The sequence below is a fragment of the Grus americana genome, chromosome 3 (assembly GCF_028858705.1).
Source record: "Grus americana isolate bGruAme1 chromosome 3, bGruAme1.mat, whole genome shotgun sequence".
Classification (NCBI taxonomy): domain Eukaryota; kingdom Metazoa; phylum Chordata; class Aves; order Gruiformes; family Gruidae; genus Grus; species Grus americana.
In genome coordinates, this window is record NC_072854.1 from 3,384,598 (window position 1) to 3,646,455 (window position 261,858).

The 261,858-nt window shown below is 46.9% G+C and overlaps 4 protein-coding genes across 5 annotated transcripts; 1 reads left to right on the forward strand and 3 right to left on the reverse strand.

Moving 5' to 3' along the window:
* Positions 1 to 1,266: 1,266 nt before the first annotated feature.
* Positions 1,267 to 191,031, reverse strand: XKR6 (XK related 6). Of its 2 annotated transcripts, XM_054822406.1 has the most exons (4): positions 190,862 to 191,031; positions 190,242 to 190,831; positions 22,909 to 23,105; positions 1,267 to 2,734 (listed from the first exon to the last, which is right to left on the reverse strand). In XM_054822406.1, exons 1-4 carry the CDS (start codon positions 190,979 to 190,981, stop codon positions 1,770 to 1,772), a joined length of 1,872 nt encoding a protein of 623 aa, XP_054678381.1. In that variant the 5' UTR covers positions 190,982 to 191,031; the 3' UTR covers positions 1,267 to 1,769. The 2 variants fall into 2 exon arrangements, with proteins under 2 accessions (XP_054678381.1, XP_054678380.1); XM_054822405.1 differs by having other exon boundaries at positions 190,242 to 191,031.
* A 33,892-nt stretch (positions 191,032 to 224,923) lies between these two features.
* Positions 224,924 to 226,227, reverse strand: LOC129205152 (cygnin-like). The gene is made up of 2 exons (XM_054822287.1): positions 226,170 to 226,227; positions 224,924 to 225,057 (listed from the first exon to the last, which is right to left on the reverse strand). Exons 1-2 carry the CDS (start codon positions 226,225 to 226,227, stop codon positions 224,924 to 224,926), a joined length of 192 nt encoding a protein of 63 aa, XP_054678262.1.
* A 4,208-nt stretch (positions 226,228 to 230,435) lies between these two features.
* Positions 230,436 to 231,119, forward strand: LOC129205366 (small basic protein 1-like). Its single transcript, XM_054822764.1, has 2 exons — positions 230,436 to 230,493; positions 230,989 to 231,119. Exons 1-2 carry the CDS (start codon positions 230,436 to 230,438, stop codon positions 231,117 to 231,119), a joined length of 189 nt encoding a protein of 62 aa, XP_054678739.1.
* Positions 231,120 to 240,245: 9,126 nt separating this feature from the next.
* LOC129205114 (cygnin) lies at positions 240,246 to 241,990 on the reverse strand. Its single transcript, XM_054822202.1, has 2 exons — positions 241,933 to 241,990; positions 240,246 to 240,663 (listed from the first exon to the last, which is right to left on the reverse strand). Exons 1-2 carry the CDS (start codon positions 241,988 to 241,990, stop codon positions 240,530 to 240,532), a joined length of 192 nt encoding a protein of 63 aa, XP_054678177.1. The 3' UTR covers positions 240,246 to 240,529.
* Positions 241,991 to 261,858: the final 19,868 nt, after the last annotated feature.

Sequence of the window (261,858 nt, forward strand, 5' to 3'; positions counted from 1 at the left end):
AGCAATACTCTCGAAACGGAAAAGGGTGTTGGAAAGACGCAAACCCGTGATTTAACTCGAAACAAGAGATTCCAGCACAGAAACAGAATTCGAGAGATGTGAATGTTCAGACACCGAGCGGGTTATTTGGAAATGTCAAGACAACCACGCAACCCTCGGCAGGTGACCGTCTAGGCTTTGCCATCATCGGAGGTGGCAGCATCTCCTTGCGGTGAGAAGGCTAAGCTAAACCACGATGCTCTCGCTACGCTCTTGAATTTCCTCTGGTGTTGTTTCTCGCCATGTACTTACAGTAGAGGGTGACACGAGACAGTTTTTATCAGCAGTTCCCCACATGTACCGAGTTGAAGAATTCTCAGCTAAATCACAACAACAACATCAACGAAAATACAAAGCACCAAATCATCTCGAGACGTGAGTCAGTTTACAGGTTATTACCGTTTGAAGAAGTTTGTTGGTTGTTTTGTTGTTGTTTGTTTGTTTGTTTGTTTTTATCCCGATTTTTCATGTTTTGTTTTCCTTAAAAACAAAACAAAACAAAAATCAAAACCCAAAAACCCCGAAATGGAACGAAGGATGCTTTACAATCACTTTAAGGCTCGCACTGAATGAGACATGACAGGTCTTACACGAGATTACAAATAATACATGTATGCCTTTCACAGCCTTAAAATGATACAGTAGGTCAAATTATTTTGCCAGTCACTGATCAAGTATTGTGCCTTTAAATTGACTCGCTTTTTGCTACTATGCTGAGTTTTATTATTACTGAAATAGTTATTAGATATGTGTAAATGTACTTTAGTATAATGTTTTTGGTATATAATTTCAATGTTTGCAGATTCCTTATTTTCCAGAAATCAAGGTGGCAGGCCTTATTCTGGGCTCAGACGGTTGTTATTTACTCCACTGAAGACAGTGGTGCTTTAGCGTGTGCAATTGTTCGAAACAAGATCAGATACTGTATTACCATATTAATCTGGTGCAAACCGACCATTACGCATGGCCCGTTTACACGAGGAAAACGGTTACATGGTGGGGTGGCGTTTATAACATGACTCGGTCAAGGCTCGCAGGCTTGGCCAAATGGTGTTATAAATGCGTTGCCAAATTGAGTTACAGACCTGATTTTGTCTTTCAGCTGTTGGAAAAAATCAAACTCCATTGGGGGTGTCTTGGCTTTGCTTTCTTATCTTTAGACATTTGTTGTTTTTTTCTGCTAAATCCAATAAGAGCAACAAGATTATTTTTTGTATACATTTCTCTCTTTTTGTTGTTGTTGTTCACTTTTTTCTTTTTTTTTTTTTTTTTTAATTTTAAGGTTTGTATTTCAGTTGGTTGTTTTTTTCCTGGCATATAATCATCAAAGAGTTTTGCATGAGAAAGGTGACAGTACTTAATGAAACTCAGCACCTAAGGGCATAAGGCAGTTGTAGGTTTGTTTGTTTGTTTTTTTATTTTTCAATCAGCACCAATCCCATAAATAATGTTCTACACTTGGTGTACGGTATAAAACTGATGTGGAGATGCCTCCTTCTCCACCTGTGAATCCTAGGTGTGGAAGTTGAAATACTGTTTCTTGTGTGTAAAAAACAAAAGAAAAGTTTTTCTTTTTGTTTTTACTTACAAAACATAGAGAATATCTTTTTTTTTTTTATACATACAGCAACCAGAAAGAAAGCTTATCTGAAGGTTTGTGTTTGTTTCATGATCTGTGTTTACCGTAAACAAAAATAAGGTCCCCTCTTTTACTTTTGCTTTAAGGAGCTTTAAAGTGAAGATTCATATTGTAGCAACTCATATAAGAGAGGTCCATCTCTATACCTAATACCTACAGCTGTGGGGGTGACATACTGGAGGATGTTGATAGTTCTTCTTAACCTCCTGTCTACAAAATGAGCATCCCATGCAGGGTATCTTTTTCTTGGGATGTCAATCTTAATGAGAGGCCCCTCGGGGGGGTAGGGTCGCCCAGATGGAGTAGATGGTACCATTGCTCTCACCTGGAAAACGGGCAAGCAAGTGTCAGCTGTGAGTTCCTCCTGTTGCTCCGTGACCGCTCTGGTGGGCGTAGCCTGGGCCCCCCGGTACCCAGGGGTTTGGGGTGCCATGGGCTCAACATCGGGGGGCAAAGGAATGCCCCAGAGCAGCTCGGCGCAACAGGAGCTGGCAAAGATCTTAGCTCTTGGCCCCGTGGGATGCAGCACACCATAATATAACAGCATCAAAGCTATCCCAGCAGCAAAGCTAAGAAAGACACAACACAGTGCTGGCACGGCATATGAGTCAGTAGTTTCAGGATCTCTGTAAAAATACCAAAGGAGCGTCAAGGTAGCGTTCTCCGTCAGGACTACCGTGTAATACGCAAACATTCTGTATCGAGTCCGCCCTTCCTTGACATTAAACCAGCAGAAAATGTACACAATCCCTACCACCATGTTGAAGAGGATCTCCTCCCACTTAGACATGCAGAAATCTGTCCCACCATGGATGATCCAGAAAGCCATGGCACACCAATGGACCACTACAAAGATCCCAAAGTAGAGCTGGAAGATGGAAGCAAAGAGAGCAAAAGAAATAACTCGGGATGAGATGGTGAAGAGGCGCCAGAAGACATGGATGAGGGCCCCTCTGTAGCTCATACTCTTCTTGTCGTCCCTAGAGTCCCGAAGAAGCTTGTGATAGGAGGCTAGCACCCAAGCCAGGGACATCAGGGAGGCCACAGAGGACACACCTGCCGGAAGACACACAGATCCACTGAGTTAGACAGGAGGTTTGGTTGAAAACATCATCTGCTCACTAAATTATTGCATCTGGGGCAGGCTCAGTAGCCCAAAGGTTCAACTCACGTCAGGTTGTCCTTACAGTCTAGAGGAGAGAAATACAGAAATGTCAGCGGGGGAATTGGAAATGACGCCGTATTCAGGAGTTCTCTGTCACAGCACATTATGCTTATATTCCTGAGCTGTTGGCTCTGCCACCCCACCCCAGCTCTTCTCTTCTTACAGGGAACAGCCTCCTGATTAGATCCACATTTGAGAATTTGAAATCCAGATCCCATCTAAACACTGCAGCCCAAGAATGAAGGTTACTTTCTGTAGCAAGGGGTCCATCTTGCAGTGCACCATTACAAGAGCAGGACGTCTATATTCCCAGTAACGGCACGGATCTTTTTTATTCTAAGGTACTTTCACACACGCAACATTGGCATTGACTTGTACTTGATTCCGCCCTAATCAGGAATCCCCGTTTGCATTCACCTTTGGGATAAATAGGCAGTTGGTCAGTTTTTTTTGTCACCTCGTGGTCGCATGGAGATGAATAAATAAATACAGGGAACATCAAGACTCATTAATTCCCTCCAAATGGTCCCAAACAAAAAATTCTGATCACTCCAGCAACTCCCCTGCCCTGTTTCCAGGGTGGACTGAAGACCTATATTGGAGGTAGCTTATCTCCAGCCTTGTCTCCTGGATTGGACCACAGATCCAAGTCACAGTTGTGTTTCCAGCCCTGTCTCATTCTGCTCCTGGTGGGACCCCCTGGAGGGATCTCAGATCTGATCCATTCCCTTGCCTTGTCTGGGACTGTGGCGGGAGCCACTACCAGCACACAGCTCTGCCCACTGCACTCAGACCCTGCGGTGCTGCTCCCATCAGTGGGGGCATTGCCTGCCCTGGGGTCACCCTTGTTTTCCAGCTCATCCCCCTGTGCCCTGGCATGGGGCAGGCACCCCATGATATTCCAAAGGGGCTTGATTTTATTCCTCATTACAACCAATACTTAAACTGTTTGCTCCAATGGATAAAATAGTGGCCCATCACACTTCAGGAGCCTTTTAAAATACAATACGATTGATTATCTCAAGGGTAAATTAAACAACTCATTGAGCAAAGCATCATAATAAAAATTAATTGACAGATTCCTGGGAAAATAAAAGGCCACTGGCATCTCTCTCCTTTGCTCCCACTGCTGCTCAGTGGACAACTGCTCTGCAGGTAAGGGAAGAGATGATGGAGTAAGATCCATGATGGGAAGCTAAATAATTTGGTAGCTAGACTGTGATTGGGCCTTTGCCAAAGACTTCTCTGGGAGCATCACCTATAAAATCTAAACGAAAAATGTTAATGATTTCAAGCAAAACAAACAGTAACAAACGCCTCTCCATCTCCGATGTGTAACGTACTGGAAAATAGGTCCAGCTCTTGATTGCTTTTACTGCTCTAAGAAAACCCAAGCAGAAGCTTGCTGCAGCTACTCAGGGTTAAAAAGCCTGAAAACCCTAAATTTCTTCCTCTCCTGTTTTCTTGCTGTTCCCTCTGCCCACAAGGACCTGGCTCCCACAGGGACAGGAGAAAGATCCACTGGCTCTTCAGACCTCACTCTAGAGACTTTACCTTCTCTTTGAGGAGCCTACCCCACAGTGTGGTGGGGTTAGATATGCCCCTTTCCAGCCTAGTCTGTGGTGTCTGGTGGAGAGGTGATGGAGAAAGTGTCCAGGAAGGATGGCACACCTCCATCTCTGCCCCTCACTGAAATTCTCTCAGCCTGTAGGTCCACCAAAACTATACCTTCCCACCAGCTCTCAAGTGTCTCTCTGAATACCTTGGCTTTGGGTTCATATATGCATTAGCATTTAAGACTGAATTTAAAAAAAAAAAAAACAAACAACAAACAAACCAATAAGATCAGTGGCCTTATCAACGCTTTAGGCCACCGTCTTTAAGAAAACCACAATTTTACCCAAATTCTTAGTCCTCAATAGTTGATAAGAAACACTTGCATATAAGACTTGGGGACTCTAATGGATGGAAATTTCTGAAAGTGAACAGCCTCAGCCCCAAACAGATGTAGATTAGATTTACTTTTAACCTACTAGATGTGTTACACTTTTGGTAGACATAATTAACAGTTTTGGAAGGCTGAGCAATGCCACACAATTCTTAAGGTAAGTGCTGCTATGTGTATAAGTATGGCTTGTTGCAGTATCTTCTAGCTATTTGGTTTAAAAACTTTCCACGATTAGCAGGGAAAGAAAAAAAAAAAGTAATGTATTGTATTATTTTAGTGCTGCTATACTAGAAACTTGTACAGCATTAGATGTACCTGTATACTGAAACTCAAGCAGCGCCAACCCACAAGAGACAGATGTGTCGCACTGGCTTAAAAATGTTTCTGTTGGCTTCATTTATTCTAGAATAGAGAGAGGAATAAAATACACCAGAAACAAAACCCCAGTATATACATAAAGGCTTTTCCCACTGTAACGTTTTCAGTGCAGAAACCTACACTAATCACAATCTTTGCTGTAAATTGCACAGAGCTGGCTGAGAGCGTGTGTGTTGAGTCACTCATATTGCACGGTACCATGCCTGCTGATAGTCATCTGAACGTCTCCTCGAGTCAACTGAGAGAGGCAGACACCCCCAGAAAGTGATTCACCCTGTCCTAAGATCCATGTGTGGGACAAGGGGGGTTGACTCATGCTCCCAAAGTGTCTGTCTCCATCCCTTGACAGGGGAGTGCGGGGACTTGCGAACACCAGCAGTCAGGTGGGATGAGTCCTACCCTTACCAAACTGTTCATTGCCTCATCCTCTGCACCGAGATCTGAGGGGGGGAATGAAGTATCTCTAGACATTTTGACATATTCCTGCTGTTGTTTAAAAATTCATGACCCTGTGCCGAATGCAAATTTTGGCACCCTAGTGATGAGCAGGATCTGGACCTGGGTATAAGGGGGGTGCGATCAGTAAGTAGATGTCAACAGGAACCATGGAGTGATACAAAGACTTCTCCAGTACTTCTTACTGTGTTGCCACAGAAATTATTGCCTGGCTATTTCATATAGACCTAAATGACAAAGCTCGTCTTGGCTTTTGTCATCTTGAGCATGAGTTTCTCATTCCCATCTTTCCTTGTTACTTCTAGCCTGTGACATCATACAATGTACAATTCTCACAGACCATGGGATAAAGTGTTCCTTTCTTTTCCACTTCTCCAGGCCTTATTTCTAAGCAACTAGAGAGATGTCTCCTATTACAATTAGAACAAAAAGTCCTGGCAACTTGAATCACATGGGAAATATTTTTTTATTTTGATTTTGACTTTTGCACATGGTGACTGACGCACCTTGTTCTACCATGAGTGGGTTTCAACTCCCTTCCAGGGTTTGTTTATCAAAGGGTTGGGGTGGTTTAAAACTGAAGTCATTTCAAAAAACCCACTCCCACTCCTCCCACTCTGTGCTTAGTGTTGGGAGTGGAAAATACCCACCATGCACTGCCACATCTCTGTGGGCATTCTCAAGCCAGGAGGACATCAGCTACCATGGGGCTGGAAGCCCTGTGGCTGCATCTGTAGGATCTGTAGGATCCCACCTGCCCATAACAAGTCCAACTGGCATAGACTGGGGTTATCTTCAAACTCTCTGCACCGGTCTGTACAACAGTCCTTGAACTCCTCCTATCACTTGCTAGAAGCAATGAGTGACTCACAGGCCATAGTCAGCACCATTGAGGAGTCAAGCTCATGTGTCTTGAATGACACATCACAAGAATTAGTCCCCCAGATCCCTTTAGTAATGTGCTCTGAAGTCCTTACGGTGAGATACCTCCTAACTTACATTCAGTACAGTGAGGTAGAGCTTTATAGTTTCACAGAAGAAGCACTAAGATTTGAAGGATTTATCCAAGGCTTCATGTAAAATCCATGCTAAAGAGACTCACCTCAGGGTGTCGATGAGTGACCGATGTCTTTTACTTAGTGGATAATTAAGGCTTAGTGCAACCATCACAGATGGGAATCCAGCAACCTTTGAGATGCTCTAAGATATTCCAGACCTCCATGTGGAGCTGGCAGATGTGAAAAACTTGTATACAGAAGATAAGAACATTTTTGAGCTGGGAGCTGAAGTGAGACAGGGTACTCAGGACATCTCAACTGACACTAGGCATAAGTCAACCAAATTGTTTCCCGAGTCATTACAGCTAGTGGAGCCCTAATTCTGCCTTTCTCAGGGGACCTAATGAACAGTCCTCAGTGGTAAACACACGTGGCACGGAGACTAAGCAACAGTAAATGGTGATGAGAAATGAGAAAGCGATGGGAAATAAAGCATCTATATAAAAGGCTAAACTTTCTAAGAGTGTTGGACCAAGGAATAGAGTCTCTGAGAAGGTGCAACAAGAGCCATTGCCTGGCTCATGAAAACACAAGTGGACTAGAGTATAACGAAGGTAGCAATCTGATACCGGAGGAGAGGAGCATGAACTACTCAGAGTTCAAGGGAAAGTCCTGGAGCCTTGCTGAAGCTCGCAGGGGCAGGCTGAATTTTAGCCTGTTTCATTTTTCATCCTCTAGTTTTTACTGATGGGCCAGAAAAAGAAAAGGCCTTCTCAGAAATATAATGAGGGTCTTTGAAAAAATCCACATCCACAAGACAGACTCACACCAATGACTCCCCTTAAATTGCCACTGCTGTTTTTAAAGCCCATATATGTGCAGGAATAAAAACAGCACATGGAAAACCACCCCAGTCTATCTGACCTATTCATGCCGTGCAGTTACACATGATTTTACAACTAGTCTAATAAAAGCTGTAGACAAATCAGACACACACACACAGAAAAAGAATATTTAAAATGAACAATATATCCATTTTCCCCTTACTCGCAGTGTTGTTCAGCTGAGGAGAGAGGTTCTTCACTAGGGGTATGTACACTTTTCATCACAAATCCAGCTGCAGGTCATTGGCTGTAAGTACTTTGAATGCACTCACTGCAGCATATTCCCTAAGTATTTACTGTGGTGCCTGTCCCTTTAAACCTGAAAATGATGCCTAAATGGTGCTCTATTTCTTTTTTTATATTAATTCTCCTGAAAACTCTACTAAAACAAAATGGGAAGATACCAACATTTCTCCGGGGTGAGCTGGACAGCAAATATTTATTCAGGGAGACATGAAACCTCCCATCAACCCCCGTGCGAGGGCAGCGCTTGCTTAATGCCGAGTGCCGTATCTCGGTTGCTCCCCATCACTCGCTGGCTGCTCAGGCCTCTGCACTGTGAACCCTGTTATTGCATTTTTCCCTTTGGGTGGCATGTTCCTCCCTGAATCTCAGTATGAATCTAGGAACAGGCTTTCGTTTTGATGCACACGGAGTGAAAATGCATTTATATACAAAAGAGATTGAGGGAGATTCTGGTTTTGTAACAGCATTGCCTGAAAGTGGCTCCCCCTTACTTTTAATCTGTTTTTATTTATTTGCATCAGGGTAAAAGGGATCAAAATCAGACCCCAGGTCTGATTTCATGTGTTCCTCCTGGAGTTTGATGCTTGATCTTCCTTTTTTCTTTCCTTTCAGAGATGGGAATGACTTGTATTCTTTCCTTCATTCTCCCTCTTTGTTTTTCACTTTGAACATGGAAAAATATGGATCATTACCAGTATATAAATAACAAAGGGCTGCACAGACTGTTTTGACCTTCATTTTTCTTATAGGACTTCAGGACAATTCCTTAACCAGTTTCTCCAGTGTGCCACCCGTCCACTATGGCAGATGAGCACTATTCCACCCTTGGTGAACATCATTCGTAAGTCTGACCCAGGAATTGCCTGCTCACATCTATGTGACACCTCTGTACGCTACTCAGAGCTGCAGTGACCAGCGATGAAAAACCAGAGCCTGACATTGGGAAGAGATGTGGCTCAAACATTGGGTTTTCTACTGGTTACATCAGTGTCCTGTCCTTGGCTCTTTTTTCATGCAAAATGTTTTGGTTTTGTTGGGCAAAGGATGAGTCTCAAATCCTCATCATCTGCTCCCTTGCTAGGGAGCTCTTCTGAGATCTTCCTCTAAGGAGCATCACAGCCCCATTCTCCCCAAGATCTGACTCCCACAGGACACAGCCTCACCAGTCCATAAGAAATAGAAAACTGCTGGTGAGGAAAGGTAGGTAACTCAATTCAGGGACCAATCTCCAAGTAAGTCTGGGCAACCAGAAGAGGGTCTTCTACCACTGAGTCCCACTGGGCCTTGCTTGCTTTGAGTTTCTATACTGGACAGTCCATGTTCAAATTAGCCCAAGGGGGTCTCTTCCACATTAGCCCAGAGGAACATCCACGTTCACAAACCTTTTGTTGTGAGACTGTGAAAGTCCATAGCAAGGCAACTTCCGAACAGCTTGCTCACATGGAGAGTTGCCCTCCCACCCCTTGACAGTTAAAGGCTGGCTCATGTCCTGAAATGTGAATGCTTCCTAAAATCTTTTCTTTTTGCTCAATTAAGATGTCCTCACTGACCCCAGAAATGTTGGATCTCTTTTGAGTTCCCCTCTAGCCTTCGCCTCAGCGCTGCCTTGAGGAACTGAGGTCCACAGGTTCACTACGGATTGTGTTTCAAAAGGACTTGCTTTTCTCCCCTTTCATCCTGATGCCTTTCAGTTTTCTCGAATGCCCCTTTTTCTCTACTAGAAGAGGTGACCGGCCACATTTGTCTGATCTGTGCTCTCATTATCTCGGCTGATTCTGTCATGTCTCCTCCTATTCATCTCCTCTGTGAACTAGGAGCTGCCAAACTGGCTCAGGCCCTGGGGCCATCCAGTCTTGTATCTTCTCCTGGACACAAGCCAGCGACTGATCCTTCTGCAGGAGGCACAGGCACCCTAGGCCAAGCAGAAATGGGATAATCTGCCCTCTGTTTTGGATTGTCCTTGAATACCCTCAGCAAAGTGTCAAATCTCCTGTTGAAAATGTTGGCTATTACCCACCACATAAGGATTGGCAAAGCTTCCCCCTGTTTTAAAATGCTCTTAATGAATATCTTCCTTGCATCATGTGCCTAAGTATTTATCCCACCCAAGGACAGCTGTCTGAGACATGGGATGAGTTGCCCTCTGGAGATGCCTCTCTGTCTCTCCATTGACTCTACCTGCGATTTGGATGATCAAACTGAAATGACCAAACAAGAAGTGGGTAAGATGAACAGTACCCTAGATAGCAGTGGTTTGGCATCAAACAAATCCCCACAAGATCTCAGAGAAGAGCCCTGAGTCCCAGCAAGTTGAGGAGAGCAGAAAGGAGGCTTGGGGAAACCTGTCCTGGCTCCAAGATGAGCAGAATAGCTAGCATTGGCTTGTGCAGAGCAGAAGTTGACAGACCCAATATAATGTGGGCAAATTCAAGTGACGCAACACAATGATTTTATACCACTGAAGGCCAAGCACGCAAAACAACCCCCAACACCCTCCTGATGAGAGAAGGATGCCATCATCAGTCAGAAAACATATTCAAGTTGTATTCCCTGAACAGGCAGACAGAATTATCACCACCCTAATAAAGTGGTAGCAGAAAGACAACGTCCCATATGTACACAGTCCTCATAGGCACGTAAGTCCACTATTTGTTTTCCATAATAGCCTTGTCCCTTTCCTAGGATGCTGACCACAGGTATCTCAGTATTTACCTATTTATGTAGGCAAAAAAGCTGCTGACATCCACTCCACACCTGAAACATTTCTGGCAGCACTTGGCTGAAGCTGAAATCTCAGTCCTTACATATGCACAGATCTTCAAACAAGCCTCTCCTCACCTAACCGGGATCTTTGATCTTGTACAGTGGCTCGTCACCAGATAACGGCTCATAAAAAAACAGCAGAGAGGAGAAGGGCACATGGGAACCCAGACCTTGAGAGAACCTGGGTCACTGTGGTGACATCTAAACTAGCAAATGAGAAACAGAGCCAGGACTATTCCTTGACCCTTAGCCCAGCTGGCTTAGTCTGCCATGTCTAGACTATTAAACTCTCAGACTCCAAAAATGAGTAGTTGTATCCAATCTGCCTTTTGGGAATGGTCCTTAGCCTATGTGAAGTAATTTTCCCGTGCCTGGAAAAGCTTTGGGAAAGGGCTAGCTGGCCAAAACTGTACCATGTTAACAGAACCACATGAGTGCCAGTGACTGGGGTCCAACACTGTTTGCATTACACATATAGACATAATCTGTGCACAGTCCTCTGCCTATCACAAACATGGGCATATAATCCCCTTCATTGCTTTAAAACTAATGTGGAAGACCTGTGGTTCAACTCCTGGAGATGGAGGTTCTGATATTATCAGATTTTCCAGGCCAGACTTTTTGGCAGAGTAAAAGCCCCAGTGGCTGCTGTGTCCAGACAGCTCTTGGGGGCCCAGGGATGGCAGCTAGAGCTAAGGTGCAATACAGACATGCAGACAGCTTTATGCCAGCAAAATGTTATTTTGGCAGTATAGGTTAACCCTTCTAGGAATCTGGTCTCAGCTATGCTCTCTGAGGAAAATGCCAGCATGACTGTTGCTATAACTAGATGGGCAAACCCTGCCTTATGGAGAAAAGCCCTCTTCTGAAGGTCCGCCCATCTCCCAGAGCCTCTGATGGGAGTCTAATGGTGGAGTTAGAGGAAACTAACTTCAAAATCACACTTTTCAGGGGGAGCAAGGCATCACAGGAGTCTAAGACCACTCAGGAATCTGAAGTGAGTTTGGTGAATAGTTTCAGTCCTAAAGAAGCTGGAGGCAATCATGGAGTAGAGGAGAGAGGGGGCACACAACAAGGATAATCTTTCCTTTGGAATCCCTTTTGATGTGACATTATTATGAGATTATTTATAACGTGTAGCTATTTATTTTGAAATCACTCCTTCATTTTGAAACTTCCCCTAAATGTTAAGAAAATACAAAGAAAATAATTCACTGTCCCCCTCTGACCAAAAGCAAACAGTTCTACTTCAGTGGATGCTATTTTTGAGGTGTTAATATAGAAAAGTTCTTTTCATTGTAATTTTTGGCCATTTAACCAGAAATCTCATTAATTGTACTGATGGTGTTTTTGATGTTGATGTGGGCCTACATTTGATGGTGTTTCCAACAGAACAGCTGCTGTTATTACTTAAATTGGGGTTTGCATAGCCTGGTAACCCACACCCCCTGCAGTGAGGACTCAGGCTAACTTACACAAGTGCCAATATCTCTCCAGGATCTTCCCACCATGCCCCAGTGCATCCTTCCCCAGTGCATCCTCCAAAGAGCGCGAGCAGGGCTGCACTGAGGTTCATAGAGACGCTCAGCACCAACAATTATATGCATCTCTGTCTTCTAATGCCACAGGTACAGGAATGAGAGATGGTCTGATCTGAGCCTGGTCTAAATTTATCCAGGTACCAATCACCTGGGCTAATTCTGCAGTGGAAATGTGCTGGGAGAGCAGCAGCCAGGATTTACTGGGCACAGTTTAGGTTGTTTGGAAATAGAGCATGAGAACTCTTATATGTGTCTATTTTTGTCAAAGGCTGTATGAATTGCCACCCTATTCAGAGCGAGATACCCTCTGCACAGTCATCACTGTGATTATAAAGACTTTAGTTAAATTCCTGATAATCTGAATGCCTTTAACTGCCGTCTCAGAATCACACGGAAAAAAAACCCCACCTGAATCCCCAAAAGTGAACAGCCACAGACAACAGGATTTGAAGCTCCTTGAAAGACCCCAAGAGATTTCAACTGAAATGCTCCATCAGGATGTCCTGACAACATCTCCAGCAAGGACAGGATTTAAATCTATGTATGCAGAGCAAAATCCCTCTTTGCAGGCAATGTTACAGGGCAGTAGAGTCTATCACAGAAACGTGGTTCAACCTGAAGGGAACATGACCAGCAAAGAAGCATACAAGTTGTCTCTATAGACTTCCATTGCTTTTTCTTGGTGTACTTTCTGGTTCCTCTTGTGCTCACTTGCTTCTGACCTCAGTTCAGAACTCAGAGTAGCCTGAGCAGAGCCTTGTATCTACATGGCCATCAGCATGGCCCAGAGGCATCCCAGATCTTACCGGGCACCTGAGATGATAGGAAAAAAGTCAACCTAAGCTACCTTTACAGTTAATATGGAGAGCTAAGCACCACCATTAGCATGGATCTACCATGGATCTCTAGAGACTAAAGATACCCAAGTATGACTGTGCTGCTCTTTTAGCCTCTCGGTTAGATGTGCAGTGTTGTGTGGTTGTAGATTGCTGATATCTAGGTTTTTTTCCCCTCTGCTATTTAAAATAGACTTTCCCAGAGCATCAGGAGAGAAAAAACCCAAACATGTGATTAGCTGGGAAAAATAAGATGGCAAAATCTAGCAAAATCCAAGAGGAGTTACTTTTGGAGGAAAAATCATATTTCGCATTCAACAGCTGGTTCTTTGTGAAAGACACTTTAGACACAACTTTTAGCGGCCAATTCTTTGCTCAGATTCTTGAGTATATTGAATATCTTCACAGACTCCATCAGAGTTGCTCCCAATTTACACTCTGCAAAGATCAGAACGAACCTCCTATACTGAGATTTTTCAGACCTAGTGATGAGTTGAACTCTACTGCTAGGAACCTTTAGAAGAGAAACACACCTTATAATACTACTTGAATGAACTGAAATGGGGAAAAAAAACTTGCTCAGGAAAACAACACATGGCTTGATTTAGAATAAAATCTTTCCTCACCCATTTTTATGTTCTGAACAGGAATAGCTGGAATGAAACATCACAACTCCACAAACACATACAATATACTTGCATTTTAACACCTTACGTTTGATATTTGTTACAGCATCTTTATCCTGGCATTCTTTTTTTAATTCAGATTAGAACCGCGGCCATTGAGAAGAATTTCAATCTGCCTAGAACAAGTTGAAAGGATGTTGTAATCTTGCAGGTGGGACTAAAATACTCTGAAAAATAGGGGAGCACATCAGCACTGGAAAGGAAAGCCCTAGGAGTTCTGCTGTCCGCTTCTGAACATAACCATGAGAATTTCTTTTCCCTAGCACAGGTCTGGGGCAGCTTTTGAACCTGGGAACCTGTGCCTAGAGATCATTAACTGAGCAAAGCCTATTTCTGTTGAATGCTTTATCCATGTCATTACTCTGTCTCAGCCTCCAAAACAGGGTGGCCCAATCCAGACTGCTTGTTAGGAATCGTCCTTGGCCCATGCTAACACCTGAGCCAAGCCTGGAAATTGGGTTGGTGCTAGCTGCTGTGGGCTAAAAATGTGCCAAGGACTGTGATGATAACTGAACCACGTGGATGACTGAGATCTGGTGGCTGTGCTCATGTTCTGATGTGTTTCAGTTTATTAGCATAGATGAAACCCAACAGACTCGTCACCAGATTGAGGAAGCAACATCTTCTGCCAGGACTTAGTGCAGGAACTTCCTGCTATAAATACAGCTCCCACAGCCAGTTCCTTGGAGATGAGGCAACATCAAGGCAATGTTTCAAACAGTCTGTGACAGTACCAAACACGGATCCCACAAACCATCTCTGGTTAATAGTTTGGCCTGGACACAGAAAGTTCACAGGCCATTAGAGAAATAACTTCATCCCAGTTCTGGAAATGCTTTTGACTGGATGGGGAAGAGGAAGGAAACCCAACTTGGTTCACACTCACTGGCCAATGTAAGAGGTCTTCATTCAGTGTGTTTAGAGGAGATGTGTCAGCAGTGCACACTTTGCTAACCTTATGGTTTGTAAATCTTTATTATTGTGTAGGGGGCCATTGGTGGAATTGTCTTGAAATAATTGCAGGTGAGGGGGACTGGTCTCCTGAAAAGAAGGAGCATCTCAACACTTCTGGAGGGTACACAGGGCTGGCATCATTAGAGCGAGTCTGGCAGAGCACTTCTTTGAGGGGGAGTGACAAAGTGACAAAAATGGATGTGGTGCAGCTGGTGCTGTCTTGCAGTGGGGTAGCTGAAGGCACCAGGAACACTGATTTCCAAGGATAACAGCAGGAACTTGTTTCTTCCTCTGCTTCCCATGCTTTGTACGCTCTGCAAAGGTCTAAGTGATGTGTAGCAGGCCAGAACTCAATGACATGCAAGCGTCCACCCATTAAGTTGTGCTCATGTTGGCTTGTCTCTCCTGGGTCTTTTTGCCTTCTCAGAAGTCCATATGTGTACAAGATGGGGTTGAGACTGCTTCTTCAACAGATTAATGAACATCACCTTCCCCAAGGACAGGCTGCGATCAAACCATGTATCCGTTCCCCTACTGCAAACATCTGTTTGCACCTTAGGGTATATCAGATATGGGCTCCTGTGATAGGGAAACGGCCATGCCTGGTGGATGTCCCTCATCAGTGATTGGCCGTGTGAAGACGTGAATGTACTGAGGGCACTGAGAGCATGAGGTTGGTCAAATGCCACTTAGGACAAAAGTCATTTCAGGAGTTTTCTACTGACTCAGTAAATCTGCTGCACTCCCAGACTCAGGACTGTCACCCCAAGCTAATCATATAAAACAATTGATAGTTTCTGAAACAACAAAGCTCTTTCCTTCATTACTCAGTGATTTTGAGCCACTTGCATCAACCTGAACTGCTCCATCTATGTTGGAGTGGAAACACAGAGAAGTCCCTGCCCAGCACCCGCCCTGTATCTTCCCCAGGTTTTTTGCACAGTGACTATGTGCTCTCTGTTTATCCAGAGTTGGTATGCTCTCCTGGATGCTTGACGTGAACCCCAGAGTTGCACACTAGAGCAACCTAAAACCAAAAAGAGTTGAATTTCCATGCATTTTACTAGCCAATTGCACAGCAGCGTGCGGCCACCTTTTCCTATGCTCTCATCATGAATCTGCCGTGAGAGGTATGTCTCCAAGAAAGTCTGCAGCATAAAATAACTTGAAAAAGCCTCAACTTCCTGCCTGGAATCTGTTTGGAATGAACTTGCTCCCCAGGAGCCTGCAGCGCAGAAATCCTTCCCAAGACCTTAGGCTACTCAAACCTTTCTCTCCATGCCTCAGTTTCCCAGCTGGCCCGCAGCTCCCGGGAACAGCATGGGCTAATGCTTGTGTAGTGCTCTGATGATGTAACCCCTTCCCAATGATTACCACAGTCTTACAAAGCCTAAAATTGGCAGCACTGGCTAGCTGCCAGTGCTGTCCCGTGAATGGTGACTCATCTTTATTGGCTGTGGCGTGTCATATGCGTGATGGTGGCACGTGGTACGGAACAGAAGGTTTTTTATCAGCACTCCAAAATAACAGACCGAGAGCTATGGCAAGGTGGTGGACGGAGAAGCTGCAGGTGGGGACGGGCTAAGGGATGACATCTCTCTTTGGGCTTGCTCCAAAACCCATTGGGGGGAAAAAAAAAAAAAAAAAAGCTGTCACTGGCTTCAAATGCTCCTGGACCCAGTCCTTCCCTGCTGTGCTGGGACAATACGGCTGATGGTAGGGCAAGCTTTCCCCATGCCACTCACTGCCAGCATGCCTGGGGCTTGGCCTGCTCTCAGCATGCCAGAGCAAGACATCCTCAGTGCCCACTGCCAACTGTGGAGATGGCTTTTTGATGCTGCTGGGAATTGGCCCGGGACCAGCGACTCATTTCAAGCAGGGCACCAAATTGCTATCTGTCATCCGGCTTTGGTGAGAAGGAGGGGATGGCAGGAACAGAGCCATATGCCCCAGTCTGGCAAAGCACTTGAGTCATATGAGTGGCCTCCCAGGCGAGCTGCTTATGTGTTTGGAGCTATCTGGGCATTTTGTGAGGTTCCTCCTTGGTCTGCTGATGAACATTTAAAGGGAAACTGTGGTTGAATCAGGACAAACTTTCAATGCAGATTACCCCAGTTCCTCCCTGCCAAGCCCCTTCAGCAAGCACACAACTGGTGGAGTCCTTTTCCCTTGCCCACATGGCAATGAGCAACTGCTTTTCTGCTCATGCTTATTCTGTCACAGGGAAGCAGGGCTGGGTGATGGATGTCTCCCATTTCTTTTATTCCCCAAGGAACGGCATGAGACAGAAGGAGAAAGAATACACCTTCAAACCCCATGGGCAAAGTTTTAGGGTCTTTTTTCCTTATGATCTGATGATAGCCCAAGTCAAAGCCCAGTGTGTGACTCTGGTAGAGCTTACCCCCACCCCATCTCCTGCTGCTGACGACTCCATGAGGAGACGACTTTTTTAGGCATACGTTGCAGTTATCTTGCTGAATCTCAGGAAAAATACACTGGTCAGAAAAGGGAGGAGGATTTCTGCTTCTGGTGGAAAAGGACTTTGCTTGGGCCTGCATCAATGCCTCACCCAGTCTGTAGATGACATGTCAGTCTCTTTTGTACTGAGCCCTGTGGAATTTGATGCCAGTGTAGAAAGGGTGAACCACGACTTATTTATAATGGGTAACTCTGGTTATGAGACTCTGCACAAACAGGGACAATTTTGTGGAGTGAAGTCACAGAGATTTGAATTTTGGGTTCTAGATTCATGTTTGAGCACTGTTGGAATGTTTATTCAGGTACACCCAAATTGAAAATCACTTTTGGAAAACAGGCAGCAAGACCACCCATCAAGCACTTTCCCCTCCACATACTCTTCCATCCACCATGGCATGTCCCATCCATGGTCCTCTGTGGCTGCATCTCTACCAAGAACCAAGTACTTGCAGGGATTGTTCTCCAGCCCTGTAGCCAGCAGGCCCCATCCATACCCCATCTCTTGCCATCCAAAGGTGGCCATGTCCAGCTGCTTGCTGGGAATGGTCCCTGGTCTGTGCTCACTCCCAAGCAGTCCTAGGGGATTGTTTGGCTCAGAGTTAGCTGGTCCAAGCCAAAACCACGTCAGGCCCATGCTAACAGGGCAACAGTGGTGATGATGGATGTCCATTGCTGGTGCCACTTCTGCTGGGCTCTCCGATGGATGTACCTGCTTGGCCCAGGCCAGCATGAAGGATCTTGCAGTAACTTCCAGTGCTCCTTCAAGGTTAGCAGTGCTACTTGTAGGGTGAGATTTCAAATCTAATGAGTCTTTTCTCCACTTTCAGTGGAGCCATGGGAGTTTTAGTCTCTTCAGTTACATTCAGGCCACTGTTGATCACATTTGAAAATCACACCATTGAGCAACTAAAGGCTGAAGGCTCCCTTTCTAACTTGGTTGCCCCAGCTAAGAAGGTTACTTTGATCTTTGAGGCCTGAATGGGAAGGGGACTGAGTAAGAAGTAATCCATCCATTTATTGTCCTTTAGATATTGCCTTGGTTTTAGATCTCAAACTATTCTTCAGCTCATGGTATCTTGGGTTATTTCCTACCCTATGAATACATCTAAGAGGACTTTTCAGACAGTATGTAGTTCTCAGACTATCCATTATTCACAGCATATTTTTGGTTAACTATCAACCTGTCATCAGGGGAAAATTAACTGAAAAAATTATCCCCACATTAGACTTAACTCATTATCACCCACACAGGAAACCTCTCACTCAGGTGCAGGAGTGTTTAACTTGAGGTTGGCTCATCCCGAACCCACTCAGCTCAACAGGGAATGCCTTCTCTGGGCAGTGAGGACAACGGCTAACCCACCCCTGCTGCTCCTCCTCCAATAGCCCACAAAGACCAGTTAAGTTTTCTAAACTAAGGAACAGGGAACAGCATTTTAAGAGTGCCCCTGCAAAAAAGGACAAGCCCTGTTCATAAATGGTACCAGACATGGTACAGAAAGAGTAAGGACATGATAAAACAGGACTTTGCTTTGGGAGGGACAAGCAGATTTGGCTACGTCATTTGCAAATGCCATCAGGATAACTCTGCAGACAACACATCTGTAGATGGGATGTCTAAAATCCTTTTTAGTGCCTAACTTGTATCGCTCTGTTTAAAAGAGCAACCTCCCAGAAAAATTGAAGCTAATGTTGCTTTTCTTAAATATCCGAGCAGCTTCGGACTACTTATTGTGGGCTGCAGGGAATGTAGACACCTTGCAAAATCACAGAGATTTCAACAGGACTTTGCATAATGAAGGCTTACGCTGCAAATCTCTTTCAGTTCAACAGCAGGGCTATAGAGGAGATCGGCACAGCATCGGTGGATAGACAGCCCTTTTTTGGGGGAAACCCTGCGCTGAATGCTGCAGGCTCGCGAGGCAAATTCCCAGCAAAAGCATTGCGTAAAGCACTCGTGAGATGAGTGGAAGGTTGTTAGAGGTTTGGCTAAATCTCATTAAGTCTTAAAATAGCCACATGACAAAATTAAGTAAAAGGAAATCTTTTTAAGAGGAGATTTATACTGAAAAACTGGAATCCCTCTCACCTCACCAACTGCCTAGAAGTTGGGTGTCTCCTTTAATCTGGTTATAAGTACTCCTTTCCATTTAGTGCAGAGGAACAGGCACCTCTGAAGGGTGAAGTGGGTTAAGGATGGTTTATTCTGCAAGAAGTGAGGTGGATATTCTGCTAGGAGTGATTATGAAATAAAGATATTGGTTGCTGGGCTTTTGTTGTTGTTGTTAATATTATGTTTCCCCCCACAAATACACCGTGTTATTTAAATCAAGGAAGTCCTCCGGCCAGTGCTGTCCAGGAATGTGATGGAGATGGCCACCGTTTCATACCATCCTCTCCAAAATCTCGAGGACAGTTACAGTGACTGAGGGACAAGGCTGTGTCCTCTTCAAAGTCTCATCACTTCCTTTTGCCTAATCTTAAGGGTAGGTCTAAATGCATCACCTAGCTTCTGTCTAGCTTCCCTGAAGAAAGGCGAGCATCTCATCTCACCTCCTTCAACCGCTTTGGACATGGGCTGATCCATCTTTTGGAGGCATCCTTCCTCCCTCACCTTCCGTTGACTCTGTTTTGGACCCAAACAGCTGTGGTTGTAGCAGATGAATCACTCGCAAAGGCCCTGCATACCAACACAAGCTCCTTCCATATGCGTGTTCAGGAGCTGATGTCGACCCATTTGTCCCAGCAGCCGCAGCACAAAGTACTCCAGCCCAGGCTCTCAGCGTGCACCTTCCAGGTCAGACCTTCTCACCTGATGGAGTACACGGAGTTCTTACCTCTCTTCTCTCTGTGCTATTTTCTGCTCTTCCCGAGTCATCGGGCAACATCAGCTAAGCTGAGATCTGGTCTGCCTTGTGCTACAGATATGATGAAGGAACGAATCCTGACCTTCATAAGACTCCAGGGGTGTTGTCCCACGCTTTACAGAGGTTGGGACTTGACCTCAAATTCCAGCTCCAGCACTTCTGCTGCCGGAAGATGCAGGAGATGCTAACTCTTGGGTGAGCCCATTAGTGAAACTGGTCTGTTCTTTGAGCACTGAAGGAGCAACAAACACAGGTTCCACCCAACCAATTCAAATATGTACCTCTCAAGGTAAAGTGTTTTTTGCAAGGCATGGTGAGGCTTTTCTTTCTTCCACCCACCCAATAGATAAGGAAACCAGGAAATTAAGCGATATCCTGATTGCATCCCCTTCTACTAGTCCTCACAGTCCTCCCCTACTTACTGCAACCACAATAGGCAAGATCAGCCCTTTCTGTCACCATGCTCCTAAACATCTCTGGAGGAGATGCTCTGGGTATGAGTAAAGACCTCCAGTGTATTCACTCATCTTACCTCAACAGTTATCTTAACATGGGAACTAGGAGAAAAAAGCAAAACTTCCTGATAGCCATTCCAGTAACTCCCTTTCTAAAGCTCCTTAAATAGGAGGAGACATTAGCTGACCCATTTGGAGAAGACTGGAGCCTGGCTTGGCTTCCTGCTCTGGGCTTGGCATTGCAATCTTAAGAGCAGGGAGGACTGGGGCTTGGAGGAGGGATGTGTACCATATAAAATAGTAAATTGACCTTGTTCTAGCACTGAATGAAGCCATAAGAGACTGTGTGAACCATATGGAAATAGCTGGAGTCTGGACACATTAGCACGGGCTGTACTTGGGTTTATACGCCCTGCTTTGGGACATTTTGCCAGTGTGCATCCATCAGTGACACAGCTGATACCGTCCCTGTTCAGAGACAGAACTGGCCTCTTCCTGTGACAAACCACGCTCACATAGACATGATGAGCCAGGAGAGACTTGATTTGATTTTTAAGCACACTGCTTTCCTAACAATATCCATCTTCTTTGGTTTCTGCCTGCTTTAAGGGAAATCTTTGATGTTCCCTTTCACAACAGCTCCTCTCAGCATTTAATTTCCTTTTATATAATTAGGTACTGGCCGGGAGGAGGAGGAAGACAGAAGCACCGAACAGGCATGGAGGAGCTCTAGGAAACCTTGCACCTGAGTCAGGAGCGCTGAGCAAGCTCTGCTGCTCGTATCCATCAGCAGTGCCCACCGCTCAGCACGCAGCCCTGAGATGCACGACCGTATCTCTGGCACAGGCAGGGAGGGAGGCAGGGAGAGGGTGTACTGGGGACCCTGAGAGCTCGGCCACTGGAGCGTGGCAGGCAAAGAGCCCTCCAGGGCTCGGGGAGGCAGGCGGGGACGTGCATTGCCTTGGAACAGAGCGCAGCTTGCTCGGTGTGGTGGAGGAACGGAGGAACTGCATAGCTGAAGAAGGGGGGGTTGGAAAATGATGCAGCTTGTTCGGTGGATTAGGCAGCCATGCCTGGAAGTGGCAAACTGAATGAGCAGCAGATTTGAAAGCCTAGAGGGATTATTCAGCCGTGTCGTCTGGCTTCCAGCACAACAGAGGACAGCAAACTTCACCCAGCGCTTTCTGTAGCGAGTCCAACAATCTGCATAACGCCCTGGCAAGCCTCTTAGGTTATGATTTATACATTTTTAGTAGGGTTAATAATGTTGGAAGAAGCAGGAAAAAGGTGCTGGCAAATGCGAGCAGATCTAGCAGGAGTTGTAGAAAGGCATGTTCATCATGTCAGCACTTTGGAGGCCTGGAGAGCTTGTGAAGAGAGATTTCAGAAAAAGACTGCATAAATATGAGAAGGGAGGCAGGCATCTATAAGCAACTGTGATGGACATGCTTAAAGTACGGAGGAAGGGGAGAGCAATCCAACTTACCAGTGCTCTAAATAGTGGTGACTTTGGTTGGTCCAACCAGCAAAATTTAACCCTGAAGAACTGCCCGGTTCCAATCCTAGCTCCAAGAAACATCTCAGGTCCGCCAGAAATGGCATGCCACAAACAGTCTGTCTTGGGAAGCCGAGTGTCGTCCCTCGTGTGCGAATTGAGCAGGGGCTGAATAACCCAGCAGCTCATCAGCTGATACCACTGTTGGTCCTTGGAAAGGACAGTTCTCCTTCAAGCTGGTGACCCTTAGGCAGCCAGCATTCCCATGGGCATGGGCTGGTAGAGCTGCTCATCCCAGGGCTGGGACAGAGGCATATGCCTCTTGACTGGGGTGAATGCCCCAAGCTCAGGACATCACTGCAGCAAAGGACATCAGAATTGGCAAACTCTTCTCTGTGGTTTCTTCCCAGCCTCTGCTCATCTACCTACCTTTGCAGTGATACCTGCACTACAACATCTCTGTCTCTACACAATCCCCTCTGCTGCCTTCCCCCCTTCTCTTTTCTTGGACTTGCTGAGAACCACAGTACCAATGACCAAGCCTTAATTCCTGGCACTCCCCAGAAAAGGTCCTGCAACCTTTATCTATAAACTCAAGCACCTTACATTACACTTCACACCATCAGAGCATTGCACAGGCATTGAAGTGTTTGTCCTTGCAACGCAAATTCAAATTTGGCCAGTTTTATCATCCTACTTAAGTAAGGAGGGAAACTGAGGCAGAGAAGGATTGCATTTGCCCAGTGCCAGGTGGCAAACGAATGATGACACTTGCCATAGCAGCAGAGACTGCCAGCCTCCTCCTGATAACACCATCATCTCTTTAGACTGGACTGGGTGTGGAAGAGCTGAATCTCATTTTTTGATTGATATTGGTTTTTTTTTTCTCAGTGGAATGAGCAGAAATTTTACTCAGTGAATGCAGCGCGGAGCTGGAATGAGATTTGTCCAAAGTGGCAGGCCCTTACCCACCGGGTTGCGTAGGACGGACAGTTAGCAAAACATCCATTGGCAGCTGAGCATGGGATCAGAGGGGGGAGGCTGGGAGGATGGGGAGGGGGGGACGAGGGGGCCACTTACATGGTAATGTTTCTGCACGGTTCTTTTGGATCATTATGCAGAGCTGTAGCACCAGTTGAGGGGCGCTCTCGAGGAAAGTTTCCAGGAGGCGCAACATATTTACGTCTGCATATTCATACATCATAGCCCAGTAGAAACGCCGCTGGTGTTCCTTCCGCCTCTGGCTCTGGATCCCCAGGTACATAGTTCGGATATACCTGCAGGAAACAGGAGGAAAAACTGAGCATGAGACTTTGGCATACATCAAAACCTGAGGGGGACAGGGCTGTGGGCCAGAGGAAGGTTGTCTGGGTGAAATGGAGTGTCTGGAGTGTCTACACGGCTCTAACGTCATCTCCTGCAATATTTTGTATTGTGGGAGTGGGAAACCTTTCACTTGCACCACCCAGTTGTGAAGCATGGGGTGGGTTTGAAATGCTCATGAAACATTTGTACAAGAAAACAACTCCCTTGCTTTGTTCTCATGAGCAGAAGAGGAGAAGCTACTTGACAAATGCTGGTCGTGACACTTGGCGGTGACTTGACAGATTGTCTAAGCCCCTTCAGCACTCAAGTAAGGAGCTTCCCTCACAAACCCCAGAGATTTGACCTCATTTCATCACAGGTGGAGCAATGAAACACCACCTTCACCTTCAGCATATGTGTGACCCACAAATGCAAAAGGCCACAGCTTGCCACCGGTCAGCTATTGAGACTTTGGGCAACGTTGGACTAGGAGGAGGTGCCTCATGCATGGACAGGTACTGCTCTATCATCTGTTTCCATATCAGTTGTGCAAGGAGATCTGCAAACCTCACCCTGGGCACACAACTTGCCTTCAGGGAACCTTTGGCCAACCTTTGTGAACAGAGGTGATCCAGTCAGGGTAGCACAAGGTGCCCAGATGTCACGGGACTCATGCCATTTAAGAAAGGAAGCACCTCCTAACAGGGTTCTTTCTAACACTTGCGGATATTAATGATCTAATATTGGGTCTTTTTCCTTCTCATCCTGAGTGGTGGCTGTAACCCTGTGCTCTGAAATTTGGGACGGGAATTGCTCCACCTAACGCTGACCCTAAAGTTGGTCATCTGAACTAGTCAATGGAGAGAAATGTCCCCTCCCGGGACTGTTCATCTGTCCCACCTCAGATGCCAGCATGACAGTGGGATGAAGTGCCTTCTGGAGGCTCTGGGAGGGGCTCACAGCACAAACTGGGGTTTCGCCAAAATGATTAGATCATTCCTTGCCACTTAGGGAGAGATTGCACAGCAAGGAAGACCAAAGGGAAAGGACATAAGCCTTGACAGCCTCTGTATCTCCAAATTACCCCCAGGGACAGGGAGCTGAGAGAGAAGCAGAGGTAGGTCTGCAAGCCCTGCCCGTTCTCAAGCACCTTGTCCTTCCCGTTTGCAGTTCACAAGCACAGAAATTGAAAAATCCCGAAAGAAGACACAAGGACACGAAAAGTGACGCAGAAAAGCCAGCAGATGGGGCTCGACACTAGATAAAATGCTACGCCAGTCATATACGACACTGGTGACACTGGTGTGACATCCCCAGCAGAGCCCAAACGGGGTGGAAATGCTCCTGGAGCCACCTGCTCTCTCATGGACACCAGTCCTCCTCCCACTCCCCAACATGCCCAAGGCCACCGCCTGTACTCAGCATTTCCCTGGAAGCACCCAACCCCAGAAGCTGCAGGATGACACGGGAATCCTGCCTTCCCTTCACGCTTGCAAGAAATTAAATAAATGTAGTTTAGCTGGAAAGGCAAAGTTGGGGAGAGTGAGATGTAATGGCTCAAGGGGAAAGCAGAGAAAAGGAGCATGCAACTGGATTTTATAATATGTGACACAGGGCCACCAAAAACCAAGGTGATGGTGTCCATAACGTGCTGCCCAAATGCATTTAGGCAAAGACAGCATCAGCTCTGCTGAAGTCTTTCCAGAGAGATATTCATCGAAACCGCCCTGTAGTCTTGCATGGCCTCCCCTTCCCAGAGCTCCCATTCCTGCTAGTACAGGAAAACGAAACTCCTCTTCTGAAGGTTAAGCCACTAGTTTCTCATCATCCCAGCCATGGACAAGGACAAGAATTTATTCATTTTCACCCTGCAGCAGTCATTTACCTGTTTGCACCTACTTGCCACGTAAACCCTCTCTTGTCTTTTCTCCAGACTAAAAAACCCCAATTTCTTTCAGTCCCTTCTCACAGCTCACATTTGCTAGATTTCTACTCTGCCACATTGCTATCCCCACCAACTGTCTCCAGTTTTTGGTTATTTTTAAGACTGTCTTTACTTTTCCGAGCACTCTGGGTTGGCAGAACCAAACTATAACAATGGCACTGAGTCCCTCAAACGAGATTAAGAAGAAACTAACAGAAGGGACACCATGTCCTGCAATGATTTCTCCTTGATCTCTAGGGATTCATCACCATCCACATAGTTTAAGCATGAATGTTTCTAACTGGCCACAGCGAGAGGACATGTCACCTCTTTATGGAGGCAGCATGCATACAAGGATGTAGAAATGCATTGGATAAATGTAATGCCCTGGTCCTGTCTCCATCGATGGACAGAACAACGACAATGACAGTAACACCACATTCTCTCGGTTGTTGAGTCCACAGCCTTTTGCAAAGGTCAACTGTACTGTGCTCCTTCCACAGGTGGGGAAACTGAGTCACAGAGCACCAAAAGGGCTCTCCCAAAGTCTTCTGGCATCAGAACCCAGATCTTTTAGTGCTGTCCCGAGCCTCTAAGCACCACAACACAAACGCGTGAGTGGAGTACCGCTCTGCCTGCTGATGGTCCTCCATCCAGGGTGGACATACTTCCTTGACGCCGTAAAGTCCAGCCCTGCCCAATCTGATCTGTGCTGGAAGACCCAGCAGGACAAATCCATCCCTATCCAACTGCCACATGGGATTGTAACCTTGGGAATCCTTTGCCATAATTTTGGCCAGCAAAAGGTCACAGCTTTCAGAATGAACAGCGTGTGAGCAAAACAGCTCCAAGGACCATTTGCAGCTGAAGGGAAATGAACTTCCCTTTGTGCTCTCTTTTCGGCCCATGCAAAAATATGGCACTCTCTCTTTAGCATCCTTCAGATCCAGATCTGACACAGAGAGGAAAGGGGGGAGTAAAACCCATTCGTCCTTAATGCCAGTTGACTGGGGGGTTTTCAGCAGAGAATGCGTGAGAGTAACTGGGAAAAGCACTATTTCCACCTGGTAGGATTTCGACAACTAATAAATACCTGTATAATTAATCAATATAAAATTTCACCCAGCTGCAACATTGGTAATGCTTAACTCTATTTCTGAACACAAATGTGCAGCACCAGTGTAAGCAGTTTTATTCCAGTATATCTGTTTCTTCTTTGTGGTATTTTATTTACTTGTTTGAGGGCTTTTTCCTACCTTTACTAGTGGTTAAGTGTAGACAAACTCTGAAGAAAAAAAAAAATCAATGTCATTTCACCTGAAATTTGTTGTTCTCGGTCAAGCTGGTAGCAAACAGGATTCTATAATTAGACTTTCAAATCCATATTCAGGCCTGATCTTCAATCTTTAGCAACACGATGCTTCCTCTTATGTCAGTGAAAGCCATTCACCGCTCTGCACTTTTGAAAATCAGCCTAATTTATTTATTTAAGAGCTTAATTTTGGATACAGGAGCCTAACTTTGGGCTTTTTATTTTTTGAACGCTGGCTATTTTTATATACGAGTGTGTGTATTTGTGTGCATGCATGTATTTTTAGTTCTAAGTCGCATCATGGCTTCAAGAGATAGAACTAATTTGGGGTTGGGAGGGGGATTCGGGGCGATTTTCTTTAAATGCACAAAGGATTGGATGTCCCCTCCATTCTGGCAGGGTTCCCAGAATTCCTCTTGGTATAATTACCCTCACGCTTATTTACTACGTATGTCGCAGTAGCACACAAACTGCGTGGGGCAAAGTCACTGCTGTCCCTGCGCCAAAGCACATTTTTAAGGAGCCAAAGCCCGTTTTTAAGGAGCCAAAGCCACTGGCTCCAGAAATGTGGTCAAATAATCTCTGGAGAGTGTCCCAGGATGCCAACAGGAAGGAGAAGAAGAGATGCTCCCACTGTAAAAAAACCCAAAACACCCCAAGTGCTATGGAAAAAGATGCTTCATGTGGATGACAGAGGCTGCTCAGCAAGGACGGTAGCAGAAATGCCCAGAGATAGGATTATGGAGTCAGAGGCTCTGTCTATACCATTAAACAAAGCAGACCAAACACCAGCCTTTGTCCTTGGCCAGCTGGCATGACTCGACTCCACGTGGCTACTTCCATGCTAGTTGGCCTTGGCCAAAATTGCCAGAGACTGTGCTGACAATTTAACGGGGTGAACTATTACAGGATTGTGCCTGTGCCTTGGCACTGTTCGATTTGCAGAGGTGGCTCTGAATATCACCAGCAGAAAGTGTAGGAGGATGCCTCAGGCAACAGATGGGCTTGGAATTAAGAGGATGCTGATGTGTAAGAGAGTTGCAGGAACATGGCAAGGCACATCAGCACAGGCTCTGGGCTATGTTTTGAGGGAAAAGGAAAAAGTCCTGATGGCTTGTCCCACACATCCACAAGCTGACCTAGGTCAGGAATCACAGACTATATCTACAACAGTCAACAAAGGACAGGGGCCTGATCACTTTTCCTGAGGCCAATGGGGCAGGACTGACCACAGAAATGGGAGTCTGTCATCCTCCAAAACCAGGTAGCTGCCTTCAGACTCAGTATTGGGAATGATCTTTGGTCCCTATGGAGTCCTGAACCCTGCTCAGGTTATGATTACTTGAGAGAGTGCTAGTAAGCCTTGACCAATCTAGTGATTATACTAAAAATTTAGCAGCATGATGCCCAGCGCCCATAAGCAGGCCTTGAGATTGCCTAGTTTGTTAGTACAGGTATATGGAAAAATGGAAAGGAATAGGATTTGGGGTACTCAGACCACTCCCAACTACTCCAGGTTGGAAACTCTTCTTGGCCAAGCACAGCCAAGCCTACTACTGCTTTCAGAAAAGCAAACCCTGGCTTGAAAAATGGGAGAACACACTTGAGAAGCCAGAAACAGACCTCTAGGGAAAGGAGGAGCTCAGAAAATTAACTCTGCTGAGCAGGTTGCAACTTACACCTGCAGCAGCTTACATGCCCCTTTGGATGAGTAGGATTTATCAAGACAGGGAGGAGGGCAACAGGTACAACACCCTTCCCAGCATCTCACTATCCTCCTCCACTTCTCTCTGGACAACCCTACTCTGCCATGGCACTACAGGAGTGTGGTTGTGTCCTAGGTGTCATGGTAGCGATGCACACCGTATGGATGGACACCGTCTTCCTCACCATCCCTCACATCTCCCTGGTGCTCGCTCCTGGAAGAAGAGGGGTGGGATGGGGTGAGTTACTCAGCTGATGGCTCACCCTCCTGCCATCTCCTCTGCAGGCACTCCTGCTAACTCTTGCAAGGGGCCATTATCCTTATGCACTAGAGGGTGTTTACAGATTAAAAGCCCACTCCTTGGAAGGGAGGAAATCAGGACATGTGTAACTGCTCAGCTGGAAGGCTTGCAGCAGAGGCTGCCTGAACGTACCCTTAAAATGAGGTTATGTGAGGCCAGATCTCAGCTGGAGCAAGCTGGCATCCACAGGGCTCTAGCAATTTACACCAGCTGCGGCTTTGGCCCGCTTTTTTAATTTTAATGAATTATTTTCATTCTAACAGATATAAAAGGAGTATAAGATGCAGCGTTCAAGCAACAGGGGAGCATGAAAGTAAAATGCTATTAAAAAAATCAAAATCAAACTTACAGTTACCATCACAATTAACGTGCTCAATATCAATATTTGTTAGCGATTTTTTTCTTTGCTATAATGTTGCAAGTTAGCAATAAGGATTCACAGATGGATAATTATTGTTCCTAGTTCGAGTATCAAAGTAGCAACTATGGGCCCCATCCAGGTGTCAATGTACCACAGCTTCGTCTGGCTGCATCCATGGCATCAAATTCCTCCAGAACAAGGGGCTGCATCCAAACCACCCCTAGGGAATGGTTCCTGGCCTGGGCTAATCCTCAAAGGGTGTGCAGGACTTATTTACACCACTGCTGGTTGTCTTGGGCCAAAACCGTGCTGGGGACCACTGCTAAACTCGGAAAGATCACCTGCCATCTCAAAAGCAAGAAAGGGCACCTTCAACCTTCTCAGGGAACTAAGCAAGCAGTGCACAAACCCTGCCTTTAATCCAGCATCCTCAGACGTCATCCCAACCGCATATGACTAAATTTCTCATCATTTTGATGTGCCTTGATTTTCAGAATCAAACTTTCTGAAATCTTGCCACTTTTGGCATTTCTTGATATGGTTTATACCTAAGAATGAATAAAATGCAGCAAGAAGTGTGTTCATCATGTGTTGCAGTTTCTGCCCTCTCCTGCCTGGTAAACATGCTTCAGTGTACAACTACCCCTTATTTAGTCAATTGCTTCTCTCGGCTCCTATTAAACAATTAATAATCTCCATTCCCTGCCTTGTCTTGCTTATCGGAGGAGAATGTTGCTGAACACAAAACAAGCTTATTCCATGCCTTAGAGACACTTAAAAAGCTCCAATGTGCGGCGTGACATCATTAATGAGTTCTGTAGACTAGTAGGTCATGGAGGACGCTCTCTTTCTTCAGACACAGAGTTTATTGTCATCTCAGTGCTGAACCTGGAACTCCAATATGAGACTTTATCCACCATCTAACTTATTACACCACCACTGCAATCCAGGATCAGGCTTAGGAGTCACTCACAACAAGATTACAAAACAGTAATTTCACCAAGGTGAGAAAATTGGATTACTTGGCCTATATTAACATTTTTCAGCTAAACTGTACCAGTGCCTGCTTCAATCTCTTTTCATGTTTTCTAGTATCCAGACATTCCTCTTGGCTTGTTATTTCCTTATCCCTGCTCGAAAACTTCTCTGTGAGTGAGATTCTCAAAAGCATTAGCCAAGATCTGTTCCCTTTAAAGCCAAAGGGTCAAGTCAAGTCAAACTTTCTGAATACCCCTACTTCGTAGACATGATAACCACCACTTCAGGGAAAATACTGGTCTTTATGTGAATTCGAGACCTTATTCTGTAAATGCATGGATTTGAGAGGGGATGATACTTGAACGTCCATTTGTATTAGAAAGTCTTGCTTTTTGTGAAATATTGCAAGTAAAGTATCTGCTAGAAAGACTGATAGTGCCAGTCTTTTGCTGCGCAGGAGAAACTGTAATAATTTTGTATTCTAAGTCAGTTTAAAGCTGTTTGAAAGCACAGATGGCTTTACTATACACCGACCACGAAAGAGACATCTGATTTGTTTTGTAAACCGTACTTTGGGGAGGATCGTATCATAGAGTGATAGAATAATTTACGTTGGAAAGGACCTCTAGAGGTCTCTGGAGCAAGCCACCCCTCTAACTTTGAAGTTAGAGAAGGCTGGTCATGGCCTTGTGCAGTTGAGTTTTGAAAATCTCCAAGGATGGAGACTCCACAACCTCTCTGGGAAACCTGTTCCAGCACTTAACCACAATCATTGCAGAAATTATTTTCAGCCTAAGATAATTTTCACTATTTAAAGAAAGTCTACAAATCAAACCTCCTTGAAAAGACTCAATTCCATCAAATAGTTGGAGAGTGACAATAAAATAGTGATACTGCAGGATTTTTAGGATCCAATTCCTGCAGCTTTGGTGTCTGCAGGATGATTTAACTTGTGGCTGATAATTTGGGGACTCTGATACACAAATCAGGGAGCTCTGATCGATAATTTCAGGGTAATGTTCCCAGAAACTATTGCTTTGGTTGCAATGCCAGCCGAATGGGACATATACCTATATCGCCTCCTCGGGGATATCGTCCATGGTCTTTATTCAATTCCCTTTTTACTGATGGTTTAAGCAGATATTTGGGACTGTGAGACCACATGGCAGAGCTGCAGGTGTGCATTTCATCCTGCTGACAGATACCAGGGTCATAACCTCCAGCAGGTGCATGGGGCAGAAAACTGGGGCAAGGGCATCACTGCAGCTACAGAGACCAAAAATGCGTGAGCTGCCCGTATCCGTGTTGCTCAAGCCGGAGGATGTTTCTGGGATTCATCTTTGTGACTATTCTACTTGCCTAGCTGCAGAGTAGTTTTCTCTGACTCACAGACTGAAAGATGACAACCAGAAGAAGAGAAACAAATCATAACAAAGTGCTAGCCCTAAGCAGCCCTACTTTCTGGCATTAATTTGTCAGACTTTCCCAAATCTGGACTGTTACTGAAATATCCATGCTTAGCCAGAGACAGTATTTCTTTATTTGCAAAAACAGTTATGAATGTGTCATTGGTGTATTCATTACAACCCAATTTTGCAAGCAGCTGTCCCCAGGCAGCCTCTCCTTGCCTGTGTCCCGTGGGCTGCAGGACTCCCCTTGATATCCAGGTTGCAGAATCCCTATTTCCAGATCTTTGCTTGGTAAATCAATACAGCATCAGAGAATAGCTTTGTAGCGGGAGCTACTACAGTTTTGAGCCAGGCTCGTAGAAATCATGTTTATGTTTTTACTTGTCAATTAGTTTGTGAGGTGTAGAGTCCTAAAACAGAAAAAAAACCCCAAAGACCTCTTCAGCACCAGGGTATGAATGCACTTTTTTGATTTTTAATGTGGGAAGCATCTCTGTGTTGTGTGAAGGAGCGGGCAGGGTAGCAGGGGCTGCTGGAGAGGGTATCAAAGTGATGGGTGCTGCAGAGACATGTCACAGTATCTATCACATGTGGGATGATCTTGCATGCTAGCATTGAACTAAATTCTCTCTTCTATCACAGATTTCCCCCCAAAATTAGTTATGAATACTTAAGCCCCAGTCCCTTTCCTATTTTACACGTACTTATTTACTTATAGTGTGTGCCAACACCTAGTGCTATCACCTCCGGCAAAGCCTTCTGTTTTAAATCAAAGCTGTTAAATAGCTTTACACAGAAGGAAGGAAGTTGATCTCAGACTGAATTTTCACTTCAAGTATGTTTGAGCTAACAGGGTTTAATGTCAGGGCTCTCCTTTTGGAAATAAAACTGGTCCCAGTCCAGTAAGCCCTACAGGAACAGATGCAGCCCAAGGCCTTGAAAGTAAGCGGAGGTCTTTTGATTGACTTGCCTTGGCTCCAAGCAAGGGAAGTTTCAGGGCAATTCCAGAGAAATGCCCGAGGGCTCCCAAAATATGAGTATTCAAGGGCATGATGCTACAGGGACACACGGGAATAGTCACCTTGCCCTTTCTATAGGATGGGCCACATTGCAGTACTTAACCCAGATGGTCTCGAGAGGTGATTTGGCATCACCTGGACTCACCGCAGGGTATCTCAAGAGAAGAGAAGTTTGCATTGGTCTGGGAGGCCAGCCAAAGACAGGGACACATCTTCATCGCCTCACGGTTGTTTGCAAGCCTCCAAGATCTCTTGGTGGAGGATGCAGAGCAGCAGAGGGGAAAGAAATGGCTTTAACTAGCTGTGAGTTCCCTGGAGATGGAGACATAATGTGCTAGGTTTCTCTTCCAAGGATTTTCCACTTCCTGAGTGATTTAACAAACTACTTTGGAGTAGATCTGAACGGAGACAGCAGGATGCCTGCGGTCTAAAGCCTCAAAAAGTGATGTGGACCCCAGAGCCAAAGAGGAACATGACCGGGAGCTGGTCCCCTTGCTCAGATGGAAACATTTCCTCTTCCCAGGCTCTGGCTGCTGGGGAAGACGAGGGGAGTCACATCTTCGGCTGGGAGATCAGAGAACTGAAACAAGAACTGATACAATTCTAGGATAGTATTCACTTAATTTAGAGTATTTACTGTCTCTCTGGCCATCAAGGTCACTGATGCTGAAGCAGGACCTGAAATCACTAGACGAGACTTTTCCATACAGCAAAGCTTCTCCTAACCCCCATGGACAGTGGCTTTGTAGAGCTGAGGGGGTAGATGTTCCAGTGAAAGGGGATTTTTTAACAGCACACCAGAAAAACACCAGCCAGGAGCAGTTTAGGGAGAGAGGACCCTGCCTAGGAAAAGGGGGGCTGATTCTTAAGGACCTGCTGAGGCTGAAAAAAAAGCCCCCGCCTGCTGCAGAGCTGCCAGGGTCGGAGCTTGTTCCAGCTGCAACACGCTCTGCCCACTGCTTGCATCCCCTTCCTGGCACACACTGCTGCAGAGCAAAGCACCAGGGCTCCCCAGGGCCACCAAATCCTCCGGGTGCTGCTCAGCCTTGCAAGGGACAGTCACGGACCTGGGACTATACGTTCAGCAGCACGTCCCCGGCTCGTCTGTGCCGCAGGGTCAAAGGCATCCCTGGAGCAAGGCTCCCGATGTGGCGGCTTTGCACAAGGGCTGAGACTGTCGCCTTCGTTTTGCCATCCTTTTGAGAAGAAGGAACTAAAAATTGGGTGAGCGCCTGTGAAATCCTGGAAGAACGGTCTCAGATCCCGGCTATTTTTAGTTTCACTGAAGCTGCGCATACATTAGCAAGGGCCTGCCTTCCTCTCCGGGTGCACGAGGCTTTGAGAAATCACACGGCATCCTCCCAGCCTGCCAAGAAAGAGTTTAACCCTTGTCATCTTGCCGCAGTCGGCCCTATCCAGCTGCACCTTGATATGGACACTGACGGGGACCAGAAAAGGGGGCAGAAAGGTCTTCATGGGCATTTTGGCTCTAGCCTGGTGGAAGAAGAATTGAGGTGTCTTTGCCCCATGGCCCTTATATCATCAAGTCTGGTTGGGGGAGCAGGGGTCTTTGGTATCAGCTGGGGAGTGGAAGGAAACTCCAGCACAGAAATGGCATCCGACTCCCATCACCATCAGCTCTTGCTGGGAAGCAGCCACGCAAAGGGCTGAGAGGGGCAGGGACGAGTTCAGAGCATTTGCAGAACCCATGAGTTGATGCCTCAACTCCAATGACCTGTCACGATAGCCAAGCTGGATGCCATTCGTGAACTGCCACATGCCACCTTCAATGCACCCACCATGAGGTGCTTAATCCTAATCTGCAATCTTCTAGCTGTGCAATCTCCTGGGAAACATGACATCACCACACAGGCTCTCAGATGCTTGGTGTCACATCTCCTCCCTCCCACTAGCTGTGTCTCCACTGGTCCACACACATCATACCAGGAAAACCATTGCTTGGACCCATAAAAAGGATGAGGCCAGGGATGGGGCATGACATCACAAGCTTGCTGAAATGCATGATGCCTTTCAACACACTATTAACAGAAAATAATTGCAACGTTTATTTCTACGCCGCTTCCTTCATGAAAAGATGAAAAGCAACGCCTGCGCGAGGCGCACGCAGACGATCCCTGCACTTCACACCCACAGTGCATGTCAGCTCCGCTGCCCATGCACTTTAACATTTTCCAGCTTTTTAATATTTATTACCTCTGCCGCTTTGTATTACTCATCAGCTATTCCTGGCCAGAGGAAATGTACAGGCGGGTTCTGAAGCGTGTACGTACTCTGTTCTTTAAGGGGGCTATAAGTACAACAGCAGTCTCGCAAACACGCACACGCTGCACTGCGTTTGGGCATCGCAGTCTCCTGGGGCTTTTGAGGCATTGGGTACAAGAGAATTGAGCCTAACCATCCCCTCGCAGTGGCTTTTCAAAGGCCATCTCAGTCACAGCACTTTTGGAAAGTATAGGAGCCCTTACCTCAGCATATTTGTGCTGACCCCTGCAGAAACACTCCTTTCCCCCTCAGCATGCTTAGGAAGTCCACATGAGCATCCTTCCCTGCTTTACTTGCAGTTATTTTACAAGTCTCCTCCCAGCCCTGTGATTAACCACAAGCCTGCCAGCAGTGTTGCTTACTTGCAATATTTATTCCAGCTGCTGGGGGCTCGGGGGCTCCCAGTAAGGGTATAATACAACGAAGCCAGTCAGGCTACGCAGGAGCCTATGGGTGGCTGCACTTGCAGCTGGTTCATTTAATAGGTAACTCCTAATTAAGACTGACAAAGAGGACTACTTTCTAGTGGTTGTGTTCAGGAGAAGAAACAGCCCAGGTACAGTATTACCCAGTAGTACAGCAATTTTTCTTTTTTCCTCTTCTCACACTAATTTAAAAGGAGCTTTCTGCTTGGAGCTTAATAAAAGTGAAGCCACCTGACCACATCCTCGCTCCACCACCCTCCGGGTACAGCTGAGTCTTCTCGTGCCGGCAGAGAGTTTATCCAAGTGACACAAATGCGGTCACAGGAGCTTTCTACCAGTGAACAGCATCTGGGCTGCGAGGTATGGGATCCTGCAGTCCCGCCCAAGGGACTGATGTTCATGCACAGTTAGGTGCAGAAATGGAGGCAGAGAGGTTAAGTGACTGTCCCCAAGCTAGTGGGGGAAATTGGTGTGGGGGTTGGTGGTTTTTAATTAGAATAGAATAGAATAGAATAGAACAGAACAGAACAGAACAGAACAGAACAGAATAGAATAGAATTTCAGTTGGAAGGGACCTACAGCGATCATCTAGTCCAACTGCCAGTTTGGGAGGCGCTTGTCTCCCTCTGCCTGCTGGATGGGCTCCTTGTCCGCTTTTGGAAGTGCAAGGTGTGTGCCTAATACAAAAGAAAATAAAGCCTTTTGTTTTTACACACGTCCTTTCGATCTCCTGCTGCTCAAAATGCTTCCCCAGCCCAACTAAACGCCTCTTGCATGCCTGATACAGCCAACGCAGCTGCCCTGCACTGTGCGGAGGATGTTTGCATTAACATTGACTATCGTAAATGCTTAGACGAGATATATCCCAGAAGCACCAATAAATTGCTGAACGCATTGATCTAGACATGACTCAGGAGTCACCACTGAATAATCTCTTTAGGCACCTTCCTCTGGCTGAGCCCGGGCACAGTTTCTGCTCTCATCAGCAAAGCAGCAGAGGTCTCTTCCATCTCGCACTTCTCCAGGGGAAGGCCAGCTTAAATGACACGTGGGGGCTATTGATTTCTGTAATGAATGAATGGATTTTCCCCTTCCGTGCTCACACCTCCCTCCCTCTCCTGTGGAATAATTCAGGTCCTCTGTCATTTACTGCCCAAATGCCTCTCTGAAGCGCAAACATGCAACCTTTCCCTGCTGGCATTGCATGCTGTCTCCAAAGCCCTGGCCTTGGCTCCTCTGTTTTCTCCTGCCTTCTCTGATCTTGCAGAGTGTTGTCTCCTGGAGGGAGGATTTAACCTTTTGCAGTGAGGCAAGGATCTCAGGCAACGGAGAACGTGGAGGTTTTCCTCCCAAGAAGGAAGGTGTGTGACCAGAGCAGTTGGGTAAGCTCCAGCTGTGTGTCAGATGCTGCAGAACTGGCTGGGAAAGGTGGTGCAGCTGCCTGTTGGGAAGGGCCTGGACGTTTCCTACACTCTAGGGATCTCCTCTTAAACAGGAGCAGAGCAGATGTTGCTGAGGAGCTGATGGAAATACAGTTGAGGGTTTTGCAGTTATGGGTTGAAGCAAAAAAACCTGGTGTACACTGGGGTCAGCTGAGAAGCAAAGGGATGTCCTCTTCTGGCTACAAGGAGTCTCACTGCTAGCTCACAATATCCTTTATCCCTGCCTCCCCTGGCTCCTCCATAGGCAACCCTCTCCCACTGCCTGCTTCTCCCCAGCCAGGTCTCCGTAGCTTATCTGAAGTGCAACAGCCGGTCTCCTGCTTTTGAGACCCTGCTCTTCACATTGCCCCACGTTCAAGTGACCTGTCCTCCTTGCAACCAGCTGCCCAGCTGCTGTTGGCCATGGCTTAGGGGCATTGCTCTGTAGCTAAGGGATGTGCCAGCTATCTGTGCACATGTTCAAAAGAGCCCTTTTGCAGGCACAGTCCCCAGGTGCAGCCTGACACTGTTAGCCCGCCTGCCCTGCCCTTCACAGGAGTTAGGATCTCAGACATCATGGGACATAGCATTTGTCACCTCCTACATTTGCCGAGAAGATGTTGGAGACCTGCCATTAGCAACCAGTTTGAAGCGGCTCTGAGAGATACCCTGCCCATAAAACTGAGATCGCAGAGCTCGGTGTCCCACCTGCCGTCTTAGGGAGCTGGGATTTGACATAACCCCACCATTACAAGCTCTGAATCCGACTCAGGTTGCCCTTTGCCTCCAAAGTTATGCCCTGACTGGTTAAAAAGATGCAGCCAACTCTAAGCATCTCAGTCCAGGTTGTAAACCCCTCATCCTAGTCTAAAATTTCAGGCATTTGAGTCCCCTAAGCAGATAAGCTACAGCAGGCAGCCACAGGAGGGCCCATCCAATGCCAGTGACAGGTCTAGGCCACCAAAAGATTCATAATTTCCTCTTCCATCCTCTCCTGCCTCCAACACACCATCCCACAATCCCCAGATCTCAACACCCAACTAGGAACAGTCCCTGTGCCCTGTCCTGCCACCCAGGAGAGTGCCCAGGTGGGTTCAGACACCTTCTTGTAGGTTCAGACACCTTCTTATAGCTTCCGATGCCTTCTTTGCTAGATATGAAGGAAGGGCTTGACCTTGGCCATTGAACATCACAGGCAAACCCATTAACCACCTCGAGCCAACTAAAGAGACAAAGCTCTCAGATTCTTGTGTCAGGGCTGCTGTGCAGGATATCTAACACTTAAACATCTCCTGAAACATGGCAGCATGTCAGAAAGATCTCGTCTCCTGGCTCGAAGGGTGGTCCAGAGAGGATAACACCAAGGTTCAGTTCCCTGCAGCCAGAAATGCTTCCTCAGCCGCACGGGGTGGCCAGGTTCCAGCGGGCCAGGGTACAAACACGGTCTCATGTGGACACCGTGTTGGAAAGAGGATGCTGCAGGCTTGAGTCATCTCCATGCTACAGAGGGAACTAAGCCTCCAGCTTCTACCCTCCGCCTGCATGCCCTGTCTCTTGAGGTGACAGCTAAAAGCAGGACACCAATCCTACGCCTTCGAAGATAACTTTGTGAATGAATTCCTTTTCCCTTGCTTTCCCCACACAACCTTTTTCTCTGGGTTGTAAGGAATATTTTGTGTTAAATGTTTCCCCCTCCAATACCGCCAAGCCTCTTGGGTGGCTCTGGATGCAGTAGGAGTTTGCTCCAGTTGTTTGCAGCTTTTTGTTGAAGCTCAAGTTCCTGTGTCTAAAAATCTTTTCTGGAGCCACAGAAGTAGACCCAAGTGTCCTTGAATGGTATTTCCTTTCTTACTTCAGCTGCCGAAAAGTGGGAAAGCTAATTTAAACTCATCATCTCAGTTCCATCTTTTATCAATGGAGAGAAAGAGAGAGAGATTTCCAGAAAGCCATTCATCCCATCCCAAGATAAGTGTCTACACCACCTCCTACAGATTTCCCGTCTCTTTTCCCTGACTACGGAAGGGTCCAGACAACTAGCTGAGATCTCGTGGCTGATACTAAATGTCTCCCATCTCCTTGGCATCACTTTCCTATCAGATGCTTCTCACCTCCTTGCCATCATTTTGATATGTCATTTTGAGGACTCACTTGTGCTGGATGCACATACTTCCCCATGGAAAAGACTTGGAGGACATGGAGACTAGGGCAGTGCCAGGAAGCATGCTAAGAAGTAGGAAAGGATTTTTCCTGTAGGAAGTAAAGTTCACGCTAAAATTGAATTCATTCCCATCTGACAGCTGGAGTAGGAGCTGGGATATTTTTTGTTCCAGCCATCTCTTAACTTGGCCTTCTTTTTCTTTGTGGAGCAAATATGCAGCCTTGGGAAGATGACACATGCCATGAATAGCTCTTGTCTAGAACAGATCGTGTCCCATAGCTTCCATGTCCTTTCCCACCCAGAGGAGTAGTCTTGCCTTTCAATGGAAGTCCCTATGGAGGACAATCCTGTGCATAATCCCGCAGCTGACTTCTCCAAGGCATCCCTGAAGAAGCTGGAGACCAGGGGCAAGACTCATAGGCATCTGGGACTGTTTCAGAGGGTATCAAAGATATCCATGGACTGCTGGCAGGTAGGATACAAGGCATGCAGAAGATCTGTGTCCTTCTAGACTCACAGCTGGGACTGCACTGGGACACCCACAGCACCTTGAATGGTGTTGGGTGCCTGGCTTGGACAACTGAACAGAGCTCCTGGGTCTCAGCCCAGAGGGGGAATCTCTACAACAACCGGGCACCAAGCCAGGCAGGCCAACTCCACCCTGCCGCAGACAAGAAAGCAGGCTCTCCTCCTCCCCATGCTATTCGTTTCTCCATCTACACATTGCCCGTGGGGAGCCATCCAGTTTATTCACCTCATGCCTGGAGATCTTGCCCTTCCCTGGCCCCTGCTGCCTACTGCATGCTGGAAAAAATCCCTTGCTGTGAGACTCACAGCATAGTCTGTACATCCCTGCAAGCCACAACTACCGGGACCCTCTGTCCTTGCAACCTCCAGGGCTGCTATTCCTCCTGTCACCAGCTATGCCCTTTGACAAAGATGTCACTGTGCAGTGCTCAGAAAAGAGAAGCAGCATATAAAGGAGGTTTGGGAGCTCACTCGGTAGGTTTGTAGGCAGCAGAGAGTGGTACACGGGCAGAATGCATCTCTCTGAACAGCTTTGTTTATTAAGGCGACAAACAGAGAAGGTTGGGAAGCAAGAGGGAGCAGGATAGCAGTCACGCAGAAGAGCCAAGACACTGTCCACAAAGCCTTTGCTCCAGTATTGGATCACCCCTATGAGTGAGTGCAACCCCTTGCATTTTTTTCCTTAGGAATAGTGATCAATTCCGTAGGAAGCCAAATCTAATTCATGTTAGTTATTCACAACTGGTTATTCAACTCTTGCACCCCATCAGCCTTACATTAAAGTTATTCATAGATAGATCCTGTTTTTCTCTCCCATTCAGCCAGTCCTTCTGACCCCTGTTTTAGAGATGTTTTATTCAAGCAATGGGTAAACTAACTTGTCCCCGGGTGCAATGCAGCATTGAGAGACCTGTGCACAGAATCCAGGAGTCCTGATTCCCAGGTATCACTGTTATTTATATTATCGCAATGTTAAAAGGCCTCTGCTGAGATCAGAGTTTGATTGTACTGAGTCTGGTGCATACACATAGTGAGAGACAGTTCTTGCCCTAAAGGATTTTCAATCTAAACTGACAAGGACAGAAACACAGCAAAGGAAAGGATGTGTTATTAACAGCAGGGGACTGAGGCATTGAGAGATGCAATAAGTCGCCTGCGGTCACAGAAGGAGCTTGTGGAAGAGCCAAAACCTGACCCTTGATTTCCCACCAATGCTGTCTTGTCTCAGCCGTCAGGGAAGGTGCACGCCAGGAATCTGGGTGAGTCAGGAGCTTTGCTGATGGTTCAGGTGAGGGAAGACCACTGCCAAAAAACATAGCCCAGAACAAATGCATTCTTGCCCCTGCCCCATCCTTATTTCTGCATGACCAGGAGGCAGGAGAAAAGCCCCGTCTGATACCACCACCCCTGGTGTCATGTTCATCCTGTCAACTGGCTTTGTCACCCAGATAGGGTGACAAAGATACCCAAGCCCTGTTAGAGGGGTCAGGGCTGAGACACATAAACCACTCTATAGACTAGCAAGAAAGGAAGGTGAAGCTGAAATACTTTTCCTTACGGGACACCTGCCTGAAAGAGTGACCCTCAGCACGTTTGCTATGTTGGGCACAACACCATGCTAAGACTCTGGTGAGACTTGTCAATCATTTCTGAGTCTTGTCAGGACATCTCAAAGCATGACAAGATTGTCCCAACTGTCTGTGCATACATGCTCTACAACACTTCATGTCTACATGTGTGTGAGAAAGCACATGTAGAAAAATAAATTTACTCTGTCTGCTTAAGCAGAGGCTGGTACTACTTTTTGGAGATTTGGGCTCTGACATGAATTCCTTTTCCATTAGCATACCAAAGCTCCTTGACTCTCAGGGATGGATTTGAACCATAGCAGTGATGCAAAGATGTTTTATACCATTCAGTGGAACCCTCAAATCCAAAAAATTTAAGATTAGATATGGAAGGATTTGATTTCAATTGATAAACATCAGTACATTTAGGTTTTTGCCTTGTCACATCCAGCTCTGTGTCTCATTCAGCTACTTGTCAATCTGATCAGTTTTGGCCTCAAAGTGACCCAAACCTTCTAACTGTCCGGAAATCATAATGGTCAGATCTGCAGTGGAGAAAGAGGCAAGGAAGAAGCATGGTGGGGTTGAGATTTGTACTCTTCGGAAGGGACAAACACCAATAAAAATGGCAACCAAAAAATAGTGGGTTTAGCAGTTAAAGCTGTTTTTTTAACAAAAACAAATGTCAAGTCCTACCAAGGCAACTTAGAATTTCAATTGCTGCACGACATTGCATAGGAAGGGAAACAGAGAGATATGTAGGACTGTATCTGCACGCCCCATGGCTATGCCCCAGCATCCTTGGACCATACTAGACATTTTGTGGCCACTACACTGGTTTCTATTCTGGAGCCATAACCATCAGGGGTCTAGCCCTTACACAAGCATAGCGATAATGTAGGAAATCAGGGTAATTTGCCCATGGTCTTACACAGCAAATCCCATATTTCTGAGATCATCCTGCCTCCATTTGGTCGTAGCTTCATCCTATTGTGTAACTGCTTTCCTCTCCTTGCTGCCCTAGAATCCACATTGGATTAGAAATGGTTATGATATCAATAAATAGCTTACTGCTGTGGGTGCTCTCAACATCTGCACGTAAGCCTTCGTACGCAGCCACGGCAACGGGGAATTCAAATGATCTGTCTCATTTCATCTTCTGCTTGCAGCATGCCGTCGCGGGAGCAAACATTCCCATGAATTATTCGTGTCAAATCATAAAGTCCCCGCATGCTCCCGAGTGCAAACAAGCACTTTCCTTACACGATGTTTACAGAGCAGAAGCATTAGGTGAGGAATGAGCAGTTTTAGGGCTCATGTCATTTATTGGGCTAAGAAAAAGAAATTGTTTTTTACACTGAGCTTTGTTCCAGTCTCTGGGGCCTCATATAAAGTAATTAACTAAACATTTCAGGGTCCTTCTCTTGCCCCGAGGCCAACAGGCAGAATCTGGCCACATCCGTGCTATGGAACCCTCTGAGCCTTCAAACCAGGGTGGGCACATCCAGCGCCTGCGGGAAATGGGATGAGCAGGGGGCTACAGACAACAGGGCAGCTACACTGTAGCTGCAACCGTGCAGCGTGCTCTCATAAACCAGGAAGGACAGGATGTAATAACGCCTTATGTCGATTTATTGTAAACATTTAATATTGTCAGTCTCCCATGGGAAAGCATCTCTGACTCTCTGAGCTTAAGTCAGTCTGAGATAGCTGTTGCCTCTGCAAAGCCTTAGTCTTGCACAGGATCCTGTCCCAGCGCACTGAGACCCTGCTCGTTCCTGGACAGTCCCCTGAAGAAGGGTAAAGCCTTCAGGACGGGACCTCACCATTCATTGCTATGGCTTTAGGACGGTCTTCGGCTCTGATTTTCTTCACAATACAGACTGCTTATATGTGCATCGAGCTCCCGGTGCATCCCAGCATCGAAAAACACCACCCTTGCTCAAGCAGACTTTGTGTTTGAGCCAGAGCCCTTGTGCTTTGCAATCTGTCCCCCTCCCGCTCCCTTGGCTTCAGCCACCCTTGGTGAAAGTTAATTTAGGATGCCAGCCTTCAAGTGAAAAATGGTGTTCGTTTGGGAAGCACCAAACTGAGGGCAGCTGTCCACGCACAGAGGCAGTCGCAAGGAAGGGGCAATCATTGCTTTTAGGAATATGAAGGTCTACCTCCCACTGTTACACCGATCAAAGTCAGAAATCTTGGTGATCGCCACTGCACCATCCCCACCAGCACCATTTCAATAAAACACAAAGCAAACCAAGTTACGGTAATGCGGCTTTTCTTCATGGACTGGGTTGCTCTCAATCAAGGTTTCTTTAAAGCTTGCTCTCTAATAATAGGACTCCACCATAATGGTGCCACCAAAGCCTGGCAATGCTACTCAAGAGCTTGTGATCTTAAAAAATGTATTTTCTTTCACAGCTATGAAGACTGCAGTGCCTTCACCCATTCTACTGAAAAATGGGAGTATTTCTGCAAGCTTGCCATGGTACTTTAAAATCAATTTTACTTTCATATCCCATTATAACTTTTGCTATAGGAAATTAACGCTTTAGTAAATCATATAATGTCTGCAAAAACAACAAAGCACATTAAATGGTAGTACTGCAAGGTTTGGTTGATTTTCAATTAAAAAAACAACGGATATATGTATTATAATTTACATATGTACTTTTGTAGCACACAAGCTATGAGAAACACTGGGAAAGTAGGTGAATCTCGAATGGACCACAACATCTGCTCAGTGATGGAGAGGAACATGCCCAGCCACTTAAGAACAAGAGGTAGCCTTTGAGGTATCTTCCTGCATTGTACAAAATAAAGTGATTGTACGACTGGGCCTTGTCACACCTCAGCTATCACTTTTAGTAACTTTCATTCAATGTTTTTCAGGAACAGTATGACTACATGCAGGCTAGGAAACTCAGCAGAGTGTGGGAATGTGGAAAAGGGCTGAAGCCTGACTCTCCACGCTTAAATTGTTAGCGAGGTCCTGGCATAGCTTTGTGCTAGGAGAATTAGCCTTCTCCAGAAAATTCCCAGCCATGGATGAGGAATTAGCTAAAGCCAGGGACCATTTACAATAAAACATCTGGGCTGTTGCCACATCATTTTGGTGGCTGAGAGATTTGATTGTGCAAATGTAAGCAGACCACACAGGACGGTCTCAAACATAGCCACAAAATTTGGGCTTTGAGTCCCATGTTTTACCTATTTTTCACTTGAAAGCCAACAGAGAGAGCTCCTTTTTAAAAGGCGTGAGGTTTATTATGAGGAAGCTCCATGGGTGGCTCTAGAAGACCTTTCTCCATAAACCGAAGAAAAGACATAGGGAAGCATATCTTTGGGTTGAAAATCAACTTCTCTTTCAGTCTTCTGGGTGGTTTTATGATAAAGTGAACAGAGACTGTGGTGAGAGATGATGTTGTGCCTACCTAGATGGATTTAAAAAACCCACTAAAATCACTGTGGTGTTCTTTCTACTAAATACAGGTCTAGTGAAGCAATGCACGTAACTTTTTTTTTTTTTTTTTTGGTTCACTAGTGGAACCAAAGAAGAAACTAAAGGAGAGGTGATGCTGGAGGCAGTGGGTGCAAGCAGATCCTCATGGGGTAGCCCATGGTGGGTAAGGGCTGGAGTTCAGATCCCTGCTCAAAAATCAGATTGATGTGGCAGGGGTGGACATAGGCCTGGGGGAAGAATGGGAGGATCCGAGGTTGCCCCAAACAAGGCTGTGCCCAGCCTGCACCTGTGGGTCAGGCAATGGGGCTGTGGGAGGACAGGTGCCACCTTTGAAGGTTCTAGAGGTACCCTTTGGAGGAATCGGAATGGCCAAAGCATCGCCCTGCTGTGTGCATGATGGTCACCATCCCCATAAGCAGCGCTGCGGAGGGGTTGTTAATGGGTGGTGGTGATAAATAAAGCTCACTTCAGCCTGTTGCCCTGCAAACCGCATTGGATATGATCTGAACCCAGGTCTTCTGCCGGCCGTCAGCTGACTTCACCAACAGATTACAAGGTACAGTGGAGGACTCTATTCATTCTCCTGCATTTGGGAAATGATGCTCAAACCCTCTAATGATGCTGGCGTGAAAGCCAGAGCTGTAAATTCCATGGCAAATTAATTGCTCCTGGACTTATGGGGCTGGTTTTCTGCCTGTTATCCCACTGATGAGCGGAAATTGCAGAATGTATCGGTTACCTCCAGCTCTTTCCATGACCACCGCTTCAATAAAAAATATGCTAAAAAGAGGAAGAAAAAAAAATCACCTGTCTCTGAGTTCCCCCATTTAAATTGCTACAGCCATTCAAAAGTGAGGTGTTTCATGCTGTCCAAACCTTCGGATTACCCAGCCCAGCTCTTTAAATGCACAGGACAGAAAAAAAATAAAAAAGGTATTAGGCTGGTCCTTCATCTCCTCTCCTGATGATGCCTGCTTTCAGCCCTTGCTGTCAGCAGTCCCCTCCTACCATCAGAGGAATCAAAGGTGAAACCAGCTTCGACATGACAAATAACAAAAGCGCCGGCTCCTCGCTCCCGAGCCGTGAGTCATTAGGAAGTTCCTGCCTCTCTCCCAGTTGCGCGTTAATGAGTGGAGGGATGGTTTTGCTCTGTGTTTGAGAGCCAGCTCGGGAGATGAAACCTGCTGTTCGGTGGCTTTCACAGGAAAACCGCTCCCCTCCCAAGCTCTAAGAAAACCTCATCAAAACCGGCAGACACAGGCGGGCGCAGCCTGATCCAAAGGATGGAGGAGGAGGAGGGCTGGGGATGGACAGGTCCTGCAGAGCCCGGTTCCAGAAAGCCCCTCTGATCAGCCCCTGTGTCACCCCTCATTTCCTCGGAAGGTGGGGCATGAATTTTAAGAGCAAAGTGACTTTGGGATTAATGCCAAGGGTGCACGGCACGATTAGTGAATGGACAACCCAAGGTGGATGTTTAGTGTGGACTTAACAAAAACGTCCTCAATGGTATGGAGATACTGGATCCACACTGGACACGAGATCTGGTTTGCTTTCCTTAGCTTGGTGGCATTTGTAAAATGAGGACAAGATGGTAAAATTGTGAGAGATGGGACAGAGAGGCTATGTCTACACCTGCAAAACTGCCTTCAACCTCTTGGTTCCACTCTTCCCCGTATATGCCAGGGTATGGGAGATGCACCCCATCCCCATATGGACATGCTTAGTTACTTTAGAAGATGGGATATGGAGCCAGAAGACCACCTTGGACCCAAAATAAAGCCCTTCCCGTGAAAGCTTTCCCCAGATTGGTGTTTTCCCACCTAAAACAGTTGCTTTTGACAAATGGGCATCTTCCTTCAGGGGAGAGCAAGCAGCTTCGCTGTAAAATGCCTTGTTTGTGTTAATGAGTATTTTGCCCGGGCACAGACATGCAGGGACCCCCAACCCTGCCACGCCAGTCGGTGAAAGTACAACTATATGCTGAGAGGTCTGGGCTCTGAAAAGCCTCTTGGGAGCTGCCAGGGTGTCTGGTAGGCTTCCTGGCATACACTACGTCCTGGGGGATTACTCATGCAATGCCACACCACTATGAAGTTGCATGGGCAGGCACGTGGAGAAGGAAGGACAGTAAAAAAACCCCTTCCTTGCCCCATCCTCTATCATCCCAAATCAGCGAGAGGCTGCCTGCGCCTGAGGTGCAACGTCCAAGACAATCACGGCTGACAGTGCCTTCGAGGGACGCTGTCAAAGAGTTTTAGGCTCACCATTCGGTGAGAGAAAGATTTTGTGACCGACTTCTTGGGAACGAGCCCCTTTGCAGATATGCTGGGAGCGCAACCTGAAGTTGAAGCTTAACCCCTGGTTCCCACAGCCCAACACTGCTGCAGGATGGTACCACCATCCTTGAAGGTGAGGGCTGGGTCAAAGAGGCAGTAGGAGAGGTTGGGTGAAGAGTCGGGCAAGGATGAGGAGGTCTACGTGGAAAGGTCTTATTAGGTGGATGGTGGCAATGCTGCAGTGCAGCCAGCCCTGGTGGGAAGGGGCGATGTCCTTCACTTCTCCTTCTAGTCCATGTTTTTCTAGTGGTTTGGGTACTGCAGGTCGCCAGTTTGACACAAGACATTGGCAGTGCGTTGGGGTTTGTGGTGAGCGGATGTGCAGTGCGTGCTCAGGGCATCAGGTTATTCGTGTCTCCAACATTAGATGTCTGATGTCAACCAGGCTTCCTCTGCGGCCGAGGGAGAGCAAGGGGCAACTGCAGAGAGTGACTCATCCCACGAAATCAGCCTCCTGCACACTGAGTCATCCTCTGGAGAAACCTCCCTCTCGGACAGAGAGCGGGAGGATGAGGTGGTACACAAAACTCATGGGCAGAGGAGCAGCAACGGCTGTCAGTGCTTCCGATGGCTGCAGGGGATGGGGCTCCTTCCAGGTGGCAGTCAGGGACCCACTACCCAGACGTCCATCCGCATTGGTAACACCCAGTGCCCATTATATTCAACAGGAAGAAAAAGTTATGTTTTTTAACAGTGAGAGCCATCTGATGTGTTTCAGAGGCCTGCTTTAGGCTGAGATGAATTATGAGTCTAATTATAAATTATATACCTCATTTGGAAATACCTCCATTGCCAAAGCAGCAAGTCAGGTGAGGTGAATCCCATTCTCCTATTTAGAAATCATCTGCATATTCACCCAAATCCATTTTCTGACACTAGACTGTTGCCCCACGTTCATCTGTCCCAGGATTTTGCCCACAAGTCTCTTTATGTAATGACTCTGGAATGAATTTTTAAATGGTTTTGATTTTTTTTTTTTTTTAAGTTTATGACTACCACACAGGACAATGTAGCCCAAAGAAAAATATATAATGAATAAATAAACCACATACACATATACAAACCGTCATACATAGATATAGGTTCATATATATGTACAAACCTACATGCATACATATCTATGGCTTATTTATTCATTACAGGTATATATATGTATATATGTATACATAGAAGTATATGGAATATATAAATATATGGCATATATAAATACATGAAGGATATAAGCTCTTTGAGAAGGGCAGGCTGGGGAGACGAGGAGGGGGTGTCACCCTCTATGTCAATGACCAGCTGGAGTGCATGGACCTCCACCTGGGGATGGATGAGGAGCCACAGAGAGCTTATGGGTCAGGATTAAAGGGAGCACTGGGGCAGGGGATGTCATAGTGGGGGTCTGCCATAGGGCACCCAACCAGGAAGACCGAACAGATGAGGCCCTCTATAGACAGATAGGAGCAGTCTCATGTTCATAAGCCCTGGTCTGCTCATGGGGGACTTCAACCACCCCAATATCTGTGGCAGGGACAACACAGCAGGGCATAAGCAATCCAGGAGGTTCCTGGAATGCGTTGATGATAACTTCTTTCTCCAAGTGATAGAGGAGCCAAGGAGGAGAGGTGCCATGCTGGACCTTGTTCTCACCAACAAGGAGGGGCTGGTGGGGAATGTGAAGCTCAAGGGCAGCCTTGCCTGCAGTGACTGTGAAATGGTGGAGTTCAAGATCCAAGGTAGCAAGGAGGGTGAACAGCCACACTGCCCAAGATCCTCAGGGCAGTGAGGAGGGTGCACAGCAAGCTCACAAAGTCAAACAAAAAAAAGCCTACAGAGGGTTGAAGCAAGGGCAGGCGGCCTGGGAGGAATACAGAGAAACTGTCCGAGCAGCCAGGGGTCAGGACAGGAAAGCCAAAGCCCTGGCAGAATTAAATCTGGCCAGGGATGTCAAGGGCAACAAGAAAAGTTTCTATAGCTACGTTGGTGATAAAACGAAGACTAGGGAAAATATGGGCCCCCTCTGGAAGGAAACAGGAGACCTGGTTATCCAGGATATGGAGAAGGCTGAGGTGCTCAATGACTTTTTTGTCTCAGTCTTCACTGGAAAGTGCTCTAGTCACACCAACAAAGTCACAGAAGGCAAAGGCAGGGACTGGGAGGATGTAGGAGAAGATCAGGTTCAAGACCATCTAAGGAACCTGACGGTGCACAAGTCCATGGGACCTGATGAGATGCACCCACGGATGCTGAGGGAACTGGCAGATGAAGTTGCTAAGCCATTATCCATCATATTTGACAAGTCGTGGCAGTTCAGTGAAGTTCCCACTGACTGGAAAAGGGGAAACATAACCCCCATTTTTAAAAAGGGAGAAAAGGAAGACCTGGGGAGCTACAGGCTGGTCAGTCTCACCTCCGTGCCTGGCAAGGTCATGGAGCAGATCCTCCTGGAGACTATGCTGAGGCACATGGAAAACAAGGAGGTGATTGGTGACAGCCAACACGGCTTCACTAAGGGCAAATCGTGCCTGACAAATTTAATGGCCTTCTATGATGGGGTTACATCATTGGTGGATAAGGGAAAAGCAATCGATGTCATCTACCTGGACTTGTGCAAGGCATTTGACACTGTCCCACACAACATCCTTGTCTCTAAACTGGAGAGACATGGATTTGACAGATGGGCCACTTGGTGGATAGGGAATTGTCAGGATGGTTGCACTCAAAGACTTGTAAGCAACGGCTCAATGTCCAAGTGGAGATCTGTGACGAGTGGCGTTCCTCAGGGGTTGGTACTGGGACTGAGGCTGTTTAACATCTTTGTTGGTGACATGGACAGTGGGATCGAGTGCACACTCAGCAAGTTTGCCGATGACACCAAGCTGTGTGGTGTGGTTGACACACTGGAGGGAGGAAGGGTTGCCATCAAGAGGGACCCAGGCAGGCTTGCGAGTTGAGCCCATGAAATGAGGTGAACCTCATGAAATTCAACATGGCCAAGTGCAAGGTCCTGCACATGGGTCATGACAATGTCAAGCACAACTGCAGGCTGGGAGGGGAATGGGTTGAGAGCAGCCCTGAGGAGAAGAACTTACGGGTGTTGGGGGACAAGCAGCTCAACATGAGCCAGCAATGTGCACTGGCAGCCCAGAAAGCCACCTGTGTCCTCGGCTGTGTGTCCAGCAGTGTGACCAGCAGGTTGAGAGAGGGGATTCTGCCCCTCTGCTCCGCTCTGCTGAGACCCCCCTGCAGTGCTGCGTCCAGCTCAGGGGTCCCCAGCACAAGAAGGACATGGAGCTGTTGGAGCAAGGCCAGAGGAGGCAATGGAGATGATGTGAGGGCTGGAGCACCTCTGCTCTGGAGACCTCAGGCTGAGAGAGTTGGGCTGGAGAAGAGAAGGCTCCGGGTAGACCCTAGAGCCCCTTCCAGTCCCTGCAGGGGCTCCAGGAAAGCTGGAGAGGGGCTGGTGCCAAGGGCAGGGAGTGACAGGCCAAGGGGAATGGCCTGAAGCTGCAGGAGGGGAGATGGAGATGGGATGTGAGGCAGAAATCCTTCCCTGTGAGGGTGCTGAGGCCCTGGCACAGGGTGCCCAGAGAAGCTGGGGCTGCCCCTGGCTCCCTGGCAGTGTTCAAGGCCAGGTTGGATGGGGCTTTGGGCAACCTGGTCTAGTGGAGGGTGTCCCTGCCCATGGCAGGGTTGGAACTGGATGGGCTGTGAGGTCCCTTCCAACCTGAACCATTCTATGATTCTAGGATTCTATAATTCTATGAATAAAAAACTTATTTATGACCTATATATTTATATGAATAAATGTGTGTGTATATATATTATATATGACAATATACATGGTTTATTTATTAATTTATACATCTATACAAACAATCTCCTGCTGGTGGAGTAGGTTATACCAGTAATTGTTGTCTGATGTAAATATGGGAAATCAGCTTTCAGATCAAGCGGGAATAAATAAATGATTATTCTGAAGATTTTGCATAAAAGATATTTGGAATGACCTGGGAAAGCTCTTTTTAGAAACCTGGGAAATGTCACTCCTTGGCAAAATTGTTCTTCCTGGTTGTATTTAACTTTTTAAACTTCATACTCAGTGTATGCTATCCGTAGTGCTGGGTGGGATGACCCATTACCGTGTAACATATTATCATGGCAAAATGCTATTTTAAAATAGAAAATAAAATAAAATAAAATAAAATAAAATAAAATATTAAATTAAATTAAATTAAATTAAATTAAATTAAATTAAATTAAAATAAATTAAGGGAGCTGTAACTTCGTACAGATTGAATCATTGTCTTTGGAAAGGCAAAGGGTTTCTCACTGGTGATCTAAGGAAGCAGCTAGGCTTTGGTACCCCTTGTTGCAGCTAAAGATAAGGAAAAAAGTCGCTATATCATGTTCCTGCTCCACGTGGAGGCATCAAGAGACCATGGCCAAGCTCTCGCTGTCCTCCCCCATCCCCACACTCTGTGAGGCGTTACACGAGCTGAACTTTGCTCACCATCTGGCACCTCCTTCAGCCCTTCCATTACTCCCCTGCCTTTCTCTGGTTTCCCTCCTGAGCGGCAGACGACGGATCTGGACAGAGTCTCCCCGGAGCCACTGCAGCAGTCGGCAGCAGAGATCATATCGCTGCTCCTGGCTGCTCGGGAGGGATGGAGGAACCTCTCCTGCCGCGGCCGTGCGATGGAGACCGGTGCTCAGCCGCCCCATCCCTGCATCCCTGAGCTGCATCCCCTTCACCACAAGTCCCGTCTCCCAGTCTTTGTTCTGGGAGGTGTGACTTTATATTTGATCTACAAATGAGTGTGGAAATGATTAATTTGATTATATACATACACACACGCCCCTAGCCCAATGTCTATATAAAGGAGTATCTTTCATATTAATTCTTGAATCAAATCTAAGCTCAGACGTGGATCTGGCAAACTCAGTGGCTGCAGAGACGTTCCTCTCCTTCTGCCCCTGCCATGGGATTTAGTTCAGTTTTTGATCATCTCAAGGGTAGCTGGCCAGAGGGGCTAATTTATTAATGCCTGATGTCTGGTTAGGGGGGGGGGACCAGACACAGACCACAACTCTGGATGAAGTGCAAGCAAAGAGGAACAGCTCTCCACCACGGTGAAGGAAGGACATGCCACCCAGCAGAGCCTGAGGGTGATGCTATGAGAGGAGGTGAACATCTTGCTGTGGAGGAAAGAGAAACAGCCAGGATACAGCCCTTTGCCTCTCCTGGAAAATCACCAAAGCAAGCAATAGTAATTGGAGACCTACTTGTAAGCTGGGCATCCTCTCCCCTGCTAAAAGCTTTGCCTGTAGCACTAAAGGAGCGGCTTGTGATAAAAATATATATATATTAAAAATATCTGCTCTGACAAGCGTAAAGCTGGAGAGGGAGGGGAGGAGGTAAGGTGGGTAGAAATCATAAATCAAAATGTTTTGCTGCTTCTAATTAAATCCACCAACCTGTTTGTAACAAAACCACTCTAGGTCAGCGGGAAGAGGTGGGGACGAGAAGCTGCCACTGCCTGATGGCCATGGTGGCCAACCGCTCCCTCCGTAGGGCTGAGCCTCACGCAGGCATACGGTGGCCTCAGTGTTTTACACTGTGTTTTCAGCTTCAGAAAAGCCTCCAACCATCTGTGCCAGGCAGAGAAAGCGGGAGAAGGCAAAGCAATCGCAGCTAGGCAGAGCGGAGAGGGGGGGAAAGCATTGCGGGCTGGAAACCTTCTCACTGCACCGCGTCCTCTCCAGCCAGACGGCTGCAATGTGCTTCTGCCAGCCCTGCAGCCACCGCGGCTTGTGCAACCCGCACAGCGCAGGAATGGGTCAGAAGAGCAAAATCAGATAAAAGGGAGGACTGAGAAAGGAAGAAAGGAAACAAGAAATCATGCTACTGCTTCACTGTCCAGGATGCTGTGTGTTCGTGGTCCTCACTCACCTCCAAAAGGATGTAGCAGAACTAGAAAAGGTTCAGAGACGGGTGGTGAAGGCGATCCGAGCAGTTTCTGTATGAAAAGCTGTCACAGACACCAAGAGTCTTCAGTGCAGAAAAGGGACAACTGGTGGGATCTAAGATAAACAGCTGTAAAATCATGAGTGCCCTGCAATGAAAGACTTTCCTAGCAAGAGCTAGGAGCACCTTATGAAATGGTGAGGTGACAGTTCAAAGCTAGCAAAAGGAAGGCTCTCTTTTTTCCATACAGCACAGTTAAACTGGGTGACTCCTTTCATGCTGCCAAGCATTTAGAAAAAAATAATAGACAAATTCAACCACTGAGGAAAATTCTGTTATTAAACGGACAGCATCACATCTAGCTCAGGAAGGCCCTTCGGGAGCATCCTGGGATGCAGCACTGTGTGTTTGCCTTGTTCTTACACCATCCTGCTGTTGCTCAACCTGCACTTGGTGGACTTTAAAGCTGGCTGGCCCAGCACAACTGTTATTTTTTTTCAACACCAAGCCTGGCTCATTTCAAGTTTCTCAGCAAATTCCACCCAAAAGTTGAGTTAGCATCTGCAGGGCAGCCTCTGCTGAGCCTGCTGCTTGTGACTGGAACAAAAGTACCCAATACATTGAAATTTGGGGCAGGGATGGCTTTGCCCTGTTTTTCCCAGAGCTCCCTTAAAAGATGCTCCAGTTGAAGCACCTGAAGACCCGCTTGGTCAGGGAGAAGCTGTGTGGGCTTAACTGTGAATCCCATCTTCTGCTTGCCAATGTCATCACACATTCATTGCACGTTGGGGCCGCATCATGGGAGGAAGATGGTTGGGAGCATCAAAGCCATCTACTACAGTCTCTTCAGCAGGGAGTGGTGCAGCTGGTCCAAGATCTTATAAACAACCTACAACACTTTCCACTTTCTTGACCTTTTCTTCCTGCCTTCCACACTGGCTACTGAATGGATTAGGGGATCTTTATCGGAGGCTAATGTTTTTCTAGCGATTGTATTGATTGCAAGCGGAAATCTGCTGACCTCTTGGAAAGAAAGAAGGAGGAGGTAAAAGAGCAAGCTCTGGAGAAACACACTGAGGTTACTACTACTCTTCAGTCACCAGACAAAATAAACACTGTGAAATTTCCACAGGTTGGCTGAAGTGCTGTGTTAGTGCTAAATATTACTGTGAAGTGGGCAAAGTGAAAGTGACAATTAAATACTTAATAAATGACTGTTTGGGGTTTTTTTCTTCACAGATGCACAGATTGGGAGGTGGCATAACAGGAGAGTAATGAGCTTCTGGAGCAATTGCCCTTAGCACCAGGGATAGGGAATTTCACTTAAGAACATCATCAGATGCCCGTCTTGTGTTCTGGCTTCCAGAAAACTATCCAAGTTTGGAAATAATGGAAAAAAATCATAGTACCTGTTGGTGACCTGTTCCCACTACTACCTACCTGTCCAAAGATGTGAAATTTGTTTCAAGTTGGAATTTGACATCACTTTCCAAACATAGGAGCTCACTAGGTGATTTTATCTCCTACAGCAGATATTGCCTTTCTGAGAGTGAGTAACTAATGGTGCCCATTCCAGAAGTGGCTGTGCTTTTAGAAATCAAAAGTTCACCCACTGGGGCTGTTCTGACTCGGGAGACAGGAGCCATGGGAACCATTGTTAGCATTTCACAGTAGAGTGGGTTGATATTTTTTAATCAACATTTGCATGCTTTAACTTCACTTCTATGTTATTTTTATCCATCTCCTTTCTCCTCGTATTTTCAGAGAACAAAAGGAAAGAAAGAAAGAGAACTTTTTAATTAAACTTTTGAAGAAAACTATAGTACAAAGCTGTTCTTTATATTGCAGGAGATAAATCACTGCAAACATTTCGAAGAGCCCTGCCTATCCTACTGTCTTCGATGCATTGTGTCAGTGCAATCGCACCTCAGAAGTGATCTGGGGTCTAAGTTTGGCTCCAGATTGAAGGGTGCCACCAGATGAACTTAGCTGTCACTACCTGCTTATCAGGCTAAGGATCCAAGCCAAGGCAACGTGATGCTGGACACATCTTGGGCACCTCTGGCAACCAACAGGCGTGCTACAACTATCCTATCCTGATGCAACAGATCCTGCATTTGGGCCCAAGATCTCCTGGACAGACAGATTACATCTGTGTTAGTAAATCAAGGTCTTAAGACTGACACTTTGTCATCTGAACTTCTTTAGGATGGTTCTTGCTATACTTTTTGCCCGTTCTTTTACAAATTTTTGGCAAGCGTCAGGAATTAAGATAGGCGGGGACAGCAGTCCCAATATGGCCAGTCTGTTCTGGAGGGTAAGAGAGTTTAATAAAATAGATGTAGCCAAAAGGCTCTGTTTTATTTATTAAGTATATACATAGCCAGAGTTTCCTGATCTGCAATTCAGCATAGCCGGCTTTCTCCTAGGAAATACCTTCCTATAGCGGTTGGTAGAAATTTGGACTATAAGAGGAACCAAGAATGGGATACACCTTTCAGTTACTAAATGTACTGAAGGTTTTGGGGTCTGATACACATTTTTCAAAGCAAAATTCAACTATTCATAAGAGAAAGCTTAAAACCCCACAGGGTTACAGAAATGTCATGATGTTTTTTTTTTCCTAGGAGCTGTGATTCACATACTCCATATTTTCAGTCTCAATAGGACAAGGTTTCTCAGCAGACTTGCATTTCCAGAATGTACCAGCCTTCTTCCCTGCGTATGTGACATTATGGAAATGAAATCTAGTCTCCTTTCATGACGAAGACATGGAGACACCTAGCACATGCTTCTGCTCCTGGGCCACCCAGAATTTGTTGTCTCTGTCTTTGTGCCTCCAGAAGCAACTGCCAGGATGGTCATATTGGAGCTGACTGAAACTCTCATGGGTAAATTGTTGGCCTTGATGTGGCTCTTCGTGCAAGCAGATGGAACACAGGCCATGGTCCATCTCTAAGCACGAACCCACACGGGAATCAAAGGTGGGGGGGGAAAGGAAAAATGAAGGGAACTTGCAAGAAACCGCTGAGGGAGGAGGTGTGAAGGCAGGGTGCTGCAGTGGGGCTGGAGCTGGGCTACCTTTAACCACACCACCAGCCACTGCCAATGAGGAGGAAGGTCTGACTGGCCCAACGTTGCAGAAATTTGCCATCTTGTTGGGTTCTGTCCTGGTTTTTTGCTGGGATAGAGTCAATTTTCACAAGAAGCTGGGAGGGGACACAACCCGGATAGCTGACTCAAACTAGCCAAAGGGGTCTTCCATACCATATGACATCATGCTCAGTGTATAAAGGGGGGAGCTGGCCAGAGAGGAGTCACTGCTCGGGGATGGGCTGGGCATTGGGTTCCCGGCAGTGAGAAAATTGCATTGTGTATCACTCGCTTTGCATAGTCTTTTATTGTTATTCCTCTCTTCATTTGCTGTCCTAGTAAACTGTCCTTACCCCAACCCACCAGTTTCACCTTCTTCTTCCGATTGCCCTCCCCATACCAGCGGGGAGAGAGGAGTGAGCAAGCGGACATGTGGTGCTTAGCTGCTGGCTGGGGTTAAACCATGACAGGCTCCAAAACACCCTCCTGTTACACACCTGCAAGGAGGCATCTCCCTGAGTAGCCTGTGCTGTAGCCTTTGGGATAGCTTTGGGGATGCCACCTAGCCTTTTGCCGCTGGTCCAGAAGGGCATGGTGCTCCCAGAGGTCCTATATCCAAACTGCCATCCCCACATGGATGTCACTGGGTATCTCAAGTGATGCTAGACACCTGTATTTAGGCAAAACGCTAAAGCTGAATAAACAGTAAGTAATGAATAATGCAACAAGCTGAACTGAATCTTAGGTGACTAAAATATAAGTGTCTACTGTTGAGTTAGTTGCCCCAGGTCCTTTCTGTAATCGACTGAGAGAAATGCATTTGTGCTACTTTAGATACATGTTTCCCTCCATTAACTGTAAAGGGGGTCGAGGTAACAGCTCAGAAATAAGTGTCTACATTGTGGAGGTTTTCTTCTGGTTAGATGACTCCCACTATTGATATCTTCTTTTTTTTTTCCAAAGTTAGATGGTCCTCTGCTCTGTTCATGGTGTTTATCCAAGAATCCCAGTTACTGTATGTTGTAGCCACCACTGCCCACATAAAAACCATGAATGCCCTGATTATTTTTTTTTAAACACCCAGAAAAATGAAGCCTTGTTCTTGTCCAATGTGGAAGAGACAAGAAGGCATGAGCTGTTAATAGTACTTTACTCTGTATCACACCTCTCACTATAGTGAGTGTCACTTTGGAGCTCGTACTGCTTCTGCTCTGCTGTCAATGATGGGCCAACTCTGTATGGGCTGAATCAACACTACCCCAGGACTGGGATGGTGAGCTATAAAGACCTCAAAGAGGGATATTTCAGAAGAAAACAAACAAATGGGGAAAAAAAGCCCCCTGCTCTAGACGAACAGTAGACTAATGATAGACTTCCTCAAACCCTCCTCAGCTGGCTCATTAAACACCACTGAACACATTGAACTGACAAAACACTTCTTCACCGGTGCCAACGAGGGTCTCGTCGTCCTTCCATGGACTTTGGAGCAGCATTTTGGTCATGAGACCCAGTTCTCCTGAGCAGTTCGGCAGCAGCAGCCTAGACAGCAGTCAGTCCAGCTAATGGGCAAGAGAGGGAGGGATGCTCCCCCTCCACACCCCGGCAAGGAAGATCCTTGGATCCAATGGTTCATATCCCAGCCTGCTCCCCCTTGCGCAGGAGCATTTGCCTGTCAGATTAATAATGCAGTCAATGCAGCTTGTCACCACGCATAAGGTGAGCTGTGATAAGCCCAGCATCTGATAAAGCTGTCTTCAACACTGACAGCTAGTGTAATTTCCCAGACTGTCAGCAGCAAAGGAATAGAAATAAATTTAATGGGACTCTTCCAAAGTATTTCTTGGGCTTTCTGATCCTGCCACCAGTGCGGGGGGGGTGAAAGCAGGCAGGTGAAGACCAGGATCAGTAACAGGGTACAGTGTGCAATGGCAGCCTGAAATCCCCACAACAAAATCCTCCCATCTGTCTTTGCTCAGACACCAGGTTTGGTTGATAAGGGTAACTGCAAAGGACTTCTGTCAAATACTTGGCTTTGTGTCACGCAATATTCAGATGGAAAACCAGCTCAACGCCATATCAACACAGTTCACACTATCTGGCTTCACATGGGCTGGTTAACACATCTCCTGCCTGGCTGCAGTTGCAGAGAATCACAGAAACTTTGGGTGGAAGAGAAACCTGGAGGTCTCTGTCTGACCATCTGCTCAAAGCAGGACCACGTCCAACACCTGAGCAGATCAGCCATGGTGTGTGCTAACCAGATCTTGACAACCTTCAAGGATGGAGATTTCCCCCCACACTTTCCTGAATACCTGTTGCAGTGATGCAGACTCTCCTGTGAAAAAGCTTTTCCTGAAGTTCAGTCTGAACCTCCCAACATGACTTAACTGAAAAATGGCTGGAGCCAAGGGAAGTGAGGTATGAATCTGGGTAATAGTTTTGCATTAAAAGTAAAAAGGCATCAAAGAAAGAGCAGGAAAGTATAAGAATTCTAGTCTGACATTTTAAAAATCAAGTGTTTCAATCTCCCATGTCAGCAGTTAGCTCAAAATAAAATGGAAAAAGGACCCTGAAACAAGGGATTTTTTTTTTCCATATCTAAAAGCAGAGAGTGAGCTGCATTGGGAAGGGGAGGATCTGTCTGTTGAACACGGAGCGCTCAAAACCAGGCAGTAAAATCAGGGGGGGATCCCCCCTCATTCAGTTTTCCTCCTCAATTTCCACCCCTGCTTGAACCCACCCAGCACCCTTAACCAATATGTGGGTGTACATCCAGCCACGCTGCACCCCAGCAGACCCCTCCTCTGCAAACCATGAGTTCAGAGACCACACCACGCATTATGTCATCCTGCGAGGAGGAGCTGGGCAATTCTGCAATGACTTCTTTCCTAGCTCTTTTATTCAATCCCTCCTCTAACAGCACTGCTGAAGAACTAGAGAAAAAAGAAGCCTGGCCACAGGGGAAGGGTATTACAAGAGGAGATTGCATGCCAGGATATCCTGATCAGCATCCCAAAAGTACAAGTGCTACGATGCAGGGTTGAGAGCGGTTAAACTGCCTCCCCGGCTGCTGTTCACCTGCCGCGCGTAAAAGCCAGCTTGCTCTCACTTGCAGGAAAACCCCTGTGCAGCAAAAGGTGATGTCATCCTTTCCCTGCTCCTGAAATCCAGCTCCTTGCTGAACGAGGCTCGGGGCTGGTGTTATTAACAGTCCCTTTTGACACATCCTGTGCCCTGATGATTTCTTTCTTCTTTTTTTTTTCTTTTTTTTTTTTTTTTTTAATTTTCCACTCCACTTTTCTCTTTTTTGCTGCACAGTGACCAGGCTCCTGAGAATCAGGTTGATTAAATTTCTATGCCTAGCAGCTTCCCTGGAGTCCACATAATTTATGTAAATACGAGAGATAAGAAACGAGGGGGAATCACAAGAAAAATGGAGCATTAAGCTGCCAAGATCCATTAAATTCTCCATCACCCTTTTCAGAATCTCAATGTTCAGCCGTGCCGCCCCCATGTTTTCCCCCTGCCACAGCAGCAGGGATCAAATTAACGCTCATCTGGCTGAGGAAATCCACAGGATCAGTCCCACCTCCTGCCCAACATTTGGATTTAGCCCTGCCTGCAATGAATCAGCGCACAAAATGAGCCCTATTTGAAATACAGGTGGTGCAGGTGGTTGCAGATTCCTTGCCTAGCTGTATCGCGGTGCAATGCTGAGCTGCTGGAGCTCCCTCCTGGTAGAAACAATGCAGGGCACATCCCAATGTACATAGGTATTCGTGGGTAAAGCAAGATCATAAAATCATAGAATCCCAGAATGGTTTGGGTTGGAAGGGACCTCAAAGCCCATCTAGTTCCAACCCCCCTAGTGCCATGGGCAGGGACACCCTCCACTAGCCCAGCTTGCCCAAAGCCCCATCCAACCTGGCCTTGAACACTGCCAGGGAGCCAGGGGCAGCCACAGCTTCTCTGGGCAACCTGTGCCAGGGCCTCAGCACCCTCACAGGGAAGGATTTCTGCCTCACATCCCATCTCCATCTCCCCTCCTGCAGCTTCAGGCCATGCCCCTTGGCCTGTCACTCCCTGCCCTTGTCAACAGCCCCTCTCCAGCTTTCCTGGAGCCCCTGCAGGGACTGGAAGGGGCTCTAAGGTCTCCCCGCAGCCTTCTCTTCTCCAGGCTGAACCACCCCAACTCTCTCAGCCTGAGGTCTCCATAGCAGAGGTGCTCCAGCCCTCACATCATCTCTGTGGCCTCCTCTGGCCTCGCTCCAACAGCTCCATGTCCTTATGTTGGCAGCCTCAGAGCTGGACACAGCACTCCAGGTGGGGTTTCACCAGAGTGGAGTAGAGGTTCAGAATCCCTTCCCTCAACCTGCTGGTCATGCTTCTTTTGATGCTGCCCAGGATACAGTTGGTTTTCTGGACTGCAAGTGCACATTGCTGGCTCATGTTGAGCTTCTCATCAACCAACACCCACAAGTCCTTCTTAACAAAGGTCTCAATACTGACCTTTGAGGAACGCCACTTGTCACTGATCTCCACTTGGACATCAAGCCATTGACCACAACTCTTTGAGTGTGACCATCCTGACAATTCCTTATCCACTGAGTGATCCATCCGTCGAATCCATGTCTCTCCATTTTAGAGACAAGGATGTCATGCACAACAGTGTCAAATGCTTTGCAGAAGTCCAGGCAGATGACATCAGTTGCTCTTCCCTTACCCACCAACACTGCAACCCCATCATAGAAGGCCATTAAATTTGTGAGGCACAATTTGCCCTTAGTGAAGCCGTGTTGGCTGTCACCAATCACCTCCTTGTTTTCCATGTGCCTCAGCATAATTTCCAGGAGGATCAGCTCCATGACCTTGCCAGGCACAGAAGTGAGACTGAGCCTGTAGTTCCCCAGGTCTTCCTTTTCTCCCTTTTTAAAAATGGGGCTTATGTTTCCCCTTTTCCAGTCAGTGGGAACTTCACTGAACTGCCACGACTTGTCAAATATGATGGATAATGGCTTAGCAACTTCATCTGCCAGTTCCCTCAGCACCCGTGGGTGCATCTCATCAGGTCCCATGGACTTGTGCACCTTCAGTTGCCTTAGATGGTCTCAAACTTGATCTTTTCCTACAGTGGGTGGTTCTTCATCCTCCCAGTCCCTGCCTTTGCCTTCTGCCACTTGGGCAGTGTGGCTGTTCACCCTCCTTGCTACCTTGGATCTTGAACTCCACCATTTCACAATCACTGCAGGCAAGGCTGCCCTTGAGCTTCACATTCCCCACCAGCCCCTCCTTGTTGGTAAGAACAAGGTCCAGCGTGGCACCTCTCCTCCTTGGCTCCTCTGTCACTTGGAGAAAGAAGTTATCATCAACGCATTCCAGGAACCTCCTGGATTGCTTATGCCCTGCTGTGTTGTCTGTCACACAGATATCAGGGTGGTTGAGGTTCTCCATGAGGCTGCTCCTATCTGTCTACAGAAGGTGTTATCCGCTCAGTCTTCCTGGTTGGGTGGCCTGCAGCAGATGAGCAGGGCTCCTCCATTTTTGGGTATTTGGGAGACCCTCTGCACTCCTTTGGGGTGTACGCACGTTGTCAACTAACGGAGGGCTAGTCTGAGCCCACGGTCATGACTGAAGTTTTCCCAAAACAAGCCTTTCGACCCAACACCCCAGAGAACTGTGCCAGGAAGGAGAGGGAATAAGGTCAACAGCCTCTTGCCCTCCTTCATGCAGACTTTGCCCTTCCTAAGCACCTTGCTGAGTTTAAAGACCTTCTCCAGCCTGTTCATCACTTAGTTCTGTAGGTGGGGCTTCACAGCCAGCACACATTCCCATGAAATAGTGCCAAGATGTTGGCACTACAGCTCGGTGGGCTGTCTTGTTAAACTGCTCCTAGCACTGTTTCAGGCCACAGCAAAAGCAAAGACCAAAACCAGTTCCCGAGGTTGGTTTGGGAGGTGGCCTGGATGGGGGACAGTTCCCAGTTGGCAGGGTGGATGGAAACACCCTGTTTCAAGAAGGATGCAAGGGCAATGGGGACAGCAGCCATGATAGTAAAAGCATGGCCAGATTGTACCAATTGGCCTCTGGGCCAGAAAAAAAAATCTGGAAATCCATTCCTAAGGTGCACAAACACTTGGTAAGTGCCATCCCAGGCACAGGGCAGCTGTCTACGTGTGCACACACACACCCGACCACCTCTGCCTGCTCCCATGCTGGGCTCAGCTCAGTTTGTGGATGAGAGTCACCATGGTCACAACATCTACGATCAACAGTGGTGTTCGAACCTACTTTCACAAATGGCAGCTGAGACCACTTCTGACAGCACTGGGAGCCTCGGGGCTGGCTGTGCTGTCTGGAAATCACTCAGACCCAGACATGTCCTCTTACACACATCCTCCTGCTTCCTTGGGATTTTCAGTCCTGCAGAGAAAATACAGTTAACCCCAACTCTTCAGAAATATGTATCTTTCCCTCTCCAAATGGATGGAATTATTTATAATACCACAGACTTTTTATTTAAATTTTGAGCTCACGGGCAGCACTTGAATTGCTGTTCTTAAAAAGTGTGACAGACAGAACCATCTCTTTAATGGAAGCAAAGACTCTCCAACAACAGTATGATTTTAGGATGCTGGAGCTTGAGGAAAAACATTGCAAATCCTGAGTGGTGATGAAGTCCCAAAAGCAGAAGTCATCAGCTGCCACTCAGCCCTGTCCCTAACCTAGATGCTGCAGTATTACCTTGGGTGTTTGCTTACAGTGCTAGCTCTGCAGAGTCAATCCTTGGTGTCTGTGCCCAGGGCACAATTAACTACTCCAATAATCAAATACCAACTTATAGATCTTTCAATAGTCGTCCAGGATCAAGATCTAATTAAGACTACAAATGAGTTAATCATGTGTGATGAAGTCTTCTAAGAAAATTACACCCAAGACTTACATTCTGTCTGAGCTGCAGATACTTTAACAAAGCTCCAAAGCAGGGACTAAAATAATGAAGATTAGATGGAGTGATGGGTACGAAAAAACAAAACTGCACAGGGTTCAAAAAAGAAGGCTACCTATAATCTGCAGCTTGGAGTGCTGAATTATTTGAGACAAATCTGATTTGACAGATTCCCTTGAAATATCTAATAATCTTGCAGATCTGCAAAGCACTCAGTGACCAGCAATTGAAAGAGACCTATTGAGTGTCTCCCTTTGCCTGAGCAAAATATCTAGTTTTGAGCTGTGGGCAAATGAAACACACTACCAAGACCACCCTTGATCACAGCCAAAAAAGGCCAAAAGGAAGTGACAAACTGTTTGAACTTCCAAACCAACAATGGGAACAACACAGCACAGTCTAAAGCGCCCTGTAAATAATATGTGTGCCTGACATTTAACAGGGTTTGAAAGGTCTGTTCCTTGGCTTCATCCTGTCCAATGGATGCATCATTTGCTGTGCTATCATGCTAAAAATGACTACGGTCATTAGGAACAATTTATGCTTAGGAAAATAATTACGGTCATTAATGGGGCTGAAAGCAGACGCCATTAGGAAGCAGGAGCGGAGTTGTGACAGCTGACTGTGCATGCGATGTGATTGACGTACACAGCAATTATGGTGTTCACATGATTAGGCATCCCGACTAACTCAAGTTGAGGCTCAGAAGAGAGCCACTAAGTGATATGTCCAAGGCATGTCTGAGAAAGGCCAACAGGTTCACAACAGGATGAGCCACAGCAGTGTCTTGGAGAGCTGGCTGGAAACACAGCATGGCTGGTAGTCACCAACAATCACTGTTGACCACCACGGTGTACAAAATGTGCCTGCTAAAAATATTCAGTGAGTGGTGTCAGTGGTTCATAAACGAGGTCATGCCTGGCTATTGGACCATAACTTCACAGAAATACTATGTCTACAAAGAGATGCCTAAGCCAGATGCCAAATTCTTTGGGACAGCTGATGGCATAGGTAGGACTAAGCCCAGGCGGTTGCATGGAGGAGATGGTTTATCCTCTGGTGTAGCTCCTCCAGTGGAAAACAACAGTGAAATGAAATCTATAAGCATCCAACTGGGATCACATTTTCAGGGCAGGTCAAATGCTGTGACCCGGGAAACACGGGTCACAGAACAAGAAAGTCCTGTCTGGATTTCCTAGGCTCCCTCTTTCTATGAAAAGCATGAGATTACTGGCAGTTAGTTAATCAAGCTCATTTGGGTTGTCTGGACAGTCTCCTAAAGATTTAATGCATTACGTAACAAAAGAGTGACTTTTGAAAGGATACTGGTTAGTGAAACTGGCCAATGGTTGATTGATATCTACCCTAGTAATACAAATATGTACCATTTTCATTGATTGGAAGGGAAGTGTAACTGAGCACATGACTGTTCATATCTAAGGTAAATCTCTTCCATCCCACAAACAGTAGCCCGAAATCAGCCTTGCTGGGTACCCTGGCCACAGGTATGAGTTGCGGAACATGGACGGCCACAGTTCTGATCCATGGAGGACAGCAGTGATATCCCAGGGATGATCAGACCATCGTGCAAAGCCCCAAAGCCACCTCCTGACATGATACGCAGTAACAGTCACACTCATGCAGGTGCCATCTGCTTCTTTGCTACACCCTTGAAAGCTGCCCAGCAGAAAAGGACCTGGGAATACTGATCGATAGCTGGCGGAATATGAGCCAGCAGTGTGCCCAGGTGGCCAAGAAGGCCAACAGCATCCTGGCTTGTATCAGGAATAGTGTGGCCAGCAGGACCAGGGCAGTGATCGTCCCCCTGTACTTGGCACTGGTGAGGCTGCACCTCGAGTGCTGTGTTCAGTTTTGGGCCCCTCACTACAAGAAGGACATTGAGGTGCTGGAGCATGTCCAGAGAAGGGCAACCAAGTGGTGAAGGGTCTGGAGAACAGGTCTTATGCAGAGCAGCTGAGGGAAGTGGGGTTGTTCAGCCTGGAGAAAAGGAGGCTGAGGGGAGACCTGATCGCTCTCTACAACTACCTGAAAGGAGATTGTAGCCAGGTGGGGGTCGGTCTCTTCTCCCAAGTAACAAGTGATAGGACAAGAGGAAATGGCCTCAAGTTGTGCCAGGGGAGGTTTAGATCAGATATTAAGGAAAATGTCTTCACTGAAAGGGTTGTCAGGCACTGGGACAGGCTGCCCAGGGAAGTGGTGGAGTCCCCATCCCTGGAAGGCTTTAAAAGACGTGGAGATGTGGTGCTTGGGGACATGGTTTAGTGGTGGACTTGGCAGTATTAGGTTAACAGTGGGACTCGATGATCTTAAAGGTCTTTTCCAACCAAAATTATTCTATGATTCCCTGGTTCAAAACACTTTCCTCTCCCTTCAGTAACTCCAAACCCACAGACCACCTACTCCCCTCAGCGTCCAAGTTATATTCTTGGGAAGCAAATTTCCAGCTGCCTCTACGGACAGACTGAAAAATGTCTTGTACCTTCTGCAGAGAAATGACTGGTCATGTTTGTGCCCCTGCTCCATTGCAATGAAAAGTCACATAGATCAGCTCAAACTTCCCACTCTAACTCTGTTGCTTCCAAGTATCTGGTCTTGCATTGACTTCCAAGCTGAATTTTGCCAATTCAGTAGCTAGGATCTTGTTGTGATTTAACTTGATAAATTAAGGAGCCTTTTAGTACAGGGGATCTCCCTGGAATTTACGTAGTGAGCCAGATTAAATCAATCCATAGCATTGTGCACAAATGCGTGATTGAAGGCCAGGAGCACAGCCCAAGAGTGTGACAGGGAAACTTTTGCTGGCCCTGCTTGGGATTCCCCTGGTCAGAGGCAAGGTCTGTCTTTTCACCAGAGAGAAAAGCACATGAACTTGGGGGTGGCAGGGAAAGAATGGGTTAAGCCATCACAAAAGATACGGTTCTGTGTAACTTCCCATTTGGTTGAATTAACCACGACACAAAATGAATTAACTGTTTGCAAACTGGGGATGTTTGTGTCCCAAGGCGTCCCTTGGGTGGGAAGACATAGTGATGGCCAGCAACATTGAGGTCCCACTATCAGTAAGTCCCTAAGTGTCCAGAGGATAAATTCATTAAGGATGCAAAGTGCTCAGATGTTAACAAAATAAACGTGGTGGTGCTTTGGACTGCAAGGCTGACCTTACAGGAGGGGGAAATACCACGGTTGTAGCAGGCATCATGTCAAGCAGGACACAAAGGTTAAGTGGATACTCAAGCTTCGGTGCTGCCTCCCAGGCATTTCCATAAATGGTACATTTAATAAATAGGCCGTTTAGTTTTGCAAACATAGAGTCGCTTCATATGGTACTCCAGCAGTTGGTACATGAAACATGGTGGCAGGAGCAGCATCGCCAGACTTGTCGCATGGGAAAGACTAATTAACAGGCAAACAACCCAGCATCCAGAAAGTGAATCTGAACAGGCAGCATGGAGAGATTAAGGCAGCCAGGAGCACAGGCTTGCCAGGGAGAAGAGCCCCCACACAGGCATGGGAAGAAGAACTGAGACCAACTGCAGAGGTGAACATGGATGATAATCATACAAGAAGTGAATAAGAGAGTGGTGCCAATGACAACTTCCCAGGACATAGCTATTTGATTATTCTGGGACCTGCAGAAGAAAAGGGGGAGTTGGCTAGACAATTACCTGAGCTCCCTTGCAACCTCAAATACTCTCTGATTCTGGGAAATGCCTGTAGTGGAGAAGGTTGTGTTCATGGATTGCAGTCAAACATGTGTAGTTCAAAGCCAAAGGGAAATGTGGGCTCAAGGAATTACTTGTAAAGCAATGGACAGGCAGCCTTGTTTGGAAAGACACCCAGAAGTCTGATAACAAAGAATGCAGAAAAATTCCACAAACTTGCTTCCCACAGGGAATTAGACAACAGGTCAGCATGAAGGCAGGCCAAGAAGCAAGACTCTCCTTCCCGTCGAGGTTGGTTCCTTGCAACATGGCCACACAGCATGGACAGTCCACAGAGGTAGGTAAGAGAAAGCCAAACCAGCTAGGTTTGCATTAGTAACCTCTGGCCCCTGCAAGCTAGAAATCATTTGCAAATGGAAAGACAAAAATATGTAAAATAGTATGAAAAATATGAAAAATATGAAAAAAAAGAAGGTGTAACAGCCCATGTGGAGCACAGAGGAAGTCAAGTTGTAGAAGGAGGAGGGTATTCTAAGGCTGGAAAGCCATGTTAACTCCTGTCCATCCTGAAAAGGATGCATTTAGAGATAAAATCATTTCATTTTAGAAGCATTAAGCCTTTTGCCACGCTGGTGCTCAGTGCAGACCAGGTGGTGGCCCTTGGTCTATGCAAGCTGGCAAAAGCAGGTGAAGGCAGCATCTCCGTAAGCCTTGCAGGCAGGAGAAGGTGGATGACTCCTTGCCTCTCCACTCTGCTTCCTCTCGTGATGTAAAGAGTGGGAGGCAGAACGACCCACTTGTGTCATACCCTGCGTGTCTCTTTTTGCTCCAGCCAAGGCATCTCCAAGCACTGCTCTTCCCAAGGCTCCTGTTCTATTTACACTGCCTAAAAGGATTGCGTTGCACCCCCCTTCCATCCCCTTCTGTCTCATACCCATCCATCCCCTTGGCTCACCTGGAGCTTGGAGGGCTGCAAAAGCACTGAGAGAGATGCAATGGGAACAGACAGCAGCACCCGGACCACTCACGAGCCACAGTTTTGCTGTGAGAGGAGATGTGGTGGAGAAACATCCTTTGACATTGAGCTGCCCATCAGCTCCCCGTGAAATAGGGAGCCGGGTGCCCCCCTCTATCATGCATGTACATCCACTGGTATGATTAGCGTTCCTCCAGATTTAGGGCAGGATTATTGAAATCATCTTTTCCTTTCTGCCCGCAAGGAAGGATGGGAGGAGCTGGGCTTTTGGCGATAGGGCTCTTTTTTTGATGGGTGTATTTATTTATTTGTCTGCTTAGCCAAAAATATGAGGGATGAGCTTTTCAAAAGCTCTCAGAATCAGCAACACTCTGCTCCTTCATTGATTTCGGAGGTATAACCCCTGTTGACTTCAATGGGACCTGAGACAGCCCAGCACTGAACTGCTTTGGTAAATCCAGCCCTAAAAGCATAAATTCCATTAATCTTTTTTTAAAAGATTTTTATAAAAACTATTGCTGTGCACATTATCATGGGCTTTCGGCACAGCTCCCACAAAGCCAAAGACATTTTCACTGTGTCTTTTGAGGCGGTCATAAAGAACCTACTGTCTGCGTTATTGAGCTCTTGTAGATATTTCTTTGTCCGTTACTTGCGGTTGTAGCCTAACAGTTGTGACAGATTTCATTTAAGGTCCTTTATTTACAGCTCCAATGTGCTCTCATTTAATCAGCCCTGTCCATCCCACTTCACACATTATATGTGGCTAACTATACTCTGGCTGGTTTGCTGGTCTGCTGCTAAGAAGAGGACAGGAGACACAAGGAGCAAAACCTCGAATTAGACAGCCAGTGACATTTTCCTTCTCCCATGGGTGAATAGTGGGTGTCACAATGTCTTCCCATGGGTGAATAGTGGGTGTCACAATGTCTTCTTCACTGTTGAGTTTTCCCCGGACACTTGGACAGAAATTGCCGAGCAGACTGCAAAGGAGGGTAGACCCCATTGGAGCAAGATGTAATCTTGGGTCCTATTGCTGAAAACATCTCTCCAGCACTGGCACTTCTCCTGTCCCTATTCCCCTAGTCAAAGTGACCAAAGATGGTGGGATGGTGCAGACTGACCTGCAGTGGGCATCTCCCACAATGGGCAAGCAACTCTTCCTTGGTCATCCAGGATCTGAGCGGTGAACACCACCTTCCAAACATGAAACACCAGGACCTGCAGTTGGGTGATGTCCTGCAGCACGTTGTTGCTGGCACTGTGGTGGCATCTTGCCCCTGCCTGTACAGGAAGCCAGGTTTGGCTAGCATGAAGTGGACCACCCGGACCACTTGGCATTCTGCTGAACCTGGTGGCCAGGTAATGTAGGATGCCCAAGTTAGTCTCACCTCACAGGTGGTTTGATCATGACCCCGTTGACTGTGATCTAGCAAAACTTCTGCACGTGCTCTGAACCAAAGGGACACTTTAAGTGTTTGAACCTGGGCCTTGGACTAAACTTTTGGTGTGTTGCAGTGTCCACAGACTCAAGCACTTGGGATTGGTGCTTGATGTTCAACATACCTGCCACTGCTTCTGGAAGCTGCCCTGACTTAGGAAGGTGAAATGGAGATGCTGTTCAAGTTTTGCCCACTTTTTGTCCACTAAGACAAGGTCTTTTCAAGCCACATGCCAGATGTGTCTGCACTTCAGGACACATGCTGGTAGAGGGACCACAGCATCAGCCTCCCCAGACACAAGATGCATTACAGCTTCTCCTCCACACAGAAGCCACCAGCTTTGAAGTTTGGCCAGTCCACCACCAGCCCATGGGACAGCAAAAAAGCTGTGGCTGTGGGCTACAGAGGTTGAGAACTTCAATGCAGAGGGAGTACCGGGAGTGAGACCAAAATATGCAACTCTGCTTGTGAGAGCTCACATGAAGAGATGCTAAAATGCAGCGTCCTGTCTGAAGCTTGATCCAAAGCACGTTTGGCAAGACTAGTTCACCACCTTTGTGACTTTATCCCCCTTCTCACCAACACATAGTTCAAACCTCCAAATCATCTGAGCAAGCAAATCAAGCTACAATGAGAAACACAAGGAAAAACCAGTGTGTTGCATTTTGAGTGGGGCCACACAGACCATCCCTCCTGTCCACAAGCACCTCGTGCTGTGAAGTGCCTAGAGGTCTCCAAGGAAGAGCATCCATGACAGGTGGGTTCCCATCGCACCAAGCTACATTTGCAGGTTGACTCCTGGGACAAGAGCTGTGGCCTCCCAACCGTCTTGGCATGGTCCATCCTCAAACCACCACCTCTTCACTCAGCAAGCATGGCTCCTCTTCTTCCTGCAGACCTGGCTGAAAAAGCCTGGCTAGTATTGTCATATTAGCATCATCACCATAATTGTTCCCTGAGGGAGCACATCAAGAGGAAGCTAATGTGAAGAGATGGGCCTCACCATCATTTGTTCCAAAAGTGACAAAGATCTCTGGTCATCCTAATCTCTTGAGGATTGAGTCCCATAGCCAAAGGGCAGCTATGCAAAAGGTCTGACCATCCTGCACTTGAGAACTTCACCCGAGGCTTTGTTAGCGCCAGTCTCCCTCGGGAGCTGAGCTGTCTTCGTTGGTCACTTCATGAGGGCAGGAGACAGTTGATCTTACAGAGAATTTCCCCTCCATGACTTCATATATTTTGTATGTCACTAATCCTGGTGCCTATCCACTGCCCCGGAACTCCTTGTGTACCACAGATCCTGCCATTTGTTCAGAGCAAAAATCAGGATGGGGTTTCACACCATGAAGACTCACTTTCCTCTTTGATCTTCCACCTTTAAAGGACCACCCAAGCACTATCCTTGCCCTGTGCCAACTCCAAAAGTGCACCGAGGAACCACTTGGGCCAATACTATTGGCCACAAATCATGTCCTGGCAGTGCCTAATTCATCCATACAGCTGTGGTCTGCAGGTGGCTCACTGAAAAGATGGAGTAGTTGATATCTCAAGCCACTTTCAGGCAGTTTTAAGACTCAAGTCTGATATATCCTGGGCACATGACTGCTGGGGTACAACTCTTGACTTCTTTTTGGTTTTTTAGTATGGTCACTGGAGGCCAGGAGGTCTGAAGGAGGTCTAAGCCAGGAGGTCTAAAGACCACAAGACTAGAAGTCAACTTATGATTCATGGAGCACCTCAGAGTAGCAAAGTGAAATACCTCAAAAGGCGGTTACAACATAGAAACCACATTTTACACTATCTGGAAAGCTTGCAGGAGTTTCTTGGAAGCAAAAGCAAAATCCAATAATTTAGGAAGATCACTTGCTCAAAACCTGAGGTGGGTTGCTTTGTGTCTGCTTGTTTTCCTATCATCAATGCCCCACAGTCTCACCCTCAGAGAAATTTTCACCTCTCTCTTCTCCCCCTTTTTCTGCTAGCAGAGTGGTTTTCTTTACACTGCTCTGGAGCTGGAAATCTTGGTGGCAGAGCAGGGGCTCTGTGCTCGAGCGCTTCACTCCAGATTAATTACTGACCGGACTTCTTCTTTCTTCATGAATAAATCAGGACTCTTCTTGCAGTCTCCTTTGGGACTGTTCAAAAGGCCCTTTCCTGCACTCAGGCAGGAATTTCTTTAATTCATGCTAGCGGGGACTTTTCCCAAGAAACAAGATAACAATCACATCAAGCTGAAGAAAGCAACATGAAAGGGAAGACCCACTCCCCAGGGTGGTTCGGCACACTCCTGCGGTAGATGATGATGGGTCTCCCTGCCAAGCTCCAAGCTGTTGCCTCACTCACCAGCACAACATCTGATGCAGGGTCAGAGAAAAGAAAGGTTCAGCATTGTTGCTTCTGGTTCTGCAAGCTAAACATTCCCCAGAAAATCTGCAGTTACCCCTTGGATATGCACTTGATGGTTTGGTTCTCTGGCATGAAGCCTACACACAGTAGGTGAATTAGCACCGACCCAAACAAGTCCTCAGATATGGACCATCCCCATCACAGCTTAGATACCCCAGAGTCCTCTGCTCAGGCAGCTTATACCAGCCACCTAACATTGCTACTAAATAGGCTCCTTTTTTCTTTTTTTTTTTTTTTTTTCATTTTTCACCTATTGATTCTTAGGATAAGTAGATTTGTTTACAGCACCTGGGATGAAATTTCATGTTTGTTTCAAATTTAAAAGTTCTTCAGCTACAGAAAAAAAAATAACAGTAAAAATACAGAAACGCTAAATTAGTGATTCATTAACTTGTACACCAAGTGGTAAAAGAATTGGTAAACAATCAGTAGTATGCCCAGAACAGAGCTCTCCCAATCCCTTCTCCTGGTCAGGCTACCGATCTATGAAATTTTCTCTGCAGATTTATTTTCAGTGGAAAAAATCACTCTGATTACAGCAGAAAGAGAGTTTAGAGTAGAAGAGCTATTTCCCAGCAGTGCTGGAGGCTTTTACACTATATCACATCACTGCAACTTAAAATATTACTGTGCATCAGCCGAGACTTGGTTATTGCTCACGTGCATGTTTTTTTATTCAGAGGTAGGTATTGCTATTGCTATATTGTAATCCTCCTCTCTGATATGTAAAATCAAGCTGAATTCCTTTGCATTTTCTACAGGCTTGCCTGCCTATCCAGTTGGTTGCCAAAGCTCAGCTGATTTGTGCTAATTTCTTAACCTGGTTTTGTGGCAGGGTCCCGGGTGGATTGAACTAATTTGAAATAAGGCGTGTCTGATTCTGGAATAGGAGCATCAACACAGGGAATTAATTACGAACCACTAATGTCAAGTACATAGTCCAGAATAACTCCTTGGATAGATGAGGCTTAAGGCCATCTCTAATTTTTCTCAAAAGCAGATTTTTGGTTTTTCCTTAGGCTGTCTCTTGAACTGTATATTAGGAAATACTCACACAGATATATATTTTATATTTTGCCTTTGCCTCATTTCAACCTCTGATCCCTCAAGATCAGCTCTGTGAACGGGATGCTCAGTGTGCAAAGTCCTTCATACACTGAGGGCTTGATCCTGCCCTTTAAGTCACTAGGCTTATTTTGTCTAAAAGAAGTTACTCAGATCACAGTCCCCACCTAATCAGAGCTCCTCAAGCTTTCTTAAAGACTGACTGTATAGGAGCACCCTGAAGAACTGAACCGAACCAATAGAGAGTGTTATTTTCAAGCCAGTGAATTATTCTGTATTGAGTCCCCTGTGCATACACACTCTCCCAGTATTATTTTTGTTTATTTAATTTCATTTTGAGTCTATTAGGGACCATTTGTTCAGAATACGCATATCTGGGGTTTTAACACACCTATCTTAGAAGACATTCAGACAGACTTTCTGACATATCCCTGTGTAAATTCAACCTCTGAAGCCTCCCAACTGTCTTTTATTACCCTGGTTTAATTTAAGTGATACAGACTCTCCACCTGCAAAAACCCTTGAGTGGGATTACACCAAGGTGGGAAGCATCAGTAGCCTCCAACTTCAGCAACCCCCACCAGGAGGGATGGGGACCTCCCACGCTGGGGAAGGGAGCTACAACCCCAGAGGTCCCCAGGTGACAAGAGCATCTTGAGGAGATCAGTGAACTAATCATTTATTTCAAAGCATGGCTAATTTCTGAGCCCTCTTCCCTCCTTGCCCATCTCCAATGCAGCCGATGGTCCCCTCATTAGCCATAAACCTTGCTCGGCTCTGGGTGCAAACCCTGCCCTGTTACAGCAATCTTCTGTGCTGGTCCCACTGAAGAGTTTTAGCCTTGCAGCAGCGTAAACAGGCGAAATTTAAACCTGAGAAGCTTTCTTGGCATCAGGACATTGGACTGTGGGCATGCTGGCTTACAGAAACTACCCTTTTATCCTGGAAAGTTTCAGCAACCTTGTTAGAGACGATGATAGAGACATGGTAATTCTGTTCATTTTGTCATTTACTTGCTCAAATTGTTTTCAGTTAGAGATGAAGTGCATGGGCAATTCCTAATTGCAATATAACCATGACAAAGTGAGGATAAATACTAAACTTAGTTTGACTGGAGTGATTTGTAGAGTCACCAATAATGATGCTGTAACATACAAATGCAGTAAAGACGTCCTTAGAAAAATCCATGCGGACAGTAGATAAAATAAGGGGACCATATTGGGCAGATCCTTTGGAGATGTCCCAGAGGTAAGGCGAGATTTCTGGCCCCTGTGTCAGACTGTGCAGTGTCTGCTAGTCAACAAAATGAATTATTGCTTTGATTTTAGAAGTAAGGAAGGGTAATTCTGTGTCTTGATTGCTGCTTGAGTAAACCTGTGAGTCCCTTTAATGTTTCTGGTGTGACTAGTCATAAATAAACCTAACAAAAGTAACAGTTAATTGGACCTTAATGCAATCTGATGGCCAACATCTATCTCCGCAGGTAGTCACGATGCTACAAAGTGCAACAGGGCAGGATGTAGAGATTGCTGTGCCTGGGTGTATGTAAAGAGGACGCTTGCTCGTCTCTCTCTTCTCCCTTGTCCAGATGTTTGACACCCCCCTGCAGGCATGACGGACATGTCACGAGTTGGGGAGACTGAGGGAGATGCTCTACTGCAATGGGCTGCCAGTAGCAGTGCTCATCTCTCAAGAAGTCCTACTCAGGCAGCAGACATCCAGCTCCCCTGGGCTGTGTTTGCTCAAGAGATGCATCCGTTCCTGAGGTGGGAAGAGCCAGGAGGTGATAGGGAAGATTGGGAAGATTTCGGGTGGATGCACTTTTCTGGAGAACGGCTGGAAACCTCTGGCCAATATCAACCAGAGCTTTGCCCCACATTCAGTGGGGCTGGGATGACTCTCTACCATCTTAGTGATGGAGCTCGGAGCTCCTGGCACCTAACAACAACAGGTTTGGTGGTGGTCACTGCAGAGCTGCGCCAGCATGGGGAAGTGCCACCCATCCCTATATGGGAAGAGGCTAAGGAGAGGGTCTCCTCCAGGAGCCATCATCTTGTGCAGGCTGAAGGGCCGGGATGCATCTCACCCACAGCTTTGCCTGCCAGCGCCCTTGGGATTAACCCTGGGGATTGTGCACCCTCTTGGGAAGTGTGTTCGCCCAGTGAAAACCTCCATTTTACAACCCAGACAGCAGGTGACAGTGTGAAGATCTCAAAAGAGGATTTTCCATTTCTTCAAGAGTAAACATCACTCCTTTCCTTGGGGCTTATCAAATATCAAGCCATCTTGAGGCACACAACCTGTATTTTCTACCTGGCCCTCTACATACAACCCTGGATCTGACATACCCCAAATGTACATGGAGAACTGTCTGCTTGGGACCCAACCCCACCAGCACCCCCTGACCTCCCCTACACCGTGGGAAGGCTGCCAGGACATCCCCATGAGTGCCCAGATCCTGTCCCCAGGGTCCCTGTGCGCTCTCCACAAGGGCTGGGTTTCAGTGGCATCATTTCAGGGAGGAGGGGGCTGTGATGTCAGCTTTTCATCGGCAGCTCTCAAGAATGCACACCCACCCACCCAGGGACTTCCATAGGTCTCCTGTGAAATCCCCCCCGCCCCAGAGCAGGGCCAGCTTGGACATTAGATGAAGTTCACTGTGGATTTCCTTCACTGCAGCCCATGCCCACTGTCTGTCATCCTGTCTGCCAACAAAAGTGTGTTTTGATCTTCTCATACCCTCCACTTGGTATTAGACAGCAATTCAGTCACCCATCACCTCCTCCTCCCTGAGCTGAGCTCACCTGGCTTCCTCAGTCCTTTCATGTAGGTCAGATATGAGCAGACAGAGGACACTTCTCTGCAACAAACCCAGGGTAAGTTGCTTCGCTCCCTCTATGACTCAGTTTCTCCTCATTTTCTCTAGCAACCTTCTCAACATCCATACAGAGCAGACATGGTCACCCATCTGTGCAGCCTACAGTCACCTTCCACCCAGGGACTCCAGACACCTCCTGGTCTCCTTGAGAAACTTCACACCTTCAGGTGACTGCCTAGCACAGATGGCCTTTCTTCTCTCAAGCTTGTGTCACTGTCCCACCTCAACACAACCCTCTGGCTCCCAGTTGTTGAAGGACAATGACCCAGGACAAGGCCATGACCCAAAGCAACGCCACCAGGCACTGCACTAATTTGAAGCTGAAGACACCAGAAATCAGGAGGGCATACAGCAGACTTAGATGAAAATTCCTGGAAATAGAGAAATCCTGATTTTGGCCATGAATTCTCCTTCCCTAAGAACTCTGCAAACCTTGGTTTCTCCTCCTTCCCATTAACCCCCTGTCTTTTTTAAGAATCAAAAGATTGCTGGAGCTTAAAAAGATGAATTACCTGATCTGCATATTCAATGAAGCTCAAACGCTTCATAAATGCGACATGAGTTTTAATAGTATTTAATGGTATGCATTAATTAATAATTCTTTAAAGATGTCAAACATTTGTAGATTTAAAAACTTTATAACTTTCAATAAATTCAGTGGGGCTTAATGAATTCCTCCAGATTTATACAGCTTCTGAAACAAGCTCTATCTAAAACAAATTCAATAATGTGTGCAATTTTAAGAGAAAGGAAGAAAGAAAAGAAGGAAGATATAAAAAGGGGGAGGGAGAGAATTTATTAAGTCTTGATTTAACAGGAAATAGACATATTAAATCACTTCAGCATTTTATTATGTTACTTGATTGATTTTTTGAGCGATTCTGTGGAAGAACTCTTGATGCAATAAGGGGTGGGGAACTCACAGGCTGGGCAAGCACTCTTCCTGAAAAATTTGGGGTCACCCTTTTAATGTGGGTGGGGTAAACCAGACCAAAATGGGCATTCATCCCCAAGAAAGCGATAGAAACCTGAAATGGTCAAACTGCATCCTAGGAGGCCATGGGGCTGGAGTGGACACCAATTAACAGTGACCTGGGACATTTTGATTATCCAAAAAAAAAAAATACCCAAAACGTGAAAATCCCACTTGTCAAATGATTTTCCACGAAAAGAAAGGTTGTTCTGCAGAACAAATAGGTACAGGATCTCAACTCCCTTCTTCCAGTCCAAGAAGAAAATAAGAGCTGAGATATTAACGTTGACTCTTGGATGGAGTTTGATTTTTTCTGCCATTTCTGGAAATTTTACTAATTCAGAAGATGGCCTCTTTACGTCTCATTTACCAGTGCAAACTTAATTATTTGTATTATGATAGCGCTTGCATTGCCCTCCTTAGAAAAAGGATAACACACAGCTGGAGTCAGTCCTCCCCAGACGATTTATGGTTATTAGCAGAAGAGTTTCATTTACACCCTCCTGTAGCACAGAAGCACCGGAGATCTCAGCCTAGGTCCTACAAAGGGATGCCTTCCAGCTCCGATCAGGAGTCACTGCAGTGACTGGGAACCGATGAATCATGTGAAATGGTGTCAGACCCCACAAGAAAATCCCAATTCCCATGTCCCAGCGCTGTGCCTCGGCCTCGAGACTGCTACTCCTCTCCAAGCTCCGAAGGTCACTACGGTTGGTGAGATTTCATTTTCCAACCGGGTGGCTGCTCACAGGCAAGAATCGTGTTGTTAAAATCAGCTATTTCACTGGAATGTTCCCATCTTGAGCAATATTTGAGATCTTCTGTAATCGAAACAGGAGACTTCCTTTTCTGAATTAGGACTATTAACATCTAAAATATTGTTTTTATTTTACAGGATGATGTTTTGATTTTTTGGAATCAGAAGGCTGCAGTAATAGCAGCAATATCTGCAAAATGAGGCCTGATTATCAATTAAAATACGTGTACTTATATGTCTCTACATACATCTACGATGTCTCTATATGCATCTATATCTGTATTGTATTTGTATCCATATCCACACAGCTATGCATACACAGACACACTCTCTAATATACAAATTTTGCTAGTATTATTTCTGAAGCAAACTATTTCAGAAATTCAATTCCACGAGCATATCCTAAAGGTCAACTTCTTACATCCACTTGGTACGAACACAAAGTCTGGATATACCAATTCCCCCTCACACACACCTTCGGTAATTACAAGTTTCGGAGAAGCTCTTTGCACAGAGGAAAGTAAAGTGAGAGACAGGGGCAGGGCTGAAAGCACAGCAGGGGATGGAAAGAGAACGTAACTCATCCTCATGGGCGAGACACGCGTACAAACAGGCTGGGATTTGCCCTAAAACAACTTCCCGAGCTCACGTCAGAAGAAAGATGAGAGAAACCATAAAACCAATGAGTTTAGAGAGAGGAATGAGCCTTTGCTTTGGCTTGTTCAGGGAGTTATTGATTCTCCCGTGCATCTCACCAGCCTTCTAGTCGAGATTGCTCATTCCACTCCTACAACGTATTGGATATATAAATCTCAGGGGATGGCCACTGAAATGCTGTCCCTGACTTCACAAAGGTCACTCTACGAGGGATCAGCATGTCATGCCACAGCGCACGTTGGCTGCTCTTAGATGATGAGGCTGGAGAAGGAATTACAGGGGCACCTGAAGGCACTGTAGGTTTGATAGAGGGTTGGCGTTGTCTTTTCTTAGTCATGATCACCTCGTGGCAGAATCAAAATGGCACAAAAATCAGAGCAGAGGCCCCACAAAAAATTGTGATCATGGTAATGTAAGTCAGGATCTTCCCATAGATTCACCAGCAGAGACATGCCTGTGGTCCCTCAAGGTCTTCCCCTATGAGTTTGCATGCCTAGGAAGGCACAGAGAAGAACTAGCTGGATTTGCACCCAAGAGCTGCTTTCTGAGTGAGTCCTCGGGTTCTTCGTAAGAAAGACCTGAGAAGGTTTAAGACACAGTGTGTCTCTGGAGAGAAGTGTGTGAAAGCAAGTTTGGTAAGAGCCCATAGCAAGCTGTTGTTCAAGGGCCTGATTCACACCACAGGCTCCAGGACAAATTCGGTTAGGAGCATTCAGGAGAACCCATGTGAAAGTTGGAAGTTACCATAACTCATGTGCATCTTCTTGTTCCCACTGCCCTCAGAGAGACTCATAGAAGAGATATACATCAAACTAAATGTCCATCTAGAGGTCTCTTCTCTCTAGTGGTGACCACTAGCAGGTACCCAGGGAAGCTTTATAAGGTGACCTTCTCCTGTGCCCACCATAAACTCCAAATCAGCAGCTCATGGACCCTCTGATGTACAGACTGCATTGCTATCCACCGATGGACACAACCTCCATGGACGTCTGCTCCCTGTTCAAAGAGACTCCCACTCTCAACTGCCACAGCATCCGGCAGCACCAAGTGCTGCCATCCAATAACACCCTGCACTACCACATGTCTTTTTGAGACTTTTTGCTGATCATTTCACTGATTGCCCCTGGTTCTTTCACTGTGAACCTTCATGATTTTAGAGAACAGTCTCAGGCAACTCTATTTCCTTTGTTCCTTGAAGTCATTCATCCTAAAGGGAACTGAGTCTTCAGGAGGCTCCTGGTCCACAGCCCCAGGCTGTGAGCCCCAAATCAGACACGAGTCCTAGTCCCAAATTAGCTACTGACCTTCTAAAGAGTGTTGCTTTCCTTGTGTGACCCGTATCCTTCAGGACAGGGATTATAACGTGTGCTTCTGTCTCTAAAAACAGCACAGCAGGGCTCCAACCTCAGCCTCGGCAAGCTCCTGTCACGCAACTCAAACCCTAGCAGATGCCTCTCAGGTTTACCATCCCCGGTAACGAGGAGGACACCTATGCCCTCCCTAATGCAGGCACAGACCTCATTTATAGCTTCAGTCCTGATCTTCCTCACCAAGCATTTCTCCGTTTCAGTACCCCACGTGGTGACTTGCCCACGCTCTCCGGCCAGCTGTGCCTGACACCACGCACCCTGGGGAAAAACCGGGCCATTCCACTCCTGCTCTTTTCAAGTACAAAGTGCCCTCCTGCATTCTGAAACCTTCTCCCCTTTCGTTCCCCTCATTTTATCCCCACTCCTGCTCATTGCTGGGGACAACAAAAAAAAGAACAAAGGTGCTCCACAGCCCGTGTCCCAAACCGGTGCCTCTTCTGTGGCTGTGGATGCAAAAGCTGGGATGCTATCGCTGCCCACCACGGCTTTGGCAGGGCCCCTTTTCCAGCAGGCAGTGGGGATGCTCAGCCCCTGTGATGGGACTCAGGGGGACGTTGCCATCCATATGGAGATTTGCACCGAGGGTGCACGTTGCTGACGTGCTGCTGCCTCCGCTTGGCCGAGGAAACCCGGCCATGCGTCTGGCTCACTCCCATCGCTCATTTGCTAATGCAAACTCGCATCATCCTGGGAACTTCCTGGCTATCAGCTTTACTGGGCAGGCTGAGTTAGGAGACAAACAGAGGAAGCAAGTCTGTAATTGCAACAGAGGGGAAAGCTGCAGGGGAGTTGGTCTCTGAATGACAATCAGGAGCTGTAAAAGCAAGAAGAGGCTGAGGGAAAAGGGATAAACAGTAGTGAGCATGGCTTGACCTGCTTCATTGCACGGGCTACGGCCAAGCACCTTGGAGAAGGAGGAGGCAGATGTCCCTCCTTGCCCCTAACCTGACACAGCAGCACCAAAGCACTTCGCCGTGGCCACCCACTCGCCGGACCTGGCCACACAAATCAGACTGGGACTCGAACTGTTATTGAAGAAGATCTTGCCAAGGCCAGAGCACCCTGATAGATTGTTGTGGTGTTGATAAATAATCACTAAAGCAATGCTATAGTAATGCTTAGGGCTGCTGACCAAGACTGGGACAGAGAGGAGATACTCTCGAGTTGATGTGGTCTACTGAGTCTACAAGCTAAATTTCTGTGGGAAATTTAGCCACAGAGCAGTGACCCAACTTGCTCAGTGCTCCTCTGGCCTGGATCATGCTACCCTCAAGGAAATCAGCCTTTTGGGACCATGACAGAAAGGACAGTTCTCTCCCATGAAATCACAGAAGAGATGGCCCCTAGAAACACCATGAACTTCATCCACCAACTGCAGCTGGGATCAGCCAGACACCAGACTAGCTGATTTTGGGGTGTTCGTCTTGCCTAAATTCAAAGGGACCACCCCCAGGAAAAGCAACTGGTTGGATGCACCTAGGAAAGGAAAACTTCAAGAGCTTTTGGGAAAGAGATTAAAATTTTCCTACAGCGCCGCCTTCTGCCCTGTGTTCCCAGCCTTGCTTGAAGGTTTGGGTACTCATTGTTCTGAAGCTGGGGTGATTAAAAAACGTCTGTGGCCTTTTTGGATAATATAATAAAGACTTAGATGCTTTTCGGACGTCAGCTGCTGCCAGTAATCAGCACTTCCCAGCTGCTGAGTCACAAATAGCTTGAATAATATTTCCAGTCCTTGCTCTCCTGAGAGCTAATCCCAGAACGGACAGTCTTAATAAATAAATAAATAAATAAATAAATAGATAAAATCCCCAAATTACCAGAATGGCCCCAGAAATCTCTTTTAAGGAGATTAGTTAGATGTTGATTCTGGCTTGTATTTCTTCTCATTGCTTTCTCTTCCATGTTCCCACCACCTCTCTTTTCCCTGGACATCCCCCCATTGTTGTAAAAGGTCATTCTTCTGTCCCTCATCCTGTTTTCATTCTGGTGACAAATGTGGCCCCAAACTCTGAACCAGCCCCATCCCCAACGTTGTGGGACCTGCTCTCCTCCTGGCATGGGCTCTGCCCTTTTGCTCCCTCCTCATACCCGCCCTGTCCCCCTCAATGTCTGTCCCTGCCAGAATATCAGATAATAAAATCTTTCACTAAGCAACAAAGATACTTTTTTGCTGGTTTTTTGTTGTTTTTTTCCTTTCCATTTTTCAGGAAGAACAGAGATGTTTCTGTGTTGGGTTGGCCACAAATTTTTCAAGTCACCCTTCAAACCAAACATAAACCCTTGGCATGGTTGTCTGCAAGAGATCTTACACTGGTATCCAAAGGGCTCCTCTAAGTTTGTCTTAAGCTTGTTCAAAATTGGTTTACTGCATAACTCAGAATAAACAGAAGAAATAACCAGCTCCATTATGACACTTTTTTAAGTGAATACCAAGCACGCTGCAAGAGTTGTCATCATTAATTAAGCAGAAAAAGGCCAGCTGAAGCCAACATGACCATGTCCATGCAGCTATTTGCATGAGTTTAAATATATATACTTCTATATTTTAGAGCTCCTTTTCCAGCTCTGGCCCTAAAACCACTTCCACACCGCCAAATCCTCACTCGACAAAGTAGTGTGGTTGGACCTGAGCTGCCTGTTGGGGATGGCCCTTGGGCTGGGCTAACTCCCAAACTTAACACAGCAACTGCTTGGGTTGGTCCTCTTCAGCTGGGTCAAAGCTGTGTTAGTGACCATGGTGTCATTTTTGCGGTGTGGATGATTGAATTCCCTTGCACCTTTTAATTTGCTCACATAGGTGGGGCTAAATCTGATCTCCCTCTTTCAGGTAGGGCAGGAGATGCCAGAAGCGCTTCAGACCACTATAGGCCCATGTTGTCATGGTGAAAACCACACCTAAGCAGCTTGATCCCAGTTAATGGCTGGTAGGACTCCTTGGTTGGTGTCCCCTGAGTTGGAAATGACATGCCTGGAATTGCATGGCCCCAGTTAGACTGAGGCAGCCCCAAGGCTGGGGTAATGGGAGAGGAAAGCTCGGCCTTTAAGGGCAGGTCCATATTACTAAACTCTTGTTTCCTCTGAAGGGTGGTGGCTGTATCCTGACCGCTTCATGGGAATGGTCATGGTCCCTGCTCCGTGCCTGGGCATTATGTGGGTCAGTGCTCATTGGTCTTGGCCAACTGGTGCCACAATAAACGAGCAACGCAGACAGTCAAATGGCAGACCCTGCATCAGGGTCCGGACACTGTTGCATTTACTGGTACAGAGACCCTATGGCTCTCCCCTCTTTCCTCTCATGACCCACTGCTCTTCCACTCTCTCCTTGTGACCCCAGTTTTTCTCTCCCAGGATATCCCCAGTTCCAGAAATCTCACTCCCCTTCCCTTTGCAAGGACTCAGTATTTCATGTAAACCCAGGACATGAGAAGACATGAGACATCCACATGGAGCAAAAGGCTCTATAACTCAGCAGAGAATACTTTTTTATTAACAATAACAGCCGGATGGCCTGGCCTACAAAATGCTGCTACAGGGCATCCATCCCAACATGGCAATGCTCCCGAGTGGCTGCTGGGACTCTCTGAACTAAGTTTAGCCCTGAAATGAGCTCAGCCCCCTTGCTGAGGTCTCTGACTCATGGTCTCCTAGCTGAGCCAGTGGAAGAGGTTTGCTGCTTCCCCCTCCAGCCTTTGGCACTGATGACTCCTTTGCCACGGGTGGCTTTCTCTACACCAGAGCAGAAGATGGAAATGCACCCGTGGGATGTGGCGTGGACTCCATGTTCCCCCCCCATGGTGACAGCACAAGGCTCTGCTTGTAATGAAAGCTTCAGCTCCAAGGAATCGGCGACTGCCCTGGGTTGCTTCCCGCTCTGGTTTTGGCTTTGTTTTTCTCACTGCTGCTCCCCACGTGAAAAAAACAGTCTGGTCGGACCCAGACTGTGTGGAGAGCTTGGGGCTGGGGTTTTGCCCAGCATCGCCCACCGAGGCTTGCACCATGTCCTTGCAGGACACTGCCCCAGGGCTCGCAGCCAGCACCCACCCAGGAGGGGAGAGATGTCCAGGGAAGGGCTTTGGTGTTCCCCAGCAATGGTCCTGGGTGACAACCCAGCATCACCCCAGGCGTGGGGACTCCCATGCTGCATCCATCACCCCATGGCTGCCCTGACTGTGATTTTCCCCAGGGAACACCAGCTGCTCCCAATCCTTCCCCTGCTACAAACGCGATGGTCAGAGCTGAGCTCTGCCCCCCTGTGAGTGAAGTGCCGACCGGGAGGCCTTCAAGGACATCTTTACAAAGTATGACAAGGTATGGATAAAAAGGAAATCAATAAGGAATAAATCGGGGAGTGGGACACCCCAGGAATCTCACAGCCATCCCTGGGAATATGCCCAGGCGAAGCGGAAGGAGGGGCAGTGAGGAGTGAGCTTGCTATTTTAAGGACAAGCTCCAATAGTAAAGTAATCATCTCCCAAGCAATGCTATTTTCTGGATCCATGCCCTCAAGTCAGCACGAAGCCACCGTGTTTTCTATTCCAGTCACACCAAACGCTTCTCACCAATCTATCCATCTTAATCCGAGCCCCGGCAGCCGCACAGCCCCACCAGGGTGGAGGGGTGCCTGGGGACGGGGGGGAGGTTGCCGAGCCGGGTGCATCCGTGCCAGCTTGCCCACGGGCACACCAGACCATCCTCGCCATCGCCTTTCCCCCAGGCGGGATGCTTCTTTCATCTGCATCCTCGCTGCTGCTGCTGGACAAAATGCCTCCCACGTAATCAGTTCCCAGCCTCCCTCTCCTCCTCCTCCTCCCCTCCGTCGCTCTCCTCCCTCCATCCCCTCCTCTAGCGCACCACTGCTACAGATAAAGGGATCAGTCCTGCGGCGACGGGGTCATTTCAGGAACTGTCACTGCTGGAATGGCGAATGTTTGCATGCATAAAAATCCTGTCCCCACTGCAGCACCGAGCGACAGGACCAGCTGGCCACGGGGAGCCAAGGAGATGCCAGGATGCTTCACCCAAGTTATGCCTGCTCCTGCATCCCTCCTCTCTGACACCCCAGCATGGTGCCTGGCTATTTGCTCGCCATCTCCCCCATCTCATGGGGGTGAAGAGCCGGGTCTGTCGTGCAAAAGGCACGTGCACAACCCGAATGCCCGCTCAGCAAGCAGCCAGGTGCGTGGCACAAAACCTCCTTCACCCCCTTCATGAGCACCGTGTCCCCCACATCCCACCCCTCTCCCCCTGCCCAGGGCATCCAGCCCCAACCAGACCACAGCGTGGCAAAAAGCTCTTCCTCTCTCTTTTTATTAGTGGCGCGAGTGCGCTGCCTGTATAATCAGGCAGGAGCTGCACTTCATGCTGCAAGGATTTCCCTGCAAACTTCACCTTCAAAAGCCCAAGTCCCCAAAGCCCTGAGGCACAAGGTTTCCTTCTGCTTAGCATTAACAAGTGGTCAGGAGCTTGGGGTTTTTGTATTGTTTCCTAAATATAATGTTTCTTCATAAACCCAAGAGGTTAAAAGCCCAGCTGACTTTTCTAAAAATGATGCTTATATGGAGCACAAAAGGATCTGGACTTTAAATAAGGGTGTATAAACACACTCATGGATGCAACGTGCTGCCACACAAACACACGCTTTCAGAAGGACCCTCCCAGACACGAATGAATCTCTGCTTATGCTTTGGGAGATAACCTTCCCTGTGCTTTCTATCTACTCAAACAACACCTAAATGGTAATCATTGCAATAAAAAATATACCACATGGAAAAGCCTGATCCACCCAGGCAATTCTGGTAGCCTTTGCTCCCAGACACTTGGATTTGAACCCTATTTTTTCCATCAGAGTTCACAAAAGCACTGAGTTCCAAGACATGCCTCTCTCTGTGCCTCAGTTTCCCCATGTGCCTCACGGGCTTAGCACCAGCACTGAAGTCAGATGACATCACCACAAGTTTGTGACATGTCCAAGACCTGTTTCTGCTGAAAGAAATCTACTGCAAATCAAAAATCAAAGCTGAGAAAATGCTCAGGGCAAGATGGTTGCAGTATTTTTTCATAGAATGACAGACTGGTTTGGGTTGGAAGGGACCTCACAGCCCATCCAGTGCCACCCCTGCCATGGGCAGGGACACCCTCCACTAGCCCAGGTTGCCCAAAGCCCCATCCAACCTGGCCTTGAACACTGCCAGGGAGCCAGGGGCAGCCACAGCTTCTCTGGGCAACCTGTGCCAGGGCCTCACCACCCTCACAGGGAAGGATTTCTGCCTCACATCCCATCTCCATCTCCCCTCCTGCAGCTTCAGGCCATGCCCCTTGGCCTGTCACTCCCTGCCCTTGGCACCAGCCCCTCTCCAGCTTTCCTGGAGCCCCTGCAGGGACTGGAAGGGGCTCTAAGGTCTCCCCGCAGCCTTCTCTTCTCCAGGCTGAACATGATCCAGAAAACAGCCAGGAACCAGTCACAAGAAACCTAAAGTTTAGAAACATGACCTCACAATTTCTCCCAAAGCTGTGGACCAGCTCAAATAGGGGCATTAACCAAGTTCCTTCACCAAGAGCTTTGGAGCCCTCAGGTGATTCAGATTTGGTTTTTACATTTATTTCCCCATTAGCACCTTTTTTCCCCCCTTTCCACCCCTTTTGTCTCCAGCTCATCACAGCATTTAGCCAGGTAATAGTCTTTAAATATATTTCTAATATATTTATTTATACACTCAGCAGGTGAGTTTGAGTGAATGAAGGTCAGGAGGAAGAGGAGGAGGAAGAGAGGATGGGAAAGGATGGCTGTTTGCAAGGGGCTGCACCCATGTGGGAGATGCACAGAGGTTATAGCTCTACTGGTAAAATCAACGCCAGGGTCCCTTCCTTGAGCCCACCTCGCCCCGTTGGGCTGTATCCAGACTCTTCAACTCTTACCTCCTGCCAAACTGCCTGGGCCAGGTCCTCACCCCTCAAGTCAGCATCTTGGTGCCCTAATAGGGTATATATAGATATATATCTCCACAAACACTCCAACTTGGAAATTTTTAGGGCTTTTCCCCACCTTTAAAAAGCAGGGCGGGGGGGAAGGCAGAACAAAACCAAACCTCTAACAAAATATAACAAAATATGATCCTGCTACAGAGTCATTCCGGGTCCCCAGGACTCAATTGGAGCAGGTCCCCAGGAGTCACTTGAGCAGCAGAGAAGAGGCAGAGTGCTGCAAGAGCCAGTTATACACCCTGCAGCTGGCAAAATAATAATAATAGTAATAATAATAATAAGCCATGTCCAATCAGCCCTAATATCCATCACCACCATCAAGTTCAATGCAGGATTAAGAACTGGAAGTGAATAAATATGCCTGTGATTTCCATTGCATTTAGAGACTGATTGGAAATCCCAGCGGAGGCATGTTTTCAGCCACGGATGCATTTCAGCCGCTTCTCCGAGCCAGGGCTGCTGCACCTCTCTCTTGGCTGCACTCTCATCTCTCCCGGTGTCTGACCTTACTCCTCTTCCTCGCCTCTCACTGGAGTTGTGCTTCAGCTGTAGCTGGGGTTGTGCCGGGCTGTAGACCAAGCTAGAGGGTCAAAGCCAACGGTCTCATGCATTAACAAAATTAAGGACTTACTCTATCCTGTGTTAGTGACCTCCACTTCCTCAGCTTGGATTTGTCCTGCCTAAATACAGGCACGCAACCGAGGGTTCGGGCTAGCACCTAATATTTAGTAGGATAAACCAGGGCTCATCCTGTTGCTGGTGAAATACTCATCCCAAGCCCAGATGGGGATTCATTCGTTGAGTTGGCCAAGATTTTGAGTTGAGCCCACAAATAAGACCTTGTGCTGCTCTTCATGGAGCAACCAGGAAAACACAGCAAACACAGTAAATCTCTCACTGCTGAGGCACCTTCTTCTCCACCCAGCCCCTGTTGTGAGGACTTTCAACCCCACAGTGATACAGTAAGATTTTATAACTTCATTTCCTCATGGTGGTCTCAACGACACTCCTAATAAATGCAATTCCCTCACTTTGCCTTTTGGTTGTCAAAGGCCCACTTGCAGGTTTCAGCACCCTGCCTCCAGAAATTCATGGAAAGCAATGGGAACATCCTCAGCAAGACAACATAAGTATGGGAAGATCTGGAGAAGCTGGGCCAAGGGGTGGGATCTCACTGAGGAGTGTGACTCCTCCACCCCAGCCATGTTGCAAGAGCCACAGTCACCACAGCTTCATCTAGAATCATGAGTTAAACACTGCCACACCACTGGGACTTGACCATCTCCATCAAAACTGCTAAAATGGTCTTGGCACAACTCATACAGGCCCAGACCCAGCCATGGCCCAACCTGGGAGTGTGCACAGCCAGGAGGACTCCCCAGAGTCTTGCTCCCACGGCCGCACCCATGGCTGTACTGCAACATTCTCTCCACGTGCCCTGACGTCCACATGTGAACCTCTGCTCCCACCATCATCACCCTTGAACTGCAGCAATAGGTCAGACGTGGCCTTTGGTGACCTCCCTACAATCTCCCTGGGGGAAGCTGGCAAGCATTCGGATGGCCAACAGGGTTGCAGAGAAGGACAGTATGGTGATGGAGGCACCAGGGTCATGTCCTGCCTGCCATGCCAGTGGTCCTGCATCACCCCCATGGTGTGCCACCTCTCAGAGCTCCCTGACGAGGGGCAAGATGGGGGCTAGGCTATTTTCTGGGGAAGGCAGAGGAAGGGGGCACTTGCCTTGAAGCACACAGGTGTTGACAGATGACATTGTTACATTGGTGCCTTCTTGTGCCACACTGCAACACAGGAATCTTGGGGACAGTGGGAGTTTGGTGTTATTCCTCCATATACCTCTGGATCCTATTTCTTTTCTCACCAAGACCGTGCTCTTTTTTTTCCTTTGTCTTTTTCTTTTTGGTGCTACAGGAAGGAATGGGTTGACTCAGAGAAGGAACAGTGCAGACAGATCCATCAACTTCATCCCCGCCAGTGGGGAGGAGCCGAGCTGGCAAGCTGCTGAGCCCCGGCGTGGAAAGCAGCAGCGAGATGTCTCTACCTCGGGGGGATCTCTGCATTGAGGGATGACGGGAGAGCCCCTTGGCCCCCCTGCCTCCCCGAATCCTCCGCACTCTGGCATCCCCTCTCTGCCTCCGCACCAACTCTCTCGTTACCGTGACAACGGTTGGCTCACATGAGCCTCTCTGCGATGCAGCACTCACCCACCCCAGCGCAAAGCACAGCCCGTGGTGCATGTGCATCCTACATGGGATTTTGTGAGGCTGCCATCAATCCAACACCCTTGGGCTGGGTGCTTGGAGGAAGCTCCAAATTGCAGTTGAATCTTGGAGAGGAAAGAAGCCTGCTAGGTTGGGGATCATCTCTTTTACCCAGCTCCTAGGAAAGGCTATCAGAAGAGATGGATGCTGAGAGCAGTTGGGATGCGGGAAAGGCAAAGTGGCAAACCCTCGCAGTGCTCGGGGCCAGAGGTGATGCTGAGGTTACACCTCCACAACAGAATAAACCCATGCTGGAGCCTGGTCTCCAGCCCTGAGGCCTGGCCATGCCTGCACTATTAATCTTTTTCACCCTCCTAAGCAGGGTGGCTGCATTCCAGCCACCTGCTGGGGATGGTCCCTGGCCCACACCAACTCCCGAGCTGTGCCAGGGATGGTTTTGGGAAGTGTGAGTTGGCCAGGGCTGAAACGGCGCTAGGGATGGAGGTGGGAGCATAAGGGTAGAGAAGATTGAGCCCCAACCCTTGTGTCTTGGCTCTGTTTCATTTACAACTTACAATAGTCAATCACACAGCCATGGCAGGGCCTGGGGAAACCTGAGCACTTCTCCTGGTTGCTGGCAGTGCTTTTAATTCATCAGTGCCCATCTGATGTCAGGGTAGGTGCCCGAAGCGGCAGTAGTGACTTCCATCATCGAATGAAATTAGATGGTGCCTCACATAACACCCTTTCAGTTGCTTGCCCTCTGCTCCAGGGGACAGATTCAAATGCCAGCTACGTTGGCTAAACAGCCACCAACGACATGAAGCCACCTCTATGGACACTGCTAAGGATGTTTGCAGCGAGCAAGGGCTATGCCTAGGAGAGTGGCCAGACAGTGGGACCAAAGAGCAGGGAGGATTTGAGTTAGTGTAGGTGGAAAAGGGACCATGAAGAAGTGCCCAGGGATAGAGAGGGGATACACAAGTTGGCTGGAGCAATCACCAGCCGTGCACATCCCCGCTGAGCAGTTGTGAACCAGGAGTGACGGCAGGGAGGAGAAAGGAAGGAATGTGCTCCCCAAAATAAGCACAACTCGTTTAGTTGTTTTGCTAACAATTGGGAAATGCGGGAGCCCTGTAAGCTGGAGCACAAGAAAACAGTTGAGGAAATGTCCAACTCTTGCAGGTCTTCTCCCCATCCCAGTTCTTGGCACCAATGACCAGCAGGTGTAGGGAGGACTTTGCCAGCATAGTCCTTGGCACAGTCTTGGCCTAGACCAACAACTGCTGTCCCAAAATGTCCCGCCATATGGGTCCTAAATAGGACCCAGGACCAGCTGCTACACAGAGTGAACACAGATAGGTTGTTCCACTTGGTCCCAATCTTAAATCCCCACAAACATCACAAAAATAGTCACCTGGGTAGAAAAGAGAAAGGGCAGCAAAGTGAGGGCACGTGTTTCATCCTCCTCTTTGCAAGGAAAAGACTGTCCCACGATCTTACTCCTGCAGAAGACATCAGTGAGTCCAAGTGGGATGGACAGCCCTAACCAAGCTTCAGTTGGAACTTGCACCTTTTGAAAAACTCATCGCAGTGAGTCTGGGGAACCACAATTTCTGGTTCACTTTACTTGGCCAGAAATCTGAGACAACGTTTTGAACTCTGCTATAGCAAACACAGACACAGGAAAAGGGTAAGAGCAGAGCATGTTGAAAGGGAGGTGACATCCGTAATCAGCATAAAGACATGAGTATAGCAGAGGGTATGATGACTCATTTTCCTCATTCCTATTAATTTGGGCAAACCTGATCTGGACGCAAGATCTCTCTGCTTTCCAGGTAGGTCTCAGTGTTGGACACCAGCAATGAGGGAGTTATACATACTGCTGTCTGCTCTGGCCTATGGAAATAAATCAATGGAGGGGAAAACAGCTCAGTGTCAACCTTGGACCATTGGAGAGGGAGTTAATTAGCCCCCTGCAGCTAATTATTGCCATGAGATCAAGTGGTTTGTGCCCTTTGGAGAATGTCAGCCATTCAATGGGAAGACAAAAGGGGGAAAAGGAAAAAGAAAAAAGAAAAAAGAAAAAAAAAAGCATCGCAGTGTCCTGCTGTAATTTGTTTGCAAGACCACTTTAGCAGAGTCAAGAGAAAAGCAGGCTGTTTTACACCACAGGGGTCCAAATCGCTCAACTTACTAAAAGGCAGCTTGCTGAGGGGGTGAGAGCTTGCTGCTACCAGCTGAAGTTGTTCCTAACGGGGCCCAAAGGTGATGGAGATGTTATTTATGGGCAGCCAAATTCCCAGTGCATGAAGGAAGCGACTGGCGTGGGTAACTCTTCTGTATCACGTGGAGCCATGTTTTAACATGGGCTTCAAGACCTGGCCTCGGTGGGAATACTGGCACCAGCAAAATATGGGGTTGACCTCATCGACATTGAGAAAAAATCTCAGATTCACTTGGTTGCCAGAACAAACACCGAGCACCTGTACTTAACAGCGTGAAGATACAGCTATATATTACATACGTACACACACACGCAAAGTTGTCCCTAGCATTAAAATTTCATTACAAGGAGTGTACCAGGAATAACCATTATCAATTATATATTACACGCTGCTTTAGTCTAAAAGAAATCTAATGGCTCAGGGGTTCTGCTGTGAGGAGTCTCGCTTACAAAGTTTGAAGCTGGTTGTGTTGAGGAGCTTTGTGAGTCACCACACATCTGCTCACCATCACCCACCTAGCCCTGTATCGGTATGGTGGAGATATCCAGCCCAGGAGGTGCTTTATGGACTGCTTCCCCTGGTTCCATGCAGGTCACACTGGATTATGGATCCCTCTGTGGGATGCCAAGGTGGGGACAGGGGCTGAGGACTTGATCTGATGGCTTTCAGAGGGGTTATTCTGCAAATGTCTCACTCCTCTGTCTGGATAAGGCCACTGTGCCATGGGCCTCCAGCCCCAGTGCTCCCTCCATGTGGTCACTTTGCACCCTGGCCTTCACGGACAGCCTTGCTCTGAGTTTATCATTGTACTGGTACCAGAGCCCCGTACGCGAGTCACTTGGTGGCCTGAGATGCCACCTACAGCCAGGGGCACCTCCAGAGGTGGCCGTTCCTGTGTGTCTTGGACACCTCTTGTGGGTGGGATAATGGATGTGTCTCCACTGCTGACAAAAGGCTCTTTGGTGACCATAATCTCCTCCTTTAGACACTTTGATCTAGGCACGAGACAGAACCCACATCCCAGAGCCGCAGTGTGTTCGTGATGGAATTTGTCCCATCCCATTTCCCTCCAAAAGAGATGACAGCCCCACCTCCAAAGTTTGCAGCCACCCAAATCTCCTCTGTCCCGCAGCGTACCAAGCCTGAAAGCTGAGCAGCTTTTAAAAACCAAAACAAAAGAGACAACCTCCTCCGTTCTCGGTGTGCTCCTGACCCCGCTCCTGCCTCCAGCCATTCAGCCCCGAGCAGCCCTTGACCTGGCCCTATTGAAAAGAGCAGCCGGCTTCCGCATCGTCACGTTGAGGAATAAATGTTTGCATTGACCGAAGGCTTTCCAGTTAAATGATTCGCAGATCCTCCTTTGTGCACGGCAGACAGAGAACAATCCCAGCATCCTGATAGATGACGTCTAATAAAAAGATAATGACAGGGACGCTAAGCCGCAGTGGGGCGGAGGGAGGGGCTGCCGTGCTAAAGTCTTAACGCTGATATTTTAATCCAATTAGTGCCCCTGTGTGTACAAAGGCAGCTGCTCTTGTGGAAACCTCAGTGCAAAGGCAGCCGAACGGGTAACAGCCAGGATAGGGGGGCTCTGCAGGACCTTGTCCACCCCCCCCAATGCTTTTGGGGGAAATGGGTGGGGGGAGAAGGGAATTGAACTGCAAAACCAGCTAGACCTTGTCCAGTGGTTCACAGGGAAAAGGAGTTTGACAAAACATGGCTTGGCAGGTCAAAAAAATATTTTATTTGTTTTGGGGCAAGTTGGAGGGTTACTACTAGGCTGGTGGGGTGGGTTGGCCATAGGTGGAGGCCAGGTGCCCACCAAAGCTGCTCTGTCATTGCCCTCCTCAGCTGGACAGGGGACAGAAAATATAACGAAAGGCTCATGGGTTGAGGTAAGGGCAAGGAGATCGCTCAGCCAGTACCGTCACGGGCAAAACAGACTTGACTCGGGGAAATAAGTGTGATTTATTACTAATCGAATCAGAATAGAGTAGTGAGAAATAAAATCAAATCTTAAAACACCTCCCCCCACCCCTCCCTTCTTCCTGGGCTCAACTTCACTCCCGGCTTCAACCTCCTCCCCCGACCAGCGGCACAGGGGGACGGGAATGGGGGTTGTGGTCAGTTCAGCACACGGTGTCTCTGCCGCTTCTTTGTCCTCAGGGGGAGGACTCCTCACACTCCTCCCCTGCTCCAGCATGGGGTCCCTCCCACGGCAGACAGTCCTGCACCAACTTCTCCAACGTGAGTCCTTCCCATGGGCTGCAGTTCTTCACCAACTGCTCCAGCGTGGGTCCCTCCCACGGGTGCAGACCTTCAGGAGCAAACTGCTCCAGCGTGGGGTCCCCCACGGGGTCACAAGTCCTGCCAGCAAACCTGCCCTGGCATGGGCTCCCCTCTCCACGGGTCCACAGGTCCTGCCAGGAGCCTGCTCCAGCATGGGCTTCCCACAGGCCACAGCCTCCTTCAGGTGCCTCCACCTGCTCCGGCGTGGGGTCCTCCATGGGCTGCAGGTGGAATCTCTACACCCCCTCATCCTTCCTCCATGGGCTGCAGGGGGACAGCCTGCCTCACCATGGTCTTCTCCACGGGCTGCAGGGGGATCTCTGCTCTGGTGCCTGGAGCACCTCCTCCCCCTCCTTCTTCACTGACCTTGGTGTCTGCAGAGTTTCTTACATCTTCTCACTCCTCTCTCCAGCTGCAATTGCTCTTGGTGGGTTTTTCCCTTCTTAACTCTGTTACCCCAGAGGTGCTACCACCGTTGCTGATGCGCTCGGCCTTGGCCAGCGGCGGGTCCATCTTGGAGCTGGCTGGTGTTGTCTCTGTCGGACGTGGGGGAAGCTTCTAGCAGAAGCCACCCCTATAGCCCCCCCCACTGCCAAAATCTTGCCACACAAACCCAATACAGCTGGTAGAGACATTAGAGCAAGAAGGTAGAGCAAGCCCAAGCCCAGTTCAGGAGGTACGATATGACACAGCTCATTGCCAAGAAGCAAAACGGATTTGTCCACCCTGATGGGTGGGAGACAACAGCAACAGGGAAGGGACATTAGTTGCGTGGACATCAGCTGGGTTAACACTAAAGCAGGTCCCACATTTCTCTGCTGCCAACAAGCCCATTGCTGCATTTTGAAAGCCCTTTTTTCCTTTCCCATTCAGTAGATCATGCCTGAGAAAGTGATTTCTCAGGATGCAGATTAAAGCAGAACAGCAGAGAGCCCCCAGTGCAATTATGAAAAGGAAGTCATAAAAAATAGTAATTAAAAGTCATATTTCTGCTGGGTAAATGCCTGGGCAGGGCTGGGAGTTGTTGGAGAGAAAGATGCCTGAAAGATAGAGGATGCAGTGGAGGTAGAGTTGGGACAGAAAGGCTTTGTCTGCACCAGTGAACGAAACAGGGACAGGGATTGCACCACCCCTGCTGCTACCTGTTAGCACAGCCCCTTGCACGGTTTTAATTCAGCAAAATTGTCCTGGTGGGCACGACTGGGAGTTAGCACAGGCAGTGTGGATGCATCCACCCTGCTACGATGGGAGCCTCTGTGTAGGGGCCAATTCAGGATTCCTGCAGGAAGAACCACAGGTCCTATTTGCGAGAAGCTCAAGTGGTCACGGGGAAGGGGCTGGTTCCTGAGGATGTCCCCTAGGCCTGATGGATCCTGGTTCTGCTGTGACTGTCTGTGCCTCAGTTTCCCATTCTATTGGCCAGGGATGATAACATGTCTGTTAGATGTCCTGTCTGTGTAGATGGGGGGTGGTGGGACACATGGCGTTCCAGTGTGGCTACTGAACTGGAGGAGGGGAGAAAGCAAAGCAATTTGGGATGGATGGAAGAGATTTCTCTTGCTGAAATGAACACATGGGAAGATTTTTATCTGGTTCAACCCTGAACTGAGAACATATAACCTCCTGGAGTGACAGCCAGGCTGTAGCTTGAGGGTATCTCGGATGGCATTTGGCACCTATGTTTGACAGGAGAATTACTAGTGAAAGCCCCATGCAAAGGCAACATCCACATATGCAAATTAACCAGAGCATCTTCTCTGTTGTCCTGAGGTCTTCTGCTTGGGCTGCCCAAACTGCAGACACTCTTCCAGGTCCTGATCCAGCTGTATGTGCAAGGCTCCTGCACCACCTGTGATGCCTCCTGCACCCCTGCGGGAGATGGGATACTTCTGCCCACTCCCCGACCCGGCATCAGCCCCTTGGTCTTGGGCAGAAAGAGACATCCTAGCAGAGGGGTTTGCAGGTGATGGCAGTCTCAATGCACTGCTCTTGGAAACTTTAACCAAGCTCCTGCCATGGATGTAGAGGCAGGAGAAGATGTCAGTGGGACAACTGCAATGAGACCTTCCCAGGAGAGGTTTCATGCGCTATCCATCAGCCCATTTCAGCTGCAGCGACACGGCACCAGCCCCACAGGTAACAGATGAGACCCCGACCATGATGAAACTTTCAGGAAACGCTCAAAAAACCCCCAACCAAGAACCCTAAAGCCCAGTGGGACTCTTTGCCTTCCTGCTGCTGAATCACCAGCAATGCGGGCAGCAGGAATTAAACAGAAGAAATAAGAATGGAGCAACAGTAAATGGAGATTGTAAACATGAGCCAGATTAAAATCTTAATGGGTCTAAGCAGGCACCGGGGGAAAGCAGGAGTGGGAGGGAATGGGGCTGAGAGGGAGGGGGGCTGGTTTTGTCTGATGGGCGGAAAGGGCTGTGGGAAGATTAAGCAATCCCACTGCACTCAGGGGAGGGGAACCAGATGCTCAGGGAGCTGGAAATGCAATTACTCTCCCCGTCACGCAGCTGCCACTGGGCTGGGTTGCACTCAAGCGCTCGGAGGAAGTTTGGAGGGAGCTGTGTGCAAGACAAGGTGGAGGTTCATGTCCTCCACCATCCCACCCCTTGCTGTGGTCCCCACACGGGTTTTGGGGCAGGGACTGGGGTACTGACTGATGGAGACTATTTGAGGGATGACGGAAAATTATGGAGGAGGAAAAGGTTTCTTGGTCCTGTGTAAATGTTCCTGGGACAAAGTGGAGATCTGGTCACGGAAAACAACCTCCTCAGTTCCCATAAAAAAGGAGGGGGCTAAGGCCAGCCCAGGATGGGCCTGGTGGGTGAGACATGTGCCTCAGATGTGGAAGAACAAGGCTCAAATCCCCACTACATTTACTTCTCTGTGGTACGGATGACCATGCTAGGTAGGGCCTTCCAGAAAGTTTGCTCCAGACAGAAAGAAGTAGCACCTCTGGGTTTTGACGCATCACAATCTTCTCACAGAAGAGTCATTTTATCCAGAAATCTCCACCTGCCTTTTACCATCAATGATTCAATATTCAGCGGCCGTGTTTTCTCCAGGTAGACCTGGAAGCCCTGTGTGGAGGAGTGTTCAACCTGCCATTTTCCAAGCCCTCAAGGGTCTCTGCCATCTCACAACTGAAGAGCTCTACAACTAGGCCATGGTCCTTGTAGCTCTCCTGAAAACCCTGCAGCATGATAACTGGTGTAACTCTTCCCGATCCAAAATGCTCTACCTCAGCTTCCTCAGTCTCTGCAAACCGACCCGGAAATGCTTATTCTGAGAGCAAGTGTTTTTGTCAGGATATGCAGGATTAAGACCCGTGTTGCAGGTGTTGCTTGTCCCTCACATTCAGGTTTTTGGGACCTGGTCTGAGCTTGCAGATCCCCAGTACATGGCATGTTCTGAACATCAGCTTTAGAAGAGCTCCAGCTTGGTCCCCTTAAAGCTGCCTGACCTTAAGAAAGTTCAGAAAGGATGACCAGACGTGCAGGCTTGCAGCCCGTTAGCTTGCTGTCTTGCTCTTGCTGTATCAGCCAGCGTAATAAAACCATGATCCTTCCCTGTGAACTTCCCTTCCATTACAATTTGTATCACCGTACTTTTGGTACTGAGCATACATACGCTTTCTGCCATCCACAAGAGGTGACTGAAAATGAAAGCCATAAACAATCAAGGCAACATCAGCTTTACTATTATTATGGCCGTTAGGAAATTTCAATGCTCTTGCAGTATCCCAGGGTTCAAAAAAAAAAAAACCCGCCTTTCTCATTTGTCTCCCAAAGTGTTTCTTAACATGCTCTAACATGAAATCATTACCAAGCCTCTCCCTACGCTATGATGCAGCTAAGAAAACAAATTGCTCTGTGAGTAAAAGAGAAAAGCAAGGTTGGTTTCCAAGGGATGGTGGATTCTCTAGTGTCCAATATAGCTCAAACTCCAGTGAAAGATTTACCCAAGGCTGTGACATTCATAAGGTCTCACTAATGGGGGGTTTTGCTGGAATTTAAGAGTGGGTATGCTCCTGGGCTGCTTTTTCCTTCACTGAGGATACTAACTGGTCCCTCTTCTCTTTCCACAAGCCTGGTTGTGTGAAACTTGTAGGATTTATGCTCTGACAAGTCAGTATTAAAAGATGCGAGGGGTCCTCGGCTGCTGACAGCCACTCTTCATCAGTACATAGGTCTGGTTTCCTTACAAAATCACAGTAAAGCTGTGACAGCCGTTGTGGTGAAAGACGTTGCACAAAACCAAATGCAAAAGCTTTGGAAACAGATTTTTGCACCTCTCACATGAAGATGAGCATTTAAAATGTCTCTGAGGTGAGATTTGACTTGAAATTTTTCCTCCAGGCTCTAACACCCAAGGGAAGAAATAATAATAAAAAAATTGAATGCTGATGATTTTTTCTCTACTCGCCTGTTTTCAGAATCATAGAATCACTTAGGTCGGAAAAGACCTTTAAGATCATTGTTTTAGTTTCTGAGGGCCCAAGATTGGCGATGCCACAGGTGAAGCTGCTGAATTTCAAAACGTGGGGAAAAGAGCTGGTTGATCACACCAGTAGTGTGAGATACTGATGAGACAGGGACTCTGCCAGGTGTCTCAGCACTCATCTCCCAGGCGGTGGTGACCAAGTCCTCTTCCTCCTGTGCCCATCACCCCAACCCAACTCTGAGATGACCATGGAAATGCTGATGTGCGCTGTAGCATCACGCAGTCCTCGGCCGGATCCACTTTTTGGACCTTCTCTGAGAGCGTGAGCCACCTTCTCGTGTCCTCCTCCAGGAAGGGACCAGAGCCCTGCATGGCTGCCCTTGGGAAGAGGGGACACGCAGGATGCCACCTTGTCCGAGCATGTACATACGTTGGGGTGTGTGTTTACATGTTTGTGCTCTTATAAGCTTGCACGTATATGCACGCGTGCTTGGGTGTATGCTTGCATTAAGTGTGTTTATGCACGTATGTTTATGTACATGCACAGATGTGTGCATGCCCGTTTTTGCACCCATGTGTATGTGTCTGGGTGTGCGCAAGCTAGTTTTTGCAAGTGTGTGCATAGCGTACTCACACAATGGTGTATGCACACACATGCGGACAAACGGGAGGTGTGTTTGTGTACGCAGCCTTGTGCGTGTGCCCTGAGCATGAAGGATCTGTTTGCCCTCCAGAGCGTGCGGTGGTGTCCACATGCGAGTGCAAGGGGATGTGCAGCTGTGTGCACGTGTGCGTTCAAGGGGGTCCAAGCAAACCCCTTCCAGGCGGGTCCCTGGCTCTCTGCAGAGCTGGGCTGAATTGCGTCCACGGCCAGGGCAGGCTGACCTGCACTGCGCGAGGTATTAACAAACAGTAACGGGATCTCGCTGTGACTCATCATCACGGATCTGACAAACTGTTGATCCCATTGATAAAAGCCCGGAGGGTTCAGGCACCCAGCCAAATCCCTCCACTTCATTCATGGTAAAGAGGGCCGGGGAGGGAAACTGGCTGGGCTCAGGTCCAGGGAACAGAAGCACAAGCGGCTCTGGCTATTGCACAGAGTCCTCCGATAGCCATGGATGGAGGCCAGAGGCACGGGCAGGAACCGGGAGCTGTAGCCATCCCCACGCAACGAGACTCCAGCCAGAAAACAGCAAGGCAGCAGCGTCCGGGGCCAGAAATTCCCTTCGGGGGCGGGAAAAGGAGCAGACCCTTCGGCAAGCTCTGTCCCTGGGAAAGGTCATGTCCTTCTGCCCTTGTGCAAATTCCTCCACTGGTGCCGCTAACCCAAGCAGTGCTGTTTTCCCAGTCGGATTTAGAGCCAAGCTCCAGTCCTACATGCCAGCAGCAAGCGAGACCCCGTCCGCAAGGTAAGGACAAGGAAGGGGCAGTTGTGGGGTGCCCAGGCTGCAAATATCCTTCATGCAGTCCCTCGTGCATTCACATCTCTGTGTGTGCCCAAGCTCTCCTAGATGCCTCCAGCGTTGGAAATTCCATGTGATAGTTCATTGCAGCTTTTCCTAATTGCTGCTGGAGAGGAAGAGGCACCTGGAGCAGCCGGCCCATCCGCCCCTTACGACTCAATCCCCCAAGTCCTGTCCTTGCAGGGCTGGGAAGTTTATACAGCAGGGCTACCGGAGCATGTCTCACCCATGGGCGCACCCATCACAAGGGCAAAAACCTGTAAATAGTAACCTCTAGGTAAGTATCCAGTCCACCAGACTATTAGTTCAGAGGGGTCCTTCCTGCTGGAGACTTTACTGAAACAGGCACCCTCCAGGAAAAGATTTTTTTTTTGTTTTTGGCTGAAATGTTGTTTTCCAGTAGGGAAATAAAAGTTTGCCTTGAGAAACTCCTAGTCGGCTTTCTCAGGAGATTCATGAAACAACATGAATGGGGTCACTGAAGGAATGACTTGTGCTTCAGCACGATCTGCTTGGAAAAGGGCTGAAGAGGCAGGAAACCCTCCCAGTTGCCTCAGGCAGTGCTGGGCCCATCAGCAAGGAGCTAAAGTGTTACTGCTCCAGGCAGACATCTACCGGAGCATCTCCCTGCACAGCTGCTCTCAACCTACTCTGTTGGAAAAGCCAGCTTAGCTCAATATGCAAAGAAGTGGGTTTTTTCTTTTAAACCCAGGACTGGCCTAAGAGGTTGATTGCATGCAGCGATACTCACAGACCTGAGGAAACAATCAGTTCAAGCAGGGTTGGGCTACCTTTGCCAGGGGGAACCTTTCTTACATCTCAGGTGCAACCAGAAAGACATCATGTCATGTTCCAGGGTCTATATGCACCATCTTATGTCGATAGCACAGATGTTTCTCAATGGATTTCTTTTCAAGTGTCAGGTCAGGAGACCTGACTGCCAACCCTATAATATTTTAAGCTGTGGGGATAAGAACTGAACCACAATCCTCTCTTAGAAGGCAACGCATGGAGGGCCCAGGCTTGGATAGGCTGAACGCGACCTGTTTTCACTGATAGCATCTCCAGGTCTTACGGATGTCACTGCAGAGAGTGACAACCTGTCAAGGACAACAGACTATTCAATATGAGCCCACATGGATGTTGATCCCTAGCCAAAGCTGTTGTAAGGAAGAGAGAGGTGTTGGCTGGTTTCCTTTAAAAGCTGCAGCAGTGGCTTAAGTCAGTCCAGTCCCCAGACTAGTGTTGGATTAGTCTCACTCCACTGCTTTAATGTGTCTGTAAAGGTTAAGTGCTGAATCCTGAAGGTGTTAACCATGCAACGTGGCTGTGCCGGTAGGGAAAGTGGAAATGATAGCGTGAAAGCAAGCAAAAAGCAAATTGAAAGTGTTTACGAAGACCCTTCTGAAGAGAGAGATGTTGGTCTGGGGTACAGTGCCCAGGAGGGAAGGGGACTCAATCCCACCACTGATTTGGGGCTGATTTTACCAAATCGTCGATCCCACAGGAGATAGCAAGGTAACTTTAGAAAACTTGAGTCTAACACAAGGCAGACATGCAACAGCAAGAGCAAAACACCTACAGAGACCCCCATCCCACTACCAGACCAAAGCAAGCAAAACCTTGGAGAGTGATCTACACCGTCCCCTCATATCCTCACGTTACTTCCAAGCCTCGATGCCGAATTCAGGGAAGCACCTGCCTAAGTACTAGTGACTAACTACATCAAGCAGAGAGGAAAATTAATACTTTAGCTAGCTGCGCATTGTAGCATTAGTCACGAGTTTCTGTGTGTGAGGAAAGTCGATCCCTGTGTTGTGCTCTACCCACACAAGCAGTCCCATTGAGATCCAGAGTTACTCAAGTGGGGAAAGTCAAGCAAAGTGAGGATGTGTGGGTAGCTTTCACAGTGCTTTTAAGGTAACATTTGAGGTTGCCATCCAAATTTTCCTCATGAAATTCACTGAGCAATTTTCTCCCTCTTGTAATGCTTTTTTTAAAAAAAAAAAAAAAAACCCAACCAAATTCACATTACAGAGAAAAATGGCAAGAAACTGTAATTGTAGAGGAGGGGAGCAAATGCAGAGAAGGAAGAGAAGGCAGCTGTATTGACCATCTGCTATACCGCTAAAAACACCCACTTAAGTATCTGTTTACAAATCAAGTTGCCTGTGTTAGTAGAAACAGAGGCACTTGCTTCAGAAGTATCAGACGATTGGCTGCCAACATGCTGAGTTTATTAGGTAGCAGACTGGGCCTCTGCAAAAACGTGTGGTAGGAGGAATAAAACCAAAAGCTGTTCTTAACAAGGAAATATTGAGAGGCACACATTAGAAAAAAACAGTGCTTGCAAGGAGCTGCAAAGAGTGCCCACCCCTGAGCCAGCTGCCACTGCAAGAGGAATCCTAAGCTTTCTTAAACATGAGGTGTATCTTAAAAAAAAAAAAAAAAAAAAAAAGAAAAGATAAATACTCAGCTCCAGCTCCAGCTTTGTCTCTCTTGTTTACCAAGGACCATGTCCAGGAATGCTGTACTGTCACACAGACATCTCGTGGCTGGCTCACAATATTTTTAGCAAATCTACTACTCCTTCAAAAAATTGAAGTTCCCAGTTATTTTAATATTTCTTTACTCACTGAATTCTTGGAGTGCTGACAATCCCTCAGGAATGGGTTATGTACCATTCAAGCGTTTATCTTAAGAAACCTCCTATGAACAATTATTATTTTATTTGTGACATTTTGTGACTGTTACCATAAGATACGGTCTGATACCTCATGGTATCAAACCAGTCTGGCAGTCTTGATTCAATTCCAGCAAGTGGGTAGAAAAGTCTCCAAAACCACGAGCCTGAATGCTCTCCGATTAACGAGCCCAGGAAATAAGGTCCTATTCTCCTTTTTCTACAGAAGATTTGATGGTGGTCTGAAGACTGTCGTGTTATTGCTGTAAAACTGGTGGTGGGTTCAGGGCTGAGCTGTTTGACATCCTTTCAGCCCCAAATGCTGAGTCTCATGCAGTTGCAGGTAGAAGCACGTTATGCAGTTAATTTGACTTGGATGCTGGATCCCTTCCCCACAAATGCCAGTGAAAAGCACGTCCCTCCATTCCACGGAGTTCCCATTAAAAGCCCTGACTTCAAAACACTTCGGTGGAGACCAGTGGTAAAGTGTGGCTTTGAACATCCCACACCACCTTTATGTGGAATTAAACCTCTGCTTTTAGGAGCACTGAAAAACTGCAAATGAGATAAAGTATGTGGGGCTGCACCTGGGAACAGATGGGTGGAAGACACATCGCGATGGAGATCCATCAGTACAGCCCGTGGATGTTGGCACATGATCACCCACTCTAATGCAGACGTGTAAAATAAGTCAGAGTTGAGGTCATGCAGCACCCACTCATGCCTGTTGCCTACAGGGCAAAAATCTTGCCTAAAGACTATCCAAAGAGGTTCTCTCAGATGGAAACAAATGTGGATGTTAGCAGCACAGTTCACCTTCTCATGCATAGCCACCTCTTGCCATTTGAGATGTCCTAAGGCATCTCCCACACTCACGAATGCCATGCCTTCCTGGAGCAACACCCAGTGGCCAGATGAATCCTGGTGGCATTTCAAAACTCACCAAATATTGGTGGGCAATCAAACCAATCCAGAGTGATGGGAGTCAAGTCTGGATTCAGAAACCTACATTCATGCGGTAGGTGTCTCCATGTGAGCTGGGTGCCCAGGCCTTCACCACAGTGAAGAAAGAGGGCTCAGTGACTCAGGTTGTCCCACCTGCGTCTAGCTGCTGCTCCAGCCTGCCTGCTGGCATATCTCAAACAGCCTTATGAGGATGTTCCTTCAATGGCACTAGTTGCCAATGTGTGGATAAACACTGCTCCCTTAGTGGCACCATAGCCAAATGCAGCCCTTAGGTGAAGGACCAGAGGACTGACTTCCCAACGAGACCATCTGCCTTGCTCTTCTTCCCCCTTTGGACAGGTACTGCTCTTCGCTCATTGCAGAGGAGCCTGAATGCCCATCAGATGGCATTGCTTGGAATTTCATATCCATTTTATACAGAAATGTTAAACAAAAAGCCCCCAAATACCTTCTAGAGGTGTGTTTAATCACAACAGGGATAATGAAGCATCCCGACCCTTAAGCTGTCAGGTCATCATTCATAAATGCCTAATGATGCAAACAGAGTTTTAAAGATGTATTGCTAACTGATTCGTATTTCCATTTTCATCATCGCTTGAGAAAGAGGTGCAGGAGGATACAGCTGCATTTTGGGGAGTTTGCACACACAGCTGAGGCTGCCTCAGGTTTGAAAATAAGGGGCTGTGCACTTCTGACATGGCCACTTCTCAGGTGATGCCCTTCAGAGATCAAAAGTTGGGTCTCCAGGAGCTACTTCATCTCCCCATTCCATCCTAAGAAGGGTTTTGGGGTAACAGCAATTTTAGGGCAATCCAGTGATAATGCCCTGAAGTCATCCGGAGGAAACAAAGCTTTTCTCTGATTACAGAATTCATGGGACACGACTTAAAACCCAGGGAACAGTGTAGGTACCGCTGCCGTAAGACTAACCGCACTCGACTCTCCCAACTCCAGCTTCTGGAATTCCATAGAATAGGAAGTTAGGATCTTGCTATGATGGAAACACAATCAACATAGTCAAAAAGTCACAGGAGAAAGAAGTTTTAGGTGCCGGATATCAATCAATGACCCTTTAAAAGTCTTCCTCTGACTCACAGCTTGGCCATTGCTGGACACACATGGCAACAAGTGGAAATGAGATGTATAACTAGCATTTACTTCATGAAACAGGAGACATTTGCCTTCTCCTGAGGTGTCTGAGTGGTATGGACATCTTTGCCTCCTATGCAGTGGCATCAAGACAGTCCCTTGGTTGAAATCTGACTCCAGCTTTTCACCAAAGGGGTTGTAAATGCAGTATCAGTCTGAGTATTTCCACAATTGTGGATCAACCGGTGGCTATGACGTTGATGTCCGACACAACCACAACTGTTGTAAATCAAAGTTTCTCCAACAAGGTTAGTCAATTTGCATTTCTTTACATCCATGGGAGATCTGGCTTGTACTCCAGCTTAGCCATAAGCAGGGGTCAAAGTGGGACTATGAAAATATTGGTAGGGATACTTAGAAACGTTAAGGCAGATGGCACAGCTCCATCTTAACTCCTGCCCGTAGAAAGCCCTGGCAAACTCCTCTGAACTTCTGGCTGACGTGTCTGCAGCAACTGCCCTTTTCACACCATATAAAATCCTGGCCACTCACCAGGGATCTTCTCCCTGACAAACAGTCCCAGCAGTACCCCATCACACCTCTTCAGGAAAGCCCCACCTGACTTTCCTCCCTTATGCTCCCCTATAGAGTAGTTTTCTCTCGCTGAGGAGCCCGAGGAAGAGGAGCCCACAGAGGCACACAGATTTTTAAGCTCCAACGATGGGAGCGAGGAGGCCATCCCTCTCCTGTAGCCCACAGCAGCCTGGCAAGCGTGCATGCCACATCCAGGCAGCTACCAGCCATTCATCTCCTTGCAGGAGACAATATTCCCCGTCTCTTTGAACAACTGCATTTTACAAGGGAGTGAAAAGAACAGAGACTGCTGATCAGCTGTTAATGTTCACTCCAAAGACGAAAACGTTTAACATGAAATCAGATCTTAGGGGATAGGATTTTTTTTATTATTATTCTCTCTCTCTTTTTTTATTCCTGTCCCTTTTAATTTGCTCCTTTATCTCCCAGGCCTTGATAGTGTCAAGAATTGATTGATGGCTAGGGTGTTAAGTTGCCTCTGGTTAAATCAAACACTGCTTCAAGCAACGAGCGTCTGGCCAGGAGCAGATCAGGAGTTATGGGGAGAAAGGGAATAGGCTATGCTCCTTTGATGGCTGGAGGGAACCATGCTCTTGGACTGATGGAGAGAAGAAGAAAATATCCCTGCGCTGGCTATCCCCGTCCTCTGGCACAACAGAGCTACCCACAGTGCGGGTTCAGATAATTTGGCAAGAGACAGGGTCTGTGAGGCTGGTGCAGGAGAGGAGAGGATGCTCATAGGAACAAAGGCTCATAGAAATGACAACATCTTCCACTCAGAGGGAAGAGACGGTCTTATGTTTTGTCTTCTCAAACTGAAGCTGCATATATGCATAAAAAAAAAATGTCCAACGCCTCCTACTACAGTGAATCTCTGTGCTCACAGCCTCTCTCTCTGCAGGAAGAAATCAGTGGAAATGTTAGGCAGGGGACTCGTTTTGCTCAGCGGCAGCTGCCTCTTCAGAGAGCTGTTCAGCGGCTGAACCAGCACCATCCGGTTGTGTGCACAGGTGCACACGGTGTAACACCATTGCGATACCAGCGTGGAATGCACTCCCATTACCGATGCTGAACAGCAATGCAGCCATTTCAAGTTGCTCACAGATGGCCAAATCTGAGCTGAGTTTTCTTCAAGGTCAGTTCCTGCCTCTGCTCCCACCAGGTGAAGCTCCTCTGAAAAGCCGGTGCACTCCTCCCGCTCCACTTTGTGCCATTTTACATTAGCATCAATGCCACTTAGAGCAGCAAAGCTCTGTTATTTATTAATTCATCAGGGCTGTTCATCTGCCTTATGCAGATGAACACCAAATACAGTCTGTGAGCAGCACTGGGAATCAGTCCCCCCACTTAAAAGATGAGTTTTGGTTAACACAGAAAGTTGAAAAGACTGGAGAAAGGGGTCATTTTAGTAGCTATCTGGTCTGGAACACATTAGGTATGGGCCAGGTTCCCTACAGCAAGGGCTGCATTTATATGGACGTGTCCTTAGAGATGGAACTTGTCACCTTGGTGGTGAGGTGGAGTTTCCACCATGGCTCTGAAGTCAAACAGCAGTCGTGATGCTGTCTATTATCAGCTATTATCAGCCCCTTGGAGCCCAAACACGTCTCCTCCCAGGGCTGCTTATATCCTTTTGTACGCTGGGCATTATAAGTTGCCATGCTATCATATAATTTAAACATTCAAGAGACTTCCAAAGTGGAGTCACAAATTCGAATTCTCTTGAATTGCCTAAGCTGGATCAAATTGCACAAGATCTCAGAAACGGTTGGACTTGATGATGTTAAATGTCTTTTCCAACCTAAACGATTCTATAATTGAAACTGCTGTGCTGGGTCAGACTCGTCCATTTTCTGTCTCCAGCAATAGTCAATAACAGATTCCCAAGGAGACCATAAGAATTGAGTAAGATGATAGTTTCCCACAACACTCCAAATCTCCAGCAATCTCCATATCAGGTACTACCTATACAGATGGTGGTGGGGTTTTTTTTTCTAATTTTCTAATTCTAAGGACTTTTCAAGCCATGTAAACCTCCAGCATACACAGCCATCTTCAGCAATGAGTTCCACAGCTTAACCTACATGCCACGAGAGGACAATGTGGTGCAGAGCAGGTGTCTGAGCTCAAATACAGTCATGTTAATACTGCTGACCAGCTCCCAGCTCAGGGGTGATTTGCACCTCGTAAGTTCAACGCTGGCAGGCAGATCCCCATCCACGCTGGGGGCTCTCTGAAGTTCCTACGTGAGAACCAGCAGGATCAGATGAGCCCTTCTGAGCCCTGACATATTATTATTTATGCAGCAACCTGGTTCCTGACATTGGCTTTACCTTGATTCACCTAACCCAAAGAGGGGCTGTTTACAAGGGCATGGAGTGATAGGATGAGGTGTAATGGCCTTAAGCTGCAGGAGGGGAGATGGAGATGGGATGTGAGGCAGAAATCCTTCCCTGTGAGGGTGCTGAGGCCCTGGCCCAGGTTGCCCAGAGAAGCTGTGGCTGCCCCTGGCTCCCTGGCAGTGTTCAAGGCCAGGTTGGATGGGGCTTTGGGCAACCTGGGCTAGTGGAGGGTGTCCCTGCCCATGGCAGGGGTGGCACTGGGTGGGCTCTGAGGTCCCTTCTAACCCAAACCAGTCTGGGATTCCATGATTTTATGAAACTGGTCACTCACATCCAAACAGCACCTCTTTGGTGGTGGTTTCTGGAGTACGTGGATCTGCAGGTCAAAGGAGCCATGTGCCTCAGTTTCCCTTGTGTTTTGACTGCAAATACTCTAGATGTGGGGTGCATGCACAGAAAACACCAGAGTAGTATATCATGGGTTTCCCAGGGAGGGGTGGCAGCCAGCAGGGTTTAGCTTTCTCATTAGCAGTCCCTAAAACTTCCAGACACCTGGCAAAGGGCAGCTTTGCTTGCACAGTCTGACAAGGCAGTGCACAAAACCAGCGCCTCCGGGACACATATCCCATGTCCCTGCTAGGAAATAAAATGGGTCACGGCCAGTTCTCTGAGGGCAAGCGGCATGGCACAGCTCGCATCCATATGGCTAAACTCACCCGTCCTCCAAAACAGGCTGGCATTGTGCCGGTTGGAAAGCATCCATGCTAAACCCTCAAGCATGGCCAGATATTGTCTGGGAGAAGGATAGTTGGTCTGGGCCAAAACCGTACTTGGGACCGTGGTAACAATTTAGTGTCACGGATAATCCCAGACCAGGACTCAGCCTTGTGCCCTGACCCTAGTTGGTTTGTTAGTGCAAATATAGAGACATGGCCCTGGTGAGCTTTCAGACCGCACACATGGACCATGTCTGCAAGGACCCACTGCCCTGGGCTGGCTCACTACGTCTATACCTGTTAAACAGCAGAGGTACCTAAAATTTAGCATTACAGTTTAATTTGCTAGTACAGACATACCCTCACCACCTGCGTACGTCCTCCATGTGCCCACCTCCCTGCCCGCCGTTTCCCAGAAAAAAATCAGACAAACTCTGATTCCTCTTGCATCCTACAAGATGCTGAAGGCAGAAGTAGCTGTGTAATCCACACACGTGGGCAGGGGCTGTTCGTGCTCCAGGCTGTCCTATGCCTGAGGAAATGACAGACTCAAGTATGGCAAAACAGAGGGAATACACCAGGACTGAATCCATGGCAGAGCTGGAGCGTATTTGAAAGCCTGGCTCTGTTAGGCTGCTCCCACAGCAGGATGCCAGCGCAAGAGGAGACCCAGTCTCTGCCTCTCTGTTGCAAAACCCAATTATCTCATAGGCACAAAAGACTAAAGAGCAGGGAGAGAGGAGAGATCTGAAATGTGGCCTTCCATTTGAGTCAAGCAACGTTCCTCCTTCTCCTGTTGCCAAACCCAGTTCAAAATATGCCTGAGTCTCAGCCTTCACCATCAAGATATTTACCATTGTCTACAATGCTGTATTACTTTTTGAATTGGGAGCAGCGAGCTCACGAGAATAGATTTCTCCTTTGATAGTTTTGACAGTAGTAGCCTCTCCGCACAGCCAAATTTCTGGAGAGAAAAATTTAATTTTGGGGGGGAGAAAACAGCCTGCATCAGCCTGATGTATCGACTTCAGAAATGGCCTTTTGACAGCTCCTATACATAAGCGTGCCTGGCCAAAACAGAAACCTTGCCAGCCTTCGAAGCAAAACCCTGCTAGCCTCAGTCATTTCAAGAAGAAGATGAGTGTTGCAAGACGTGGTTCCGTGGTGAGACCTTCCCTGGCTCTAACCATGCTGGCTGAAGGCTTTTACAAGCATAGCTGCATTAAACCAGGCTTCACCTGACTTGGACTTACACCACGGAGACGTGCCTGCAGGAGTAAGTGATTAGATCCCAGAGAAATGCAAGTGGAAAAAAGTTAATTTATCTGTAGAAGGGACTACTTTGCTTGAGGTCCTTTCAAAATGATGATAATTAATGCCTTTAATGCCAAGGGATTTAGAGGTTTAGCAAGGATTTGGCTTCCTGGAGGTCTGAAGCCATGCTGGTCTGACCAGCAGAGGAGGGTGAACAGAGAGCTCCAAGCTCAGTGCACCCAGGGGGAACATTGACCACTGCCCAGAAATCAAAAACTTCACCAATTCATAGGGAAAAAGGATGCATATTTTCCACAGAGAGAAGAATTAGCCACTGGCATGATTTGCGCAGGAACGTGGTAAATGCCTTGTTTCCTGACGTATTTAAATGAAGATTGGCTGTCCTTCTGAAACCATCCAGCTTGGGCTTGGCTGGGGATAGTTAAAGTGGCTTAAAACCTTCAGAACTGACTGACCACAGATATATATATATATATATATACACACAGAAATACCTACATATTAAATAGGTAATTAAAATGCACAAACACATGTACACATATGCACATATGGTTTAGGAAAAAATTCCCATGAGCATTTTCCAAATGTCACTGGCTCTTTCTTTCTACTGCCTCATGCCTGTCCTTTCCTTCTTTCTCCTCCCCTTTTGGAAGACCATGGCAAGCGTTACTTCCTACGGTGCATTTGTAGAGCACTTTGCAGGTGAAGGTCCTGATCCTGGTTAGTGGCCAAGAATACAACTGCAATACCCAGGTCATTAAAAACACAGCCTGGAGAGGTTGTGATGAACTAACGAAGGGTGGTCCTACTCACCATAATTGGAGGATACAATTTACATGTGTTAAGCTGGTTTAGACCTTCTGTATGGTCATGAATGGTTTGCTTGCAGAGAGCCAGGCTCTCTGATGGCCACAGTGGAGGCTGGCTGGCTGTTGGCCACACCAGAGGAGCTGATGAAGGTGGTCTGAATGGCAGAAGCTAGGGGAAACAGAAATACAAATCTGTGCTTTGTTGGTGTTGATGAAGAGAAGACAGTTCAAGAGAGATCACAAGGTGTTCAGGGGAAACTTTTCTGTGTAAACTTAGCTGATGGAGACAGCATGAAAGCATAGGGAGCCTGCGTCAGTGGGGATTCACTTCAAGAGAGGGATGGGAGATGGTGGAGGACCTCCTTGGTGTGGTGTTACCAACCATCTCATCATGAAGTGAGCAGAAAGAGCCTAAAGACAGCAGAGAGTAAGGATGAAAGTGAGACCCTGGGTGAGGAAGAGACTTCAGCACACAAGCCATTAAGGAAACAACCAGTGCTGTCTCACCTGGTTTGCTCAGCTGAGTGCTGGAGGATGGCCAAAGAAAGCTCAGAGCAGCGCTGGTGGGAGTTCAAAGGATGCAGGGGTATGGTCAAGAGGTAATGGCTGTTGAGCAGGGAATGTGCTGGTAGCTGAGGTGGGTGGCAAGGCTCTGGATGACATGGTCCAGCCAGCCCCATGTGCTCCCCTGAAGGGCCCAGGTGACCCACTGGAATAAGAAACAGCGACAAGGTGGGGAAGGAAAGTGTCAGATGTGATTGTCACCAGCGTGGATGCTACCACTTTGACAAGAAGGTTCAAAGGTTTGGCGGCCAGCCTCAGGGGGAGCAGACTTGGGCACAAACATTACAGCAAAAATCACAGCCAGCCAACCCTGACAGAAAACATTGATACGCAGAGGATGCTGGCATCCACGTCCGACTCCCTCCTTGATCACCAATCAATCACAAGAATTGCAATACCCACACAACACTCTCGCTGTAACAGATGGTCGTCCTCTCGGTGGCTATGTGTACCATTGTACATGAACTAGGAGATGCACCATTCCTTGGTCCTGACAGCTTGCAGCAGCTAAACCCTTTTGCCCAAGAGCAAGAGGGTCCACTCAAACCACCTCTCGGGAATGGCCCATAGCTCTTCCTAACCCCCTGCGTGTGGCTGGGAACCGCGCTACCTGGCCTGGGTCAACCTTACTTGCTTTCCTTCCCACTGAATAACGCCGTGCACGCGTGTATACGCGGATGCACACCTTGTTCTATGAGGAAGCAAAGCATCATTCTGCATGCTTCATCATGCAACTTCTTGCTCACATCCTCTGTGGCTCTGCAACAAGAGCTTCAGCTGCGTGAGCGATACAGCTTTCGTTCTGTGGTCTTCTGCCCTGGCTCCGCAACACACCTGAAAGGCTTCAAATCAATCCTGAGGGGACATTTATTATTACAGCTTTCACGTTTGTATTTTTAACCTCCTTGAAGAGTTCCCAAGGATAGCCAGAGGAGGGATACTATTTTAAGTGAACGAAGCAGATGAAAAAAACACAAAATTAGTACTTAGTGCATTTAGTGGACTGGCAAGTGTTTGATCTGATCCTCAGGTTAGAAAGGGTTGGATTTCCTTGTACAGAAGCCGAACAGCATCCTCCTCCCAAATCAAATTTCAGCCTCCAGTACCACCACCTCGCCGGCTGCGGTTTCAGAGGATGTTTTTAAGAGCTGGGAGCACGTGCCCACCCCCTGCGTTAGGTGAACACACACACTACAAGAGTGCAATCGCACAATCGCATTAGCAGCGATTATGAGCAGCGGTGCTAGAAAAGCTCCAGTGCAGGCTGGCAAAACGTCCGCAATCCAGACTTGCAATAGCATCTGCTTTAAGGAGCTCAGGGGCAGACAAACAGCCCATGCGGAAAGGCGACGGGTGCTTTTTGCACACGATCGTTTTCTGGCAGGGAAGTGCTATCAAACCCTACGGCGTTGGAAATAGCAGAAGGAGGTGAGAAGTCTCCCCAAAGACATCTAGGAGGTCTGGCGCTGAGCAGGGAATTGAATGCACTCCACCAGGCATTTCTAAGTCAGAGGGCACTGCCTTGTGAGCAATATGAACTGATGGACATCTAAGTGATGGGAAGAAACAGCCCCAGCCAAGCTACCTTACAACCTGCGGTAACATTTCTTGTGTTTTCCTCCAATCTAGCTGGCAGGGGCTAGGCAGTGACAGAGGAGGGTTATACGCCGGGGAGAGGGGGAGGTTGCTTCATATCACCCGATATAATAATTTTCTTCTCAGGTTCTCCTCCCTAGGTAGACCCACCACTCGCTGCCGACAGAGCCATTCCCTCTGCTCAGGTGTTTGGGTGCTACGCTCTGGGTTTCGGGTCTGAGCTCTTTGAAACAAAGACCACAACCCTCCCTTTCCAAAGGCTTTTTTTTAAATTTTGAAATCTATTTTGGTGCGGTTCCCAAAACGTTTCACAGGAACTATTCATGCACATCTCAAGACCACAGCCTGAGACTCAGCTCCAGGTTAGGGTATCTAAATGCAGGTGCCTATCTATTAGTGTCTCCATTTCCACCACAGCCATGGGAGTCCTAGCCCATACAGTCGGCAAGGCTGGGAGAGCGGTTCAGCTCTCCCTAAAGCAGGGATCTCCTCTAGGACAGCTGAATTGCTCTCTCCAAGCTCTTCTATGCTTGAGTCTCTTGCCCACAGGGAGGCATCTAGCACCAACTGTGATGCCCCAAAGTATTTCTCCTGACCTTCATCTGCTGTTTCAGAGAAGTGCTGCAGTCCCACAGGCTCTGCATCATGTTTGCCAGTCCTGTACATCTTCCTATAGGAGAATAATCCTTCTATCAGCTGTAACATTCCTTCAGAGCAGCAACCATCTTGTAAGGATGTGCAACACCTTCAGCACCTGCGTAATTTCAGCTGGGGCCTTTGGGTACTATTGCAACACCACTTTTGGGAGGGAGGGCAGGCAAAAACATGAATGTGGGTGTGCATGTGCTAGGGAATCAAGATAACATGTGGGATGTGCTTTCCTTTTGTTGTTCAGGTTTACTCTTCGGTCGTTGTTGCTCCAGCTGTGATTAATTCTGCAAGCCTTTCGGGGATGCTAACATTTTTATTAGTGTGCTGCTAGTAAGGGAGGTTAATTAGTCCTGCCTCTCAGCCGCTTGGAGGTGGTAGCTGTCCTGGTGTGGTAGCCATCGCAGGCTGCGATGAAAGAGCCATCGCCGGGAGGGCAGAGCCATGGCCGGTGCCTCCGCACTGGATCTGGAGCAAGGGGAGTGCCAAGTTCAACCCTTGGGTTCAACCCATCCCAGGTCTCCTTGTGAAGCCCCAGCAAAGGGAGACCCCAGCCCCCAAGGCACAGCGGTCTCCTCGCTGGGGGCTCCAAACCCACGGGGAAATATGGGGTGCTTCCAGCTGGTACCGTAAACCCCTTCCACTCTCCCTCTAGCTCATGCATTTGGGATGATCTGGGCATCCTGTCTCATCCTGTTCTGTCCTCTGGACCTGCCCCAATCCAGCCTGGACTCACCCTTGATGTACTGGGGAGACCAGAAATAGGTGCCGTGTTCCAGCTTGATCCCCGAGATATGATGGGATCAAGCGAGTCTCTACTAGGGACACTTCCATCTCCCTCTCCTTCTTCCACTTCCACACTATGTTTTCTACTCTGCGAACAGCTCACACTTGTTTGGGTTTTTTTTCTTTCTGCCTTTTCTAAGCCCAGACCCTGCATCTTGGCAGAAATTACTGCAGTGAGCCTCCGGGTGCGGGTCCGTGAAGCCTGTGTGCCCAGCGCTGCCTGTTCCACGCATCGCTCCACGAGGCCAGCGAGGCTCACCTGATGGCCCTCTGCTCCCCCCCCTACATCCACGTCATGGCAGCCCTGAGGTCTGGAGGCCAGCCTCAGGTTCGCAGGGCTAACAGAAATAATTTCATTAATCTAAATTTGCAATACATCAATTTGCCTTTGTGCGAGGATCGCCCTCTCTAGCCAGCGCATCCTTTTTAGCTTGTAACACAAATGCTTTTTGCAGCACAGCATGGTGACGGTGCCAATATCCGCGAGAAGATGCCAAAGAGCAAAAAGAGCAGCAGCAGCCTCTCTGGGGAGTGCTCGGCTTCAGCAGCTCTCCTGGGATGGGGTATGTGCCGGTGCCTCCACAGCAGGGTAGAGCTGGAGCCTCCTGCTCTTTGTTTTTGGGGAGTCTGAATTTGTGCGGATACCTGGCGTTTCAACTTCTCTCTCCTGGTGAAGCAGCAGCGTTCATCCTTAGCTCACGGAGCACACGGACTTTCTCAGAAAAAAAATATTTTCCAAGCAAGGATCTTTAGGAAAATGAGATACTTGATGAAAAGCTATACCTTTACTTTCCCTCCCAATTATTTTTTAAGCACTATAAATATGAAATAAAACATTTTTATTAAAATGTCAGCAAGCAAACAAAAAATCTAAGGAGATATTCCACACCAAAGCCAAAATCAACTCTGAAAAATTACTAAAGCAGAAGAGTTAACCCCCAGACTGTAATTTCTTTCCTAGGGAGACAGCAAAGCCTCCAGAGCTCTCCATGCAGAGGGACTACTGCAAAGTCTGGCATTATCTGATTTTATTGTTTTCTCTTCAGAGTAATAACAGCCCTTCTCTAAGACTGGGGACTGGATTTGTCCTTATAATATGACCTTTTTGTAGCCTACAAGTAGTGAGAGAAGGACAAACTCTGGCAGCAAATGGACAAGATCTCTGGCTTTCTGCTGGTGAAAAGTCAGGTTTTATCCAGCCTCGGCTCCGAGCTGCTCCGGGGACAAGAGCGTGGTGATCTCCATTTATCCGCTGTGATCTGCCATTTCCAGAGCTCCTGCCAGGAACCCAGGCCAAGTCCCTGATGTGTTTTTTGCTTTTCTTGCAATGGTTGAGCAATCCCGCCTCACTCTCCAGGAGCAAAACCAGCCCTTTTCCTTGCTAGACCACTGCAGCAGCCGCCTGGCATTCCTGCAGATGCCCACAGACCTCCTGCACTTCTTGTGAGCTCTCCATTCCCACGCCTGGTGAGGAGAACATTTAAGATTGCATCGGTCCCTCTCCTGTAATCACACCCACCCTGCTCAGAAACATGATGGTTTTTTCTCCAAAAGCAGAAGGAATCATGACATGATGGAATATGCAAGTGTTACTGCTCAGGTTAATCCACCCAAAGTCTTTCATCTCCTGCAAAGCCCTGGCCGGAACAGCCTGCTTTCTTGATCACTTCCCTGATGAGATCTAATCTCTCCTCCAGTCAACTGCTCCTTCGTCTCCCCTAAGAAAATCCCTGGGAACTACTCATTGTCTGTTTCAAAAGGTGAAGAAGCAAAGGAAAATGGTCATGTACTGAAAAAGGAAGGATAAATTGCTGCCTTGGGTAAATCGGAGCAGGTCAGCGCAGGCTGGTCCACCACCAAGCACAGTGCTAAGGTGACGTGGGGCTCCAGTGGTGGGACTGGCTCATCCTTTCATGCTACTAGTGAGAAAAAACCTTACATGTGGTTTCCAAACACATCTGAGAAGCAAGAATAAGATTTTTTTTTTTCAATGAAGCTACAAGGAGAGGGAATGGGTCAGATAAAGGAAAATTTTTTTGGTATGTAGGAAGCATGAAGACCTTCCCGAAAAAACCAGCTGGGCCTGAAATGTCAGGCAAATCCTTACTCAAGTTGCGCATCAGTAGGTACATCAATCAGACAAGCCTTTCTTCCAGCATGCACATGAGTGAACGAATACCTCGATTATGGCTATCTGTTTCATTGCACTTGACCTTAAGAGTCCAATGCTTTATATGAAGGAGTTTAATTCAATTAGCACACCCATGGGGTTTTCAGCCAGGCTACTAACTGACCCGGCTGACGTAGGACATTTAAAGGTAGCACAGGGCGCTAGAGTTCAAATGTACCATCTTCCCTCGCTTTCCATTTGCAGTCTAGAAAAAAAGGACGTCAAGGACTCGTTCTCACATGGGTCAAACACAGGTGGTTTTTTTCACTTTGAGGGAGGAAGGCTTTGTGTTGGACAAACATGAAATGTTGGACAATGTTCATGGGATCACTCATGACCTTGACCATACCAGTTGTCCATTCTTTGCTCTGCTTCTGGAGCTAAAACTCAATGCCTCGACTCTGCTACAAGACCAGCTTAACCCAAGCCACTAAGGAGGACAGCCTGAGCACATCCGCTCCCTGATAGGACCTGACCTTACTCATGCAGCTTGGCTGGACTGGGAAAACTGTGGCCAGCATCTTGACACCCTGCTCCACCACCAGCTATCCCACGTTCTTCTTGACTGCACGGCACCCCTACAGCCAACTAAAACAGGGCGCAAGCTTCACCTCTGGGAAACTGATGATCTGCACTGCTATTGGTTAGCAGGGTTCATGAAACAGTTTTGGCTGATGGAAACTCACATTGATCCAAACAATTCCTTTCCCCATAGATGGCATAGACAAATCGCAGCAGGTTGCCTCCCCTCATCCAGCACAGTCTCCACCACCAGCCCAACCACCTTCATGGTCCCTGGGAGAAGCAACGCAGCCCTTCAGCTTCACCCTACAGATACGTCACTCTGGCAGGATACAACACAGCTCTCACTCCGGACACTGAATAAAAAAAGACCACAAAGATGATGATTACAGCACATCATGGCTACTACTTTGTCATCAAGGAGACCTAGGGCCTAGGCACTGTGTTGTGTGGATGCGGCCAAGTTTGCGCATTGAATTTCTGCACGTCTTCTGGGAAGAGGGAGGCAGACCCCACAGTCGTGGGGAAATATCAGCGAGGTCACTTGAGCAACAGAGCATCTGCACAAGGGACACAACCCATTGGAGGATGACTTGATGGGGGAGGCAACATTAATCCTAATTTTGGAACACCAAATTCCACCTCGTTTTAAACAAAATTTTTAAAAATTCCCAAGTCTGCATGCAGGCGCGTTTTTTCTCAAGATGAGAAAAAAAGGTCAAACTGGAAGGTCAAAAAACTTTTGAAACACCAGTGACACCACAGACTCTGTAAAACCAGTGGCTGTGTCCCACTTCTCCCCCATGCAAGACATGGGTAATGCTGTACCCCTTCTCCTCAGCCAGAATTTGCCGGCACAGCCACAAAAAGGATGTCCTTTACGGTGTGCATGTACGGGTGGCCAGCAATGCCTGTTGCACCTTAACCTTTGCACAGCATCGCACCATCTGTGCACCCAGATGGGTCCGCACCCTGGGAGGTGTGTGCTTGCAAGGCTGAGAGCAAGAGAAGGAGGCAGCAGGGAGGGAAGATGAGATCTCAGAAAGCACCGAGGAAATTCAGGGAGCGGTGAGAATTGGTGAGGCGGACGTGAGCTGAATACCTAGAGGAATGGGCAGATGGGGAAAAAACGGTGAAGCTTCGAAAACTGGAGGCTGGTTCCCAGTGCTTTTTCTCCAAGGATAGCGGGGATGCAGCAAGGGCGCGCGCCTGGCGAAGCAAGGGGAGGCAGGGGCACCAACAGCTCTCATCCCTCTCCAGGGTATCTCGGAGCAGTGGAGAAAGAAGGAGAAAAACCATCCAGCGACCTCGCTGAAATTAGAAACTTAACAATGAACACGCTCCACATACAACTCGCCCATCTCTGTAGCCATGGATACGGCTACAAATCTGTGTCAGCCGCAATCCGCTCTCCAGTTCCTAAAATTTAAATGGAAAAGGAGGGAGCGAGGGCTGTGAGGCGGGAGCAGGAAGGGGGAATTCCTCTGCACTGTTTGGCTGTGATGTGCATCACATTTAAAGGCACAGGGGATTATCCGAACCTGATGCCGGATAAAGCAGCGGCTGTGTAGCAGCTGATGTGTGCTGGCCACGTTTCCCTCCAGCAGAGCATCTCCCCGGCCTCTGTAACAGCCGTGTCGAAATGTCTCGGTGCCAGGGATGAACCCAACGCCACGGTGTTCCCAGGAGGCTACAAAAGCATCGGCATCATCCTAGAGGCAGCGGGCTGAGGCAGCGTCTCAGAGGGGATGGAAGGACCAGGAGAGCTGGGAAAAGAGCATCCGAGGGGTCTGTGCATAGTTTCAGAGGGGAAACACCTAGGAAGGAGGTTGGTGGTCTCTGCACAGCAAAAAGGGCAGAATCAGAGGGGAATTCCTGCTGCCAGGATGGCAGGAGAAAAGATGAAGCAGAAAGGAGAAGGATGGGACCAGACATTTGTTTTTCCTGGCCTTAGAGGTCACAGCTGGGATTTAGGGCATGAACAACACACCCCAAGTTAGGCAGACTGTTGGCTGGCGCTCTCTGCAAAGCAGCAAAAATACCGATGTCTGTATTGCTGGACAAGACTTACAGCCTCTTGGACTTGTAGGCAGGTTCACAAATGAGTAGGAGCGGCACATCGAACCTGTGACTATATAGAAAGATGATGGAAAGTTGCCCTCTCTGCTAGGCAAGAGCAAACCAGGGGATGTAAGGAATAAAGAATAGCCACTCCCCAGACCTTCATGGAGAAATTCTCCCCCATCTTGACAAAATACAACCAACCAACCAACACCACCCCCGCAACACTCAGTCCCACCCCTGACAATTACAACTTGCGTCATTTTTACCTCTTCTGCATTTCCTTTTATCTGGGCTACTTTTGGTTGGTTTGGGTCATTTTTGCTACTCTGCACCTCAATCCTATTTGTGCTGCTACATGGAGTTGAAGGCAACATATCGTATGAAACTGAAGGGCTGCAGGAAACTCAGCAGTACAAGGAGAGATTAGAGGACTCTGCAACTCTTACAGCAATGAAATAATATTGAAGACTACACCGCCAATGCTAATTTATACAATGCTGTCCTCAAACCACACTGTGGTGAGTGTGGATGACCTACTGAGTTACAAAGCAAGGAGGAGATCAAGGCTGTTCTCAACCCTACGTCTCTGAAGACTCCTTGGGCAATGCTATAGGGTTTCCCATCAAGGTCACTAGGGAAAGCTGGAGGTGTCCATTCAGAGGTAAAAGAGATACGGACTCTTCTGACCGGCTCCATTTGTTTCAAGGGCTAACCCACTGAATTACCTACAGGTGACCAGTGCAGAAGCAGGGTGCAAGATGAAGTCACAATGATGGAGAAAGCTCAGTTCCCATCAATTTTTGTATGACTGGAGGGTGCTATCGGCCACAAATTCAGGATAACCCACTGAAACCAACCTAATTTCCCCCTGCGTTCATGCCCTGCTCCACCATGTTCCCATTAATATTACAGGGAGATTTTGGATGAAAAAGGTCGGGAGGCAAGAAGTTATCCAGCAGAGAAAAACAGAAAACTATCTCTTGGGCATGGATGCAAAAAAGAAACACACCTCACAGCAACTATAATAACAGAATGACCTACAACTCCTAATTAATTAATCACTTCTATGGAATAAGCCTTATTCCAACAGGGGTGAAATTACCCAGCTCACTGCAATGCACTGTCAAATAGGTTACCACTTGATTAAGATTGAAAATGTGCATGGAGGATTTATTGAAACAGTCCCATTTGCTGCAATGCAATTAATTAGAGATACATTCCCAGTCAGGTATATTTTTTAATGCTATCTGATCACTCTTCAAAAAAGAGAAAGAGAAAGGAAGAAAAAAGGGCAAGTTAAACTCATTTTAAATCAGGAAATTAAATGCATCAGTGTAACTCCTCTTTCTAGAGCACAGAGGTTCTGCTTTTCCTTTCTAAGAAAAACCCTTCAGAAAGCAGTTTTGCTGAATCTTGGATTTCCCCCATCAGTGAAGCATAGCTGAAAGCAGCACTTGGAGTGGAAGGAAGAAAGTAAACACGAACACTCGAAGTAGCCTGTTGAACAGAGATACGGGAACACCCCACCCTGACTAATTAGCAGGGCTCTACTTGTTATGTGCACTGCAGTAACTTTCCAATTAATTCGTTCGTATTTGCAAAGCCATTGAAAGAGACGAAGCATTAAATATAGATGCTAAATAAAAGGGAATAAATAGCAACCAACACTTAGCTCTCCAGGTTTTCCGGCCCTGTCAGCAGGGACGTTCCCTCACTGCCCAGAGCAGACTTCTTAACTAAGACTCGTAAGTGCATTATTAATTTTTCAGTAGCATCTACCAGACCTAATGAAGACTCAGTTATGCTACAGATGAGGACTCTGTCCAGAAGAGCTTTAAAATCTCCAGCCTCATGGTTGGTTAGGGTCACTGCTGATCTGCATCCCAACCATAGGATGGTCCAGGCACACACCAGTATCCCCTTTGCAGCCCCAAGTCCTCCTGCTGTTCATGTTCCCAAACTGGCTGTCCCTGCCAGGACATGGACATGGGATGAATCAGACCGCCATCACCCATCCTGCTGGACTAAATGGTTTGATTTTTGATTCTTTTTGTTGCTAACGAGTAACGATAGTTGCAGCACCAGAAGAAAATTTAGAGCCGAGGACATTTCTACAGCCTCTGCTGTATGTCTCTGCTCTTAAACTCTCCTGGCATCCAGAATAGGGTAGTCACATCCAAATTGCCTGTTGGGAATGGTCCCTGGTCCCATTGGGCATCAAAACAGGCAGTTTGGATGTGCCTAGGATTTCATTGGGACGGCAGTGCCAGTGTAGGCATGGAAAGGAAATGATATATTGTCTGCTGGATTGCATGACAGATCTCAACACATCCTGGATGGTATCTAAAGATCCCAGTTGAAGCCAGGCACTGGAGACCAGCAGGACCCTGCAGAGCTACTCTTCCTTGATGAAGGCTCTTTGCAAACATTTGTTTCTATATCACAAAGTCTTTGTTCTGATCCCACCGGCACTGATTAAAGAGAAAAAATAATCCTATCATCACGGGGAAAAGCCTGAACACAGGATTCAAGACCATCCCAATGCCTCTCAGCAGGCAACAAAGGCCACCGCTACTGCGAGGATATTGGTGGAGATGTCCTCTCTCAGACTAACGTGGATGTGCACCTCAGAGCTGGATACCTCTTGGAAGACCGTACTGCCAGCCTTCATTTTTAAAACTAAGAGGGAATTTCACCTTGAGCACAGGGGTTTGCATTGGTAGCAGAAGACAGCAGTAGGTAGTTTAAGACACCTTAAATTCAGACAGAAAAGTCACCTTCTTCCCTTGTGAACGGCTACCTTCTACAGCAGCCCACAGTTATGGGCTGACCTCCAGAGAAGGTATCAGCTTCCTGAAATCCATCCCCAGACTGCATCTCATGAAGACCAATGGGTTTCCAAATCGGTCCATTCATCCCTCGCTCACATCACCCGCTGTTACTTCATCACACATGATGATCAGGGGGCCAGCATTCAAAGAATATCCTCTTTGCATGTCACCCCACGACCTCCACGTGTTGAGGAGACAGGCTTATAATCTGTGCAGTCAGATGGTATGTTCCCTTGGTTTAGGATTACATCAATTATCCCTATTTTTAGGCTTGAGGGTAAAGTCCCATAGTCCACAACAGAGGCAAACAACTCCCAAAGAAAAGGTATTAACATAACTTTATATTCCAGTCTTTGTTAAGCTCCATGAGGGATCCATCAAGAACCAGAAGCCTACTGATTTCCAAAGCCTGGAGTATTTCCAGGATTCAGTTCTGCTCCAGCCCAGCTGGTTTTTTTCCCCTTTCTTTTTCTTTCCTTGTTCCCTCTTATCCGCGGGAGTTCGTTTGCCTCAGAGTACTTCGCTGAGCTTGTGCCACTATTATCCTCCCTGCGGAAATTCTTGTATGGCAGTTTTAAAATGCGTGATGCATTTCTTAATTTGTGACTGCATCCCCATTGCTATTAGCAGCCAGAAAACACAACATCTTATTAGAATTTTCTCTTTGATTAAGCCTGTAAGCTAATCACTTCCTTGCTGACCTGCCCCCAAGACTTGCCCCAAGACTCCTTGTGCAGATCTTATTTTTCAAATCATTATAATTCATCTGTGCAAGTGTTGTGAACTCTGTGCTGGATGCCGCACGATAGAGACCACTGTGATGCACAAACAGGGACACCATTGAGTAGAGCTAGAAAACCTCTGAATGATGCTCTGGACTCTTCATGTCCTCCTTTTTGATACAATGCTACCACAACACAGGATTTGGGATTGTGGCAAGGCGGGTTATGCAATTAACTTCCTAAACTCGGGTGTCAATGTCACAAGGAGTTTTCTCATGCCTTCACCTTTCCTCTGTGACATCATTTTGCCTTTCAAGGGCAAAAAGCAAACAAAAGAGGCTTTTGAGCCATTCCACCACCCGGCTGTCCTTGCTTTGTTTCCCAAGCCTGTGTGACAGGACAGCTGACAGCAGAAACAGAACAGCAGCCGGTACAAAGTTGGCACTTCAAGCGCTTTTGGACATCCACTCTCAAATGATGCGTAGGTTGGGGGACGATGACGGGCCCTGAGAGCCCGGAGGCATTGTTATTTCCATTTTGAGACAAGCTGTGAAGTAGGACAGGAGAGGAGGAAGGTCGGTGGGTGGAAGTGGCCTGGTACACCTGCCTCAAGATGGGATGAGTAACTCTCTGCAAGTCACTTTCTCTCTGCTAAATACACGTATAGGTGTGTTCAGTAGCAGAGGCACAACCTAATGCAGTTTTCTTCTAGGATTGCACTCAATTGTAGGTTTTAAGTAAAGCAGGATTACACATTCTATAGGCTGCAGGGCAGTGGCTGCCCAATATCCACCTCTGTGCTTTGCAACTCCACAGCCTCCAATCCCTGAAATGGAGAAGGGCTGCAGGGAATGGGTGGCACAAAACACAGCCAAGGTCAACGAATACGAGTTCTTCAACAAATACTTGTGATAACTTAAAATGGGGAAGTGATGCTGAGATGGAGCACGAGTTTCAGGGATCACATCCATTTGAAAGAAATCTTTTTATGAAAGACAAGGCCAACATACTCTTGCAATGGGAAACAGTTCATTTTATGTGAGGAAGAAAGCTTGATACCACAGCAATGAGTACTGCCTAAGGAAGGAAGCAAAAGAGGACAGGTAGGGACAGGCCCGCAGAAGCAGCTTTGCTGATGCCACGGAATTACATGTGCAAGCCACCCATCAAAATACGTCACACAAGACCCTCTCCATGCTTGGGCCATGGCATCCTTGATGTGAACTTTGGCTTGGGTCCTCAAAGCTATTCAGGAGCCTACTTTCAAAGAGAGCTGGCTGCCCAAATGTGTCACCCTTCATGCTCAGATGCCCAATTCCGCAAGTTCAGAGCAGTCTTCTCCCATGTCTCCAGGCAGGACCTTCTTCTAGGAGACAGTGTAAGTGATGAGCCTCATGAAGAGGCTCATATGGTAAAGCATTACATCATTGAGACCCCTCCTGTAAGCACAGGCAGCGGTTGCTATGACAGCTCTTGGGTAGGATTCTTCTAAACCAAATGCGAATGTTTCCTGTGAAGACATCCACCTCTGAAAACATCTGTAGAGATCTGCCCAACGCCAGGACACCAGAGAGAGGCAGTGGATGAAGCCACACATGAAGCTGCAGAACCACACAACATGTCCTATATTACACAACCCTGAACACAGATAATCCACCGAGTCACACTTACGAGGGCCAACTGCTAGTCCTTTCCCTCCTACCTCCAAAATCCTGTAGACAAGAGTTATTTAACACTGCTATAAAAATAACACCCAGACTGCCCTGCTGAGCCAGACAGAGCACAAACATCTAATGGGCAACAGATCTTGTCCCCAAAAACTTAGCAGGAGGTTACGAGGTAGCTGAATGCTACATCCATATGTCCCAATGAAGTATTTTATCCTCTGTGCAGCGCTAATTGTCCCAGCAACACGGACAAAGATATTCCTGCCCACAAACTAACCTGGCAGGAACTTCTAGCACAGGAAAGTGTAATGCCCAGCCCGGCTTTTTGCATTCATACGTGAATAATCACACGCTGTACCCGAGCTTCATGAGTGACACTGTTAAATGGAAAATTAATATTAAAAAAAAATGCAAAACAGCCCTTTTAGCGGAAATAATTCCTGGTGCAGAAGGAAAGCGGAGGCTGTGCTGTCGCTCAGCTGTCTCTACACTCACGGCTCCTTTTGAATTCAGAGTTGGTAGAAAAACAGACTCCCACTCGGGGCTGGCTTCCTTCCGAGGCTCAGCGGTGGTTCCCGAGGCCCCGGTGAGTCTGCCCCGTGCACAGATAACGGGTTACGCATGGTTCCCACAGGATGCTCCTGGCTTAGCACCAAAAACCACGTTTCAGCAGTGGCACAGCACCCTGCCACCTAAATCCACCATGAGAGATGCTTTGTGGATGAGATTTCACCAAAGCAAGCTGATGTAATTCCCGGGAAGGGTTGCAGCCCACCGAACCGCAAGTGTCCGTGTCCAAGTCCCCTCTCCAGGCTCCTGCTGCAGCTAATGGAGGCATCTGCACTCAGTCAGTGGAGGCTGCAGAGGCTTCCTTCCCTGGAGCAGACTCCTACGTGTAGGCGTAGGAGGAGATATAAACACAATCCCAGCCTGGCTGGCCGAGCATCTCTTTTCTATCCTTACTCGACCCCTAAATTCACACACAGCTCGATCTACAGGAGGTTTCCCCAGCTGATCCACTCCTTGGCTGCCTGTCCCTTCTCTGTCACGGAGATGCCTCTTTTGGGGCTGTGGTGGTACCTGGGTTTGCAGCAGAGCAAACACACGGTTTGATGGTTGCGAGGGCAGCCGTTGCTTTGTCACGTGTAATGGCATTTCTTCACTGAAAATTAACATTTTGGTTAAGAGAAAGATGGGAATAAACACCTGAGCACAGCAGTTCTTCTTGCAGGAAAAGCAATGGGCTCAGCAAAGGTGGGAACGAGTTGGTGCTGAATTCCCATGGAGTTTCAGTGAGTGATGGGTCTCAAATTGCATTAGCTAGTGATATGCTCCCCAGAGGCCTCAGAATCAGGAAATTCTGGGACTGAAGGGACCACAGGGACCAAAATCCACCTGGCAGCTCACTGGCAGCTGGGCTTGCTCTGGCGTCAGCTCTGGCTGTCACGCGTTCCTGGAAGAGCTGCTGGAGCCTGGGCTCCACATGTGCCTGCTTGTGTCAATGCTCTGAACTGCGTTGCGATGAAGCACAGGCTTTCTTGGGCAATGCCGATGAAAATCTCCGTGCTGTTCCCTCACTCCAGAAGACAAAAATGAGCACGCATTGGGTTTCTGGCTAAATCTGAAGACACCTTGTCTGCCCACTGCCTCCCATTCAACTGCAAGCTCTTACAGGGGCACAGTCTGTTATCTCTGGCAAGCTCAGATGGAGACCGCTAGGTTCTAACATAATCCAACATCTAACGAAGGAATAAGAGATGTTTCCAAGCTGTGAAGAGGACTTTGGAGCTTCTACCGCTCTCCTCTGAGAAGCTGAGCATCCCGGCTCACCGCTGCCAGCCTGCCATGGCTTGTCCTGCTCTTCCGCAGAGAAGTGGTCGATGTTTACCACGGGCAGCACGGTTGTGTTTGAGGTACCATCTGGACAGCTGTCAGGTCTCTTCTCTTGGCAGCGAGACCACATTGGTTTTTTCACCAGTTCCAAGTCCTGCATGCTCTCATGTCTTAATCTGCTTGACTAGAGCCATGGGACTGCTAATCAAAGCAGCCGCACAAGATGAAACTGGGAATATTTCCCCTCCGCCACCTTGGACAGTACTTGCTGTTAGTTCTCTTAAGTGCCAGAAGCCTTTGAGAGTTTCACACCAGGAATATGTGTTTGTTTATTTATTTGAAAAGGCAGCACATGGAAAGGCAAGCGGTGGGGGAAGGCTGTCTAGATCAGGCTCTAGAAGTCCCCAAGCTGTGGGATGCATCGCAAGAGATGCTTTGATCGGGGCCAAGCAGCTCCCCAAGCTGCTCTACACCCTTTGCAGCTCTCGGCACAGCCAGGTGGACTCTGAGCACGGTGTGTTTGGGATCCCTGAACACTGAGAAGACCCCAGCTATAACCACGGCTAAAGAGGCAACATGAAGCTTCTTTGTCAAGCTGGATCACAGCGTTGGTGGCTTCCCATGGTCCAGATAACTTCATGGCACCATCAGAAGGGACCACAAGTCTGGGGGCTACCTCAAAGCCTAGAAGGATTTTGCAGAGAGGAGCCTGCCTGTTTTGAGTGGAGAGAAATCTTCCTGCCCACGCACAAAGAAAAAGTGCTGCAGAATGCTTTGAAAGCTGTTAAACTTCTCTCCTGGGAATTTCTCCCCAGGTTTGAGTTTTTCCTTTTGAAAATAAGAAGCACATTTTTGTGGCCGTGGAATCACGATGGGACTGTTCACACATCAAAAGGTTTCAAAACTCACTTAAAAAAGAAGGTTCATTTAATAATCACATTTGCAGTTTGCAAAGCAACTCATTTATAGTGAAGAAAGGATGAGCACTTTACACAGAGCAGAAGACATCCACAGGAGAACAAGCTTCACGCAGCAGAGGATGGGCGGACATCTACCCCTGACTTTTAACATGACCTGGGCTGTCCCACCTCTCCCTTTCACAAAACCACAACCAGAGGTTGTGAGGCAGAAACTCCAGCCCCGCAGGTGCCAAACACCATCATGGTGCACCATGAGTGCACCCAACATGAGAGCAACCACTCCCACCACCACTGCTCACCCTCCACAGGCCCTACAGTCCTTTCCCTGCACAATCAGCTCAAACCCTTCCCTGCAACTTTTTGTTGTCTCTCCTGCCACACAACCTACTTGTCTCTTGAACCAATTACTCCCTGCCGTTAAGGATTAGGTGAGAGTAGACTTGTCTAGCTGAAAAAGACGCACTGCCTTTTTGAAGTGCAAGTTTTTGCAGTAAACTTACGTTGAGCTCCCGGTGCTGTTAACTCAAGTGCTTCTTCGCACAAATAATCTCTTTAGTCAAAAGTGAAGGGGTTTTTAAACTGATTTAACTGGCAGGGCTGAGGCTTGCAGAGGAACTGGGGGAAAACAGCCCATCGCTGCTACAAGCTCTGCTTTGTGGGCTGTGGAAAAGCAAAATGTCCATCTACAGGGCCATTCAGAGTCCATCCCGCAAGTATCTGCACTGTGGCCCAGCTGACAGCAGTGCTCAAGCCATGGGATCTTGCAGTTGGACTAGATGATGGTTGTAGGTCCCTTCCAACTGGAACTATTCTATTATTTAACATACAAATCCAGTTTCAGGTTGCCTTAAACTGGATCAAAATTTCCACAGCTCCCTGACTCAAAGCCCTGACCCAGCACAAACTCACCCTGATGGCTTGAATTTATTAAAAACAAGTATAGCTTCATGTCAGGTCCACCGTCCTCCCACAGACACACACAACGTTGACAAAACTACAGCATGCTTGGCTAATCTGACAGGACCAGGACATGTTTACAGTGACCACCATCTCTTGAGCTTGGCCAAGCAGAGAATGGCACCTCAGGCACAGATGACCCCCAAAAGCTTTGCAGGAAAGCCAAGAGATATCAAGCTGACCAAGTGAGGTCAGTTCTGTCCCCTTCAGGGAGATGCTCCCAGCTCAGTTTCCAAGGACCCAAGGATAACATGATGCGTTTTGAGCAGATTCCTACCAAACTACAAGAAGGTTTTTGGATGAGACACAACCTCAGGAGGTGCTCAGGACGGCTCCAAAAGCCACGCACTGAACTGAACCTCTGAAGCTCTTGCACCTTGCAGTGATGAGCGTGGTCCAGCCTCTGCTGCTACGATTCCTCCCGCAGCACGTTCGCAGACCCGTCTCTCCACCCATTACAGCCAAGGAGTTGAGGCATTGCCTCTGGCAGAGGGACAGGGTACAGCACCGGGACAGTGACACCTTAAGCCACCACATCTGGATGCACCAGCCCTTGCCCGCAAGAGTCAAAGAAACGGGCACGTGGCCGTATAAGTTGCTTCTTAAGAACACTTCCCAAATAACCAAATTTTGTTCAGTACTGGAAGCTACCACTGTTATTGCATGTTAGATTTTCATTCCACCGAGCCCCACGTGTGGCTCAAGACTGTACATTAGGAAAATACATGTATTTCAGCAGAATCAATGGGGAAACAGCCTTGATGTCAGCACCATGATCTCACAGCATCCCCGTCCCGCTCTGTGTCCCCTCATTTCATGCAGATCCACCCTGAATCCCAATATCTACATATGCTTCTACAAATGCTGTGTTTCTCATATAGGGTCTGGCATATGCTTGCTGTAGAAATCAGGCTAGGGAGGTGCAAATGGCACGGGAGCTTACAAAGTGGACAACTGCACCTTAAAAGCATGGCGACTAACCATGAGAGTCATTCAGTTCAGAGAAGAGGCTGGCATTTAGGCTGCAGATGGAGAAAAATTATGTCAAGAGCGTGGTTCAAACCAATGCTGTTTAAATAACCTCCTCCAGGCAGCTCTGGTAAACATAATGCCATAAAAGAGCCCTTCTGCTGCCCACGGAGAGACTCTGAAGTCAGTCTGGTAGCAATCGGTCATCTGGAGTCCTCTGCTTCTGCTTCTTGACCACCCTGCTCCTCTCATAAAGGGGAGATGCTCAGAGAGAACAAAGCCTGGCTGGTACTCTTGATCCAGAAATATGCTGCTGTAAACCCCAGATAGGATTCCTCGCCAGCTCAGCGATGCCACGGATCGAGGCTCAGGTTTTACACATAACACACAATAACCTTTAAGTGATGCTTAGCCCTCCCCTGCTATTGTCCCTCTATTTCTCTTCACAGTCCTTAGCAGAAGGAGCAACATCCTTGACCAGAAGCTCTGCAAGCAGACCTGGACGGATGCCCTGGCCCCCATAAAACACAGCCTCAGTCTCGTTAGCTCCAGCGTATCATTATTTTAATTGGCCAAACTTGCGTGCCTGAAATACCTTTATTTGATTACACTTGTTCCCACTGGCACCAGACGTGGCAGCCTGGTTTAACAGGTACAGCGCTGAATTTATGAGCAGCCAACTCCAGCCTTAGCACCACGCAGCCTTTATCATTATGGTCTCACTCGCTGGAGCTGTCTGAAGATATCTCCTGTTGATCCGAAATTTCCCGTGCCCTGGAGTGATGCCGGAGAAGGCAGATGAGGGAAATCTTCAGGCTCTGAGTTGTAAACACAGGCAGGTTAAAATGCACAGCTGATGAGCTTGCTGCGTGCCTGCCCTGTCCTGGAGGTCACTACCTTTGCTGCAAGCCATCCTTCGCTAGCAACAGCCGGCGGGGATCTGGGAGACTCCCGAGCACGCAGCTTGCGGCAGCAACTCTTACCCACCTTGATCTTTGGAAGTCAGAGCCCGAATTGAACTGGATTGAACTGCCTGATGCTGTTAAATGACCTCCGCAGCTCACGCGTGCCCCACGTGTGCAGCATATGGTTTGGTCTTCAGGGCAGGGAAACCTTCGTGGTGCTGAGCCGGTGCCTAAGGGGACCGACGGGGCGGTCTGAAGGGGAGTGTTAAGACCCCACGCAGGGGAAAATATGGTTTAAAGGCAACTAGCTTGGTCAACTCATTATTTTACATTTTAAAAACAGATACATCCTTCGTTACCCACCAGTGCCGAACAAGGCTTCAGCACCTCTCTGGAGAGCATCAGTTATTACTAGGGCTCATTTTGGGGAATATCGTTAGGGCAGATATTGGACAACAAACACTTTCTGCCCCATACTTGGACAAGCAAATGCCAAAGGCTGTTAGTGCCTGCAACCTAAAAATCATGGCAGAAGCCTCAGCTTAAAAAGGGCTGTATGCAGGCAAAAGTTTCAACTTTTCTTCCGTGGGCAGGTGGCTGTGGCTGCTCAATGCACTCAATGTGCTAGAGGGAACTCTGAGCACCCCCCTCAGCAGCACCCAGCTTAAACTAGTGAGCCTAAACCCAGATTGCTACATCCACACTAAGGGATGGAAATAACAGCATCCCAATTTTTGAAAGCATTATGGCCTCACTCTCTTCCGTAACTGAAGTAAACACCATGGCCAGTGTCTATTTTAAAGCATATTATTCAGTTTTAATACTTTCCAAGATTGGTTTTCTTTCTTTTCAACTGCAACTCCACCTTTGGGATTAGTGATTTTATTTTATAATGGGATATTAAGAGTAGGCAGCCAGTCCTTGTTTTTTGTTGTTTTTTTTCCAAGCCAGCATTCAGAAGGAATAGATTAAATCATTAAATACACACAAGCACAGGAAACACTGGAAACTCTTAGCCATTATCCTATGAAGAGAATGCCAATGCAAACACTGTAATAAAATATTCTTCACTGAAATCAACACTAATTTTCCGAGGCAATCAAATCCATCCCTGTGATCCCTCCTCCTAGGGAAAACAGCCAGCACAGCTAAATTCAGATCTATGTGGCTCCATGTTTAAATTTGGCTCAGACATGCTGCAAATCAATGACTCCAGAAAGGTTTGCTAAGGAAAAATTCCCAACGGGCAACGTTTGCTACAGCACATGGCACCTCTCCCGACACAGCAGCAAAGAGCATGGTGCTGGATTGATCTGGGGCTCCAGGAAGGCTGAAGCTTCAAGCCACAAACCTGTTGAGGCCACCTTGGCCACTATTTGGAGATGGCTGCGTGTCATCCAAGGGGCCAGTATCCAAAGATAGCTCAGCCATGAGAAGCACCTCCAAATGCTGAAGCTCCACCAGCAGCCCAGAAACAACCAAGTCTTTCACAACGCCTCCTCCTTCCTAGTCAACCCACAGAGGGGAAGGAGGATGTGCTGTTAGAAAAGGGCTAGAGCAGGTCTGATCAATAACCCAGCCAGCATCAGAGGACCAGGAGGAGAGGACACATATCAGTCATAGAATGATTTGGGTCGGAAGGGGCCTTTAAAGATCATCTACTCCAACCCCCTGCAATGAGCAGGGACATCTTCAACTCAATCAGGTTGCTCAGAGACCTGACCTTGAATGTTTCCAGGGATGGGGCATCTACAACCTCTCTGGGCAACCTGTTCTAGAACTGTCCTTCCCCAGCTATTTGCAATTTGTGGATTGCCTATGCCAAGGGCTGTGCTCATTTTCCACACAACACCCACTTCTCTTTCAAGAAGGCTGCTGGGATCTCTCTTTGATGGTCCCTAAATCTTCTAGAGTAAGACAATGAATAAATATTCATTCCATCCAGGTATTTCACAGTGTGTGTGTACCCTCCATGATTTAAAGATCTTGGAGCATGCTGCAGATAGTGGATTTTAACACTAACACCTGAGAAATACTTAAATGTTCCTCCCTACTGTATGAAGAGTTACCCAAACAAACCCACAACAAACAAACCCAAGACTTCTCTCTCTCAGACATGCATCACCAGCAGTGTGACCAGCAGGTCGAGGGAGGGGATTCTGCCCCTCTACTCTGCTCTCGTGAGACCCCCCTGCAGTGCTGCATCCAGCTCTGGGGTCCCTAGGACAAGAAGGACATGGGGCTGTTGGAGCGAGTCCAGAGGAGGCCACGGAGATGATCGGAGGGCTGGAGCACCTCTGCTCTGGAGACCTCAGGCTGAGAGAGTTGGGCTTGTTCAGCCTGGAGAAGAGAAGGCTGCGGGGAGACCTTAGAGCCCCTTCCGGTACCTGAAGGGGGTCTATAAGAAAGTTGGAGAGGGACTGTTTATCAGGGAGTGTAGTGACAGGACAATGGGGAATGGTTTTAAGCTGAAGGAGGGGAGATTTAGAGGAGATGTGAGGCAGAAATTCTTCCCTGTGAGGGTGCTGAGACCCTGGCACAGGTTGCCCAGAGAAGCTGTGGCTGCCCCTGGCTCCCTGGCAGTGTTCAAGGCCAGGTTGGATGGGGCTTTGGGCAAGCTGGGCTAGTGGAGGGTGTCCCTGCCCATGGCAGGGGGTTGGAACTGGATGGGCTTTGAGGTCCTTTCCAACCCAAACCATTCTGTGATTCTGTGATTCAATTTTAATCAAGTCATCTGCAAAACCACACTTCACATCATAATGATCTTACCAGGTCTGAAGAGGACCAGTAGCCATGAAGGCAGGTAGGTCCACGATCCAATCTGCCAACATAGGTATTGTAGGACAGACGTTACCAGGATCCATTCTCCAGTCACGGTGCTAGCACGCACAGCCACATCCTACTGTAAAACATTGTCTCTCAAAAAAAAAGTGGTTGCACCTAAAATGCCTGTTGGGAACGAACCCTGGAGCAGGCTAACTCTTGAACCAGAACCAGGAACCTTTTGGGTCAGTGCTAGCTGGCCCAGGCATCACAGCTTATATTCAGCTTCATGGGGAAAAAAACCCCAAACCCTCAGTGCTGTGTCCTCAGCTTCACACAGCAATACATCCTCCAGCGTGGCTGAGGTCAAATGCAGAACTCCCATCCTTGTAAGACTAATTTCTGCCCAATGTCATAAAGGAAAAAACCCCAATGTTTCTGATGTTCTCTGGAAGATGCCAGAAATGCTACTTTTCCTTTCACATGGTAACACAGGAGTCAGGGTTCAGCGTGTTTCATTATGAGAACAAAACCCAGTTTATTGTAAGTTCAGCAAACCTGAAAGGACTTGCAAAAGTAACGATTATGAGAAGCAACCACACATTCACCTGCAAGACACAGAGATGCACCAGACAAGTAAGAACCTTTGCGATGAGACTTGTTCTCTCACTCTTTCAAGCCACCTCCAAAGTACTTTTGGTTGGTGGCAGAGCAGCTTTGGGACACTGCAGGTTTTATGTGAAACATTCAGCTGCATAGGTCACTCAGGGAAGAGACCAAGGATTTCACCCAACTCCAAGTGAAATCCTGCTTCTACCGAGGTCATCAAGGTCTTCATTTTTGGATGGAGAGACATGACACTGCCCTGACATGCCCTGGATACAGTTCTAACCTACCGAGGACACCAGTGCCCCATAGGTTAGTACCCATAGCATGTGCTGGAGAACAGGGCAGCATGGCCTCATGCCCAACAGCTCCAAAACGACGGTCCATCAGCCTCATCAGATCAGCACCGGAGCCCCTCTACTGCTCTTACAACATACCCAACCTTTTTACACCCCAAACTCCCACAGGGCAGCGATGGGTGACGGTCTCTCGGCCATGCAGCGAAAGCTGCGTCATCAGGCTCGGAAACAGCCAAGCACCTCCGTGACGGACGCTGAATCATTTCTCCTTTCTGTATCCATGGCACAGGATCAATTAACCTTTGCTATGGCTCCTCCTGTGAATCATTTAAGAGGGGTAATAGTTAAACTGCTTCATAGGAAGTGGTTTTAAAAATGCCCTACTCTGCTCTGCATAAGATGAGAGAGTCGGCCATAAGATGAGAGAGAAGGGGGGGGAAAAAATTCAAGCATGTTCAGCATCTTATGGATTAATCCTAGGCCTAGAGCCAGGATAATTACTGCCAGAAGGAATAAAAGTAACATAAATATAGGTTAACGCACAAAGGATCCCGTTTGCAAGGTTTTATACATCACCAGCTCAAAAGCAGATTTGTAAATTTAATTATAGAAAGATTATAAAAGCAGGTAATACCCAAAGGGTCATAAAAATAATTTTACTATAGTGATGAGAACAAAACAAAAAAAATATAACCCAAACATTTTAAATTAAGTAGGGCATCCAATAGATCTCTTGAAGACCTTCCGCAGGATTCAGACCAGACTACTCGCCGGGGATGTGCTCAAGCAGCATCCGCCGCGAACTTCCCGAAATGCCATTTCCAAGGGAGAAATGATAAGTCACTCTGACAGCCTTGCAACCTTCCAGCGCTGATTTACTTAAAACCATCTTAGTTTTTTAAAGAAGGTATTCCCATGGTGGCAGGAGCATGTGATGGTCTGGTCAAAGCCATGTTAAGATGGAAGAGGACACTTCCAAACCCACCTTTTCTGCATGGGTGATGTGAAATCCCTGAATACACCGATTGCCATCAGGATCAACGTCACTTCTCTGCCAAGAACAGGTTTGGGGGAGGAGGACGGTTCATTAAATGTCATCGGGACAGATTTGAGTTCTACCCCACAACTGCACTGTTGCCAGTGAAGAAAATGGCAATAGCACGGGCTATCCAGGCAACTCAACTCGGAAAAACAAGAATATTCTCTGCCATCCAGGCTGCAAGACTGCATCCTTCGCACTGCTAAAAACTGTCTGAAATGCACATATATTTCCAAGTGTCTACACACATTAATTTTATGTAATACAGTTACTCCTGTAGATGATCTGAAAAAAAAAAAAATCCCCTCTCAGCGTACACAGCGTAACCTTTAGGTTATCTGTTGTTTTCATCCTTTATCCTCTTTCTGCTTGCACTCCTTCCCTTCTAGAAATGCTGCAGGATTTTTTCCTTGAGGTGCTGTCTGCACTCTTTAAGAAAAACAATACTACAAGGTGTGAATAGAGGGTGAAGGCGCAGGGCAGGAACAGAGATGAGGGTTCAATTCTGGGATCTCTCGGATAGAGATACCCTTAGCAACTTGAAATTTTAACTCTTGACCTACAAAACACACTTTCGTTGTATAAACTGTACTTCTGACCTCTCCGGTACCTTCTACTCCAGAGGGCAGTTTCTGAAACGTCCCCGGGACTGATCTGGGTGCTAACCTAACACGGCTCTGAACAAGCTTTTGTCAGTCCAGCAAAACATGCTGGCATTTTTAAATGCATCGCTTGCGTACTTAAAATAGATCATGTGCTTAAATGCTCTGCTGGTCTGCTACCGCGATGCCCGGTGTGTGTAAGGAGAACACATTCTGAGCGTGCCGTCAATGCTGAATGCCCGTAAAAAAGCACTTCAAAGGATCACAGACAAGTATTTTTTAAGCCTGAAAATACACATTTATTAGAAAGAAAGATGATTTTACAAACTCATCATGCATAAAATGCAGTGTATTAAAAAAAAAAACCAACTCAGGACTGACCATTTAAACCTTCCACTTTGCTCGAAAACAGTAACATGACCCTCCTCTTTGCCTTGATTAGCAATATTTCTGCACACATGGCTCTTTTAATCTTGTTTCGCGCCAGTTGTTTTCACACACTATAATCCACACAATCTACAAGCCTTTTTGTATGTAAATACTTTCAACAGTTCAAAGACCTACACACAAGTCATGCACAGTTGTCTGCAAGACCGGGGTTCAAATCTACATAGTTTGACTAAGTGTGTAGTGAGCATATAAAATAGCATGAGCACGATAATGATCCATATGCCTTTGAAAGCCGTATACCACGAAGCAGTGACATTATGTATATGGCCCAGGATGAAATGGGATGCAGTAATAGAAATGCAAATTGAATCTCAGTATCAAGTAAGTACCTCTAAATCAGAGGCTACACCACACAACTGTTTCGCAGAAGAAGTTGTAAGAAGCCCGGTCCCCCGAGACGTGTAAAACTGGATTAGACATGAACTTCAAAACCAGTATGATGCGGAATAACCCTATGCTGGCAGAAAGGAATCAAAGCTAATTTCTCTCTCTAACTTGCTTAATCTTCTGCAGAGATTTCTGAACTCTAGATACACACCAGGCTGCAAGTTAAAAACCTCGCTCTTTTATAAGGTTTGGCAGTGTCTAACTGAAAACAGAGCAAGTTAAATAACCTGGAGAGGGGAGTTATTTTTAAAGGCCTTCTTTATAAAGGAATCCTATGGCTTGGGACAGCAGGTCTGCAGCAAAGGAAAAGCGTCATTACACAGGTTTGTCCACTTGGTTCCTGTCAGGATGCCATCATCCAAATCACATCACATCTGATCTCAGTCCAGAAATCCCAGGATACTTTTATGTTTACATATATATAATTATTTTTTTAAAATTTTTATGGTTTTTTCCCCTAACCTGGCTCATGCAATCCCAGAAACACAGCTCACGACAACTCTCACATTGTCCTGGTAGAGGACTGCAAGTGCTCATGCAGAGGATTTAGTGCTCTGCTGAACAGGGACAGACCTGAGCACAGGAGGAAATTAAAAGCACGCTTCAGTTCTCTGGCCGAGGGGCGAAATCCTGGCGGTACCGAAGCCAGCAGCAAAGCTCCCTGCTGTGCTGCACAGTGTTGGGGACCTCACCAGAGGCTCTGCAACTTTTAGCGCTGTGAGATCGTGCCATTCCAGCAGATGCTGCTTCAGCCTCGCCTGCTAAGCACGGGAGAGAGATTTCCCTCTTCTGTGTCGTTCACAGCATAGCAGAAATCTTGCTCAAGCTCGGGCTAAGGCAAGCTCCAGCTGACGCAGCACTGCTGGTGAAGTAAATCCCCGACATCCCAGTTTCTCTGGTGGAAGTCGGCTTCTTTGCTAAAAGAAACTGCATTGGGTCCACATGTGTATCATGGTTTTCATCACACTTCTGATACCAATCAAGTTTCAACAACTCCTCGGTCAAAGTTTCCCCCTTCTCTCTACTGTTCTCTGTGGCAGCTCCTCTGGGTCTTTTTCTGCCCTGGGATGGTTTCGTTTGCTCTGTGCACACACAATGTTGTATGTCTTTATATACATAGATACACTTCATCTGGATTCGCTATGCTGACTTATAATTACAGCAACTTTACAAAAAACGAGCAAGCAACAAAAAAAAAATCCACTCCTTCCCAACATTAAATGAAACATATTGATCCAAGCACTGGAACATCTCACCACCCATAAAAACCTTTCAGACCTAAAAAAAAAAAAAAGAAAAGAAAAGAAAAAAAAGAATTAAATAAATAGCAATACTCAAAGATTAACTAATCCATTATCAATAAATTAAAGCTGAAATCACAGAATTGCAGAACAGAATCATGGCATCGTTTTGGTTGGAAATCTAGTCCAACCATTAACATAGCACTGCCACGTCCACCACTAAACCATGTCCCTAAGTGACACATCTACGCATGGTGAATGGTGAAATAAAAATTAAAATAACGCTTTAGACCTACAGGAACTGAACCACTTTACGAAAACCTGCTTCTAAGTACAACAGGAATTTTTTTCCACTTGGTGTACTATCATGTTCCCATTTGTTGGAGGAAAAAATTAAGCAGAACTGGAGGAACAGAGTATTTTCTTGACAAAATAAAACTTGGGGGAATTCCTGGCATCCCAACAATACCTGCAGGGGTTCAGCTCTATATTCAGATGCACTATTTTTGAGTGAAATTTAAATAAGAAGAGATGAGCTTCAGACCTGTCAATAAGAAGCACAACTGTAAGGGGCAATCCCCTCTAGAAACAGAGCTTATTTGCACCCAGAACTGACTTTTCTTTGGGGTTTGGTGAGTAGCACCTCGGGGAATCCACACCCCATCGTGTGTGGCGTCCCAGTGATAGAGACCTCCTCTCTCCACAGTACACAGCATTTAATCAAGAAGACCCATAAGCCACAGGGAGAGAAGCAGCTGATAAAAGTCCTTCCAGTAATTTCAGTGAAGAGAGGATTTTACCCTAAAAACGGATTTTTTTTTTTTTTTCCTTCTCACCCCATATGGCTACTGCAACAGAGTGCTCTCCCAGGGTTTCTGGATGACTGGAAACAGCATCTTGAACCATCAGCTGGTTTGAAGCATGCTCTACTCGTGGCCATTCAAGCTGATGGCAGCAATGCCACACGGTACGAGTGTGTCCTCCCAGGACTCCCATCCCAGACTATGGTGTGGCCCTGTTGTCAGCACGTAAAGCTTTCCACATGGCTCCTTGACCCTGGAAAGCCCAAGCTGCCTAAGGATGTCTGCAACCTTGACTTTTGTGGAGATGGCGTTGTACAGAAGAAAAATATTAACAGGCAAAGGCAGGATGCCAGCTGATGGCTTTGATTACAGTAAATACTGACACACATCCCCCTGCTAGGACCAGTGGCCACACGGCTCAGGTCTTGTGTGGGAATCACCATACCAACTTCCTGCTGCGTGGCCAACACCCTCCTGCTCTAGCAGGGGCAGTTTTGTAGCTCTCAGTGGGATATCGCAGCTTACATGCCCAGGGAAAGAAATTTTGAATCATAGAATTGTTTTGGTTGGAAAAGACCTTTAAGATCATCAAGTCCAACCACTAACCTAGCACTACCGAGTCCACCACTAAACCATGTCCCCAAGCACCACATCTCCACGTCTTTTAAAGCCCTCCAGGGATGGTGACTCCACCACTTCCCTGGGCAGCCTATTCCAGTGACTGACAACCCTTTCGGGGAAGACATGTTTCCTAATCTCCGATCTAAACCTCCCCTGGCACAACTTGAGGCCCTTTCCTCTTGTCCTATCGCTTGTTACTTGGGAGAAGAGACCAACACCCACCTGGCTACAATCTCCTCTCAGGTAGTTGTAGAGAGGCGAGTATCCAGACAAAGCTGGAGCCAACGGAGGGACACGATCGCCAGGAGAGGACACACTGCGGTGTCAGTACCATCGACTGAGGGGGAGCCAAGACAAGTAGCTCAGACTGGACACCTAACTTCTAAATAAATGAAGTCAGCTGGAAAAAAAAAAATCCCAGCAGGGTAAAGTAACCACCTCAAAGCCTTTAAAAAAATATTGAACAGGCAGGTGCAAATAGATAATTGTAACGATACCTTATACTGGGAGGGGACTAGGGATATCTAGTTTGGGATGAGACATCCTTCCACACTGTAAATGCATCGTTAGTTGTGCTGGTAAAAGGAAACCGCTAACTAATAAACGCAGAAGTACACCTAAACATATAGCCTACTTTCAAGTGTAAATCAACTCTTACACTGTCATCTAAAAAAATACCCTGGTGGATAAAAGGCACAAAAAAAATTAAGTACAAAAAGGCTAGATCACATATCAAATAACAATTAGACATAAGCGGATACATTATATCATACATGTATCTTTGATATGTTAAATATTTATTTAAATGGACACATTTTAAAATACATATAATACGGATAAACATTTTTTGTTAGAAGACAGCAACTCCCGTTAGTGAGCAAGAAAGGAACAGCTAGAAAGAAGAGCAGAATGAGGCATTTCATGCAAGGAGCAGTCCAAGAATGAGAGATATATATGGTACAGTAACCTGATACGTACAGTTTTCTGGTATGGTCAATACAATTCTCATGTACTTATATGCATTCAGTGTAGCTCTTCTAAATTAATTCCTTTTTACCGGACATTTTTTTTTTTTTAATACTGAATTGCAAGCTACCTAATATGTTATATTGCTGTACTCCAGAATTGTAAGATTATTCAATTTGAAAAGATTACTCTGGCAAGTATCGAGTAACACTGTGCTAAAACATACACTCTATGTGTCTGAAACGAGCGCTTATTTAGCTGCAACTGAAACCAGACAGCGTTAGCTGCACACGTCTATCACTTCAAAATGTGAAGATAGTTCTTTCAAAAGCTTCACGCACGCACCCTAAATATATCTTGTGCCAAAACACAGCATATACTCTCTGTAAGGCAATTTTTTTTTTTGGCTTCCTTCTTAAGTTCCAGCTTCAAGGAGTACTTGGGTACACTCTCAGACATGCACTCAACTCTGAAGTGAAGTATCGACTTAAGCACATGCCTATGTTGTCTACTCCACTGTGATTAATTTACAAATTTGCTACATTTGCCCATTATCTGCCTATACAAAACTTTACATCGTTCATAGTCATGCGGGTTTTTGCTTGGTGAAATGCTGCCTAACTGCCCCTCTGCTCCCAAAGCACCGGCTTTTGGGGGAGTTACGGGATACCCAGACGCAAAAGCAAACCTCGCAGAAAAGTGAAGAGAAGCTGTGTAAAGAAGCCGTAGCTGTGGCTGAAGACGAAGAAACAGAAGAACGACAGCACAACAGAAGCCTTTCTTTTTCTCATTACCATTTTGTTGGAAGTTTTTCAGCATGATGATGTCCTACAGCACCTTCTATGATGAAATCAGATGATGTCAAAATAACCTCAGTTCAGCCTTAACGCTTCATGTCATTCGCTTAAGCTAAAAATAAAGATACACATGGATGATTATGAAATGGCAGACACAAGAAACTGAAAATAATACTTTGTTTCAGGATTCTGGATTACAATGAATTGTAAAAAAAAAAAAACAAAACACAAAAACCCAAGAGACCAAAAATGCTTTCTCTTAAATGACAGATATCATGTATATACATTAAAATATATATACATTGGAACAATAAATGGCTCATCAAAAACACACAATGAAAATAACAGGTTAAAAAAATGATTATGTTTCTAACAGATGATAAAAATGAAGAGAAATCTGCTTACAGGAATGAAAAACACGTTTGCCACGGTGTATTCCTGATTTAGGATAAAGGCATTTTAGCAGTTGCAATTAAGATTATCTCGGTCACAAACAACAGCATCAGGGGGGTGGAGGATTATTAGTGGTTTATTCGTCATACTGAATTACCTGTCGTGTGTGTGCGCAGAAGTACCAGCTTAAACATTCAAACGAATTGCCTCCTTGAAAAGTCATCTTTATTTTCATTGTCCTCGATTTCATGCCCAGGCCAGCAACATATAACGTATGCATGTCAGCACGCAGCCGGCAGTTTGAGGAATCCACGCTGACGCTACAAGAACTAATCCTATTATTTCCTTAACGGCATCTGAATAGGCATTTTCCAAGTACTGCTTCTTATTGTAAGTTTAACCCATGTGTTAATTCTCTTACTGAGATCTCAAGCTGCTTTCTCTAGAATCGGGGATTTAGAGGAATAAAATCCCTTCTATTCAATTTCGTACTTAAGAGACAAACCTTTCAAAATTAAATAAACGGGGGCTTGCAGACTGTTTGCCTTAAAAACATCGCGCCTCTTTCCAAGACATTGGAAAAATATCTCTAAAGCCCATTTTAGCACGTAGAAAATAAGTTTTTAGCGCATCTCAAGTTTAAACTTGACAGCGGTTTGGGCAGCTGCCTTTAAGAATCAGGACTGCAAAAAACACATCGCGGAAAAGATTTTCAGAATGATTTTAATGACCATTCAACGTAGTGAACAACCAAGCGGTGCTCCATTAGAGTGAATTATCTCCTAGGACTGCAATTCTCCTCCAATAAACTGCAATATTCAAAGGTGACCAAGTGGGAAAAGACTTGGGCAAAACAGCCTCCTAAGCAGTCACTTCCCTCGGCTGCAGAAATGTTTGAGCGCATCGTGCTCAGGGGAGTTTTCCTTTCTGTAATCAAATATTAAAATATGAAGCACAATGAAAACAAACATCTTACTCTACACACACACACACACCCCTTCTGTGCTTTCCAGCAAAGCCGCAATAGCAGATTTGCTGTGGGTACACAGGAACTTATAGGTAGCATATTAAATATTGATTAAAAATAAATCCAAATAATTGGGCTTAAATTTTAATACCCATGTACATTTCTCTATAATTCATCATGAACGGAATTTTATAAGGTTCCACGAGAGGCTCTGGGTTTAATTTTAATTATGCATTTATTACATAATTCACAAAATTCAGTAATGTGCAATGAGTCTCCCAGCCATTCAAGTGAGTAACGAGATTTATCAGCCCAGTTTGTCACACAACAAACAGGATTCAGAGCAGTTACAAAGGCGGGTGATGAAAGATACACGGAGGGAGGGAAGAACCAGCAGCAGCTTTATTTCCATGTAATAATGCTAATAATATGCAAATAATTCCCCATCTTAATGAATACTTCAGATGAATGCCACGTTCAAAACGGAGATTGCATGCTGAAAGCTCGCAGTGAAAGAGGAAACACGGCAGCTTGGCTGCTGTGAGTTTTCAAAGCTCTTTTGAAGCCACGAGGTTACGAGTGCCGGTACCACTGAGCATCCGTCCATCCCCACCTGCCTGAAACCATGCTGTCACATAGCAGAAGATACCTAAGGTCTTCAAGCTCCTTACGTCTTGTTTTTAAAGGGTGACCATCACGTCAAAGCCACCTTAAAAATGCCCGTGATTTTAAAAATATGCAGGGATCCACAGGCACCTCTAGGGATCTAAATCCGGCCTCTGGAGCACAGCTCTCGGTGCATATGAGAGGATCTTAAATACCCAAACGTCCATTGGACTGGGACTTGCTCTCCTAAACCCTTCTGGTGACTTTTCAAATTTGCATTTGGAAATTTCACCCAAATCTCTGCAATTTTTAGAAGAGTGAGTCTTGCTGTCCTTCAATGAACATTTAAATTAACTTTTTTTCCCCCTCCCCCAAGCTTTTGCAAACCTCTCTCCTTTCCACAGGTATGATCTCCTCTGGGACAATGGGCAGATGCTCAGAAGCAGGTGATACCAACTACTGTAACATCCTTGAGCTACCATGCTTTTGCATTGCTGTTCCCTTCCCGGATTATTTTATCCTCAAACATCTTCTGGGAACTCAAATATTTAAGACTTAAGACTTGCCACTTGCTCACAAAGCAAAACCACCCTCTGTTTGCAGCATCCCTTCCCACGTTCTCACTTGAAACCCACATTTTTCATTCCTGCTTAGGCATCCGTTCCGTTCAGCTTCCCGTATCCACGTGTTCTCTCCAATTTCCAGTCCGTCTCCTCCTTCAACAAACCTTTAGGAGAAGCACGGAAGAAGCACGGACCTTCGGACTGCCTCCTCCCTCTGCTCTCTAACACCCAATTCAAGGCTCAGGCCCAACCTCAAGTATTACAGATACCCATGGACAATACAACTTTGTGTCCTCCTTACAGCTGAGACCCTTCCTTAGGGTTAGACCACCCTTTTCTTACATGCTTATTATTAATTGTGCTTCCACTGTTCCCCTCTCCCTGCCCTTGCCTCCAAGTCTACCCATGAAGTGGTCCAAATGTACTTGCCTTTAAATATGCCAAACAGGCAAATTGTCATTGTAAAGTTCTTTCTGAGTTTATCAGAAACATTGAACCTCAGGAACATGTTTCTTCTCATACCTCCACAATTTCAAAGGCACTTCAGGAACAGAAAATCATTACTGCTCTGCTCCAGGTGGATGGAGGCCTCTTCACCTGCCACCGAGATGAGCAGCCAGCCTGAATGCTTCACCTCTTCCAGAAACGCAACTTTTTTATAATCGGAACTGAAAATGTTACAAAAATGTCTTAATCACAGGATTTAAAAATATATAAGCATACATGGGGGTGGTACTTTTTACTTCTTGATTTTCAGCATTTCCAACTCATACTCTCCACACCTTTTTTTGCAACTAGAGTCAAGAGTGCATGTATACGTTTCTTAACTACAAACCGAGGTTTCTTTCATCAGGTGATCACCACATATTGGCAGCTGAAGCTCTAAAAGGAAGAACAAGTGCTCTCACAAATAATAACATTCACAGTTAGTAGCTCTGTCTTCCTGTACGGCTGCTGAATCAGCAATCCCACCCTCCACAATAGTCACCTGCACTGTTTTCTTTTCCCTTGTTCAAGGAAGGGCATGATGAACATAGATGACTTCTAAGGTCGCTACGTGGGTATACCCTTTTGAAAATCCCAATACATATCCATTTTTATGCATGCATACATTTATATATTATTTTTATATATTTATATATGTATATATTTAGACATATTTTACAAATCTATCTCTATGTATTTATAACTCTCCCATTTTACATTTATTCACATAAAGATTAATCCGACAATGCAACTCCAGTTTTAAGTGCACAACGTCAACTTTGTTTTTCCCCTAACAGTTGCGTTTGCCACACTACTGCTCGGAGGCAGCCGCACAGTAAAAGAACGAGGTGGCATGTATAAGCTTTGGTTGTCACACAAGTTGTTTTAACCTTTTTGGCTGCTTTCTTATGGACAGAAAACTTACCTGACCATAGCGTATGTATGCCACATATGACACAGCAGAAGCAATCTTCACGATAATTTGTGTTTCTAGAGGTTTTATAGAGATAGAGGGAAGAGACGCTGAGTTCCCATGGAAGATACAGGCTTAAAATCAGTTTGAGCCCACCAAAGATGACTCTGATGCTGAATGGGGGTGGTGGGCCCTCCTCTGCTCTCATCCTCGGGGAAAGACTACAGTGTGAACCTCTCCTTTCTTGGGCACCAAAGGATCTGCACAGAAGAGAGCCCTGTAAATAACCTTCCACGGGTCAGCAATACCCTCCTGGGGTCCAGAGCAGCCGACCGTGAGACACAAGCCCCTGGGACGCCAGGCTTCATTAGGTCTGGCACTCACAGCACTGCTCGTGAGACATCCAAACTGGAAGACAAGAAAACAAGCCTTTACCAACCTCCTCTGAAATCCTCAGCTGCAATGCTATCATATGATTCCACTATGAAACCGCTGGCCCTTCAAATATTTTGCTTATTTTGAACTCAAACACAGAGGGTAATCTGCTGCTTTCACCGTGAGGTGGGACCAGCAGAAATGGGATTTCTTCAGCATCTGATGCGGCTTCAGCAGATCTCCCCACTCACAAAATGCACAATACACTTCCTAAAGTGAAAAAGAAACTCATTCCTCATTTTTCACGTAAAGGCCTTCTGACACCAGATGATAGTGTCCTGTTCCCAGATATTTACTGCAAAATATCAAAGTGGCTGCAGGACAGAAATCCTGAGCCAGGATTTCAGATACTGTATAGCACCCACTGAACGGCATCGTTTCCAAAATAAAGAGCGTAAATTTGACTGTCCTCATAACCCAGACAGCAACCAGCCTATTGGTCAGCAGAATTACTCAGGACAGATACTGTATGAGTCTGAAATAAGTCAAATTATGCTTCACCATTCTTCTTCCACGTATGTCATGAATAACACAAGGGTGAAGAAGAGGTGGCAGCTTCAGCTGCCTCTGAAACAGTCTGCTCCAGGAAAAAAAGAGCACTGCCAACTAGGGCACTGTGAAATTCTTCAGGCTCCAAGTGATACTACAGATTTCCAATAACCCATGAAGCCCCTGATTCTTCCCCAAATCACTGTTGAGTAGATCCAAGCATGCAAAGGAAAACAAGCAGGAACAAGTCTTGCAGCAGGTCTTGAAGGGATCATTTCAACCCGTTCATTGATTATAGAACCCAAATAAAATAGAGGAAGGAAGATGGACAAATAAGCAACCAGAGCAACACGTCTAAGCTACCAGGCAGGGGAAAATCACTTAATAAGGCAGTTTTGTGGGCAGCACCAGAGCTGGAAACCTTTATTCTGGCCTCTACAATCACCACTTGAAGCACTCTGTTGACACAACAGAACATGGCTCAATTTCAAGCACCGTTGAGGTTGAGTAATTTCAAACATCTTTTAATGTTTGTAGATAGTCCAGAGGGAAGTTGGCCGAAAAGATCTCCAAGGCAGCCACGTGAAAATAGATACAAAACCCTTCAAATCATTACAGCGCCAGGCAGAAGGGAGGAATGGAGACTGAAGAGGGAAAGGGGGAAAGGTGAAGATCCAGACTTACAGCTAAACTGCTTAAAGCATTTATTTATGTCCAGTGCCTCCATTACAAGTTTATAGTATGCCTTGGGGAGCAGTAACAGACCGATTCCATCAACCCAGATTGGTACTTCAAAAGTAAGATTTTAAGTGTAATCCGTACTCTTCTTTCTTCTCACAGTATGAATACTCACATTACAGGGAGGTCATTCTCCTGTTTTCTTCTGGGTAGCAAAAATGTTGCACGAGAAATCGGATAAGACGTTAATACAGCTGGACTTAACCAGAATATTACACACTAAGGCACTGGCGCTTTTAATGAGTATCTGGAAAAGACTGCTGATAAACCTGGGTTAGAAACAAATTCATGTCAGGGAAAACAGGCAAACAGATTCATCTACAGAGCTTCCCCTAAACTTGCGAGGTCAAGGGAGAGCCCTTTGAAAGTCTTAATTAAATTTACAAAGGACAAAATTAGCTGCTCAGTGTTACTGTTAGCATTACAGCATCTTCTGGAGGGTGATCCAGCAGCAGGACTACCTTGTGCTGACTGGTGGTCAAGTGTGTTAGAAAGCCATTGGGGGAAAGGTGTGGGGAAATAGAGGCATGGGAATGTAAAGGACCTCCAGCATATTAGCATCTTCTAAATCACATCCATGTCTCAAATCAGGTTATTTGGATACACAAAAGTAACCTGAGAGGAGAAAAAGGGCCTTTCAGATATTGCTGGTTGCTGAACCCCTCGATTCTTAGCAAAATTTTTCTCCAGTTCACGGGCATCACCTTGCTGCCAAGGTCAAGCCAGCATCCCAGCAAGAAACTGCAGGATAACAAACACTAATAATAAAACAGCACTTGGGTGGTTTTGGTCACTCATATTACGAGGATTCGGAATAAGGAAATCTGTCCCAAGAACTTCCACAGAAATACACCTATTTCTGGATGCCCTATTAAAACAGGGCTCCTCTGCAAACTTGTCTGTGAATGCCACCAACTCGTCACCCCCACTCTGGTTTGTGCCGCTGCAGTGAGCCAAGCAGTAAAGGCCAACAGCAACACACACCTCCTGCAACAGGGCAACACGCTGATGTTGGAGAACTCGCATTATATAGGGCTAAAATCTAGTCGAATCTTGCCAACATCTCTGATTTCTTGTTAACTCGGTGGGCGAACTGGGTTACCCACCACTCCAGCAGCCGGCTGCTCTGGATGGAGGAGGCAAAGAAATTAAATCTAGCAGCAGGGGAAAACAAGGAGGGCCAGAAGCAGCCTGGGATCCCTGAGCTGTGCACAAAGTGTAGAAATGATGACTGCAGACTGTTCAGTCTTCCTCTGGATAAGCAGCAAGCCTCTACTTCTGCTTATATTAAAAAAATGCCTCAAGCTTTCTATTAGTGCTTAGCAGCGGTAATGCTCTTAGAAGGTAAAATAAATGTAAATGTTAATGAACCAATGACCACAACACTACTGTCATGTGTGGAGATGGCTCCATTTTTATGGTGGGAAAAGAAAACGCACCAGGACTGTCAGATTTGCTGTAGAGCCAGAGATGAGGACAACTGTGCAGCTTCAACCTGAGCCTTTGGGAAGGCTGGTCTGCAGATCTGCCTGCTTCGGACACCTCTCCCTGCATCTACCACTTCTGAGTGCCTCTGGCAGCATCACTTTTAGAGTTTCAAAGGAAAGCAAAGTTAAATTCTTCCTACCCATCTACAGCAATGTAATCACCCTGCTTTCATCAGGAGATGATTCATCCCTTTGGATAGATCCATACGGCCACCCCAACTGGGATCAGAACAGTTTACCTTTACGTTAAAACCACTCTCCCAGGACCCTAGAGCACTAAGTTTTATGGGTGTTCAGGGGGTGAAGAATGAAAAAGGGTGAGCGTGACAGCAAAGGCCCTCACCCACATCACCTTACAGAGGAGAGACAGCCTCAGAGGCCGCTGCATCTAACGAGCACCAGCGGCTGCTGAAGATACTCCTCCTAAGCCTGTGCTGATACCTAAATATCTGACTCCGAAACAGTTTCCAAAAGGAAGATTTTCCTCTATGCAGCCAGACAGAGCACAAGCTACTCCACCAAGCCCCTATTCATTTCCCATTTGCTGACACCCAGCAGAGGTAAGGAGCAAATCAGTACCTCTGTAGTTTTGTGACAGATGCCGTAGATTTCCTAGACAGACAGACTGTAAGAGCTGCCCTGCTGGGATGCTGCACTCCACGTCAACTGCACATCAAGAGGATCGCGATCCCAGCATTAGCTGTGCGAGCGCTACTGATAAATAGCTATTTGTCAAGCCTGATTTCTCCAGCTCCCATCATTTCCCATTTTGATGCAGATTCTTATGGTGAGCAAACTCATCACTGCCCAGCTAACTTTGTCCATCCGGCCCAGACACCACATTTGTTCACACAAGACTGTGACACATGGATTTTTCCTTCAAAAAATGAGGAGTGTCAGCCTTTTTGTATCACTCTTCTGGAGCAAAAGTGATCCGTTGGTGCCTGAGATGAAGAGATGGTACCACACAGCACAACCACACCATGCAGCAGCTGCTCTGACAGCCAGGACAACATCCTCCAAGCACCGGAAATTTCCTCCTGTGTTACTACTTAAGCCTTTTCTTGAAAAATACAGCAGTTTGTTTTTAAATCTCGACAGCAGAATTCACCTCCTTTGCCCCACTGAGGACCAAAGATGCCAGCAAAACACTTCATCATGTGCTGAAGCAGCCCCAGCTATCGGCATGCTTAAAAATCAAGATGTGCCTGACAGTTTTGTTCAGCCCATGCAGGACCGAACTGAAATCCCATCCTTCGCCCCAGGCACGGTGTTGGTAGATTACTTAACTCCCCTGCTTCCAAATTTCATGAGAACTCCGCTTTGCCAGGCCATGGTGAAGTCGCAGCTCAGTCTGGCAGGTGGAAAAGCAGTTTTTAAATGCGTTGTTAGGGAGAGCAGAAGAGGATCCCTTACACGTTCAGGCACCGTTGGGTTCTTCAGCAGCTCTTTATTGCCTGAATGTAATCTCAACTGAATTTCACTAATTCCTTCAAAGGCTCTTTTATGCTTATCTCCACAGATTATACAGTAAATATGCTTTAAGAAAGCACTCTCTAACCCCAACAAGGCTACTCAAAAAATAAGGCTTAACCAGTTGACCTCTGATTATCTTCAGCATTTCACCCATCTGTCTCTAACAAACAAATTTCAGCCTCAAGGCAACACTTCCTTAAGGTGTTGTAACTGGATGTTAATAATTACATTGCTACTCAATGCCTTAAATGAACTGGTGACATGAAAGCACCCAAACTGTCCCAAAAAAGCTTGGTAAGGGCCAGGAATGCTAGACCCTTTTGAAAGTCACCGTGACACGACATTTAAACAATATTTCTCCTCTCACATGCCACAGCCTCAGCTGATAAATCAGCACCATCCCATCAGGATCTGGCCCGCTGTGTGCAAGTCTAACACTTGCACAAGATTAAACCAAGTGAAATGAGATGAACCCAAATCCTTAAATGTTAATAAACTCCTACATGATGACTTGAATAAAAAACCTTTCCAGTAACTCTGTGTTTGATAGTGACAGTGTTTACAAAATTTGGGAGCTGTGAATAAAACCGGAATTGCTCAATGGCAGCTTTCATTAAATCCAGCAGCCTGCAAACTAAGTGAAATTTGACATACACTAAAAATTAATGAATTGTTTGTCTGATGGCTCCTCCAGAGGCAAAGGTGCCGGCATCCTCCTCCACGTCCTCCTCCTTCCTTGACACCTCTGTAATTAGCACACCTGTAGCATGTGGGCTGAAGGCAACTGGTATTATTCATCAGCAAACTTCAGAGTTATCTCAAACCTACTGTGGTACCACAAACTTGTCCTTCTGCCCTTCTGTCCCAGGTTATCTTTAAGGCTCACCCACCTTTAACTGCAGCCAGGAGTTCATTCTGCTACCAAATACGTGAGAGGAGCTGGTGGTGGCACCAAGTTACGGCTTTTTCAATGATAAGCTTATTTTTAAGTGTTCAGTCTGTTGGGGGCCTGGTGCCAATGCCCAGCACAGTTGTATGTGCACCACACACCGCAGGCTTTCAAGACACTGATGGCTGTAAACTCAGAGAGCAATTCCAGCTGCCCCCGGCCTCTAAAAATGGTGTTTCACCCTTTCCAGCCTGGTACGCCTGCTATTTAACATCTAATACAGGCACTGTAAGCAGCTTTTGCATTTGAAGGCCTTCCACTGAGTGCAAATTACAAGTTAGGTCTCTTCAGGACAAAATCTGTCTCACTGTGCATTTGAAAACACCCAGGGAGATCCTGATCCTAGCAGGGGCTGGAGATTGTTTCAATTACAAAAGGGAAAAATATGCACAAATACATCTTAAAGAAAAGGAAAGATGGAGCAGGAGCCTTCAAATGGATGCAGCTTTGTTAGAAGCAGGAAAAAAAAAAAAATCACAGGAAGAGGAAACCACAGAACACCAATTTGGGAAACAAAAGACCTGCAAGAGGCTGATTATGGCCTTGATTAGCAAATCCCTGCTCAGGGCTGGAGGGGAAGGAGCATCAGTGAGCAAAACCATCCCTGGGAAGAGTTGAAGCAAGGTAGGTGCTGTGACAGTTTGCTGCTTTCCAAGAGAGATGAGCTACAGGGACTCTTCACACATCCGTTATCCGCAAGGAGAGAGCGCAGAGCATCCTCTTGCCCGTGGAAATGAATCTTGGCTCAGGAGTGAGACAGCACTGTTAGAGTGGAGGAAGCGCCTACATTCAATTACACTGCCTTAATGAGTCTAAGAACAGATGAATATTTTATCGGTTTTCACCCTGAATATTTGGAGGGTTTTTCATTTCAGGAGAAAAGGAGGATGCAAATTCATAGTAATGGCATGGTGGGGCATTCAGCTGGTTCAAAAAGAGTCATAGTCCTGGTCTTGCACCTCCGAATCCTGATGGTGATGTAGCTGGACCATGGACACAGTAAACCACATGAAGTATCACCCCTCAGCCTGAGGCAATCCTCTGTCACCAGCAGTATAAGGTCAGCCGCAATTCTGAGATACCTTCTTTTGGGGAGGATGGGACCGAGGGGGATTGGGTGCAGTTGTAGCCATCTCCTGGGTTTATGCAACAAAATTCTCTGCTCATTATCTGTCCTCCTTTAAAGAAACCCTCGTGATACAATGGAGCATCCACCTTTTTCTGCAGAAGGATGTAGCAGTAGTGGCTCCACATGCTCCTTTGTACACCCACTGATTTGGATCTTTTACTGTCAGCTCTCCCTAGAGGGTGGTAGGGCGTACCCTGAGCTAACGAAGACCTGTCCGTAGCAATCAATTTGGGGACATACACTGGCTTACCTGATCTCCCTGGGCAAATTCTTCCCCTCCGTCTTGAATTAAATCTAAGCATGAAGCAAAAGTGGCTGCATTTGTGTAGTGATACATGAAAGTGTTTGTAAAGCATTTTAGGATCCTTCAGGAAAAATGCTAAATATCTGCTCTATAATTCAATATATGTTAATATATTCACCACAGATTTCAACTCTCCAATTCCACAGGAAAAAAAGAGAAAATCGGTGCTTGTTGAAATGTTATGATGCCAAGGGATGAATATAGTCCAGGGTCTCAGAATATTCAACCACATTTTATCCATGGTGCTGTGAAAGACCCCATCACAACATATGCACAGAGCCTGCACAGTGTAGGATAAGGAGCAAGCTCTGCACTCAAGCACGCTGGGTTTGACCTGCAAGTGCTGAAGCCACCAGCCAGATGCTGTTTCACATTTCTGCGGTTGCCAAGATCAAAACCAAAGCCTGCCTCAGTCCTCACACAGCGAGGGCTCTGGTCCTGCTGTGTTCCTCCACTGCTTGTCAGGCAGAGAGACAGGTTAAGCATACTTCTTTCTCATTTTTCACTGCGTCCTCTTCTAAAAAGCTGCACCTGATGTGCTTATATCCACCAGCAGCTTTTGCCTGACGTGACCTCGTGAGGACAGGGCTTCAGACCACAAAGCAAGAGCATTTGCCCTCTTTTTCCATCAACGCACACCATTAATTGCTACTTCTTCTGGACTGTAAAGTATTTTTGTTCACTGCTTGGAGCAACTCTGAGCACATAACTGCCCTCCACTTTTCATGCTTTTCAGCATACATACGAACAAGAGAACCTACTGCTTTTCCAATGTGCTGCAACATAAAGACTCCAAGCAACATCATACATTTAACAGACTTAGCACTATTTTAGTATTTGCTAAATTAGGGGAGTGTTTGAAAGGCACTCACCTAAGTAATCAGCGCTTACACACCACCTGCTTTTACACCTTGAGAAAAGAAAAAAAAAGTCACTGCTGCAGCACATTGCACACAGGAATACTGTCCTCTACAGTCCCCCCTTCAATTTTCCCCAAGTCCCTGGCAAAAGCTCTGCAATTCATTTTCTCCCCCAGCACCTACGGTTTCTCAATGACCATTTAAGCAAGTCACTTCTGGACCCCAGCCCTTGTTTCAAACCTCCTCCTGTTTTGCTGCGGCGCTGCCGATAATACATCTCAGCCTGACAGCTGGAGCGCTGCCCAAGCAAACTCTTGAGTGCCTTAGCAGGAGGGGCAGGAGAAGCACTTTAAAGTGCAAGTATTATTCTCCAGCAGCGAAGCACCCTTTCCTCCTGCCTCGAGCAACAGCAACCCTTCCGTTCCTTTGGTTTCTAACAATATCTTCCTCCTGCTGCAGTGTTACAAAAGGCCCGACCTGAAAATCAGCTCTTAAAACAACTGTCAGCAGTTTTTAAAGCCCGTTAAGTAGTACACTGGAAGGAGAAGGGGAACCAAGTCGCCTTGGAGGCAAACTCCAGTTCAGCTTCACTTAGCTGTAGAAACTAAAATATTAAAAAAAATACGGGTGCACGTTGGTAAACCTGAGAGTTGGCATGTCGCAGGATGGGAAAGCACAGGGTTTGCTAGCACACAGCAAATTGAGCAAGATAGAGGGTCTCCAGTTGTTTTCGTGGAAGGACAGCGGGAGCTGTCACAAGCCTGCTTCGACCCTCTCTCATCTGGGGACGAGGAAGAAGAGGACGTGTTTGCTAATTCCAGGGCACAATGCCACCTCTACAGCAGCTGCAGTCCCTTAACCAGCTGCAAGCCTGACCCGGAGAGACTCCAGGAGCTGAGACACGCACCCTTGCTCACAGCTTAGCTCTGGAGAACCTGGCAGATTCTCACCTGTAAAAACACCAGCAGGTGTCACAGGAACTGGATGCAATTGTTAAAAATCTTCGAAGACGGTGCGCTCAGATAGAAAATGTTCGACCAGGCTAAGGTAATGATGCATATCTGCAACAGGGCTGCAAAGTGTCAGCGGGAAGCAGGTATGCAAAGCAGACGCTGCATTCGTTCTGCTCTGAAGCAGAGAGTATCTGTACGTGTGCCATCGACAATGCATCAAGGATTTATTTAATTTTAATACACTTGCTGGCAGGGATCCAGCGATAGTTCCGTGACCTTCATTTTCTCATTGCCCAAGTGTATATTTCACAGACCAACATATTATATACCTCCAGGTAATGAAAGCACATTTATAATCTGATAAACCACTACCCCTAGCTAGGCTCAGATGAACGATTTAAGAACTCTAGTGTTACCATTATTTTTTTTTTTTTTCAAATGGAAGATTAAACCAAGAAATCATTGTCTACTCTTTTTTTCTCAAGCACTGGTGCATGTTACGCAGCATTCAACGAATACAGAGTTGAGAGTTTGAAAACTCAGATTCCTAAGAAAACTGAGAAACCTGCTTAAGAAATACAGCAGGGTTACAACATTTTAAAACCTGGTTACTTTTCAGTGCTGCTCTCAGAAAATGTTTGCAAAATGGCCATTCAGGATCCCATCTTTATTATCTCAATGCCATCAACGCCAAGTAGATTTTGCTTCTTAGTAAATGCAGAGTAATACTTAGATGTCTTAGAGTTTCAAGACTGGAAAACCATTTCAATGTTAAGAGCCTCAAGAAGCAATAAATTATAACATTTCAAAAACGAGTTGGTTTTGACTCCAGTATTACTGAGCTAAATTACTTGTACCATTATAGAAAAGTAATGTGAGAAACAAGCGGCAGCACTTTGGTGATAAGGATAGAGAGATATTTGTACTAACGAGGAAATGTAAGCTCCATTTTAACACAGACTTGCTGCAGCTGTAATGCTGGAGCCATTAGCAATGTCTCCTTGGCTTTGTCCAGGGACCAACTCAGTATCACTATCACATACTTCTCTGGAGCAATGAAAGCACATTATAGGCTGATAAAAGGCAATCCATGGTATTTCTTACAGGCCTCCACAGATGAGCAATTTATTAAAAAGAGCTTTTCAGGAACCTGGCAAAACCAAAACGTTTTTTGTTAACACCTCACACCAAATCCATCTTCCCTTAAATAAATTCCTAGAGCCAGTGCTACAAAGTTGGTCTTCCCTAATTGCCGCTGTTTCGCATTTGCAAATTACAAGTGGTAACGCCTCTTCGCTTGTCAGCAAGGATTTATCAACCCACTCCTGTGTCGAAAGGTCACACGAGTAAATCTGAGCGCGCTTCCTAGCAAGCGGTATGAGCAGGAACCCCTCCTCTCTGCCTGAGCTGTCCCACTGATAACAGCACACAAAATCAGGATGACATAACACGTAACAAAATAGCCTAAATAATTAAATCAAAACTATAATTATCAAAGTAAAAGAACAAAGCAGCTCTGAGACGTAACGAGCCTTGCTTTTCTTATCCTCCATTCACTTACTCGCAACAGGTCTCCCAGGCGCTACTGTGAATTAGAGTAATGAAGAGATGCTCCAGGGTTTGGTTAAAGGCTACTGCATCCAGCTGTGCATCCTTCATTAGAACAAAAAGAAACCACCAGAAAAACAAGGGTCTGATTCTCATTTACCACTTTAAACCACTCTGGCAGTGTAAATGTGAGAATAAATTATACCCACACCTCCTCTAACAGCAGCGTAAATGAGCTGGAATGTAAACAACGATCCAGCTGAAGATTTCAAGTTAAGAACTAAAGGAAACACAGAGGCCAGATGTTCTGTTGTCTTGTGCTTTGTGCAAGCGCTGCTTTCCGCGTGCAATGGAGTTTTTCACTTCTCCTTTGAACAGCATCTGGGAACTGCAGCGTCATGCGAGGCACTGTAAAAACTAAGCAAGGAAATGCCCCATAAATGAACCGTCCAAAACCTGCTTTTACTGTGTCTGTACCTTCACTGACATAAAAATCTCCCTCCCGGCCCACTTGCTGCCGTGATGCTCTCCAATTCACCCACACAGCCGAAAAAAGCTCAAGCCAAGCCCCTCCATGTGAAATCAGCTAAATCGGCCAAGGTAAGTGAAATAACCAGGCCTCGCATCACGTGTGAAGAACCCTGCTCCTTACCGGTCTATCTTTATTCATCACAGGTCGCACCACTAGATTTCAGGCACACTGTTCCTTTGGCTTCACAAGGGACGCTGCAGATTGATACCTCCAGTTGTTTGCACTGACCAGGGTCACCACTCGGCAATTCATCCCTTGTAGCAACGTGTCCTCCTCAAAAGCCCTGAACAAGAGGTGACCTTACAACGACAGACTGATGGGGATGCAGGAGACCAGGGCAGGAGGAGAAGCCTGACACAAGCACCTTGCCCTGATGTCATCCCACCAGTGCTCACTCCAGCACCTGGCTGACCTTAACTGCAGTGCTAACATCAGTGTTTCAATTTTGTGGGGTTTTTTTCTAAACACATAAGACTAAAAGTAAAGACATACCTGTGCATGTCAAATACGACACACCCCGACAGCAGTGTGGCAAGTTCAAGCCACCTTGTGATTACTTGACTCTGGGATGTCTCCCCTCTGTCTGGGTCAGGACATCCCACTCCAGAAATCACAGTTATCCGTATGTTAGACCCAATCCTACGGTCTGTAAAACCTTATTCTCCTTTTCCTCCAAAAACTTTGAGGGATTCTAGTTCACCACTGAGACTCCAGAATATAGCATCTGAGTCTGTTACAGTGGACTGAGAGCAGAAAAATGTCAAAATACATGTTCCAGGATTATACTATCAAACTCGATTGGGTGGGATCAAAATATTTTGGTAGAGAAAGATGTTAGAAGCTCATCTTTTAAATTACACTGTGGTGCTGAAAGCAAGTGGCACTCAACATTTCAGTCAAAACCTAATTAAATTTTACTCTGACTCAAAATAAGAAAACAGTACATTAATCCCAAATCCCGTAAATAGAGTTGTAAACATTCTCCACCGTCTTCCTCACCCATGCCGTGGAGGGTTGGCCCATGTTTTCAAAGCCTGTGTGAAAGCAGATGGTAGGCACCTAATTCGGATTCAATGCAATCTGCTGCTGGTGGGGGAAAAAAATCTTGACTGCCTCTCCTACTAATGTAAAACCTGGGAAGTTCAACCCACTTCTTAGTTTTGTTAGATGTTTTATAACAGTTTTGCCAACAGACCCAGCTATGCTCAGGGAGAACACATGCTTCTTGTTCTCAGCCTTAACTCAACAGCGAAAAAAACCTCCGATAATTCTGGGAACAGTTAGTTGTCTACTTGCTTAGCTCTTATTCTTAGTTTGGCTTTGCAACCTCCACATGCACCACTCACAACAACATGATACAGACAGACAGAGACAGCTTATCTAGCTCATTTTTTATCATAGCATCTAAGATGTTACGGAAAATACACATGCATTACAGCTAAATGCTTTTTGTCTCAAAAGAAAACCATGCTGGTGGCCTGCTGATGAACTCATTCCAGTTTTTTGAAGTTCTTCGCATATTGTGGGGGACAAAACTGGATGCAGGATTTCATGTATGCCAAGCAAAGGGGGTCAAGTCACTTCCCTCTGTCTACTGGTTGTGTTCCTGCTTAAAGAGCCTGGGATGGTGGTGGCTTCCCTTGCTGCCAGTGTCCAAGGGCACAACCCCCAAGTCCTTCTCACCAAGATGCTCCTTAGCCAGCTTGTCCCCAGCCTGTACTGTTGCGAAAGGTTCTCCATCCCAAGTGCAGGACTTTGCATTGCCCTTTCCAAATATCATGAGCTTCCTCTTGGCCCATACTCCTAGCCTGCCCAGGACCCTCCGAACAGCAGCCTTGTCCTCCAGTGTACATAATTTGTGCCATCTCCAAACTTGATGAGTATATTCCATCAGGTTTACAGAGTTTACAGAGGCTAACAGGACAGGTCCTAAGACAGACACTGTGGTGCTCCACTTGTACACTGTCCTCCAGGTAGAGTATGACCCTCTGAGCCAGACCATCCAACCAATTTCTTACCATTTAGTTGTCCACTCGTCCTCACTGTAACATCCCAGACTGAATATGGGGATACTGTGGCAGACAGTGCTGAAAGCTACAGTCGAGGTAAACAGCATCCACTGTTCTCCCCTCACCCACAAATCCAATCATTTTAAACTACAAGACAATCAGGTTGGTCAGACATGATTTACCCTTGGTAAATCCATGCTGACTGTTCCCAAACTCTTTCTTTTCCTGCAAATGCCCAGAAATTTGTTCCAAGAGCACTCACTCCATGATCTTCCCAGGGACCGAAGGGGAGTTGACTGGCCTGTAGCTCCTTGGGTCATTGTTGTGATCTTAGGAAGATGGGTGCAATATTCGCCTTTCTCCTGAATAGGGAGGGCCTCCCCCAGTCTCCATGGATTTTCAGAGATAACAGAGAGTGGCCTTGCTTTAACCTCAGCCACCTCTCTCAGCACCCACAGATGGAGCCCATCAGGTCTTACAGACTTGATCCTCAGGGCAGTGAGGAGGGCACACAGCAAGCTCACTCCCCTAGACTTCAGGAGAGAAAACTTTGGCCTCTTCAGGGATCTGCTTGGTGGAGTACCATGGGACAAAGCCCTGGAAGGAAGAGGGGCCCAAGACAGCTGGCTAATATTCAAGGGTCACCTCCTCCAAGCTCAGGAGCGATGCATCCCAACAAAGAAGAAGTCAAGCAAAAACACCAAGAGGCGCCCATGGATGAACAAAGAGCTCCTGCGCAAAGTCAAACAAAAAAAGGAAGCCTACAGAGGGTGGAAGCAAGGACAGGTAGCCTGGGAGAAACACAGAGAAACTGTCCAAGCAGCCAGGGATCAGGATAGGAAAGCCAAAGCCCTGGTAGAAATTAATCTGGCCAGGGATTTTAAGGACAACAAGAAAAGTTTCTATAGGTATGCTAGTGATAAAAGGAGGACGAGGGAAAATGTGGGTCCCCTCCAGAATGAAATGGGTGAACTGGTTACCCAGGATATGGAGAAGGCTGAGGTACTCAACAACTTCTTTGCCTCAGTCTTCACTGGCAAATCCTTGAGCCACACTGCCCAGGTCACAGAAGGCAAAGACTGGGAGAATGCAGAACCGCCCACTGTAGGAGAAGATCAGGTTCGAGAATATCTAAGGAACCTGAAGGTGCACAAGTCCATGGGACCTGATGAGATGCATCCGCCGGTCCTGAGGGAACTGGTGGATGAAGTGGCCAGGCCACTCTCCATCATATTTGAGAAGTCCTGGCAGTCCAGCAAAGTTCCCACTGACTGGAAAAGGGGAAACATAACCCTCATTTTTAAAAAGGGAAAACAGGAAGACCGAGGGAACTACAGGCCAGTCAGTCTCACCTCCTTGCCTGGCAAAATTATGGAGTAGACCCTCCTGGAAATTATGCTGAGGCACATGGAAAATAAGGAGGTGACTGGTGACAGCCAACACGGCTTCACTAAGGGCAAATCATGCCTGTCAAATTTGGTGGCCTTCTATGATGGGGTTGCAGTGTTGACGGACAAGGGAAGGGCAACTGACATCATCTACCTGGACTTGTGCAAGGCATTTGACACTGTTCCGCACGACATCCTTGTCTCTAAATTGGAGAGACATGGATTCGATGGATGGACCACTCGGTGGATAAGGAATTGGCTGGATGGTCGCACTCAAAGAGTTGTGGTCAACGGTTCAATGTCCAAATGGAGAACTGTGATGAGCACCGTTCCTCAGGGATCGGTACTGGGACCGGCACTGTTCAACATCTTTGTCGGCGACATGGACAGCAGGATCGAGTGCACCCTCAGCAAGTTTGCCAATGACACCAAGCTGTGTGGTGTGATCGACACGCTGGAGGGAAGGGATGCCATCCAGAGTGACCCTGACAGGCTGGAGAGGTGGGCCCATGCGAACTGCATGAAGTTCAACAAGGCCAAGGGCAAGGTCCTGCACATGGGTCAGGGCAATCCCAAGCACAACTACAGGCTGGGCGGGGAATGGATAGAGAGCAGCCCTGAGGAGAAGGGCTTGGGGGTATTGATTGATGAGAAGCTCAACATGAGCCGGCAGTGTGCGCTGGCAGCCCAGAAAGCCAACCGTGTCCTGGGCTGCATCAAAAGAGGTGTGACCAGCAGGTCGAGGGAGGTGATTCTGCTCCTCTACCCTGCTCTTGTGAGACCCCACCCGGAGTACTGCGTCCAGCTCTGGGGGCCCCAGCACAAGAAGGACATGGAGCTGTTGGAGAGAGTCCAGAGGAGGCCACGAAGCTGATCAGAGGGCTGGAGCACCTCTCCTGTGAGGACAGGCTGAGAGAGTTGGGCTTGTTCAGCCTGGAGAAGAGAAGGGTTTGGAGAGATCTAACTGCAGCTTTCCAGTATCTGAAGGGGGCCTACAGGAAAGATGGGGAGGGACTCTTTATCAGGGAGTGTAGTGACAGGACAAGGGGTAATGGGTTTAAGCTAAAGGAGGGTCGATTTAAATTAGATGTTAAAAAGAAATTCTTCCCTGTGAGAGTGGTGAGGCCCTGGCACAGGTTGCCCAGAGAAGCTGTGGCAGCCCCATCCCTGGAAGTGTTCAAGGCCAGGTTGGATGGGGCTTTGGGCAACGTGGTCTAGTGGAGGGTGTCCCTGCCCATGGCACTAGGGGGGTTGGAACTAGATGATCTTTGAGGTCCCTTCCAACCCAAACCATTCTATGATTCTATGACTTGCAAGTAATCCTTGACTCAATCCTTACCTGCTGCTGATGTTCCTCTGCATCTCAACCCCTTCACTAATCACAGAGCCTGGGAGACCTTGCTGGTGAAGACCAAAGTAAAGAAGGCTCTGAGGATCTCAGCCTTGTCTGCGCCCACTGGTGCTAAATCATGTGCCCCACTCAGCAACAGGCACAACACCAGAGTAGATGATCAGAGAATCATAGAATCATTTAGGTTGCAAAACACCTTTAAGATTGAGTCCTACTGTAAACCTAACACTACCAAGTCCACCACTAAACCATGTCCCTGAATGACACATCTACACATCTTTTAAATACAGCTCACTGCCCTTGACATCCTCTTGCAAGCTTCAACTCTAGGTGAGCTCTATCCTTCCTAACACAAACCCTACGTGCCTGGACAACGTTTCTAACCTCCACCCTTGCAACCAGCTCTGGTTCTGCTTCCTGCTTACTGCTTTTTTACATATTGAAAACAAAATGAACCACGCTGCCCCATTGTGCCTCTGGCAGAGGTCATAACATGATGCCTCAAAGTGAAAAACCTCTTCGACCCCACTCAAAACTCAAGGATTTGATAGTTTTTCTCTCCAAGAGATGAAAAACTGGTGAACGCTGCTAGTGATTAGTTAAGCCCCTTCACAGCAGCCTGTAAATAACCCTAGCTTGACACAAATGCCAGTGGTCACAAAGCTTCAAAGTCCTTCTTCAAAACTGGGCAATTTTATTTGACTGAGTTTCTCTGTGCAGCAATGAATTTTGGAGGTTGATTCTATGTGATACAATCAGGATGTTTTAGTTCCTGGAGATAAGATGACACTTCTCCTCCTACCCACAGCTATAAACTTTAGAAGCGTGACACAGATTTCCTACAAACCTACAAATGTTTGCTTCACTGTTTCAGCAGCCTCAAAGTGCATTAATTGTATTTTTTAAAAAAATAAAAATCACTAACCTGAAGTTACATCATTCCTGTGATCCCCGATGTTTTATAAACATTAGATGAAGCTTTCAATGAGCACATTCATATTCTTACTATCACAGCGCTGCCTTGCTTTGGTTTTCTCTCCTGGGGAGAAATGCAGCTCTGAATGCCCCCCTGACTAATTGCAAGAGTAAAAGCAGAAACTGGACAGCCAGCTGGGGAGCCGGGTTGAGCTGTGAACTTTAGCGGAATACCAAAAAATGCACCAAGACAAGAGACTAGAAAGCTCTACTAGTCATTCCTTTTCTTCATAAAGCCATTTACTTAAGTTCCTGCAACACTCTTCCCTGACCCCATCCCAAACAATGTTTTTCAATGCTTGGCCTTATAACCTTCTCCTATTATTGTTACCCCCAACACTTCACCTAAATGATACGGGGGACGAGGTGGTAAGGGCAGACTTTTCAATGTAGTTGTTGCATTTTCTTGTGCATTAATCCATGTCAGGTAAACAAATGCTAAGAATAAAACCTATCCCCAAACTCCAAAGTTTTTCAGTATCAAAGACTTTTTTATTTTTATTTCAACATTAAGTTGCTCATAAAACATCAATATCCACCTTCAAGACTTTAATGGAACTAAAGGAGGTAGAAAATGATTGAGAGAACCTGCATTTCTTCCTCTTGGAGAACTCTAAGTCCCAAATGGCTGTAATGCTAACCCTAATTAGGGTGCCAGGTCAATCCCTTTTCATACCTCTCTTCAACAAGTGGCATAATACATTAATTGCAGGCAACACACTCAAATTGAAGTATATCAGACCAGTGGTCCACCTTGGCTGATGTCCTGCCTTCGTAAGGGACCAAAACTCTTCAGGAGATGGCAAAGCAACAGTCCATCAAGCCACCTCTTCCACTTTCCTATGTGCAGGAGTATTACTACAAACTGCCCTGCAGCCTGGAAAAGGAGCTGGAGGAATGACTTGCTCTCGTGCTAAAAGCAAAGGCATGAAGCCTTTTTAACCCATTTAGATCCATGAAATCACATAAAGACTTCCCCTCTGCAACTACTTCGTATACTCCTTGGTGAGCAGAACAATATCCTTTCTCAAGCAATGCTCCTTGGTGAGCTGAGCAAGAACATCCTTTCTCAAGCGATGCAAGGTTTTGCATTTTCCACTTGCTCAGTCTTGGAAAAGCTTCTGTGGCTAAACTTCATCCAAATTTGCTGCTGCTGACAAAGCAGTGCCGGTGTACTACAGCCTCATTCACTGCCACTTGTCCTGGATTAGGACCTTTGGGGGCAGGATCTAAGTCAGCAGCTAGCGCAGATGGGCCGTGCCAACGTTTAATCGACGAAGGGTGCAACCAGGTGATGCTGCACCGATGCCAGACCTCACTCTGCCAAAATCACTCTGGAGACCGTCTGCAGCATTAACAGCACGGAAAGAGCTGAACCAGGGTAGATTTTCTCCTTTGGAGATGGCCTAGCTGCTTTTCTTGGTTTATAAGTCATATGTCACCACTTCAGGGATCGTCCCTAGATGCTGGCCTGATGCCCACCCTCAGGCTCCATCGAAGTGCACCAGTGCAGTCCCTGGCAAACCAAACCTATATTAAATCCAGCGCAATGCTGTCACTGCACACACCGTGGGCTTGAAATTACGTGCCAGCTCTTGACCCATCAGATCATCTCTTAGACGGTATCAAGATCAGGGGCTGAGTTTTAATGCCCTAGAGCCAAGAGAGAGACTACCCTCTGTCTCTTAACAGTGTAATTTCACAGAATACATCTCCCCAGAAGTACTCTTGCTCACTTTAAAGGTTAGACGTGGTTTCACAAGATTTATTTTCAAGAAATGAGATTTTTATCCTCCTTTTTATAAATCATCTGATCTCACAGTATACTTCAGCTATAATATTAACAGTACAAATTCGCATGCACTCAGGCAGAAATGTTAAACAGAGAATGCTCAAGAAGTGGAGAATGATGTGCAGGTAACTATGATGGATAAAGATGGATGCTAGGTTTAAGAGCATTACAGCATCTTGCTCAGAACAGAAGATAGGCATATGCCACCACTTTTCACTAATTATGTGAAAAAACTTTGGGAAAGATAAATAAATCAAAGGGATAATTAAGAAGGGACCATTTTTGAAAAGTGACTGATAATCCAACTGCATAAATTCTGGAGAAAGAAGTCAACACTTAGTCTTGACATCTCCTTCAACAGAGACTTCCACTTCCAGACACTGGCCACGCTGTTGCTACCTTTCGCCTGGCAGCACTGGAAACTTTCCTTGAAACAACTGTAAAAACACGCAAGAGCTCTTCTTGCCTGTGCATGCCAGCACTTCCCCCATTGCTGCTCACAGAACCACACTCGTGCTCTGCCAATGGTAAAGAGTCATCAGTGATGTAACCTAAATACAAAGACAAATAGCCTTTCAATCCTGGACCTAGAGGCCTTAGGTTTGCTAGTAGGTTTTTCAGAAAGAAGGAAAAATTAAGAATATTGGGAAAGAAACTCCTTTGGCACTAAAGTTCACTCCACGGGAACAGCAGACTACTTGGACACGGTGCTTTCCTCCTAAGCATAGATCAAGTTCTCAAATCTTTTAAAGCAAAGCAGAGCTCTCCAGGCTTACCCTATTTTCAGTATATCGATCCCAAGTACGCAAAAAATCAGCAGCCATAATTATCACGGGTTTCGGAAGCAGACATTTTGTTGTAACTTGGACAGAAATTACACGTCAGTGACAGTAGGTGAGAGATTGTACCCCTGACTACTTGGCCTAAATAGTAATAAGTCTGTGTGTGTCTACAGCAAAACGGGGAAAACCACAGTCGTCTAATAAGAATGCAATCCACTGCCTCAGAGTGCAGTTTTGGCCAGATCTTAATGCTGTGGAAATTACATTTGCTTCAGCAATCAAATCTCCCTCTCATTACCTCACTGCTACTAGGCTTCTGATATAATTGACATGATCACTTGTAACGGTTAGGAAAGTTTTGATTTTAGAACACCCAATTTTGCCCTCTTTCTGTAGTATTTTAGACTCATCCATTTATACGATCAGGTTTTTTTCCATACAGATACTCCTTTCTAGGAAAATAGATTCAAAATAGTTCAGATTTCCCAGTAATTAAGAGTATAGAGTGTAATTCTCAAAAACAGTTTCTGAAAGGACAAAACCACTTGTTTTTTCACCTAAGAGAATCAGCCTTCCTGATTACTTCCATGTGCAGAAGAGCTCGTCGCCAGGACAGTGACCTAGAGCCCCTCTGAACGCTCCCTTTCACACCTGGCTGTCCCTACCACCCTGCAGGGAAATCCTGCAGCTCTCCCCTCTCGAGCACAGGTCAGGGACACAACAGCCCGGGCTGTGATCCATCCTGCCGGTCAGACTGAATTCTGACTTCCAGAAACATTTCTCTGTGACAAAACTGCTTTTATAGAACTATTTCTCCCAGTGGTGAGAACAAGGCTGCTTGTTATAAAATCCTGTCCCACTAACAAACAAGTCTGGCATAAGGCCTTATCATCCTCTGCCAGCAACTGAGGCAGATAAAACTTTCCACAGAATCACAGAATGGTTTGGGTTGGAAGGGACCTGTAAAGTTCATCTAGTCTAACCCCCTTGCCATGGGCCAGGACATCTTCAACTAGATCAGGTTGCTCAAAGTCCCATCCAACCTGACCTTGAATATTTCCACGGATGGGGCATCCACCACCTCTCTGGGCAACCTATGCCAGTATTTCACCACCGTCATTGTAAAACATTGCTTTGTTATATCTAGTCTCCTTATATCCTTAGCTCTTTTGGCTCCCAGGTCCTCTCCGTACAACCCCTCTTCCCTTGAACAGGGACTCTCTTACTCCTACAGGAGTTATACATTCCGCTGTGCTTGCAGGCTCACTTCTGTGCTGCTCAAAACCAGGCTGGCTGAAGAGACAGCAAAAAATTTTAAAACAAAGAACCTAAAGCTTATATGTCTGGTATTTCCTCTTAACACCTCTTCAAACATTCACTGTTCATTGAGCCTTTCATTTCCTTCTCAAATAACCTCCCACGGAGTTAAACCAACACAATCTAACAAAATCTCAGTAACCAGGCCAACATATGGAGCTCGCATATATCTACAAAGCACGTCGAGATCTATCACAAGCCCTGCCATAGTGCCGTGCTCTGCGATGCTTTGGATGCTGCACGTCTGAGCAGGGATTGGCAGCAGCTGCAGGAGGAAAACCAGAGGCCTGGACTCAGACTGCGGCATCACTTCTGCCAAAGACTGACTTGTAAAAGAGCAATCATAGAATCACAGAATGCTTTGAGTTGGAAGGGACCTCAAAGCCCATCTAGTTCCAACCCCCCTGCCATGGGCAGGGACACCCTCCACTAGATCAGGTTGCCCAAAGCCTAAACTAAATGTTAGTATGGAAAGAGACTAGAGATTTTCAAAACAGTGAACAAGCGCCTTTTTTCCAGGTCTATTTACCGTGACGTGCAAAAGCTGCTCACAAAACCCCTGACATACCGCTCCTCTGAGATGGCCAGATCTATGAGCAGAGGGGGCGATGAAGCCCAGTGCATCATGGATTGGTATCTCCTGGTGAACTCACTCATGGGCTCTCCGACACAACACGTGGCAGCTTTTACTCCGTGGGGACTGTAACAGGTTTTTGTCTTCCCTCTGCTTTCATGGACTTTGCAACAATTTGGTATCTTCAAAATCTACACTGAAAAATTTGGCTGATATTGGTCAAATGCAAAAGCTACTACAGGGACTGCCTCTGTGTCTTCTGCACACCTGTCGATTATCACAATAAGCATCAATTAATTTCAATAAAGACTAAAGATCACACACTTTATGCTGTGCTTTTTCATGATTCAGATGCATTTTCCTTAAAAAAAAAAAAGTAATAGCACATCAAGAAAAGCTAAAGATCGCTATGGAAAATGCTAATCAGGTTTTCTCCTGTTTTTTAAGAAGCAACATAAATGCAACCACTATTTCTTCTAAATATTAGTCACTGTGTTCTGCAGACATTTGAAGAAAACTAAATAAAATTGGCAAGGACTAGCCATACTTCTCTCCTTGTACTGGAAGAAAATATGGGTGTACTAAAGCTTTGATGACAGCAGGGTGACACTATCACAGCAGTGACAAAGCACCTACCAGCTCTCACCAGCATGCTGGGTTCATTTCACACTGCAGCTAACTTTATACTGGTCGACAGCAGGCTCAGCGTGAGTCAGCAGCGTGTCCTGGCAGCCAAGAGGGCAAATCACATCCTGGGGTATGTCAAACACAGCATAACCGGACGGTCAAGAGAGGGGATTGTCCTGCTGTATCCAGCACTGGTGCAGCCTCACCTGGGCTACTGTGGGCAGTTCTGGGCCCCGTCATTTAAGAAGGATGTGAAGGTCCTTGAATGCATCCAGAGGAGGGCAACAAAGCTGGTGAAAGGGCTGGAAGGAATGTCCTGTGTGGAGCAGCTAAGGACTTTGGGGTTGTCTAGTTTGGAGAAAAGAACGCCGAGGGGCAGCCCCGTTGCTCTGGGATCCAGGGACAGGATGCACAGGAATGGTTCAAAGTTGCGCCGAGGGAGGTTTAGACTGAACATTAGGAAGCATTTCTTTACTGAGAGGGTGGTCAAACACTGCAACAGGCTTCCTAGAGAGGTGGTCGATGCCCCAAGCCTGTCAGTGTTTAAGAGGCATTTGGACAATGCCCTTAATAATATCCTTTAACTTTTGGTCAGCCCTGAATTGGTCACGCTGTTGGACTAGATGATCATTGTAGGTCCCTTCCAACTGAAACAGTCTAGTCTAGTCTATCCTATCCTATTCCCCTTTATACATCTTTTTAATTCACTTGATCACAACACATTCTTCTTCTGGCCTCTCTGCCACATTCCTCATTACAGACACTTTCTGGACTTTCCAGTCCAGCTCCCCCAGTGCCCCACATCGTGGTCTCAGCTCTGTGATGTATCCTTTCCCAGAGTTTCAACTTATGCATGCTTTACCATTTACCTCCTCAGGAACATGATATCTTCAAAGTGTTTATTTTAAGCAACTCAAAAGCTGTACAGATCTATGCAAAACAGCAAGCCAACTCTCTGCCACTCTCTGCTTTAGTTTCTGCACCAAACTGGGGCAACCCTGGGATTTGTGAAAGGAGCATTGAAGATCCCACCCCCTCCTTAACGCTCTTGCTGGCTTCCACCCTTCTCTTGCACTGCCAGCTTTCTGAAAAGCTCGCGTGGTCAAAGAGGACATCTGTATCATGACAGCGTAGTCTTCTTTCCTCTCCTGCAGTCTTCACGGTGGCAAAATTAGACCTGCACATTTCTGTTTCTTTCTGGTGAAAATTCCTCTGCTTTACGCACTAATAACAAAACCATAAATTTTGGAGAAAACTGGTTGTGCCTGAGAAGCAGGTATACCCTCTTTGGGAAGGCATGTGATACGAGCCTGATTCCCCTTCCACAGGGATGTTCAGAGACCCTCCTAAGAGCAACCAAAGTTCACGTGCAGCGTGGACAGAGACGCCCAGAGTAATCCTACGTCAATCAACACCATCCTCTGAAACACAATGAGCAGACTATTTTCTCCTGGCACATCAAAACCACATGCAAAAACAGGTACAATTCCAAAACAGTACTGAAGGTTTCCCGCTTTCCTCCCACCCCACGTATCCACTGCAGGAGATTCTAAGTGAAAAAATACTAAATCCAAGCTAAACCAATTACGACAAGACCCAGCTCTCGTTCTACTGACATAACGATTTCATGTTCTGGCTGCAAGATACGCAAGTCTACGGGCTCTGGACTCTGCCAAGGCAACACATGGATACCACAGGGACCCTAACAAAGGCTGACAGCAGACGCTTTCCTTATATTCGCTGCCAGGTCTTCTGTGTGCCAGAATATTCAACTGTCTCTATCCCCATCCCCGAGAAAACACCCCCCAGCTCTGCCTTACCCTAATCAATGGGCGAAGTCAATTTGCAGAACACCGATCGACAGAAAGCAACAGCCCAGGTTACACCAACCAGCGCAGGTGCTTTTTATTTCCAGGGTTTAGACGCTCTGAAGTCATACCTAATGGCTGCTGAGCAAAACCTGCAGAGTCTGGCATCATGAGCTGCGTTTCTGCTTTCTCAGAAAGCCAGCAGTTAATGGCATTCAGACTGAATCTAGAATCATGAAAATATCTTTATTAAGCATGTCAGAAAACGTAGCAAAATGCTGTGTTGAACAATTGGCCGTAGCAATGCTACTCAGTTCTGCAAAGTGAGTCTGTATCACATCTGATGTGTTACATAAAATATATGTCAGCATTTTCCTGGCAATAACAATACGGCAGTTTCTGAAAACCTTAACACGCTGCAAATAAAATATTTGCAATGCACTTGGAATTGTGGTCACTGTGCAGCTTAACACACTCAGCTATATTCTCACGTCTCAATCGCCTGAAAAGAGCTCTGAATAAGCCCACCTTTTTAAGGTGCATACACAGTGCTGAGTCTTAGATCTTATATATTTCAGGTAGAAAAGAAACATGTTTCTGTTTAGCTATATCTATGCATTCCTGCATATAGGCACATGCCCCTTGGAAAAAAAATCAAGAGATGAAAGCAAGGAAGGAGGGCCAGCGTATGGAAGGAGACACAGGCAACAAAGTTTTTATGAGGCTTGAAAATTGCTGTGATTAGTCAAGCTAAGAAAGAAATCAGAAAGATTAAGAAAAAGATGGATGGTTCATATAAGGACAGGAGGGAAAACACTATAGCAAGGGGACAGTGAAATAAAAAAAAACCCAAACAAGCAAGCAAGCAGAGGAGGAGTGACTTTTAAATGAGATATAGTATTGCCTGGGGTCAGAGAAGAGTACCAGGAGCCAGGAACGTACCCTCAAGAGTTCATCAAGCATGTGATTTCTGCCTGGAAATCTGTTCAGTTGGAGCTCTTGTTGCTGTCTGTCACGAGGCTTTTTTGAATCCATCCGCTGCTGACTGCCCGGCCCACGCACCCATCAGCAACACATCTCCGCAGCACGCTTTCACCAAAACAGAAGCTGCTGTCAGCACTTAGGTGGATGGAGAAACTCTCCAACTTAACCCAAGCACCGACCAACAGAGGTGGCCTCCTGTGACTTCTCGTGACCCGACCCTATGGGACAAATTCCAGTTACCACCAGCGCTTCCACAGACTCCAGTGGGGGTAGGATTTCACCTCCTGCTGCTAAAGGGTCTGAGCTGGACTGGCTCATCCTGAACCCCATGGACATGCTGACACCTGACTGCTGAGCTCTGAGCAGAGACCTCCTCCCTCAAATACACGTCCCCATCCAGCCTTACTTGTCTCACAGCCCAAAAGTTTCTGCTGCCCATCAGCCCAACAGAGATGCTGCTGCCTTATCAGTAAAATCCTCTTGGGCGGAGCAAAAAACCAAGAACAAAATTCATCTTAACCTGAAAAGGACCACAGAGGCACACTGCGCTAATTCTGCACCAGTCCAGATTAAATTCATCATTTCTTTTAAGTGGGCAAACTGCAAGAATTTCCAGCTTTTCACATCATGATATCCTAGGACTGTCATGTTACACAAGGCTGGGCTGAAGCAACTGGAAAAAAAAAAAGAGCCATGTACCGGGTACACCGAGCCCCGTGATGCTCACTCCCAGCAGCACCGACAAGTGCAGGACTGGGTTGGTGGCTGCACCGTGTTTCAGCTACCTTTGTAGAGACGGACGCCAGCAGAAACAAAGCACTTGTGTTTCTGTGAGTGCAGTCATCCCAGGAGAGCACTTCTGAAAGGTTTAGGAAGCCTTTTGATTAGAAGGGAAATTGGAAATTCTAGCTACAGATCCTAGCACATAATAGGCAAAAACCTGCTGTCACCAAAACTACCCATTTAATTTTTTTCACAGCTCTACCAGAAAATGAGTTACACAGAAAACCAGATTAAGGAGAAGGAAGAACAGAAAGGGCTGTTAGCGTGGTCCCACTATCACTTCCACGGACGCTCCCTGCTTCAGGTAATTCTGTCTTTGTCTAAACCTACCACAGAGAAACCGCCGCTCTTACCTATTTTAACTGTGATTTCTCTGTAGAGATGACATGACTGGGTTCTGATTTTGATGTATTTCAACACCTATCAAGGCTCCTGATCTTACAAGTAGTGCAAGGTGCCTCTCCCACCCATTCCAGCTCTGCTTCTTCCTTGAAAAACTGAATCAGACATGGACTTAGCTCTAAGCCCAACAGCTTAGTCAGTCCTCCCAGTGAAGGATGGTATCCACACACATTTGGTGATGGAGGGGTTGAACATCAGTAGTACTCCTTTGCTATTGCTAGGAAAAAGAAAAAAACCCAAATAACTAGAAAGCTGGACTGGTCTTGAGCCAGAACAGCCTGAGTGGCTGACTCTTCTTCCCAGGTCCTCTGTCTGTACGGCTTTGCAGCATGGGGAACAGCATCCACACCATGGAGAAGCTGGCATGTTAGTAACTTATCTAGTGCAAAGGGAAGAGCAGTTTCCAGACCTGTTTGTAGCATCCTGGGCAGAAACCCAGCTCATCCTGGGACCTGGGGGACCAGGTGAGGACAGCAGTGGGCTCTAGAGGCAGAGAAAAAAGGCTTGAGGAGGCAAAGCTTTATAGGAGCAGGAGAGTGGGGAGGTCTGGCAGGTCCACTGGACAGGCAAATTTGCTTTTCTTAGATTATTTAGGGTCTTCCTCTAAATCTTCCTTGGCCCTGCCTTGTCTAATGCTGGCCCTGCCAAAGACACTAATTTTCCCTGCCCCATCTGTTTGGATTTGCTTACTTACTAATTTATACAACATCTAGCTCCATGGTGGCTAAGCATTTTAATCACAGTGATTAACACACTGAGCAAGAACAAAACAAAAATGGTTAATCAAAGGCTATTAGCAGTGTTTGAATGTCTAGACACTGCTTTTTACACATGAATGCTGGTTAACGATCATCTCCCCATAACGTTCATAGGGTCTCTGATTTATTCGTTCTTCTGCCAGCTCTGCAGTTTGCCACAACCACATCAGGGATTTTGACCCATTTGGCACCAGGAGAATACAATACGCTCCTGCAGGAAAAACTCAGCTTTTCAGCCTGTCTGAAGTGCTTGACACCACAAGCAAGAGAAAAAACTCAGGAGAACAAGCACGCTCTGCGTCAGAGCATGACGTTGTGCAGGAGACGTAACCTGCGCTACAATGTGCCAAACTCACCGTGCCTCCAACGTAAAGAGGATCCTTCCGGAGTTGAGGAGCAGAACAGATTTACAAGAACAAGAAACGCCGAGAACTGTCACTATCAGATGCATGATGTCCTAAGTAATGTTTGTCACAACAGGAGTATTATTTATACACACACATATGGAGTTCAGTAGCAACATAAGCCTGTGCTTGCTCCTACAACCACCATTAGCTGGCAGCTCGCCTCCTGGGTGCAGTACTTACCACCCCCAAAATTATTGCCAGCATCAAAACAGAGCCCAGTGCCCAGCTGGGAATCAGAGACCCCGCCGGGTGAAGCAACGTCCGTACACAAAAACCAGGCTCTGGCTCAAGGACCACTCAAAGATGCCAGGCAGAGGGTACACAAGGGGGCAAGGGGATGCCCTAATACCTGGACAAAGAACTAATTTGGAAAGCCTGAGCCTCTAAAAATGAGTTACCTAGGCAAGGAAAGCATGTCTTATCTGTGTTTGTAAAGCCCTGTGTAAATTAACAGCCTTACACAAACAGGAATTAAAACAAAAATACAAGTGCAACTACACGGTTTATTGCTTTAAATACATCTCCAGTGGTTTGCACACTGTGAACAAAGAGCTGAATGATTTCATTTACAAGTCACAGCTGCTTAAAGGAAAGCATAAATGTAGGTTTGGTTGGGTTTTTTTCAATAGTTAATACAACTAAAAGCAGCCAATAAAGTTTGGCCACTCTTCCATGCTCTCAATTCAGCTGCCTTCAACTAGTCCTCCTGCCACTTCTGTCACTGACCTCTTTCTGAGGCCCCTTTGGCCAAATGGTAAATTTTATTTTTCTTTTGAAATAGGGCACCATAGCTGCAGTACTGGGCTCTGGGCTGGTTCTGGGTTCAAAAGCCTCCAGTAAAAACTGAATGTTGGGTAAATGTCCATGATAACCAGTAAAGTTAGAAAATGCCACAATCCCATGCCTGCACACAGACATTCGTCTCTCTCTTGCAATAACAAAAGGTCTATTTGGTGGTAAACTAGAAGGAAATTAAGCAGCACAAGGAAATACCCTTGCTCTGCTCTGGTTTTTACCTCCCTTTTTCAACAAATCACCACTTCAGGGACATTAATCATTTTAGCTCTATCTTCGCTTCGTTAGAAGCAGCGTATGTTTACAGAAAAATAGCAGTTTTGAGGTTTTTATCTCTGGGTGAAATCCTGTGGAGACACGTATCCAAAGTCACAGTGCTATGCAATAGAGAGGAAGACGGCCATCTCAAGATGGACCTCAATTAGCTCAGTCGAGATACGTCTCCAGTCACTTAGGTCCCTTAATACAGCATTACCAGCTGCAGAAAGTAATAACCACACTGAATCTGCACATTATTAATTTAAAAAGGCTGGCTGGTAGATCCTTACATTGACTGTCCCAGCTTTCCACCAGTTCTACTCCATCGTTGATTGTTTATTTATTATTTACTATCTAGGTGTCTCTGGGACAACTTAATACAGTAAGATTGTCTCTCATCTCTTCCCCACTAATGAATGTAATAAATAACTACAGTAAGCATTATAATCAATATTACACTCTGCTCACATCCCGGAGAACACAAGGTCTGTGGCCTGCAATCCTGCTGGAGATGAAGGGTCTCTGTGGGATCCAGACCTGCTTAGTGCTCAGAGTGGGTGAATTACCAGCGGTGGGCTGGGGTACCAGGGGACAAATGTGGTCTCTTAAGGGCCGGGAAGGCATCATGAAGTTGATGGCTTCATGTTTCAGATGAGATATGAAGCACAGGCATCTGCCCACTTGTGCTCACTGCAAGCGAACCTCGAAAGCAGCAGGAACATTGTCAGTGTCCCGTAGGAAATGCAAGAGGATGTCACTTGGAAATGTAAAATATGATAAAAACAAAGAATAAGGGGTGGAAAGAGACATTGAAAGTTTTTGCACTGAGTAAACCTCAGCAAAGAGCCCTACAGATTCATTTCCGTTTTGAGAAAATAAGTTATTTTAATGGGAAAGTACTATTAACTGCACGATATGAACGGGCTGGAGCTACTTGGAATTTTCCATCCTGTAAGGCAGAATCACAGAATTCACTCAAGATACTGAATTTAACTGCTTTTTCACTTTGTTTCCTGCTTTTATGAATTCAGAAGAACACCACACAAGGTTTCACACTGCCACTTGGTGAAGCAGTGATATTCCTCAATTCATCCACCAGCCCTTCACCTTCTTCCTGACCCTCTCCTGCACTGAGAGCTCCAAGGCATGAGCCAAACCATGTTATCCAGAAGCTGAAATCAGAAACAAGCTTTGCTTTTTAAAACAGCTATCACCTTTGAGATTATTTGCTACACCACTTGGTAGCCTCCCAGAAAGTATTTAGCCAACATATCTTCTTGCAATGCTCATGCTCCCTTCACGCTGCTTCCTGGATTTTTCTTCAAATCAAGTCGTACATCTTGCAGCTGGGATCATAACCTGCTGCAGCAAAATCAGTGGGGACCCAATTCTCGCTAGACCCTGCGGCAAGTACTCCAAAAGGAAAAAAAAAAAAAAAAGAAAAAAAGACGAGAGAAACCACAGCTTAATGACTCGGCTGAGAACACATCTTTGCTGCTGAAGTTATTCCTGGTTTCACGCCAAGGCATGTCTGTGTAAAATCACCCCAGGTATCCTGTTCATTAGCATGTGCATCCCAGGTGGGAGATGGTATCTGATCCTGAGGGGGTATGAGACCATGCCCTTTTTACAGAGCTGGGTTTCCCACCTGCTGAAAGGTGCTCAGCTCTCTTTTCAGCAGTCCTAGAGAGCACAGGTATTTTTTAAGGCAATCTCACCTGTGAAATCCTTCACACTAAAACACACTTTGACTGCAAAGTAAGTAATGCATTCATGCTAAAAACTCCAACAGTGAAAAAGCACTTTATACATATTCCTAAAATCCAATACACACAAAACATAATTACCTAATAAAAATATCAAGAGCAAACACAAGTTTTCAAAATCTTCTTCACTGTGCTATTCAACCCAGCTTCTCATCTGACTGTAGTCCTGGCACTGACTCTAGCCAGAAGATATTGCACATAAAAGCCCTAGAAACCACAAGGATCTTCAAGTCTTCTCAGTATACGACAAATTCTCAACTGACGTTTCTCTGTCGATATGTCACTGGGGAAGAACTAGGTCCTCCACATCTACACCACAGAGAAGCTGGAAAACTGACTTTGCAACATTCAGTATCTTGCCCCACTCAAAATATAAGAGTGTCCATAGTTGGTCTATGGAAAGGTACTTGCATGGGTATTTTCTGCCTCTGCGAGGGGCAGAGACTCAGCCCACTGGTTTCAGCTCTTCCAGGATAACTTAATATGTCTAAAGTTCAAGTGATTGAATGAGATCCCCACTGCACACATGAATTTGCATGAAAAAAACCCTAGTTGTAAATGTCCCATTCTTGATTTTTGCAGGAAAACAGTTTCAAACCCTCAGAATTCATGCCCTTACGTGGGAATCTCCCTACTCAAAACAGCAAGGAGATGCCAAGTGAAGAAAAATTTTCTGAACAGCATTGAAAAGAATTTTGCCAAACTTCAAAAGCCCTCAAAGTACTAAAGTATTCGTCACGGGTTATTAAACACACGCTGCCTCCTGCTCGGGAACTTTCTAAGCCACAAATGCTAGATGACAGCATGATAACCTGGAGGAAAATGACGACGTGCCTGCCCAGATCCAACGCCTTTTCCTAGGCCACCTGTGCTCTTTTCTGTTTGCCATCAGAAATACAATAATGAGCTGCACAGCATTTTGGCCTGAAATCTCTGAAGACACAAATGCTTCAGTTGCACTTTCCTATACTCCCAGAAAAGCTCTTTCAAGCATTGTGAACTGTTTTCATAACTGGTAGGGTTCAAAAAAGAAAAAAAAAAGGTATTTTCTGTTCAAATCAGAACTCCATTAAAAACACCAACCACTGATGCTTCTTTGTGGTTTCTTCCTTTAACTCAGGCAGTCATTACAGATCACAGGGAGCTCTGCACAACAGTGAGTTATACCTGTCACCCAGGGCCCTGACCCATTCAGGACACAGAGTTATTTCATTAATTCACCAAAGACACGATCGAACGACTGCAAGATACCCCAGGAACATCCCCCATCAAAGCCAACGCAGAGCAAGAAAACCCAGAGCCAAGCCAGGAAGGACAGGGTAGCAAACAGCCTCGTTTAGATAATCCCGCTGGCTTGACCCAAGGCTATACAATCTTATCAGATAACAGAACTCCTGCGGGGAGGAAAAAAAAAAGCATGAGATCATAAACTGACAAAAGCTGTCTTTGCTGACTGAATCCCAAGGTTTTAGATGTAGCTAACTCTTCACGTCTGCACATCAGCCCCATTACTGTGGTCTGTGTAGCTGCGGAGAAATGCAGAGTGAGAAACAGTGTATAGACGAAAATAATAGCTACTCCACAGAGCTGGGTAAACAGCCTAATTTAAAGCAGAAATTTCTTTTTATAATTCTACTCATATGATTAGGAAGAGTAATGTATATCCTTTAATGGGCAAATAAAGTCATTTCAGCATTATCATTAGAATCATCGAGCAAAGGATGCATGGGCAAATTTTATGTTTGGGATGGTAAATTTTCACGGTCATTCCCTGCTCCTATGAATGTGCTTTTCTGAAATCTAATATAGTGCGTAACAGCGCTTTCAGTAAAACCAGCCTTAATTTGTCAGGCTTTTAAGTTGCATTTCTATTATGAACCTTCTCTTCTCAGCTGGTTCTTCATTATTGGTAGGAAGATGACCCTAAATGACTCCTGCAATGAATGCCTCTTTACCTTAAATCACTATCAGCTGCTCAGCCTCTGACACTTTTCAAAACTTATCACCTGTAGAGTTACACTCCTCCAATTTTGGGTTAATATTAAGACCCCTGAGCAGGAAAGCTGCCTGCTGAAGACCCAAGCTGGGACTAGCTAGGGTGGAAAAGTCAGGCTAGCAAGGCTACATCACAGCCTGCTGGTGCTGAAGCCTCTGTTCGAGAGTTTGAAGACTCTTTGGCTGAGAAATCCCACTGATAGTTTTTTCTTCCTTCAGTTACCACTAGTTCTCACCCACTATGCCTGGCTGTCTGCTGGAGGAGCTGGCTGAGCTAAGATGAGCTACAGGGGTATGGGCAGCTGCCAGGCACTGCTTCTACATTTGAGGCAAATAAGGAGAAGGTACCCAAGCTCAAAAACCTTGAAATTTCATGAGGGTCAATGGCTGGATGTAACCCCAGCAGATGATGCTCAAAGATCAGGCAAAGTCAGCCTGGGACAGCTAGAAGCTCCCCTAGAAAACTTCTTAGGTGACCCAACAAAGCCTGCATGGAATGAAGAAAATATTGAAATTTTAAAGAAAAAATATATATGTTGCTGTTGGGTGGCTTCTGACACTCAGTTCCATAAATACAGCAAGTAGACCAACCCTGCAGACACTCAGTTTAAAAAAAAAAAAACAAATTAGCACAGCAATTCAATGCATTGATTACACAGAAAGCCCAGGTTTGGGAACAGGTAAGAGTCCAAAACTTTGACCTACCTTAGCAGTACTGCTGAAGAAAACAACAATCCCTTCCAAGCCAAAAGTTGAATTCACTCCCACAGAAGGAAAACGGGTAAAGAGCAGAAAACAGATGATGAGCAATACCAGGGAGGAGGGCATTGCTCATGTCGGAGCTCAATATCGCAGAACTGTGCCGGCTGCGCAAACACGAACGCACACTTACAGTTAATGCAGATGAAGCGTCCTACTGAAAGGCCTCTTCTTGGAAAAGGGATTGGAAGAAAAATAAGTTTCTTTAAAGGTGATTGTTCTTTAAGACTCATCAGTAAAAATCCACGTTTTTATGACGGTGAAATTGCTCCTAAGAACTCAGACTTCTATTTTGAGTCACTAACAGATGTTTTCACTGAGGATTTAGGACAAGGAGCATACAAATGCAACAATAATGGCAGCTAATGAAGTTTAGTCTTCAGTTAATTCACACAACCAATTAATACTATACTCAGTGGAAAGCATTACCAAGGCAAGAACACTTTCGGTGACCGTAAGGGTCAATGCTAGGCAAAATATCCAGTCTAAACCCATGAATTTTAATTCTTTATTAGAAAAGAGTAAGTATGCTGTTAGAGGGCTGTGGTCCTTTATGAGCAGCAACTTCATAGCAGCGCACAAGAACCCAGCACCGGATCCCAACCAGAAATGCTGGCCCCATCCTGGTCCAGCTCCTCGAGCAGTCAGGAGGCGTAAGCAGCTTTCTTTTCAAGTGAGCCCAATTTTCAGTGTGGGAAACGGCACTAACTAACGAATTTTCAGTTGGTACATCCTCATTCATCAATTCCTATGTGAAATACTTCAGCAGCTCCTCCCCAGAACAAAAGTATGATTTCGCCTTTCCTCTCCATTGTCCCAAAAATAAGCTTTCAGGACCATAAAAGCAATTCATTGAAAGCAAATGGAAGGGATGTGACCTTCCCAGCTTTTTAGACACCTTTGTTAGGAGTGCTGGTTTACAAATCCCCTAATCCCCTGAAAGAAAGGGGAAAATAATCCAGTCCCATGCAAAGAAGTCAGCAAAGCCATTGGAAATTAAACTTAAACCCTGCATTCAAACTCCATGCTGCAGTTACGTAGCTCCCGATAATTGTAGTAGCTTCATTTGCTCAGAGGACACAGTTAAATACCAACAAGAAAAATATAAGGGTCAGAAATAATTTGCCCTCACTGCTAAAAAATTGGTCACTTCCCAGGAACTGCAAAGAGCTGGTTCCTGGTTAAAGGAGCAGCAGGGAATTACAGCGAGACCCGTGTGTTAAAACAGAAAATTCAGTGATTCATTCCAGGCAGAGCTTGATCACAACAAAGAAAAATAATGAGAGCCTTCAACGAAGCTCTAATTGCGCAACAAACTATACCAGAAAAAACCCACGTTTTTATAAATGGAATTATTAAACTCCAGAGCAGTAAAACAAAGACTAAAAACAGGCTCTGCACAAATGGTAATAAAGCATCAATTAAGGTGGTGTTTTGAAGCATACCGGTGGAGGGATTATTCAGGTAAATGCTAGGTTACCCAGCCAGAGTTTTAGTACTAAAAAGCAGCATTTAAATCTCACTTTTTGCTGTCCTGAATTTTTGGAAGGAAAATTCCCCTTACTTAGGGTCAATCTTTATTGTCTTATGAGAATATGTGGGTTTTTTCAGTCCACCTCTGCAGACTCTCCTCCACATTCTGAGATACAGGGCACTATCAGAAAGGATCAAGCAACAAGACCATCCCTACAGGGTTCATTTGTCTCTTGTGTTTGTTGTCCGACAAGCAGATTTCAAACTGGTGTTTGCATCCCAATCAGGGAAGCCACACCAATTTTAGAGCAGCTGAGGAAATGCTTGAGAACATTTGAACTTAGAGATGCCAAGGTTTTCACACAAGAAAACTGTAGCAGATCAACCACAATTTTTTTGCAAAATTGTAAATGACACCTGAAGTCCTAGCTGTATTCCTCTAGTGAAGGATGATTAAGTTGAAAATCTACAATTACTTCTAATCTTAAATAACTGATAGAATTTTAATTCCCAACATAAAGTAGCTAAGATGTGATATTACTGGGAGCTTTCTGAAATCAATCAATAACTATTAAAGCTGGATCCCATCAGCTACCACCAGGTATTAGCCACTTTCTCAATATTTCAAGTATTCAGTTATTCTTAGATACAGTTAAAGTAGTAAAATGAAGTGGTCTCATACTGACACTGCGATAAATATGAGATTAAATATAGAACAAATTTATTACTCCCTGAAGTCCTACTGAGTGTCCTGATTTTTTCCTGTATCCACAACAGTATAGTTTACTTTGATGTTTTATTATCCCAGATCTAAAGCGCACGACTGGAAAGCAAAGCGTGTGCTGGTTCAAAGACCTAACCCCGCCACACCGGGAACGAAGCAAACACCAAACTGAACCTGCAGATCAAGATGATTGCCCTCTGACAGCCATCATGCCCTGCTTAAAGCAAGTGGCATGCACATGCGAGTGATTTGTGACACTGAGCGTGTGTGACACATCGCGGCACCCCTGGAGTGCCTGTGGGCTGCAAGAGGAACATGCCTGCAGGAGATGGATGGCTCTTCCTAATAGCCCGCTTTGAAGAAAGTGTAATAATCAACCCATTTTTAAACCACTGTTTTTAAGGGGTGTGAGGAGTCTTAAAGTAAATCAGCTAATTACTCAGCTTGCTTAAAAAGAAACATTTGATGCACAGATGAGGTTCAGTTGGGTTTGGGTGAAGACGAGTGACCCCAGAAGTGCACATTTCTGGCTCGCTGCCTGTCCTGCGCTCCCAGGATGGTCCCGGCTTAACCCCACCAGGTCCTCACTGCAGAGCAAAGCATGCTGACAAAAGCTGCAAGAGTCACGAACCACGTCCTCCCCCATCAGCATCTGAGCTGGATGGGATCGCAAGGACACGAGCATTTGGGTCTCAGCTAGATGGACATGCCTAGGCAATTCTCCTTTCTCCACCTGGATTTCACCCTGAAGCATTAATACTAAAGTGACCCACTGAATATAAATCTCCCAAAGGTGAGATTTACAATCTAATGCAATGAAGGGATCTGGGCTCCACTACTGGAGCACACACATGGGCCATAAAATAAATTTAGACCCAAATGGGTAAACCGTGTGGCCACGTGCGAAAGCTAGAAGTGGATTTTGCAAAAGACTCTGATAGGTTGGATACACCTTCATCAGCTGGGAGTAAAAAAACATATTCTCATTAAAAAAAAAAAAATTGACCCTAACTAAGGGGAATATTTTCCTTCCAAAAGCACTGCATCCTTCTGGGCTGCTTCTTGTACCTTAGGACACTGCAGCTTCCACAGCTCAACTGCTACAGGACCATCCCTGGCACAACTTTGGCCGGGACCTACCAGCCCTCACCCCAGCAGCTCCTCAGCACTGCTCGGCAGTTGGCACAGCCGAGAAACCATTCCCAGCTGGCAACCTCGAGGCAGCCACCCCCTCCTGAAAGCCAAGACAGCTTAACACAATAGAAACGGCCACGCTACGCCAGCCCGTCTCAGGGACAGAGGACAAATCCTGCCATTACTCAGCTCACAAGTGGAGACGTGGCCATTGAGGGTGAGTTCATAGAATCATAGAATGGTTTGGGTTGGAACGGACCTTAAAGATCATCTAGTTCCAACCCCCCTGCTGCAGGCAGGGACACCCTCCACTAGACCACGTTGCCCAAAGCCTCATCCCAGCAGGCAAGACAAGGAAGGCTCTACGCTTGATGAGTGCACGTGGTAGGATTTTGTGGGTCTTTTATTCAAGGGAGCAACTTGAAACAGAGGAAAGCAATGAGATGGACCCATGGAGGGACTCCCGTATCGTCCAAAAGCAGGCTGCACCAGATTTAGGGCTGGCACCTTTCCTGGCATCAGTGGTATGATGCATTTACGTCAACGTGTGACAACAGAACTGGACTGACGGGTAGGAAGGACTAAGGTAAGATTAAGCGTTCAGGAGAAAAGCACGTCCTTCACAAAAACAAGGGCACGAAAGTCTATCGCTGCTTTTCGACCCAGCCACGTGCCGATGCAAAAGCCTGAACCTCCAGCTCTGGGTCTGATGCACATGACTTGGCAAGGCGCTGCTGCAGCTTTCCCCAAAGAAACCATTTCTTCCCCAGCCCAATTGTAACAAACGCTGGGAAACAAAGCATTACAGCAACCTCTCGCTGTATCACCAAGTCAACGTGTCAGCGTGACAGCCTCTATATGGTGACTTCACACCCCAATGTGAGTTTGCATCTTCCCTGGACTCGTAGCTGTAAGTCTCCCACGAGGGAGGAACAGATGCATTTCTGCAGTCAGTGCTTCCAGAGTCGTCGGTGCACACTGTTCCAAATTATTTCCATTCCTAATTAATATTCATAAATGAACCACAATACTGTGCCTTCAATCAGCCGTCACACACCACCCACGCTAGATGAAAGGACAACTACACGAGATAAGCAGTTTATTGGATCAAAAGTCCCCTTTAGATGAGAAGACAGCTATTGCAACAGCGTAAAACTGATAGCACCCCATCACGGGTGTATGCATGGAGGAAGTATCAGCAAATCTCCCTCTTTAAACCAGAGATTCAGCACAGAGAATGCACAATGCAATTATTATGTTAATTCATTTGCATTTTTCTGCCTGCTTGAGGCTTGAGCTGAAGGTAGGAACTTATGTTTGAAAAGCTGGCATTTTGTGTCACCAGAAATGGCTACCTCAAAAACCTCAATCAGCACCCAATTATACCTTCAGCGATTCAAGTTTAATTCCTTGTCCCTACTGTCAGCATCGCTGCCCTACCAGTCTCAAACGGTTTGGGGCGAGGACTTTGCCCTTCAGCTTTTGCTTTTACCTGACATTTACGTCTTGCTCAAGCAAGATCTAGAAGGTGCTTTTTCTTCTCCCCAAATTCAGCCTAGGTGGCACAAATCAAGGATCTCATCTGCCCATGCAGAACGTGGCCTGGGGATAAAAGACTGGATGCAGCTGTCAAGCACTAGCCCTGCATGAACAATAAATTAATTAAAAAGACACCTGACCAAATCACATCAAGCCCACATACAGTGACGGAAAGCATTTAATCCGTAACACTGCATTCCCCTCTCCACCAGATGGGAAACTAGTATTTCCCAGGGATAATGGCAACATGGTTAAAACCAGCAGAGAAATATTTATTGCCCACCGCTTTCCAGAGCTGTTCTGCTCCCCAGCCACGAGGGACTGAAACGGTCTGCCCAAGAAAAAGCGTATTTACACCCATTGCCAGAAAGGGAACGTATAAATATTTCCAGAGCTTTATGAAGGCTAGTACTTACAGTCATGCTTTGAAAGTGAAAGAATAAAGCAAAATATTCAATTAGAAAAAATTACTATAATTGCAGGTTCTATTTTATCCCTCCATTAAAGCAATAAAGTGCCTCGAAATATTGCTGAGCTGGGATACAGAGCTTAGTGCTACTTAACATTTTAATATACATCCGGGGGGGGTAATTTAATTTAGATCTGCATAAGGGTCTTCTCTCCTCCCTGGCCCCTACTGCCTCCTCCTACATTTCTTAAAATATGGCTGGATATAAACGCATGCTTCTCCCCCATGCCAAAGGACATATACACAGATCTGAGGCTGGACATAAATTCTGACACATGCTAGCACGCTTCCAAAGCCAAAGAGAACATCAAGCACATACATGCACAGCTCCACACATACAGACTCCCAGTTGAAAATACGTTTGCCTGCACCTGAAAGCTCTGATGTTTGAATTATTTTTTTTTTGGAGGAAAATGCCCAATTTCTGCTCCCTGAACATCAAACAAAATCCTCTTGGAAATGTAAAATCGTACCACTTTGCTCTAATAGCATATTAATTCCATGGGAAGGGATTTGCTACTGAAAGTCACTGAGCAAGCAACTGCCGAGGCTGAAGAAGGGGGCTCTTACTCCCAGCCCTGGCTCTCGCCACGCTTTCTCCGCACTACAATGCTACGAGCCATGGTTTTCTGAATATAACCTCGTTCCTCCCTGCAACGGAAGATAAGTGAATCTTATTTTAGGGAGCCCTTCATCCTTTTAATTAAACAAATTAATATCACTTCTCCGTATCTCATAGCCTCTATTATCTTTTGTGAACTCCTACAATTCTGTTGTAAAGATATATTGAAAAAGCGCTAATTGAGATAATCTCTGGAATTCAAGAGTTGGTATATTTTTAGCCATGTTTTAAAACTATTTTCCCTTTGTTTCTGGAATGCCTCCCATCCTTCCTCCCATGCCAGACTGTTTACATTATTTAAATGCCTTCTGCTTATACCACTCTTTACAATTTTTACTTCAACAACATCGGCCTCCGTTGCTCTTTTTTTCCCTTGCTTAGACATAACTGGGATGAATTCCAATCCCAAACTCAAAACCACTCCTGGTGCTTTACTGCTGTCTTCTGTGTTTGGTACATCAGGCAACGCATTACTGCCAGTCCTATCATCCAGGACTGCCTGCGTGGGGGAACCAAGCACGAAGAGTTAAACTGTTGTTCTTTCACAATATAAACCAGTGAAATGATGATTTTCCCAGACACTGGAACTCTCTGCAAACTCACAGGGACGCTTGTACTCCCTCTGCTTTAGCAGACAAGCCTGAGCCACCCAGGAGCCTATCACTCCTTTATTTCTGTAGAGAGCTACGAAGTCCAGTGCCCATCGTGCAAGCAGAAGCATGGCCCATCACCCCTGCCCCACTGCCCCATCGAGTGAGACTTGCGAACTGAGGGAGGCTCCGGCAGCTGGCCACGCTTCTCTGTCACTTGGATTTGATTTGCTTTTTCCACAGGTTTAATTATAAAGGTGATAAAGGCAGCTCCGGGCGCCAGAGCCTTTTGCATTGTGGCTCCTGAAGAGTTTTTAATAAGAGTTCTGCCAAATTGGCGGGGGTTTTACAGCAAATTTTTCCTGCATCAAGATGACCTGCAAAGGTGGACAGGGTGATATAGCACAACTGCCTATTGAGCTTTTCCTGCGCAAGTGCAGACCTCCGCAGTGTTAATTTAAGCCTGTTCACAACAGGCTTGTTTTTCTTAGTCCCCATTCACAGACCATCTATGGCAGAACACTAAGGTAGCATTTATGACGCACTCTTGTTTTAGTTGTATTTCCAATGGGGTTTTGGGACAAGCAAGAACATGCCTATTCCCTCAGCCCATCCTGTGCAAAAGGGGATACAATACACAGATATTTATTTGGGATGCAAAAATCCTCAACAGCCTCTGCAGCATGTAAACCAAATCATCATAATGTGCGACCGCGCAGGCAGAGCAGAGGAAGAAGAGGTCCTTGCAATAAAGGCTCTGGGTTGAATACAGGTTTCAGCAAAGCTGCCAATTCTGCAAAAGATCATCTGTGCAGCCAAAGTCACTTAAGGACAGACTGTGAATATTTCATAGGTGAACCTGAGCTCTCACAGATTTCAGAAGAAAAGAGACGTGAGGAGAAGCACAGTCTTCAGGTCCCATTATAGTTTTGGGGACACATTTAAGATCGCCTTTTGCTCCATTTTTTGTCTCTTGGCCAAGATCCGATTTTGCTCTAACGGGGCTGCTGGTTCAGCTAGGGCTTCGAGACACTGATGGAAGGAATAACACACCCACTTATACTGAAATAACGAAAGCAGACACAGACATATAGCTTAGCCATCCAAGCATGTGTGTACTTTAAATGGAGTACTCAGTTCATGGGTCAGATTTGCCCAAGGGCGGACAAATAGCAACTCCTGAGACGACTCCTGAGCAACGTAAACGTGGCTCCTATGCTACAGCAGTTACATATAACCAAATGTAGCCTGAAATTGGAAAATTTATATTGCCCACCACCGCAAATTCCCAGAGTGGGGTTTTGCAAAAAATATAAAAATAAAAATCCAGCTATAGGGAGCCGCAGTGGGTTGCTACCAGCCACCCTGGGACACGGCCAAATGCTCAGTCCCACAATCCAAGAGATTTTTGGAGCATCCTTGACACTGCCAGCCCCCAAGGACATGGGATGTGCCTGTTGATCTGCCTGCAAAGGTCATGCTGTTCTGCTCCATGGGGTTAGAAATGCACGCTATTCCTCCCACCGCCAGACTGCCGCTAGGTTTGAGGATTTTCTAAAGATCCTTCTCCCCAGGAAAGACTTTTCCCCATTTTCTTGGGATCTGGTTTGGAAAAGCATCTCAGTGCCCTAAAGCAGTCGCAGCGAGCGTGTCCCAGCACATCAGAAGAAGGTGGGTCAATGAAGTAACAATATTTGGCATGTGTTCTTTGCTTGTACCTTTAATTACAATTTATCTCTAGCTATAGAAAAGCATTACTCTGATTCATAGTTCCACCTGCCTAAAAGCTTTCAGATGTTAAAACATTGGCTTACACTACCACTGATTTTCATGATAGTGAGGTGCTAAAAATCAAGTCAGGATTCAAGGGAAATAAAGCAAAATGAAAGCACAGGGAGAAGTTCTGTTGAGGGATCCAGACTTCTCCATAGGCTCACCTTCATTCCCCAAGGAAAATTACACGTTTGACGTCCAATTTCTGTTCCTTGCAGTCTCAAGACAGTGAAAGCAGCTCTCCTCCAAAGAGATGCTTTATCACCATCAGTTCTACCTCCATCCTTTTCATTAAAGGAAATGTTCCCTGAATAACCTACATTTGTACTGAGAGGAGAACCACTGCAAGGAATAAAGCTAGCTCGATGCAGCTAAAAGCAAAATGGAAGTGTCTAGAAAGGTGGAAAAAAGAGAGCTTACAATTTTAACATACAAAAATGGCGAGCCATCTTTCCCCCTTCCCTTGGCACCCTGCGTCCCCTCCACCAGGAAGAACACTTTCGGGTTGCCACCGGCATTAGAGATAAAGCCATAGGGTACCTGGGAAAAAAAGGCACGCCTGTCTCTCCTGGAGTTCAGCGTGAAGCCTGAGCAACTGAAAAGGGACGTTCTGGTCAAAGACCACACAGGTAGCAGCGTTTAGGAGAGCAGCCTGCAATCCAAGTTCAAACCAGCCCTCTTCCCTGATAGTTTTCAGGCTCCTGGAGATGGTCTCTCGAAAATACCTAGCACCACATCCTCGCCTTGAAAGCCATGGAAACTTTATGCTGGTTCCAGTAAGAACAAAGTCAGGTCACCAAAGCATTTCAGCTTCCCTTTCCTCCTCCCCAAATACCATGGTGGAGAGGTGACAAGCTGTTGTCGCTGCAGGACCAACTCACTCACCGGGCACGTCATGCCCACACGGCTCTTCCTCAAGAGCATCCCCACATCCAAGAGGAAACCAAAACTCCAGTTTCTCCTCCAAATCCCGTTCATCCACCTACTCAAGCCATGCTCTCGCTGCCAAAACACTGAATCGCATAGGAAGGCGAGTTCCCACCAGGTCAGGGCAGCACGTTATTTCTCCCAAGAGAAGGTCTGGAGAAAACTCTGCCCTCCCAAGGCTGGCAAAGCAGATCTGCTTCAAGATCTGTGGTTTGACCCCCTCTAGTGGGTAGCACTCAACAAGACACGGAGCTTCGCCACCACCCCGCAACCAATGGAGACCCTACTCAAGTGATAAAGCCTTTTTTCATGACTATCATGACAATTATTATTTTCACACAAACGCAACCTACCTGCCTTGCACTTCAGATTCAATGTCTTTGGACCTCTACACCTGCAGTCCAGCACTTACAGACGTCCTACAGAAAATTCTTAGAAATGAGGGCAGAGTGGGTTAAGGTTTTTGGAAGGGAGAACCACCTCGCTGGGAAAAAAAAAAGTTATACCCCAGACCTGATTTTGTAGGGAGAACATATTTATCATCTATCCCAGAATGTCTTCCCTCTGCCAACTTGTCAAAAGCTGACAAAACTCCATACTATAAAAGCAAGCTGTTAAAACTTGGCTAAAGGGAAAAACTTAGCTGCCAGACAAGCTAACCAGAAAAAGCTGAAAAAAATATTTGAGTGTGCCAGGGAAGGCAGTAAATTTACAGAATAGCTCTACAGAGCTGAACATCCCAAACCAAGACAACGGGGCAGTATTGGGTCAGCAGCTTCTCGTTCATCTGTCATTTGACAAGTAGATGTCTCCCACTCCAAGGGACTCGGGCACATATCTTAAGAGTTGTAGCTCCTGTATTTCTAAACTATCCTAAGTAGCATGTATCTAACTCACACTTCGTCCCAGAACAAAGTATTTTAGTAGAGCTTAAACCCACTCATCACGTAGTCATTAAATACCAGATATTCCATTTAAACCCATTGATTCATCCTTCCACCTCCAGGCATGCCGAAAGATGAACAACTCATAGATTTGGTCTTTCCACTAATAAACAAGATGTCAAGTATTCTCCTGAATTTTAGGAATTTTTCTTTTAATCACACAAATACACAAGGTATTTTTAATGTCAAAACTGTGACAAGGGTTGTTCTGGTTTGTTTAGTTGTTTTTTTTACAGAATGTTTTTCTTCTAAATATGTATTCAAATCAGTTTTGAAAACAAAACCCACAAACATTATATTCAAGTCACGAAACTTACCGTTACTGACAGTTTAACAGACACAGAGTGATTTCCAGCTGATCAGCATTCATTTTAGCTCAAACTCCACATACTGTTAATCCAATGGAATCCAATAATGTTTTCTTTAATAGCACTCTGCAGTGCGAAAGATCGTACTTTATACTCTAAACCGTGTACTCCAGGACAGCAGTCATGACCCACTAACCCATTTATAACAGAGGTTAAAGAAAGGTACATCAGACATAGAAGCTATACTCTTCTCATTAATACAACTTGTGCAACTACCCAAGATATGAAAACTTCAAGGCAAAACTATTTCTCCTGAATTTACACCAGCTGAATGGCTTCAGCGAAAGCAACAGCCCTGGCAAGCTCTGACGGCCGACCTGCCTTCAGCCTATTTCCAGCAAAACCACAGCACTGCAACATCCCTCCTCAATGAAAAACCCTTCTGCAGCTTGCAGTGCGGCAGCTCAATAGCGAGCGTAATGTGCCCCAACTGGCATCCTTTACCTTCTGGATAGTCTGGCTGAATTGTTCCAGTCCTCAAGATAATCTAGGAGATTTGAGATGAAAGGTGAAAATTGTAGATTTATAAAGGTAAAAAACCCAGGACCTGAACTTTATCAGTGGGAATGCCATTTGAGATCACACTACTTCAAGTAACAGTTAAAAATCTACATATACATATATATGTACACACACACACACATGTTTTTACAATGTATATGTATAGTTTCTTTTGAGCAGCCACTGAAGGCAGGCAGTATTAATACAGCCTCCGGTTCTCAGATGAGCAAAAAACAGCCACAAAAAAAGGGGAATATCGTTAAGCCCCCACTCAGCACTTGCACTACCCCCTCCCAGCACTCCTGCCTGGTCATGATTCACTTGCTGAATAGGACAACAGAGGACATAAAGAGAAGACAAAGCCCCCACCCAGACTGCTCAAAACCAACAAACTACTGCTCCCACAATCCTGACAAAACGAAGAGACAATCTTGCTAAAATCGGAACCCGATGTACGTTTGTATTTCTGCCCTAAAATGTTATTTATTCATCATCTTATCGGCAAGTCTTCCTAACATTTAGGAAGGGAAGTCCCTACAGGAATTGTGTTATCCCCCAAATCAAAACCCAGATTACCTAACATATTCAGGACGAGGATTTCTGTACAACTCCAACCTGCCCCCTCTATTCTCTACGACTTCGCTTCCAGCTGCCGAGCAACAGCCACGACAGCCTCTAGATAATGTACAACCCCGATTACGCTACATGCAGTTGCAGCGCGTATCCGTGATCATGCAGGAAACCAGGCTCAGTGCATTATGCACTGAACTTACATCGTCCTAGGTCTTCCCCCTCCGTCCCCACGTATAAACTTCTTCCCAGCACAAAGCAATTTAGCTGCAGGCAAACACCGCTAAAACAGCGCTTTCCAGTATTAGTCCCATCACCGCATTGAAGATTAATTTTAATGGCGTTTGCAACAGCTACAGTGGGAATGCAGAAAGACACCCTCGTGGAGGTTAGCCCACAGATCCCACGAAGTTAATTCTTGCTATGGTCAGATACTGGGAGTCAGCTCCACGCCGACCACACTGTTCAGCGTGCCTTAAAAAGCAGGAGCCATGTGCTAGTGGGATTAACAATCAACAGGAGAGAAAACTCCTCTATTTCACCTAACATGATCCAGGCTGCAGAGCTCCTTTTCAGTCCCTTTTGGCAGTCCCAGCCCTGCACAACCTCAGAATCCAACATTTTTCTCTGCATTAACAAAGTCTGGGCAACTTGAGCTTTGCTTCTTCATGTAACCGAAAAAAAAAAATCACCCCTCCACATGCAGCCCCTGTCTCTGTTGGCATCACTTTGGTGTCCCCCTCCCCACCTTGTTCACTCAAGCGTGCCACGACACGGGGTGTTTCTGCAAACGCTGGCTTCCACCATGGCTAATACACAATCATTTCTTTTGCCTGGCTGCAAGAGGGGAAAAAATCCAACTTGCCAGAGGAACATCTGCATCGAGAACTGCTTTTGCTGATGGGATCAGCACTTGGGAGTACCAGGGAAAGCAGGAGAAAGGGTCGTGTACCAATTCATCATCCTCGCATGCATCATACACAGACATCCCCCTCCCGCCATCCCCCAGCCCAAATTTCGGCTGCAAAAAAACCCCCCAAAAAACCCCAGGATAAGCCCTCAAGCAGAAGTTGAGAACAAATGTGCTTTGAACGTTACACAAATGACATTGAAGATGCAGAAGAAATATGTATTTGCTGTTGCGTTGCACAATTTCATGGGCTTATTTCCTAGGTATACATTTCACGCACCATTCCCACACAGATCCCCTCCCCTCCGCCCGCTCAGCTCCTTTAAAAAAAAAAAATTAAAAGAAAAATAAAAAAATAAAAAAAAAATCTTTGATGTGTATATTCATTTTATCTGGAGAGTGCGGTGTCCTCAGAAGAGGTGTCAAGGCCCTCCCCTGCCTCCACCCACGCACCCCTCCCCCAGGCTCAACCATGCTGTCTCCATCTTAACTCCAGCCACTTCTTCACTGGTTTCATTAGGCAGCAGAGTTAACCCCTTCGGCTACCCAGATGTAGGGGGAAAAAAGGACCTCCCCATCAATCACCACTTTCTGCCTTCCCCTTCATCTTTTTTTCCATCCGTACCCCAGCAAAAAACTCCTAAAATCCACCAGTGGGGTTATTTTCGCCCCATTAACTCATCTGGGAAATATCAACGCAGGGATATTAACCCTTCCAGTGAGCCCCTCCATGGCTTCTCACTTCTTCACCGTGACGTGCCATCTTCTCCCCCCTTAAAAAAAACAGCGTCTTCTCCCTAAGGATTATTTTAAAAGCTAGAAAACCCAACCAACCCCCATCTGCAGCCTTTTCCCTACAGCCTAACCCATCCGTGGGGTGGAGGGGTGCATCCACCACCCCGTGACACAACCCGGAGATTTCCCTCCACCCTCCATCACCCACATCTCACACCCTTTCCATCTTATTAACCCGCATCCCATCTCAGAGGACGCTGGGCCACAGCCGGGTCTTTCCAGTTGTCCTTACAACACCCCTTTCGGTAAGACTGACATCTCTGTGGTAGTGTTTGCATCTACAGGCTTTCATCCCGGAGAATCCCTCCCTGCCTCCTCCCACATCTCTTTTTGGGGAGGATAATGCAATTTCCAGCTCACTCTAGAGGATGCTTTTTTATTCCCACTGAGCCCAGGGTTGCTTCACAGACCCTTCCTCTGGCCAGCGTCTCCTCTACCCCAGGAGGGGAACGGTCCCTGTCCCTGACCTTCAGTCTCACACCAGCAACCCCAACGCTGTCCCCGCTCGCCCGAGAAGAAGGTTTCTTCTTTCGCCAAAGCCACAGCCCAGGCATCGCGCTGCGTTTTTCCACTCCCACAACCGGGTCCTTAAGCGCAGGGAGCTCGGCGAGCTGGGGGCTCCCCCTCTGCCGGCTGGGGAGAGGCTCTCAGGGACAGATGTGACCCCCACTCCCTCGTGATCTACGGGGGGTTCAATCCACGCCAGGAGGACACCAGCCCTCTGGAAAGAGCACATCCCAGCGCTCGGTAGCCATGGGTCTGCTGTCTGCCCCCCTCTCTGGAGCAGCCCTCCATTTTCAGTGGGGCCTTTCCCTTGCTCCCCGCCCCAGCTCCAGAAGGGGAGCGGTTGTCAAAGCCTTCCCCAGGGCCACAGGACCTCGCTCTGCAGCACTGCTGACACGGGGGTCACCCCCAACCCTGGGCCTGCCTCCACGCTGTCACCTGTGGGGTGTTGTCGTCCCCCCCACCAGCTTGTGTTGGGACGAGCAGCTCCGTCCCCCCCCCCGTCCTGCCTCCTACCTGTGGGGTGGGCAAGAGCCCACCCCATCTCTTGAGGCACCATCTACAGCCCCATGTAGCGAGAACGCCTTCTACCCACCATGCCTGTTGGGGGGCACCAACCCAAGTCGCCCCCATGCCATAAGGTGACAGCAGCCCCTATTCCTCTCTCCCCAGCCCCACACACTCATTTGGGGGTATCTCTCCTCCCTTCAGGGCTCTCCTCAGTGAAGCAGGGGTCAGCCCAAATCTCAACATGGGGGGCACCGACCCACATCCTGCTTGGACCAATGAACACCACTCCTCCCACCTCAGCCCCACAGACACATTTTTGGGGAACTTCTCTTCCCATTGGACATTCCCTCAGCACAGGGGTGGCCCTCATACCTCCTCCACCTGGGGGAGCACTGACCCACGTCCACCTCAGACTGTGGGGTAACAGTGACCCCCATGTCACCCACCTCAGCCCCCCAGGCTCTTTTTGTGGGAATCTCTCTTCCCTTTGGGTCTCTCCTCTCCCAAAGTGGGAGTAACCTCAAATCTCCCCTCCTTCTCCATGTGGAGGACACTGTACTGACCACAACCACCTCAGACCACGAGGTGACACTGACCCACGTCCATCTCAGACCATGAGGTGACAGCGGCCCCCATCCGCACCACCTCAGCCAGGGGACAGCAACCCATCTCAAACCATTTGGTGACACAGACCCACGTCCACCTGGGACCATGAGGTGACAGCAATGTCCATCTACTCCACCTCAGCCAGAGGACAGTGACCCACCTCAAACCATGAGGTGACACTGACCCACGTCCACCCCACCTCAGCCAGGGGACAGCAACCCACCTCAGACCACAAGGTGACAGTGATGCCCATCTGTCCCACCTCAGCCAGGGGACACTGATCCACCTCACACCATGAGGTGACAGCGACCCCCATCTGCACCACCTTGGCCAGGGGACACTGACCCCCGTCCACCTCACACCATGAGGTGACAGCGACCCCCGTTCGCCCCACCTCAACCAGCGGACACCGACCCACCTCAGATCATGGGGCAGTGACAGCCGTCAGCCCCACACCAGCCAGGGGACAGCGACCCGCGCCCAGGGCGCGCCGACCCACCGCCATGTCGGGCCACCCCCGCTCCCCCCTCCCCGGCCTGGGGGACCCGGCCGCCCCCTTACCTCCAGACCTGCCCCATCTGCAGCAGGTGGATGACGATCTGCCAGACCCAGACGGAGATCCTGCAGAGGCGCTGCGCCCCGGGGGTGACGGTGCCGCCGGCTCCTCCTACCCCGCCGGCGGGTCCCCCCCGGCGGCCGACGGCCCCCATCATGGGCGGCCCGCGGCTGCTGAGGCCCTGCACGGCGCCCAGCCCGCCGCCCGTGTAGTCCTGCACGAACCAGCGGAAGCTGAGGATCTGCACCAGCACCGAGGGCAGCAGCACGAAGGCCAGCGTCAGGCCGCACCAGACGTAGTCCCGCCGGCCGTAGTGGTGCAGCGCCAGCCACAGGTCCGTGCCCACGTCCCCCAGCAGCACCAGCAGCGCCAGCACGATCCACAGGCAGTCCAGCCACGGCCGCTCTGCCACCTCGACGCCCTCCGGCGCCCGCGGCGGCCCCTCGGCGGCGGGGCGCGGGGCCAGCGGCTCGGCGGCGGCGGCGGCGGCCGGCCGCCCGAAGAGGTTCCGCAGGCAGGCGCTCCGGCAGCCCCAGTAGCACGACGACGTGTTGCAGCAGTGGCAGATGTGCAAGGAGCTGCTGCCGCCCGGCTCCTCCGCGCCCTCGGCCGCCGCTGCCCCGACGCCGCCGCCACCGGCGCCGCAGACGCCCGCCGCCGCCGCCGCCGCCGCCGCCGCCTCGTCCAGGTTGTGCAGCTGGGCGAAGCCCACGCCGCCGCCGCCGCCATCCGACTTGGCCGCCATCTTGCTGCCGCCGCCGCCGCCGCCGCGTCTCCGGCCCCTTCGCCGGGCGCGCTCGCTCGCTCTGCCCCCCCGTCCCCGCTCCCGGCACCCCCCCACCCGCCGCCCGCCCGCCTGCCCGCCCGCCGCTTCCGGGGGCGGCGCTTCCGTGCCCGCGCAGGACGGGCCGGGCCGCCTAGCGACCGAGCGGGGCAGCGCGGCGGGCGGACCGCACCGGCCGGGCCGGGCCGCCGCAACGGAGCGGCCCCTGTCACCCGCTGCCCCCGCTCTCGGTGCTGCTCTCTGCCGGCACCCCTGCGCAGCGGCACCCAGCGCTGCCCTCCGCCCCGCTCCCGTTGCACCAGTTCCCATTGCACCGGCACCCAGCGCCGCATGCTGCCCTGCTCCCTTTGCACCGGCACCCACTGCTGCCCGCTGCCCCGTTCCCATCGCACCAGCACCCATTGCACTGGCACCCGCTGCTGCCCTCTGCCCTGTTCCCATTGCACCAGCACCCACTGCTGCCAGCTGCTCCATTCCCACTGCACCAGCACCCATTGCACCAGCACCCACTGCTGCCCGCTGCCCCGTTCTCATTGCACCAGCACCCTTTGCACCGGCACCCAGTGCTGCCCGTTGCTCCATTCCCACTGCACCAGCACCCATTGCACCGGCACACACTGCTGCCCTCTGCCCCGTTCCCATTGCACCGGCACCCAGTGCTGCCCGTTGCTCCATTCCCACTGCACCAGCACCCATTGCACCGGCGCACACTGCTGCCCTCTGCCCCGTTCCCATTGCACCAGCACCCACTGCTGCCAGCTGCTCCATTCCCACTGCACCAGCACCCATTGCACCGGCACACACTGCTGCCCTCTGCCCTGTTCTCATTGCACCAGCACCCATTGCACCAGCACCCACTGCTGCCTGCTGCCCCGTTCCCATTGCAGCATAACCCACTGATGCCCTCTGTCCCGTTCCCATTGCAGCATAAGCCACGGTTGCCCGCTGCCCTGCTCCCACTGCACCAGCACCCACTGCTGCAACTCTGTCCTGTTCCCATTGCACCAGTTCCCCAGGTTCCCATTGCACCAGCACCCACTGCTGCCTGCTGTCCCATTCCCACTGCACCAGCACCCACTGCTGCCCGCTGCCCTGTTCCCATTGCACCGGCACCCACTGCTGAAACTCTGTCCAGTTCCCATTGCACCAGTTCCCCAGGTTCCCACTGCACCGGCACCCGCTGCTGCCCGCTGCCCTGTTCCCATTGCACCGGCACCCACTGCTGCCCGCTGTCCCGTTCCCATTGCACCGGCACCCACTGCTGCCCGCTGCCCCATCCCCGCTGCACCAGTTCCCACGTTCCCCTGGCACCCAGCGCTGCCCTCTGGCGCATCCCCATTGCATCAGCACCCACTGCTCTTCTCCAGGTCCCCTCTGCGTTAGCACAACAGAATCCATTGTGTCTCTTCCCGCAACCCCCGTGCGCTGACACCAGCATCCCCCAGACCATCCTCAGCTGGGGACCCTTGTGCTGACCCCATCCCACTCCCAAATCAGCTCCTCAGCCCGGTATCTTGGCCCTCAAATCCCGGTCCTGCAGTGCAATCTCCCAGTCACCCGCTCACTTTCAAATCCCAGGACCACCACTGCCACCCAGGTTGTCCTCAGCCCACCCTCAGCCAGACTGCCTCTCTCTTTCCCACCTCCAGCAGCTCCCAGGTACCTGCCAGGTCCAAGCCCTCCTCTGGGTTTCTCTTTGCCTTTTCCCTTCCTACGGCTGTGCTGGGAAAGGGGGGGTCCTGTCCCACCTCCATCCCATAGGTTCCCCATCGCACAGAAGCAGTATCCCAGCACACCTCAGCACCCTGACCTCACATGGCCCTCCCTCAAATTCCCCACCGCAGTGTCCTCCTGTCCCTCTCCTAAACACTAGGGTCCTCTTCTGTGCTTGTCCCTTCCTCTCCTGCTTTGGGGGACCCTGCTCTACCCACCCTGTTCTTACAGGGTCAGGCAAACCAGCCAGCTCCTCTCCATGGGCCCAGCTCCTTGATGGAGGACGCAAACCTCTGGCAAGCTGAGGAAACAGCTCCCAGCTCCGATTTTGGGATCTGCCTGGGGCTGAGCTGCACCCCAGGCAGGTGTTTCACCAAAGGACCCGCTGACAGGCTGGGGAAGCTAAATTCAAGCTCTTTCCTCATCCCCAGTTCACTTTCTACCCGTTCACATTTGTTCATTCATCATATCCATCTTCTCTGTGCTGTCTTGTGCTGTCCTCTGTAGGTTACTATATCTCCCCTCTTTTCTGTTGGTTTTTTCCCCCATTCGATAAGTGTGCTCCTTCCAGAAGCTCCTCTCTCCAGCTCTTTTACTCTCCCATGGGCTCTTGCTTCTGCCTCTTTCTCTAGGACTTTGAATTCTGTCCTTTCTCTTTTTCTTTTTTTTCCTTTTTTTTTTTAATTGTGGCAAAATATCAGGGCTGATAGATTCAGGGTTCCAGAACTGGCTGCTAAAATTGCTGCTTTGCAGCAACTAAATTTCAACAGGGACAAAAAAAACCCCAAACCCCAAGCAGGTGGAATGGTGCGTAAGTGCAGATAAAATGCTTTTTCCGGGGAGGAGAAATTAATTTAGTCTTGAGAAGAATGGGAGGACTTGCATATGTTAAATCAGCTGTCTGGAAAGCCTGTATTTGGCCTTTCCAAGCGATGTCAAAGAAGTTCAAAAGTTTTGCAAAGTCTGAAAGATGTCCCTGGTTTCCAAACGGTTGGATCCTCCTATAGCAGAGAAACGGAAGAAAAGAAACAGAAAGCAAAGTTTTGTGCATTGTCCAGATGAACGCACTCTGATGCACACCTGTGTGTGGCCAAATCTAAGTCATTTTTAGTGCGTGAAACTCTGGGACAAAGTTCTTCAAAAGGAGAAAAGTGGTATTATAGAAATAATGGGATCGGAGAGGACACGATCCCGCAGATCCCCACCATGCTGAATTCAAACGTTGCAAATAGTCCCTTATTTTCTGCTGACTTAAGCTGTGGCGTGAAGCTGGCAAGAAATATGAATATGGAAAGAAATGAGATGAATGCCAGCCCTCAACTTGACCAAAACGAGTGCACATGCATAAGGCATGTATAATAATATGTATGTAATATAAAATCACTCTCCCGTTTGACACTTTAAAGTCTAAGCAGTAAATATGTGTTAATTCTCACAGAGCTGAGAAATAAGGACTCTAGGACTCATATTCTCGAGTGAGAGGTGCCCATATAAAGCTTAAACTTTTGTTTTGCAGTACGATGAGATATAAATGGAAGCATTCCTCATTCCTTTAAACTTTTCTGTGATGTAGCCAATTTGCTACATATGATTTGAAAGGAAAACAAAAAACAAACCAGCACAGAAGTAATAAAACTATTTGATCTTATTATTTACATAGAAGTGTGGGTGCACATTGCATTTCATGAACCAATAAGGGGCAGAAGAGTCATCTGTTTTGATACAAAAACAACCCAAACTTGTGCGATGAGACATACGGGTGGGAGAAGACAGTAGTTAAGGATTTTAGCGTTGGCACACTAAATGAGAAAAACAGTTGCTTGGGCAATATATGACATGATACAACATACTGTTGAGACTGCCTCTGAATTTCTCGGTGCAGTTGTGACCACCCGTGACCAAGAAGGATGAATTCAGGCTGGAATATGTGCAGGGAAGAGCCAGGCATTGATCAGAGGTCAGGATAGTCTCTCTTTCTACTGTGGACTGAAAGAATTTGGCTTTGTTTAGTTTAGCAAAATGAGAATGGAGAGGGAATGTTTTCTGCCTATAAATACATCCTGGAAAGTAAATTCAAGCAGAGAAAAGCGTGACACTGAAGGGCAGCAGCAGAAGAGTAAATGAGTAGGAACTGGCCATGAATATATTTAGTCTAGAATTGGAAGATCCTTCCAGTAGGAGTAGCAGAGACTAAAAAAGAACAAGTAACTAGTTTTAACACATAGCTTCATAATTTTATAAAGGAAATTGCATACCAATGTGAAACAATAAACAGTTGGGATGAAAGCCCCTGAAAGGTTTTCCAGCCCAGATCATCTCCCCTTGGAAAGATCTTGTCCATTTTGATGCGTGGTGCGCTACGTTCCTTCCTGCATCAGGCGATGAGTCACGGATACATGACTCCGTGGGTGGCCAGAAGTGATATCTCCACCACTTACATCTTAATTCCTGATTATCCCATGATGTTCTCCAGCTCCTGCTCACTCACTCGTCACACAGCAGAGTGGCTGTGTTCAAAGCACCCCACAAACCCCTCACTTCCCTGGTACCCACAGCCATCGCTGCGTGGTCGCTTCAGCTGAGGACGTGGGAAAGATACTTTGCCCCTTCAATGGAGAAGAGCTGCAGTCCTGCTTTGTTGTAGAACTGACCCTTACAGAGAGCTGGAAGGGTCATTAGTCAGAGCCTATTTCTTTTATTAGCCATCACTACGTATTTTTAAGGGTTTTTTTGGAAGTTGTGAGTGTCAATCACACCCATCATATGTTTGAGAGGAGAAAGCTTTTCTCTGTGCTAAGCAGCAACTCATACTTCCATCACGCTGGAGAAACTTGTGTCCAGAGGTCTGGGTAAACTCTGGGTGACCCTTATATCTGCAAGTATTTATAAAACATGTTTAGCAAGGGGTTTTCCCTTGCAGCACTTGGAGCTGATCTGTCTATGCCTTGCATTTCATGTTTTTTCTGTTCTTCAGAAGCACCAGCGAGACACCAGGAAGGGAAGGTGTGTTTGGTACTCCAGCAGCACCTAGCAAACCAAGGCATGGGATCATAACCTTCTCGTGCTGGTTGGTTAAAGGCTTTTTTCATCCTGATCAATACACTAATTGAGCTGTGTGGTCTTCCATCTTCCAGGCATTTATTCAGATCAGGGGAACAAACACTATATATAGAGAGGTATGTGAGCCAGAATCAGAGTTGTGTAAATCTGGAACTACCTCATTTAAATAACTGGGGGATGGATCCAGCTGAATGTTTGGTGTATGTGGAATACTCTGCTACCGGCACAGATAATTACAATTAATGGGGATTTACTTTAAGCAAAGTAGGTCAGAAAAATGACATCTTATTGTGTCATTAGTTTCCATCAATTACTTCCATGTTGTTTGCTCAGTTCCCAAGTCAAACGAGTGTGGGCTGACAGCCTTGCAAGCTCAACTTGGTATTGTCTCTAAAAATCAAACTGCATTATTTCTGCCTCATGCATCATCACTAACGATAAAGCATCCACCGCTGGAATATAGCAGGTAGCTTTGTTATTCATGCATGAGGCAGAAAAAACTCCAGCTTCCTTTGCCACGGCGTTAAAGTCTCCGCAGTATTAAAAGTTGGAGAAGTTGGTAAACTTCGTAGTTACTGTGTGAGCTTGACTTAGGAGACACACTTAGGTCAGTCCTTCTGTTGATTAACTTCTGTATTTTCTATTAGACTTTTTGAATGCTACATGTATATATTGGGGAGGATTAACATGATGCTGCTTCTGCTGTTATTTATCTCCCTGTGACAGCACGTTGTGACATTGGCTCTCTAGGAAAGGTGCAGAAGGTGCCCAATGTTATGTATTGAAAAGCCAGCTCAGTCATCCTAAGAACTGCATCTAAGAGACCCTGAGAAATGTTCTAACACTTCTTTTTTATTTGAGGGCTTGGGTTTTGAACTTTCAGTTTAGCAATGCAATCGACTGATAAGCATTATCAGTGATTATCAATATTCATGTGTCAGTCAGTCCTTCCTGATATCCTGAAACAACTGAACATGGTGTGTTCTCTCAGCCGGACCAGGTGCTTGACTTCCAATCCCAGTTTCTTACAACTCTGTAATCTCATATGCAGCTGAGTAGTTTTGAATGGCTTACACTTTCCAGGAAATACATTAAAATTAAAGAATATGTTTACGTTCCAGTAGTCCAACCAGGGCCAGGTCCGTGTCCAAAGTAAATATCCCTGCGAGCCACCCTGGTTTCACACACTGAAGTTTTGGCAGGATGGGGCTCTCATAGAAGAGGGCATCTTAAACAAAAGGCTACTCCTTAAAAAAACCCTCCTCTTTCTGGCTATGTTTTTGGCAAACTGGAGTCACTGATATAACCTAGAGAGGTTGTGAAGCTTGATTAACATTCCCTAAAACATGTTCAGGTCCTCAGATGTTACACGATAAAAGCTGGATAACAATTCTCTGCTAAATACGTAATTACACGAAACCCAAACTTTTCTGTATTAGGCAGTAATACTACATTTAAATCACTTCACATCTCCTGACAAATTTAAGAATTAGTATGGTCTTGGGAAGTGTGCATTAGCAAACTTCATAGTTCCTATTATCTAGATCTTACTTGCGGTGACATGGTTTATTCAGCTCTCCTCAGGCTTCCTTTAATCTCCTGAGAGCTGCAAGTGTTTTCATTTATTACTGCACATCAAAAGGAACCTGTCTCTCTGCTTTCAGAAACATGCCTTTGTGGGACACCTTTTAGATGCAATCAGCTGAACCAGTGACATCAGATGTGTGATCGTAGGGCCACCTGGGGACTGGCCTGTGCAGAAGAGGGTGACTGCAAGAAGCTTTCCGACCTGCCTGCCTTTTCTTTGCAAAGCCTGGTGGTACTTGTCCTTTTAAACCAAGCACAAGTTAATCCCTTCGATCGTGCTCTTTAAGGTACCGGTTACCTGGCAGGAAGAAGCAACATGACTTCATCAGCTGAAAAAGGTGGTGAGCAGTGCAGGGAACTGTATGTTTCTCCCCTTGGAAAAGCATTAACAGCTAAGACCTCCAGTTTGATGGACTTGCTTGGTGCTTTTCCAAGCTGGGATTTAGGAAAAGCAGCTACACAGCATTTCCTACTTCCCCCCATGGGGCTCCAATGATTTAATTGGCTATGAAGGGCAGGGACGTATCTCATAGAGTAGCTGGCTGCTATTGTCAGCATGCTGCACTGCTCTTCGGAGATCAGTGAAAAATAAAGTTTTCAGGTGATGCTTCTCCTTCCGAACTGGGTGCATGTGAAGGTTGGCCACTGTGCCAATACGAACTGCATGTAGCATATAGCTTTTCTGTTCTTCTAGGTTATCAGGAAAGCCAATGTATAGCCATGGACCATGGGAGGAAGCAGAGCTGGAATTCACACCTTAACTAAGGTGAAGTATATTCCCTTCCACATGACCCCCCTTTCCACACCCCTCCCCGATGCTCAGTTTAATACCTGATAATGAGGTAAACCTCATCCAAACCCATGCGTGCAACAGAATAAATTGTTTTCCTGTAATTAATGTTGTCGCTACAGAGTTCTTAATTAAATGCATGACCTTTTCTATCAAACCAAATAAAGACACAATGTTGCATTAATCCCAAACTGTCCGGGTTTCCCTTTGGAACACCACAAGGAAAAGGCTGCTGGTGGTAGCCGCTCTGGTGACTGTAGCTCCTTCCATCTCCTTTTAGCTGAAACATCAACCCAAGCATTGCCTGTGTCTAATGTGGACTATTTCACCTTAATGTCTCTACTTCCCCTCTTGGTGGTCCTTCCTCTAGTCAAGGTACTGCAGAGAAATCATCTTCCCCCGATTCCCGACTGGTCTTCTGACATCTTCCATGGACCATTTTCCTAAAGCTCTGTCCATCCCAGATCTCCTTGGTTTTCTCTCCTTTTTCCTCCTATTATTTATGTTGGTTACATCTTTGCAGCCCTTCTCACAAGGAACCATGTGGAAGTTCTCATTTACATGTCCTTTTGCACTTAAAAAATCATTTGCCCTCTGCCGTGGCTCCATTACAACCACCATTTCTACAACCTGGGTCTTGAATAAAATGCCTTGATCTGGTAGAGCCCCTATTTAAGTCAGTAGGAGATGGATTCAGCTCTAAACTGAGACATCTGGGTATCTGCATCCATGCGTGAGTTAGGTGTCCAAATTCCTATCATAGTTAAGAAGGAGCTCACCAGTGGCTCTGTTCAGTTGCCTACATGCAGACATCTAGTGGCATTTGAATGGCCCCAGGGAATCTCACCTGGCCTCCAGATGATGCTCCAAAAGGGCTTGGGTCTCCCGTACCTCCTGCATCACTCCTGGAGCAGATTGTCCCAGCCACCTTGGGGCATCTCAGGTGGCAGTAGACATTGAGACACTTCATCTAGCCCACAGTACTCTGCCATGTGTTTTGGTAGGAGCAAGGTTAGATCCCAAGTGCACACCCACAGGTACCTATTCCTGATGTTGGACAAGATCTGTTCTCCCTTAGAGCTTCTTCTCAACAGCAGCAGAAGTAACATGCTTGCTTCTCCAGGGATCTTCCCACCCCATTCCCCTGTCCTCTACTGACTTATCAGCTCTTGGCAGAAGAAGGTTCTAGTTTCAGGCAGCAACATGGACTTTTTACCTGTTTCAAAGAGAACTGTTCATCTGGCTTTGCCACTTGGCATTAAGTGATGGAAGGAGATGGGGCATAAATACTGTTTATTCTATAACTGAGCAATGATCTCTTTTGCAGGATAAGAGAAACACTTCATTTCTTACTTCCTTTTATTCTCTCACCATATTAAAAGCATCACCATTTCCCTTCCTCTATTTTTAAATGCTTTTAATTAATTTGACTTTACACAGATCTTTTAATATCTCCGGGGACGGATGAGATTTGCCCATCTTGAAATGGACGCTTAAGGTCTCATCTGTATGATAAAAATGATCATGTGGCTATTTCAGGCAACATCTAAAAATTAAGTATTGCTATTCTGAAGTCTTGGTTCAGGCACACACTGTGCCTTCTGATATGTGCACATCACCAGCGTATCCAGCTTTGGCAAGTGCTCTTATCATTTCTTCCATCTGCCAGCGCACACAATATTTCTGAATCTGTTAATTAAGGAACTGAAGTTTTGCCCTAAGATACCAGAGTAACTGGTTCAGTTTCTTTGCAGCAAAAACTAATGCTTGCCTTGTCCATAATTACCTAAATTGTTGAGAAAAATGATTCCGCTTTCATGTTGATTCAGTTTTATAATTTCATTGCCGAGGCTACATGTGGCACCCATTTAAATTATCTCCTACTCTCATTTTACTCAAGACATGTTATTTGTTAACAAAGATTCAATATGGAAAAATGGGAAGGTGACGACTACCTCCTTCATCAATGCAAATGACAATAATCTCCTCTCCTCCACCTTGTAAAAATAAACATTGAATCATCCCAGACAGAAATACCCTTCTGCATTTAGAAATATGGATATGGAAAGGCGACACCTGCTCTCATTTATGTAGTCGTAAAACTCAAGTTTATCTAGTGATTCCATGGCAAACACTTCAGGAGATCAACAGTAGTGCGGACTCAGACTGAAAGTGTCCCCAGCATTTTTCCCAAGAATATGCACGTTCCTCACTCTTTGGTTATACTTGCACTTGAAAATGGAAGATTAATTTTTGTTCCCATTAAATTATTGAAATTATTTATACTAAAAATCATCCCATACAGCATTTCCTCTGTAAATTCCTGCTTTAGATAGTTCTCTGATATTATTACCAGCCTCTGTACGGCTTCTAAAGCAACATGAAACCTCGCACAAGTGATCACCTCTTGTAATAAGCGCTGTTGGGTGTGCAGAGACTTGTGGTGAGGGTGGTTTCAGGGTGATGGTCCTTTTGTTGGACACTCAGCTGCTGGGAAGTGCTCATGGAAACCTTTGCCATTACGCTTCCAGATGTGCAGTTCAGCACAGTAAGTACTCATCAGTACTTGAGGTGTCTCTTTGGAAACACTTACTTGAAGGCTTTCTCAATGGCCCTGGGATATCCTCTGTGCCTGATGCCAAAAATGTATCTCCTCCTAGTGCTCTTTTCCTGGAAGAGCATCTTCATATGCTAACGCGGACCACAGCGATCCCCTTTGTGATTTGAAATGGAAGGACCATGTACAAGTGCATGGGTGCCTTCTGCAGAGCATGGGAGCATGCACTCTTGGGAACACAAAAGGGAGTTTTTTATCTTACATTTGATTAAAAATAAATCCCTGATCTGCCACAGAAAACCACTTTCAAGTTCTTAAATCCTGACTGGTGTTAGACTCTGCAGTCTTTAGCCAGGATAGCAAATGGGTGTCTTCGGGGAGCAGAGGTTTGTGTGCAACAGTGTGGTCACCAACATGAGGGTTTTCAAGAGCATGAAAGCTTGTGAAGCACTTGGAATTCTGCATGATAAAAAGTGGTGTGATTATTAGGTATATTAGAAGGGATATATCTCCAATTATCAAATGCGCATTTCTTTAATCATGTGCATGACCATCCACCTGGCTTCAGCTGGAGGTAGACCAAGTTTTGAAGGGGATTGTGAAATTCTGTGACTTCCAGAGGATCAGCTAACTGCAATGACCTCTTTGCCTCCTAGATCCCCATGAATCCTCTCATAGACTGAGCAAACCTCCCCAAAAAAGACAAAGCCAGTGTGGATTTAACAGGAGTGCTGCAGGTCCCACAGCCCCCTTCCCCTCCCTCGCAGACCTGCTCTGCACAAGAGGAGCATCCCCACTGCTCACAGCTTCACTCAGCCCCACTCACCACGAGCGGGCATCTCTGTGAAACCTGGGTCTGAAAGGTATTTTGGTAGACGTGAGGGTCCAGCTGCTGTGTAAAACATCTGTGGGGAGCCTAAAGTGCAAAAACTTTGTCAAAATCCTCAAACGAGATGGGAAAACACTGCCAGAAAATCACCCTGGGATGGATTTGGCTGCATTGTGCCATAACCCAGCAAAACAGAACTAGGAAGTTACTCACTTTTGGAAGGGCCAAAAGCTTTTTGCATAAGAAGCTCAGAAGTAACTGCATAAAATAACACCATGCTTTTTTCAGGGATTATATCCATCTTAGTATAGCAAACAGTTACCTTATTTTGGAGGTTGAGGGCCTTTTTTGCAAGTTTTGGGGTTTTTTTGAGTTTCTGGAGTGTCTGATTTTGTGGCCATGACCTCAGCAGGCCATCTGGGGCCAGAGGAAGATCCCGGTGCTGTTGGGTTTGCAGTAGAGCTGTTGTGTGCACCGGGTCTGGGAGGCTCCCAGGGGCTGCCATGGACAGGCAGCATGGGCAGAACCAGCAGCTCCTCCTGCATTGCTCCCCTTCATACAGATTTTTGGTCCTGTCCTACAATATGGGACATATTGTGCCATTATTTCCTAAACAGAGCCAATAAATAAAGCCTGCACACGGCTCCACGAAGCTTGCACAGCAAACAAAAGTAAACGACTCCAAAGGCAACTCTTCTCTCACCCTGCTGAAAATATAAGTTGTCCAGGCTCTGCTGGCTTCTCTTTTGATTTCTCCTTGTGCTTTGAGCCATTCTTTTCTCTGCAAGGATGGGTGTTTAGATGCTCTCCTTCTAATCAGCCTCAATTACAGCCTTTCCCAGTATCTTCTGCTGCCAAATTGGAGGGGAAAAGAAGAGAAAGGGTTTTTTAAAAAAGAGAGAGGCTAATGCTTGAAAAGACATATGTGTTTAGTGTTGTTGGCAGATTTGTAAACTTATTAGTGCCTCCACACACCATGTAATTAAGATCTACTGGTAATTAGTCAATAGTTAAAAATAGGGGTTGGTATTGTGCTACTGAAAACGCCTACAAAATAATGTGTTCTCTGCACTCAAGATGCAGTTAGTGTCTCTAAAAAATGTTAATTTAAAAAATAGATATTTGTTTCAGAGCCAGATTTTTTAGCAAAGTAGATTTCAGAGTGTGTGCATGTGTGTGTTCAACTTATTTATCTTTGTGCTTTTATGCATGTTTTTGTGATGTCCAAAGAGACTGACTGCGTATTTTGTCTTGGATAAAAATGTTAAGCTATAAAACTGCAGACTCGACACAGCCACGGAGGGAATGGGAGCTTTTCTCATTTGTAGATTTCCATTGAAATAAACCTGCTCATCAAAGGAAATTGTTCAAAAATCCACAGGAATGGCAGATGTGCAGCACCATGGGGCAGATGTCTGATGTTTGGAGAGTCATGCATGTATTTTCTAAATATTCAGGGATTACCACAGTCTATACATATAATCCTTTAGTAACCTGAAATGCCAAAGACAATGGAAAAGCTCTAATGCCTTGCAGCAAACATTTGGCCAAACTGCCCTGTAAGAGCAGGCATTCCCACACACATTTGAAGTCGCTTGTCCTTATCCTATGAAAGAAGACCCAAAAGAGGTGATGTGGTTTTTAAATTTCTTAACTCCTGCTTTATAACGTGGTCCAGAGCTGTGTGAGAGTTGCTGGGTGATGTTCTGAAAGGACGTCTCATTTGGCTGTCATAAGCAATCTGCGGTGATTTGTTGTGCAGACAGGCATTTGTCTCAAGTAATCCAAAGGGCTTATTTTGATTGCTTGATAGATCCAAGGAACGTATAGTCGACTCAATGGGGGATTCATTTATTATGCTCCCAAACCACTCCTAAATCTTTCCTTATGTCATGTCAATGGATTTGTCAGGCTACCCTCACATAGCAGTAATGCACTGGTGGGGGAAATTTACCCTTGCCAAGCAGAGTTAGTTGCTGTGTTTATAGACCTCTCTCTGAAGTACCAGTGGTGAGTGAAATTCTGCTGCAGGAAGTAAAGTGGATTTTGTTTCATGCCCTTGAGAGAAGCATCTTCTGTTGATCTTAGGAAATAATAATAATAATAATAATAATAATAATAATAATAATAATAATAATAATAACCCTACTCCGATTCCATAGTAAAGCAGAAAAGACCAAACCTAGAGAGTCCCAGCAAGGGCCAACAAAGTTATTTCATGGGTTGTTCGTGATATACACGAGTTAACGTCTAGAAAGCCCTCCGAGGATGCATGCTACACAGACATGAGGTATTGCTACCTTTGAGTTCATGGTAGGATTTATAGTAATGTTTCTTTGATGCTGAAAGAGATTTTCAATTTCATTGTGTTCAACTCTGGAATTTATAGAGTGAGGGTTTTTGCTTAAATACCTGAACAGCCATTGAAGCTAATTTTCAGATAGCATTTTCATGTATGAATGTGTCCTTTCTCCAACCTGTTCCAATGTCCTCTTCCCTGAGTGGTTAGGCATGGTAGTTAATCAACACATGGCAAATACTTTGGGAATGTCATAAATTTAGTTACATCAAACCCATGAGCAGAGCAATACTATATGATGATAATTAAAATGTATATATGTATATCAATGATGCTGGTTGGTTTTGTTTTTTTTTTAATCTAACAAAATTACTGATTGCAAAGAAATCCAAACAAAATGAAATCAACCATCTTTGAACAAGGAGTGGGCTTAAGAATTGTGACACAGTTGTGTGTGAGGAAAAGGGAGAAATTCATTGTAAGAGTAAAATAGTCCTACATCATAATGTGTTACATTCTGGTGTGGAATTCTTTAGTTTTTTAATTGAAGAGCACGTAACCAGTGACTCTTACAACATGGGAGTCTCTTTTCCCCAGGATTGCCCTTCCATTGGAAAACACTGGTTTAGGAATAAATGAGTGCCGTGGCAGAGGGACAACGCAGGAGACATGCTCATGCACAGAGTTGGCCTCACTGTGTCATAGCCCTGCAGAAGAACCGGTGGGGACCCTTTCTTTGGATCTCCACCTGTCATCTGTAGCCTAGACTGGGAGAAGACGTGAATAGGACGTCTCTCCTCTCCTTGGGATCTCGTAGGAACTGGTCAAGGGATGAAAGAGTTATTGGAGGGGGTAGGAACAATAAGGACACGGAAAACCAGAGATGGGCACTCTGAGGATGCAATCTCCAAAGCCTTGTTTCCTCAAGAAACCAGAAAGACATAAAAAGCCTTTATTCCTTTTGCTCTTTTCTGCTTAACTGCTTCAAGCTCTTTTATAAATCACCATCCCCAAATCTCACTGTCCGGCTTGGGCTCACTTGGGACTCAAAGTCAACACAGCCTGCAGATTCGCCTCGGGGCTGATGCACATTTCTTTCAGAGAAAAGCTTCATTTGTCAGCTGATCAGCCATCACTGGGGACCACCAGTTGATCACCGGTCATGCCAGTGCTTGGAAACAAGTCACTGCATGTAAAACTGCTGGTGTGTGAGAACCTCTGGGACACCCAGCCACCGAGGCTGGACAGTGACGAACCTCTCCAGTGAGACTCCTGACATGTTCTGCATGGACTGTCCCAGAGCTTTGTGCAGCAGAGACTGCAAAATCCTGGAGGACTTCAGAACTGTGAATAGGGACCAACTGTTCACTGTCTCAGCCAGAATGAAAACTAGGAAGAAAAGCCCATTGCAGGCAAATATCAACAGATTCAAGGAATCTTCTGAGCTGAAAATGATCAGAAAGTGGGAAATTAGTAGAGGTATGTATCATATGTTCTTGCCTTGTTCTTACTTTTCTTATAGAATACTGCTATAGTGGCCAACACTTGGGAGAAAATACTGGGTGAATCCTTGGTTTGAACCAGTCCAGCTGTTGTCGTGCTCTCAGGGCAGACCGCTCCCTGGGAGGATGCATGCCACAAGTCCATCAGTTTGGCCCAATGTGAGATGAGGTTGGAGCAGACCCCATGCTATTGTCTCTGCAATGTATAATCCATTGTTTGCTTCACAGTGATGTCTTTTCTTCTGGGTTAGAAGTTTTGCCTCGAAAGGTAGTTCTGGTGACTCTGATTTACAATGACAGCAACTTCAGTGGCATTTAAAGAGAGTGGAAGGAAGAGAAAAATAAACTTGAAGATTGCTTAATAAAGCAATGAAAGAAGCATAAAGGCTCTTGTGCCAATTGTTCTTCCCTATAAGGTTCCTAAATACTAAGCCAGGCTTGGAAATTTGTCTCACCTTGTTTTAGCATCTAGAAGTTGGATATCTTGTTCAAGCTGGTCCTTCAAAGTTTCTCTGCAGGACCTGGAGAGGGTGTCAGCACATCTAGAAGGCAATTCCTCTCCTTGTTTTAGGCATGCACTTTGGGACAGGACGAACCATGCTCTGGAGATGCCTGTCATCTTTCTGTTGACTGTGGAGAGAATACAGAGCACTGCACGAGAAATCCAACTCCTAGAGGGCTGAAGTTAGGCAAGAGAAACCCGGACTAGGCAGAGTGAGCAAAGCCATGTCCAGAGATAGAGCTGTCCCTCAATAACTCTGAATGCTTTGATTTGGTGACACTTTGAGTCTTACTCCTTGGGTTGCTGGAGCCTGAGAGCCATGACTGGTGTGCTTGGTCTTTGGGCGAGTGTCACGAAGCGCTCCTTGCAGCATCTCCCATAGGAAATCCAGTCAGTATCAGAGAAACCTACCTCCTGCTCTGCTCAGGTGATGGTCAGTGCAATGCAGAGGGAAACCCAGGGAGGTCAAGCAAAGCTGGAGGATAGCAAGGACACCTCAAAGAGAAGTCTGAAGAACTCAGTCATCTGATAGTTAGGCTGATAAAAAGGGGCACGGGGGATTCTGCAGCACAAATGCTCAGGTTGAATCTCTGAGAGGATAACAAGCTCTGGCATTTTTAGGGCAGAATGGAAAAAAAAAAAAAAGAAAAAAGAAGCTAAATCAGCAGCAAACAATAACTCCTGATCTAAATCTTACAGATCACTGTACTTGCAGTGAATCCAATGGGGCAACAGTCCAGGTAAGGACTGCAAAACTGGGCTGTTGGATGAGACCTACCTTGACCCAAAAAGTTCTTAATTGCCTTTCTAGCTTCAGTGGAGATTGTGTAGCCTTGACTAGTCACTCCTCAGGTCCTCTGGTATTTCACCTGGAGGAGAGAAAAGAATTCCTGTTCCTCTGAGACATAAAGAGAGACTTAATTCATAGACCTGAACACTAAGAGTAGTTCTGCTGATCCTGCATAAGACAGGTCAGAAAATCCCAACCAGAACTCTCTACATTAGAGAAAACACGTTCTTCATGAGGAATGGCATTCATTGTGCTTTCAAGTAACCACCGCTTAACTGCTTCGCAAGGTGCTGTGGAGATGCAGCGCGTCTGTTGTGCTGGCTATTAATTAATTAACATTCAAGAGAAAAGCCGCCGGTTCCACTTGCACGAGCAAGTTGCTCTCTGCACGGTGTGCTGCAGCCCAGGGCTGCCAGGAGGATTCGGGGCAAGATGGCAGATGGGCTGGGCCAGCAGGATGCAAGACAGCAAAATCTTATTTTCAGGAGCCATGGTAGTGCCATGACACACCAGGGAGTAGCGCACACACACTCCCCGTTCTTTGCCTCACATTTCTCACAGGGAATGCAACGCCATTGCATTGCTCGCGTATGCTTTCAGTACGTAAATGCACACAGCTGTTTCTACCTCTTTGTCAACAGCTCTTTTATCAGGTCTTAATTAAACGAAGCATTTAAATCATTATTCCTTTTTAAGCACGTGCCTAAGACATGCCTGTGTGGCAGAATATTTAAACACTAGCTTTCAGAGCCACTTCAAGGAGCACAGACAGGCTTCAGATTAATTTTGGGCATAATGCTTTGCTGAATCAGGACCCTGCCTTTTCCACTGCAAGAGACAACCATCTACGTACAGAGAAGTGCAGTGCAAGAAGACATCCCATTCGTTGCAGGAGACACAAGCTAACGCTGTCTTTGCAGGAGCAAATGTGGGTGGAAGGACCTCGCAGGTTCCTCCTAAGCCTTCAAGTCTATCTTGAATTGGTTAACAGAGGTTATGGCAAAGGGTGACTTGGTAGTTGGGCCTCACTGAGAGTCGAAGCCATATATACACTCAACTTTAGGAGAGGTCTCAGTGCTTTCAGCCCTGGGACACGTATTTTCCATCCCTGGTGTTCATCCAGCCAGGCTGTGCGTTGGCCTCTTTGGATTTTTCCTGATGGATGGGGCTGTGTTTGTCCCTGACTTTCCATCCAAAGCACATGAACCAGAGCTCAGGTCTCAACGGGTGAGTGTGGAGACTCTGCCACACGCTCCCTCAGGTGCATCACCACTGGGAAATAGGGATGAGTGCTCTCCCATCCAGCCCATTACTGGCATCTGCTGAGGAATGACCTCCTAAAGAGTGGAAGAGTGCAGAGCTCTGCTGTGGCAGGGCTTTAAATAAGCAGAGACCGTGGTGTAGGTGCTTGCAGCTTTTTCATAGCAACAGGTACAGCTAGATCAGTTGAAACTAAGAAAACATCAGTGGGAGAGTTTTGAGGCCTGACAATCTCCATATCTTCCCTTCAGTGGGACAAGATGGATCCATCTAATGCCTCTTCGATCAAGTTCAGTTTGTTGTTCAACATTCAGAAAACATTATTGAATAATCTGTGGCTTCCTAACCATTTTCCAGAACCTATCTTTTTTTCTTCAGAAGAGCTTGGATGTGTCAACAAAACACTTGCACTGGTGAAGGATGCTGGACTGAGTAGGCTGTATGGGCTCTATGAACAGAAATGATCGGTGAACATCACAGCTGACTGCCAGTGCTGCAGCAAAGCTTGCTTTCTTTAAAGCCGTGTGCACTTTAACCCAGTGCTCAGCGAATTGCAAAGCCGAGTGCATTTGACAGTGTGAAGGCGGTGTAACAGTCTGGCGACTCATACCCCAGTGGGAAATCCTGTGCCTGGCTCGTGTTGGCTTGCTACGTCAGGGAGCTGCAATCATGACCAGAGGTGATACCTTCATTTTCAGGTGCAACTGCTCTTTCAGCTATTTGCCTTCCAAAATCACTCTTTATTGCCATGTGTGAAAACCTTCACTACTGTGCAAAATTACTGTGTATCAGATGGGAACAGTTTCCTGGCGCTGGTTTTCAATAGAATATTTCACAGCTCTCTCCTTGCTGGGAAACATCCATTTCTGCTCCAGTCTGTGCTGACCCACAGAAGTCACCGGCTTTCACAGCCTCCTGATGCAGAGCTTGAGTCCTTGTCATCAAAGGTGCAGCTACTCAGACATTTAGGTTTGAAGAGCACTAATTCCGCATCCCCCATACCAGCCACAGCGGGCATTTTTGTCTGGCCAGTGTTCACACTACTGGACGATGCCATTTTCTCCAAGACGCTGCTTGTCCATACCGTCTTCTTACCTCCAAACATTCTCAGCTCTGCAGTGCCTTGTTCACGTTGCGATGTCAAAGAGTTGTCTTATTGTCATATTGCCTTTTTTCTCTTGCATATGGTGGAAATTTTAGTTGGGGTAGGCCTGCACAGATTGTGATTTCCAAGATTTATCCACATAAATGAATGTAGACCCCAATCCTTGACCCCCAGCATGATACCCACCGGGGTGTTATGTTTCTTCTCTGGTTTGCAGTAACGTTAACACCGTGGCTGGTCTTTTCATTAACATGAGTACAAACAGCTTGTCATAGGAGGGAGGTTCAGTGTTTTAGTGTTCATTCAGGACTGAGGGCTTCTTCATCGGTCCTCATTCTTGGACTGGGCAAAGTGCCACCTGCAGTCTCCGAGGATATTTCAGACTCCATTGCATAAGTGCCCTCTGGTCCTTTCTCGATGTTTCAGACTATGGTTTGCTATTGAGGCTATCTTCTGAACCGCATATATTTCCAAATGTGGCAGCAAAGTGGCTCACTGTAGCACATTAATCGCACACTTCCCCTTTTGTGATCTCCCCAGCTCTTGCATAGGCATTGCCATACCTGGTTAGACCACCAGCTCATCAAATCCTGCTTCCTGCCTCCAGCGATGGCCAAAACCTGAGGCTTCAGAGGTTACCTCCATAACACACCAACCTAACTGCACGGTTCTGGGTGTGCGTGTGGAAAACCTCTTTCCTGGCTGCCGCAGAAGATCCACTTATGCGCTGAAGCGTGAGATTTGATTACCTTTATTACAGGATCTTTGCATGCAGAGCTACAAACGTTCATGGTCATGCAATTATCCAGTCACAGCAGTTGACTCAGTGACCTTCTTTGGCAGTGAAGTCCATAAATTGGCTATATACAGCAGTGGGATCTCTGATTTGCTGCACCTCCATTGAACTTTACCTTCAACGAGTGGCATCCAGGACTTATACTATAGGTGGCAGGGTAAAATGGAAAAAGAGTTTTAGACCTGTTGTTCGCTTTTTTTATTTTTAATATCCTGAAACTCTTCTTTTGTCTTTACAAAACATGTCTGGTTTTTTGACCATTTTCTTTCCTCAAACAAGAATATACTTGTGCTGCTCTTCAAGCTTTTCCAACACCCTGGAGCAAAGGTGAATATCACCTATGAAATGTCCAAAATATCCTTTGGCTTCTCTGGGTAAAGTTCTCAGGTATTTCTGTGAAAAGAGCATGGATATTATACAAATGCAAGAAGGAAGGTCATTTCAAGGGTTGACACCACCAAAGACCCAGAAGAAGAGGGAAGATAGACTCATAGAATCATTTAGGTTGGAAAAGACCTTTAAGATCATGGAGTCCAAGTGTTAACCTGGCACTGCCAAGGCCACCCCTAAACCATGTCCCCAAACACCACATCTCCACGTCTTTTAAAGCCCTCCAGGGATGGTGACTCCACCACTTCCCTGGGCAGCCTCTTCCAGTGCCTGACAACCCTTTGGGTAAAGAAATTTTTCCTAATCTCCAATCTAAACCTCCCCTGGCACAACTTGAGGTCATGTCCTCTTGTCCTATCACTTGTTACTTAGGAGAAAAGACCAACACCCACCTGGCTACAACCTCCTTTCAGATAATGAGTGGACCCAGTTAAACTTCCGGGGGGAATTTATATACAAAAAGAAACTCAGTGACTCAAAGAATAATTTGGCCAGAGATCACATTTCACAATGAAAGTATACCAGGTATCACAAGCAACAGGAGGAACAACTATTCAGGGAGAAGGAAAAAAATGTTAGTTTTAAACAAAACAATACCACAAAAAACATTTAGCATCTCTTCAAGCACATGCTACTGCAGCCTTGAGTGCAAGGAGCCGTAAAAGTGACTAAAGCAAGAGTCTCAAGAGCGGATTGCTCAAGTGAAAGGAAGCTGGAATGAAATGCCAGCCAGCCCCATCGGTCCTTCATTCAGCGCTGCTCAGAAATGCCTGATGCTTTCTGACTGGATAGCCAGGGTTGGAGTAATTACTCGGTTGCAGCGTTTTCACTTTTACAGTGAAAAGGCAGCTTCTTTTCTTCGCATGAGTTACAATTTTGCCTCATATTTTTTTGAGCTGACACTGTTGGTGAAGGTCTTTGCTATATGGTCCTTCTGGTTTGCTCCTGGCCTGGTCAAAAAGGCCACTGTCCTACTCTACCATAAATGAAGCTAAACTTCTTGGAGCTATATCTACAACTGGAAATTAAACAATTTGGGGCACGGACAGTCACCCATACTCCTAAATTGCCAGTTTCAGCCCAGGTGAACAAGCGCTGACCCAGACAACCCTGGGAAGAGCAGGAGTTAGCATAGACCAGGGACCATTCCCAATAGACCATCTGGAGGCACTACCCTGTTTTGAAGACTCAGAGAGTTTAATAGTATAGATGTGGCCAGACTGTGCCAAAGGGTCTCAGGACTAGAGAGCTGGCCTGGCCCTGGTTTTTTTGACTGACATAGATACAGCCCAACTGCCCACTCAGTCTTGGCTTTGGTGCATGTGTGAAAGTATTTTTAAATTATAAGTCTCTTTAGAGATTTCTACGTATCTGAAGAGAGTCTGGTGATGTGCTCTTGCCCTATATACATGGCTATGACTGGGGTCATTGCTCACCTCAGCCTTTCTGGAGAGGTCTCTGTGGACTGGCACAGCCACAGCATCCACATGTCTGGTCCCTACCTCTGCACTTTGTGCAAGAGCCCAGGACACTTGGAGAGCCAAGTGACCCAGGTCCACCTAGCAATGAGCTGCACAAGAGCGCAGGGCGTGAGACAGACACAGCGCACATCTTTGATACCACTATACTGCTCCTGGGGTTGCTGCCCTACAGCCTGCTTGGTCCTGTCCATCTTCCCAGCTGGGTCGCCTCTGAAGAGGCAACTATGCCTGTGGGCAAGAACAAACCTGGGACAAATGGACCAAATAGAGGTTGTTTTGGTCCAGTAGGAGCAGAGAGGAAAGCAAGTAGCCCTGAGGTTTAGCCCTTTATCCCTGTTCACCACCCCTTGCCATGAGATATTGGTGTAGCTCAGGCTGTTGTCCCCTTAGGTGGCTTGCACAGCAGGGCCCATGAGCATGGGAGCACCTCCCCTGGATCTCATCATCCTGCACTCCCTCTGTAGTCAACAAATGCCTCCAAAGGGAGATCCATCTCCAAGATAGGGACTGGAGACCTGACTTCCCCCTCCAAGGGTATAAGAGAACATGGAGGTCTGACTGGTGAACCCAGTGGCAGGTGGTCCAAGTTAAGCTCAATGTAAATGCTGTAAGAGCCTTTCCAAGGATGCTAGAAGGACTGTTCGGCTGTGTATTGGGCTGGAAGATGCCCCAAGGCATGTGATATGTGGACAAAAGCATGCTGGAGACACCAGTAATGCCTGCAACACAGCTGTGAACAGGTCTGTCCAAGTGGGCCTGGGACTCCCACCACAGAGAGGTCCTCAGGGAAGACTGAACGTGTCTGTGCTGGGCCATGTCTTCTATCAGGCTGAGCCTGGGAGTTGGTGAGACCAGACCCTTTCTTACCCAGGGTACATCTGCCTTTCTGAGCAACTTTGGATGCACTTCATATCTTTTTTTTGTGTCTTTTCTAGGCAATTACCCACCACTATGACTCTGAGCACCCAACTCTTCCCTTCCAGCGAAACACCAGATAAGACCAGGCCCCCAGGACCACCTCTAAATCCTCTTGGTCATACAGGCATTGGATGAATTGCCTTCATTCCCTGACCATTCCTCCCTCCATTTTTTCCCCTCTTCAAGACACAGGGTCCAGCACCTACCCAACCTTTCCCTGTGCCAAGTCCTGAGATACTTATGAAGCCATCACATCACCTTGGTTAATGCAATCTTCCCTTTTCTGGTCTCTGGTGATGTTCCGCACCTGGAACCCCTCCTGCCTGCATCCCTCCCTGCCCTTGCTGGCCATACTGCCTCCCTTCCCTATTTCTGGGCAACAGCATCACCTTACCTCTTTTTCACCTTCCCATGCAGCCCATGAGTCCTTCCCTCCTACCAGACCAATCTTTTCCACAGGGGATCACAGCCACCAACCCCCATGATACTCTAAAACCTGGCAATGCTAAGCCGTTCTCCGTTCCTCCGTTCCAGCCACCTCCCCCACACGCTTTCCTTCTCTAATCCTCAAGGAGAAACGGCTTAGGAGCCCTAGCTTAGCATCGCATGATGTGCGCGTCCCATTGTCCCCCTCTAATAGCATAAGCCCTGCATCAATCCCCTTGATTTTAGGGCACAGAGTGTTGCTGGAATTCCTCGCCTTGTTTCTAGTGCTTTCAGTTCTGTATTGGGCCTTTTCTGTTATTATTTGCTGGATATTTAGAGCATGGTAAGATGTATTATTGTTTAGATTTTAGAGGCAGTATTTGCTTTCAATATGAGATAACAAAGCAGGGATGCAGCAGAGGGGCAGTGGTCTATATCATGCATCCTCTGGAGACAAAATTTGTGTAACACGTTAAAGTCATCAAGATGAAAAGTTCCCTTAGAAGAAAGTCCCAGCTATGACTACCTGGGCCAGATATTCCCAGCATCGGTCAGCTTGATCATCCTCCCATGCCATGAACTGTCAAACACGCTGCTTTAACTAACTAGCTTTGGGGCACTCTCACTTTATTTGTATTTGATGCTTTTGGGGGCTAGGCTAAAAGTTTCAACTTGGCCAGAGATGACAGGGGAGGCCAAGCAATGGAGATGTAGAGCTGCCAGGCTTGGGGTGGAAAATCTTGGAAGCAATGGATATTTTGACTCTGATTTGATTTGAGTTTTGTCAGGCTGCTTAGATAGTGCTGTACTCTCATGCATTGACAGATGTTAAACGTTGTAGTTTTGGCTTGCTAGAAAAAGACCGTATGGAATCCTGGGGGAAGAGGCTTGCATTGGGATATCCCAGAGAGATGGGGCAGGGTGGAAATGGGATGCAGGTTTGCAGAATTTCTTTGGCCGTGTCAAAGTGGAAGTGTTTAAGACCAGGTTGGATGAGGCTTTGGGCAACGTGGTCTAGTGGAGGGTGTCCCTGCCCGCAGCAGGGGGGGTTGGAACTAGATGATCTTTAAGGTCCCTTCCAACCCAAACCATTCTATGATTCTATGAAGCAGGCCATCTCCCTTTGTCCATGATGGGGCAAATTCTTCACTCCTTCATGCCCATGGAAAGGCGCTGAGTAGACTGGATACCCAAAAGGGAAAGAAAACAGATGACGCAGCCATAAGAAATGCTTTGGGGAGTGGGGGGGGGGGAGGCATAGCAGTGGTCCCAGCAGGGAACCATTTTTTCTCAGGGCGCTCACAAAGGGGCTTTGCCCAAGACATATTTAAGCAGCTTATGGCCATTAGACGAACATTTAATCTGCAGGAAAGTGGGCCACCACGCAGGCAGGTGCTCCGACACATTTAAGACCATGGAGCAGCTGGGCCTGTGAGAGAACGGTGGAAGGGACCCAGAGGACAGGTTATCAGAGGAGTGTAGGACTGAGGTTGCCGGTGTTGGACCTTACACCTCAGGGGTTGAGAGGGCAGATATAGCAATTGCAAATGCCAAAAAGGTTTCTGTGGAAAGGTAAAAAGGAGCCCCTAAAATCACCTAACAGCAGCAGGGACAGGCAGAGACAGCCCCAAAACTAATGTACCAAGCCTAGTTGCACCTCTTCCACCTGCATCCTCTGTGTTGCTTGCAGGACCTGAGCCAGCCAGGTGGAAGGTAACTTGAATATTGCTCTCCAGATGTGCACCTCCATCCTTGCAGATGCAGCCACTGCTGAAGGGCATGAAGGGTCAGACAGAAAATCTGCCAGATCATTTCCAGATCTGATCCTAGTTTGCCCTAAATAGAGATCCGGATCCGTCTGTGGGAGGCAAGAGCAGAGCAGCAATAACTTCAGTCGTTCATGGCTGCAACTCGTCCTCCAAGAAAAAGGCTTGAGCTGACATCTCTCAAATCTGTGAGCAGCATTTCCTAAGCAGGTGCCGTTATTTTGCAGTCATCCAAAAGATGGCAGCCTTCCCCAAATCTTCTTCCTCACCAGCTGGCTGGATGCTCACCAGGAGAGAACGTGTCTCACCTTGGCAACTGACACTGCAGGCAGCACGGCCCATGGGAGACGAACCGGAAAGCTGCAGAGAGCTGTTAAAAGCCATGTCTATAGCCGTGCTTTTGGTATTTTGCTAGCACTTGGAAAAGTGCTCACGCCTACCTCTTCCTGGAAGATGGATTTCGATTTCCTCTTCGTTGTACGAGAGCCAAGTTGCCTTTATACTGGCAGACCCAGAAGCCTGGGTTGCTCCTGCAGCATTTCCTCACCATCCATGGTGCCTGCAGCAGCTCCTTTGGGAGGGGAAGGTTGGATTGGGAACCCAAGGAGGAAGAGGCTGTAGGAGCCAGGAATACACTGACTTGCATTCTCAGCTCTCTGTGTTCTCTGTTCCCAAATTGTTCTTCCCCGCAGAAGGACACAATAAGATGGTGGGATGAGCTCTACCACCTGGTGCCTTCATTGTGTGGCAGAACACACCATGCTACCAGTCACCCACCCACAAAATACCAGTGTGTCCACTCACCAAATCCCCACCTCCCTTTCCAGAGCTTTCTTCTGCCTCAGTTTCCATTGCAGGAGCTCCTCAGGGCTGGAAACAAGGTCTCCTACATGTCCCCATCCACTGCATCTCTGTTATCCAGGCTTTGTCTTTGGAAGTAGAAGACTGGGAACACAAACATAAAATCTTTTATTTTCCAAGCATCCCTTTTATCAGGTCACCCTTCCCTCCACATTATATTTGCAACCTATGGAAATCTACAGACAGACCCAAATACAAAACAACATCCTCAGCTCCATTTCCCCCACCTCAGTCTCTTTGAGTTCACCAGTCCAAGAGAAATAAGTCTTGCAGCATATTCCTGGCTCTGCTCCTGTGGCCTTGGACACACTGGAGATGGCTCTTCCAGTCAATTAATCAGTTCCAGTGTTGTCCCAAAAGCGGGATCATTTACTCGGTGTGCAACACGCTGACACACACACAGAGCAGAGGTATTTTATTTATTTCACGTCTGCGCAGAGATGGGTGCGAGGTGGTAGTTCCACCCAGCTAGCATCCTATGCACAGAATCTACAACATATTGATCTTGTTACAGGATTAGAAAAACTCGCCTAAATTTATGCTAATTGGTTAGTAATTACCACATCATCTACTACTGGTCAAGCATATTTAAATTAGCACGCATGCTCCTTGAGGGTGTGTGTGTGTGGGGTGGTGTAATTTGCATACCCCTTTAATTAGGTGGGTGGTCAGTCACGAATCCCCCCCAGCTGCCTTTCCCTTCCCCAGTTCCTGACAATTTTTGTTGACTTGGGGCCTCTCTGGCAATCACCCAGCTCTGGGCACTTTCTGGGGCAGGATGTTTCCTTTTTATCAGTTTTTCAGCTCTTCTTCAAGGCTACTCTTTAGCAAAACATGCTTTTTATCAGTCCTTGGGCTCTTCTTCAGAGGTATAGCCATTAGCAAAGCAAGGCAGTGCATCGAACCCTAAATCAAACACATTTCCATCCATGTAAAGTGGAAAATTCTACTTTATGGATATCACCAGGGTCTGTTTTCTAGCCCTGAGGCCAACTGGCACTACCTGGCCATGTCCAGACTATGTTTGGTGTGTGAGCAATCCCCCACCCCTCCGCCGTCCCTGTCCCTCACCAGTGGGCAGCTCTGCTGTTGTCCTCACCTGTCCTTGCAGCCCCCCTGCCAGACAGGAGATGTCTCTGCTGAGCAACCAGGGAGCCTTTCTCTCCTGCAGACAGGCAGCTGTGGTAGGCTTAAACTTTTGGAGATAAGGATAACTTTTGGAAATAAAATCACTGGCTTTCTGCTGAGCTGGCTTTGGTGATGAAGATCGTAAGTCTTCAGCTCTTTGTGACTTCTGCTGTCTTCTGCTCCCTGATTGTCCAGCACCCAGTGTAACAAGGGCACAGGGATGGGGACCATTTCAAAGAGCTCCCACAGTGATAAAAACAATGACTGCAGCAACGATAATAATGAAGACCGTAGAAATAAGCACTGACTGTGGCTGGCTGCAGCACTTGGCCAGTGTGGTGGTCAGGACATGTAGGGAATCCTGCCAGGGTGCTTTGCAGCAACGCTGGGTGGGCTGGAAATTGCCTTTATGAGCATCCTCAGGTATTTCCAAACAGCAGAGTGAACAGGCACATCTCAGACAAGGAGGAAAATGCATCACTAATACCTGCATCCAAGTTAGACCTGTAACAGGCTCTGTTGACCCTTGTCAACTCCAACCTCACTGAAAGATGAAATTGTCATTATCTGCAGTGTATTTTGTGTTTCCTCAAGGCACGTTGGAAGCAGGAACCAGCAAGCTGGGCAATACACAAGCAGCAGGCATCATTCCCACTCCCAGTGCTCTAAGTAGATCTTCCTGCCCCTCCTGAAGTATCTCGCTACAGCCCCAGGAATGCAGATGGGGAAGAAATGAGGGCAAGAGCGAAATGGCAAGGTGATGGCAGTATTACTGATATTTTTCCATGGATGTTTTTCCATAGAAAGAAAATAATTTCTTGAAATATATGTCCCACAAGGTGAAATTTGTATTGGTGGAGGACAGCTGCAGAAGGGAAAAGATTTGGGTTCGGCTGAAGTGTTTTTCTCACATATTTTGAGCTTTTAAATTCTTTCCCTTTGCTGTGCATTAAAACTGAGTAAAACCATAATTTTCTTCCCTTCAAAGAGAGATGTGGGAGCCCTTTTCCCCTGGGCTTAGGATAACTCGCCTGTGCCTTGTAGACACCAGAGTCCACAGCTGAGGACATTGATGGGAGTGAAGGGAAAAATTGGCCTCACACATCTGCAGAAGGCGATACCCTGAGCCACAGTGAATTCCTCTCCAGGAAACCCACCCAATCTCCCTTTGAGCCCAGGTGAAGTCTCAGCATCCACGACACCTCGCAGCAGGGATTTCTAAGTGCCCCTCCTGGAGCCTTTACTAGCAAAGGAGAGAAAATCACAGTGATGAAGGGGAGCTAGGGTCAGCAATGCATGAAGCTGATTTGCATTGCTTTACGCTTTGTCTTCCAAGAAAATGGTGAGCAAAGCAGCAGCCTGGATATTTCCTTCTCGTCTCCCTTGTGTGCGCTTGCTTCCCACTGCAGTAGTGGTGCACCTGGTCTCCAAACCAGAGCATGACATGCTATGGATTTTCTGGTTCCCTAGCAAGCCCCGAGAATTGAAAGAAAATCGACTTTGATCTAAAAAGAAATTAAGTTTTTGCCTTTTTGGTTTGTCCAAAAAAAGAAAGAAGAAATGATTCCTTCGAGATCAGGCAAAATGTTTCCTTTCATGTCTGGGCATTTAAAATTCTTGTTTAAATAAAAGCACAGGACAAAAAGGGGAAGGCAAGAGGCTGTGAGGAGGACTTCATCCAGCACGGTCCCACAGCAGTGAGGGTGGATAATTCATGGGGAACGTGGGAGGAAGCCCTGCTGCTTTGATGTGGGAGGGAGAAGCTGAAAGACTCTGCAGAGGATGCCCAGGTTGTGCAGAAACAACCACGGATGTGCCTTGCGGGAGGCAGATTCGAGCTGTTGCATTCCCTGCACATTCCTGTTGGATTTCTTCAGCAGGGTGAGATATAAATGAGTGTCAGGAAGTGCCTCAGGGTTGTTATTTTCCAAATGGACAACTTCTGGGGTTTAGGATGTATTCCCCTGACTATTCCTTTTATTTTCTAAGCTCTGCACTACACAACGTTGGGATCTTTGCTGCTATGAGTGGCTGCAGCTCTGCTCTCACCAGTGGGTTACGGATCACTTTCACATTCACCAGATTTTTCTCCTTCCTGCGGACCCAGTGATGCTAAGGGATGCTGCCTTGGCCGAGAATGAGCAGTTGGAGGGCAAGTTCCCTGTGCTCTCTCCTTGGGAAGAGTCTCCTCGTGACTCAGCATGGATGCCATGGGCTACTTACCCCATCGTGCAAACTCATTGAGAGAGTTACCATGTTTTGGAGAAAACAGGGGCTAATGACACAAAACTGCTGAAGGAAAAAAGCAAAGTCCATTTGGGGACAATACTTAATTACTGGTGGCAATTTGCAGATTCAGAAGCTGCAGCACAATTTTTAGGCTGCACTAGCCCTATCTAGGTCCAATCTGTTATCTGAGATGTGACAGATTGTGTCTTTCTCCTCCTGCTTAATTCTTCAGCTACTCAGGAGCTGTGTTTACAAAGTGCCTTTGCAGCACAGCACAGAGCTGCTCACAAAGCAATGTATTCGCCTTCTCATTCCCATCCTGATCTTGCAACATTTAAGTCAGTGAGAGCTTTGCTCATGAAATATTGACTCCAGGATCAAGGACCTATTACAGTCCAAACCGAAGACTTTAGCAGGAATTTGCTGCTCTTGTTTTAAGCAAGTAGGCTACAGACAAGCAGTGGAGGAAGAATGGGAGGAAACATCAACATCGTGGGACACAAATGCTTTAGAGTATTGGTTCCTAATGCATTGGCAGTGCAGGGAGGTGAGGGTTGGAGCTAGGTCATCCCAGATACCTGTAAAGTTACTCACATGTTGAAGACATCTTCTGAAGAAATCTGAAAGGGCTTTGGGAACAGAAACCATCACCTTCATAGGATTATGTCTGGGCTGCTGGTTCAGATTGTCTGGACCAGAATAAGAGATACTGAAAATCTGTGTAGGGGTCTCTGATCCTACAAGGCAAAGACGGTGTTTGCAGTGTGCTGCACAACTTGGTGATCATACATAGATTTCAGCTGGTGCTGGCTAACTTCTCAGAGAATAAGGCTCCATGGTTTTGTGGGACCTGCTGGGATCTGCTGGCTGGTACCACAACTCGAGCAGTGCATGACTCCAAGATTAGAGGACACAACTCAGAGCTATCCATGTGGGCATGTTTGGTGGTGGATGTAATGAACATGCAAAGCCTTGGTGATGGTCATTGATGATAGATCATCTCAGTCCAAGTGTGGGGTCTCTGGAGGACAGTGACGGGGCATACGATGGATTTTTCTCTGATACCACCCCACCATCTCTCCTCCTGCACATCCCTGCAGGATTTGAACCACACAAAGGTGCAACTTCACATGAACAGACTAGTAAGAAGCTCACTCACGACTCCTGTTGTAATGAGGCTGGTATGAGAAAGTGCAATATCTGCATTTGACCTTGTCATCTCTATAAACATGGACTTATTTGGCAAGACTTACCAGATCTTTCCTGATCCTCTGCAAATGACCTTTTGGAAGACAATGAACCAGACAGCAAACTTCAGGGTGAGAACTGGTCTTTTTTAATGAGAGGACCAAATGCCATTTCTATCAAACCAGAAGAAACTAATGCAAACATCACTGTTTCCTTCCTCCTCTCAGCACTGCAAGTCTCTGCTCTACTTCTTTTTCCTGTGTGTCAGGCAGCAGTGCATCCTCCTGCAGTCTTCAGTATGCTCCTCCTTCTCTCCTTTAGCACATGTCCTGGAACAATACCCACTGCAGCTCTTTTTTGACTGATTTTTGCCTGTAGACAGAAAGAAAGAAAGAAAGAAAGAAAGAAAGAAAGAAAGAAAGAAAGAAAGAAAGAAAGAGAGAAAGAGACATCTGCATTGGCTAATTCGTCATGGTCAACAACACAGAAATCCCAGCACCACACAAGAAACTCTCTCCTTAAAATAAAGTATCCACATCCACAGTGGTACTTGGGAATTGACCCTGGCCACTGTCAGCCCTTGTCTCAGGAATGGTTTGAGACCATGCTATGGGACCAAGAGCAAAACTGAGCCAGTGCTGGCAACTAAATGGTGTGGAAACTTAGTTCAAACGTCAAGCTGAGACCTCAGTCCTGGCACTGCTGAATTTATCAGTATAGTCATACCCTGGTTATTTACCTTCAGATGAGCTGAACTGCTCTGACTCTATCAACTAGTGTCCAATGACCTTGACGGGACCCAGTTCACATGGAGACCTCCAGATGGTGGTTGTCTAAATCTAGGACGGTATGATTCTGGAGCTGAACTCCACTCCAAAAGTCTCGTGAGCCAAACCCAACCAAAATCTCTGTACAAGACTTACCACACACACCTACTTTCCTGGAAAAGTCTTTTTTTAACCTTAATTCCTTTATGGTTCACTATTATCTCTCATATAATTTTCTGCCTTACCTGGGGTGACCATCAAGGCCATTAGAAAAACAGCAAACACAACATAGATGATCCTCATGACTGAATATCCACCAGGATCACAGCAGGTCTGGGATGCAGCCTTGCAGAGGGAACTTGAATCAGTTGCTGTGAATAAGGCTGGAGATCCTGGTATTTATAGACATTTCTTGACAGACAGGACAGTGTTAAGGAGGAGCATGACTTCGCTGTTGTCCAAGGACACATTGTTTGCTGCTTAGCGGGATATTATGTCACTCCAACCCAGTGGCCACCTGACAATGAGACATCCACTCTGTGCCCGTTCATCACTGGTTGTTTGAAGGCATCTCATGTGGCCTGTGCAGTCATCTCTCCCTTGGGAGCTGGCGTCCTCTCAATCTGGCTGCCAAAGTTTTTAGCACAGACAATTGGGACTATCAGTCCCCAGTCAGGGGGGCTTGGTGTTGGTTTGTAGGAATGGTTGCAGTGGGCAGCGTTACAGCAACAATTCTGAGACCCCTTCTTCTTCCCTTACAAAGCAGAGACCTAAAAGGACTGGTACTACACTGGCCAATGCCATCGTATGCATTCCCAGCTGTATGTCAAGACCTAGACCCTCTACAAGAATCCAAAGTGCTGTAGCAGTGGACATGCAAGTTGTCATAAAGTTGAAATGACTTTCCTGCAAAAAGACCCTCTGGCTGTCTGAAGGTGAGGTCTCCAGTCTAAGCTAATCACTGGGGCTCAATTCAGTTGCCTGAACACAGACAGCACCTTTTGAGACCTCCTGAAATTTCCCAAGTTTCTCCTACTCTCCTACATTAACCATGTCCAAGAGATTTGAAAGCCACTTTCTGCAGATAGCATAAATAGCAACTCATTTCTAGTCTCTGAGTGTTGGACTTTGTAAACATAAATGAATAGAATATAGCAAAATGCTAAGTACAGAGATGACCAAAGCAGAGTGTCAAGTAGCTTATGCCTCTATTGACCACCTGAAGTATCCTTCACCACAAGATGGGAAGAAGTCCTAGCATTTACATTTTTATCAGATTGTGATTGATGTGTTTCTTCCCTTATTTCCTTCTCCCTTGTGGAGAAGCACCTCCAGTCCAAGCAGAGACTGAACCCAAGCAGAGACACTGTAGGTTGTGTTCCTTGGCAACGAGTGAATGTTTGAGACTGAACAAGATTGGCACTGCATTATACTATTCCTTCCAGAACTGCCTGAGAGCAGGCTGGGGCTATCTGCCCTGGAGAGCAAAAATTGCAGAAGCACTCGCTCCAAGTCTATCCACTCTGAGTGAGATTAATTCAGAGATGAATACATCTATATTTTGATTTCTCATGTGGGTGTCTCCTTTTGTTCTGGATGTTTACACTCCTTTGAGAGTCAATGGAGATCTACTCAATATAATCCATGGAGCTGGGAGAGTGACTCAGTTTACTGGCCTGGAGGTTTTTATTTAGGGTAAGTTGAACCTGCTCTGACTTTCTCAACATTATTGACTGGACTGACTATTCCCAGTGACTTAGACATCTAGATGCATATTTGAGATGTCCCACTTGGTCTCCAGCTGTGTCCCTAAGAGAGTAATGGTCTCCCATAGCTCCCGTGTTATACCTGCCAGCCACACAGAGATGTCCCAGGCACTCATTGGTGCCTCAGATGGCACTAGACATCTTTATTTAGGCAACTCAATTAACCACTACCATGTCTGTAGATCATTCTACGTAAATACTTCTTCCTAATCTCCATTTTAATCTCACCCAGAGAGTGCCAGGTGGACAAAGACATGAAGGGACTGGGAACAAGGGGGTCCCATCCACTCCATCCTTCACATCCAGCTTGGACAGCACAGCTCTAAGATGCTGAGCAGATCACAGTCCCTGTGGATTTGCAGTTGTCCTCTCTTTCTGTACTGAGTGTGTCCATTGCATTGCAAGGTAAGAAAGCAGGGGACAAGCAGAAGAAGAGGATAGCACAGAAGGATTAAACTGCCCCAAATTTTCCCAGTGCACTCCTGTAGCTGTCCTCTGTCTAGAAGGACAATGATCACTCAGATCAAAAGGAAGCTGTGACCCCGTGGGAAGCCCGCACTGGAGCAAGCTCCTGGCAGGACCTGTGGACCCGTGGAGAGAGGAGCCCATGCTGGAGCAGGTTTGCTGGCAGGACTTGTGACCCCGTGGGAGGGACCCACGCTGGAGCAGTTGGTGAAGAACTGCAGCCCGTGGGAAGGACTCACGTTGGAGAAGTTGGTGCAGGACTGTCTGCCGTGGGAGGGACCCCACGCTGGAGCAGAGGCAGAGTGTGAGGAGTCCTCCCCTGAGGAGGAAGGAGCAGCAGAGACACGGTGTGATGCACTGACCCTAACCCCCATTCCCCGTCCCCCTGTGCTGCTGGGGGGGAGGGAGAGAATTTGGGACTGAAGATAAGCCCAGGAAGAAGGAAGCAGGAGGGAGGGAGGTATTTTAAGATTTTATTTCCTTTCTCACTATCCTACCCTGACTTTGGTTAGTAATAAATCAAACTGATTTCCCCAAGATAGTCTGGTTTGCCCATGACAGTAACTGGTGAGTGATCTCCCTGTCCTTATCTCGACCCACGAGCCTCTCATCATATTTCCTCCCCCTGCCCGGTTGAGGAGGGGAGTGATAGAGCGGCTTCTGGTGGGCACCTGGAGTCCAAGGTCAACCCACCACAGACTCTTATTCTCTGCTTATGTCTACGTACCCATGCTATACCTGTACCTTCACACCTAAAGCTGTGTGGTAGAAGGAATTAGTTTTCTTACTGAGAAGCCTCAAAACTGCATTGTTTCTCCTAGACTGGCGTAAAAGTAGGAGACTGCTAATCCAGTGGTGAGAGCCTCTAAACAGTTTGTCTATGCAGAGGTACATGACTGCTCCTGCTACAGAGCTTACACACACCTTTGATTACCTTCACGGCTCTTCTCCACACCTTTTTCTGCTCCAACACACCCGGTTTGAGCCAGGGAGAGCAGAAACCAAACCCTAAGTACAGTATTGACCTGCAGATGAGAGAGATGCACTGACTAAGCAGTCTTGGGACTTTGGCATAAAGAGGACACAAAATCCATTGCATGAGGTCTCTGAGGACCTATGGGCTTCTCTGTTGGCCACCTCTGGGGATTTGCTGAAATTTTCATGGAAAGAGGGCTGTCATGCTTAGAGGAGACATTGCTGAGCTACTCACATTTTTTAAGACATCTGCAGGTAACCTGTAGCCTGAAAAGGCAGTGAGGAACTGAAAGATTCTCTCTTGTCTCCAGAGGGGTGTGTTCAGGGCCATAGAGAAGGAGATAGGGAAAATGATACCTTCTTCCCAAATCCCTACCCCATAAGACCACTGGCTGCTTTGCAGCTTGTTGTCAGTGGATATTCAGACTTTTTTGGTGCTGATGAGCCTTTGGGCTGAGCTTGGAGAACCTGTTTTAATGCTTTATGTGGGATCATGGGGACACAAGTAACCACACCGCACACACCAGAGTTACATCTCCTTTTTTTTTCTTTTTAATTATTTAGAGGAGGGGATGACAATTTTTTTTTTTTTATTTTTCTCTTTTAATTATTTAGAGGAGAAGGGTGATTTTTTTTTTTTTTAATTTTTCTCTTTTTAATTATTGATAGGAGGAGATGACAATTGGGATAGACAGCTGAGAAGCTGCTCCCAAAGTCACCACGGTGCCTCCTCTTCCCCAGGTGCTTCGGCTCCTATTTCCCCTTCCAGCCGGGTGGGATGCAGCAGTAGTACTTGCAGTCGGAGGAGAAGGACCACACGTCCGCCTTGGTGCACTTGCTGGAGCAGTACCCCACCTTGGGGCAGTGCTTCCTTATCTGCCCGTAGCCTGCAAGGGGAGACGGGGGAGAGCGGTTGGGTCAGGAGAGGAGCCTCTGCGCCCCATTGCCATGCCCTCCCATCACCCCCAGGTCTAAGTGTGGCAGTGGTCAGGAGGACGAGACCCTGCTCCTGGGGAGGTCCTGCTCCAGTCTCCCACATGCCCACCACTCCTGCCCAAGCCCAGCCCCAAAGCAGGAAGGGACCTTGAAGAGCACAAGCCTGAGAAACTCCTTGTGCATCCTTCTCCCCCCAGCTGGTGACTACAGGGCCAGCTGATGCCACAGGTGCAGTTTGAGAAAGAGGTGCTGCCAAGGAGAGCACATTCATCCGCCTTTAGGAGAGACAACCCAAAAGCAAAGTTCACAAAGATGCCCATCTGTGCAAGCTCGTAAAGATGTGTCCTCAGAGCAAAACAACAAAAGCCACATCAAGCTTATTCCAAAAACTTAGCTGTCCACTCAGGCCTCTGTACTTCTATCATGTTTTTAAAAATCACCCTCTTACTCGGAAATGGCTGAAAGGATGCTGCAAATGTCTTGAACCTGGCCCCACATCAGCCTTGAACTAAATATTCACCACGGTGGTTAAAAGTGTGCCAAGTGAAAGACTTGGCCCAGGTGGGTGAGAATTGAAGGGGGTTTCTAATGTGTTTGGGAGATCTTGACCCAGAACCCCCTTTTGACTCCTGTAGAGGGACCAGAAAGCCTTAGAATCTCAGAAACAGGCATTAGCAGCAATAGCTACGTCACATCACTAAACCAAATGTACCCAGGACTGAGCCTTGACAGCGAAATTTAGTTGCATAGAAGAGTCACCTCTGGTACTATGAAACTCTCGGAGTCCCCAAGAGAGGTGACCACATCCAGACTCTTGTCTGGCAATTGTCTGGCCTGGGCTTGCTCCCAAACTGGATACTGGAGTTTTCACCTCAGTTATTCCTACACAAACCTCCCTGAGGTAATCCTTATTTCATTGTCCCTTGAAAAAAGCCACTGATGTACCTGGCCAGGTTATAGCAGTCACCTCAGATGGTAAAACCTGTATTTTCAAGAGCTAGTGTCACTTTAAAAGAATTCCGAGTAGATTCAGCTAGTATCAGTTCATCTCTCTCCGTCTTACCTGGGGTGGCCAGGGAGACCAGCAGGAAGACGGCAAAGACAAGGTAGAGGAACCTCATGGCTGGAGTTGAGCTGGGATCTCAGCAAGGCTGGAGACGAGAGTCAGAGAGAGCTCGAAGGGAGGAGGTGGTGTACAGGGAGGCTGCAGCTGCTGGTTTTTATAGAGCGTTTCCCTGCAGAGCAGAGGATGCTGGGGAGACACGGGAATTCATCCAGGTCATGCTGTCTATTGCTTGATGTGCAGCTGTGGCACGAGCACCAGAACTTCCCACGTGCACCCAAGTGTGCCAGCAGCCACTTCCTTCCCCCAGATGTGGTTACCCAATATCAGATACGATATCAGCACACTGGCTTTGATGAGAGCACAAATGAATAGGGGCTGTCAATAGCAGAGTTGTTAGGACTGGGGTGGTGGGTCAGAGGGACCTGATGGAGATCTGCAGGTATAATGATGAGGGGAGAACAAGATCAGTATCACACGGTTACAGGCCTTTCCCAACCTCTGGCAGAGATGCAACTGCATGCAATAGGGCTGAATTTTGGCCACAACGCACCGATAAATCTCCCTCCGTTGTCCAGATTGATCACCATGTGGGGCTGTTGGCTTGGAAAGGACCACATCTCCACTTGTGAAGGGAACCATGTCTGCAAAATCTGATAAATTTGGCAAACATCATGTTCAATGTAGTCTCTTTTGTTGTCCCCTCCCACCCTTTGATGGATGGGCAGGAGCACTGGGGCTGAGAGCTCCCAGGAACCTGGATGAGCCGACCACTTGCAGACACTTTGATCATCACCTCTTCCTCACAAACCCTCCAGACATACCTGGGGTTTCAAACATGAGCAGAGCTCTGCAAAGGAGCTTTTCCAACCCCGGTTCATCGGGCTGTTTAATAGCTTTATAAACAGCCAGAAAAAAAGAGGTGACTGGTGAAGGGACAGAAGCTGCTGCTGCTGCAAAATCACTGAATACCATCAAACCTAATTCTGCAAAGGGCAGCAGACAGATCTTACAACACTGAGTAGCAGGGCAGCAAAATGTCAAATGCTGAATCAGTGTCAGTTACTTTAAGGTTGTGAATTTGAAAAAAATATATCATCTCTGTACAAATGATTGGTCTGAATTACCTAAAGCTGGTTAGGAAGGAGGTTTGGGAGTCCTTGAAGAGAGTGCTCTGAAAACAGCAGATAAGGACCAAAAACTGGAAAATTGTACATTAAGAAAATTTAAGTTGTTAAGATAAAAGAAAACATTGCTTCCCTGTGGGGTCTGTGGGGTAGCACACTGTAGTGTGTGCACTGCTCATGTCCCCATCCCTGATGGCCTACAGTAGGGCAAAAAGAGGTTAAAAGAAAGGTGTGCAGAACCGGGGACTCATTTTCATGAAATGAAGTATACTGGCACTCATCAGCTCAGGGAAGAAACAACTATCAGAGGTGTATCACACAGCTGCAAAAATTTTAGAGGCCGAAGGAAGACAGAACGATGGTTCTTCAATTTTCATAACCCAAGAAATAGGTGGGATGCAATGGTAAGTCATGCATTTATCAAAACAGTAACCAAAAAAGTCCTCTTTCACACTGAGCATAGCTGAAATGTGGAACTTGTTCAAGAAGTTCAAGAAGTCAAAAGATATTGAAAGGACAAATGTATTGAAAAAGCAATTTATTAATTAATGAAGCAGGTAAAAATTAAAAAATTTTATATAGAACCTTCTTGAGGAAGTCACCAAACTTCTTGTTACCAGAGGGTGAGGAGTTTTACTGACTGAAAACACATGTTCTTGGACTCCTTCCCAGGAACTTGCTTCTGCCCAAACCAGGTTCTCACCTCTGACTCAGCTCAGCCTTACGTTCCTCTCTATGATCTTATCTGAGTACCGAAACTGAGTAAAAGGGTGAGGGGATGGCACACCTCATCACGTCATCACCACGGTTTCTAACTGTCATTCTCAGAACTTTGTCCATTTTTCCTTTAAGACCTTCAGCGATGGTGTTTCCACACTCCCCCTATTCAATCCTTTCTGCTGTACAGCCCTGTCATTACAAACGCTCTCCTATATCTCAGGTGAGGACCTCTTGCTGCGACTGGAGCCATTGACTTCTCATCCTGGCCACCGAGACCAGACCATACTTTTCCGATGTATTACCTTTTCTGGATTTGAGGACTGTGACATTTTCCATGTCTTCTCTTTCCTGATCATCATTATCCATTATCCCACTTGCTTCAGTCTTTTCTTGCAGGTCACATCTTCTTGACCTCCTGTCATTTTCTAAGCTCCCTTCAGCCTTTTCACTGCTTTCCTGAAGCACGGTGTACGTAACTGGATGGATGCACTTTCCCAGGGGTGTGCAGTACAGTGGGTACGCGCTGTGTTTTACAAACTTAGCTTTTGTTTATACTTGTAGGACAATTGGTGCTGGCTTCCCAACATCATGCCATTGCTCATTGGTGCCTACCTATGATCTACTGCAATCCAAATTGTCCCTGCAGAACTGCCATACAGCCAGAAACTCCTTGTTCTGTATTGTCCAGCTAATTATTCTTGTCTGTATAGACAAGGTAGCTTTCCCTATTACTTAATTATATTTTTTTCATTATCTTTTCAGCATGAGAAGATTCACTGGAATGCTAATCCTGTCCTCTAATGCTTTGAAGTCCATTTCAACTATTATTTGCGAATTTAGTAAGCCCACTCTCTAGACAGCCATGAAAATTATTAGGCAGGAAAGCACTGGACTCACAACAGATTTCTGATCAGATGTGGTGTGGCAATTCATTACCTTAGCTTCACTTACATATTTGCCTACATCCTTTTTAATCAGTATCATAGTCCTTTTTGAAAGATTTCAGGCAAAATACTCAAATAAGTCTCAGGCCAAATCAATGTAATGAAAATCAGGCCAAGGGCAAGGTCCTGCACATGGGTCAGGGCAATCCCAAGCACAACTCCAGGCTGGGCAGGGAATGGATGGAGAGCAGCCCTGAGGAGAAGGACTTGGGGGTGTTGGGGGACAAGAAGCTCAACATGAGCCAGCAATGTGCACTCACAGCCCAGAAAGCCAACCGTGTCCAGTACCATGACCAGCAGGTTGAGGGAGGGGATTCTGCCCCTCTGCTCTGCTCTGCTGAGACCCCCCTGCAGTGCTGCGTCCACCTCTGGGGTCCCCAGGACAAGAAGGACATGGAGCTGTTGGAGCCAGGCCAGAGGAGGCCACGGAGATGATGCGAGGGCTGGAGCACCTCTGCTCTGGAGACCTCAGGCTGAGAGAGTTGGGCTGGTTCAGCCTGGAGAAGAGAAGGCTGCGGGGAGACCTTATTGCAGCCTTTCAGTACCTAAAGGGGGCTTATAAGAAAGATGGGGACAGACTTATTAGTGGGGCCTGTAGTGATAGGACAAGGGGTAATGGTTTTAGACTAAAGGAGGGGAGATTCAGAGTAGATGTAAGGAAGCAATTTTTTTACAATGAGGGTGGTGAAACACTGGCACAGGTTGCCCAGAGAGGTGGTAGATGCCCCATCCCTGGAAACATTCAAGGTCAGGTTGGATGGGGCTCTGAGCAACCTGATGTAGCTGAAGTTGTCCCTGCTTATTGCCAGGGGGTTGGAATAGATGAGCTTTAAAGGTCCCTTCCAACCCAAACCGTTCTGTGATTCTGTGGTTCTATGAAAATGTTGCAGAGTTTGCATGTTTGGGGGAGACCCTTGAGGAACCTCACAGCTGGTGCATTGCTCGGGGATGGATGCACCGTGAAAACTATTCCCCATGAGGGATCTGATGCCCCAGTATTGTCCATTGTGTCTGTGCCTTGCAGACGGTGTCCAGAGCTTATCAGAACGGCACCCAGACTTAATTCCTGCTCCTCTGGGGAGCCGCTCCGCTGTCGGCAGCCCCGGCTGGCGCTGGGTCAAGCAGAGCCGTGCCCAGCGGCTCCGCGTGTGCAGCCGGATCTGGGGGAGGGAGAATTGCCCCCGCGTGTCCGGGTTGGTGAAAGTGGCCAGCGAGTGGTGAGGAGAAGCCCACTGGAGCATGGACCTGGCTGCCAGGTGCCTTTGTGAGTGGGACCAGCGGGTCAGGGTGACATTGCACACGCCGGCAAGCAAACAACGCCTCTTTGGAGATGGGTTTGCTCAAGTTTCTCCTCCTGCCGTGCTGCTCGTGGCAGGAGTCCCTCTATAAAACCCAGGGCTTCCACGGTCCTCCGCTGTGGCCATCTCAGACCTACTTTGCTCCCGGTGTGCTGAGATTTCCGCTGACCTCCAGGCATGAGGGTGCTCTGTGCAGTCTTTGCTGTGCTCCTGCTTTTCTCCTTGGCCACCCCAGGTAAGACAGCAACACATGGAGCGGGGAGAAAGCGGGGTTGATCCCAGAGACTGGGAGTACAGGTGCCTTTCCCTTCCCCAGCCTTTGTGCCTTGGGGTGGAGGGAGGTGGTTCATCTCACCCAGCTTTGGCAGTGGAGATAAGCTACCTGCAGCTGGCTCTGGCTGATGATTTACCCAACCTAGCTCACACAACTGATCCGGGATGATATGAATGCTGCACTGCAAATGCCGGTCCCTCATGCTCATGCAAAGGGATCTTGCCAGCAAGCTGCAGTACTGACAAACGTAGAGAGATGATCTTTAGAAGTCCAGCGTTCCTCCAGCTCAATGGGGACAGGAAGCATGGGTCCCATCCGAGGTGGGTTTAAACGCAAAGGTGCTCTGTACATCAGTACCACCCTGGAGCTAGCAAGGAGGTAACTTTTGGGGCCCTGCTCTCCTATGGTGTCTGACATTTTCTCTTATAACCTGTCTCTTTCTCCCTCCAATTGCAGGGTACGGGCAGCCTAAGGGCACTTGTGGTGGGTACTGTTCCCACCTGTGTGCCAAAAGGGACGAGTGGACTTTCAGCCAGTCCTGCGGGAAGATGTACTGCTGCATCCCCCCACCCAAAAAGGGAAAATGATTGTGAAAGAGTCCAGCCGTGGAGGAAGAGCAGCACTCGCAGTGAGGCTCCCAGCGCTGTATTCATGGGATGACAGAGATGGTGTTCGCTGTTTGAAGTAAAGATGGGCAGATATGATTTCTGTGTGCTGTGTGGTTCATTCAGCTCCCGGGAGGGCAGTGCCAGGAGAGGTTCTGCAGCCAGACCTCCCTGGTCTGTGATCATAACACACCTCTGACAGCCTCAAACACTTCTGACAGCCCCAGACCCGTGACACACTAGAAGAGAAGAGGCTTTGGGATTTTCCCATTGCTTCCAAGCAGGGTGGTGGCAAAGACTGGGAGAAGACTGATTGCCCAATATTGTGTCTCCCTCTTCCACAAGTTGAATCCTGGTTTAGTTTTAAGGGACACAACAGCCCCCCGTGCCCCATCAGTGCCATTCAGCCCCTGCACTGGGGACCTCACTCCCATTGACGGGGGTAGAGACCGGAGGCAAACAGCCACCAACTTCCCCTTATGCCCCCAAAATCCCGCTCCCAGGGTGTCTCTAGAGCATCCTCATCCCAGTGCAGCCACTCAGGTTTTGTGGTCCCATGGCTGTCCTGGACACTTCAGCACAAAGCAGGTGGCTTCTCAATGTAGCCTATGACCAGATTATTCCCTTGGGGCATCACCGTTAATGAAAGAAAAGACAAGGTGGATCCTTCAGTGTCCCCTTCCCTGCCCCCTCCATGATAAACCATTCACCCCAGGCTTTCTGCAGGGGGACAGGGAGTGATCTGGTGTTGGGGGGGGCTCAGAGCATCCTGGCAAAGAGCAGCCAGACAAGCCTCAGGAGCAATGTTGGAGGGTTAAATGTTTGTGTCAAAAAGGATCAACTCCTTGACTGGCTCATGGGACAGAAAACAATCCTGTTTCTCTGAAGCCCTCTAGGAAAAAGAATAAGTTTCTATCCATGGGGCGTTTCAAACCCAGAAAAAGGCTACTGCACAGATATTTGTCAGACTGGAGGATGCTGCAAGAGAAGAGAGGAGATGTAGACCTCTCCCTTACACAGACATTGCTTGATTTCTGCAAGGGGAAGGTCTGTGTCTCCTCTCTTCCGCAGCATCCTCTGTGGTCAGCAGAGATCTTGGCACTACAACAAGTACATGGAGTTGGGAGGAGAGTAATTTCTTCCTAAGCCTAATTTCTGCATTTTTCCAAAACTCCTCCCAACTGCCAGAGAAGTCTGAACACACAGAGTCTGCAGACGTATCTCTGCTGCCGACCGGAGAGGTGAATCCACCCTTCGTGTCTGTATGTGCAATGTGAGCTGCTCCAAGGGGCTCGCTACAAACCGCCGTGGTCCAAATGACTGAGTACCAGGCAATTTTGGGGGAAAACAGAAAAAAACCTAGTGAGCAGCTTTATGATCTTTTATTTTATCCTTTGGACATAGGATAAATGTGAAATCTGTTAACTTTATGAACCTTATCAGTTCAAAGACTGACCAGGGAAATCCTGATAAAGCTGTGGGATTTCTTACAATATTCTTCTTGATCAGAGGAATGAGTCTCTTTCCAAACTAGGTGTATACTGAGAGTAGAGGGGGTTAACGTCTAGTCTACAGAGGCTCGGATCAGGCAGGGATAGGCAGCCGGTAAATGTCATGCTTGATACAGGATGACCCACCAAGAGCCACAGATTGTTGTTTTCGAAGCAGTAATTTGTCAAGCTTCACCTGACTCCAGAAAACAGGATATGAAAGAGGAAAAATTCACCTAAACCAACCATGTCCTGGTGAGAAGACTTCACAGACACACGGGGTTGAAAGTTTGACAAAATAATAAAAATTGCAAGAAGAAACACAGAACAGTAAAAAAAAAAAACCCAACCAAAACCCTTTGCTGTTTCTTTCACAATTTTCCCCAAGAAAAAAATAAGAATGGTGTGAGGGGAGTGAAAAGAAAGGCCACTTGAAAGTGTATGAACTGCAAAATGGGTTTTTGAAGTGGTGTCTCTCGCTCTGCTGCATCTCCGGCTTTCAAAATCTTTTCTGCAGCTAAGGAAAGTTTCTGACACCAGTAGTTTACTTCTAATTTCTGTTGTAGGAGAATGACTGTTCCCCCCTGTTACTGCCCTTATCACCTGCAGCTGTGTAACCTCCTGGGGCACCTTGTTGCAGCCTCTTGGGGAGCAGAGGGACCCTCCAACTGCACTAAACAACAGGAGGGAAGGCATGGGTCCTGTTTTGGGGATTTCAGCCTGGAATTTGACATGGATGTAATGGAAGGAGGGAGGGAGACATGCTTCCTTCATCTTCAGATCCCACCTCTTTTATCGGCAGAAGGTTGGACCTGGGATCCCCAAGAGGAACCCAGTGCTCCCTGCAGTAGAGAAGCTCTCAAAGACATGGCATGTGGTTTTCTTCTAAAAAAAAGGCAGAAGGAAATTGCCTGTCCTGTCCCCTGAATGCTAACCCTGTGTTTCCCAGCCACAGAAGTTGCAATTCGGGTGTTCATCCACTGCACCTGGCTCTTCTCTCCGCTGATGGCAAAGCAGGGAAGGCAGGAGGGACGCAGCTCTGTTACACAGTTGGCATGTCATACGCATGCGCTTTGTGCTTATGTTAAATGTGGTTTCTGCTTTTTCACCTCTTTCAGAAAAGAGCAGTGCAGCCACCTAACATTTCCACAGTGAAAGACACTCGAAGGGAAAGGAAGCTGTGTTTGCCCTGTCCTGACAGCCAGGAAATGTATGTCCAAAACCCCGCTGGACCACTCATCTCCTCTTGCAATGGCAGAGCACCCTGCAGATGCCATGGATTCGTCTTCAGAAGAAACAAGTGAGGAGCAGGAAGCGAGGGACACTGGCTGTTTATGACAAATGTTTTGCCTGCAAAAGTGTTGTCTCCATTGTAAGGACGTGCTATTTTGTCTGAGTTGTCTTCACCAAAGGAAAGCAAAAGGCCCCTCTGTGAACGGCGCCCGAGAGATTCTCCCTGGCTGCCTTTGGAGGCAAGAGAGGAGCTGACAGGAACAAAAATTTGACCCATCTCTTGTAAAGATCGTCAAGAGTAACTTAATTCTGGAAGAAGACTTTTTGATCACAAAGGCTGTTATTCCAGCTACACAAGGTGTGTTTTTCTGCAGGGTAAGGGAACAGATAGGAATGATAAGCTTGCAGAGAGCACTTCAACCAGCGTTACTTACACACACGCTGAAAGCAGGGAGGGGAGAGGTACTGGTGATGACACGTTCAAAAGAAAAAAAGCCAAAATGGCAGGGATTGTGCTCTGGTGTCTGAGAAATCAGTGATACCAGACTGGCATTATGAGAGAAAAATATTGAGTTATTACACCAACAAGAGGTGCTTTCCAGGGCTAAACATTCTTCTTGGATATTAGAGAAAATGTCTTCACCCAAAGGGTTGTCAAGCCCTGGAACAGGCTGCCCAGGGAAGTGGTGGAGTCCCCATCCCTGGAGGGATTTAAAAGACGTGTGGATGTGGTGCTTGGGGACATGGGTTAGTGGTTGGACTTGGCAGTATTAGGTTAACAGTGGGACTCGATGATCTTAAAGGTCCTTTCCAACCTAAATGATTCTATGAGTCTATGATCCTAAGCTGAGGATCAAAAAAAGACATGCAATCAAATGATATCACATACATGGAAGCTGCTTGTGGCAGTCCCAGGCTTTCAGAAGAAGACTGAGCAAAAGCGCAGAGTCTAAAACAGTAACCCCCAGCATCACTCATTTTACAGCACTACACTGAAAGTGTGTGTCGTGGTTTTACCCCAGCTGGCAGCTAAGCACCACGCAGCCGCTCACTCGCTCCCCCCCCATCGGGATGGGGGAGAGAATTGGAAAAGTTAAAGTGAGAAAACTCATGGGTTGAGATAAAGACATTTTAATAGATAAAGCAAAAGCCGCGTGCACAAGCAAAGCAAAGCAAGGAATTCATTCACCGCTTCCCATGGGCAGGCAGGTGCTCAGCCATCTCCAGGAAAGCAGGGCTCCATCATGCGTAATGGTTACTTGGGAAGACAAACGCCATCGCTCCGAACACCGCCGCCCCCCCCTTCTCTTCCCCCAAGCTCCTTATAAACTGAGCATGACGTCATATGGTATGGAACATCCCTTTGGTCAGTTCGGGTCACCTGTCCTGTCTGTGTCCCCTCCCAACTCCTTGTGCACCCCCAGCCATCCCACTGGCAGGGCAGTGCAAGAAGCAGAAAAGGCCTTGGCCCCGTGTAAGCACTGCTCAACAATAAGTCCATAGAACAAAAACATCTCTATGTTATCAACACTGTCTCCAGCACAAATCCAAAACATATCCCCACACTAGCTACTATGAAGAAAATTAACCCTCTCAGCTAAAACCAGGACAGTGTGTTACCTGTTGCACATTGGATGGTGCTTTGGGTGTGAAGGTACCAGATAGGGTTGGAAGATACAGTCCCATCTTTCCAGAGTAGAGCTCTGGTACAGAGGAACTCAGAAATTATGCCCAGATCTCATCTTGGAGGGGATTAGTTGACCAGAAGTGTGCACAGGTTATAGACAGGGCAATCCAAATTGAAACTGTGAGTGCAGCGTAATTGCAGGACCGCAATGGTTGACGTTTGAAAAACCCCTTAAAATGTATAATCAGACCTCCTGTATAGCACACACACGATGATAATACTGCTTAAACCTGTATTTAATTCAATCTCTTCTGGTTGACTTGGATATTTCTTGGACAAAGGTATCCAAGTGTGAACAGACAACTGAAAAAAAAAAAAAAAAGAGAAAACATACCTTCCCTAGTGTGGTCAGTCACCACTACTGCTAAAAATATAGCTTCTTTCTAATTCCAATCTGTTCATGTTATAAATTCTAGCTATGCCAAGAAGCAGATTTATGTCCTGGAAAGCACCTTTTATTGGAGAAGTAGTTGAATATTTATACCTTATGAAGCCAGTACTGATAAATTACTGGATTGCAGGGTTTTAATATATTTACAGGGAGAAAACACCAGCTACAGGCTCACTGACCTAGCAGTAGGAGACAAAGACATAACAAGTGATTTCTCAGCACTGCCTTTGGCATGCTAAATAACAGAGAAACAGCACTCGGTTCTGACTAACGTACTGAGCTTGGTTCAAAGTTTTACCCCAGGAGAGCTACTCTGCAGCACAGATCATACGGTACTTACACTCCACATCTTTTCAGGAGCAACAAGGGATGAAAAGGCTACTACTTTTGTGCTTAATTTCAATAAGGGAGCTGCATAAAAATGGGGAAATTGTTAAAAAGAAGACAAAAGGGACAGCTAAAAGAGTTAAATCCTTGCAAATAGATTCTTTGCAAGCACCGTGGGAACTGTTTAAGGCCACTATATCGGAGACTCAGACAAAATGTATGACACCTATTAAAAAAAGCCCTGAGAAAGAGCAAAAGGAAAAGGTCATAGCAGAACAGTGGGATGAGGGAGGTTGTTAGAAAGAAGCAGCTGAAATTGTGTCCAAACACGGAAAATAGAAAAGATAATAAACTGTGCCTGACAAAGTGTAAAACACAATAAGGCAACTCAGCAGAGAATTGCAGGAAGAACTTGCAAAAGGCAAAGAAACCTCTTAAAATAAGTGGGTTTTTTTCCAAACACATCAGGAACAGGAAGCCTGATGAAAGAGAGAGTAGGGCAGGAGATGGTCAGAGCAGTAAAGCTAATAAAAGCTAAGGCCACTCCATGGGAGCCAAATTAAATATTTGCAGCTGTGTTCACCTTGCAAGAAAGAAGGGAGGTCTTCATGCTGAACTTTCCTTTGTGGGGACTTATCAAAGGACTTGTCTTAAATATAAAGGAGGTGAAAGAGAGGAAATAAGCAGCAACAAATCACCAGCACCTAGATCTTTTTCCCCAAAAAGTCCTAAAGGAATTCAAGGATAAAATAGCTGCCCTCCTGACTGCAGCGTGTGATCGATTGTTTAACAAAGGTTTACTGTGAGAAGATGGGGAGATGCTAGTGTTAGGGAAAAAAAAAAAAAAAAAAAACAAACCAAAAAAATAACTTAAAAGGTCCTACAGGATTGTAAGCCAGGATTGTACCAGCTATAAATGTAATAACGGAGAAAAAAAAAGAGAGGAAAATCCTGTCCTAAAAACCTGCCAGAGGTCCCTGAAGGAGGCAACAGGCTTGAGGACTCGAGAGGTTGGGATGTGGGAGGCAGGGACCAGCGTGACGGGGCTCTAGTTGCAAGAGAGGGAGGTCGTGGGGAGCTCGGGGGGGGTCACTGTTGGGGCTACAGTGGTAAATTTGATCATAAAAAGATCTGGAAAAGGGGTTGAATGGAAAAATGGCAAAATTTGCTACTGTCACGGCGTTGTTCAGGGTAATAAACGTGATGGCTGCGGAAGGACCTTGCTGGTTTGAGTGGCTGGCTCGTAAACTCACTGATGAAATTCAGTGCAGATTGATGTAGAGTGCTGCACATAGGAAAAATTAAACTAATTTTATATGTCAAATTAATGGCTCTATGTTGGTTATTTCATTGCCCAGCAGAGACCGGGAATGCAAGTAATTAGGAGAGGACGAGAGAACAGGCAGCAGCATCATTACACCGTATTGCTTGATAAATCTTGGGAATTTTAGCCAGAAATTTTGACACCCTTTATTTGCTTTTTTTATTTTCCCATTTCAGGGAGAAAGTGTTTGCCTCCTTTTAATGACAGGTAATATCCCCATGCAAGAAGAGGGAAGAGTTAGAGGCACCGAGACTCGTATGTGCCATTCGGAGAGTGAAATCCGTGATCTGGTGAGCCTTCAGCCTCCCTCTTATCGCGGGAGCATCAACTAGAAAAAGCTCTGACGGGCCATTGCTTTGCTATTTATACAAACTGCACTCAACTAGAAAGGTCCACGTCCTGATGCAAAAAAAGCCAGTGCAGACTCTGCCCCGATTGAAGTCTGCGATTATACGTAGGTACGAGTGACAGAGAAGCAGATGGGCATATTAACACGAATCATTGGACCAGACGTTTTCATTATGCCTGGCATTCCTCCTTCTTCCAGGGCAGATGTACTGACTGTCACTACGAGAAAAGACAGATCTTTAAAATGTATAGCACCAGACAATATGGTAACTCCAGATTTGTGGGGAAAGTGGGGTTTTTTGCTGCTGTATGTAGCTTGTTTCCTTTAAAATGTTTCTGCAGAAGTCATCGTATTTCACTGAAAATAAGATATAGAGGAAATCAGTGGGGGGAACAAAAAATAAATCTAACACCCAGGATCCAATCTATTATCACCCTGCAGCTTCCAGAAGCAGGGCTCAGAAAAGCCCCCTTTCTTTTGGAGCTGCAATTTATGGTGCTGTTTTAATTGGTACTTACCATAATTTCTCAAGCTACTCTAGCTGCCAGATACAAAAGACAAAGAGGGTTTTTTTCCCCCAATACCTGTCCTTTCAAAGTGTGGGGCACCAGGAAACCTTCACATGAGAGGGGTGAATAAATGACTGCATTAAAGTGATGTGGTTTTAGACGAAAAACAACGGCAATTCACGATCGTTATTCCACTCCTGCACATGTTCTATTGTAGTCTATAAATAATAGGGTATCTCTGCTTTCTCACTGAAAAATATAGTTTCTTTTCCAGATTTGTCTGGACCCCTGTGAACTCCAAGTCTTAAGTCCCTTCACTTTTTTTTTTGCTTTTCTTACCAAATTCACTGGTGAAAGGAAATGTATTAGAAGGGAAATTACAGATGATGACTGAAGAAGGATCCTCCGCTGAAATAGTGAGAATTTCCGCAATGACTTCAGGGTACCAAGACACATAAGTGATTCAACACTTGTAAAACCCTTGGGCTCACATACACCAAATCAAGTCCTGCATCAGTGGCACAGAGAACACCCTAGGAGATTATTAACAGTGGCCTAATTTTACAACATAGAGAACTACAGTTTCTCCAGAGTTGGTGAGAAGGTATTTTGACACCACCAAATCTCACTGTGAGGTCAGAGCTGATGCTGTCAAAGATGTGTTAGGTTCCCCAAATTGTTCCTCTTCCAGGAACAACTGAGTGGGGGAACAAAACAGGCGGCTTGCAGCCCCTTTTCTAATCTGCTGCAGAGATTTTGGTTACGTGTTTCTCTTCACCTATTTGTCCATTCTCCATCCAAGGTCCACAGAGGTAATCGGAAATGGTATAGGCTTTATTCAAGCTGGCTATGTATTTACTGGAAAAGAAGGAGGTGGATGCTTGCCACAGGCCAATGTGGGTTTATCATGCTTGCAGGTAGCTCTCTGAATGCCTTCAGCAACTGCTGGTCGTTACTGGGTGGTCTCTCAGGGACCTTTTAGGTCCCTCTACATTTTTCAATTTCACCAACGCCTGCTTTGTTTCATTGTGTTGCCTTACGATTCTTGGGATTCTCCAACCCTGTGGCACTTTCTCCTCACAATCCAAGGACACCTTTCAGATGCTACAAGATTTCAGTAGACCTGATCATTACCAGCACTCACAAAACCACAGCTAGGACACAGGAACATGAAACAGGACATCATTAAAAAGACAATGACCCAGTTTTCTATATGGAAGGTACCTATGTTGACTCCACAGGCCAAGACAGATGAGGATGGACATCATCATCATAGCAGAAAAGGCTGCTGCCCCTTTACAGACCCTGCTAGGGCTGCTGTATGCCCACAGCAGGCACCTGTGAGGGACTCCAACAGATGCTCTTGTAGGTGGTCTGAGCAGAGAAGCCTTTGGGAACTAGAGGGCAGGAACAATGTTCTCCCAAAGACCCTTCTAGAGAAGGTCTTTGGAAGATGCTCAAGGGAGTATGAAATACTGCACCCATCCATTCCTGCTCGTTACCCAATCATGGTAACAACAGTCTTGCCAGGATCTCAGACGGATACAGATTTTTTGAGCCCCAGGGCTGGACCAGGCTCCCTCCCACACGTAAGACCCATGGGTTTTGCTATGAGGCTCACTGGGGAAAGGGATATCCTGGAGGGTGTTATTTCAACTAGACCTTTTTCACCCACCATTGACTGAATTTACTGTTGGAAACAGAGAGGAGAGCTCCATATGTTTAGCACTTTTGTTACAAATTTTGTGCAAAAAAGAGATGTGCTGCTAATGGGCCTTTTGGGCTGGGCTTGGACAACCTGTTTTAATGCTTTATGTGGGATCATGGGGACACAAGTAACCACACCGCACACACCAGAGTTACATCTCCTTTTTTTTTCTTTTTAATTATTTAGAGGAGGGGATGACAATTTTTTTTTTTTATTTTTCTCTTTTAATTATTTAGAGGAGAAGGGTGACTTTTTTTTTTTTTAATTTTTCTCTTTTTAATTATTGATAGGAGGAGATGACAATTGGGATAGACAGCTGAGAAGCTGCTCCCAAAGCCACCACGGTGCCTCCTCTTCCCCAGGTGCTTCGGCTCCTATTTCCCCTTCCAGCCGGGTGGGATGCAGCAGTAGTACTTGCAGTCGGAGGAGAAGGACCACACGTCCGCCTTGGTGCACTTGCTGGAGCAGTACCCCACCTTGGGGCAGTGCTTCCTTATCTGCCCGTAGCCTGCAAGGGGAGACGGGGGAGAGCGGTTGGGTCAGGAGAGGAGCCTCTGCGCCCCATTGCCATGCCCTCCCATCACCCCCAGGTCTAAGTGTGGCAGTGGTCAGGAGGACGAGACCCTGCTCCTGGGGAGGTCCTGCTCCAGTCTCCCACATGCCCACCACTCCTGCCCAAGCCCAGCCCCAAAGCAGGAAGGGACCTTGAAGAGCACAAGCCTGAGAAACTCCTTGTGCATCCTTCTCCCCCCAGCTGGTGACTACAGGGCCAGCTGATGCCACAGGTGCAGTTTGAGAAAGAGGTGCTGCCGAGAAAGAGGTGCTGCCAAGGAGAGCACATTCATCCGCCTTTAGGAGAGACAACCCAAAAGCAAAGTTCACAAAGATGCCCATCTGTGCAAGACTTCACAGACGTCCTGCACCTCTGTTTAAGAGACAGGATCAGTGTTCTCAGAGCAAAACAGCAAAAGCAACACCAAACTAGTTTTGAATAATTGAGTTGGTGTTCCAAAAAAATACGGAGGGTTTCACAGGTGGCAGTTCCTGTGGTAACCAGAAATCTGATCTGCATGTGTTCAAAGAGATTCAAGTGCCAAATACTAAGCACCAGGGTGGGAGACTGTTGGCCTAAAATAGCTGGGAAATGATGTGCAGAGTGAATGGATATTGGACTGGGAACCCTTCTGAGCCCCAAATCTCCCTTTCATTTATTGAAGAGGGAGGCGACAACCAGAGCGGGAGGGATATCTGTAAGCACTGGACATTAAACATGCGAAGGAACTGGACCCTGAAGATATAGACAGAACTGGTTTGACACAAAAGGTGGCATCATCTGAGCAAAGGAAATATCCAGGAGGCTGATGTCTGTAAAAGACATCCAGTACTCACTTGGTACTCCATGGCTAAAATAATTGCACCAGGGCCCAGCTCACTGTGACCTAGAAGGTGTCAAAAATGTCTAAAACATCTTAAATGTGCCTCTTACAGTACTTTAAAGTAATTTTTTCTTTAAAGACTCATTTGTCTGCACACGAATGTAGAGTCCCATTTAAGACAACCTTGGGCAACCAAGTCATCTGTGCATTTGCAGAAGACCAGCACCCAGCTGCATACCCGAAGGACCAGACACATCTATGTGGGCAACAAAATCACAGCTTTTAAAGCCAATAAAGACCATGTTTGCCCAAGCTACCTATCAAGCATGGCCCACTGACCCTCATCACTCTGGTTCTCCCATGTTGTCCAGCTCACCTTCCAATACAATTCACCCTCTTACCTGGGACAGCCAAGGAGACCAGCAGGAAGACAGCGAAGACAAGGTAGAGGAACCTCATGGCTGGAGATGAGCTGGGATCTCAGCAAGGCTGGAGAGAGGATGGTTGGAGACACCCTGAGCTGGACGCTGCTGAGTGGCAAGGCTGGGAATCCTCATATTTATAGTGCATTTCTGAGCAGAGAGGAGGGTTCTGGGGGAGGTCCTGTTGCTCACGGGACCTCTCATGGTTCATCGCACAGCACAACTGCCGGCCCCTCCATGCTGCACCTGGGTATGTTGGCAAAGCTCTGCTCTCCCCAGATCTGGTATCAATACCCAATTCAAATGAAAACCATTGAGTGTGACAGGAGCGAACGGTGAGTAGATAGAACAGATCTGCTGGGGCAGAGGGACCTCATAGGGAACAAGATCAATATCAAAGGGCTTCAGGCCTTTCTCAATGTTTGGCAGGGATGCAGCTGCATGCAATAGGGCTGAGCCATGGCCAGGATGCACCGATAGCTCTCCCTGCATTGTCTAGAGCTGTCACCGTGAGGGGCCGGACAAACTGAGAGGGGCCCTGGTGCGAGCAGGCTTGCGTCAGGAAGGACCCGATGTCCATGTATCACTCTCTTGGGAACCACGACTGCAAAATCCCTCTGATCAATTTAGCAAACACCATGTTCAGTGTAGCCTGCTCTCTTGTTCCCTCTCACCCTGATGGGCAGGAGTGCTGGAGCTAACAGACATTTCCCAGGAGCCTGGATGAGCTGACCACTTGCAGACACTTCGATCATCACCTCTTCCTCACAGACCCCCCCAAAGACAGCTCTGGGTTCTCAAGCTGATCCGTCCTGCCAGGGGAGCTCTGATGCCAACAGAAGGTTATTCAGAGCAGTGAAATGAAAGTTGACTGCAAGGAGTCTGCAAGGCAGAAGGATCTCAGCACTGAGTGGCAGCATAAGCAGATGGCAAACAAGACTCAGTGATTGCAAACTTAATTTCACCTTCCAGGAAAGAGGTGGTCCTAAAGAGCACTCCAGAAAAAAAAAGTCACCTCAGTGTTTGGAGACAGTCAGAAAGGAAAACTCAGTGTTAGGATTTGCTAGAATGGGCACGGACAAAAATCAGTGTGTCTCTGTAACAATTTTGAGGGTATTTCATGCTGCATACTGTGCACGCTGCTGGTGTCCCTGTCTCTGTAGACATAGAGTAGAACAAGAAGAGGTACAAAGAATGGTAACAAGGATGGTGAACGCTGAGGACTTGTTTTCAGACAGTCAGATAGTAATTATACTGGGACTGTTCCACTATAGGAGGAGATGAGTATGTGAGGATATGTGACAGCAGTGTCACATATCTTTGTTAGTGTCCAAACAAACTCTCTTTGTTAGTGTCCTAACAAAGAGAGAACTATGGTTTTTCTTTTTTCATAACCAGAGAAGTAGGAGATGATGTCAAAAGCATAATGCACTGCACAAAGAAATTCTTTCACACTGCACACAATGGGATGGTGCAACTCATTGCTGTAGATATTGTGGAGGAAGAAATTGTAAAGGTGTTCAGAAAGCAAGTAGGGCAGTCAATCTAAGTTTGAAGTTTGCTCTGCTCTGAGCAGCTGGCTGGACCAGATGACCTCCAGAGCTTCCTTCCACCCTGCATTATTCTATACTTCCATGAAATCCATAAAATGCATTGAGGGGCATTCAGCACAATGATGTGGATCTGTATCCAGCTCAACAACCCCCAAACCTCAGACTGCTGGAATTGGATGAGTTTCCAAACATGCTACTGTATGTTTGCCATGTTCTTCCACTCTTCTAAGCATCAGCTATTCACCACTGTGAGACTGGAGACACTCGGTTAGTTGGGTCCCTGCTATGGAGGGAGCAACAAAGCTGGTGAAGGGTCTAAAGAACAGGTCCTGTGAGGAACGGCTGAGGGAACTGGGGTTGTTTAGCCTGGAGAAAAGGAGGCTGAGGGGAGACCTGGTTGCTCTTTACAACTACCTGAAAGGAGGTTGTAGCCAGGTGGGTGTTGGTCTCTTCTCCCAAGTAACAAGTGATAGGACAAGAGGAAATGGCCTCAAGTTGTGCCAGGGGAGGTGTAGATTGGAGATTAGGGAAAATGTCTTCACCCAAAGGGTTGTCAAGCCCTGGAACAGGCTGCCCAGGGAAGTGGTGGAGTCACCATCCCTGGAGGTATTTAAAAGATGTGTAGATGTGGTGCTTAGGAAAATGGATTAGTGGTGGCTTTGGCAGTGCTAGGTTAATGGTTGGACTTGATGATCTTAAAGGTCTTTTCCAATCTAAATGATTCTGTGATTCTATGATTCTATAATATGGTTTACTCTTCTATGGCTGTCATACTAGTAAATAAACTGAGCTGAAGCCTGAGGCAGCAAGCTGGCTGTCCCACTGGTAAATTTTTAGCATAGCCCTGGCCATGCTTTCTTCCAAGGCCACCTGGCACTTTTGCAAATACATTTCCCACGACACTTCATGTGTCTCCGTGGGACAGGTATGATTTCCAGCATGACTGAGATGTGGTCATCCTGCTTTGAGTGGAAGAGAGTTTAATACTATGGATGTGGCCAGGGTATGCCCACTGGGCTCAGGATCACAGAGTGGGCCTTTGTACTGTTCAGTTTACCAACAAAGACATAACCATGATGATTTATTGTATGTTGCTACACAAAATGCATGAAACTGTAGATGTCATAGAATCACAGAATCACAGAATCACAGAATCACAGAATGGTTTGGGTTAGAAGGGACCTCAAAGCCCATCTAGTTCCAACCCCCTGCCATGGGCAGGGACACCCTCCACTAGCCCAGGCTGCCCAAAGCCCCATCCAACCTGGCCTTGAACACTGCCAGGGAGCCAGGGGCAGCCACAGCTTCTCTGGGCAACCTGTGCCAGGGCCTCAGCACCCTCACGGGGAAGGATTTCTGCCTCAAATCCCATCTCCCCTCCTTCGCTTAAAGCCATTCCCCTTGTCCTGTCACTCCTTGCCCTTGTCAACAGTCCCTCTCCAGCTTTCTTGTAGGCCCCTTCAGGTACTGGAAGGGTGCTATAAGGTCTCCCCAGAGCTTTCTCCAGGCTGAACAAGCCCAACTCTCTCAGCCTGAGGTCTCCAGAGCAGAGGTGCTCCAGCCCTCGCATCATCTCTGTGGCCTCCTGTGGACTCGCTCCAACAGCTCCATGTCCTTCTTGTCCTGGGGACCCCACAGCTGGACGCAGCACTGCAGGGGGGTCTCACCAGAGTGGAGTAGAGGGGGAGAATCCCCTCCCTTGACCTGCTGGTCACACTGCTGGGGATCCAGCCCAGGACACGGTTGGCTTTCTGGGCTGTGAGTGCACATTGCTGGCTCATGTTGAGCTTCTCCTCCCCCAACACCCCCAAGTCCTTCTCCTCAGGGCTGCTCTCAACCCATTCCCCACCCAGCCTATAGTTCTGCTTGGGATTGCCCTCACCCATGTGTAGGACCTTGCCCTTGGCCTTGCTGAACTTCATGCGGTTCGCACAGGCCCACCTCTCCAGCCTGTCAAGGTCCCTCTGGATGGCACCCCTTCCCTCCAGCATGTTGACCACACCACACAGCTTGGCGTTTTGGCAAACTTGCAGAGGGGGCACTCAATCCAACTGTCCATGTCATCAACAAAGATGTTAAACAGTGCAGGTCCCAGTACTGACCCCTGAGGAACGTCGCTTGTCACAGATCTCCACTTGGACATTGAGCCATTGACCACAAGTCTTTGAGTGCGACCATCCAGACAATTCCCTATCCACTGAGTGGTTCATCTGTCAAATCCATGTCTCTCCAATTTAGAGACAAGGGTGTTGTCCGGAACAGTGTCAAATGCCTTGCACAAGTCCAGGTAGATGACGTCAGTTGCCCTTCCCTTATCCACCAATGCTGTAACCCCATCATAGAAGGCCACCAAATTTGACAGGCATGATTTGCCCTTAGTGAAGCCATGTTGGCTGTCACCAATCACCTCCTTGTTTTCCATGTGCCTCAGCATAGTCTCCAGGAGGATCTGCTCCATGACCTTGCCAGGCACGGAGGTGAGACTGACCAGCCTGTAGCTCCCCAGGTCTTCCTTTTCTGCCTTTTTAAAAATGGGGGTTATGTTTCCCCTTTTCCAGTCAGTGGGAACTTCAATGAACTGCCAGGACTTCTCAAATATGATGGAGAGTGGCCTGGCCACTTCATCTGCCAGTTCCCTCAGGACCGGCGGATGCATCTCATCAGGTCCCATGGACTTGTGCACCGTCAGGTTCCTTAGATGGTCTCAAACTTGATCTTCTCCTACAGTGGGTGATTCTTCATCCTCCCAGTCCCTGCCTTTGCCTTCTGTGACTTTGTTGGTGTGACTAGAGCACGTTCCGGTGAAGACTGAGACAAAAAAAGTCATTGAGTACCTCAGCTTTCTCCATATCCGGGGTAAACAGGTCTCCCGTTTCCTTCCAGAGGGGGCCCACATTTTCCCTAGTCTTCGTTTTATCACCAATGTAGCTACAGAAACTTTTCTTGTTGCCCTTGGCATCCCTGGCCAGATTTAATTCTATCAAGGCTTTGGCTTTCCTAACCTGATCCCTGGCTGCTCAGACAGTTTCTCTGTATTCCTCCCAGGCCACCTGCCCTTGCTTCCACCCTGTCTCAGCTTCCTTCTTGTGTTTGACTTTGCCCAGGAGCTCCTTGTTCATCCATGCAGGCCTCAGGGCATTACTGCCTGACTTTCTCTTTGTTGGGATGCATTGCTCCTGAGCTTGGAGGAGATAATCCTTGAATATTAGCCAGCTGTCTTGGGCCCCTCTTACCTCTAGAGCTTTGTCCCATGGTACTCCACCAAGCAGATCCCTGAGGAGGCCAAAATTTTCTCTCCTGAAGTCCAGGGGAGTGAGCTTGCTGTACACCCTCCTCACTGCCCTGAGGATCTTGAACTCCACCATTTCATGGTCACTGCAGCTTCACATTCCCCACCAGCCCCTCTTTGTTGGTGAGAACAAGGTCCAGCATGGCACCTCTCCTCCTTGGCTCCTCTATCTATTGTTGAAGTTATCAACAATGCATTCCAGGAACCTCCTGGATTGCTTATGCCCTGCTGTGTTGTCCCTGCCTCAGATATTGGTGTGGTCGAAGTCCCCTATGAGGTCACCAGGGCTTATGAATATGAGGCTGCTCTTATCTGTCTATAGAGGGCTTCATCTGCTCAGTCTCCCTGGTCAGGTGGCCTGTAGCAGACCCCCACTATAGTGTCACCAGTTCCTGCCCTCCTTGTAAACCTGACCCATTAGCTCCTGATCCATCCCCAGGTGGAGCTCCATGCACTCCAGCTGGTCACTGACATAGAGGTGACACCCCCTCCTCATCTCCTCTGCCTGTCTTTCCTAAAGACCCTGTATCCTTCCATTCACACTCCAGTCATAGGAGCCATCCCACCACGTCTCCATGATGTCAATGAGATCTGTCCTTAGAGTCACTGCTCCACATCCCCAAGGCAGAGCTCCTCACAGCCCTAATCATCCCTCTCAGAAGTGTGTCAAGCCTCTTTGGGAATACTACCAACAACTGGCCTCCCTCACATCATTTCCCCTCCCTCAGGACACTGTTCTTCATCCCACTAGAAACACTGTCCCACACACAACACTGAACTGTCATCACTGCAGTTGCATCTGGACCACCCTAGGAATGGGGAACATATTATTCCCTTCCTATGTACTCTTTTTTCCAGATTTGTGGGGCATCATGGCTCCCACATTTTTTTTCCCATCATCATCATCTCAGTTATTCCAGATTTTGTTATAGTGGTCCCTTAACCATCGCAGCTCTAGGCTCTCTCCAAATATTCCACTTCATGTTGAAGTATGGTGGTCCAAGCAGTAAACAGCACACTACCTGAAAGTCTAGCAGTTTGGAGTAATAAATGGATTAATTTAAGTGCCTGACAAGTGATAACCCTGTTGGGTTTTTTTTAGAAAGAATGATTTCTGCCTTTTCCATAACAGGATGACAGTGTACCATCATGTGCACCTTGTTGCCCACTGCAGCCCCACATCTCTCCTGCAGAATCACTGCATTGCCAGATATTGCTTATTCCACCTTCTCCACCAATTGTTCCTGTCTTTTGAAAAAAAAAGTCAGTCTCCTGTGTCCTCCAACATGCTGCAGTCACTTTCAGCCTGCTATTTGCAAATTCAGTAAGCACAATCTTTGTTCTATTATGCAATTTGTTAATGAAGACCCTGGATAGTTCAGGACTCAGAACAGCCTTCTGTGATGTCCTTCTACCATCACCATGGTAACTGGAAATTTATTAACTCCTGTTCATAAACCATTTTTTCCTTCATTTCCTTTAGGTCATGATCAATACTGAAAAAAAAACGAAACCCAAAATTGAGACAAAATACCCAGCCAAATGAAGGTGATGAAAATGTTGTAGAGCAACACATTTGGGGGAGAACCCTGAGGAACCTCACAGCTGGTGCATTGCTCAGGGATGGATGCACCCTGAAAACTATTCCCCATGAGGGATCTGATGCCCCAGTATTGTCCATTGTGTCTGTGCCTTGCAGACGGTGTCCAGAGCTTATCAGAACGGCACCCAGACTTAATTCCTGCTCCTCTGGGGAGCCGCTCCGCTGTCGGCAGCCCCGGCTGGCGCTGGGTCAAGCAGAGCCGTGCCTGGCGGCTCCGCGTGTGCAGCCGGATCTGGGGGAGGGAGAATTGCCCCCGCGTGTCCGGGTTGGTGAAAGTGGCCAGCGAGTGGTGAGGAGAAGCCCACTGGAGCATGGACCTGGCTGCCAGGTGCCTTTGTGAGTGGGACCAGTGGGTCGGGGTGACATTGCACACGCCGGCAAGCAAACAACGCCTCTTTGGAGATGGGTTTGCTCAAGTTTCTCCTCCTGCCGTGCTGCTCGTGGCAGGAGTCTATCTCTAAGCACCAGTGTCTCTATCTTTGTTTTTGATGAGTATTGTTCTTTGCTCCTGGCACACCAGGATCTCCCCTCGTCTCCAGGCATGAGCATTTTCTACGCTGTTTTGCTTTTCTCTTGTTTGTCTCCATGCCCACCCAGGTAACACAGCAGCTAGGAAGCTAGAGAGGACAGAGAGAGAGCTGGAAGGTCAAACTTAGGAATCATCACCTTCAGAGTCTTCTTGTCTGGGCAACCTGTGGTGGGACAACTTTGTATAAAGTCTCCAATGGCCTTAAATTTTGTATGCTCAGATTGTTGAAGAATAAACTGGAGAAAAAGTCTTCCCAGTTTCTCATCTGTCACTTGTTTACCCTCTTTCCAGATTTCTCCATGCCTTCTCTCTTTTTTATGCCTTGCCCCAACTATTTGCCACTACATGTTCATACCCTCCTAGCCCCCTCCTTCATTCTTTGCTTTTTCCCTTTGCTCTTCACTCTGTCCTTTTCTTGTTTCTCATGACCACTACAGGGAAAAAACTCTGCTCATTTCTGCAATTGACCATTCATAAGCTTTTAAAATGAATAATTGTATTTACTGGAATTTTGAAGGAAAAGAAATCCTTACTCTTATGCCAAGCAGCTTCTTTTTTTCTTGACAGGTAACTGGGTTTTTTTTTCAGATGCAGAATTTATTTTATAGATACTGAATGTGTATGTTCCTATAAATGTTCAACAGGGAATCCCTCATACAAGCTACTCACATTTGAATTCAAACAAACACCACCACTTATTGCTAATGTCGGCTCAGCACGCAGTGCTGCAGTGTTTGTGTGGATTCATCTTTTCTGGATGCAAAACCAACAGCTGTAATTTCCTCCTTTGAGTTAAGGCACAAAGACCAGAAAGGATGAGTCTGGAGGAGTCTACAGATACACAAAAGAAACCATTGCTGGGAGATGCTGAAGCACTCTGCACCACAGGAGAAACAGCAGAGCTGGGGAAAAGCCAGCTGAGAAGGGGAAGGATCTTTTATGTTTCTTTGCAAAACATATTTTTCACTGTATTTTTGAATCGGATATGATCTAGCCTCAATCTAATTAATTTTTTTTCCCCCAGAAATTCTAGAACCATTTTTCTCCAGGCAGATCTGTCACCTTGCACAGATATTTTCACAGGGCTTATTTCTTTCCAGCTTTTTCCTGGTAAGCGTAGTGACCTCTGCCATCCTTGTATTGTTTACACAGGCTGCCTCTGTACCAGTAAATTGAATATTTGCAAGGGTGGTAATAAGAAATGTATAGTCTATCATCATGATATAAATCTGGGCTTATTTTCCCTTGTTTGTTACTTTGCAATTACCACGTTTTGTAAATCTTTCCCAAAATGCTTAGCAGTGAACATAAACTTGGTGTAGCCTACTTCAGAGTATTAGGTACGGAGGATTTCTACTGTGCAGCAATAGTAATTGCCAGATTAGACTCATATGATGCTGCTAACAAAGTGCTCCAGGAAAGGTAGATGCAATGGATGCAGTTGTAGAAGGTGAGTACCTCAACAGCTCTTTAAAACTAGAGATAAATTATCCAGCAAAATAAGTAATGATGGTCCTTGCTGCTTTTAAACTAGACCCCTTGTTTTTCACCTGTATTAAATTATGTCAGGCACATTTTCAAGGAGGAAGGAGGGCAGTAAGAAAACTCCCTTGTCCTATCCCATTGTATCTTATCACCTTCCCAGGGTATCCTGGAATACCTACGAGTTTGTACACCTATGAGTTATCCATGAAACCCTTCCATTGTAAATTTTCACACAAGCAGATAAAAGTCCTCACCTAGTTCTTCCAACCAGATGTGATTTGTTTCTGTGGCTCGTGGTGCCCAGAGGACCTCCCTTTCCCACTGCTCTTGGTTCATTCAATCCAGAAGTGGGAAAGACAAGAGGGTGAATGGCTCAGGTAGTGAGGCAGCAAAGGGAACTGGGTTCTCTTGACTCCTCTCATCTGGTTCTTTGCAGTTGAAAATTTGAAGCCAAGTCCTTGGTATGTCTAATCAGCTGAACCTTATGCTGTGTGGCAAGATGTCAAAAGGATAACAGCTCAGCTGTGGAGGCAAGGAAGTTTGCAGCCTTGGTTCATCCTGCTGTCTGCTTTTCTGCTGAACTGCTCAAATATTTTCATTTGCTACGAACTAAACAGCATTAGGTCTCCTAGGTCTCCTGGTCCATAGACCAGCTGGCCTGGTTTGGCCATTGCCATGATATTAAACTCTATCAGCTACCAAAACAGTGTGGTTCTATCCAAAATGCCTATTGGGCATGGTCCTTCGTTCGTGGTAACTTCTGAACTTGCACTTCGGATTTTGTAAACCTAGTTGTGCTGGGACACATCAGCTCCCGGGACTGTGCCAACTATTTAGGAGTACAGCACCATTTACATTAGAGTATGGGCACACCCTAGGGTAGCTCAGGATCACAACATCTCTAAGTATTAAAGAAAGAAGGACTAAATACAATCAGATCTTCTGGACTTCATAAGCCATGGAGTTGCATTCTTGCCGAAAATTTTCTCTGGCGAAGAGTATCCAGTCGTGAGTTGAAGATCTCCAGGAAATGAAGACACCACCACTTCTTTTATTAATTACTATCACTCTTAAGAACTAAGCTTTCTTTTTAAGCTTAATCTGTTTAAAAAAAGAAGTAGCATCAGGAGGTTATGCCTTCCTCTGTTCAGTTAAACAGCGGTATTTATTTTGTGGTACATTCTCCCTGTGAAGATACTTGTACCCTGGACTGAATCACTCCCCAACGCAAAGATTTGATAAGCCACACTGCTTCGCCTCCTTATCTTCCCTCAAGGTGACATTTCCTCCATTTCACTACGTGAAATCAACATCCTTTTCCCAAAACATGTTCTTTCCAGTAGCATCACCAACCACAAACATTCAGTTCAATGCGAGTCAGCAGGGTAGCCTTGCAGCAGTGAAGGCCAACTGTACTGAACTGTATCAGCAAAACCATGGACAGCAGGTCAAAGGAAGTGATTATTTCCCTCTGCTTGGCACATACAGGACTGCATCTGGGCTCCTGTGTCCAGTTTTGGGCTCCTCAGTACAAGAAAGATATCAGTAAAGGCATGAGTTCTGCTGTTTCTATCCAGAGTTTGATATCTCTGCCATTTGCCTTCTACACAGCTACATGAAATTATCGGCCCAGAGCTCTGCTGTGTTCAGACTAACACAGCGCTTCTTTTTACCTGTGACAAGGTATTTGCAAGAGTAGAATCTTGGTTTTAGTGTTCTGGCACATGAGCAACAATTTCACACCGAGAACAACTTTGTACTAAGAATCTCATGATTTTTCACACTGTGACTCTCATTTCTATAACTCCCGTCATTATGAACACCCAGTTCTTTCTACGTGTTTCCTTAATCTTTTCCTGTATCAATGGCACACACTAGCTTTGGGTCCAGCACATTATTTTTTCACACTTGTGTTTTTGTTCTAAGAATGACCCTTGAGAAAATTTCTCAGTAACCTCCCTCCTGCCTGACACTTTCCCTTTCAAGGTTATACTTCTAGCCAATTTACAGTGCCTTTATTAATCCCCTCCACTTCACCTAAAGTAGTTTTCCGTGAACATTTTACTAATGCTCTTCACTAAAGTGCATTTGATGAGATCTGATGCCTTCTCTTTACTAAGAAACCCTACTTCATCAGGTCAGTCTGTTGAAATCTATTCAGCAGAGAACCCATGATGCACTTTCATTTGTATTCTTGCTCGCCTGTTTGTTCTCAAAGCTTTGCATAATACTGAGATCAGATCAAACTCACCTGGATGATTTTTTTTCTTTTTTCTTCTCGCTCTGAACTGTAATACTGTGTTTGCTGTTCTGACATTTTACAGTGGAGTCACAGACTGAAAAGACTCCTGAGAAGTTCTTCTTATCTCACCCCGGTTTTATGTGCCGCTTTTCTGAATTTGGGGAAGGATGGTATTGAAGCAGGGTCTTCCCTTCTGTGGGACTGACCGCCAGTGAGGCCGTTCCCAGTTATTTTCAGTTTTCTGGCCCTATTTCTTCCTGAACACCACAGCAAGATGTTCGTCCGTCAGCTGTGCCGATGCTCTCCGCAAAGCCATCGTGCTACAAGAGCAGCTCCGCTTTGTCTCTGATCTTAGGGCTAAAGAGAATTTTACTCTGCTTCAGCACTGCTGGCAAGTTATAGCACAGCTTGAGTTTTTTCCAGTGCTCTCTTTCTCTGTGTTCTTTTTGATTTCTGAAATGACAAGTCATTGCTTTAATTTTATCCCACTCTCTACAACAGGGAGTGGAACAAAAGGCATTTCAGCTAGTGGGACCATGTCTGACCCTACTGGGCTACCCTATCTCTAATCTCTTTGTCACATATAAGCATGGGTACTCTGGCCATTTGTTCTTTATTAACTGGAACCATTAATTGGATTCTGAAGGAAAAGATTTTCACTTCTGAACATCCAACAGAGAGAACATTTACTCCCACGCTGAGCATCCTTTTTTCCCTGACAAGCAATGCTTCAGACATAGCCTGAAGCTACTCTAGACACTCAGCCTAGCAAACCCTAATTCAGCCTATTCATATCTGATCTGAAATACTCAGCACAACCTAAGCAGTCACTGCTGAACTGACAACACCAGCGTGCCGTTCCAGCTCCTGACATTTAAAACTATTTGCCCTGGTTGTGAGGTTCATGGGACCTGTAGACACACAGTGAAATGTGCAGAGGTGTCTACTGTAACCCAAAGTGCACAAATCTATGGATATTTGTAGGAAAATGCAGCTGTGGGAAGCATGGCTGATGCATAGAGATGTTGCCTCAGGCTGACTTGGTGTGCAAGGAGGGTCCATAGAGGAAGAAGGTGGTTGGCTGCTGCTCCTACCCTGTTTTCCAAAACAGGTTGTTCACTGTTCTTTCTGAATTAGATATCAGCTGGCTTTGCTGTCTCTGCCCTCTCTCTTTGAGGAGGCTCATAATGGGTCTATGAAACATGTAGCTCCTCAAGTCCCCCTGCTTACGCAAGCAAAACTTTGAGTCAGTCTTCCATGCTGGTGGGTTTGAGCATCAAAAGGGCATCCTGGAGTTCATAGAATCATAGCCTGGTTTGGGTTGGAAGGGACCTCAAAGATCATCCAGTTCCAACCCCTGCCATGGGCCGGGACACCCTCCACTAGCCCAGGTTGCCCAAAGCCCCATCCAACCTGGCCTTGAACACTGCCAGGGAGCCAGGGGCAGCCACAGCTTCTCTGGGCACCCTGTGCCAGGGCCTCAGCACCCTCACGGGGAAGGATTTCTGCCTCAGATCCCATCTCCATCTCCCCTCCTGCAGCTTCAGGCCATTCCCCCTTGTCCTATCACTACTTGCCCTTGTAAACAGTCCCTCTCTAAGTTGATTAAATGGTTCCTTGGATCCTATTGGTGTTGCCTGTTTAACCCACTGTGAAATGTGGTCTTCAAAAAATAATTAATTTGGAGTCTTTTCTCCCTATCCATCAGGACTGTGATGAAGGACCACAGCTATATCAGATGTATTTGTGGCATAACCACAGTGTTTGGATACACAGAGGATATAAAGGGGGAAGAAATTAATTCTTAAGCCCCTTAGCATAACTGTGATAAGCCTGTTCACTTCGTAGGGGTGAACTAATAGTTAAACAGGCTGCAATTTCTTATGGGGCAACTTGCCAGGTTTCACCAGTTCTGACCTTCCTGCATAAAACCCTTTGTGTGTTTTTAAGCAGTAGCCCTCATCAAGTCTCCATCAAGTCCAGGAGGGTTTGGTTTTGAAGATATATTAATTTATACTCTTCAAGAGGCAATTCACAATGCAGCCTTCTCAGGAATGATCTGGTAATTTCCTAAATTTAGTCAGACCCCAAGAACCCAACTTTAAGTCATGAAGAATTACCCAAAAGTATGCATCTCTTAGGACACAGAGAGCCCAACCCATATCCTATGGAAGAGTACCCAGAACTATGTTTTCAAAGCACCACAGCTTTCAAATAGTAATAATAAAAAAATCAGTTCATAAACAACTTGGTTTTTCACCTCACATTATCCTCATTTGCCCTTTCAGAAACCGGTGGAAGAAGAGCCCTGTTCACTTGAATGACATAATGCTTTCTTGTGGGCTCCAGAGAAACCATAGCTGTGTCTATTACAAACTGCAGTCACTGTATAAATGCCTGTTTAATTATCTTTCCACTTACAACCATGTGCAGGTCAAGACCATTTCACTAATGCCCCTTTTTTCATGCTGCTGTCTAATGGAAAACCTTTATAACCACAGGGGTTTCTCTTCTCTGACACCAAATTCTCTTTCTTTTTTTTCTCCCTCCACACTGAGAGTTCTCGGGGCCCTCCAAATGTTAAATCATTTCCAGAGCTGAACTCTCAAAAACATCCATGCTTCTACCTACAAAATCAGGTCATGGCACATCAACACATGAAATATTTATCAGACCCCCATGCAGTGGCCTAAGCTGATGTTTTCTCCAGAATTCAATATTTTTTGAGTCTATGAAAAAGGTTGGGGTTTTCCCCCTAACGATTTCTGAAAAAAAAAGCCAAATGCAGATGAAATCAGACATCCTACCGTTCCCACACGGGTAGTAATTAGTGCTGGAGAAAGTTTTGGAGACAATTTGTACCTGAGCAATTGTTCTCACTCACTCAGAATAATTGCTCACAACTTTGGCATCAAGCTGTCCGTGCGTTTCGGATGGCCAGCCCTAAAGATACTCTGAGAGCACAAAGACCTGCAGGTTTGTCCTTGGTGGGTGCCTAGCTAATTCCACGACCAGAAAGGATTTTCCCAAAGTGAGGAGAAAACAAACCCAGAGTTCCCTTTTCATTGCCCAGATATTTCCCAGGTTGACAAACGAAAACTAAAAACAACAACAACAAAAACAAAAACAAAACCAACCAAACAAAAAAACCCCAAACCAAGCTTGAGATGGAAAAGACAAAAAGCTTTGCAAAAAGTGTTAAATTTCAGGACACTATGCAGTGTCCTGTGATTCTTTATGACAAAATGGAAAAGCTTCAGAAGAAACTAGCTATTCCCTGTTAAAAAAAAAAAAAAAATCTGCTAAAAATAATTTATTATGGAAATTTAGACCCGAGGAACACTTGTGTCTGCGTTGTCAAGTACATATGTCTGCTCTATCGCATCCTGCCAGCCTCCTTCCTCCTGCGGTCTGACTTCAGACTTGCCCACTCACTCTCTGGTTGCCAAATCCCCAGTCTGACGTTGCTGTGGTTTCAGGAGACCTAACTGGGAAGCTCTCCCACACCTGCAGACTCCCTGCTCTCAGCTGTCAAGAGGATGGACCCGGTTATTAGGAAAACATGTATTTCAGACAGGGTTTAGTGAAGAATTGTGCGTGGCAGCTCTTAGGAAGTGCTGTGTGCTCTGACATACTGATGGATGTTAAGTGGAAAACAACACATAAATCAGCTTCAGCCGATTCTCTCTATTGTAGCAGATTTTGTATAAATAGAATAATTTATCTGCTTCTTTATGGGAGGGGTTTGCTGTCCACCTCTTTCTTTTCCAGAGCCCCTGGCTACATCCACACCAGCAAATGAAGCAGTGCCAGGACCAGGCTAAGACATAAAATTTAGCACAGCCCCTGGCACACTTTCGGTCTGGGCAAACTGGCTCCTAGGCAGAGCTCAAGAGTTAGCAGAGGGACTAACACCCAGGGACTAATGCTGTGGATCCCTTTTTGGGAAGCCAGGAGACCTTAATATCTTGTACATGGCTTGGCCGTGCCAGCTGGCCTCACGGCCGCTTTGGATTTACCACTGCAGATGTGGTCGCTGCAGTCACAGATGATTTTTCAGCCACAAACATCCTTTATCTTGCGCTTGCTGCTCTTTCACTCCCATTCCTAGGAAAACATCGGAGGGTAAAGCGGCTGGGTGTTTGGATAAAAAGATCACGATCTATTTCAGGAATGAAAACAAGCAAATAGAGAGTCCTAAAAAATACTAGTGCTCATCCAAGAGGCAAGTGGTCATGGGACTGCAGCATATGGAGGGTGTTTCTCTGCTATTCTGCAGCCAATTACTTCTTGGATTTCACAGGCGAAACCCTGCTGGTACCAGCACACGTGATGGAGGAGAGCTCGCTCGCTGAAAAGCCTAAAATCATGATAATTGCCTCTGATCCGGGAGATGTGGTCTCACCGGTGAATCCAGACCAACTACATGCAACCAGGGAGAGGAACCTCTGCTCCCCCAGGTCTGCCCCATGCCCCGGCGTCCTTCAGGGAGGTGTGGGATGAGCAGCCAGAGACCCGGACGGTTCCTGATCCTGCTCCCCAGCCGGGAAAGGAAGACGTGGGAAGAGCCCCTTCTCCTGCCGAGGCCAGACAAGCCTCTTGGCAAACCTCTTCAAGACACGTTATGGGGTGGAGGGAAGCAGATGGCCTGTCATTTAGGGGTCTGGCAGGAGGAATCTCTGGGCATTGGGCAAAGGGTCTTGATTTAGCTGCATTTCCTTCTCCTTGGACACCTTCTAGACGTGCATGCTACTCCCGCTTGATAGGGATGCTGTTTCTTAGTAGACTTTATCAGAACAAGTAAGAGGTTATGGTGCACGGCAGCTGGTGAGCCCTCATTATCTGTTATTACAAACCAAATGCATCCTCACAAATATCTGTACAAGTTCTCTCTAGGTTATTTCTCCTCGAGTGGGGAGCAGCAGCTGTGGGTTTGGGAACGTAACACAGAATAATTTGTGCAGGACCAACAGAAAAAGTTGTCAGGCTGGTGGGGTTTTTATTGCGCGCGAGACATGTTGTACTCTGCATGATGTCCCTTACATCTTCCGTTCTTCAGAAGATTGCAGTAATGTTTACTGATCGGTGGCAGGGCTGTATTGCACCAGGCAGTGTCAAAATACAGGAAGGCAAGGAGCCTGCTCCAAACATTACTGATCCTTATTTTACAGGAGGAAAAATGAGTCCAAAAGAGCAGGATGACTCTCACTGCAATATTCAGAAGTTCCTCTAGAAGAGGTGAGATTTGAGCCAAATTTTTTTTTGAGTACAAGTCTTTCAGCTTTGCCACATGACAGTTCATTTTCCCTAAAGCACATGGCAAAAAGACAGAAAAAGGCAGGCAGTGAAACCCATCTGAGTGCCAGTCACTCCTCTTCTTAGGTGCATTTCTAAAGCACCTCTTGCTCCTTTTTGTCAGTGTAATACCTGATATGCCCTCGATTTGGGGGCTATATTTAAAGCTTTTTTTTTTCTCTGAGCTGGGAGAGAGACGATCCACTTCCACGCATCACCTGGGGACTGCAGAGTCATCAGGACTAACGTGGGGGAAGTGCCGGGTGTATAATTAGTCCCAGGGTGTGCAGCCACTGCCCAAATTTTCCTTTTCCTTCCTTCGCTGGGGCAACAGTGCTGTTTCCCTGCTGCCCGTGGGGTTGAAGCCTTTGCTTTCCTTTGCAGCCCCTCTTCAGCTGAGTACGTCCCATCCCTGGAAACACTCAAGGTCAGGATGGACGGGGCTCTGAGCAGCCTGACCTAGTTGAAGATATCCCTGCCCATGGCAGGGGGGTCGGACTAGATGATCTTTAAGGTCCCTTCCCACCCAAACCATTCTGTGATTCTATCGAGGATGTTCTTTATACGTCAGCACCATCAGCGAGATGGAGGCCACCCCACAGAGAAAGCAGCTGTCCCTCAGTCTGTGGGGTCTGGTGGTGCTTCGTGAGGATGGGGATTGTGGGGGCCATAGTGATGGAGGGGGTGAACATGTAAGAACCCAGGCAGTGTCTCCTAGGAGGCCCAGGATGATTAATACCCATAAGTTGATTGCAAGGGAGATGGATGGAGACCCCAGGCTCCTCTCCTGAAGCTGAAGATACCCCCAAAGCACCAGCCCTCCCTATGCAAGGGCAGAGGGATCTCCAGCACCACTGTGCATGGTGAGGGACAGTGAAGCAGCTTTTCTTCTTCAGCCAGGATAAACTGCACAGCTGAGCAGCACTTTTAACGGTCCTGCTCATTCCCCGAAGGTGGGAGTTTGTCTTTAGCTCTGGATTCATACCACAGGCTTCCCAGTCTGCCCAGTAACACGCAGAGAGGATTAGTCCTGTGCTGTGTCCAGGCCATCTCAGCACTGGACTGAAAGCAGCAGTGTAGACATGGTTTTATTTTAAGTTGCACATGGGACTCCAGACCTAGGAGACACCCCTGCCTCTTTTTTGGAAGGGTTGATGATGTGGATCGGTGCAAACCGCTGTAAGGGGAGAATTAATCTTCCTTAATACCTTTGCATATATCTATGAGAAGAAAATGCCATTAATTAGACTTTCAAATCATTCTCAGATATTGAAATCACCTAAGCTGCCAGCATTAATAAGACATACAAGTAACAGCCTGGACAAACTCAGAATGAACTCACCACCAGAGGTGAGTATAAAAATTCAGGTCACTGTATCTAAACACCTATGCAATCCTTCTCATGTGCAATTGCCTAGAACAGGCTGTCATCAAAAGCTGCCTGCTTGCATCTGCACAGATAGTTCCAGGCTGTTTCCATCATGCAGGGACTGAACAACCTTGAACTTGCACCACCAAAGTAATCATGGTGCAGAATGGTACCAAACAGCTATTCATCTCCTCCAAGAAAATGTCCTAGAAATGTCCAATGACCTGATTTTCACGCTTTGTTCTTCTTCAGAGATAAAGAAGATGGAGGCTAAGGAACTGGAGTTTCTCCAGGTGAGTGAGACCTGTGGTTCTGCATCAGAGCCCGCATCCACCTGCCTGGTCCAGTGTCCCCTTTTGGGGAGCAGCCACGGCCAACGCAGTGAGCAGACCCCCTCTTTGGGAGATGTCTGGTATTTGCTGTCAGTGTGAAGAGTCTTCCATCTTCTTACCACTGCTTAGAAGTCTGGTTTTGCTTGGAAGCACGGGTGTTTGTAGACAGCCCTTCTCAGGTTCACAAACACTCTCAGGGTAAATGCTGGATTTCAGCATTACCTACCTTGAATTTGGTTTTTAATCTTCCTAACTTACTGGTTTTGGTGAAACCCAACTGCTAGTGAACCATCCCATGCCAGGATCTCCCCTCTGGACCTCAGGTTTAGTCTGGCCATGTCAATGTTAAGACTTTCTTGGCCTCCAAAATGCAGTGGGAATAGTCCTAGTTTACTTGACCAAGCCTGGGTCAGCGCTGCAAAACACATCCCTGCCCACACCTCTGCCAACAAATTCAGTGTGGAGATTTGAGTTTCAGCTGTGCCCCAGCTCTCTGACTTTCCTAACAGGGATGTGCTTCACAGTAATAACCCAGGGAAAAGCACCAAGCGTATGCACACTTGACTCTCTGCATCCCCACCGTCAGCTGCAGGATGTTGGCAGTGTCATGGGATGTACCATGTTATAGAGGAGCAGCTATGGCCCACAGACGTCCCCTTTGACAAGGGAAAGGTTTCGGGGTGATGCATAGGATGGTATAATTGGAGGGGTCTGCCCTGTCTGAAGGGTGTAGGCATGAGGACATGACAATGTGCACCTGCAGCCCAGAAAGCCAACTGTGTCCTGGGCTGCATCACCAGCAGTGTGACCAGCAGGTTGAGGGAGGGGATTCTGCCCCTCTGCTCCACTCTGCTGAGACCCCCCTGCAGTGCTGCGTCCAGCTCGGGGGTCCCCAGCACAAGAAGGACATGGAGCTGCACCAGTACAGGTTAGGGGTTGACCTGCTGGGAAGCAGCACTGCGGAGAAGGGCCTGGGAGTCCTGATAGACAGCAAGCTCTCCATGACCAGCGGTGTGCCCTCGTGGCCAAAAAGGCCAACGGTGTCCTGGGGTGCATGGAGAAGAGCGTGGCCAGCAGATCAAGGGAGGTTCTCCTCCCCCTCTACTCTGCCCTGCTGAGGCCACATCTGGAGTTCTGTGTCCAGCTCTGGGCTCCCCAGTTCCAGACAGACTGGGAACTGCTGGGGAGAGTCCAGCGGAGGGCTGCGAGGATGAGGAGGGGCCTGGAGCATCTCTCATACGAGGAAAGGCTGAGAGAGCTGAGGCTGGTTAGCCTGGAGAAGAGAAGGCTGAGAGGGGATCTCATCAATACTTATCAATATCTAAAGGGTAGATGTCAAGAGGATGGAACCAGACTGTTTTCAGTGGTGCCCAGTGACAGGACAAGGGGCAATGGGCACAAACTGGAACACGGGAAGTTCCATCTCAACATGAGGAAAAACTTCTTCACTCTGAGGGTGACCGAGCACTGGAACAGGCTGCCCAGAGAGGTTGTGGAGTCTTCTTCTCTGGAGAGATTCAAAACCCACCTAGATGTGATCCTGTGCAACCTGCTGTAGGTGATCCTGCTTTAGCAGGGGGTTGGACTAGATGATCTCCAGAGGTCCCTTCCAACCCCCACCAGTCTTGGATTCTGTGATTCTCTGTGACCTATTGGAGCGAGGCCAGAGGAGGCCACGGAGATGATCTGAGGGCTGGAGCACCTCTGCTCTGGAGACCTCAGGCTGAGAGAGTTGGGCTTGTTCAGCTTGGAGAAGAGAAGGCTGCGGGGAGATCTTAGAGCCCCTTCTGGTATCTAGAGGGGGCTTATAAGAAAGACTGAGACAGACTTTTTAGTAGGACCTGTAGTGATAGGGTAACTGGTTTAGAACTAAAGGAGGGGAGGTTCAGACTAGATGCAAGGAAAAATTTTTTATGTTGAGGGTGCTGAGGCCCTGGCACAGGTTGCCCAGAGAAGCTGTGGCTGCCCCTGGCTCCCTGGCAGTGTTCAAGGCCAGGTTGGATGGGGCTTTGGGCAACCTGGGCTAGTGGAGGGTGTCCCTGCCCATGGCAGGGGGGTGGAACTGGAGGGGCTCCCAACCCAAACCGTTCTGTGACTCTCTGAAAGCTCAGCCCGCAGCACAAGTTGGGACTGATGCCTAGAAGAAACACTGTACATAGCCCAAAACAGGGGCTGGCATTGGTGTGTTTGCTTCTGCCCTGCCCTCTG

What these genes read in the sequence shown, in the direction of transcription:
- XKR6 (XM_054822405.1), bottom strand. Translation starts at nt 190,981, where the DNA reads ATGGCGGCCAAGTCGGATGGCGGCGGCGGCGGCGTGGGCTTCGCCCAG. An exon ending in CAGATGGGGCAGGTCTGGAG is followed by an intron (nt 23,106 to 190,241) that starts GTAAGGGGGCGG and finishes TGTTTCCTGCAG; the next exon opens with GTATATCCGAACTATGTACC. An exon ending in CCGTGCAGAAACATTACCAT is followed by an intron (nt 2,735 to 22,908) that starts GTAAGTGGCCCC and finishes GTCTTCCGGCAG; the next exon opens with GTGTGTCCTCTGTGGCCTCC.
- LOC129205366 (XM_054822764.1), top strand. Translation starts at nt 230,436, where the DNA reads ATGAGGGTGCTCTGTGCAGTCTTTGCTGTGCTCCTGCTTTTCTCCTTG. An exon ending in TTTCTCCTTGGCCACCCCAG is followed by an intron (nt 230,494 to 230,988) that starts GTAAGACAGCAA and finishes CTCCAATTGCAG; the next exon opens with GGTACGGGCAGCCTAAGGGC.
- LOC129205114 (XM_054822202.1), bottom strand. Translation starts at nt 241,990, where the DNA reads ATGAGGTTCCTCTACCTTGTCTTCGCTGTCTTCCTGCTGGTCTCCTTG. An exon ending in GGTCTCCTTGGCTGTCCCAG is followed by an intron (nt 240,664 to 241,932) that starts GTAAGAGGGTGA and finishes CTCCCCTTGCAG; the next exon opens with GCTACGGGCAGATAAGGAAG.
- LOC129205152 (XM_054822287.1), bottom strand. Translation starts at nt 226,227, where the DNA reads ATGAGGTTCCTCTACCTTGTCTTTGCCGTCTTCCTGCTGGTCTCCCTG. An exon ending in GGTCTCCCTGGCCACCCCAG is followed by an intron (nt 225,058 to 226,169) that starts GTAAGACGGAGA and finishes CTCCCCTTGCAG; the next exon opens with GCTACGGGCAGATAAGGAAG.